The 287,205-nt window shown below is 43.0% G+C and overlaps 7 protein-coding genes and 2 non-coding genes across 12 annotated transcripts; 7 read left to right on the top strand and 2 right to left on the bottom strand.

Moving 5' to 3' along the window:
• The first annotated feature begins 20,337 nt into the window (after positions 1–20,337).
• Positions 20,338–40,268, top strand: LOC113023642 (high affinity choline transporter 1-like). Of its 3 annotated transcripts, none has more exons than XM_026169851.1 (9): positions 20,338–20,605; positions 26,552–26,754; positions 26,888–27,001; positions 28,119–28,274; positions 31,774–31,922; positions 35,286–35,429; positions 35,612–35,765; positions 35,895–36,112; positions 37,286–40,268. In XM_026169851.1, exons 2-9 carry the CDS (start codon positions 26,571–26,573, stop codon positions 37,826–37,828), a joined length of 1,662 nt encoding a protein of 553 aa, XP_026025636.1. In that variant the 5' UTR covers positions 20,338–20,605; positions 26,552–26,570; the 3' UTR covers positions 37,829–40,268. The 3 variants fall into 3 exon arrangements, with proteins under 3 accessions (XP_026025636.1, XP_026025638.1, XP_026025639.1); XM_026169853.1 differs by lacking the exon at positions 20,338–20,605 and adding an exon at positions 25,927–26,062; XM_026169854.1 differs by lacking the exons at positions 20,338–20,605; positions 26,552–26,754; positions 26,888–27,001 and adding an exon at positions 31,095–31,141 and having other exon boundaries at positions 27,121–28,274.
• A 10,754-nt stretch (positions 40,269–51,022) lies between these two features.
• Positions 51,023–51,096, top strand: trnai-aau (transfer RNA isoleucine (anticodon AAU)). Its single transcript has one exon. It is a non-coding gene; the product is annotated as a tRNA-Ile (tRNA).
• A 294-nt stretch (positions 51,097–51,390) lies between these two features.
• trnaq-cug (transfer RNA glutamine (anticodon CUG)) lies at positions 51,391–51,462 on the top strand. The gene has a single exon. It is a non-coding gene; the product is annotated as a tRNA-Gln (tRNA).
• A 178-nt stretch (positions 51,463–51,640) lies between these two features.
• On the bottom strand, positions 51,641–56,584 carry exosc9 (exosome component 9). Its single transcript, XM_026169850.1, has 12 exons — positions 56,435–56,584; positions 56,138–56,232; positions 55,929–56,048; positions 55,056–55,158; positions 54,812–54,949; positions 54,590–54,672; positions 53,641–53,773; positions 53,002–53,090; positions 52,733–52,879; positions 52,255–52,421; positions 52,073–52,148; positions 51,641–51,974 (listed from the first exon to the last, which is right to left on the bottom strand). The coding sequence occupies exons 1-12, from the start codon at positions 56,498–56,500 to the stop codon at positions 51,911–51,913; spliced, it is 1,281 nt and encodes a 426-aa protein (XP_026025635.1). The 5' UTR covers positions 56,501–56,584; the 3' UTR covers positions 51,641–51,910.
• A 1,460-nt stretch (positions 56,585–58,044) lies between these two features.
• Positions 58,045–67,540, top strand: clgn (calmegin). The gene is made up of 15 exons (XM_026169847.1): positions 58,045–58,282; positions 60,871–61,128; positions 61,234–61,307; positions 61,515–61,573; positions 62,401–62,542; positions 62,624–62,705; positions 62,848–63,040; positions 63,181–63,370; positions 63,744–63,857; positions 63,948–64,104; positions 64,371–64,586; positions 64,700–64,816; positions 64,908–65,040; positions 65,134–65,270; positions 66,202–67,540. Exons 2-15 carry the CDS (start codon positions 60,871–60,873, stop codon positions 66,274–66,276), a joined length of 1,947 nt encoding a protein of 648 aa, XP_026025632.1. The 5' UTR covers positions 58,045–58,282; the 3' UTR covers positions 66,277–67,540.
• A 1,203-nt stretch (positions 67,541–68,743) lies between these two features.
• scoca (short coiled-coil protein a) lies at positions 68,744–75,759 on the bottom strand. Of its 2 annotated transcripts, none has more exons than XM_026169848.1 (4): positions 75,551–75,759; positions 71,243–71,314; positions 71,044–71,124; positions 68,744–70,379 (listed from the first exon to the last, which is right to left on the bottom strand). In XM_026169848.1, the coding sequence occupies exons 1-4, from the start codon at positions 75,612–75,614 to the stop codon at positions 70,237–70,239; spliced, it is 360 nt and encodes a 119-aa protein (XP_026025633.1). In that variant the 5' UTR covers positions 75,615–75,759; the 3' UTR covers positions 68,744–70,236. The 2 variants fall into 2 exon arrangements, with proteins under 2 accessions (XP_026025633.1, XP_026025634.1); XM_026169849.1 differs by lacking the exon at positions 75,551–75,759 and adding an exon at positions 73,371–73,497.
• A 32,112-nt stretch (positions 75,760–107,871) lies between these two features.
• On the top strand, positions 107,872–240,537 carry maml3 (mastermind-like transcriptional coactivator 3). The gene is made up of 6 exons (XM_026169846.1): positions 107,872–109,223; positions 172,475–173,218; positions 174,831–175,769; positions 233,384–233,629; positions 237,914–237,992; positions 239,388–240,537. Exons 1-6 carry the CDS (start codon positions 108,846–108,848, stop codon positions 240,458–240,460), a joined length of 3,459 nt encoding a protein of 1,152 aa, XP_026025631.1. The 5' UTR covers positions 107,872–108,845; the 3' UTR covers positions 240,461–240,537.
• A 15,368-nt stretch (positions 240,538–255,905) lies between these two features.
• LOC113023636 (N-alpha-acetyltransferase 15, NatA auxiliary subunit) lies at positions 255,906–279,156 on the top strand. The gene is given in 21 exon segments (XM_026169845.1): positions 255,906–256,176; positions 267,072–267,156; positions 267,247–267,351; positions 269,303–269,460; positions 270,106–270,240; positions 271,772–271,925; positions 272,312–272,431; positions 272,532–272,627; positions 273,077–273,183; positions 273,520–273,592; positions 273,708–273,877; positions 273,973–274,125; positions 274,682–274,810; positions 274,926–275,139; positions 275,236–275,429; positions 275,518–275,626; positions 275,718–275,816; positions 275,959–276,102; positions 276,782–276,879; positions 277,302–277,389; positions 277,392–279,156. Coding segments are annotated over 21 exon segments (2,769 nt in total). The 5' UTR covers positions 255,906–256,122; the 3' UTR covers positions 277,676–279,156.
• A 1,861-nt stretch (positions 279,157–281,017) lies between these two features.
• Positions 281,018–284,874, top strand: LOC113023635 (ras-related protein Rab-33B-like). The gene is made up of 3 exons (XM_026169844.1): positions 281,018–281,471; positions 284,119–284,297; positions 284,386–284,874. Exons 1-3 carry the CDS (start codon positions 281,253–281,255, stop codon positions 284,711–284,713), a joined length of 726 nt encoding a protein of 241 aa, XP_026025629.1. The 5' UTR covers positions 281,018–281,252; the 3' UTR covers positions 284,714–284,874.
• The last annotated feature ends 2,331 nt before the right edge of the window (positions 284,875–287,205 follow it).

Below are 287,205 nucleotides of genomic sequence, written 5' to 3'. Positions count from 1 at the left end.
CATTTTCAGCTCAATATGAAACGCGTGATATTTTCTCTGAATGCGGGACGATTCCGTTTTTTACGGGACGGTTGGCAATTCTACTAAGTAACCTTATGAATAAAATAACGTTCACTATCAGTAACATCATAGCACCCACCCAGCAGTATATAAACTCCGTCATGCTAGCTAGTACGCAGCACGAGTTATTGTAACTGACTGTAAAAAGTCACAACGAAACAAAATAAAACAACGTAAATAAACTACACCTAAACTTGGTTTATATCTGACCCAGATAGACTGCAGATCATAACTTCTTACCCGAAGTTCAGTTCATCTGACACTCAGACCGGCAGCCACACCGGGTCTCTCCTCCTCCTGCCTCCCCTTTCCCTCATCCACCTGCTGGCCTCTGTGGAAGCTCCGCCATAGCCACCACCAAACAACTGAGTTATTTTTACACATCGGCCAGCATCTGGCCAATCCACCACCTTTCATTGTTTATACCGTTACAACAACAACAACAAAAAAAAAAAAACATGTGTCCATAAAAACGAAAAATCACCATCAGGCAAACCGGGCCAGTCCAGCTTGCCATCAGTTAACCCTTTGCGTGCCAGCTGTGGCACGCATGCCCAGGGCTGCCGACTCCTGCAAGCAGCATTTTTACACATGCAAACACACATATCTGCTAATTTAGCTAAATAACACACTAGACAAATAGATGAATTTCACCCACTAAAATTACAGCAAACACTTCTTGGATGGGTTTTGCCACACAGCAGGTCACGTGATGAAAATTCTTCAAAAGGCATCAACGATACAGAGTCAACTAAACCCACTGGACACAGTGTCCGCACCCCTAAACCCCCAAATCTAGCAGGTGCACCACAATGACCGCTGACCTTTTTAGAGCTCCAGTTTCCATCAATGTTTCTAAAACCTCTTACCTAAAGATTTTTAAGCCAACCAGCTATGAGGTGAATCATGTCCATAAAAAGACTCGACTTGGATCAAAAAAATAAAATAAAACAAATATAAAGGCTAAGATACAAGATTACTTACTTTTAACATTGAACACTAACCCCATAACCCAGTCCAGAGCCTAGATTTAACAACAAGGACTTTCCCTCTTGAATTTAATCCTTTTAATTATTGTACTGTTGTATTATAATAATAGTTTTGAATAGTTTGTGTTGTGTGTGGCTGGTACAGCCTATTTATCAGTACAGTAGAGTGCTTTGTTCCTGCAAAAACTTTGTTGACTGCAATCACCGCTCTCGTGGTTTCTGATGTTTTGCGCTCACGCCTGTTTAAACATTTCCGTGTTAACATGAGCTTCCACCCATCAGCGTTTTGGTTTAGGACTGGGGGTAAAGTAGTTGTTTTCTGTAGCATCATGAATGAAAAAACGTATTCTTATAGGAGGTTGAGATCATAGAAACTTGTCGTTTCTGCAGAAGAAAATGCCATCTCATGTCTCTCCATGTTAATCCAATAAAACCAATGAAACCATACGTGTCATATCCGAGACAGGTTCCTGTCTACGCCAGTTTGGGCAGCAGCTTCATGAATTTTGTGCCATACTTGGCACTGGAACACAAAACTTGTAACCAGTCCACATGGATGAGCTGAGCCTTACAACACAATACCTTTTACTTCACCAGAAATGACCAGCAGAAGAATAACAGCAATGCACCTACCTGACTGTGTGCTGCATTTATTTTAATAGCACCAAGCTAAATGGGCACATTAAGAATTGTAATTTTAAGCTGGACCTGTGTTAGGCAACATAACTGAGTCACACACAAGCATGTTTACGGATTTACTCACAATTCACATTTCTCTTCTGCTTATTCCAAAGGCCAGACTGGATTGCAGATATGCCGTTCAGTGTTTGGTTTAATCATATACAAATCATTTCAAGGCCAGTAACAATAACAAGTGATTATCTTTTTACTGAAGACAACATAACTGATAATAATAATAGTGTTAATAATAACATCCTATGAAGTTGATCTGGTACAAAAAAAACAACTTAGGTATCATCTGGGTTACTGAATATCTTAAGAAAAGCTTTCTAATTTTCTGAAATATTACCTTTCAAAACCACTTGGTATCAGCATGTGTACCAAAGTCTGCATGACAAGTGTTTCCTCTCACCACTTTTTTTCATATCTATGTGTGGTAACACCATGGCACACTTTTTCTTTTGATTTATTCAAGTGCTCACACTCCCTGGCTTTCATAGTGCAGCAGATTGTCTATTTCTGAATAAACATAATGTGACATAAAAGAGAAAAGTCTCTCATGCGACAGAGACATCATGGAAAAACACTGAGCCAGCACTCTTGTGAGGTAGCAGAGAGAGCCAGCTAGTACGTTGTGTGTGCACTGCTCACAGAGATGTTGGTGCAAACAGGCGGGGAAAGCATGTATAACAAAAGCAAGTTGTTGGATGGAAGGATGTGTTTTTGCTTTTACCTTTGAGCAGAGCGTGCACAAAATGCCACGGGTTACAGTGAAGACACTGATGACTGTATGAATAAAGGCTTATCACATCTCCATCACTGAAAACCAGGCCTGCCCTGCATCTGCACATAGAAACAGGTTTCAAATACAGAGCTTTTTGCCCTTGCCATCAAAATGTCCGGTAGCTTGCAACCTCTAAATGAACTAAAATGTATAAAAACAGGACTCTACTGCTGAGTGTGCATGTGATGTCAAGTTGAGGTTAACGCATTTCAATGATATTACAGCCTTTTCAAAGCACACACTGTTGATTGGCACCAAAACAACATTTTACGAGCAGTATGTGGGTGTGTCACCATCACTGAAGTGAAACGCTGCCGGCATGGTACACCTTGTAAGCACACAGGAGCATTCTGATCATGTTGTGCGATTTGAGCTGCACATATTTTGTATCCGAACAGTGTTCCTCAAATAAAGCAAAGTTTTTAATATCGCTTGTTTTACCCCATCTCTTTTTACCACCATGCAGCTGAGTCACTACATGTATAACCAGAAAGGAGACTTTGGTTGTTAGTCTTTGCAAAGTCCACTCAATCCTTCTATATCCAGGGAAGAATGATGCATAAAATTAACACTGACAAAGGCAGGATTTACATTTTAGAGGCAAACGTTCAGTGTCGCACCACTATAGGAAATCATCTCAAAAGCAGCCTAGTTGTAGTTTTTGCAAATGGTTATAATCTACAACTCAAAGCTCTGACTTAGATATAAACACTGTTAGACAGTTTAATTAAGACTTAACAATTAAGTCTTAATTAATTTTAAACTCCTATATTATATATATATATGGCAGTTGTATGCAGTTTATGTGATTCCATGTGCGTTAATGAGACTGTAAGTGTTATAACCTTTGACAGGTTAACTGGTATGATAATAGTTATAGTTGTTTGTGTATGTTTAAGCTAAAGTTATGCCTCAGTACACTGCTACCTTGTTAGTAGATTTATTTAATTAATTAGCACTAAGTTAATACCAGTGGCCAGAATCTCCCCCAATGACTATATCCCGCAGTTAAAGGATTTTTCTGTTGTTTATTGTTTGGTTTAGCTGTTGTTAGCTTGCCACATGCTTCCCTTAGTACTAGCAACTGGGAAGATATGTGCTATTTAGCCAACTTCTGGTCTTACGGCGACCCCTTGTGGACATTGTAAAAATATTGCTGTGTCTGAGTAGATGATGTGTTCTGATTGTTGCTTAGTTATCTTTGACCCTGCTAATTATAGTATTACCTGTTTCTGTTTCCAGACAACCATGCTTATAGTCACCTATACTGCATCTGCCACAATTATAAGTGCATATCTGGCTGTATCATAGTTGGATTTATCCTGGCAAGCCCTGCTGTAACCAGTTCTTCTGTGAAGCTTCATTAAAGAAGGTGAACTAAACTCCTGGACTGCTGCAGTCTTTCTGACCGAAGACTTAGGCCAGACTTGTATACCCAGCGCACACACACACACACACACACACACATATATATATATATATATACATATATATATATATATATATATATATATATATATATATATATATATATATATACATATATACAAAAACACCCAGCACGCCCCTGCGGGCGGTTTATCCTTCAAGCTCGGGTCCTCTACCGGAGGCCTGGGAGCTTGAGGGTCCTGCGCAGTATCTTAGCTGTTCCCAGGACTGCGCTCTTCTGGACAGAGATCTCCGATGTTGTTCCCGGGATCTGCTGGAGCCACTCGCCTAGCTTGGGAGTCACCGCACCTAGTGCTCCGATTACCACGGGGACCACCGTTACCTTCACCCTCCACATCCTCTCGAGCTCTTCTTTATCTGTATAACTGGCTGATATCAAATTCTTCACCAAATTAGTTCCTATGCACAATTTAAAATGGTTTGTAGTGTTAGATTACTTTCACTTTTTATCACACAGGTGCAGAAAACAATATGTTATTCATTATTTATTTATTGTTCCTATTATGCTTTTGGTGCATATGCAGAGGAATTTTAAACATCTGCACAACCTACACACTGTTCTGTTATTTGTGGGAATTTTCAGTACTGAAATGACTTAATTATAACAATGTAATTTCATTGCAACTTTGAAGGAGGAGGGGGGTGGGGTGAGGGTCCTTTTGAGTATGCATGAATTTCTTTTTGTCTGTGTCACCACAGACCCTCTTATTAAGTGATTAAACTTACGCAGAAGCACATGCCGAATAAGAACACATCCATGTGGGTTACTCCCGTTGCAGAGCTCTGACATCCTGCTGTAACCATCAGTCAGTGCTACATATTTTGTCATACGATGAAAAGGACACGTAAACATGCTTTTTCTTCAGATGTCCTGAACACCCGCTGCATGGGCACGCTTTCAGAAGTCAGGAATGATGGCCTCACTCCATGTGCGAGTGCCTGGAAGTGATTACTGTTCCAGCATACTCAAGTTTTGCAAGTGCGCCAAGAAGGAATGAAGAGGAAAACAAGTTCCCCCTGTTTGTTCCCTTCTCTATATTTCGGTCTCAGTTCTTTCTGTACGACACAGATTACTTCCTGGATGTTCCCTGTGCTGTGGTAAACAGCTCTCCGTCTTTTTTTGGTCAGGTTTAACATGTGTTTGCCTGGAAGTTGATTGTTTATGAGTAATGCAAAACCAGAACGACATGTGACAAATGTTGCCTCTTAAGGCTCATCTTTACATAATATATCCTAATCTTGATTATACTGACTAACTTCAGTGTTGCAGACTGTTTATATGACATAAAGTTGTGCAAAATATTGCACTTTTAATATTTAGATCTCAATTTCTAACCAGGATGTCGTGCTGATGTGACGCCATAGTAACAGGATTACATCAGCATGTTTACTTTTGAAAGTAAACATGCTGATGGTTATCATACTGAACCCTTTTTAATTTTATGCTGTTTATTTGTTATTGGTATTTATTTGTTATTTGCTGTGATCTGCGTTGACACAGAACGCTTTTCTTAAAAGTAATGGGGTACATTACTTAATTACTTCCAGGAAAGAGTGATTCTTTACACTACTCTTTATATTGCTTTTGTGTTTTTCTGTGAAATGACCTGAAAGGCACTGTCTCATAATTACTATTTAACAATATAAACCTATAGGCCACAGTTCTACATACCAACACAAATCCCTATTCTAATGAGGACACACATTCAATCTTTCTCTTAGTATTCAGGTATGAACACAAAGCCAGCAGCACTAAGCAAAGATGAAAACCAGTGCTTTAAAGCGATCGCCACAGTGATTCTACTTTGGATGGGTACGGTTGGTGAAGCTCTCTTTATTTAAATACTTGTAGTGCATGTTCTTCTCTCGAAAAGAGATGCTAGCTATAAACAGCAGAAACACACATACTTGCATATGATCTGTACTTGATGTATACAATTATTGCTTATTATCTTAATAATTAGCTTATTATTATCTTATTGCTTGCCCTGTAAACTGGAGACACTGCGTTGTCATCCTTCTCTTCTTTTCGTAAAGGTTTTATACCCATCAAGCCTTGCTGAACTGAAATGAACTAAACTGAAAAGCAAAGCAAAGCAGGAGGTTGTGTCCGTGATTTGACAGCTCTAATGGAGCTGATCCTTGTCTGTCAGTTTGGTTAACATGTAAGGAATAGCCTATCAAAACAGATTTATGAGATGTGTCAGGCCACAGAAGATGTTTTAAACCAATATAAAATTTATTGCCAAAACAAACAACAGATTGTATCAGAAGTTATGCCAGGATATTGGGATTTTTTGGGGGCCTTTTAGCTCTTTTTCTTGTTGGGTTGCTGCTGTATGCGTTTTTGATTAAGTGTGGGGGGAAAGACTGCACTAAGCAGCAGCACTACTACAAACATGTAATAAAATAAGTGATTCCTGTGGTTCAAAATGCTCCAGAGTATGTGGAGTAAATAGCCTCAATGTACAAAAACAACAGTTAAAATGGACAAATATAAGTAATGTAACCTTTACAGTTATTTATGCTGTAAGTGTGAAAGCAAACATGCACATAAGAAAAATCACAAGGTATGCCTCCTCCCCAACAGTTTCAGTAATGCTTGAACTCTTGCTTCACATTGTGGTTTATTCTTTAGTGTGAGTTCAAATTTCCCAGCTGAGGAAGTTGGGCACACATGAGCGTCTCGTTTACTTATTTCGCTTTCTGCTGATTAAGACTACACTCTCCCACTATCATCCTTCATACTGGGATTAAATGTACAGTTGGGTCCGTACACTCTTGGACAGATCTTTTTGTAGTTTTGCCTCTGCACACAGTGTACTTTAAATCAAATAAATGTGGGTTTAATTCCAAGGGCTTTGTGTTGCAGTATCTTTTTAAGAATTACAGACACTGTATGTAATTGACGTGACAGGTGACGTGCCATCCAAACAGTTGTGGCTGAATCCTAGCAGAGCCTAAAGCCCTGTACACTTCAGAATTCATCCTGCTACTTCTCTCAGAAGTTTCATCACCAATAAATACTGGTGGCCCACTTCCACTGGCAGTCATAGATGCCCATGCACAACACTGTCTCCACCATGTTTGATGGGGATCATCTCTTCTTCTCCTTCTCTATACTTTTCTCTGCCCATCATTCTGATGCAAGTTAATCTTTCTTTCATCGTCCACAGGTTTTTTCCCCAGAACTGTGCCGGCTCTCTTAGATGTTTTCTGGGAAAGACTAATCTAGCCTTACTGTTCTTGAGCGTAACCAGTGATTTGCATCTTATTGTAAACCCCAGTATTTCCTTAATGAAAAGTTGTCTCTTGACTGTAGACTTTCACAATGATAGACCTACCTCTGCTTTGAGAGTTATTGACTCTACTAGCAGTCCTGCTTATACAGGCCTTGAGATCTGACAGTGACCTCCTGGCACCCCCTGGTTACTATCAAAAAAATTCCCAAACCAATTCCCTGCTAGCACTCCTCAAACCTTGAAACTTTGAAATGTAAGCTGCAAGCAGGAAATAGAGAGTGTTCGCTTTCAAAGTAAAAGTTGCATCTTTTGAAACATGTCGATTTACAGCAGTGAGGCTGTAAACCAGCATCATTCTGCTCCTCTTTATTCTTCTCTTTCACAACCCTCTTTCAGTCTGGTTCAGCTGGAGGTCTTGCTGTTAAAAGGGAGATCTTCCTCCTCCCTGTCACCAAGTGCATGACCTCGTCTGTTCCTTGGAGGTCTCTTTCTAAGACTGTTGGGTGTTTATGATATAAATCATATGTAGATGTTGTGCACAGGCATCATACATGTAAAACTGAATTCAGGGGCGATTTTAGCCCATTTTTGTGACGAGGACCCAGGCACAGAGAGACTTGATGAATTTAAGAATCTTATGATGTAATAAAGAAATTTGCAGACTTGCACAGAGATGGTAAAATTATGATGACTGATAACGAAGATGAAGACAACAGACGATGAGGACAGGGAGGAACAGGGGTTTAAATGCACCAAAGTGACAGTCAGAGAGAACTCGGGACAACATTTAAGGATGCAGGGACTGACAGAGACAGGTTTATCTTGCCTGGCTGGGCAGCTCTCTGGGTGCTCAGCACCCCCAAAGCTCTGATCCTAGAATCGCCCCTGACTGAATTTAATGGAATTTTATGGCCAGAACCATGAAGTGAAACTAGTTTATTGACAGTGTTGGGGAGTAAAGGAATACATGTACCGCCATTACGTATTTAAAATACAAAATATGAGTAACTGTATTCTGTTACAGTTACCGTTTAAAAAGGTGGTATTTAGAATACAGTTACTTTGTTGAAATAAATGGATTACACGGCGGTATTTTCTCATTTTAATGGGAAACAAAAGGTCCTGCAGGAAGTTTACTGGAAATCCAACAACACGAAGAAGTAAAAACACAAGAAGTGTAACAATTGACAGGTGAACTCAATCAGATACAAAAAATGTGGGAAGTGAAAAAGGGAGGAAGCAAAACACAGAAGACACAAAGAGGAAAACTCACACAAGAGAAGAGGGAGTATAATAAAGTTGTCAGTTGGACTCGCGTTTCCTTTTGGACTCCAAAATTTCCTGATTGCTTTCACCTGCTGCGAATCTTTTCCTCTTGTGTTCTGTCCTCACATGGGGTAATCTGTCTTGAGTGTATACAGAAGTTTAGGCGCCCTTTTGGCAGAACGTTTCCTTTTTGATCCTGTCTTTGTTCCTGCATTTGGGTCACTGTTCCACCTGTTCCACCTTATCTTATTAGCTCATACTAGTGAAACTCACAGATGTGACTAAAAAAAATAAATTCTAACACGCCTATGTTTTTGCCTGGATGTCATCAGGTGTTTCGAATGGTTTTTATTCATTACGACACACTGAGAAATAAAATTCCCTACTATCATGCGTGTCAGGACGCCAGGTCAGGGGGGCGATATCATCACCCCCACCCGAGATTGGGTACATAGCCCCAAGTGCGATAGGAGAAGGATCGTTGAGTGTGAGAGGAACTGACCTGAAAAATAGGATCATGGCCAAGCTTGAAACCTGGATCCCCCGTAGCCGGTTACCAAGATTACGTGAAGTACCCTCAGAAGGTCTGCTAGATGATGTTAATGCAGCACTACGGGCAATACCTACAACCACGATTACCGACACTAACAAGCTGATCTACAATACGGCAGCAGTGATCAGTGAGATGCTTGGCCACAAGTTGAACAGCGACAAGGGGCAGTACCCTCCATGGAGAAGGAGGCTAGAGGGCAAGATCAAAGTAGCACGGAGGGAGGTTAGCCAACTAACGGAGTTGCAGAAAGGTGCGACAAAGAAGGTGCCTAAGAAATACAGCAAGCTGTCCATACCTGAGGCCTTGGAAACTGCCAAGCAAAGACTCACAGCCTTGGCCAGCCGCCTGAGGAGGTACACCAGAGAGATAGAAGGCAGGAGAATAAACCAGCTGTTCTCCACAGAACCAGCAACGGTGTACTCTCAGTGGCAAGGGAACAATAAGAGAACAGCACCACCAAGGCTGGAGACGGAGCAATACTGGAAGAGCATATGGGAGAAGGATGCAACCCATAACGGCAATGCTCAGTGGCTAGAGGATCTGAGGGCAGACCACAGCGACCTCCCTGAACAGGGTCCAGTAACCATCACAGTGGCAGATATCCAAGAAAGGGTCTCCAGTATGAAGAGTTGGACAGCACCAGGGCCCGACATGGTTCACGCCTACTGGCTGAAGAAGCTGACTGCACTCCACGAGCGTCTGACAGCACAAATGAACCAGCTGCTAGTTAACGAGAGACACCCGGAATGGCTAACTGAAGGCCGGACGGTCCTGATCCCCAAGGACCCCAAGAAGGGACCGGTCCCCTCCAACTACCGACCAATAACCTGCCTCAGTACTACATGGAAGCTCCTGTCAGGCATCATATCGGCTAAGATGAACAGGCACATGGGTCAATACATGAGCGGGACACAGAAAGGAATTGGCAAGAATACCAGAGGCGCAAAACACCAGCTACTGGTAGACAGAACAATCAGCCGAGACTGCAAGACCAGACTGACCAACCTGTGCACTGCCTGGATTGATTACAAGAAGGCCTATGACTCAATGCCCCACAGCTGGATACTGGAATGCCTAGAATTGTACAAGATCAACAGGACCCTAAGAGCCTTCATCAGGAACTCAATGGGGATGTGGCGTACAACACTAGAGGCCAACTCCAAGCCCATAGCACAAGTCACCATCAAGTGCGGGATCTACCAAGGAGATGCTCTGTCCCCACTGCTGTTCTGCATAGGCCTGAACCCCCTCAGTGAGATCATTAACAAGACTGGCTACGGATACCGACTACGGAACGGAGCAGTTGTCAGCCACCTCCTGTACATGGATGACATCAAGCTGTATGCCAAGAGTGAACGAGACATCGATTCACTGATCCACACTACCAGGCTATACAGCAATGACATTGGAATGTCGTTCGGACTGGAGAAGTGTAGTCGGATGGTATCAAAGAGAGGGAAGGTAGTCAGAACTGAGGGGATTGAACTACCAGAAGGCAACATTGCAGACATAGAGGACAGTTACAAGTACCTGGGGATCCCGCAGGCAAATGGGAACCATGAAGAGGCCGCTAGAAAGGCTGCAACCACCAAGTACCTGCAGAGGGTCAGGCAAGTCCTGAGGAGTCAGCTGAATGGTAAGAACAAGATCCGGGCCATCAACACGTACGCCCTGCCCGTGATCAGGTACCCTGCTGGGGTAATAGGCTGGCCAAAGGAGGAGATAGAAGCCACTGACATAAAGACAAGAAAGCTCCTTACCATGCATGGAGGGTTTCACCCCAAGTCCAGCACCCTGAGGCTGTACGCTAAGCGGAAGGAAGGGGGCCGGGGACTGGTGAGTGTCAGCACCACAGTCCAGGATGAGACAAGGAACATCCAAGAATACATTGGGAAGATGGCCCCAACTGACCGAGTGCTCAGTGAATACCTCAGGCAGCAGAAACCCAAGAAAGAGGAGGGAGACGAGGAACCATCATGGAAGGACAGGCCCCTGCACGGTATGTACCACCGGCAGATAGAGGAGGTGGCTGATATCCAGAAATCCTACCAGTGGCTGGACAAAGCTGGACTGAAAGACAGCACAGAGGCACTAATCATGGCAGCACAAGAACAAGCTCTGAGTACAAGATCCATAGAGGCTGGGGTCTATCACACCAGGCAAGACCCCAGGTGCAGGCTGTGTAAAGATGCCCCAGAGACAATCCAGCACATAACAGCAGGGTGCAAGATGCTAGCAGGCAAGGCATACATGGAACGCCATAACCAAGTGGCCGGCATAGTGTACAGGAACATCTGTGCCGAGTATAACCTGGAAGTCCCGAGGTCAAAATGGGAGATGCCCCCAAGGGTGGTGGAGAATGACCGAGCTAAGATCCTGTGGGACTTCCAGATACAGAGGGACAGAATGGTGGTGGCTAACCAACCGGACACAGTGGTGGTAGACAAACAGAAGAAGACGGCCGTAGTGATCAATGTAGCGGTTCCGAATGACAGCAATATCAGGAAGAAGGAACACGAGAAGCTGGAGAAATACCAAGGGCTCAGGACATCTGAAGAAAAAGCATGTTTACGTGTCCTTTTCATCGTATGACAAAATATGTAGCACTGACTGATGGTTACAGCAGGATGTCAGAGCTCTGCAACAGGAGTAACCCACATGGATGTGTTCTTATTCGGCATGTGCTTCTGCGTAAGTTTAATCACTTAATAAGAGGGTCTGTGGTGACACAGACAAAAAGAAATTCATGCATACTCAAAAGGACCCTCACCCCACCCCCCTCCTCCTTCAAAGTTGCAATGAAATTACATTGTTATAATTAAGTCATTTCAGTACTGAAAATTCCCACAAATAACAGGACAGTGTGTAGGTTGTGCAGATGTTTAAAATTCCTCTGCATATGCACCAAAAGCATAATAGGAACAATAAATAAATAATGAATAACATATTGTTTTCTGCACCTGTGTGATAAAAAGTGAAAGTAATCTAACACTACAACCCATTTTAAATTGTGCATAGGAACTAATTTGGTGAAGAATTTGATATCAGCCAGTTATACAGATAAAGAAGAGCTCGAGAGGATGTGGAGGGTGAAGGTAACGGTGGTCCCCGTGGTAATCGGAGCACTAGGTGCGGTGACTCCCAAGCTAGGCGAGTGGCTCCAGCAGATCCCGGGAACAACATCGGAGATCTCTGTCCAGAAGAGCGCAGTCCTGGGAACAGCTAAGATACTGCGCAGGACCCTCAAGCTCCCAGGCCTCTGGTAGAGGACCCGAGCTTGAAGGATAAACCGCCCGCAGGGGCGTGCTGGGTGTTTTATTTATATATGTATGTATGTATATATATATATATATATATAGGTGTCAAACTAAATTCAGCCTACTAACCTAGAAATAAAGAAAATACCTCAAAATTTCACATAAAAAATAATGATAATGACTCTTTTCAGAGTAAGTTTCCATAAAAACAAATGTCCTGTTCAATATATTTATCAGTTTGTCCTGTCCTGTCTTTTAATAGCAGCTCCTTACTGTAAGTGACCTCATGTGTGCTTGGTGATCAGACATCACGGTGATTTAAATAAAATAAAACCAGGATAAACACGAAGAGAGTGAGAGAAAGAAAAACAAGCAGTGACACATGTCACGGCTCCGGGCACTGGAGTTACAGTTTATGCTTTTATTTCCGCTCAGTTAGATGATTGAAGTGGTGTTTTAACAGGAATCTATTAGAGATCAATAGACTATGAACTGTTCCTTTAATTGTGATCACTTTTTGGTCATATGTAGTTATCTTGCATAGCACATTTGTAATGTTATCTCTATTTTTGTGTAACATTTATTGAGGGAAGCATCTTATCACATTATGATTGTAACCTTGGATCAGTAAAGCCTGGCCTGCAGCCCTCTTAGTGATTCTTCAGTCAATATTTAGTAATGACTCAAACAAAATTCCCTCACAGATGCAAATTTTGGTGACTGTGCACAGGTGACGTGAAACAAATGCAAACATAGAACATCATATCTACCGGGGGATGATGAAATAAACAAAATATATTTTTTTAAAAATCAACCAAATTTGAATTTATAACAAATCTTTTTGAAAAACATCTCTTAAAAATCACATAACAAGCAAAAAGTTCCCGAACTCTGTACTCTTTTCAAATTTTCTGCATGTTTTGCTGTCGAGCTCCTCTTTGATCTACAGTTCACATTGTTTCTCATTTGAACTGTGCTTTGGACAAAAGCTAAACCTAAATGAATAAATATAACCAGAGGCCACTCATTTAAATAGAGGTAATGGTTAAGATGTTAAATTGCCCTCTAAATAGTTGTTACATTAAATAAGACTTAGTATCTTGGAGCTTTGATCTTTATTATGTACGGCATGATCCTTTATTTATATCTGAATGCCTGAGTTATATGTTATAATTGTATCTGTGATATTTTTTACTTTATACTTTCATCATATTTCCTTTTGAGTTTTAACTTGTGGCTTGATCACATATTTATCACCTAATTTGCAAAACCGTCTGAAGCTGTAGCTCTGTGTTGCATTGTGCACATACTTTGCCTCCTGTTACAACATAGATGAAATGTGATGTAGTCTTCCTGCAGTGCACAAATAAGTGTCTGTTACACTGTTTCTATAGAACAAGACTGGGCATGCAGCCTTGTTCTCAATCTTTAAATGACTGACTGCTGAGCACAGATAGGCATCTTGAGGAGCGGGGACGTGGGAGGAGGAGCTCCCCAATCACCTTTTTGCTCATCCTTGTGCTTCTTGCTCTTTTTCTGACACAAATCTGTCTGGATGTCATCAGAGGCTCATCAAACCATCCCTGACTTTTATTTTTATTTTCATTTGTGTTGCTGTCCTTCGTCTTCCTTCTGAAACGTTACTGTTCTCCAAGTTTAAGGACCTACAGAGTGGTTACAAGGGAGGTTAAACACATACACATGCAGACTGCCTAAAAACCACCAGATAGTTCCTGCTTTGGAAATTGGCCTATTGCTTCTGCCCAGCATTTCCTTCAGTGTGGAAAGCAAGGAAGACAGACAGCCACAAAAGAAACCTGAACGAGCATTTAGTGCAACAAGTGTGGGAGATCTGAAGAGGACAATATTTAAGTAAAAACATGAGGAAAAGGGTTTAGAGACATAGTTTGTCCAAGGAGGAGACACAAAGCCCTTTGGTATTGCATCAGGAGTGGCATCCAAAGTAAAATTCAACCTTTTTTAAGGTGACATTCAGACAAGGCTCACTCTTACGTTAATGGTCCTCAAGACTTCAATCATACCCACAGTGCTGATGGAAAAAATCGACAGTACTCAATAATGTTTACTATGCCCAAGACTTGATAAAGCGTAAAAAGTATAAAGTTTTCTTATCATCATGGAGACAGTTTATTAGTAGTGATTAATGAAGTTAGTGCTGCATGTGTAAACAAAGGCAACACTTACTTTAAATAAGTTCAATGATGGATTTTGCTGCTATGCTTTGCTATGATGTTGTAAATGTGTAATAAATTCCTACATGCAACAAGCTAACTTTTCCACGGCTTACCAGTATTGCTGTTGGGTCTTTACCATGTAAAGCTCTATCTTTGACATGTCTGTAAGGGGTGTGAAATTGGAGAGCAACATGAATGAGTTCAAGGTCAACATGTACATGAAAGGTGCTTGGTGATAGGGAGAAGGCTGTGTGTGTGCCTCTGTCAAGTAAAGGCACGCTAACTGTCTTTTAGACTCACTGTGATGTTGGTGGATCAGTGTTAGTGCTGAAAAATGGGAAATGGGGATCTTCTGACTGTTTTGTGTGCAGAAGGTGAAAGCCAGTTTAACATTTATAAAGGAGAAGCTCTGAAGCCTTGAGAGACATTTTTTAAAGATAGGGTGAGAACCTCTGATATGCTGTTGTTTCCTGAAACCTAAATCCTTTTTCTTAACTGCTTACCCATTTCAGTGTTGCAGGAGGTCTGGAGCCTAAAACCAAAAAGGTCAAAAGTCATGTACCTTAATGTTAATGTTCAAACTGATTCTCTCATTATTCAGGTCATGCACCTCACAGCTGGGCTAGAGGCTTGTGTCTGCAAGCAGGTCACTCTCAACTGTCCATGAATGGTGGACTTACCCAGTGTGAATGGTGAGGCAACTGAAACTGAAGGAAACTGTACACTCATATTTGCCAATGAGAACGTTTACCCTCCTTTATTACAGCTCTAATGGGGGTCGTAATCTGTAGAAAACCTAATGCATAGAACGAGGAAGCCATGGGCCATTTTCCCACAGATCTCTGTAGAATGGTCATTATCAATAAAGTATTCTGATTCTGATTCTGATTATAACAGGAGTCGCCCCTGCTGGATATTAAAGGAATGCATATATGCATACATGATTTTGCATTTAAATCATTAAATCACAGTTTGCACAAAGGTTGACAGCCTTGACTTAGCCCTAGAAACACTTCAGTCTGTCCCCTAATAGTTTAGGTATTTACTCACTGTCAACAGCAGGTAAGCTAGCAGCTGTTTGCTCGCCATTACTGCGACTCAAAAATTTAATTCTATCTCTTTTGTCTGCAGAAAGTTCCAGTCCTACGGAAAACTACCTGAAGGTTGCTGCAATACAGAAGACTGTGTACCCCAGGGAGCCCAACTCCAAATTCATACTAATGGCTCTAAGTTCTCACCTGATGAAACAATAGAAAGGATTTTAATATTCAACCACATCAAACTTGTACTCCCTGCTGTTTCCATATCAACCAGACACAGATTCATTTCACACCATTAGCGCCCTGACAACACAGCAAGGATCATGTTTATTTAACACAATGGAGCCATCATACTCGGGGTTGCGGGGGTGAGCTTGGGGGAGTGGCAATTTTTCCCCCTATCCCCCCTCCCCACAGTGAATCGCCACCGTATCATGGTGGAGGGATTTACATGTCCATGTGATGTGGGAGCTGTGTTGTCTGAGCCAATAGGGCCTGCCAGATTCTCCTGACACAGATTATTCTCGGGGGAGGAAACAGACATGAAATTTAAAAATTTTAAAAACTAATGAAGTAGAAAGTTTTGGTGCTGGATAGGGATGGGTATCGTTTAGGTTTTATCCGATACTGGTGCCAAACCGGTACTTTTGAAACGGTGCCGGTGCTTAAATGGTGCTCGAACTGGTGCTTAAACAATGGAAAACACAAACTTTGTCCTAAAACCTCTCATGTTTAGCTGTTTTTTTTCTAACAATGTTAGCCTTTTCTGCAGCTATAGGGCATATATCGTATCACTCTATCAAACAAGAAGACAGATGCATGTAACTACGACGGTGTTTGCTAGTTCACCTTACATGCGTTAATTTAATAACTGCTGCTGCTGCTGCCATCATCATCCGTCATCATTTCTGCTACACTGGCAGGGCTAGGGGCCAGGACTCTACTCTTCGGGTTCTTGGGGGATGTTGCTAACTCCGGGTATGATAACAGGCACCACACCCGCAGTAGATGTGCTCGGTGCTCGGTCTTGCAGCAAGCTATCAAATACAGTACATTTCTCAGCTTTTAAAAAAACGCTATGCGTTGCCAGGTGTTTCATCAGATTCGAGGAGTTACCTCCTTTGCACAGTATCACCTTAAAGCACTTGTTGCAGGCTGCTGAATTTGCATCTTTTGCTGTGAAGTACAGCTAGACTTTTGACCACTTCGCCTTGGGCATTTTTAATTTGTAGCTCTGCTCTAAAAGAACGTACGTACCTGGGCCCGCCTACTACACTTGCAAAGGTAAAATGATTGGCTAGAATCCAAAGTGTACGACATCTCAGGAAAAAAAAGCACCAAAATAAAGCACCAAAATGTGCGCTGCTTTTCGGTCTGGTTACTACCGTTTATGTCAGAACCGTGCCATAATGGCACCGGATACCGGCATCCATCCCTAGTGCTGGATACCCTTACTGGAAAGTGACAACCCCAGATCCAGTCTCAAGGGAAGCTTGAAAGCAAGCGGAGGTCAGGCCTTGACCAAAAAAAAATAGCATGTGATCTGGGTAATAAATGAAAGAGTAAGATAGTGAAAACAAGTGGCTAAAATAAGTTTCCTCATTTTAGCTGCTCGCATTCACTATCTTACTGAAATTTCCCCATTTCAGAGGTTGAAATAAGGAAAGGGTTAAAGGACAGCCTTTGAGATAGGGTAAAGACCTCTGATATCCGCAGGGAACTTGGGAACTGCTGCTCCTCTATTTTGAAAGGAGCCAATTGAGGAGGTTTGGGCATTTGGTTAAAATGCGTCCTGAGCACTTCCCTTTGGAGGTCTTCTAGGCATGCTTAACTCTGGCAAGACCACAGGGTAGACTCAAAACTCACTTAAAATATCTCATAATCTCATCTGGCCTGGGAATCCCCGAAGGAGGAACTGGAAAAGGACATCTGTTAGATCATAGATGGATGGACGATCACTTCAGGCCCACAGAAGTGAAGATCTATAAATTAAAGGTTAAGAGAGTGAGTGTATACCAATACTGTGATTTTACACTCTACAAAAAATGGATTTGTAACTGAGCAGAAGGTGGTGTATGCACTCCAGAGCACAAGTATTACCATGTCCAGCTGTGGTCTGAGATGGCAGAGTTAGGTGCTAAAGACTCCAGGACAGGACAACAGCACCCTGTGTTATACCTGCCAGTAGGAAAACACAGGACAAGAAGAGCTGTGGCTACCTGGTTAGCAAGAACTGAATGTTAAAAATAAAAGCAAAGTTTTGGTGTGAACTATAGCAGCCTGTGTTTGAGTCTGCCTCAGGACATTTGCTGTGTCATTCATCCACTCTGGCTCTCTACCCCCACCCTCATATCTGTTCTACACTATCATGTTAAATAAGGGCCTAAAAAGCAGAAAATAAATCTTACAAAATAAAATTCGAGCAACAGATCTGTGGATTCTGGATCTCGATTATGAATGAAAAGGGTTTAAATGAGTCTGAAGTGCAAAGTCTTTGTGATCAGAAACAGTGTATTAAGTTTCCTTCACAATAATCTACAAACTATGTGTATATTACTGCTGCATGTCATATTTAAGTGGTGGGTGCATACAGTGTTCTCTCCGTCTCTTTCCTTCCTTGAGCCAGGGGAAAATTTTAATTTGCCCTGTGGGGGATCAGTCAAGTCTGATCTAAACCGGCATGTAAGGCAGTATCAAGGCATGGTGACTGTGCATTTGCATGCAGCGACACATTCAAAGAGTTACTGAACTTCCAGGATGGAAGGGGGAAGACTCGTAAAGGCACAGTGTCACCGCAGACATGTACAGCTTGTCATGGTCCTGGGCCATGTTGGCCCAGTGTTCTTAGTTTCCTTGTATGTTTGTATTTTGTTCCTTGCTTAGGCCATGTTTTCTGAGTTGCCCTGTTGTGTTGTTCCCTAAGTGTTTTCCCTTCATGGCTTTTACCCCCTGTGTGCCCCTCTGTGTATCTGTGAGCCCTCGTCTCTCCTTATGTTTTATTCCATGTTTCCCCTGCCCATTATGTCTAAGTTCTCCCCGTGCTCTCTCTTCCCCCTGTGTGCCCTCTATGTATTTATGAGCCCTCGTCTCCCTTTGTGGTTGTTTCATGTTTCCCCAGCCCGTTATGTCTGTGTTTTCCCCGTGCTCTCTCTCCTCCTGTCTGAACCTCTGTGCACTTCCTGTTTACTTTGTGACTCTCACGCCCGTACATGTCATGTTCAGTTCACCCCGCCCTGTCTCGTTATGATTATCAGTGTCACCTGTGTTCCCCGTGTGTTCCCACTTTCCTCGTTAACCCTCTGTGTATTTCTGTCTGCGTCTCCCTCTGTTCAGCGTGACGTCGTCCCTCTTGCTGTGTGGATCTCCCTGTGTGTCTCTCTGTGAGTTTTCCAAGTTCCCAGTTTAGATTAGTTTGTATGTTTTTTTTTTCCCTGCCAGCAAATAAAGCTGAGTTTTGAGTTCACCTCCCTGAGTCTGTGAGTCCTGCACTTTGGGTCCAACTCCTGCCTGCCGCACAGCGATTCATGACACAGCTGGTCTTTGTTGATTTGAATCCAAGAGTGACAAAGCAAAGAAGGACAAAAAACGTAGTTTTACTGAAACGTCCTGTAGTAAAAAATGAGATTTCTTTTTCGCTTCCTCATTGAGGAAGGTTTTTTTTTTCTCTTTTCATTGGGTGTGGAAAAAATGATGCTATTTTGTAGTTTAACAATCTATGCTCATACAGACATCTGAATTAGGCTGTAATGGCACAGTTGTGATTTTAAAAAGTTCATATTCATGTGAGAGAGGTTTCCACATAATATATTTGTTTACTCTGGAGAACGATGACTAGCTGCCATCACCCTTTCTGCAGAGTTCCTGTAAAGCAGGGGTGGGGAACTCCAGGCCTTAAGGGCCGGTGTCCTGCAAGTTTTAGATCTCACCCTGGGTCAACACATCTGAATCAAACAGTTAGTTCATTACCAGGCCTCTGGAGAACTTTAAGACATGTTGAGGACGTAATTTAGCCATTTGAGTCAGCTGTGTTGGATCGAGGACACATCTAAAACCTGCAGGACACCGGCCCTTGAGGCCTGGAGTTCCACCACCCCTGCTGTAAAACATGACAAGAATCCAGACATATATCAGGTTTATTGAATGTGAAATCGTTTCTGCTTCCACCACTGATGTGAGAATATGTGAAAGCAGTCTGAAAACACACCAGCATTTTTTTTTACTAATTACTTGATAAACTAAAACATATGGGACAGAACAAGCACTACTTTATAAAAGTACTGGGCACACATTAGCACACCAATGAAACCAAAGAGAGAGGGAAAAACAGCACACAGACAGAGGTTATATTTGTCTTCATGTTGAAGGACAGAGAGGATCCTGGTACTGCATATCCTGGTACTGCATCCATCAGGCTGGGTGCACAGCTGCCTTGGCTGCAGGTAGGTGGCAGACAGATACAGTTAGAGACAGAAAAGGAGAAGTGGATGGGAGATGATAAAGTTTTTGAGAAGGGTTGGGGGGGGGGGTAGTCAGTGAGGGGTAAAGGGTGTGTGTGTGTGTGGGGGGGGGGGGGGGGGTTAATAAGCCATAATGAGCATCTGGATGTGGCAGTGCCAACCCACACCCAAAACCATCCTCATGTGGGCCAAAGCTAAGGAGGGGTCTGCTCTGCCCCTAGATTCTGAGCACTACTAATTGGCTGCAGACAGAACCAGGGGGCCAAGTCGCCAATCAGGTAGCACTAGCAGCAGCTTCCCTCTCCTGTGTGTTGTGCCTAACCCCTCCCACCCCGTGAGCTTTAAAATCAGGGGAAGTCTGGCTGCTGATTCTAGACTTCCATCCTTCTGCGGTGGCCCTAGCCTCTCTTTGAACATAATCTCTGACTCACCTCTTTCTTCTCAGCTTCTTTTTTTCAGATAGATTTTTGTTTACTTTCATTTAAAAGAACTTTCGTTACATTTTCTGGTAGTCTCTCATTCCCTCAGCACTGTGGACTAGTGTCATCCTGGACTGAGTTTAACACCTGGTCTGTGAGAAACGCCTCTGTTCCCTCTTCATCACTATAACTGAGTCGTACTGTGCACTTCAGGTATGTATTCAGTCACTGAATATGCTCGCATGTGTATTTTGTTTTTCTTTGTTGCCACCTTGTGTTACTTTCTGAAGACTTTTTGACATCACCTAAAATTCCACATGTTATTGTGTCCGTGTCCAGTCCACGTGCAGACTGTTTGTAAAGTTGTTCAAACTCAGTCAAGTTGGGGCACACTTAGTGGAGTGCATGCCGGTGCCTAGAAATAGCACCGAGGACCTCCGCTGCAGAGCCAAATTGGCTCTCTGGTTTGTTTTGTGTGACTGATGAAGCATATCTCAAAGCTGCAATTTTCTAGTGTGTTTGATCGCGAAATAGAGAAGTGGCAGAAACTGGAACGATGCCCGGTTCTAGTGTAGTGTCAGAGTGTGATGACTTTGAATTAATTTTTAATGCTGATGTGGTGTTTCATAGAAGAAAGTGTTATGGGGATTTATACTGTAATAACGATGTGTGTGGGCTGCTTTAATAGGCAGTCCGCATTAAGTGCAATTTTACTTATTTGGTCTTCCCTGTCTTCTCTTCCTCTAAGCCTTTAATCATCCAAGTTGTTCCTAATTATCTCAGTCAAAGTTGTCCTCGCTGGATTGACTCTTGAGCCTCATGCCACGTCTGTGTTCTGATATTACTTTGCAGCTGCATTCTAAGCGCTGTATCCGCCTTTAAGATAAATAATTTTACGCCGGTAATATCCGTAAGCACGCTCTCGCTCAGCATCACAAAGTCACACGGGGGTGGGGACGTAGGAGCGAAAGGCTGCAAACCCAGAGCGCGCTGGAGAGCCAGTGTGACGGAAAAGTACTGAGAGGCTGACAAATTAGATGCGTGTATTGGTGTCTGCCATGGGGACGGAAGGCGGAGACATGCGAAAAATGCCACTGTGACAGGCGTCTGCACATGAGAATGTAAAACAATGTTGGACCAAAAAAAAAAAAAACCCAAACAAAACATAAAAACAGAAAGAAAAAAAAGGCAGCAACAGGTCTGCTCTGTGTCAGCTGAACCCGCTGCATTTAGCTCACGGCAAAGCGCTGATGTATCGTGAGATGCCCGGCCTGCAGTAAATCTGCTGTGAGTGTTAAATGTTTGTTGTTGTTGTTTTCTGCTGTGTGACAACTAAATTTAAAAAGTTGTGTCATTTTAATTTAGTTGAAATGAGACATAAAATAACGTTGAACGGAAATTTGTGTTTTTAAAACGCTGTTCAGCAGCACAGAGGTTCATCTGTTTAACGCTTCTTTCTGTATTTCTGTAAGCTGACACTAATCAAATGGGAATTTTTGGTGACTTGTAAGTGGATTTCTTTTCTGCTTTTGGTTTGCACCATAAAGAAGAGAAAATACGACTACAAAGTACATCCAACTTTGAAGATGTGATTGTGTTGTATGTAAACTAATAACAGATTAATGTGTGTATAGATACACTGCACTGACAGCTACAGGCCCTAATAATAATAATAATAATAATAATAATAATACATTTTATTTATAGGCGCCTTTCAGACCCTCAAGGTCACCTTACAGTAACACTCATGTCTGCGCTGTATTCACACTTAGACCAGGTAGCAACAGTAATGGAAAATTACCAGTGATGAGTCGGCAGCCTGCTGACGTGACATTTATAGCAGAAGGGCTCGATGCCGATATAAAATGATGAATACCGTTCATTGTGTGAAAAGGGTCATTAGAGTGGTTTCTCAATGAGGCATGAAAGTAATAGGCTTCTCTATAGACCTTGCCTTGAAAGTATTCAAGCCAATGATAAATGAATGTTTAGCCTATGTAATACGATAATAGTGACAGAGAGACCAGTTTGCAGTCTGAAGGATTTAATATTTAATTTTTATTTTTTTAAGTTCATCCATCCATTCTCTTCCGCTTATCCTTTTCAGGGTGGCAGGGAGCGAGAGGCAGGGTGCACCCTGGACAGATCACCAGTCTGCCACATTAAAAAAAACAACCATTCACACTCATGGGCAATTTAGTCCCCACTATGGGAGGAAGCAGTAGTACCCAGAGAGAACCCACACAAACACGAGGAGAACACAAAGTCCACAAAGAAAGTCCCTGGCCTGATGGTGGAATTGAACTCAGGACCTTCTGGCTGTGGGGCAACAATGCTAATTTCCTGGTTCTAGTAATCGTTGGAGGTGGTACCGCTTTTTTTTTCCTTTATCTGCACCAGAGGATCTAAGGACCAATGTGGTTCCTAAAAGTTTTAGAGGTTTTTACTTTATCTTCTGCAGAGTAGGTACTCTAAAGTCCAGGCTTTCGTGAGCTTGGACTTCAGTGCAAGGAAATGCAACAATTCCCTACAGCTTGTTTGAAGGGAATTGCTGTGGTTGGAATAGTTTTGCATTTCCAACTATTAGACAGCTATTACTTCACTCCAGAGCTCCTGGAAGATGTACAAATAGGAATAAGTAGTCCCTCTTTGCACCAAAAGTGGCGCATTGCACTTAAACCATGCTCCAAGTCCACTGCTTAAGCAAAGCGGACTGGGAACACATGTCAAGTTAATGTGAAGTTAAATTAAGCCAGCAAATGAATTGCAGACCAACAGTATCTATTGGTCCATGTATGGATACAGACCCTAAACATGCAAGTAGCATCCGACATATGGGCAGTGGATGCTGCTCAGCAGCTATTATTAGAGCTTTAGTTACATATTATGACAGCAAAATGAAAGAAATGCATGTGACTGTGTGCTGCGTAAGCTGACCTGTCAGGAGTTATTAAAAGAAAGCCAGCTGGTTTTTTGTTGCCTCTTACTTAATAGAGTTTAGTTGCCTGGTTGGGAGTTGCCTACAGCACACATATCTTGGCATCCTTTCAGTTGGACATCATTTTAGTGTGATCCAGGATCAAATACGAGCTAAAGTCAGCTGGTGTTGTGTCCATGCTTTCAACAGTGAACAAAAAAAAGGAAACAGAGTGAATTATGTCAATGTGAAAAGTGTAAATATGTGGTAGAATGAATTTTTGCTTTTGCATTTGGACCAGAGAGGTCTGTAACATGAGAGTGGCCGGTCTTGCTAAGAAAAGGCAGACGATCCACGTCACTGGCCAAGTCCGTAGGGGCACGATATTCAGAGGGTAACGAAAGTCTGTGTAGTAAGCAAGGCAGACATACTGGGATGCTTTTCAACTCTAAAGTAGGTCAGTAAACATATATTCGGAAAGAGGGACTCCAAACCTCTAACCGGTCTGTGAAATGTCTTGCATGCTCTGATTGAGAGGAAAAGAGCCGGTTGAGAAAATAGTCTGGTCAGTTAAAATTGGCTTTTTAAGGAAAAGGATTAACTAGTATAAATCTTCCCAAATTCCATTTCACCCAATATGAAAACAGTCATATAAAACCCCATACATGTCCAAGGACAGAATTCTAAGCAAATTGAGATGCTGCTCAGTACCTACAAACAAACTTCACTAGTTATGGTGCAGATGTTTTAGGTTTATTGCATGCTGAATGTTAGTCATACAATATGAGGGGCCGTACAAGCCAAACTTCATTCTTTCACTCTCACACACATACATTCTTCATTCACACACATATACTTTCACTCTCACATAGTTTTATTTTAATTTTTATATTTAGATATTTTTATTCTCATGTTTACACATATTTAACACACACATTGCAATATTGTGCTCTCTTATATATGTATTTTAATCTACATATTTACAAATTTGCACTCTAACATACATGCATTTTCATTTATGCATTCCTACATTTTGCTCTCATTTACATGCATTCAATATGCATTTAATCTCACAAATAATATATGTATGTAAGAAGAGAATGCATACATGTCTGAAGAAAATATATGTATGCAAGAGAATAATGTATGTGAATGAAAGAGTATAGTGGAAACAGAAGGAGTTTAATGGAAACGGAAGGCTGGGTGTCTGTACCGCTGTGATTGGCTGAGAAGCACGCGCGGGTCACTTTCAAGTGTCTGACAGCATGGAGGGGAGAGAAGAAACTCGAGTTCTTCAGCAAGCTATCAGGGTGTTAAGAAATATTTTATCATCTCCTGAAACGGTCACATCGTTGTCCTCGTCACTTGATTGAGATGGGACGGGCTCAACTGCACCCAGTGTTACCCACAACACGGTGGAAAGTGAGATGAGGGAACTTTTTAGACCAGCTAACACCCGGGTAGCTTCAACGAGCCATGTAGCTACACGGAGTTCGACTGGCGTGGGGCAGTCTTTTATGGCGTTATTTTTGTGCCACTATTCTGAGCGCACATAAAAAAAATATTTGCAGGTGCAAGTGTTGCATTTTGAGCAGAAATTTATATTGAGCGAAGAAAAGCTGAATTTGAGTGAACAAAATTCATTGCTGCATGCAAAAAATGTATTTCAGTTTTTGCTATTATCCACACAGACACACACACACACACAATAGCAGCCCCTCTCGCTCAGTTTTTGTATTTGCGCTCTCAACATTCCTGCCCATGCGCGCTCAACTCTTTGTGTACACTTATCGAGAGTGAAAGTATATGTGTGTGAAAGAAGAATGTATGTGTGTGAGAGTGAAAGAATGAATTTTGGCTTGTACGGCCCCTCATAAGAACTCATAAGACATTTGTTATGCCAGAAAGAGTTGTATTTCTAGCCTGGTGTTCCTCACACAGTACAGAGGCACCGACTCAGATTATTCAGGGTTGTGTTTGCAGCCCTCTGTTCTCATTAAACCTTTACAGCTTTGCATAGAAAATATGAGCACTTTAATGTAGCAATAATGCAGTTTGAACCCAGCTATGTTTGCTATATATAGGCAATAACAGTGTGTACAAACGCGCACACTCGAACAACAGGAGGAATAAAACACATGGGCTGTGTCAGTGTGCTTTTGAGGCTTTAGTGGACTCTGGCAGCGAGCCAGTAGCCCGCACAGCCCGTCTCCACCTCGCTCATTCCTTCCATGCTTCCATGTAAACACATTTTCCTAAAAGAAATTATTTTTTCAGCTTTAACTCGCACCAAAATTCTTTTTTTTTCCTCTTACATATTCTCTCATGTGTGTATGTAGGCTTCTTTTTTTTTGAAACCAATTATTTATGAATGAAAAACTTTTAACCAATGAACTGGCTGTGTTTAAAATAAAGGAGTTGGTTTATAATAAGAAACATTACTGCTTTACTGTGATGTGTTCAATTATAAAACTTTAGCGCGTCTATGAGTGAGAGTCCGTTTTTAATTTTTTTCAAAGAAGGCTTCGGTGCAATGCCCTCTCACAGTAACTGCACACACACACACACACACACACACACACACACACACACACACACACACACACACACACACACACACACACACACGTATTAATGTGGCTCTCAGATGTGTTCACTTCCCAATGTTTGGGGCTGAAATTCAGGCTACTCAACCACTGAAGACGGGGGACAACATCTGTCCACCATCTTCATCAGTGCTGCCGAGTGTTATGGTGAGACCCCTTTCACCTCTTTGACTCTTCATCCTTCATGCCCCTTGCCTCTTATTACCCCCCCTTTTGCACCAAGACCCAGGCCCTCAGATGCTACTGCTCCTTTCTTATGTTTTTGGGGGTTTTTTAAACTCTAACCTTTTTTTGCTTTTTTAAAGAGGCATATAGTTTCTTTGCACTTTGCTCAGGTTTCATTAATACAAACATATCCTTCTGTTTTCTTTTCATTGTGCTTAATTTCTTCCTGCACATTATGAATGCACGTTTTTATCAGATTCTTCTCAGGTGACTTTTAAATGTATGCAAACGTGGCTCCTCCCCCATCTTCCTTGTGCTACAGTCCTGCAAATATTTATTTATACAAAAAAGAGAATTAGATGTGATTTATTTGTATTTTACAATTAAAAGACCTGCAAGCAGCATCTGCATGTTTCCTTTTGAAGCAGTTGGCGACTCAGTTTTTCACCAGCCTCTGATGTCTCTCTACAGGACACAAAAGTAGTTCAAGATGGCTCTCAATATACCAGGCCTGGTGGTGATGGCGCTGTTTTACCTGCTCATCTTGGGCACGGGCATCTGGGCATCCTTGCGTTCCAAAAAGGAGGAGAAAAAATGCACAGGAGACGGCATGGAGATAACTCTACTGGCTGGACGCAATATCAACTTACTAGTTGGTATCTTCACACTTACTGGTAAGGCAGTCAGATGGTGTGAATATATATACACTAATATATATACACTGAGTCTTTTGTATAGTGCACTAAATTTTGATCTTTGAAAGTGGTACATGAATAAGACAAGTGAGTTGTTTTTCTTCGTCCGCAGCTACATGGGTTGGTGGAGGCTTCATCCTGGGTATAGCTGAAGCAACATACAACCCAACACTAGGCGCAGTTTGGGCACTCATGCCTGTGCCCTATGTCCTGACCTTCTTCTTAGGTGAGTGGAACCCACTTATGAAACAAGAACAAAGAGAGCCACAGCAGGACGTGTGCAATGCAAGTACAAAGCACTCCAAGCACGCTCTGGGTCGATTAGAATAGAAGCGTGTCCGTTTAGTCATGCAGGTATTTTTTACATGATTTTAGTTCAGGCTTCATTTGATTGGATGCAACTGTGCAGGTCGGATTGGTGCTTGTTATCCTCACATTCCAGGGGTGGACTTTTAAATAGAAACAAAAAGTTGATGTCAGCTTTAATGAGCCTAACAACACAGCTTAGCCCCCTCCAGTGTTTGGAAGAAGAAAGTTCAACATTTGTATGCTTCATTTTACACCCAGGAGGAGCTAATGAAGGTCCTGTGGTACAATGACCTTTGGGTACGAGAGGTGCTATTGTTAGAGGAAGTCAGTCTAAACTGAAATCTATGAGAGAACTATGGAAATATGATAGAGATGTGAGCAGCTATAGGTTTAGTATTTTAACCATAATCACCTTAAGTTATCCACAGTGTGTAAAATGCATTAATAAAATGAGTGTCTGTCTGCAGCAGAAGTGTTACTGACCGCCGTCCGTGCAACTCCCTTTCCCGCAGACCCCGTTTGACTGCACCAATAAAAGTGTTGCTCGTGTTAAAAATAGTACTGTAGTAAATCAGTTTAGGATTTTAACTGGAGGCAACAGGTGCAAACAGATGAGTTTACCCCTAAGCTTGGGTTGCCTTCTTGTGAATTCACCAAATTGACAAACTCAGCAGGGCATTCGGCATCCATAAACATTTGTGACATGTTCAGTCATCGGCACTCGGGCACCTCTTTCACAATAGCCCACAGATCGTGAGAGTAATGTGAACTGGAGCCTCTTATCAGGAAATACAACATGCCTCATTGTTGGCCTTATGGCCCCATGGTTTGTCTGAAGGTGTTTATTATGCTATCTGGAGGGAGAACTTGTTTTTTTCTATTGTTCAAAAGCGTTCATTCTTTCACTCGGCCACTAAATCGCTTCCTTTCTCTCTCATTAATGAAAGATATATGTAAACGATGTATCCTAAACTTGACAACATTTTCAAGGAGGTAATCAGATGTGTTGCTAAATCCCTTTCCTCCTCCTGCAGGTGGCTTTTTCTTTGCCAAGCCAATGAGAGAGAACAAGTATGTGACAATGATGGATCCTTTCCAAAAGAAGTATGGGAATGTCCTTGCAAGTGCACTGATCTTTCCTGCACTGGTTGCAGACGTACTGTGGGTGGCACGCACACTTGTCAGCCTGGGTAAGTTACTTCACACTTTATAAAAGGTCTGGCAACATAATGTGTACGCACATAATTGTGCAACCAATAGAGTATATGGTAAAAAAAGAAAAAACAGCAGGATACTGATAGTGGATGCTTTTTTGGCAAACAGCTTGAATGCTGTAAATAATTCAGAGGAAGGAAGCAGGTGAAGAAAACAATGCTATAAGAAAACTGCAAACAAAAGTTGTCAGTGAACAGCCAACTTTGTAAACAGTCGCTGGCTTGTAACTTCTTCACCAGCTGTTAACGTAGCTTAAAGAAGTTTAAAGAATGGGTGAAAAACACAAAAAACACACAAACAATAGAATTATAAGGTACATTACTTTGGGTAGAGTAATCTTATCACTTTGTCCTGCTCTTGGATCGATTTTGAGGTTCGCAATTGTTTTAAAGTTAACAGAAGACGATACGTTAGCATCTCAAAAAAACAAGTTGATAAGCTTTGCATTTTTAAAACAACTATTCCTTTTTTAGAAGGACCAGCTATTTATACCCTGCAAGATCTGAACAGAGCATTTCTCAGTTTATTTATGCTACTTTAGCACCAGCATGCATGCTAGTTATAATCTAGTTAGCTATACAACTCAGTTTAAAGTCAGACTAACTCGTTTAGCTTGAATAATTAGCTACAACAGGTATCTGCTAGCAACATTTGTAAACATCCTGATTGCTGGCTGTAAATAAAGCCTTGTCTAAAATGAAGGATTAATAGCCTAAAAAATGTAAACACCAGTGTTGCTAATAGTCCGTGTCAAAAAGACGAAAAAAACGAAACGATGTAGAGCGAACCAAGTACGCTGCTCTCGTGCACGGCTGTGAGGTCATCCTATCGGCTCTGCAAAGACAAATGTTGTCCCTTATTATAGGCACAATGAGGATGAGTGACTAAAAATAATTGCAGCTCTGGGTTATTGTTGTTACATAGTGTTCACCTGACTTATTTGAAGATTAATGTGGATCTTTGTATTATCACTCATGTTTAGGTAACAATTCTATTTCTATCAGTCATATGATCTAAAATCTCACCACTCCTGCTGGTAGGGTCTCTTTGTTTGTTTGTTTGTTTTTAAAGAGTAAAAGTTCACATACAAGGTTTGATGATGGATTGAATTTACTTTGAAATGTTCGTAAAGTAATGGGAATGGTGTGACTTATTTAACCTGCTTGTTTGGTAACATTGTTAACACTGTTTTGATGGTGTCGTGTGTATGTGTGTGTGGTACGTGCTGAGATGGTGAACGCAAGTGTGTATGTGCATGGGTGTTTGCGAAGAGGCAAAAGTGTGTGCGTGTTTGCGCGCCTTTGTGTGTGTATAATGTTTTCCTTTGTGTTTTTTAATGTTGTTTTCTTTTCCAGTGTTATTTGAAAAGGGGGTTAGACATCGAGCAGCCTTTTGATTGTGAAAGGTGATCAATTATTCCAATCAGATTGCTGTTTCATTAGAGACATTTTCCAAAGTTTGTGCCAGTTGTTACTAACGGGTAAATGTTACATGCTGAATTAAAGTTTAATGCCTGTGTGTAGTTTAAAGATTTAAAGAGAAGCAGTGAAATCTAATGAGATTTGTTTGAGTCACTTTAAGCTGTGCCAGTGCTCCATAAAAGGACTGGTGGGGAGGCGGGAATGCTCCTGGGACTCTTTTTTTTTTTTTCAAACCTACAAACTGATATAGAATCAGGGGACACCCCTCCTTAACATGTCAGTGTAACAACGTCCACCAGTGTTTTTTTGGAAATGTTATGCAAACCTCCCTGATGTGCACGCATCACATGCGCACACACAAACACCTGATATTGCTGAGGGCAATGTTGCTGAGTGACTGTATGTGTGTATGTATAGCATAAACCGAGCTGCTTTATGCTTGAGCGTGTGCCTCTTTGTGTGTGTGTGTGTGTGTGTGTGTGTGTGTGCGTGCGTGCGTGCGTGCGTGCGTGCGTGCGTGCGTGCGTGCGTGCGTGTGTGTGTGTGTGGGTGGGTACTTAACTAAAAAAAAATGCTTTCGATGTGCTGTCACTTAGCAGTGGAGTATCAACGGCACTGTCACGGTCCAATTTCTGCCAAGAAGAAATGTGGAACAGGACAGTTTGGAAGGGGGGGGGTGCCTGTGTGTGTGTGTGCGTGTGTGCGTGTGTGCATGCACACATGTTTGAGGTTTGTAAGTGGGACAAGGATCTAATAACAACCTGGGGGGTGTTTGGGATGCTCTTTGCCCCTGTCCATCCCTGGTGCTGTTCATTAAGCCCCAGAGGCCCCTGGTTCTCATTCCACCTTTCCTATTCCTAAATTTAGCATTGAGGGGAAAGGCACAGTTCAGCACAGAACGCATAAGAGCTCTGATACTATATCTGGAAAACAGGCCATCCAGGAATTATTTACGATGCAGTGACTGTGCTGCATCATGTCCCACCCATCACAGAAGTGTCAGACAGTTTCAGAGTTAACGCTAAAACGTTAAATGAAGCCTAAGTGCAAAATAAAATGAACACCTGTATAACAAACCTTCCTTTGCAGGGCCACAAGGTCTTAGATAGTTGACACCTAGTCCAGTCGTTTACATTTTCCAATAAGAACCTGATAAAGTCAGAGAAATGGATCATATTACAATAAAATACACAAACAGGGTTAAAGGTCAATCTAAAGCGTTCATGTCTCAGTTCATAATGATGCAAAGCTAGTGGGGAAGTTGAGACGGGGTGGTCAGGTAGCTGTAATGTGGGTGGGGTGAAAGGTCAGCGGGGTGGATGGTGCCGATCTGACACTTCTCTGTTTAAGGGCATTGTTGTGGTGTGGCTGCAGGCTGCGGCTGGGGGGACCCTGGCAATGTGGCAGAGGAGACGGTGAAGGTAGTGATGTTTTTGCTTGTCTTGTTTGAGTAACAAGATCTCTCTCTTTTTTTTTTTACTCACCTATTTAAATGTACTTGTTTCATTCCTTTTTTTTACACTTGTTTCACACTAGAACACACTTCTCCACACCTCTGTCTTTAATGTTTTTCTTTTAAATGAAACATCAATATTACAAAGGGTGCTAACTCGCCCAAACAAGAGGGTGAACCTGAACATAGTGGAGTCACAATCAATAGGCTGCTTTCTTTTGTGTTCCTCTATGGTTTTTGTTAGTTTTGTCATCATCACTTTTATGTTGTAGCGTTGCTTAACATAAGGTTTAAACCAAAGTCACCCATGCTTAAGCGTAACTGAGTTAAACGGCTACACATGTAATGTTGCTCTTATGAGTAATGTGTTAATACTGCATCTCTATATGTGAACAGTATAACCAGACAATTTTTCTCATTAGAACTTAAAATAAGAGTGGATGTGGTGTGTGAGAGAGCGTATTTAAAGAGAGACTGAGAACCTAAAACCATCTAATTAAACAACGAAAGTGAGAAGCTGCATGTAAACATAGATACACTCATCTGCACCCGAGTGTCCGTCAGTCCTCCGATGCTCATTGCTCTGCTCTGTTGTTCCAGGCGGAACCATGAGCGTGATCCTGGACCTGCCCTATGTCTACTCCATCATCATCTCCTCAGTGGTGGCCATAATCTACACACTGCTGGGGGGGCTCTACTCTGTGGCTTACACAGACGTCATCCAGCTGATCCTCATCTTCATCAGCTTGGTGCGTAACCGTCTACTGATATGGCAACGCAGGGGCTCCCGCTGAGAGACAAATATTATTTAAGCATGTATCCTATCAGGTTACTCGCTCTGCTGCATGAAAGAATATAGAAGGATAAGATTTCAATATAGAGTCAACAGGTAGCTTATTAACAATGCAAACTGGTGCTATTAAACCAGGCTCTGGTTTCAGTAGCTTATTTGAAATTTCCATCACTCAGTTTTCAAAATGGCTGCCATCCACATAAGCAAATAAGATTGTTGATGTTACAGCTGTCAACTGCTAAAAGGCTGCTATGTAGGCGCGTTCATGTACCACCGTTGGGAAGCCCCATGTTTGTCAAGGCTCTGTCTGCACGCTAAGACTCCACGTCACACCCCCAAAAGTTGTTATTCTCTACCTTTGCAATGGTAGATCTCCACATTTGTTCAACGGCAACTTAAGGACAACTGGCAGCCCTCGTGGCACCAGCATGCTAGTTGTTAGTCGAGCAATTCTACAGCTGGAAATGAGCAAAAAATGGACCTGAAACCTTTTCCCTAAATGCTGATTAAGCTTAAAAGTTTAGAAACTGATGAGTAGGCTTCCGTCACGAGTCATTTAATATCTGTTCTTTGATCTTAATATCACATAATCTTCTGCTGCCGGTAGTGTTTTCAGAGGTTACAGAATTTTCCATTTTACAAAGAACTTCGGGTCTTTCAATTCAATTCAATTCAATTTTATTTATATAGCGCCAAATCACAACAAAAGTCGCCTCAAGGCGCTTCATAGATACAGAGAAAAACCCAACAATCATATGACCCCCTATGAGCAAGCACTTTGGCGACAGTGGGAAGGAAAAACTCCCTTTTAACAGGAAGAAACCTCCGGCAGAACCAGGCTCAGGGAGGGGCGGCCATCTGCTGCGACCGGTTGGGGTGAGAGAAGGAAGACAGGATAAAAGACATGCTGTGGAAGAGAGACAGAGGTTAATAACAGATATGATTCAATGCAGAGAGGTCTGTTAATACATAGTGAGTGAGAAAGGTGACTGGAAAGGAAAAACTCAATGCATCATGGGAATCCCCCGGCAGCCTACGTCTATTGCAGCATAACTACGGGAGGATTCAGGATCACCTGGTCCAGCCCTAACTATATGCTTTAGCAAAAAGGAAAGTTTTAAGCCTAATCTTGAAAGTAGAGATAGTGTCTGTCTCCCGAATCCAAACTGGAAGCTGGTTCCACAGAAGAGGGGCCTGAAAACTGAAGGCTCTGCCTCCCATTCTACTTTTAAATACTCTAGGAACAACAAGTAGGCCTGCAGAGCGAGAGCGAAGTGCTCTAATAGGGTGATATGGTACTACAAGGTCATTAAGATAAGATGGGGCCTGATTATTTAAGACCTTGTATGTGAGGAGCAGGATTTTGAATTCAATTCTGGATTTAACAGGAAGCCAATGAAGGGAAGCCAAAACAGGAGAAATCTGCTCTCTCTTTCTAGTCCCTGTCAGGACTCTTGCTGCAGCATTTTGGATTAGCTGAAGGCTTTTCAGTGAGTTTTTTGGACATCCTGATAATAATGAATTACAGTCGTCCAGCCTGGAAGTAATAAATGCATGAACTAGTTTTTCAGCGTCACTCTGAGACAGGATATTTCTAATTTTAGAGATGTTGCGCAAATGAAAGAAAGCATTCTTACATATTTGTTTAATATGTGCGTTGAAGGACATGTCCTGGTCAAAAATGACTCCAAGGTTCCTCACAGTGTTACTGGAGGCCAAGGTAATGCCATCCAGAATAAGAATCTGGTTAGATACCATATTTCTAAGATTTTCAGGGCCGAGTACAATAACCTCAGTTTGATCTGAATTAAGAAGCAGAAAGTTAGCGGCCATCCAGGTCTTTATGTCTTTAAGACATTCCTGCAGTTTAACTCATTGGTGTGTGTTATCTGGCTTCATGGACAGATAGAGCTGGGTGTCATCGGCATAGCAGTGAAAATGTATGCTATGTCTTCTAATGATGCTGCCTAAGGGAAGCATGTATAATGTAAACAGAATTGGTCCTAGCACTGAACCCTGTGGAACTCCATAATTAACCTCAGTGTGTGAAGAGGACTCTCCATTTACATGCACAAATTGGAGTCTATTAGATAGATATGATACAAACCACTGCAGTGCAGTACCTGTAATACCTACAGCATGTTCTAATCGCTCTAATAGGATATTATGGTCGACAGTATCGAATGCTGCACTAAGGTCTAGCAGGACAAGCACAGAGATGAGTCCACTGTCAGAGGCCATAAGAAGATCATTTGTAACCTTCACTAAAGCTGTTTCTGTGCTGTGATGAGCTCTGAAACCTGACTGAAACTCTTCAAATAAACCATTCCTCTGCAGATGATCTGTTAGCTGTTTGACAACTACTCTTTCAAGGATTTTTTTTAATATGAAAGGAAGGTTGGAGATTGGATTATAATTAGCTAAGACTGCTGGGTCTAGAGATGGCTTTTTGAGTAAAGGTTTAACTACAGCCAGCTTGAAGGCCTGTGGTACATAGCCGATTATTAGAGATAGGTTGATCATATTTAAGATCGAAGAATTAATTAATGGCAGGACTTCTTTGAGCAGTTTTGTAGGAATGGGGTCTAAAAGACACGTTGAAGGTTTGGAGGAAGTAATTATTGAAGTTAACTCAGAAAGATCAATTGGAGAAAAAGAGTCTAACTTAACATCAATGGTACTAACAGTAGCTGTAGATGATATTACATCTGTGGGATGGTTACTGGTAATTTTTTCTCTAATGATAAAAATTTTATTTGTGAAGAAGTTCATGAAGTCATTACTAGTTAACGTTAAAGGGATGGTTGGCTCAAAAGAGCTTTGACTTTTTGTCAGCCTGGCTACAGTGCTGAAGAGAAACCTGGGGTTGTTCTTATTTTCTTCAATCAGTGATGAATAATAAGATGTTCTGGCTTTCTTATAAAGCAGCAAACTTTTTCTCCAGGCTAAATGATGATCCTCTAAATTTGTGACACGCCATTTCCTCTCCAGATTACGAGTCATCTGCTTTAGGGTACGTGTTTGAGAATTATACCACGGAGTCAGGTACTTCTGATTAGAGACCTTAGTTTTCACAGGAGCTACAGTATCCAGGGTCTGTGTTGACTTAGACGTTAAACCATTTAAGTCTGCAGACAGAGAAGATTTTATGTGATTAAGAATGTCCAGAACAGCAAATGAATTGACTGTTTTTAGTTGACTGTATTTCACTCAGAATAAAAACAGTCAATAAAAAGTGTTGACGTCCTCAGTGTCTGATGAAAAATATCCCCTGCTGAGCTAATAATCAGATCATCTGTGTTCTTGCTTGTGTAAACAGTGGGTGTGCGTCCCTTTCATGATGACCAACCCTCACTCTGTGGACATCTCGCTGACTGCATACAACGCAACTTTCCAGGCTCCTTGGGTCGGCACCGTGGAGCTCGATGAGGCTGGCAAGTGGTTCGATGACTTCATGCTGCTGGTGAGTGTGAATGCCACACGTGGAAATGGTACTCAACATTGTTTTTCAGCGAAGCAAACGAGTTAAATTAAACTTGGCCAAGAATAACAGCAGTGGCTTCACTGCAGGATTGATCTTGTCCTGTTTCACACTCCAAGCCGATTCCTGTCATCGTGTCTGAACTGTGTGTGTGTTTGTGCCAGGCTCTGGGCGGTTTGGCCTACCAGGCGTTCTACCAAAGGATCCTGTCCTCCTCATCTTACACCCAGGCTCAAGTGACCTGCTTCGCCTCTTCGGCCTGCTGCCTGGTGCTCGGTATCCCCTCAGTCCTGATCGGGGCCGTGGCTGCATCTACAGGTAAAGCCTCTAAACTTGCACCTGTGGAAAATTCCTTCATCAGCTTTTCGCCTTAGCACATATTTCTTACTGATATGATTGTGTCCATCCCCTTAATGTGGAAATTTGATCTCGCCTGCTTCCTGCTAGATTGGAACTCAACCTCTTATGGATTGCCCACCCCGTACGAGCGCGACCAGGCAGGATCCATCCTCCCCATCGCTCTGCAGTACCTCACACCCCCCTACGTCTCTGTCATTGGCATTGGGGCTGTAGCTGCCGCTGTCATGTCCTCCATGGACTCGGCCCTGCTATCCTCTGCCTCGTTGTTCTCCTCAAATATCTACAAGAACATCATCAGGAAGCAGGTGAGTGTTTTTAGCAGCACTAATCGGATTGTAAAAGCAGCAGTGTGTTCTGCTCTGTTGCATTGAGGCAGCATTATAATGTCTGTGCATCCTTTTCTTTTAACTACCTATCTTAACTCCAGGTCATTGTAAATGGAGCCATCGTAGCATCATATCAACCGTGGACGGTTTACCAAACAAGCATGTGGTTTTGTACTATGCAGGAAACCTCACCCTTGCACAGAGGTGGTGGGGATATTTAAACTTAGAACCTTCTTACTGTGAGACGACACCACAGCACCAGTTTGCAGTGTCCTATTACTACTTGATCCTGGTCTGAAGGTCCATTGTGCTGCCACCTTCAGGTGTAATGCAATGCCATTTTTGTTTATGTGAAGGAAAAGTTCCATTAGGGATCAAATATGATCTTCCAGAAAAGGCGTGTCAGCGTCTGCTGCTCAAGAACACTTTGTTCCTAAATGAATCATCCCAGTGGTATGGACAACTGCGGTAATGCTGATGAATCATCCAATAAGGAGGCTTTGTTAATTCAACTGACAATGCCATCTTGTTAGTCATAGATCAGCAGCTGTAGTGCTCACCATCTTTTGGTTTTGCTGAATTTGCCGACTTTAATTCAGCAAACTGTCGTCATTTATGCTTCTCAGATGTTAAAAACATCCCCCCATTTTGAACTGTCATCACCATAACGGTCAGCGTAGATAAAACACTGTTACTGGTTGACGTAAAACATTGTTTTTCATGTGCCGGTGGCAATTTCACTTCATAAGAGATTTAATTTTCTGGCATACTGTGGAGATACAAATGATGATTCACCAGGATTAATCATCAATTTCCTTTTAAAAGACATGAAACACAATGTGCAGCCATTTATGCAGGATATCTGTGCTTAAGCTGTAATAATCATTTCATTTACATTAACATTTAAAGAAACAGACAGCATGAAAAAAAGTTCTTAACTGTGCAGAAAGAATTATTTGAAAGCAACGACCTGTTTCATTATTTCAACTACACCCAGTGTTTCCTACAGTGAGACTGTTCACTGCTGGCGTCTCGCACAGTGGCTTAGATATACAGCATCTCTTCACCTTGGAGGGCTCAACAAGCTGCATGTTTATGTAATGTATTATTTAACTCTGTTTGTCTGTCTTGTCATTTCCTCTGCTCCTTCAGGCTTCAGACTGTGAGATGCAGTGGGTCATCCGTATCTCCGTGGTGGTCGTGGGTCTGGCTGGCACCGGCCTCACCTTCCTGGACAGTAGCGTCCTGGTGTTCTGGCTTGTCGGCGTGGACATGTCCTACACCATAATGTTCCCTCAGCTGGTCTGCATCCTCTTCTTCAAGGTCTCCAACGGTTACGGCGCCATCGTGGGCTACATAATGGGGCTCGTCATGAGGATCCTGAGCGGCGAGCCCCTCATTGGCCTCCCACCATCCATCCAGTTCCCCGGCTGCCGGCTGGACAAGGAGGGAAAGCTAACCCAGTACTTTCCCTTCCGTACCGCCATCATGCTCATCTCTCTAATGTCTATTCTCCTTGTTTCATTGTTGGCGTCCATCATTTTCAACAAGGGCCTGCTGCCGGAGAAGTGGGATGTGTTTAATGTCAAACGCAGGCAGAGAGCAACATCCAAGGTCGCACACGTTAAGAGGACCAACTCAGAAAAGGAAGAGGCTGCCGTGGCCAAGCAGCTGCTGGACACCACCAGCTGCTGAGAAGTCTCACAACAAGGGGGAGAAAGGGTGGGCGCCGGCTGGAGGCATGTTTGTCTGCCGGCTGGGCACGATTTCACAGAGGGGGAACAGCAGCAAAGGCTGGATGCTTTTTACAGTTTGTACAGCACTGCTGACACAACAGCAGCAGATATGAGCTGAGCTCTCTGGTACCCGACCTATGAGCTGTTGTCTTCTAAAGAAAATACAGTAAAAAAAAAATAGGCTCCCTGGCTAAAAGCCATAAGCCTGTGTCGTATAAATAGCCACAATAATAACATTCACACAGACCCAGAATAAAATGTTGCAGTTTGTGCTGCATTCTATTTAAATCATTAGTCATTACTTAAAATGGAAACAAATTACATACAGTTCATTAAAACCATTTCATTTTTTCTTTTTTGCTACAAGCTTACAGTAGTTCACTTTCACAAGCACACTTTGACAGGTTGAGCTGCTGCCCAGACCTGAATTTTCCTTTCCTAATGACCACCAGCACTGTGGTAAAAAGACACTTGCACAAAAAAGAGACTTTGCACAAAAGGAATAATCAGTCCTCCAGGACGTCGACGATTATAGCAACACACAAATAGTATGTTGTTATTTATTAACATTTCACATAGTCATATGATCTGCATCGCAGCGCTGTGCAGCGGGTGCCGCTACCTTTCCTCTGATTGTCAGCAGGACGCGGCTCTTTCACATAGAACAAAGAAGTGTCACCCTGAGAACAAAGAACGAGTGAACGTTTTGCACGGCTTCATATGAGAAAGATGTTTAGACAGTTCATTTCATCATCATCTCCTTCCTTTATTCACTAAGGCTGCCTCAAGTCCAATAATGCAGCAACAGCAACTCTCCTCATCTTGCTAGTTAGGTTAATTTTAAGTCAGCTGATAAGCTCGGCTGCAGTGCAATGCTGGAGGTGCTGAGAAATAATAAAACTCATGAAATGGCAACAGAAACACTGATGGAAGTGACACCAGCACTATCTCGTGCTTTTTAAACGTCCCATTTTTTCCTCCCCCCTCCTTGTCTGCTGAATGATGAGTTTTGCTGTAAAGAAAAGCAGGGGGAGATGAAACTGTACACCCGCGAATTCGCTCAAATGCATTTCACAAAATAACTGAGTGTAGCAGTTTATTCCACGACTGCGCAGAGAAGTCGCCAAACATCTCCCTCGTTTTCCTCCTCGCTCATTCCTCTTTCTCACGTTTTTATTTTTTCTCCAAGAGTACGGGAGAAGTGCCTTTCTCTTTTTTTGTTTTTAACGTACTGTCGTGTTTTTTGTAACTGTATGCAAAGCTGTAGTTTACTGTGGGATCATTTTTTCTCTGAGGCAGTGCAAATGTTTGCAGCTAAGATTCAGAGAATTGAAAGTTTTACAGCAGTGCAAATTCTACTCCCTTTTATTGATGATTTGATTTTTAAGACTGTGTAATGTTTTTTGTTGTGTGTTTTATGTGCACTAGATGCCTGGTAGTAGCAGGAAGCCTTCCTCTGCCATGCTGTTGCCTTTAATGTCACTGGAAACCTGTTTTACTAAATTGTTGATTGTGTAATTCACAGACTAAAACTTTCATATACGCTAGTCACTGCTCTTATAGCTCATAGTGGTATTGTTATTTTTCAAGTATACAAAACGTTACATTTTTTGGCTTCTATCCAACAGTGTGAATGTGAACGAGCCGTCAGAAAGAAGAAAAAAAGCAAAGACAGATAAGGACATGCAGGATATGATGCATGTGTCTTTTTATACGTGCGATTGTGATTCCTACTTGTATTATTACTCTTGTGCTGTAAATTCTGATCATAATTTGTATTTCTACACTTTCTATTTTTTATCAGTTGTTCGCTTAGGTGCAGAGTAGAAAACTTTATCTCAAGTTAGCAAAATAATATATAAATTCACCTTTGATTTTGCAGAACATGAATATAAATATAGAATTTCAACAGGTGTTGATGAACTTTCGAGGGCAGTGATTGTGAACACGTGTGGAGAAACTGTACGTGCCTACATGAGCACTCCTGTCCCGACAGCCTCAGATTACGTCCACATGACGTGATCTGAAAGGAAACTCAGCAGCCGTCCTCGGGAGGCTGTCTCCGGTCCAGTGAAGGGTGGCACAGCCTTACAAAAAGAACGTTTTAAAAATGCTGCGTACGTTTGTCGTGGCTTTCATTTCAGTTGCGTGTTGGTCAAACAGCTCTAAAAGTGCTGGACAGTGGTGTTTGTATTACAGTGTGAGTTCTATATTGTATTTTGCCCCCTAAACATGTATTTGGTTTTATACTATCATGCATGTCATTTACTGAGTTGTTTGTATACTGAACTTTTGTGAAGACTGTTCTCTTCTTGCCATTTGGCAAGGTCCTACTTTGTCATCAGTTAATGTAAATCCCCATGGGCTGATGTTCTGTCAGAATAAAGGATGAAACCAAATTACTGTCTGAATCGTCTTTGTGCCAGAAGCAACACACACACACACACATATGTCGCTCTCCAACACATGTCCTGAACGGTTAAGCCCTCCCAGCAAGTAAATATCACTTAGATTTTGCAAACATTTAGACAACTGCACTATTTAATGATGTGAAAGCACACAGGCGGTAAAATCAGAATACAACAGGTCCACAGTTAAAAAAAACATGAGTGCATGTGTGTGTAGATGTTCACTGTGACTCTTAATAAGAGTTTGTATACCATGAATTCTGTCCAACCATTCAGAGCCATTACTCTGAATGTCTTCCCTGAACTGCTCGCACAGTTACAACCCAAACATGCTATGTTATCTCACAATTTCAGAAGTTGTGCCTCAATATTAGAAAATGAACAGCTCTTATATTTTTCAGTTGTTTTGTCAAAGAATTTCTGTCTCTGAGACTTAGATTGAATTTGACTCCAGTCCTCTTTTCATACTTGACAATATAATCTGGATTGTTTGGAATGGGGGACTCAGTTTTGTAGATTTCAGTTGCTTTTTAAAAAAAAAAAAATTATAACGGATTTAAATTTCCCTGTTCTTATGCTTTATTTCATAATTGTTTTATGAACATAATAATATGGCTGAAACTGTGCCTTGTGGTGATCAAAGCAGCCTTGTTTCAGCAGCAGTGTCTAACATGCCATGTGTGATGCTATCGTGTAAATATGGACCAAAACCAGCAACTTGCTGAATCTCTGCCATGAAGATTTAAAGCAGTTCTGAAGGTGAAAAGGGATTCAACCCATTAGCAGCGTGTACTTAATACAGTGGCTAGTGAGTGTATATTAAATGACATCTGTTCCATTTATGTTGCAGTTTAAGTCAATGGTGTCTTCTATCCTTTCTCTTATTTCCCAGACAGTTATTTATTTTCCTCATTCTTCATTCATGCACTCTTTTATCCACTCGTGCATTTTTACTGGATGCTGAACTTCCTGTCAGACAGACTGCAGTCAGCCAGAGTTAGAAACCAGACATCAAGAACCAGAACTGTCTGGCCTCTTCTGACTGTCTGACCTCCCAGACCAACACCAGCATTATAAAGTTTGCAGAGGATACTACAGAGATTGGGCTGATCACTGACAAACAGATGACACACAGAAGAGAACTGGCAGGACTGTGGCCTGGTTTCATGAAAATAATCTTTTCATAAATGTAGATAAGACCAAGAGATGATTATAATCCAAGAAAGAATCAACACCCAGCAGCTTCTATATGCATCAGTGAAGAAGAAATCACAGCAAAGACTTTATTTTTCTTTGTATTATTGTAGGATCTTTACCTTACAACATAAAGCATCCCGAGGCAGCTGTTGTTGTGATTTCACGCTATACAGTGGTCCCTCGTTTATCGCGGGAGTTTTGCAGCAACAGTGACACTGACTGAAGAGAGGCCGAATGTTCTACAGCTGATATTTCCATTACTGGGCAACTTACAACAAATAATCTAGATGTATGAATAGCACCGCAGGCCAGAGGGGGAAAAAATTGCCGATAAGATTTTGAAGTAAATCATCTCTGTCGGTGGCAGGATTTGTCATCTTAAGGCTTTTGATACCTTTAGTTGTGCTCTACTTCCTGGTAATAAAAGTCATTTTGTGGTGGAGTCCTGGACCACGATATCCAGCAACACCCTGGTGTATGTTTTGATAGAAGGAAAACGCAGGACTCTCAGAGAATCTCTGCACAAAACTGTGCAAACGCCACAAAAAAGGTCATTCATCCTCGTTGTTGCCAGTTATTGGGATCAAATCAAATCAAAGTGGTAAAGCACATCTAAGAAAAGAATAGCATCATTGTTTAAGATGCAAAAGTCTGCCCAGAAAGTTTGTTTCAGTGTTTAGATGTAGGAAAAATATATTACTTCAGCAGAGGAGTTTATTTAAGTTTCCAAAATCATCCTCTCAATCATCTGTGCTTCTCAGACTCAGCACCACACATACGTTTACATCTACTTATGTTGGTAAATTTACTGGTACTTATAAAGTGCTTTTCTACATAATTTTGAGCACTCAGAGTGATTTTTTGTACAAGCTCACCATGCAGTCACACGCACATCCATAGTGCTTTTGTCTATACCTTCACACACACCCTCACACATCCATCGATGCATCAGGGGCAACTCGGGGCTCAGTGTCTTGCCCAAGGATACTTTAGTTAGGTTTTGTTATTCGTACCTGTGTTGGAAGTAAGGAGGATCAAAAAGATAAGATTTGAATATAGATGATGGTTTGAAAATGTTTAGTTATGAGATGCTGGGTACACCAGGAAAATGGTGTTGATGGTGAAACTGCCAGCAGAGGGGGAAGAGGACAGAAAAAGTGGTTTAAAGATGAGGTAAGAGAGGATGTACAGGAGGCTAGCATGAGAGAGGAAGATGAAGATGAAAAAGATAGAAGGAGATGAAAACCACCCAAGAGGAGCAAGTTGAAAGAAGAGGTTATGACATGAATGTAAAATAATAATTTCGTTAAGGCCTCGGCACAGAGAGCTGTGATTATTGTTAGCTCAGTGGTTAGCATTAAACAGTCATTTGACAACACTGAGCGAATAGCTTTGCAAAAGATAAAATAGTAACAGAAAAGGGAAAGAAAGTTGAAACACACAAACAGTTTGTGCATTCCTCTTATACACAAACAGTGCATCAGCAGGATCAGGCACTAAGCCCTACAGCCTCTGGGGTCTTGTCTTAAAGCATGAAAAGCACAGGTACTTTTTTACCCAAAAAAGATGAAAAGGAACATTTTTTTTAAAGGTCGCTGCACAGACAAGTGCAACTTGTATGTGCATGCACTCATGAAGACATGCACATGTATGACACTTCCTGAAAAGGAGTTACAGGTGTGACGGGTAGCTGCAGCTGATTGACATCTGGGAGGCCTCACCTCTGCTAGTTCAAATCCCTGAACTGAGCCTCTTGGTCATGTCTGTGCTTTTTGGGCTTTTTTGATGCAATTATGTGAGAAGCAGCTTCTGTGTTTAATTTTTGCTGAGTGAACCTTGATTTTATTAGCACCAATTATCAGATCTGCACGTCTGCTTTGCATACGTTCAGTTTATGAATGCAGCTTACTAACCAAGCTAGCTTGTTACCTGCTAATATAATACTCCAGCCTCTCGTGCAAATATGGTTATGTTTGGCTCTGAAAACATACAGCCATGGCCAAATCCTAACGTTGAGGTTTTAAATACAGAGAGTCGTTTTTACTGAATGACTTTCTGTGTGTTGTTTAGAAAAATTCTCTTTAGTGTCAGTGTCAGAGGAATATTTGCTAATTTCTAGTTGTGTGAATACTTCTGTTAAATAAATAAACTTCAGTTTATTTTACCTTTTGTTTGATAAAAGTCAGACCAGATGCCTTAAGGGAAGAACAGTAAAGGTCTTAAAGGACTGAAGCCTCATAAGCTTTACACGTCACACTGCCACCAACTGCCTGAAAGTGTCTGTTTGACTTGTTGTTATAAGATTGAATGATGAATTAGCTGGAAACATGGTCAGAGTTGTTGTTTCAAGAACCAATTATGGTTCAGTGAAACTGGTACTTTTAGGGCTTTAACCCAAGAGCCATGTAAATCTACTGGAGCAGACTGAAGTATGCCTCAGTCATACACACAGCTACTCTTATAGATCAATTCGAAAACATTAATAGCTCTTTTATGATAGCACATATTCTGTCTCCCCATGCCAGCATTAAATTGCCCTAGACCCCACATGTGAGAGTTATTCTGCATAGCTATGGCTGGTTAAATGTTCCTTTGAAATCCAAAAATGGATCCATTCAACAGTTCAGGTGGTAGTTTGGGGATTTCTATCAAATCCAGTAAATTCAGGCTATATTTAAAATAAACAGCTGTATATATGTAAACACACAGAAAGATCCTGATCATTTTGAACAAGACCCATCACGTTTGCACTGCTAGAAAACTGTCTATGTTGTAACTTCCCTGACACAAAGTCCTGCACTTTGACTTGTGGCCACCAGCACCCCAACCAGAACTATTAATACAGACTGCACAAGTGCAAACGCTCTCATGTGACCAAGTTTCATTTCATCGCTTCTGCTCCAACAGTTTGCCACTCAAACGCCATTTGAGCTTGCAGCTACACCACCAGCTATGATGAGTGACTTCCACACGCATCGCCTTCATGACTTCTCTAAGGACTGGAAAGTTGAAGGGAGCTCTTTGATAGGCTGAGCGTCAAGTCTCAGATATTGCTTCCTCACTCATGCAGTGCCTGTGCCCAATCTAAACCCAGTTCCATTCATTTGAACCAAAAACAAATGAAGATAAGTGCCCTTGCCAAAAGCCTGGCAGCAGAATGACACCACGAAATTGTTGGAAGCATTATGGGATGGGGCTATACAAAGAAATCAGCAGTGACTGACGGACACTGCAGGCAAATTCTGCCCACCGTGATATTGTTGCTTAAAAGAGTGGAAGCTTCTGGCACAACGTTCATGCACGGAGAAATAAAGTGAGTGAAAGTTTCCAACAGCACAACTTTGATAGTTTCATAGACACTTTTTTGGCTTCTGTTCTTCATCCTTGTAGACACGATTGGAATAGAGTCTAAAAAAATAAAAACAATCAACCATATGCATTCACATATATATCTACCAAAGATGGGGCAAGATGGGGTTAAAACGAATCACTAAAGAGGGAGTGCCCATAAGAATATGTGGGTTGCATTATATTTAGTCCATATAAACAGGAGAAGGGGTGATGTTTGAGTTTAGCTCCACCCAGTGTCGCACAACTCCATTGATTTTTTTTTTAAAAAGGCAAGTCAAAATAGATTACTAAGATGTGAAAGTTGTGCTTTATGGCAAAATCCTCTTTGCCACAGAAATAAGCTTCAGGTTCAGCTGAGGTCTTGGTTCAGTGTCACTCTCTATAACAGGTGGATGCAATCAACACACTCCTCTAATTAGGACAAAGGAGCTCAGGTTTCAGAGCAAAGGATGCTGTAGATGTTAATAATAGCTGTTTTCCTGCTAGCTGGGGAATCATTGCAGACAATTTTTCCTGGAAAAAATTATCTTCCTTCTAGGGACATGAAAGATTGAACATGAAACATCATAAAAATTAGACCTTTAACTTTAAAACCCAACAAAATAAGACCTAGAACTGCAAGATCTAATGAAAGTTATTTATGCTGCTTTAGTGTCACTGCCTGCCAAAAGGCCCAGTTCGTGTTGTTAGTAGTAGTTAGTCAGTGTCAAGTAGCTTTTCTGTGTTAACTGGTTTCTGCTTTTATCCAAATTTCATTACTTCAGAGTAAAGTTCTGGTCTTCAGCAGTGGGTCTGAAAAATCTCCCACTGCAGCCATGCAAGAACTGGCACTCAGCTCCTGAAGCCAGTGTGAAAACGTCTTCACAGATTACAGAGAAACACACTGATGCCTCTTCATGTTGGGGAGAAAATTCTTCTTGCAACAGCTCCAACAAAAAAAATGTTTTAGCCTCGATAGATAGTTTTTCCCTTCATAACAACTCAGAGTAGTGTGAATTTTTTATAACTCGTCCACACGGACATATATATAAGAGCATGGCCTGTTTGATAAGAAGGTGTCTAAACACATGCTGTCTGGCAGGTCCCACCTCCACTGCTTCATGCCATTAAACTGCAGCACTTCACTGTATGTGGAGTTTGTGCTTTATTCCTCCCAAACTGGTTAAGTCTGATCCGTGATGATCATCTCTGGAAAAAGGAAACTCCAGCTCTAAGGCTACGTTCACACTGTAGGTGTTAATGCTCAATTCCGATTTTTTGATCAAATCCGATTTTTGTATCTGCTTGTTCACACTACAAATAAAATGCGACAGCAAACGCGCTCTAGTGTGAACGCTCAAAGCGGCCCGCATGCGCAAAAGAAGACGTCACACACAACACGCTCTGTACACCCAGAGCAAACCATATTGTTTGACTGATGGGCCTTAATATAAAGACTTCGGACTTTAGAATTAAACTAATCAGATTATACAGTACATAAAATATACGTGAAAGTAAAATGTTCACGTTTCCCCAACGTTGTCTTCCCAACAGTTTCACTAACATCTACACTTATTGGCCAGGAAGCGTTCGCGATGTCTTCTCCAGAACTGATAATTGGCGTCTGTCTTGTGTCAGTGACGTAAAAGACGGATTTAATGCGACATGACCGTTCAAACAGCAGTCGCTTTCTAAAACATCGGATATGTATCGGAATCAGTACCACATACGAAAGTGACCCAGATCGGATTTGAAAATATCGATTTTGTGCCGTTCACACTGTCATACCATGATCGGATATGGGTCGCATAGGGTCCAAAAAATCGGATTTGATGCGCTTTCGCCTGCAGTGTGAACGTAGCCTAAACAACCTTTTTCTTTGAATGTGTTAAAATGCCTCACTGGGAGTTTATATCAACAATAATAATGACAACAATATGACTTTTTTTTTTTTACTGGTGTGTGAGCAGAGACTCATTTGCAAACTTGCAAAAAGGTGCTTCTAATTTGCATTTGTTTTAAAGTCAGTACAGCATTTCCCATCAGAAATGTTGATATCAACTAAGAGTAAAAGGTGCAGTGATGGTGAATAATATGTAAATTTGGTTCCCCCAGCTTTTGTTTTCAAGGCAGCAGCACTCAACAAATGTTATGCAAAACCTGATAACCCAGCACGAACTTCCCAAGAGCTACTTGTGATGACAGGAATGTTTGGCTAAACCAGTCTTCAAGTGCCCCCATAAATGGATTTGTTATGTGGCTGTGAAGGAAAGTAAATGACAGTCAGCCATTCTTGGTCCTCTCTGGTTTTCTTGGGAAGCTTTGAGATGTGTTTGGGCTCCTCATCATACTGTATGAATCCTTCTCCACAAAAAGATGAAAAAGACCAAATTTTCTGAAAAATCTTCAAAGTGGGTTCACCTTTAAATATGGTATGTCTCAGCTTACCCTGCATGACGTCATTTAAAGGCACTACTCTACAAAAACACATCTGAAGCATATGTGAAGGTGTTGGTGCCTGTACTCCAAGTGCACACAATCATTGGCAACCACCAATGTTCCCTCTAAGCTGCGCGCGTGCGCAATTGCGCACTGCTGGCACGGTCTCTGCGCACAGAAAATCTGCGTTTCGCACAAAAACAAATCTAACCTGAATTGAAATTAAAGTAAATATGTTAACAATTCTGTTTTGCAGTGTTAGTCAGTAAGTGACTGGCTGCTCCCGTATGGGATTAGAACGATGCCACCTTATCCCACAGTCCAGCCAATAATGCGATTCACATTCATATATACGCAGCTAATCAACGTCGCTGACAGGCTATGACAGCGTCCTTATGTGCCGACACCGGTGTTTTAGCTAGCAAAGCGGCGTGGCTGATGTGGAGTGATGCCACGTTAATGACAACGTGTACAACCATTGGAGATGTGAGGATCTGTGCAATTTCCTTACTGATTTAAACTATGTATGTCCCATTGTTGTCTGTGCTTATTATCTGAGGTTTGCTGTTCATGTCTACTTTTTTTCATTGCACAAACAAGTGTGTTATACCAGTTTCATATCTATTTAATTCAGTTTTATGAGTGTTTTCATGAGCAGGATTTGCAGGAGGTTATGCAGTGAGGATTAGAAGAGCAGAGGAAGTGAAGATGGATGGATGGAAAAGTAAAAGGTAAGTTTGGCAAGATGGTAGTGAGACCTGCTATGATGTATGGATTGGAGACGATGGCACTGACAGTAGACAGGAAGTTGAGGTGTAGGTGAGGATGCTAAGTTTTTCATTGGGAGTGACCAGGAAGTGACAAATAGAAGAGATGTTGAGGGCTAGTGTGACAGAGGAAGACAAGGTGAGATGGGGAGCAGATGACCTGTGGTGACCCCTAATGGGAGCAACTGGAAGCAGAAGAACAGGAGCATATGGTGCTTTAAACGGTTTAAAGGTTTGATAATCTTTAATGAAGCAAATAACCAAAAATCTGTATTCAGTACAGTTAGAAAAAGCATGTTAATGTTTTGTTAATGAGTTGCAGTCTCATTTAAATCCAGCTCAGTGTTTATAATCAAACGTTTTGACGTTTTGGAACAAATCTCCATCTGCAGCCTTTCCTCATTTTCTCTGCCGTTTCTTGGATGCTGCTGCCCCCTTCTGGTGAGACTTGGAGCCTGTATTTCTGAGAGCAATAAAAAATGAATTGAGAACCACATCAATATGTGCGTAGCCCTTTGTCTGTTGACTGTATTCATTTGAAAATAACAGCTTTGCTTACTTTGGTTTTTCTGACACCTCTGGGTTTAGTATGACCACCTCCTCCTCTTCAATGTCTGATATCTCAACCACATCTCCCAGTTCAAACATCACTTTTACATCAAACTGTCCAAATAAATAAATAATAAACCACCTTCGCCCACATCCATCTTTGTCACTTCTTCCACTTGCTCGTCACCACTGTTGTCATTTTTTTCCTCTTCATAATCATCTTCATCATCCTCCTCCAGTCCCCAGCTGTTCTGCAGCCCCTGCCCCACCTGTCCAACACCAGGGACTGGCACCACTGGGGATGGCACCCTAGCATGTGTGGTTAAGGAGACTAAGAACAAGGACGTGAAACACATTTTCTTTGTTGCTATCAATTTTTTTCTCAGCATTAGCATAGCCTAGCCTAAAAATCAAACACAAGAACAAAATGCCTATAGCTTGTTAGCTTCTGATTGGCTGCTCCTTGTAAACAAAAGATTTAAACAGAAGGTATTGAGGGATATCTTTCTAAATTTATATGGCATGGGAAGAAATCTAGACTAAAGATACAGATTTTACAACTGCCTACAGATGAGGGGGGCCAGGAACTTCCTAACCTTTTATATTATTACTGGGCTTGCTATGCACAAATAATCTCAGGGTGGTTACATTCCTTTCTATTCTTCTTGGAGGTTGAAAGAGGAGTTAATAAATAACTTCATTGTGTTCAGCTTTACCTCAAGGAGATAAATATGATCGTCTGTCTGCTGTGAAACATTTATATACAGTATACTGTCTTCTCTGCCCATTATAACAGTTGGTGCACAATTAAGAAGTGTTTAATATGTAAATGAGCGTTCAACTATTCCACTGTTAGTGTAACATGATATATGGATGTTGACAGAAAGCAGAAAGGCAGCTTGGCGTTCTGCAAGCTACCCTCTCATTATCCGACAATTAAAAGTTTGGAAGTGTCCGTCTCGTGAAAGTGAATCTCCAGGCGGGCAAACAGTTGGTTATACAGGAACTACCACATCCCAGGCCCCCTGTACCCCGAGCTTTAGTTGGCTGTTGGCTCTTTAAATAATGTCTGAGCGAGACAGAAAAGGTCTCACTCAGACACATGGTGTCGTCTTCTTCTCCGGTCTCACTAATAGTTAGTCTAGAGACACAAACACACACTTTCAATGATTACAGGCTTTCCCCGACCCTGACGTGGGTGTGTCTGAGAACCATTAGACCAGTGCTTCCAAAAGTGGAGGGCGCTTGGACAATACTCACAAGGCATCTAATTTTGTGTTTCTTTTCAATTGCCTTCATCATTTCAAATGTTGATAACTAAAAACAGTATTTTGGATTTTGTCTCACTGGTTCCCTTGGCCAGAGTTTATTCAATAAAGAAAGAAACTGCAAATTTTACATTAGCTCGAGTGATTCATATATTTGGCTGGTGAAGACTCACAACTTAGGAATGGACAAAATGCATACAGCCAGGAGTGTTTGGTGTCCTAGCCTGTTTGGTGCCCACACACTCCCTCTGTTGTCCCCTGCCCCCCTACCCCCCGACACACACACACACACACACACACAAAACATATTAAGGATTGCACATTGACATATTTTATTGTGAAAACTGTTGTCGAAACCATACTGGATTTAACCAGATAAATATTTTACATAGTGAGAGATAGAGAGTATCCAAATGGAATCTTTTCTCTTTTTTTCTAAACCGAGGACCTGATGGCTTTGACCTTTTCTTGTCCATCTTCCATCAGTAATTTTGCACTCCAGTATCAACACCCAACCCCACAACATAACCTAACAGACCTACACTTCAGTGCACAGATTAGGTTTGTAGAGGTTTTTTGTTTTTTGTTTTTTTGAGATTTCACACAACTCAGGGAAATAGTTAACACATAATGGGCTTGCACTGACAATATTATGAATGAAATGTGCACTATTTGGAAGCAGCATGCCCCCTCCCCTTTCGACAGGTTCAGTTTGAGCAGCAGCAGCAAGGGGGCGCACCGAGGGCCCTCGCGCTCACTTTTTGCATAATATGTGTGTGATAAAATTTAGTGAGCAACTCTTATTTTTAACTGGAGAGTTAAGCAAGGTTTATTAGCTTTTACAAGAAAACTACAATGTTTTGCTGATTTGGTGAAGGGTTTTCTTATTTGTGTGTAGAGTTTTGCAAAAATAGCCAATAGTTACAAATAATGTGCTTAAGCCATCAGAAAAAAATGTAAATGGTTTAAAGCTTTCAGCACATAACCAAAAATCTGTAGTCAGTACTCAACAGCCTACATTTAAGTGTGAACACCAGGGTGTAGGACCAAAAGTGATTTAAAAACTGATTTAAATGTGATTTCGCATTAGCGGTTTGAGTGGTGTTCTAACATCCGCCACAGAGGTGCTATGTAGCTGCCATTTGTTATGAAACGTGTGAGTTATTTAAGTATGACTGATGGGCAGGTTCAACGTGGCCGGTTAGCTCAGTTGGTTAGAGCGTGGTGCTAATAACGCCAAGGTCGCGGGTTCGATCCCCGTACGGGCCAACTTTATTTTCTTTTATGTTGTTTCAAGCAATTCGCTAATACAAACATCTGGTCATCCGGCAGTTTTCTTCCATTTATCGAGGTTTTGTTCGCATGCTAGTCCATATCGGGGCTAGCTCATCACAAGTATGCTAACTAACTTCAGCTAACTTGCTTAATGAAGCAAGAACATTTTTCTTTTCTTTTTCAGAAAATCTGTATCGTTCTCAGTGAGGAAAAGTAGTTTTATAGACTTTAACGAAATGCCATCATGTTGTCTATATCGATCAAACCTTCTCATTGTGTCACAACGGTGGTTCCATGGTGTAATGGTTAGCACTCTGGACTCTGAATCCAGCGATCCGAGTTCAAATCTCGGTGGAACCTAAATTTTTACTTCTCTCCAGCTGCTACTCCTTATCATTATCATAATTGTAAATGTCTTCCATTGACAACACGTGCTTACTTTAATTAGTTTACACATTGAAACGATGTTAGGATATTTACAGATTCTCAGTTTGCATTTATCATTCATAAAACCCATTAGATGAAGCCAGAAACGCTGTTAGAAAAAAAGCTATTTAATTTTATTTGAAATCGACGTAGGAAATACATCCCTGCAAACAAACTGAAATATAAAAGTCTGGTGTGCACAGATGAACTATCTTTTAACATTTTCACTTTCTGTACATTTGTTTGAAACAGTTACAAACATCAAGTTAATGTTTTATTTCTGAGCTGCAGTCACTTCAGGTGGGACTCGTTGAAATCCAGCTCAGTGTTTATAATAAAACCTTTTGACGTTTTGGAACAAATCCCCATCTGCAGTCGTTCCTCATTTTTTCTGCCGTTTCTTGGATGCTGCTGCCCCCTTCTGGTGAGACTTGGAGCCTGTAGTTCTGAGAGCAATAAAAAATGAATTAAGAACAACCACATCAATATAAAAATAATATTTATCTGTTAATTACATTCATTAGAAAAGAACAGCTGTGCTTACTTTGGTTTTTCTGGCACCTCAGGATTTAGTATGACCACATCCTCCTCTTCACTGTCTGATATCTCAACCACATCTCCTGTAAGACAACAAACTCTCAGTTCAAGCACATTTTTATTCTTTTCCTCTAATCAGCAAACCTGACTTTTACATCAAACTGTCCAAATAAATAAATAATAAACCACCTTCGCCCACGTCCATCTTTGTCACTTCTTCCACTTGCTCGTCACCACTGTTGTCATTTTTTTCCTCTTCATAATCATCTTCATCATCCTCCTCCAGTCCCCAGCTGTTCTGCAGCCCCTGCCCCACCTGTCCAACACCAGGGACTGGCACCACTGGGGATGGCACCCTAGCATGTGTGGTTAAGGAGACTAAGAACAAGGAAGTGAACACATTTTCTTTGTTGATATCACAGACTGTATATAAAATCTTGATGTAGTCATTCAGTTATAAACCTTAAAAATAAAATTCATGTTGTTGACTTAAAACTGCCAAGACCACTAACTCATTACAAAAGCATTTATAGACGTAACAAATCCAGTGAAAAGTGGCATCTGTTTTTGGCAATTGCCCCCTGCTGGCCATTTGAAAGAATGCCATGACACCGTGTCCCACTTTTCATATGCTTTATATCCAAGCTTGTAATTCGGTTCAGGATACGTCTGAGGTGCAGCTTCGCCCTTCTGGATAATGCCATTGGCTGTTTCTGTCACATCTGTCATCTCAACCGGAGTCTCGTCCTTTTTCAGAGCTGTGATTCGGTCCTGTGGCATGGACTCTGCAAATCCACACTTTCCACCGGCCTTCCTGTATTTAAAATACGCATTTTAAATACAGGAACACAGGAAAATACACTGTTTTTAATTTAGCTTCGAAAATGATTCTAGTTTAAGACTGAAGTTTGGCAGTGAGACTAAGTCTCTGCTCACCTGGCTTTCCTGTCATTCAGCAGGGCTTCACTGATGAGCTCTGTGATCTCAGACACTTTGACACCAGCTATCTTACTGCACCTCATCACCTTCAACAAAACACAGAAAAATATCTATTGCTCTGATAAAGAATTATTGTACTGAACAGTTATTTCACCAACATATCAGCCAAGTATCTGTTGATTTTAGAGTAAGCAAAAAAAAAATCATTTGGGCCTTGTAATATTTCACTGGCAGAGGGATGAACTGATTCAATTATATTCCAGCAGATTTTGGGAGCAGCCTGTTTCAAACAAAGCTGAAGATCAGACAACTGGACAAAGATCTTAATTAAACCTCATGAGGTTCTGCCATGATGTCTACAGACCTCTGTGGCCTAATCACAGAAAATCTGTGGACAGACCTCAGCGGGGAGTGTATGCAACAACATTTGCAGGACAAATAGTTGGAAAACTCCAAACAAGAAAGACTCTGCTGCTGCAGATACCTTCAGCACATGTCATATCTCCCATTCATAAGTCCTCATGAAACTTTGCATTTTGAGAAAAACAAAATAGAATTAATTTCTTAATTTATGCCTTTTGGAAATCAGCCCATTTTCACTCACTCACAGTAACAAAGAGCTTTTAAGGAGCTCACCTGCTCTTTAAGCAGCATAATGCCTCCGCTGGACTGGATGGAGCAGATCTCCCTGTGTTTGTTCATGGCGATTACCAACAGGCCATCCATCACTCGCTCCTCCCGCTCACACGGGTCCACCAGCAGGTAAGTGCTGCAGGGAAACAATGAGGAAGGTTAATGTTCAAACAAGTGGTCACCTGCAGGTACTCAGAAGGTCAGCAGAAAATAAGAGGACTGTTTTAAGAAAACAGCCCGAGATCAGTTAAGTTACTCTCCTGATCACCTGCATGTTACTACAGTTAAATGCTGAGGCTGGATCAGGTGACCCTGAACACGCACTCAGTTGTGCCGCTAAAGTCAAATTTATATTCACTCTCACTGGCAAATTTATTAGGTACACCTCGCCAGTATCAGGTTGAGATGATCTGAGTTTTATCATGTGTGCACTGATCATAAACATGTTGAGCAACAACCCTCAGGCAGGCTGTGGAGTTGAAACAATGCACATTTGTTCCTGAGGAACCCAGAGTTTCCCAAAAAAAAGGTCCCTCATAATATCACACCATCACAGGCAGGGTGGATTCATGCTTTCACATCGTTTACCCCAAATTCAGTTGCTATCATGCAAATGTCACAGCAGAAATCAAGGTGCTGTCAGACCAGGTGATGTTTTTGCATGTGGGAAAAGAAGATCAGCAGTTTCTGAAATACCCTGGCCCGTGTAACACCAGCAACCACGGCACTGTCTTCATGCCTCAATGCACTGAGCTTCCTCTCACTCCCCAGCTGGTCGTGGCAGGCTGATGAGGGCTGCCCCTCCACGAGTTTTGTGCTGGTGGAGGTCTGAAGTGACTCTCTATAAACACTACTGAATATACTGAGTTAACTAAAACCTGCTGCACCTGTAAACATGACATTAACATTTTGATACAGAGGAGAAGAAATCTTGTGAGAAGCAGTGTTTTACCCTTGTTGGAAGAAGGCGAAGCTGACGCTGATGGGCATGTGGTAGATACTCAGAGGAATGGGGTCTCTCTCCTCTGGACTGTACTGAAGACAGAAATTTAAAAAAAAAAAAAAATACAGCTAACATAAAGCAGAATTCTCATGAAAACAATAACATCATCAATTTTCTCCCAGCAGGTCCAGGGAAGCTCAGACACCACCTGCTGTGGTGCTGCTGACTCACCACTGTGACTTCCTGTCCCTGGGTGCTGACGTCAGGGCGCCTGAAGTGGCACAGAGCGGTGATGGCGGCGATGCTGGCGGCATCCATCAGGTTTCCATCATTATTCAGTGTGTGAACATCCACCCTGATCTGCCACACCTAGAGACCCGCAAGCAAGCAGCACCACCATCATCATCATCATCATCATCATCAATAGATAAAGCTTCTCTCTGTCTTTCGTGTCTGTCTTGTGTGTATGTGTTACCTTTTCTCCAGACACCACACACAGAGACTCTGTATCGATGCACTTGGAGTTTCTCAGGCATCTCTCCAGCTGTCTGTTTAGCTTCACTGACAGCTCAGACTGTCTGGAAACACAGAAAACCCCACAGATGATTTACACTCTCTGCACCAGCAGTCTGTCTAAATGAACCAGACAGCCCCAGGGGACGACCACTACTTGGAAACTTGTGATTAACAATAACTGCACAGGTCATCTATAATTCACCAGCTATCATTCTCCAAACACAGAGGTCCTCTTACATAATATTTCCATGTAAACCAGAATTGTTGGTAAGCTAAGGTAGCTACTGTAGATCAAGTCTTAATTACCTCACTTCGAAGCCAGGAGCAGGAGACACATAGATCAGATGCCCAAGCCACCTCAGCTAGTTCCTTACGCTATGAAGGAGTAGCAGCTGTACTCTGCGTGCCTCCTGAAAGAACGAGCTCCACACCCTGGCTCTAAGACTGAGCACAGACGGCCTTTGGAGGAGCTCATGTCTGTCGCTGGCATCCACAATCTCAGTCACTAACCACAGCTCGTGGTGACATAGATGAACAGCTGTTGTTTCATGGTAACCTTTCTCCTCACCAAAACAAAAGTGCCACCAGTCCTTTTATCAGTCTCCCGCTGCATACATCCCCAACCCAATTGGTACTCCACCCTCATCCAACTGGGAACCACGGCCTCAGAACATGGAAGCTTATTATGGATGCTTTCCAGTCACCAGATCTAATTAAATTCAGGAACAATGTCCCTACACTCCATAGAAAAAAAAAACCCCAAGCTTATTTCTTTATATTCCAGCGAACATAAATGAATGAGCTGAATTCAAAGAGTGAGGTTCGTCCTCACCTTCCCTGCTCAAATCCCGGGGAGGCCATCGGGGACAGCTCGATATTGAAGAACATGATTCCTTCATTCGGTCGGTTTTCTTTAGGAGCCACCAGCTCGCACGACACCTGCGCCATGACCCTGCGGGGAGCCGTACAGTGAATACAGAGCTCAGTGTACACAGATGCTCAGTTTGGCACACGATTGCAAACATGTGGCTGCAGCTTCACCTGGTTTGTCCCAGATCCACAAAGCAGCACCCATAGTCAGTCCCAAAGCTGATCTTAATCTTCCTGTAGTCATAGGTCTGCCGTCCATCCAGGCGCTGAAGGAAGAGAACAGAAACAGGACCCATGAGTGCGGATGAAAGCCTGTAGGTGTGCTATGGTAAGGCACACATAAATCCTCTCTAAAACAGAGCAACGATGCCAGGATAGGACACTGATATATGACCATCATGTTAAATCCTCAGGCTGCGCGCGCGCACACACACACACATAACAGCGCGTGCTGATTATCGCACCCACCTTTTTCTCTTCGATGGCTTTAAGCAGGAAGTCCCGCTCGCAGTTGGACAGCGGTGTGTCCTTCATTCTGTTTTTGTTATAATATACTGATCTAATTCACCGTTCCAAAAAGCATGTGGCCGCCATCGATGTTTTTTTTAAACTCTAACCCGGAAGTGCAGAAGACACGTGAACGTAAAAGCGGCTAGATGATATATTTTTTTAAAATAATTGGCGTATCTAAAATTATTAATATTAAGTATTTTATTAAACTCGTTTAAATTAATTTAGAATCTTTATTTGTGTCGTATTTCATTATTTTTGATATGTTGGGCGTAGAATTTATTGATACGGGTCTTTTATTTTGAAATCCCAGCGCGGTGTGATGGTTTGATGCCTTTAGTGACATATTGAAAGCTTGTCCTTTATAGCTCTCAGTAGCTGCTTTTTATTGTTTTGGAGGAATTTGGAAATTTTGGAAAACACATTACAAAGCAATAAAAAAAATGGGCAAAATGTATTTAGTATGAGGATATTCCATTCTTTAAATGTTGTTTTATGTTATGCATGAAAAATAATAATAAAATTCATGTTTTGCCACTCAGTTACACTGAAATATATTTGATAGAAATGTCTGTGAAGGTTCTCAGTCATCCAGGTGAGAGTCCTCTTTTCCTCATGCCTGGCAGCTCCATCTTCAATGCCCTCCTCTGCACAAGTCCAAACTATCCCAGCCTGCCTCTTTAGCTTTGTCTGTTAACTGCTCCAAAACTGACTTCTCCCTCTGATGTACTCATTTCTGATCTTGTCCATCCTAGAGGCTCACAATGAAAATTTTAGCATGTTTAACTCCACCTCCAGCTCGGCTTCCTGTCTTTTTATCAGGACCACCTTCACAGCAGGTCTCATACCATCATGAAAGCCTTCACTTTCATTCTTGCTACTGTCTTTCTACCACAAATCATCACTAACACGTGTCTAAATCCCCTCTACCTGCACTTTCTTCTTCATGTGTTGCTTTGGATGGTTGACTCCAGGAATCAAAATACTTTATTCATTCAAGAGGAAATTATGTTATATGTCATATTTAAAATAATCTACCTTCACTAGCTTTGGTTTCTTCTGTCTTCACCATTAGGTCTGCCTCCCTGTTCTAGTCTTGGTTTTTCCGATTTTCATTCTTCTTCACTCCAGAGAATACCTCCACCCTTTCAGACTCTCTTCTAACTCCTCCCTACTCTCAGGTCACAGTTTAATCTGCAAATCATAGTTCATGGAGACTCCTCCTTCACATCATCTGTTAGCTTGACCTTTACCCTGACAGACAAGAAAGAGCTCTGAACTTGTTTATTTTACTTTTTTCTCTAAATTTTGTATTAATAAATGTATTATTTAGAGAAATGTATTTTTCTCTAAATAATGTCATTAAGCTTTTTCATTTGTGTAATTTGTAAGCTATTTTTATTTATATATGTATTCATTTACATTTTTTTTTAAATATTCAATATTCAAGATTTGTTTAGTTATGTGTTTAATGCTGAGTGTTCCTTTTCAGTCATTTCATACTTATGAATACCGCTATGCTCTTAATTTCTGCGGTGCCTGAATGCACCCTTTACGCTTCCAGCCACCCTGGTGCGCATGCTCAGTCGCAAAGGAACCTGTCCTCAGCGGCGCACCGTTATCCGGGCCGAGCTGTCATCCACGGTCCATCTCCTCCAGCAGATAACCGTGCTCTCCTCGACTGTATCCTAGTAGTATTCAGCGGGCTCACCCCACATAACTCTTCCCGTGTTTTTGCGTGGAGAAGCAGTTTTCATCGACGGAGTTTTTTTTTTCTTTTCTCCGTGATATCCAGAAGGCGCAAAGGTTTGTTTGCGCTCATTCAATCTCTCTCCATCCTCCCTGTGCGACATCACTGCTAATGTAGCCAGCTAACCGTTGCTGTTCATTCATTTCTGCAACCGAAGAATGCGATATTCGGCGGCCTTTTGCTTTCAAATTAATTATTAGCATCTTTTAATTTAAACACCAGTGTGTGTTGAATTACCGGGCTCCTGGTACGAGCCCGTTAGTTTATTTCTGGCTGAGCTTATCTTGTGCTAACGTTTGCCGTTTGTGACTGGCGCGCTAACGTCAGCTAGCCGAGCAGCTCCTGCAGCCAGAGCCGCTCTCTGAAAGAGCCTGGACGTTGCTGTGTTTGGTGGCAGCCATGTTAGCGCCTCTGACCTTTTATTTTTTTAGTTTTTTTTTTTTATTCCTATTGTGTAAACGTGTGTTATGACAATGGTTATAAATGGAAAAATGTCACATTGGCGCTGTTTAGAGTCAACCAGATGCTGATAAGGCATATAGCCCCTGCACACTTCAGCAGGAGGACTGAAGCGTGACTGTGGGGTAAAGATAATGACAGCTGTTGAGTACTAGATTATGTCCAGTAATAAATCTGTTTGCTAAAGGGGGAGTTACCTGCATAACTGATAGACTGACACCAGGTAAGATATGGTCGATGTGTCCTTGCAGAGTATTAGCATGACAGGCCAAGTTGAGACACCTGAAGCCTAAAACCCCAAACCATAGACAGAATAAAAGATGGGTGTAGCTCCTTGGTTTGAAAAGGGAAGCCAGTGGGGAAGTGGCTTACCTAGTGGTGCTCCAATCCAAATTTTTCCAGTTCCAAGATAAATAACTAGACCTCACATGTCTGCAGATAGGGTTTGATCTAATTGAGCGTTGATCTAATGCCAGTATTTGATTGTGCTGTATTTCTCATTGTGTGAAGGAAACTAGGAATCATTCTCTCGGTGCTAAGGCAACATCAAGCTCAACTTAACTCTGATATACTGACGTTTTAAAATAAACTTAGGAACATTCATACAAGATTTTATAATTTGCTAATAAAAGCTGATAATTTAGTTTAGAAATTGACTCCTTTTATTTCAGTGAGAAGAATAATGCATGACATCAGGCGCAACACAAACAATATATATTTTTTAAAATGTATTGGTAGTTTTCCATTTCTTTTCTGTCTGAGACCTTTTACTGTTCAGCTGAAATTGTGCATCGAGTGTTTCACAACAAGTCACAACAGTGGAACCAGTGTCCTCCTAGCTTCTACCAAATATAATGTCTCTCTGAACAAATGTACAGAGGTATAGTAAACAAATGAGTCTTTGCTGAGCTTCTTGATCCTGGTACCACAGTTTCTAGTTGAATAAAAAATATATTCAAACATGAAGAAAATCAGTTGATGTTGAAGGTGTGAAATACCTCCAGACTGCTGAACCTTTGCTGTTAACTTCCCCCAGTCTAAATTAGCTCTTCAGCATAAATACAGGACATAGAACTGGGCTGTTTATGGGCTGTTTGTTGCGGATATCCCATCCAGCTTTTTGAGTGAGGATCTGGGCCATATCTTTGGTGCATTCCTATTCAATTTAATTATTTTTACCATAAGCCTGATCAGTTGCTCAGGCAGAATAAACTAATTTATTCTGCTATATTTTCAGTTTACTCGTTAACTCAACGTTCATTAAACATCACACCTTTAACCAGACTAGCGCACTTCAACCAGGCATTAGCATCTCCACATGGCTGTCACAACAGGGGAAGATGAAACCGTGATAAAACAGAATGGTTACACCCCATCAAACTTACCTGATTTTTAAATGTTGAGCTCTCTTTCAAACTGAGCTTCGCTTTCAGTCCAAAGATGCAAACACATGAGCAACAGCACAATGCCTTTAAAGATAAGACAGCTTTTTCATTATGCTGCTCTTTCATCATCTCTCCCTTATGTTCATCACAATCCTTTTGATCCTCCTGCACTCTGTTGTTAGCAAACAGAACAACACCAGTTTGGGAATTAAACTTAATTAGGAATTAAGGGAAAGCATGCCGCTGTGCTGTCTCCAGTGATGCTTTTCATTTCCTGCTGCTCGCAACAAGAGCGAGCGGGTGTGGGCTGATCAATGGGAGGTTATTGAAGCTGATGTTCAGCATGCTAAATCGCCACCGTTTAGATTTCAAATGCGTATTCATACTGTGCATGTGCTGCAAAAAATAAGAAAGATATTAAAAGATGTGTAGTGAAGTAGAGGTGTTGCTCCTAAGGCGTTTCTTCTGGTGGAAAAACACAGCAGAAAATGTGCAGATTTTTTATTTTAAGAGTCATGATCTGAAGATACACGTCCCTGATCTTGTAGGATTGTGTCCTAATGTAACCTCCATGTCTGTAGTTTTTTTTTTTTTTTTCCCCTCTAACCCTCACCCACTTGTCTCTCCTCTATTTTTATCCCTGACACGACACACACACACTCCCCGTTGTTCTCCATAAATAAAATCCATCTCACTCACACCTGCCTCTTCTTCCCATCCCCCTCCCGCACCCTTTTTTACTCTGGCTCTAACACCATGCACATCACTTATCTCACACTTCTGTAACCCTCCTGCTACAGATGAAATTGGAAAAAGGCTGGACGTGGCTCCTGCTGCTGCTTCTATCCACCCTGGCTGTGGCAGCTGTGGTGGCCCACGAGAAGCAGTCGGAGGCCGATGTTTCAGACGTCGTCGTTGACGACGACGATGATGACATGGGCTTAGATGAGGAAGAGTTAAAGGTCCTGATGGCGGAGGATGAGAGCGAGCAGGTTAAAGAGACGCACAGCAAGAGCACAGCCAGCGAGAAGGACACTGACTCCAATGTCTCCTTCCAGGTCTGGAGCAGAGCAAAAAATCAGGAAATCTAGTAAAATGAATTGAATCAGAAGATTATTTGATGGCTGCAAAGCCTCTTATTGTATCCTTTATTATATCACCAGGTAACATACAGGACTCCTGTTCCCACTGGAGATGTGTACTTTGCAGAGACATTTGATGATGGTTCACTGGACAGGTATTGTTTAACACACAAACTTCCAAAATACAGCCCAAACTTATTATATGGTCTCCCACAGAGATTTAGCGGATCAAAGAGTGTTGTGTGTGTGTGTGTGTGTGTGTGTGTGTGTGTGTGTGTGTGTGTGTGTGTGTGTGTGTGTGTGTGTGTGTGTGTGTGTGTGTGTTTGTTTCAGTGTTTGTTTCATGATGTTGATCTCCACAGATGGCAGCTGTCAAAAACAGTGAAGGAGGACGCGGATGGTGACGTCGCCAAATATGACGGTTTGTTGCTGTTCTCTTCCTCCTATTCAAGATGCGTGTGGGCGTTTTCCTCACATCACGTATTCCTCATACATGATTCCATTGTTTGAAAGGTCTGAAAATCGTATTTTAAGTTGCATTAAATTCAAAGTAACGCAAGTATATTGAAAGTACTAAACAAAACTATCAATTAAGCCTATAACAATCAAAGCAAACCACGCTTTAAGTCAGGCTCATTGTAACATATGTAAGCGCTCAAATTAGTACCTAAACCAGCCTTTTCTCTCATAGCCAACAGGGGGCGACTTCAGTGGTTCCAAAAGGAAATCCGACTCCTCTGGGTTCTGCGTTTAGTTCTACTTCGATCTTGTCATATCGGCAAAATGGCAAAAATGCTTGATTCTTCACAACAAATTTTCTAACCAATGGGACTGGTTGGCAGTTTTTAAATAACTGACTGAAAATTCGCTCAGTCAGTTATTAAATGTAACTTCTTAAAACCTGCAGAAATTATGCTTTTAAATGATGATGATATTTATAATAGTTGGTCTAACTTGTATAGTATTGGCCACCTTTTCTTTCTGGTGCTAATTGTACTTCATTTGGCAACATAACTGCTGCAGCATGAGGTTACAATACCTGAGCCAGAAACTGGTCCTCTTAAAGCTGTCTGACACACAGTGAGCACCACCACACATCCCAAAAAGTAGGCTTTTATGAAAAACGTTACCATATAACCCACAGGACTAAAAGCTGTGGCAGTAAAAATAAAACTCAGACTTGTTCAAAAGAGAGAATCGTCCATAATAATAAGTGTTACTGTCCATTTACCGTGTCTGTGGCTGCAGGGAAGTGGGCTGTGGAGCAGCTGAAGGAGAACAAGGTTCCAGGAGACCAGGGCCTGGTGCTGAAGTCCCGGGCTAAACACCACGCCATTTCTGCAATGCTGGACAAACCCTTTGTGTTCAAGGATGAACCTCTGGTCATTCAGTGAGTTCACACTTTGTCCCTCGTTATGTAGAGAAGTCGCAACCTGGACCCATTAAACAGTTTTGTTATGTGGCGTCGTAGGTATGAAGTTAATTTCCAAGATGGTATCGACTGTGGTGGAGCATACATCAAACTGCTTTCCGACACTGGCAGTCTCAACCTGGTTTGTATACATGTTTTATAATCCACCATAATTAGCAAAACCTCCAGATTTCTGTGCTGTAATCTGATATTTGTGGTAGAATTGGGTGAATTTCTCTAATCCACCAAATGCTTAAGTATTTTTTTTCTGTTCTGCACTACAGGAGCAGTTCCATGACCGTACACCCTACACCATCATGTTTGGACCGGACAAATGTGGCGAGGACTACAAGCTGCACTTCATCTTCCGCCACAAGAATCCTCTGAACAGAGACATGGAGGAGAAGCACGCAAAGAGAGCCGACGTCGACCTCAAGAAATTCTACACTGACAAGAAGACTCACCTCTACACGCTGCGTATGTAGCTAATTTGAAGACATTTAGCACTCAGTGTTGTTTTGTAGAATGATCTCATTTTGGAGTAAGACTCAGATTTCATCAGATGACATTAAAATCCACTCTACTCTTCTACTTTGGTCACTTCTGTCTGGCATCAGTCCTGAACCCGGACAACAGCTACGAGCTGTTTATCGATCAGTCGAGCGTGAGCCGTGGCAACCTGTTGGAGGACATGGTGCCTCCGGTCAACCCACCCAAAGAGATAGACGACCCAAATGACTCCAAGCCAGACGACTGGGACGAGAGGGCCAAGATTCCCGACCCAGAGGCTGTGAAGCCCGATGACTGGTGACTATAGTCTCCATACTAGTGTACAGAATGACACACAAGTTGAGGCTAGAACTGATGAGCGAAAATGTTCAGTTATTCTCAGTCTGGCTATCTGTCAGAACAACACCATCTACAATTGACAGGCAGAAAACTCTTCCTTGCTCTTATTTTGAAAGTTCAGTTCTGTCCATTTTGTTCATTGGTCTCTGTCTTTGCAGCTAAGCTTGGACAAACTATTTTGTTGTTCTTTAAACCACATCTTTGATATATATTGTGTGTCAACATTAGGAGTACAGCGGAGGTCATCAGATGGGGTCTTTATTGGGTAAAAGAGCTGAAATGTAAAAGCATATTAGCAAATAACAAACCCTGCTGTATGTGTGTAACAAAGGGATGAGGATGCACCTGCAAAGATCGAAGACCCTGATGCACTGAAGCCTGAGGGCTGGTTGGATGATGAGTCGGAGTTTGTCCCTGACCCCAATGCAGAGAAACCAGAAGATTGGTAAACAAACTCTTTCACCGTGGTCTTACAGTCATGCTAACTGGAATGAGGAATGGTTCAGGGTGACAGCTTGTCGCTGTGTTTCCTTAGGGACGAGGAGATGGATGGAGAATGGGAGGCGCCGCAGATCCCTAACCCAGCCTGTGAGACGGCTCCTGGCTGCGGGGTGTGGAAGCGTCCCATGATCAACAATCCTCAGTACAAGGGCAAGTGGAAAGCCCCCCTGGTGGACAATCCTAACTATCAGGTAACTATTGTTCTGTGGTTTTATACACATAACTTAAATTTATGTCACAGTGTCCACCAAGTTGCCCCTGCACGGCTGGTACTTTACGATTTTCATAGTTTTTTAAAATTAATTTATTATTTTTTATCTCTAGACAAAAGCTAAAACCGTGATGTTTGCTAATGTGTATTATTAGTACATCTTATCAGCAAAACAGCATTGGCCAGTATATTTGTATTTGTGGTTCCTTCTGACTGTATCCTCCATGCTTTGTGTTGTCTCCTAAGGGAGTGTGGAAGCCTCGTAAGATCCTTAACCCGGACTATTTTGAGGACCTCCAGCCGTTCAGGATGACACCATTCAAGGCTCTGGGACTGGAGCTGTGGTCCATGACCTCAGATATCTACTTTGACAACTTTATTATCACCTCTCACAAGGAGGTTGCTGACCGCTGGGCGTCTGACAGTTGGGGGCTGAAGAAACTGGTGGCCAGTGCTAACGAGGTCAGGAGCACGTGTGCGGGGTTGCTGTGTGCGTGTGACGTACCACAGAGCTGTCACGTTTCTGTGCAGAAGTTCTCACGGTTTACTCTTTGTCTCTCCCTCCATCTCAACAGCCAGGGATTTTTGCTCAGCTGATGATGGCAGCAGAGGAGCGGCCGTGGCTCTGGGTGATCTACATACTGACAGTAGGCCTGCCTGTGGGACTGCTCGTGCTCTTCTGCTGGCCAAAGGTACTAAGACCCTGCTAAACATTAATTTAGACTTCAGATCATAGGCGCAGCTTCCTGACTTTTGCTGTGATGTCTCGTATTTGCATCCCAGAAATCGGATGATGACTACGTGTACAAAAAGGTGGATCCGCCCAAGGCTGATGTGGAAGAGGAGGAAGAAGAGGAGGAGGAGGAAGAGGAGGAAGACAAAGGAGCTGAAGCTACAGAAGCAGCACCAGCTGCAGGTGACACACATTCACCTACATTTATACTGCACTGTTCTGGATCATATTTTCTCCCCTTACTGTCCTCTTTGTTTTTTTTCCCTAATGCAACAGAAGAAGCCGAGGAGGATGCAGAAGCAGGAGGGGACAATGTAGAGGGTGACGATGATGAAGAGGAGGAGGAGGAGGAAGAAGACGAGGAGGAAGGAGAAGACGAAAGCAAAGCTCCAGGGAGAACATTAGAAGATGAGGTTGGTGTCATCTGTTCAACAGGGGGAAATGATAAAAAATTAACAACTGTGCAGTCAGGGAACTTCTCAAGTCTTTGACATATTTTCTTTCTATTTACCACCAGAAGAGGATAAAATGAAACTATCAAGATGTGACTTAAGTTTAGCTTTAATTTAAGGGGTTGAACAGAAACAGTTGCTTAAATTGTGGAGGTATTACAGCCATTAATGCAGTGACTGTTTTGATTTGTCTCACTGTGCTGCTAAAAGCCCAAACTCACTCTCTGTTTACAAGATGACTGAAATGAGATCAAAATATGTTTTTAGAGAAAGTAGATCCAACAGATTTTCCGTAGCTGAACTGGTGGAAGCTTGCCTCTGGATCACTCAGGGTCTCTCAGCCTGTCTCCACGTTTGTTATTGGCACACTCGAGTCTGCTGCTGTCTGGGGCTCTCTTTATCCTGCAGTAGAGGTGGGCCGGTAGTCCAAAGCATCCCTTAATGAGGGGCTAATGTCCTCGCTCAGAGCGGTGCAAGCAGCAGTAACCCTAAGGGGGCAAAATATGAAAATCCAAACAGCCTCAAACTCCAAACTTCACTTCAGCTGACAGCGATACATCTGACAGGTTTTTTATTTTTTAGCTACACAAAGAACAGAGATTTTGATACAGTACACATCACCTGTTTCTTCACCTTTTAACCAAATAAAACTCGACATTGCTGCAGAATTGTAACACAGCCACTAGAATAAAACTTTAATCTTACAGGTCACTTGGGAACTGTCGTTTGCGTTTGCAAGACGGGCTTTATGGTCAAAACTGCCCAATAACTCTCAACCTGACATGTCCCCAACACCTCATAAAGCTTTTAACATTTTAATAACGTGTCAGCTGCACGAGTGCTGTGGTACAGCTCCAGCATCAAAGCTGACGCTTCGCTTTCTGTCTCGCAGATGAAGGATGAAGGAGACGTTGCCGAAGAGAGCCACAAACAAGCAGTGAGAAAGAGGAGGGTACGGAAAGACTGAGGAGGCAAACGTCATGCCCGCTGTCTCCTTTCTGCCCCAACGGGGAAGAGGTGGAAGGGTCGTCTCTGCCGCCGCCGCTGCTCCCTCCTCCCTGAGCGGAGCAGCATGCATTTCCTTTAACTGGTAGCCTGCTCTCACCCCACCGGCTGCCCCATCCACTCCTCCTCCTCATCCACTCACCCCCACCACATCCTGTACCATCCCCTCGTCTTGTTTCTCCCTCTTCCCATCTACTCAGATAAGCTCCCCAGAGAGTCTGTGCATTTAGCTGTTTACCCTCCTCCTCCTCCTCCATCCACTTTTCTTCATCCTTCTCTCCTTCTATAAGCCATCGCTGTCGAAACGCCTGTCAGCCCTAAAATGAAAAAGGCCCCGCCTCTCCTCCACCACAGTTCCTGCTCGCCGTGTTTCTTCTGCCATCATATCCTCTCCTCTCGGAGCAGCAGAGAGCGCCTGTGCGTTGTTCGTCCCATTTTTACCGCATATCGTAGGGGCTACTTCTCTCAAGTTAGACTCCATTCTCTCAGTGTCCTTTTTCTTTTTTTAAGAACGTGTTCAAGGACACCGTTTGGCAGATTTTCTAAATGTTCGGGTTTCAAGAGCAGGAGAGGATGCCGGGCTGTGAGGAAGGCTGTGTGAGATGTTACTACAGCTTCAGGACAGACAAATTCGTCTCAGCTTAGGGTTAAAGATTACCTCTTCTAAAAAATAAAAAAAATGATATGTTTAGATTTCAGCTAGTTTGTAATGAGCATTAGTTCCTTTCATGTGTGTTTTATACTAAGTTATAGCATTTAAGAACTGAGGATTAGCACTGGTTACCATATTTATTGTTTTTGGTTGTAATTTCTTTTGCAGTACAGATAAATTTAATATTGCAGTGTTTTAAATGACTCGAGGCAGATTTCCTGAAACTAAAAGCCTCTGACGTGCTTACTTTGAGCCAAGGTCTGAAATCAAAGTGAAACTTCAGCGCTTTGAGCAAAAATAAGTACAGTTCAAGTCTCGGCCATCAGTTGGAAGACAGAACAAAAAGCCGTGAGGACGTGTCTCATTCAGCAGTGCTTTCCCAGAATCTATCCCGGCTAGCCGGAGGTCAGATCTAGTTTGCAGCCTGGGGAAGAAGTTGACGCTCGTTTGTTTTCTATTACTGTCTCAAGCTTTTTGTAGTTCACCTTCTCGCCACACACTGGCAGATATCCCTGTTTACATTTGTTTGCAAATTGTACATTGCTCTTGAAAATAAACTTATTTAATAAGAAAACTTATTCTGGGATTTATTCAGACCGGACAAAGATGCACACACCCTCTGTAAACACTTTTATGATGACTTTATGGACTTCAACAGTTTAGAAATGAATGGTCCCCATTAAAGTCAAAAATAATGATAAAGCAGGGTATGCTTTAGAGGAGGCCTCACTCATCATCTCTGGTTTAAAGCTGTCAATGAATATTAGGAATTTGATTATACAATTTGCGTAAATAATTGATTATGGAGACAGGAGCACAGAATGCAAGGCTGGATTTTTCAGACGTGCTGTTGGGGTCGATGGAGTGCTGTGTATACAGTGTGTTAAAGTCAGAACAGCTGATGGGCGGGGGACTAGGTCAAGCTCTCTAAGCTCAAACAAATGCTGATGGTGGACACACTCATTTTGTGGCTTTAATATCCCTGTGGTACTTTTTTTTCTTTTTTTTTTTTTTAATTTAAATGGCAAACCAAAGAAAAATCATACCCCACCAGTTTTAATCACTGGACAGGTTAGAATCCAGCTGGAGGCCTGTGGAAAATGTGGAGTGCAGAGATTTAGAACTTTTAACTGTATTCTTATAAACTTTATAAATTTCATAAACCTAATAGTTGTTCTTGTCTTTCTGTGAAATAACAAAAACATTGTTTTATAAATGCACAACAGTCGAACGAGTATCAGGGTCACTTCAGGAAAAACAATCATTTTGAGAATAAAGTTGAGATTAAAGCCTTCTATAAAATGCCTGTGTAGATGAGTCAGTGAAATTTTACTTCAGAATCTGTTTTAATTACAAGGAAACGATTTCTCTTTTAGAACACGAACGCAATGCGGCGATAAGGACGTCGAAGAGATGGTGCAGAAAGCTGCATCTGCTCAGACGGGAAAGAGAAAACACAAACTTGGAGTCCCGTCAGTCTGAGCCATGAACTACCTGGGCAATAAACTTTTTCTGTAATTTTATAGATTTATCATATTAAAAAAAAAACACCGAGACATAATGCTGAAGTTGTTCCTTTTTCTTATATTAAGACGTCTCAGGGGTTAAATCTTTAGTTAAGTGTGTGTAGCTCATGATGTCAAATGATTTTTACATCCCTGCTCTACAGTCTGAGAAACACAGCACCAACCAATGGGGGGGGTGCCACAGTGGGTATGTCCAGCTTTCATTTACAGACTTCAGGTTGTACAGGTGACCAAAATAACCAGCGAGAGGCTCGATCTCAGGATTTTATTAAAACAGAATTTAAAGGCAAAGGTGCAGAACGTCTACATACAGGATGACACGAGGACGTGTGCAGGCAGGGCACAGGCAGCATGCTGGAAACAAATTAAAATCCTACTGTACAACTGTACAAAATAACATCAATAAATTACACCATGTACAGCACTCACTGCCTCCCTTCGCCTTCCTAATTCCTTACTTTACAAAAAGCACATTACTGTTTAGGATAATTGGGAAAATTCATTTTAAAAGCTAATTAAATCCTCGCTCAAAGTAAATTTCACCTGGCCCCTCCCCTCCACGTCCCTTTTTATCTGAAGAAGACGACAATGTGCACACCCTCCCCCCTCCGAGTACATCAACTCATCTTACGATCAAACCCATCTTGCAGGCCTGGATTAATGGATCGATAACACTCCAGGCCTCTTTGCAGCTTTTTGCTCCTGCAGTTAAAGGGGAAGGCAGGGAACAGATGCAACTTTTAGAGTATTTATCCCGTGGCTTTTGGAATTATTTGGACCAAACACGCACTATTAAGTTCACAGGTCTGCAAAAACACAGAAAATCCGACTTGAGTGATGATAATAAAGACAAAATCTGGTACAGAGTGCAAGTTTACAAGACTTTTAGTATCTGTGCTTTTATTTATATTGCTAACAAGCTTTCAAAGGTATCTGCACATCCTGGATCCACCTACTCTTGATTTAAAAAAGTTCTTGGTAACTTTATACAGTCTGGTTTTCAGTGATTATTGATTTATTGACATCTCAGTAGATATGCTAATCGGCCAAACAAACAAACAAAAAAACATACATAAACAAATATCACTCAAACATGCCAAATACACTCTGCATAATACTGTTCAGCTTGCCAGCTTTTAAGTGGAGGAACACAGTCGTGCTTTACAGAGACAAGGTGACATCCAAGACCTGAACAGATCCAGCTGTCGTACAAAATACTTTACCAAAAATAAATAAATTAAACCAGTGCTGATAATGAGGTTCATGGTCAAAGAGGATCTGTAATATCTGTGGTTTGTTTTGGGGTCGCCTTTAAACAGAACACGTCAAAGGCGGGACATTCGCAGGAAATCAGAACCGGCCTCAAACAGAAACACAGCTTTGTTTTGTTTTGTTTTTACACATATCGGATTGACAGCGAGCATTAGGGACAAACTTGAGGTAAGAAGACCCTCAACCTCTTAATTTACTGTTATTGAGTTAAAGGGGTGACATCTACTTTGTAGTGTTTAGAGGAAGCTGATGAAAAACAGCCCTGGTCCAAATGAAATTATATACACATATTTCTTACATCTATAAGTCCGTTTATGGGGTTATTTGATATTTATTTTGTTAGTTTTGACTCGGGTAAGTGGTTAAAGAAACTCCCATATCTGCTGAGGAAACAAACCCCTCTCCACGTCTCCATGATGGGTTTCCTCTCCCAGCTGCTGGCCCAGGACTCCAGCTTTTTACTGAGGGTAACTCACTTCCTCTTGCTCTTGGTGTCGGTGGTCTGGAAGACGCTCGAGGCCGACATGAGGTTCTCAATGTACTGACCGAGGACCTGGTTCTCAGACTTTAGCTTCAGGTTCTCCTCTTTGACTGCATCGACTCGTGCTGACAGGTCTGGGACAAAAAAGGAAATGGGCAGCTAAAAGGCATACTCTTCCCCATTAGGTCCCCTTTCTTAGCATTTACTGACCCCCTGTACAATTTTTGTCACACAAATTATCACTTAATTATTAGTATTTAGTAGATTCGCATTTATCCATCCATGTTGTAAATGGGCCTGGGTCACTCAGGAAGCTGTCTAAGCAGACATGCCCAGACCCATCTTAAAGCTTTAGATGTAGAAATTTACCAGAATACACACTGAAAGATCAACATGTGACTTATGTAAATTATTTCTGTATTTTTTCCTCTATGAGGATTTTTTTTAAAAACCCAAACCAGTTTTTTACTTATCAAAATCTGCATTTAATGCTTTACAGCTCATGCAGTAAGAAAGAATACGTAAAAGGAGAAAAGGCAGCTGCACAGAGAGAAACGTCCAGCGTGTTAAATCAGAAACATGTGATTTTTGGGGGTTTTATTGAATCTGTTTTAGGGAACAAACGCAGGATGTACATACAAAAAAAGGCCCTCGGATATCAGAGGAAGTTTCCAGATATAAAACCAGAAAATGTGCAGCGTGTTGTATCATTTTAGAGTGTTTCATCCATGAGGTCATTGTTCCCGTCTGGTAAAATTTAATTTGTGTGTTAAGAGGGTTTGTTTTTGTTTTTTTTACCTTCCAGTGTGTGCTGAAGTTCCAAAACCTGATTTATCAACCTCGTCTTCTCCTCAACTTCCACCTGATTCTCCATGTCTCCTGAAATAACAACAATACACGTCAGCATCATTATTATCATATTATTATTAGTAGTAGTAGTAGTAGTAGTATTTCTACATAAGCTAACCCTGAGGGAGACTGTTTCACCCACACGTACCATCTATGTCGCAGTTCATGGTGATAAGCTCGTTCTCCTGTTTGGTATACAGGGCTGCAGATCCACCATCCACTGTGAGACAAAGAAAAGCGCCGTTATAGCTGTGAGTTGTAACATGGAGTTTATATTTAAGAGGCACTGTACAATCTCTCTCTCTTTTCATAAACAACAGTAAATATGGTGCCATCAGTGTTTACATTTTCATGTCAGTAGAGTTGGTGTGTCAGGCAGGGTGGCCTACTTACATTACAGAACACGCGGACAAGATTCATATGGGGAGGATATAATGGAAAGTCTATATAAGACAGTGATTTTAATTATTAGCAGAATCACTGAACATTACATTTTAGGTTGATTATTATATGCTCTACAGATGACACACTTCCAGCTGTAATGATTCCCCCTTTTGTTTACTCTCAGTCTTACTGCTGGGCAATATGTCCAAAAACTTGAATTTCATATCAGTGGATATCAGTGATCATTACAATATAAGACAAATTCCCTTCAAGTTTAAAGTCACAGTGCTGAAAAATATTGAAACTGCTTCTGGGTAGTTTTCTATATTGTCATAAATATCATTATCATAAATTTTCTTGAATTACTGTGACATAACTTTGAAGCTCTACTGCTCAGCTCCCTGGCACTTTGTTAGTTCATGTCTCCTGCCAACACGAGCTGAGGTATGAACCAGACCGAGACCTGTTCCATCCTGCAGTATAAAGCCAGGTTTATTCCAATCCTAAAGCACTGAAACTGGGTTACCACAGTAGATCATCTGTCTCCATCTCTCCCTATCCTTTTGTTTTTGGCCAGTAGTAGCAGAGAATCCACCAGCACCCTGTTGTCCAACAACACGGGAAGCTGCGTTTGTTGATTTGGCCAAGATTTTACGCGGGATGTCCTTCCTGTCACAATCCTCCCCATTTATCCAGGCTTGAGACCAACACTAGGAGCACTGGCTTGTGACCGGGTTGCACTCTTGTCAAGTTGCCTTTGTCTTAATAAACCTATTAATTTACTTATTACATAATTATAAAGAGCTCACTCATTTACTGATAGTCTGCAGAGATTAAGTGCCTTAACTGTTACAGTAATTCATGACTAATTCTAGACCAAACAGTGACACAAAAAGGATTTTTCTGAATAAGGATGACAGCATTTTTAACCTTCCTACACACTGAGTATGTACTCAGCTCATCCCTAAAATTATAATGAGTGCACCAGCAGCTGAAATAACAGTTACAGTTATTTTAATGCGGAGAATGCTTTATAAAGACTATCATAAGATATTTATTACTATTATTCTACTGTTATTATAAACTATAGAGAATTTGGGAAATTTTGATTCAAATTAAATGCACTGTATCAGTGATTTAACTGATCAACAAAGTAACTTTGATCGTTTGTGTGAATAGTGTAATTTTGTTTGGCTTGTTTGGATTTGGTAACCGTTACCGTGTCTGAGTGAGTGATGATAGCATGATGGGAGCACACACCGCACCCAGGCTGAGAGTGCTGTGGTCATACTGCATCAATAAAACGCGTGTTAGGAGCCAAATGCTGCTTTGGATAAAGGCGCTCATTAGTTCGCCGGTCTGCCGTCCAATAATCGAATCGATGCTGACACTGAAGCAACGATTAAGCAGCAATGAGCGCCAAAACATAGCATTTAGCTAAAAAACACATACAGATACACAAAGCTCCACCTCCTAGCACATCACGATTCCTACTCGAAGCCACGGCCGAAACATCGGACAAGGTGCTGGAGGCAGTTTTCCCCGACAACACAAGCCAAAACAGCACAAATGTGTCCGATAATGGGCGTAGATAGATTAGCTCCATAAGCTAACTAGCTCAGTGGCCAACCAAGCCAACGATTCTGAAACTTAATTTACTTTCAACACCAAAAACGTTTAAACGCGTCATAAGAAGAAACCAAACAAAACCACCTGGTCTGTCTGATATTTAAATTTTCGCTGACAAATAAAATTTACACCGTGGCACCGAGCGAAGAGCAGCTAACTGCTACAAGCAAATTGTTGGCTAGTTTTAAGTTCAGACAGAAATACGTCCCGAATTTTTATACTTCGAATTTAGGAACACAGCAGATGTAGGAGTATGAACTCACCTAAAGCAACAAAAAAAGTCTTCTCCGATTAGCGGAGTTACCCTTGCAAACAGACACACAGCTGTGATGATGATGACGAGGAGGAGGAGGATGACGATGACGGCTACATCGCTGTGTGTTACCACACCAACCGACAGGGGGAGCAACATACCACATGCATTACGCACCATCGGAGACTTTCTCTAAACTTCCGGTTTCGTGATGTAACAGAAATGTTGGATTTCGTGGGTTTTTATCATATTTTCATTTTTATTAAATATGTTGGAATTAGTTCTATTTTAGACTCGCAAAATACCTTTATGTGGGTTTGCCACAAGGCTACTAATCTACTTTACGGCACCTGCCATTTTGATTTCAGGCATGAAGCCAGCAGCAGCTGAGACTGTGCCCTTAACCAACCCAATCAGCATGCAGTCTAAGTATAATAAAATAAATTAATTAATAAAAAAGAAGACTCCCCCAACCAAAGTGTGGGGTTGTATATGTAGAGCCAGATGAAATATATTTTAGCCGTTTAGCTCTATTCAATAAGTGTTATGTCACGTGAGTCCCCTGAATTATACCCTGTTTCTTAACAATGAGATATGTCAGCTCTGAACACACACACACAAACACACACAGCTTTCCTAACAGATGCTCGTGCTTTTCCGTCTGGTAGAAACCCCAGCGCACGCACACACACACACACACACACACACACACACACACACACACACACACACACACACACACACACACATCTATGCACATCTACAGTTTTCTATGTGAATGCATGAATGAAGTGTTATCTGACCTGTGTGAGCATTATTACATGCCTGCATGTCTGTCTGTCTGTGTGTGGCACCCCTGTGGCCTCAGCTCCATATGCTGCTGCTTGTTAGCCAAACCCAAACCCTGTGGGGGCACTGCTGCCTCAGCCAACAGTTGTCTGAAGCCAGTTTACCCTGTATCCATCCTCCTGTGCGTTCCTTTCTGCTCTGTGGAGTGTGTGTGGCTTCCAAGGTCTTTATGAGTAGCATTCTAGGATTATTAGGTAATAGGAAACTGGGTCTTTAGAGGGGATTTGTAAGAGGAAACACAACACAACTAAGGTTTCCAGTTTGCATAATTGAGGGTGTATCTGCTTTCACTGGCAAGTGGGTAAAGACCACACAGACCACAGATTAAATTTAGGAAACCCTGAGATTCTTTGTGTGTCAGAACTGAATGTGAAAAGCAAGGGATGGATCTCACTGTGAAATTGCACACTCAGTGGCTAATGGCTTGTGATTACAAAATTTTCCATAACCAGAAGCTACAGACATCTTATATATTGTCTGTGATTTGACACAGGCAGCTGAGCAGCATCTAACTGGCTAAACTGTGTAACTGAACTGTAAGACAGCTGCTGATGTTGGTACCTTAATAGTAACACATATATTAACAAGACAATAACTGTTCAAATTAATTTAAAGTTTAATTAGTGCATCAACTTCCACAATAAGTGTTCCGGGCATTTCAAAGTCCGGGCTTCATAGCAGGAATTCACAAACCTGTTGATGATTCTGAAGGTGACTGCAGCCATCTTTATTTACAGTCTGTGGCGTCTACTCTTTTCTCTTTGCTTACATGCTGTTCTCGAGCTACTTACTTCAACTCTAAATAAAATATTATAGTTTGAGATTCATGTGTACATAGTGAAGATTAGTAACAATCGGAGAGTGTGAAATCCGAGAAGTAAAAAGGAGCCACACCCCAGCCAGTAATGCCACACACCCATATAAACACTGTGGTATTGTTTCTACCTTATAGCCCTTTGTGCAGTCACATGCTTGTAACATTAAAAACAACGGTCTCTGACCGTTTGCTCCAGGTAAAATAAATAAATAAATAAATAAATAAATAAATAAATAACAATAATAATCAGAACATAACCTCACCTGTAACCCAAAGAGCGCATGCTTTTGAACAATAAGCTGTTTTTTAAAGCAACTTTTTAGTTTTAAAACATAGAGCTGCACACTGGAATCAGTTTAATAGAGGGGGGTTAGCTCCTGTCTTAGTCTTGAGGCGACTATCTGTGTAAAACTGTGACTGACAGACCGACGTTTACAATCTGGTCGACTGGCTGCAGGCTAAAAGCTGTTTGTGCAAATAGAAATAAAGGACAGGTTAGGGCTAAATCTGAAGAAGTGGATTACCTGTATCGTCTGCCAGAGAGATGTTAGTGAACGTCCCATCATCCTCGTCCACTGTGGCCTCCATGGCCTGAGTTTGCTTTTCGTCCTCCACTTTTATTCCTTTCTTTCTTTGATTATCTCACAGAGTCGTGAATGTGTGTTGATCTTTCCGGGTTTTGTTAGTCTCCTTTTCTTCTTTCTGTTTGTCTGTTCTCCCCCTCTGGCTCTGCCTTCTCTCACACACACCTGCTGCCTTGAATTGCTTGCCACGGTTACCTGCTCTACCTGCCTGGCAGCTCCGGTTACGTGGCTGTCGTGGGAATGGGTCACCATGGCGACCATTTGACCAAAACACGAGACAGACTGCTCAAGCAATAAAGCTATCGGGGGTCAAAGTTTAAGCTCCTGTGAAATGGAGTAATGGCGAAGAGGCACATTTAAAGTATCTTCAAATTAGGATCGTGAGCCATGTGAGCACACTGCAGTCCCCAGCTCGGTGACTCGGGACAGTATGCTCCTCAGTTTTTATTTATTCATTCATTTATTTATTTACATGAGGTTTGAATTTGAAGGCTTCAGCTGACTTAAAATGACCGGAGAAATCTTTAACGACAAAGAGCAGTTTCCTCAAATCTGCGGTGCATCCTGCACTCTGGTGGCTGAAGCTTTGCACTGCAGCTCACTATCCACTGTCTGTGGACTAGAACAGGGGGGTCAAACTCATTGTAGTTCTTAGGAGACTTCCTGCGGGCCAGAGCCTGGATGAATTATCCTGTAGGCATTCAAGGCATGTTCCCAGGGGTCCATGTACAGTTAGAGGCCCATCCAGGAAACCGTGAAAAATAACTTGTCTTCTCTTAAATGTTAATCTTAAAACTATATCTTATCAAAACATAAATAAATATGTTCTTGAAATGACAAAAGCGATATAACTGATAGCCTGTATTTTACCTGGCTCTTTCTCCCCAACACTGCTGAGGCTAGTAGTTTCTCAAAGTCCTCCAGCTAGTAGAAAGAGTACGTCTGAAATGAATGAATCAGAGAAACAAGAACGTCGATCTTTTATTAAAATGGCTATTTTTACTTCAGTTTAACATTCTAACATCTCTGCTCTGAGTAGCCCCTTGAAAACGTATTACCATATAACACTAAAGGGATGTTTTATAAAAACAAATGTTTTAAAAATTATCTGATACCCCTACAAAATATTGTCTCTTATTTAAACTTTTACATGGATGATATTTGAAATGATAAAGATCAAAATGCTTTCTTAAAGATGTCATTCGGATGGATAGCTGACGTTTGCAAATGTTGTAGGAATGCTCGCTGTTAGCTGGGTTATTTGGGTAACAGATTAAAAAGGGTTTGTCTTATGAAAGATTCCTACAGTGGTGTATGTCCTGAAAACATTTTTATTTTTTATCTCAATAATGATAAAGCCTGCTGTGTGGCACAGACCAGCCAAGACATTTGCAGTTCATTCTTAATGGCCAAGGTTCTAATATTTGATTCATCTGTTAGGAACCTTTAAACAGCCGGTTCCTGTGTTTGTGTTTTGCCCTTATACAACCAAGCTTGGTTGTGTGATCATTTCACCCTCTGCTTTGGCAGCGGCCAATGCTCTAATGGTGAGGCTTTACAATGCAGTCCCCAGAAATAATGTTTAATGTCACATCGGTGTCTTTTGTGTGGAATTTATGGTGCAGACACAGGGAACACCATTAATGCAGATACCCACTGCAGCTGCATTAATCCAGTATGAACAATGGTCAGAAACCTAAGGCTCCAGAGCTGCATGTAGCCTCCATCTCTGCTGGCTCCCTGTGGCTTTGAGAAAGAAAAAAAACCCCACATGAATATGAATACTTTTTTTAACATTCCAGTTTTTATTTATGGTTTCTATAAGTGATTCTTTATGTTCTACAGTTGTATAAATGTGTATCATATGCACCAAATAAAAATAATAGTATGTGAACCAGAGCCAACATCTTTCACCTGGTGCCTTATTAAAGTGGCTGGCATAAATGAATGCACACAAATGTCTAGTCCTGAGCTTTAGACTCCAAATCCCCCCTAAAAATGACAGGAAAACTGAGAATGCAACAGGACCTGGGCACATTTATTTGCCTTTTACTGTTGTGATGGCTGAAGTTACAGCCACTCATATTGGGTAACATCTATCAAACATCACAGCGCTACAACAGACTTATACATAACACTACACATAGTTGTTTTTCCTTTAAATATAGGATTTAATTTACAGGGTAAAAAAGAATTGGTTTTGGTGTAGTGTATTCTAAAATAAGTGTGCACATTTTAGTTTATAGTGTTATGTGTATGATTTAGTCTCCCAGAGTCTGTTGCTCCCAGCCCCTTGAGCTAAGAGGTGGGAAAGGGGTGGAGCAAGCCTATATGGGGACCTGCAAATTGGGTCATACCACAACTCTGGATCATAGGGGGGGGATGGAATTTGTTATGTTGGTTTTAGTGAGTTGTACCCTTTTTGTGTCCTTGTGGGCTGATCAGCTACTATTTAAGTTTTCCCTTTGTCTCATTTCGGTAGGTCCGATTGTTTGAGTTACTAGTATTGGGGCACGCTGGTTTTTGAGTTATGTTCTGTTACCTTGCCCTTATTTATGATTTAGATTTTTGTATAATTTAACCAAGTTTTTTTAACAGGGTAAATAAATAAGGTAACAAACCTTTTTCAGACTTTAACCTGTGCCTGACTTTCCTCAGTCCATCACTACTGATACACTTGATCTGCAGCTGGACTTTAATCAAACTCATATTGAAATTGTCAAGAGCTGTTAAGCTGCTATGTGTTTTAAATATTACCAGACTGGTGTATTTTAAATTTGATTCATATACACAAACACAGCTAGGACCTGCACAGCCTTATAGATACACAGAGACGCTAAACATTCTGATATGAGTATGAATATGTTCTTTTTCTTTTCGTTTGCTTGTTTGCTTCAAATGCAAAGTTATGGAGTCAAAGTTGAAAGTTAAAACTTCCATATTTTAGGCTTTTATTTAATCGAGTCTGTTTTTGTTTCTAAAAGCGTTTTCTGTGTGAATGTTCAGTTTGCACTAAAAAGGACGTTTTTAAAAAAGAACAACAAAAAGAACAACAAAAGCGAAACACAACATCAAGGACCTGAAGACCTAAAACTTTCTGAAGTTTGCAATTAGCATTTTGAATAGGAATCACTGATTAACCTGACATTTACCTCTTCGAACTGTGGTAAGAGGCTGGAGCCCACATTAAATGTAATTACTGGGGTCAGAGCACCATCTTGTGGTCAGATCACTCACAGTGCAGCTAAAACGATATTATACATCAGGTGTGCCCAACAGGAAGCCAGGATCTACTCCGGCTCACTGGATGGATTTATAAATGTGAAAAGTGAGGTCATTAATTGTTCCAATTTTCATTGTAATGCTGGTGTGATAATAGCATCTTAAATGTGGAAAGCATTTTTCTCAGTGAGTTGTCTGATTAATAAAGACTGAAATGCTGAGTTTGATTACCTTATGGCACTCGATGTTTGCCCTGCTTGCTGTTGGATTGTCTCAGGGTCATCTTTACACGTTTTGTCTGGTGTGGATCCAGCCTCTACAGATCTTGTGCTGCGAACTTGTTCCTGTGCTGCCATGATTAGTGCCTCTGTGCTGTCTTTCAGTCCACCAGTGTCCGGATTTCTGGATATCAGCTACTTCTTCTATCTGCCGATGGTGCATGCCGTGTAGGGGCCTGTCCTTCCATGATGGTTCCTCTCCTTGCTCCTCTTCGTTCTCAGATGTCTGTTGCTTGAGGAATTTACTGACCACACTATCAGTCTTCCTCACTACTGACTCACCATTTCTTGACCACCTTCATTGCACTTATATATAACATATATATTTAGATAGATAATAGAAAATGTTAGTATTATTAAGTAGAAATAAAACAGTGCGTAGCTTTAGAAAAAAATCAGCCATCCCTGGACCTTGACAGTTGTGTTAAAGGGAAACCTGGAGAGAGGAGCCAAATGCAGGATGATGAAACAGCAAAATGAACAGAAAGCAAAGTTTTTTCATGGTTGAGGAAAGAACCAAAAACTTCACAAAGTCAAGGACTTACACACAAAAGGAATCCACAGAAGAAGCACAAACGCATAAAACGCATGTTCAGTGCAGGTGAAAGGAAGGAAAAAACAAAAGCATGAAGTAAAACCAAAATAAGACACATGATCGTCCTGATCTTTAAAGTAAAACAGGAAATAATCAAAATACAAAATTACCATTACTGTTAAAGATGTGACAGCACTAAGCAAGAGACAGATTACTGAGAAAGCAGGAGAAACTAGATAACAAATGCAGCAGGGACCTTGACAAACACTGATCAGAGGATAAATGTGGGACAAATGAATGTAAATAAAACTGTGAAGTGCCTGAATCATCCACAGGGGATCATCGCTGCCCTGCAGACTCTGAAATGTTTCACCACTGATCGGAGAAACATTTCAGAGGCAGTGCCAGGTTTGGGGTTGAACTCCTGTTCTTGGTGTGCGCAGTTTTTAGTTGCCCCCACAAAGCTGCAAAGAAAGCGACATTTATATGAACATTTTCACAGGAAGGGGAGAGTCGTTAACAGGAAAAAGTTTGGTAATAATCCAAACTTGCCCTTCAGAGTGCTGCCTCATCAGCTCTCTCCGAGGGCAGCTTCTGCTGATTTCAGATCTGTTTTATTATCACTCACAGAGTATAAAGGACGACACTGCCAGCTAAACTTGGCTGGTGACAGTAAAGCTGCTGTTCCTCACAAAACCCTCGATGAATAGTAGAAGGCAGACGCAGCACGACATTTCAAAGTTTACAGGAGGGTGGTAGACGATGTCGAGTGGGATGGTAAGCGGCCGGTGATGGCTTCTAGCACCTGAGACAGTTTGACCCTTACGCAACCTGGAAGTATACGACTTCAAACATGCACGCACGCACGCACGCACGCACACACACACACACACACACACACACACACACACACACACCACAGCTTGATTCTGGGAACAAATGATAGCACTGAGGAACAAACCGTATTTGACATTTCTTTAGTCTTAAAATGTATTCACTGTGTTTCTTATCTTTTTCTCCTTTTGTGCACTTAATTATTGTAACGTAGTGCCTCCCAACAACCAGAGCAGTATCTGTGGTGGGATCAGCACCATTTACAACTTTAGCGAGAGAGTAAAGCGTGTGTTCTGTTCTCTCTCTTTCTCTTGTGATAGTCCACAGACCAGATGCCCACTTTGGCACCAACACCCAATCAGTGTTATACCAGGCATGGGTATACACACACACACACACACACACACACGTACACGCACTCTAACAGAAACACAAGAGGCAGTGAAAGAGCACTCATCCATCTGTCCATCTCCCAGATGATGGTGCAGAGAACACATCAGCATGCTTGTGTCTGCTGCAGCCTCTTCAGCGTTTTGTGTGAGCATGTCTGTGAATGAGCCTATAGCTGTTTTCACCTTTTTTGAGACTGTTTAACAGTCTTTAACCTGCAGCTCTCAAGTACAAAGTCCATACAATGTTAGATTGCGCTGATGTGCAAATAGCCCGGCCTGTCTAAGGGCAAAATGTCAAATAGACATGAAAAAGCAATCTGTTTTTTCATTCACACAAGTTTTCTTCTTTTTTGCTACAGTCAGCAGGACTTTGAATGTATTTCTACATGTTATGTGACCTCTCTGTGAGTGAGGTGGCTCATAGGTGTACATGGTACCGAAGCATTTTTGACTCTTTGTTTTGTCATCTGATCTGAGGATGTTTAGAAGGGAGGAGCAGGACTGTCAGATATTTACGTTCAATTCAGTTCTATTTATACAGCGCCAAAGCGCAACAACAGTCACCTTAAGGTGCTTTATATGGTAAGATAAAGACCGAACAAGAATACAGTGAAAACAGAGAAAACCCCAAGAATCACATAACGCCCTGTGAGCAAGCACTATGGCAACAGGGGGAAGGAAAAACTCCCTTTTAACAGGAAGAAACCATCGGCCGAACAATCTCAAGGAGGGCCAGCCATCTGCCGCGACTGGTTGGGGGGGAGAGGAGGAAGACAGGAAGAATTGATCTGCCTGACAGATCTGGTGAAAGCAAACAGGTGGTGAGGATGAAGTAGGAACTCCTATTCAAGGCCTCTGCCAGTGGAGTCCTTAACAATTTCTCTTGGTTGGTCCAGGAGTCTTCTTTTTTTTAAATGTTTATTTATAAGATTTTAAGGTCAAAATTACATAAAATCACACTACACAAAGGAAACAAAATTCAAAAACAATAACATCCAAACACAGAAAGAAAGACAAAAAAGAGAAAAAAACAGAACAGAAAAACAAGAAAAGAAAAGAAAGAATAAACCAGTTAGTCAGTCCAAATCAAAAGTTCAAGAGAAATGCTAGTGTCCGAGGAAGATGATCTTCTGTGTGAGGTTAGACAGGGCAACAGAGAGTTCACCAAGTCAAGAAGATGTGGGGAACAAGTCCAGGAAGAAATTGGGGTCACGTAAACTCAAAGTGCAGTCACATGGGTTAAAGTTTATGTTGAATCCCCCTTAATATGATTGAGAAAAGGACCCCAGAGTTAAACAAATTTAGTGTGAGCGTCAGCCAGACGATAACGAACCTCTTCAATATACAAACATGCAATCGTCTCACGTGGTCCAGGAGTCTTCTGAAGCAGCTCATGTGTATTGAAGGACCAGAGGCTGCAGCCAATACAGCTGCAGAATACGAAGCTCAAGAGTGGGAGGAATTCAGGGAGGATGACTTACAGGTGGCATAGGGAACAAGTTGAAGTTTCACCAATTTATTCAGGCCATGTAGCAAATATATGAATATTTTGACTCTTCGGCCTTATATATATATATATATCTGTGTGTGTGTTTTCACCACAGCAGGCAGCTCCACATGTTTGATTCAGCACAAGTCAGGAAAATGAATCTGCCCAGTTAGGAAGTACCAAGTATTGTGAATCCAGTGTTTTAGTGTCAGAGAAGGTGACAATTTACAAAGGTAAATATGTATAAATTTGCAGGTGGTAGCTACAGACCATTTCTCTTCTTATCCATCCTGACTGATTTTTCTCGAGTTTTGTTCTTAGTTTTCTGACGTTATTTACATTAAGATGTAAGAAACGTCCCCTCTGCTGCAACCGCCTCGCAGATTCATCCCATTATGTGTCCTTAGATTACCCACAGCTACAGAAAGGGTCAGCGGCCTCAGACTACTAAAAGATAATCAGCTGTGCTGTTCTGTGTGCAAATAAGTGTGTATGCACGAGCCATTATATACCATCTGTGATGCTCAGTGTGTGTGTGTGTGTGTGTGTCCTTCTTTGTAGCTTTATCTGTGGAGTAATTTAATCACTCTAAAATATTTAAGAGCTTGTGGGCAAATGAGGCACTTGACTGAGGATCTACATTTTCCCTTATCTATCTATCTATGGTAAAAGTCCATTCCAGGATTTGCAGGCAGCCACAGGCTTCAGTGTTACTTTAAGGTCTTCAGCATTCATGTCCCCCACACTCACATTTCTCTATCCCCCCCTTTTCTCATTCACCCTACTCACTCTCATCCCACTCACACACACTCTGCAGGGGGAACACACACACATATGCGCGCGAGCACACACACACTCCTGAAGGAGGACTTGAGGTAAGAGGGAAGTCGCCTGCACTGTGAACTGCCGTTTCTTTAAGCCACTGGACAGGAGAACAGTGGAGGATTGTATCAGCAGTCTTCCCCACACTAGAATACAGTGCACTTACACTGTGGCTGTAAACTAAGCAGCATTTAGTCGACACAGGCAGAGCGTTAATTAAACACACAGAGGCTGCTTGAATTAATTTGATTACCAATTAACAGCATATATACCGTTATATTGCATTAGTGACTGCTCCATCCATTCATCAGTTTTCTGCTTCTTATCTGTGTCTGTTGATTTTAAATCTTCTTCTTCTGGTCATTAATCGCAGTTCGTGACCATAGGTGAGAGTAGGAATGTAGACTATCTGGTAAGACCTGTTTCACCTTTACCCTTATCTCTCTCTTTGCTACAACAAACCAGCACAGTGTCAACACAGTCTCAGGATGTTCCACAAATACCATACTTCTAACTCATGAAGACGTCTGTGAAGGTTCTCAGTCATCCAGGTCAGAGTAATCCAAGGAGCTTGGAAATAAAAGCGACTGGACTTCTTTATGTTGAGGACCCTGAGATATAAGATCTAAACAGATTCAGTGGCAAAAGGCAGCTGCAGTCCAGTGAATGCTTATTGTTAGCATTGGAAACTAAACGCTTGCTGCAATGCTGGTCTCCACCAATAAAATTTACGGCTTAAAAACATCCCACATAAAATAAATTATTCTTATACAGTCGTTATGAAGGTAGAAGTGAACTATCGAGGTCAAAATTGTTCATTGCATCTCAACTTGTTTGGAGTTTTAACACACGAGTCTGGGAGATTGATTCATTTTTTGAAGCAAGCCTCAAGTGGCCAGTGGTGGAAGTGCAAGTGTATTCACTTTCTTTTTAGCTTCTTTTTAGCGCTTGAGCCTCATTTTTGAGATACATAAAATCCAGCACAGTATTCTGTGAAAAAAAAATACTACTTAAAGTATAAGTCAATAAGGAAAGTTTGATACCATCATCCTCTCACACCACTCACTCACCCACTCACAGTTTCTGATGTTAAACATTAATCTGATTTTGGTCATTTTCATAGAAGAATTTCATAAAAGAGCTCTCTTTTGGATCAAACCGGTTTTTAATAACTCTTTGGCTCATTTAAGTCCCTCAGAAGCAAAGGATAAGCTTAATGAGACATGTTAGATGAGCTTTTAAAAAAGGCTACTTATCTCATTTCTTGAAAAGTTGGCATTTTGAAAGTATAAAGGTTTCTACCCCCAGTACTGAGACACAGATGCATTTAGGGCCCCCTGTGAGTTGGGGGCCTGGGGCTTAATCCACCCACCATCATCAGTTGCATGGTGTACAGTGACTTTAATTTTAAAAAGAAAAGTTTATCTCCTATAGCGTGACTGACTTTTAGGTAATGGAAGTTCAGTCCTCCAAACAAATATGTGCTCCGACATGCACACTCCAATAGACAGTGACATTTCCTGCATCTCTTCCAGAGCTTCGTCTCCCCAGAAACAATGGATGGATCGTCTGGATGGCTGCTGGTATGAGATGTTGATGTATGGAAGACAAAGACAACCAGAAAGACACAACTATGTGTGTGAATGTGTCAAAGACAGAGATAACCCAAATTACCTCCAGAGATGGTCTGTTTTGCACGTCACGTAGAAGCATAAATAATCACATCTATTTCCCTAAAACTAAATCAAACATGCAGCTGGATCAAATATACGCCAAAATAGTTTCTTAAAGAGGCAATCACAATCCATCCATTTTTTCCCACTTATCCATATCAGGGTCTCAGGGGAGCTGGAGCCTATCCCAGCTGTCATAGGCCGAGACAGGGGCGGTCGCCAATCTGTCTCAGGGCTAACAGAGAGACAGATAAACATTTGCACTCGCACTGATACTTACGGCCAATTTAGAATCACATATTAACCTAGCATGCATGCCTTTGGACTGTGGAGGGAAGGCCAAGTATCCAGAGAAAACCCACACAGGCCCACTTATTGGCAGCACTACAGTGAGAATAAGCAGATTTCTCCAGTTGGCCGCTAGATTCAAACACAGGATCTTCTTGCTGTGAGGCGACACTGCTAACCACTGTGCTGCCACCATACGCAGCAGCTATTCAGTACAGAACAAAATAAATCCTGACATCTTGAGTGAACTTGATTAAACACCGTGGGTGGCTGAAGGAATATTTTCCCATTTCGGCATCAGAGAATAGTTTTAATGTCAAATCCAGTTAAAACGACTTCTAAAATTCCATTCAGTGGATTTAAAAACGATAAACTGAATTCTATTCAGTTTTATTTTTGTAGCGCCCAATCACAACAACAGTGTCCACAAGGTGCTTTACATTGTAAGGTAAAAATGCTACAATAATAGAAAGAAATCCCCAACAATTAAACAACCCCATATGGGCAGCCACTTGGCAACTGTGGAAAGGAAAAACTCCCTTTTAACAGGAAGTAACCTCCAGGCAGAACCAGGAAGAGCATGCACTCTGGTGTTCAACAGTATCTTCTTTCTTTTTAGCTCTGTTTTGGTCTCCGCCATATCCTGTTAAGCGTTACCTTACATTCAGCAGCAGCTTCAGCCTGTCTGCTGTTTGGATGCGCAGTTAGACTGCAGCATGTCTCGAACTTCTTTCTTAAAACAGAGCAGAAGAAAACAATGTAATGAAGAGACACCAAGTAGGACTAAAAGGAGCTGACATCCGATCTACTGTCACTCCAAAATTACTGACTATAGCTGCTTTTTTGAGGAGTGAAATTTTTGCTGTGAAATTTTTGCTTTTAAATCAGAAATACTAAAAAAATTAAATTCTAGATAAAATTCAGGGATGGCGCTGCCTTTTTGTTTTTCTGTTTTTGCTCAGACGACAGTCAGATTTAATTGTTCTTTCTGCCTTGCGTCACCATGACATGACAAGAAAGTGTGAAATAACAGTGATTAAAGGATATTCAGTGAGTGTTTGGTGAGTCAGTGTGTGTGTGTGTGTGTGTGTGTGTGTGTGTGTGTGTGTGTGTGTGTGTGTGTGTGTGTGTGTGTGTGTGTGTGTGTGTGTGTGTGTGTGGTTATTGACATCGGCTGGTGCTTCTCCATCTCCCTCGTGCTGTTACGTCATGATGGTGTCATGAAGTCAAAAACATATATTATAGCTTAAATTTAGAAGTCTGTCACATTGTTATGTGTCAGCTGGTTGGAGGTGGTCATGGAGGATTTAAGCAGATTTTGTTTATTAAAATCATTTTCACTTGTCCCTTTTGTCTAAATTGATTTTATATTTTTTATGCTTTTCCTGTATTACACACATGTCATTACCACCTGAGCCATCCCCGACTCTGCCCTTTCCTCTAACAGCCTGCAGACTCATTTACATGTGAAGAACTTGGATTTTCCATTAAATTCAGTGGATAAAATATAAACTGAGATATTGTATTTAGTATTTGAAAGTGATGACATGGGAAGCCACACAGGTTTAGCCACTGAGCTGCTACAATTTAGCATTTTCCAAAAAGTAAATCTGGACTCCTGACTTTTGGAAATTCACAGTTTTCTGCTCATTTGGTCAAACGGGAATGTGACTGAAACTGTGAGAGGTTTAGGGCTAACATCAGTTTATTTTTGCTTGGTTTGCTAGTTCTGGATAATGTTAGCTTTGTAATGTATGCACAGTACTGTGCAAAAGTCTTGATTCACCCTTCATTTCTTTATATTTTGAAAAGAAAATATGAAACAGGTGCAGCAAATTAACTTAAACATGCAAAATAAATGTAAATACTCTATACAAGTATTTTCATACAAACAGAGATTATAATAATGGAATGATCTTGAAGGTCAATATTTGGTACAACCACCTTTATTCTTCAACACAGCCTGAACTCTCTCTTTAAGTAGTGTTCAGGAATGGTTCTCCAGGCTTCCTGAAGGACATTCAAAGCTTTTCTTTGGATGTTGGCTTCCTCCCCCATGTTTTACAGATAGCTGTAAACCAGCGGTGTCAGACATAAGGCCTGGGGACCAGAATCAGCCTGGCAAAGACTCCAATCCGGCCCACTGGGTGGCTTTGGAAAATATGAAGGAGGTTGAAGTTATTCATTTTTGGACTTTTAACTGTATTTTTATAAGTTTTACAGCTTTTCCTGCTCATAAAGCTGAGTTGAGATTCTACTTTATTGCATATAAACATATGTCAGGTATTAAATGTGTAGTGAAACATCTTTACACTGACAGAAAGTAGAGCTTCACTTGTCCGGCCCACTTTAGATCAAAGTGGGGTGAATGTAGCACTCGATGTAAAATGAGTTCGACGTCCCTGCTGTAAACCTTCACTAACCTGACCTCCTCCACATTCAGCAATACAACAATATGAACCGAAAATTTCAAATTTTGCTCCATCACCATGAGAATTGTTGATGCTTTTTCACTCCAGTAGTTGAGAACTATTGCTCCATTTTCAGCTAACATTATGAATTAAGCGTTGGCAGAATTATAAAGCTATGTCGCCTACGCTGTGAAATTAAGACTTTATTTATAGTCTTGTATGTGTGGTGGTCTAGTATTGCACACACTTGCTAATATGCTCACTCACCAGTTGTTCCATAAGAGTCCACCAACACCCTGTGGCTGGTTTCTCCTTCCTTGGCCTGCTGTTAGTAGATCCTCACTAAAACACATTTGCCCTTTTCCATTAATTTCCCTCTTCACATCTGCACATTTTCCCTCCACTGAACACACGAGAACTGCAGGTTAACGTCTTGTCTATGCCAGACCTTAACATGCAGCATTGTTACAACATAATCGACATGATTCGCTTCATCTCTGAGTCATCATTATGTCTCGTTCACAGACACGAGTGTGTGCACATGATTGTCTTCCATAAAATCCAGTGTCACAGTATTGTTTATGGCAGCCATGTAATCCCCATGGTTTCAATACGATCATCACTATATCATTCTCATATGTAAATAGAGCCTCGTGTCTGTGTGTTTATAACATTTATTTGTGAGGACAAACATAGAGCAAGTCCTCCTCCTGTTACTCATTAGATTTTACAGCGATGACTTGGTTTAAGGTGAGCATAAAGTTAGATTTAGGTCAGGAAAGCAGTGGTAAATCTAAAGGAAAGTGATGGAAGTATGTGTATTTTTGTGTGTTTGAAGGCCTGTGTGTCTGTTTTTGTGTATGCATACAGGGTTAAGATGCACTCCACTATTAACCGCAGCGGTGTGTCAGTTATAATTGTGTGTGTGCGCCTCTGTGTGCGAGTCCTCGTACGACTCGGTAGCGTGTAGTGTACTTAAGAAATTAACATATTTTGAAAGGAAAGAAGATGTCGTTCCTTAATGAGAGAGGGCATGTGCATCTCATTACAGCATCATTAGCATAATTACCCAGCATCCTTTGTGATCATGACACGCATGCTGCATGAGAGTGCGTGTGTGTGTGTTTGCATTGTTTACACCAAAGATTATTTTTCTCTGCCTTTTTATTGTCATTAACAGTCCACCCCCACATTCTCTTACCTTTGTCACTCTAATTTGTTTTATCCACTCATGCTCATTTATCTTTTTTTCCCTCCACCTCCTGAAAATCTAGTCCAGCAGCAATAAGAGAAAAAAAAAGATCTCCGTCCCATATTTATTTTTTTTTTTTTTTTTTCTAAATGACATCAGAAACAGCAGTATGCGACATTACGTGATGGCAGAGCTTCAGTTCATCCTTTGTCATTTTTTTTTTTTTTTTTTTTAAATAAATAGGACAGGGGGAATGAATGAGAGAGAGAGGGGGAGAGAAAGAAAGAAAACCAAAGGGGAGACGAGATGGTGAGAAGGGGGGGGAAGAGAGAGAGAAAAAAAACTCCTGGGTCACCTGTATGGAGAAAAAAAACAAACAAACAAACAAACAAAAACAAACAGAGGAGACAGCAAACAACAAAGAGCAACATAATAATAGAGAAAACAAAGCACCATCACAATAAACTAGCTAGTCATAGATATCAGTATTTACTAAGTAATAAACGATATTGTGCAGCACGCAAGATAGACAGCGCACAGTGTGCTTTGAGGCAGCAGCCAAGAAAGCTTTAGTCCGCGTCTGTGAATACCCATGTGTGCATACCTGTGTGGATCAGCATGCTTGCATTCCAAAGGTTTCTCCATGTAATGATCTGCTAGGGAGTGTGGGGGGGCCACAGCCCCGTCCTCCAGGGTGTGAAGCGGGTATGGAGGAGATCAAAACTCCAGACATCCAGAGGCCCCCAGAACACAAGAGACCATGGAAGACCAACAGAGGGGCAGCCGCGCCACTGTCCCAGTAAGACCTGAGGAGAGTCCCAGATGAGGGCTCGCCCAGCAGCCGCGGAGCAGAAGTCAGGGGGAGTTGCAGTGACGCGCCCGTGAGCTCCGCCGGCCCCCAGCTGCGCCTGAGTGACCGAGCCCTAGGCCGAGAGGCCGGGGGCACCCCACCTCCAAAGGGGCCCGAGCGAGCCCCAGGCCCCAGGCCCCGACAAGCGGCCGCCAAGGAGTGAGCTGGTGTGCACCCGGACGCCCACCCCCAGACACAAAGAACCACCAACACACCGACACCTGAGGGAGTCCGCCACCGGCAGGGGAAGTGGTGGTGGGTGGAGATAGGCCTCCAAACCTTGGAGGGCCTGAGATGTCCCCAGAGAGGTGGCGTCTGATACCCGACCTGACATATAGACACAGACATACAGGCACACACAGACACAAACATCCATTCCCACCCTCATGCTCTCATATGCACTCGCTCCACACTCAACCAACGTGGAGACAGACATAAAGAGACGCTGTACACACGATCACACTCCCCAAGCGTACTCTACAAACCGGGTCTAGGTACCCTTGCCCCTGGAGGGGGGAATTGCACCCAGACCCAGGTGGTGTTACCCTTTTCCCTGCGGTGGGGAGAGGCAGACCACCCCGACTCCGCAGCAGCAGGGAGGCCCCACACCCCAGACCGCAGTCGGACGGCCAACTCCTCCTACTAGCCCTCCCGCTCCAGCAGGCCGCAGAGAATGGGGGTGGGAGAAGACTCCAAACCTCCCTCCACCCGCTCATTGTAGTGTTGATGCATATGTGTTCTAAGGTGCAATTAAAACCCAGGAGGGCATGGAGCTACCTGTCAAGGAGCAGCAGGTAAGCGCATGGTCCCTCCTGCTAACCCTCAATGACTAAGTGTATTTAAAATTGAGAGGTGGGCAACGACGTCAGGGGTGAGGTATACACCCTGATGGTGATTTGGACTCCGTGATTGTGCCCACCCCCAAGATCCTATATGTATGTGTAATGAGAGTGTGAATAATGTGAATGTCTAAGTTGTGGGATAATTTGTTTTATCCACTCATGCTCATTTATCTTTTTTTCCCTCCACCTCCTGAAAATCTAGTCCAGCAGCAATAAGAGAAAAAAAAAAGATCTCCGTCCCATATTTTTTAAAATAAGTCTTTCTTCAGTGGAAGTCTGGTTTCGAACCCATCTTTTCTCTTTAGCTTTTTAAAACAGCTGATCCTGCAAAAACACATGTGATTCTCCTCTGCAGCCTTCATGGCGAGTGCGGTCACTGCTTCTTGTTACCCAGCCAGAGGTTTTTAAGGCTGTCGCAGTGCTGTGCACAGAGAGTAAACACTGTGGTAATGTGTGTGCATGTGTGGGTAACAATAACATTCCTGTAAGAAAAGCAGCCGTTATTGCAGCACATCTGAGCCTTAGGACGGGCCACCACAGGGAGAGAATATTCACACACACACACACACACACACACACACACACACACACACACACACACACACACACACACACACACACACACACACACAGTCCATGTGCAACATGAAGTGAGGCATCAAACCTAAACAAAAGAAAGAAAGAAAAAGAAAGAAAGCTAAGCATAATCTTAGCAGTCTAGTCTGGATGGACAGCGTGCATCTATTCCACGCGATAGAGAACAGAGTAGATTGTTAACTAAACACTTTCTCTGGTGCAAAACATGAGCGATTACTGTCATAAAGAGGTGTGATAATGCTTCAAATCCAAAGTCCTTCATCACACCGCCGGTTTTTGTAAACTTTTCTGCAGCCTGACCTGATATCAGTCACATTCTCCTTTCAATCCTGCATTGCTCCATCCTTGGACCTGATCTCTGTCAAGACTTCTTGATGAGGTTGTGGGCTCAGTCATTAATTAAATAAACAATGAGTGACATCACGTGTTTTATACCACCTGTTGCTGTATTACACTCTCAGAAAAGGACTTTATTATGCCTTGATGATGGCTTGTCAGCTACTTATTTCTACTTTTGTGGTTAACACTTATAAAAAGAAAAATAAATTTTTTTAGTAAATAGTAAATTTAGTAAATCCATCCATCTATTCTCTTCTTCTTATCCAGTTCAGGGTCACGTGGGGCTGGAGCCTAATCCAGCAATTCCCCTTTTTTAAATTTGCTTGGAAATGGACTGGCAGATGAAAATACCATAGTTTGCTTTGTTTTTTTAGTTACACTTGGAGTAAACTTACTGACCACTCTGAGTTTGATCTCCCTGACATCTGCTTCTAGCACAGGAACAGCACAGGCTCAAACCCAGAACTCCTTTGAAGGAATAATGCTGGTATGCTGCTGGTAAAAAAGGAAACCTGTCAAAAGATAATAAATGCTTCATTTATTACATTTATCATGCTTGTGATTTACTTACAGGAACCTTAAAGTATATGAGTAAAATGAACATTTTAACTGATTAATTTTTAATTAGACTGAATTCAGACTCTCTCATGTTACTGCATCTTAAACTCTAGAGGAAGGAGTTCAAATCTGTACTTTTACTGCTTGGGAACTAATGTGTACATTTTCAACCCTCTAATCGGTATGCATGGCTATGTAGAAGTTCCCTTTTACTGCACTTCTGTTTGTGAGAATGAAGTTTACAGCACCAAAAGGTGTGTCTGCGGGGACATTCTGCCATGATCGCACACACAGACAATACCAGCTGCTGGTAAACATCTGGATGTGGACAGTGAACAAGCATCAGTGTGCTCTTAAGTAAGGTTGTCTTTCTATTTTTTCTGGCCATCCTTGTCCTTTTATTCCTCAGTTTCTCACCACCACCACCACCTCCTTCCTTCCATCCCCTCCTCTGCTCTCCCTGTGGCTCATCAATATATCAACCAGTGTGATTCTCTCTTTATCTCGCTCTTGGAGGCAGTGCCGCGTACATTAAATATTCAAAGGAAGACCGTCTAGTGCAACAACCCAGCAACCTCTGCACAAAGAGAGAGAGAGAGAGACAGAGGCTCGGTGTTCTCCATCTCTCTGCCACCCTGGGGATGGGAGTCTCCGGAAGAGCCCAAAGGGAAGGAGAACCCCTTTCTCCCTCTGGTTATCACTGAGCGCGTGCCGAGGGTCATCTCTGGGTGAACAGTGTGGCCTGAATGTCAAAAAGCTGCAGAAGCTGATTTGTGGAGCTCAGAGGAAAACAGAAAAGACCACAGCAGGAGGAGGAGGAGTTATGTGGTGTAAGTGTGGGAGGAAATGTTCAAATTGGGTTTAGCACATTTCCCTTTGTGGATGTTTGTGCTTGAATCCCTTTGATTGGTTTTTAATTTAACATAGAGAGCCACAAAGATGCAGCAGATACACGGGCATCCCAGTTTGCCCTGCTGATTTTCACGACAGTTCTCAACCCTGAGTGAGTGTGTGTGGGTGTGCATGTGTGTGTTTGTGTGTCAATGTGTGTGCCTTTTGTGTAAACTCATTCTTTGCCACCCACACTTGAAGTCGTGAGCAGACAAACCGGCATGACAGTGAGAAGAGAAATACGTCTCTGCCTTGTTAAGGAGTGAACAACAAATGATCTTTTGTGCTTCTGTGCAAGTGAAAAAGTCAGAGGCAAATCCAGTGAAAACAGCTATTAACATGTCTTAATAATCACTTTAGCTCTGTCTCTCAAAAGCAACTGCCTCCTTTAATGGCAAAGACTGGCTAACTGTGTGTGTGAAGCACCATCTCCAGCAGCATTATACCTTTACATGTTGAGGCATAAATGATCTGAATGCTGAGAGCTCGGGCCGGAGCTTTTTCCTTGTCTTTTTTTTTTCCTATGGTGAGAAACCCATATTTTAACTTAACAATGGCTGCCTCAGAGACCAAATGCAGCTGGACACTCCCCCGCTCAAAAATCCTGCAAACATCCACACACAACCACCCACTCCCACAGTGTCAGTGCTGACAACTGAAATAGATGGAAAATAAAACCGCCTCACTTTAAAAAAAAAAAAAAAAGGCCGTGAGTGTATGTATGCATGTGTGTGTGTGTGTGTGTGTGTGTGTGTGTGTGTGTGTGTGTGTGTGTGTGTGTGTGTGTCTTCCTATGTTTGTAACTGGTTCTGCTGCCCATTCTGGATGGCTTAGTCCTTCAGGAATGAATGGAATGTTATTTTACACACACACACACACACACACACACACACACACACACACACACACACACAGCACTGACTGTCTTTATCAAACTGCTTGCTTGTAGTAGTAGCAGTCATGTGTTAGGTGCACAGGGGAATAAAGGAGGAAGTTACACTGATACGTCAGGCCAAGGTCAAATATTTGCAAGCCTTGTTTTGATTTGGTCTTAAATGGTTTTGTTTTTTCCTGTTTTTGTTGTTTGGGTTTGTTTTGTTTTTTGTTGCTGTTGTTGTTGTTGTTCGCTTTGTTTTTCCCTTTTTTTTAATGCCAAAACTGTAAAAAGGAAGCAATGTCAGTCTATGGGACAATTTGTGATTGTTATTTGTGCTTCACAATAAAAATATTTAAAGAGATTTGGTCTTAAATGTGCGCTGAATTAAAAATGAAAACACTGCAATAAATCCTCAGAAATGAAGTTCAAGAAAAAGTCTTTGTTACATTTCCCAGAAAGTCCAGAGGATCTACACAAATATTCACTCTAAAGCTAAATACTACACCTCAAGATAACCTTTCAATGGACAAAAATGACATTTTTAAGTGTAAATTTTAAGTTTAACGATACAGTTCTACCAATGAAAAAAGCAAACTGGGTGAATTTTACTGAATTTTTACTCTTACATTTTATTTCACTCGTAGATTTTATAGTTTTATTTTATTTACAGTGCACTGTATCAGTTTCATTCAGTGCCAGTATGGCGCCTCACATGAAGAAAGTTCTGTTTTCAAACTAGGGATGTTCTTGGTGACTAATACACTAGTCATTTAAACGAGAGGAAAAAAACCTGTCTAGACTAAGAGGAGGAAAAGAGTTTCAAACTGAGTCGAAAGGCTCAGTCATGTGACACTAACCTCCTCACGACCAGATTAGATTAGATTAGATTAGATTTCTCAAAGTAGCCGCCCTTTGCTTTGTTAATGTCAATGAGCTTCATGATGTCGTTACCTGAGATGGTTTTCACTTCACAGGTGTGCCTTGTCAGGGTTTATTTGTGGATTTTCTTGCCTTCTTAATGGGGTTGGGACCATCAGGTGTGTTGTGCAGAAGTCAGGTTGGTACACAGCTGACAGCCCTGTTTGACAACTGCTAGAATTCATATTATGGCAAGAACCAATCAGCTGAGTAACAACAGTCCATCATTACTTTAAGAACTGAAGGTCAGTCAGTCTGGAAAATTGCTAAAACTTTGAACATGTCCCCAAGTGCAGTTGCAAAAAACATCAAGCACTACAACAAAACTGGCTCACATAAGGACCGTCCCAGGAAAGGAAGCCCAAGAGTCACCTCTGCTGCTGAGGATATATTTATCAGAGTCACCAGCCTCAGAAATCACAAGTTAACAGCACCTCAGATTAGAGCCCAGATAAATGCCACACAGAGTTGCAGTAGCAGACGCATCTCTACATCAACTGTTCAGAGGAGACTGTGCGAATCAGGCCACATTAGCACTGTGTATTCTCTCCGGGCACCCCAGCTTCCTCCCACAGACATGCCGCTAGTACGGTTAGGTTAGTTGGGTTAATCCACCAGAGTAGAAGCCTTCCACCTCTTGGCTCCTCCTAGAAATTCTGTAAATAAAAATTATGAATAGAATCAGTGACAAAGGACAGCTGTGGTGAAATCCAACACCCAGCAAGTAAGGTATATTGCCTGCATGGCAGACCAATGGCTTGTAGCAATGGGCCACACCACCCAGCTGATGGTAATCTGGTTACCCTGCAAACATGCAAGAATGCTTCTGCTGTTTATATTATGTTTATAGTGATTAAAATAAAGAAAAATATACAAAATTTTAAAGGTTTCTTAATTAAAAGAATGAGAAAGGACAAAAAAAAAACATTATGTGAAGTGTGACTGAAACCCACAACCAAAAAAAAGGTAAAACTAATCTGTGTAGGTGGAGAAGAAGCTCTGCCGACATCTGTTCACGACCGTGTGCCAACCATAGTAGTTGTAGCTGTTTAAAAAAAACACAAAGATAAATGTCTTTAATTCTTTCTTTGCAATAATCTGATCTATATTTCTGAATTTGTAAGAGACAGTCTGACGTGACCTCCTCTATGTGGAAACTTCAACATTCGTCCGTCTAGTTTTCTGCTGCTGTTTTCCTTCGTGAGACGATAGCCTTATTAAACACCGTATAAATATTGCACGAGCTATTTGAAACCACTAATCAGATTTCTCTATAGTCCACTATAATTTAAAAGTCACTGAAATGGGTGGATAAAACTCTTGATATCGGATTAGTTTGATTGTGGCTAACCTTGTCAGTGCTGGCACCAGCACCCTTCCTTTGTTGCACATTGATGTCCACATGCCTGTGTGAAATGTGCCACACCAATAAGCTGAAATTTATTTCTGCTCAATATAAATTTTTATCTCTTTAAAAGCTTATAGTGTGACTCCGTTTCTCTTGTGGCCCTGTTTGCTCGCTCAGTCCAAAAGCAGTACGGTCAGTAAGCCTAGAAAGATGCCGTAGATCTGCCAGTCAGTTCCCCAGTGTTTGAATAGTAATCTAAGTTCATCTAATCTTAGCATCAATTTTTTTTGCAGCTTTTTTAAATGGTCAGTGTTTGTAGCATCACATTAAGGTAGGAAACTGTTATTTGAGGTTCAAGATTTGTCTCTGAAACACACGAGTACAAATAAGTATCCCCTGTTAAGGGTACATTAGCAGACCTTAGAAGCTGTCATCCCATAGTCAGTGCACACTCAAAGTTTAAATTCTTTACTTTCTGAGCGTATAACTCATACAAGTTATAATGCTGGCTTTAAAGTCCAAACTGTAGAACATAGCTCACATATTTTTGGTGTAATTCCCATGAGTTACACTTCCCAGCAATTACAGACAATAAATCCCATTATTTAATAAGACTGGAAGCTAATTTGGAAAACATGATGTTAGTTGGTGAAAAAATTAAGCCATGTTATTTTGTTTATTGGAGAATTGAATTGTGTTCATTTGGCCAAAGTGATAAATAATAATTGCAATAAATCTTCACAAGCAATACAAACTATATGCCAACTAAAAGATGAAATATTCATGTTTAGCTGTTAGAGATGTCACTGTTACTCTGTTGGTTGGTTTTATCCCCACTTTGAATGAAAACACAGCTATTTAATATTTTGCTATTAATTCTGGTACAGACATTCACGTACCAAGGACTGAGTCGCATTAGCTTTGCTGATCTTCAAATTGAAATATATGTGGTGGTTTGTTTCTCTAGGTGTGGAGAACAATATAGCATGAACATGTTGACTAAATAGGAGTTTTTTTTTTTTATCTGAACAGGTGTATGCCTGAATGAGAATTGTTGCTTTAAACAGTGGTGGTAATAGTTGGGTTTATCAGCTAATAGGCTGTTGTGATTCAGGTGTATTAATGACTTCATCAAATTACTTATTTAATAAAGGCTCCTTTGTCTGGTCGAAGATTAAAAGCTGTAGTTCTGCAACCTGCGATTAGTCTGAATGCCAGAAACAGTTTAGACTTTAGGTCTTCCTTTTTTTAAAAAAAAATGAACTATCCATAACTAAAGAGTTGACTTCTTTTTTTTTTTTTTATTTAACCCCTTCTTTAATGTTACAGTTAAAAGCAACACAACAACTTTTGCTGAACTAGTCCAACACTCGTTCACCCAAAGTGATGCGCAAAGTTTTCACAGAGTTTGGGCCCCATCAGCTGTTGAAGAACACGCTCACATGTCAGTTCACATTTGCATTTACATAAGGAGTGTTGTGGTTATTGGTGAAATAGGAGCCCAAAGGAGACACGCGAGCAGGCAAGGATCAAAATAAATATGAACCTTTGTAGCAGTAGCCCAAAAGGCAACTAACTAACACGTCCATGGATGAGCAGAGGAAGCACTAGGGAAAATACCAGGAACTCGGGAACCACAGGGGATAGCAGAAAACCCACAGTAAACAGTATGACGTGACAACAAGCAGAAACAGACTGAGGGTAAAAAATACACACAGAGACACTCAGGGAAGGTGAACACAGCTGAGGCAAACACTCAGGTGCAAGCAATCAGGGAAACGAGTCTGAGTAAAGTAAGCCTGAATACTAACACCCGAAAAAAGGGTTACCAAAATAAAACAGGAAATGGGGAACACCTAACGCAGACACGAAGGTACAAGGGCAAGCAGAGAACCGTAACTGTGAAAATATAAGACCAATCAGAGAGCAACGCAACTAATACCTATAATGGAAGGAGCATATTAAGGAAATACACAAAGTTGAAAAGCTAAACAGTGAGTTAAAAATCAAAATGAACACAGTAAATAATAAAGAGAACTTAATATCATAAATACCCCCAAAAACAATCATTTCTCATGATATTACTTCTAAAAGACTCAAACATTTGGAAATGAATTGCATTTCATGGCCCATAACATGTTGTTCAATCAGGAAACTGCAACACAACACTGCACATCCTGTTCAGATCGAATGTGCCGTACTCCCTTCTTTCCTCTATGTGCCTGCCAGTGTGTGAGCTAAGCTTCCCATTTTGTTCTCTTTAACTTTACTAAATTAGCAGCTTTATTCCATTCATTAGTGTTGACCACTGCTTGTTATTGTTTCCATTTTCCTTGAAGGTAACAATGATGTGTAACACCTGAGTGGAAATTCCTCAAAGTCAGTCAGCTGTTTAATGGCGATACTCTGTTCCTCGTACTTGGACTGGACTGTGAGTGCAAATAGTACTCAGCTTATTTAAAGTAGAGACATGCAATCTAAGTCTTCCTTCTTGACCTTTGCTCTTATGTATTTTATAAATTTATATTAAATGCTATCTGTCAGCGATTGTCTCTAAACTACAGACACACAGCAGTTCGCTTCATAATGAGCACAAAACTGAGATTAATCACACTCCTGACACGTATACTACAAAATAGCTGTGTGGTGCAGTTGTTAGCAGTCACTGTTTCATTGCTTTGTGATCAAAAAACAATGTGTGCTAATTTAACTCTGGCAGCCACTCTTCATTGGCTCCCTGTTAAATCCAGTTTTAACTTAAAATCCTTGTCCTCACATGAAAACGCCCTGAAGGATCAGACCTCGTTATTCCTAAAGCCCTCACAGGGTGATATTTCCTAATAGAGCACTTTGCTCATACACTGCAGGCTTACCCGTGGTTCCTCGAGTTTCTAAAAGCATAACCAGAGGCAGAGCCTTCAGCTATCAGGCCCCTCTCCTGTGGAACCAGCTCCCAGTTTGGATTGAGGAGGCAGAAACCTCTCTGCTTTTAAGGTTAGGCTTCACTTTTCTTTTCGCTAAAGCTTGTAGTCAGGGCTGGATCAGGTGACCCTCAACCCTCCATTAGTTTCGCTGCTATAGGCTCAGGCTGCTGGGGGAACTTCCTATGATGCTATCACTTCTCTTTCCATTGTTTTCCCTTTTTTGACAAATTGTCATAGAAGGCGCCTGCTCTTCCCCGACCCTGTTTCTGTTGGAGGCCTCTTTGGCCTTAAAATGGAGTTCTTCCTCCCCGCTGTCACCAAGCGCTTGCTCGTAGGCAGTGGTGTTCTCCAGCCCTCCGTGATCCTGAATTGGAAAAGTTGTCAAGAAAATGGATGAATGAGTGAATTTAACATAGCACAATCTGTTATGTTTATGTCTACGCACTGTTCAGGTGTGCTGTCATTGTCAGTAGCTGTAGTAACAGTCTTCCCAGCATTTCTGTTTGTGCTCTGTTACCTCTCTGGTCTCTCGTTAAGTTTTAACATTCATCAATATCTTTTTTTGTCTTTTTTATCTTTTATTTTGATGGTTAGTTTTTCATCAAATGACCTAAAGCTAATCTTTTGTTAGATATTTTTGCATCAATTCTGCATTTGGGGCCTCAAATGCTCAATGTGAAAAGGGCCTAGAGAGTTATCATAATAGAGCAGCAGGAATAACACAGGAGCATCCGTGGAAGAATAAATATGAAAACACAGCCCATCCATCGTGTGTGCTTTGCTTCCTGAATGATTAATTGAACATTTTTAGGTAGTCTAAGTAATTACCTCATCATTTTGGATGGATAGATGGCTGCCAGCTTGTGAATATCTGAGTTTAAATGAGCACCAGTTGGAGGATAATGATCCGTAGCCTAAATGTTCCAGGTAAACTTTTTATCACTGTAAAAACCGAGTCCTCTATAATTTAGTCACAATGCTAGGTGCTATCAGTTTTTAAGATAGATACAGGAATGGACAGTGCACAAGAGAGGTGAAGAGGAGAGAGGGTGGAGCAGGTGGGCATGAGTGTCAGGGGTGATTTGTTAGCATAGCAGCAAGAGTGAAAGGAAAAAGGTTTACAAGATGGATGTGACACCTGCTATGATGTATGGTAGCAATGACAACAAGACAGGAGGCCGAGCTGACGGCGGCAGAGCTGAAGACGTTAAGATTTTTGTGACCAAGGTGGACAGGATTAGAAATGAGTATGCCAGAGGGACAGTTCATTTTCAGCAGTTTGGAGACAACTCTTTAGTTATTATTAATCTCTGTCTCTTCACCCCCAACTGGTCGCTACAGATGGCTGCCCCTCCCTGAGCCTGGTTCTGCTGGAGATTTCTTCCGGTTAAAAGGGAGTTTTTCCTTCCCACTGTCGCCAAAGTGCTTGCTCATAGAGGACCATCTGATTGTTGGGGCATTCTCTGTTTTCTCTATATTATTGTGGGGTCTTCATCTTACAATATAAATCAGCTTGAGGCAACTGCTGTTGTGGCTTTGTGCTATATATAAAAAAATAAAACTGAATTGAAAATAAGGTTAAAATGGTTGAGACTGTGGAAATGATGTTGAATTTGAGACTGCCGGGCAGAAGGCAGAGAGACAGTTGGTGTGACTTTTTTACTCTCCCCGAGCACAACATGCCACATTCACCTAAGCACTTTTTTTCTATGCTTTTAAGAGCTTTCTAACTGACATTCACATTCTGATGGATACATCAGAGAGTAACTAGGGGTTAGTATCTTACCCAAGGATATTTCACATGCGGACTGGGGGAGCCAGGGATCGAACCACCAACCTCAGGAGGCTCAGGAGGCCGAGCAGGTCATCTGCTCGGCCTCCTGAGCTACAGCCACCTGTGATGCTGAATGTATGAAAAGTAGGAGATATTTCAAGATCTTGACAAGCTGTTTTGATAAAGAGTATCAAAGAGTATATAGAGATCCAAAAAGCTTACATGAAATCTGAATTATAAAGCGCATGTCAGAGGACATATTGTATGCTAATTTTTTATGACAAAATTCATCTGCTTTGAAAGTGGTTCATTAAATGTGAATTTTGTATCTATTATGAAAGGCAGGCTTTTTTGCAGTAAGTTTAACTGTCCAGTGGGCTTGAGATCAAATTGCGCTGCAGATATCTCATGAGCTAACATGAGTTTGGCACCGATGATATCAACAGATAAAATTTGCAACTGCACATCAAGATACTGTCACCGAGGAAAGTTCAGTCACTGGGGATGTGTGCTTATTTACACTGTGATGAATCCTTCTTTAGTTTCTTGGATTGATTTATCTCAGATTGACAGATATGAACATAGTTGTTCAGCTGATGAGGTGACTGTAATCCCATGTACTGGATTCCAGTGTTTACCATGAAGCCACTCATCCTACGAGCTTATATAGGATGAGTGCATAACCAGGGCTTTGATCCAGCTGCTATGCCAATTGAATGATATTTCATAGCCTTATAGACCAGAAGTACAACCAGAGGAAATTATGATTGATCTTACTTACTGATACAGTTTGGACCAAACATAACATTAATTATTCCAAGGGGGAAGGATCCACAGTAGAATTTCATATCCACAGACGCTGACTCGAATCTAAAAAGGAACTCTCTCAGTCGGGGGATCGCACTCTTCTGAGGTGTAGAGCAGTATAAGCACGTAAAAAAAGAGCACCGGATAAGTTATTTGAGCCAATATTTCGCCCAGGGCTAGTGGAGACATCTCCTTGCTCAACCCAGAACAACGAGGAGTGAACCAAAGCCTTTTGTCTGTCTACAAAGCAAAGCGAAAGCCAAGATGTTCCAAGAAAATCCTCGTGGCTTCGGGTCTAGCAGATCGGGGATGATGAAACACAGGGAAACAGTGTAGTAAGAATTTGCTTCTGCCACTATATTTCTTTCCATAACATTGGCATGTCAACGAAGATGTGGGGTCCCTGTTTTTACATTTCAGGGTTAGAGCTGCTGCTGTTTGACACCAAACTCCACGCAGATTACTCGGCCATTAAATGTTCTTTCAGGACTCTGAATATTTTTTCCTGTGTGACAGTCAGTTGATGCAGTTGAGTTCTCTGTCTGTCCATTTAGTTATAACTGCTCTTTTAACTAGTTCCTATTTTATTTAAAGTAATCACTGTTATTGGTGAGCCCTTCCTGTGGGCTGCAGGGCTTTCTCACAAAAACACAGTTCATTATTATTATTATTATTATTATTATTATTATTATTATTATTATTATTATTATTATTATTATTATTATGAGGGACTTCTTTACTGAAGATGCTGGTTGGCAACCTGGAGGCTCGTAAGACAATTTTGTTCCAGGTAGGAAACTGTATTACAGATAGAGAAATCATAACAGCTGTTCATAGATGATAAGAGATTGCACAGATAAGAAGCTAGTTTACCCAGCATGGCTTTGTAAATACAGATACACCAATGCTGTTGTCTCCTTTGGCATAATGAAAGCCAAGATAAATAGATTTGATATTAAATGTAAACAACAGTAATACACAGATTTCAGACACATTATCAGGACAATATGCAAGAAGGTCCTGAGTTTGACTCCATCGTCCGTCCGGGGGATGTCAGTGTGGAGTTTGGGTGGGTTCTTTCCGGATACTCCAGCTTCCTCGGATGATACTTTTTTAATTACATCCTCTCCCAAAGTACAGATGCCATCATTACTGTAACCACAACTGCTGTCGTTTCTTAACTCTGAAGCTAACCACCGCCACACCGCCGCGCGGTGTCATACGACTTGTGTCAAGTGTCATTACTAGCTCCGGAAGTGGTGTGCTCCAACACGTCACAAGCAAGACCATACACAGCGCTCGGTGAAGAAATGTCATGACTTTCTCTTTAAAATTTTAATCTGACAATCTCCACAGCTTTTCATACGCTCTAGTTTTTGCTATGGTTTGGGAAAGATGGCTCACAGAGGTCAGAATATTTCTAAGCCTCAATAAACGGTTTCTCCTCATCTCTTACGCTCCACACAAACGAGACACCAACAGCAGTAAGCCGCTAAAGCGGAGCTAAGAAGGGAGCGAGTGGAGGAAAAAACAGTTTTCTCCTCCACTTTTTTCAGGAATGGTGTGTCTGTTGTCACATAGCAGCACGTCAACAATCACCAACACACTGAGGGTTGCATAGGAAAAATCACAGCACCAGCCATTTATAACAGATGGATGCAACAGCCATGACATCTCCCAGTGGTTTTGGTTTTGTCAGTGTTTTGGCTGCACCATGTTGGGTTTTTGTGACCATATTTGTTGGACGGGCTGCACCACGTAGTGGAGTGAATTAGTTGTCATATTAATCAAAAAACTCAGTTTCAGGGCGTTTTTTTCTACTCCAGGTTCTGTATGATGTCAGTAAGAGAACATATCACTAATGCTGATATCTCAGCAGCACTGCTTATCCCTGAGCCGCTGGCTGTGAACACAGAAGCCCTGACCAACTCATTTTGATTGCGATGGGCAGCCAATCAAAAGAAAGTTGGCTTAAAGGGGCGAGAGCTAAAATCTGGGGTCTGCACCAGCATTCAATGAAAGACAAATAAGGATTATTTTCACCTGTATATCACGTAGCCTTCATCTCAGTCATCAGTTAAAATAGCATGTGCCTTTCTTTAGATTTTTGCTTAGTAGAAAAAAATTAACACACCCAGTCATGTACATCCAGGATCCACCAATGAAGCGCCAGCAAGGATGGGCTGGGCTAAAGTTGTTCTTCATACTGCAAGTGTTGCTGCAGCATCATCCTCTTTAGACTTTTGCTCTTCTTTGTGCACACCGTGAGTCTGTGAGGATGTGCCCGAAACCTTTCTGAGTTTCTACAACTGTGAATCATGCAAAGCTACTCCAAAGTCCAAAATAAACACATGGAAATTTGCATATTAGGTCTCAAGATATTAGACATCTTTTGTCTTTCTTTTTTTTTCCTAACAAATCTTAACGCATTCTTTGCCTGAATCTAACAATATAAAATAGACATATTTTTCACCAGTTTTTGAAGTCAAAGACATGAAATGTTTTTCTGTTAACTGGACTCTCAGATCAGAAAACACCTCTATGTTTAGCTCAAAAGCACAGCTGCAAAAACATATTGCGTCATTCAATTAAAATGAATTGCAACAAAAAAGGTTGGGAAACCGTGGTCTGTGGTATCGGTGTGGAAGAGTCCTCACGGAATAATCTTAACACAAATGACTTTTAGCTTCAAAACACTCCAAGAGGATGTTTTGAAACTAAGACCATCAAATATGGTGAACTTCCTGTAGACGAAGAGAAAGCTAAATCTGCCCTCTGCGAGCGAAGCAATCGTGATCACTGGTGCTCGTGCAGGAACCAAATAACCTTTTAACACTGAGACAGGAAACAGAAATGAATAACATGCAATGGAGTGGAAGCAGAGACACATGCTGCCCATGTTTAATTGCCAAGCAGAGTGCGATTGTGTGCGTGCGTATGTCTCTGTTGGTGTACAGTATGTGAGGGGGTGAAGGACTGTGCGTGTGAGTACATGCGTGTGTGTTGGTGGGATGGTTAGAAAGAGACAAGGGAGCACATATGGCCCGAACAGTCGGGGATGGAGCTCAGAACTCCCACATGACATGGCAGATAAAAATAAAAATGGGAGAGAGAGGTGCACAGACAGTGACGGAGAGAGAGATAACTGGGCTCTGCTGCGACGTAACAGAAAAAAACCACATGTGTTTCTCTGGGTAACATTCACATTGCTGTCCATTTGTGTGTGTGTGTGTATGTGTGTCCAAGTCTGTGGTACTCTTTGGTGAAATGAGAAGAAGAACAGAGTGTGTAGACTGTATATAAAAGATGGATGTCACCCACTGGTTGGTCAGGTCCTGTTTAAAAGTCTTAATTTTAGCATTCTGGCTGCCAAAATGGTTTTTTTTTTCTGGTGCCAGATGTGAACGTATTTGGACAAAAGGTTGGAGTGCCAAACTATTTAATTCAGTTTTATTTTTTATTCACAACAACAGTTGCCTCAAGGTGCTTTATATTGTGAGATAAAGACCCTACAACAATACAGCGAAAGCAGAGAATACCCCATCGATCATGTGACACCCTATGAGCAAGCGCTTTGGAGACAGTGGGAAGGAAAACCTCCCTTTTAACAGGAAGAAACCTTCAGCAGAACCAGGCTCAGGGAGGGACAGCCATCTGCCGTGACCGTTTGGGGTTAGGGGAGGAAGACACAACACAGACACGCTGTGGAAGAGAGCCACAGATTAACAGTAACTACCAGCTAATGTTAGCAGCTTGGTTAACAAGGTAAATCCACAGACCACATGGGTGCATCTCACAGACCCAGATACCGCTTCAATCATCATCATCATCTGGTTTGTTCCAGTGCATACACACAGCTGATGCTCCAGCTGTTGTCACTGGAGCAACTGCAAGATCTACCCAAGGTTCTTCATAAGTGACGGCGTCAGTGTATCCGGTGCGTGGAGCACCACACAGTCGCTTCCATCCTGCAACACTTGCATCCGACTGTGGGCCTGCCTGGATCGGATAAGTGCGAGGTAGCCGCTGAAGATGTGCAAGCCACCTCTCTTGCCACTGTGCAGGCAAAACAGGTGTGGGAGGTTTCTGTGTTGTCAGTCTGACCATAGCAGCTCCATATTATCTAATTCATCCCTTATCAGGCGATCGTGGCTCAAGAGTTAGGAGTTCGCCTTGTAATCGGAAGGTTACCGGTTCGAGCCCCGGCTCGGACAGTCTCGGTCGTTGTGTCCTTGGGCAAGACACTTCACCTGTTCCCTACTGATGGTGGTCAGAGGGCCCGGTGGCGCCAGTGTCCGGCAGCCTCGCCTCTGTCAGTGCACCCCAGGGTGGCTGTGGCTACAATGTAGCTTGCCATCACCAGTGTGTGAATGTGTGGATGACTGGATATGTAAAGCGCTTTGGGGTCCTTAGGGACTAGTAAAGCACTATATAAATACAGGCCATTTACCATTTATCCCTCTTCTCCACATGTCCGAACCAGCTCAACCTTGCCTCTCCAAATGGTCTCCAAACAGCTCAACCTGAGCTGTCCATCTGATGACTAAAGTCCAGCTGTGGATCAAGCATACAGATGAAGCTGCATGGACCCCCGGTTTAGCCAATGTGCACTCTTAGGTTAGGAAAACATCATGCAGGTCAAAATGTAGTCACGAATGTAGAAAAGTGACAAAAAAAAGTAGGACACACACCAAAGGACATGCTGTGTGTCAAAACTGCACTAATTGAGGCTCCAGAGATGAAAATGTGCTGATAAATTGTTTTGATGAAGCAAATTAGCCTTGGAGCATAAACCTTTTCATATGTACAAGACTATGAATATGTTTAATTCTTTGTTATTTTTTATTTATTTATTTTTTGGAGCCACCTTTAAGTGGCCATCATGGGACCTGTCGTTTTTTCAGTGTTGGGTTCATAATTTGGTGATTATAACTTGGATGGTCATGTGTCAGTGAAACATGCAAAATATCTGTGATTCATGACATGCACTGAGCATGAGAAGTCAGATACTGGAAAGTGATAAGAAGACAGGAATTACATGGTCACCAGTTCAGTGGATCAGCACTTGTTATTAATACTAAAGGTCTTTAAATTTAATTGGATACACTTTCACTCTCATAAAGAACATCTGAATGTTTAAGAAGAAGCACACCAGCAAACATCTTAATGAAAGAGAGGCCTGAGAATAAAACGGCTATGTCATCATTATCACTTCCTGCTTAAATTCTTTCAGCGGTGATTCACCAGCCCCTGAAAAGATCTCACTTTGCACATTTAAAAGTCATTTTTTACACCTTTTTAAATAAGCGCGGCCAGGATTTGTGATTAGTGTGTGTCATATTCAACAATAATGGCTTCCTGTAGTGGACATTAATACAAATATTTGCATTTAGTGTTTAAAAATTGACGTTAAACCTTCCAAACTCCCATCTTCTGTTTTCAGCTAACAATCTGTATGCTGAACTCAATTTAAAAAAATAGTCATTATAAAATAACATGTTCAGTCCTCTTTAAAAATGCTCCAGCGATGGATAATTACAAGTTATAGTCATGGACTTCAGTCTGAGGAGGAACTCATTTCCACCCGTTTCCACCCGTTTACCTGTGTGAAATGGGTGTAACCTGCAGTGGGCCTGCAGAGCTCAACACACCACGACTTGAGTAAATAGGCAAAACAAGCAAATCAAGAAAACACCATCATCTGTTTGGCAACACAAGTGGAGCTTCTTCTTTCTTTTTTTTAAAGGAAGCTGCAACTGCTGAGCCATCAATCAAAGAGGGGCCTTTGTGTAATCCATACATTTGGCTGCTGTCTCTGTTTTTGTTTGTTGTCTGTATGTGAAGAGTATTTCTGTACCTGCGCCTTGCTTCCATATCTTCTGGAGAGATTTCTGTATTTGTGAAAACTAAACTTAAACTGGTATGAAGTGTGTAAATATTTAAAAGGCCTTAACTATCTGCCGCAATAGAGGACAGATGCTACATTTAAACTTTTGCCTTCCAACGAGCTGCCTTGCTTTGTTGTGTTGTGCATTTATAGTTTGTTTTTTGTTTTTTGCACACTTTTCGCTCATTTTTGCATTTTGTTGTTTTAAAGTTTGTATGTTTGAGCTAATTTTTAAATTCTTGGATTGTTTTATGAAGTTGCAAAAAACTGAGTAACTGCTTAATTTGGTATGATGCGATCTTATGCGCAAGAATCAAGTGATAATAATTTATTTATAAATCTCCAAACAGTAAAGCCCAACCACCCCTGCAAGTTTAAACTATGGCTGACTTTAATGAAATTTTGAAACTACCTCTTGTGTTTGGGCTTTTTTCCCTACTCGTTTCTGCTGAGTTTTAGATTTTCAAAGACATTTAACATTTTGATTCTTCATCTATATTTGCGGCTCATTTTTAGTGTTGTATAGTCTTGCGTTTCTTTTTACCCCCTAAACGCAGTTTCTGTCTCTTTGCGTGCTTCTCCCTTAAGTTCCAATATGTTAACCTTTCTCTTAACCCTTTATTAACCCGTTAAAACAGCTCAGGACAGGTCACACGTCCCCTGGTGGATTCCACTCCGTGTTTTCCTGGTTTCCACCATCGGGCTCTTCGCACAGCCTTTAGCTGGTTTTTACTAAACTCCTGATATCACTCCGCTGGCATGGTGGAGAAGCGGACCTGATTATTGTGATGGTGGCAGGCAGTGACTAGAGACTTCCGCCACTGCTTCCCGTATCCGCGTTTTGCGCCGTCTGTCCTACTATCTGGTTGCTTCACAATCGGACTACCGAAGGCGCTTGTGCGCTTTCCCCCCAACTCAACAACATCTTACCCGGGATTTCTTTCAAACCAAAACCAGATGAGATGCAAGTTCACTGGGAAACTCTGGAGCCCGTTCGGTTTAGGCAGCAAAACTTTTTCTCAGAGGACGGCACGGTGAACCGGAGAGTGGACTGTTGCTGTAGCCGCCGCTGCTCCTCTGCGGGACGGTTTGTGCGCATATGAGCGCTGGGTGCCCACTCGCACCGTCGCTGTACCGCTGTGTGTTTTTGCTCTTATCAGCGTGGCAGCGGCTTTATTGTTGAATTCAGTTTGGGGGCTTTGTGTTGTTTGTGTTCAGCACTTGGAAAGAAAAGAAGAGACGCTCAGCCGCATGACCGAGAGCCTCGCAGCCCTTTAAACCTTCCACTCCCGGTTGTTGCCCTCTTCTTCAGCGGCCGTATCTTCCGCCCGCTGCTCGGGACCTTTCGCCGGCGGAGGACGCGCAGAGAAAGCGGACTCTAGGTGGTGGAGTGGAGGTGGAGGTGGAAGGAGGAGGAGGTGGCGGCGGTGGCGCTGAGCTTAACTGGGAGAAAAGTTCTTCCAAAATAGCCGCCGCTCGGCCCCGTGATGGGGGACTTCGCCTCCCCCGCTGCCGGACCCAACGGCAGTATCTGCATCAACAACAGCATGAACCCGGCCGCCGCGAGCATGGGGCCCGCCGCGAGCGTGGTGGGAATACCTAAGCACAGCACGGTGGTGGAGAGGCTGAGGCAGCGGATAGAGGGCTGCAGGAAACACCACATAACCTGCGAGAACAGGTACCAGCAAGCCCACGCCGAGCAGATGGAGATAGACCGCAGGGACACGGTCAACCTGTACCAGCGGACTCTGGAGCAAAGGGCCAAAAAGTCCGCTAGCGGCAGCAGCACCAAGCAGCCCCAGAGCAAGCAGCTGGACCCGGACTCTGCGTCCTCCGCGGAGCAGAGGAATAACACGCTCATAGCGGTAAGGACGAGCTGACTGCGACGGCCACCTACAACTCACACACAAACACGACACACTTTCGCTCATTTCCCCTCCATCTCTGCTTCCCAGTCTCTCTCTCCCCCCCAACCCCAAGCAAGCTGCACAGCTTCTTCTTGTTCATCACTCAGAAAACTTGTTGAAAACATGCTCGCTAATCGCTGCTTTCTTTCTCAGCGCTCGCTTCACTTTCTTTCCTCCAAGTTCTTTTGTTTACAAAGAAGTCCGGCCCCTCGTTGGAGCCAACAGGCTGCAGTTTGGGGCTTGGATTGTGCTCTGTGTGGAAATTAGAAGCCTGGCAACTGATATTTGATCTTATTCTGCGAGATCAGTGTTTTTTGTTTTGTTTTTTGGGAGGGGGCACTTTCAGTTGTCAGGTTCTGAAACTAGTCAGTAACTTCTGGAGGATGGCTCGCGGTGTGTTTGCATCTAAAAAATAACTTCTGCTTTCTTGTTCTTGGGTGGAAATTGTTCTGCAACACAGGAGAGCATTAGCATTGCAACACTGCTTCCTTGCTCTCGGCAGCAGCAGCAGTTAATGCTCCAGCCTGCACTGTAACCTTTGTCACATACTCTCAAAATCTGCAGTCTGTCCCCAGTGTCACACACACACACACACACACACACACACACACACACACACACACACACACACACACACACACACACACACACACACACACACACACACACACACACACAATCAAAGCCACCCACGGACTTAAAGCAACCTGCCAGCTGACTTCAGATGAATGCCACAGTAGTTTGTGAACATTTGTTACACTGTCATTAACTCCTAGCTCTTCAGGTTCGCTCGTGAATGCAGCGATCGCATAACATGCCTCAATAGCTGCATGCCCTTGTGAAGATATTGCACTTGTCATTTGTCATTACAGTCAGAGTGGGTTTTATAGGAGTGCTAGGGTGTTTTCCTGTTGGTAGGGGGCAGTGGTAACATATGGAGGGCTGGTGAGTTGCTCGTGGCTGTCCAGGCTGTGAGAGATCTTCACTCCCGGTGTTTGGCTGTTTGTGTGAGAGAGGTTGTAGGCAGACACTGGCAAACTGTGTGGTGTCCCTGCCTGCTCCCCGTCTCCCGTGGGCTCTGCTTTCCTTTAGAAAAGACCAAAGGATGCATGTGGGGAATGTCAACATTGTTATCCCTTTTGTTGCTGCAATGAGCCCAGTTCCCCCCCTTTTGAAATGCAAAATACGGAGCGTCTTTTAATTTCTGAGGCAGCCTCGCTTCTTATTTAAGAGCAAACCAGAGCAGCTCCAGCATGAGACGAGCGGCAGGGATTTTAATAGTGCAGGAGCTCCCAGCGGCCCTTGTGGACATTAAACCGAACCGCCCATTAGATGGCCGGCAACAAATGCTCCGAGAATGGAAGGATTACTGCTTAAAGGCACAGTGGCATCCCTCTCCGTCTCTCTCTCTGCTCCTTTCCCATTCACTGATGGCGACAGCTTGTACGCAAACACAGCATTCAATAGCTGAAACACACAGAGCTGTGTGTTAGCACCCTCTTTATGTTACATTGTAAGTTCTTGGCAGTGTGCAGTCGCAGAGATTAAAAGGAAAGTCTCCCATCCCTCGCCGTTTTACCCCTCAGAAGAAGGGAGCTGCAGCTAGATGGCTGTATGTAGTCACTTCACAAGCAGGCATTCGAGGAAAGCCAAGTATTCCGATGATGGGATTATGCAGATGTGCATGCACAATTTCAACAGAGGCCGTAATGTGTAGCGTGTATGTTGCAGACCGTATGGGGAGGGTGTGCTGTGAACATAGTATTGGCTGAAAAAGCACAATCATTTCACGATTTAGTTAAAAAGATGAAAAGCTGACATCATAAGACTAAATTCACACACACTTCAGCTGTGAAACGTTTGTGCTCTACTACAGGTTGGCTTTGAGTGCCAGTATAGTAATCACCACTTTGAAGAATGTCAGGAATGCCTACAGTGTGCAAAAAAACCCCAACCCCAACATCAGCCAGTTTAAAGTGCAAAAGCAGCAATACAGTTAAATACCTTCAAATGCAAATAATGTCTTTCTGAACCAAATCCAAACTGTGTCAGTGTAATCTTTTATATTTGGTATTGTGATGCTCATCTCAGCACACTGTGCTTTGGTCTAATGGTTCTCAGACACACCCACGTCAGGGTCGGGGAAAGCCTGTAATCATGGAAAGTGGGTGTTTGTGTCTCTAGACTAACTATTAGTGAGACTGGAGAAGAAGACGACACCATGTGTCTGAGTGAGACCTTTTCTGTCTCACTCAGACATTATTTAAAGAGCCAACAGCCAACTAAAGCTCGGGGTACAGGGGGCCTGGGATGTGGTAGTTCCTGTATAACCAACTGTTTGCCCGCCTGGAGATTCACTTTCACGAGACGGACACTTCCAAACTTTTAATTGTCGGATAATGAGAGGGTAGCTTGCAGAACGCCAAGCTGCCTTTCTGCTTTCTGTCAACATCCATATATCATGTTACACTAACAGTGGAATAGTTGAACGCTCATTTACATATTAAACACTTCTTAATTGTGCACCAACTGTTATAATGGGCAGAGAAGACAGTATACTGTATATAAATGTTTCACAGCAGACAGACGATCATATTTATCTCCTTGAGGTAAAGCTGAACACAATGAAGTTATTTATTAACTCCTCTTTCAACCTCCAAGAAGAATGAATAAAGTTTTGATTTTGTCACTTACCATGGCTATCAGTACAACATATTCATGCTTAGTTAATATTAAACTGGACCTGTTACACATTTCCTTGTTAATACAGGATACTCGCTTTAAACATGGTCAAGATTTCAAATAAAACCAGAATCTCAGGTTTAATACTGCTCTGAACACTTTTTTCTGCTTTTGGCTTTTGCATGATGTCGCTGAAGGCAGAGATCCCTAATATGGTCATCTTTGGGATCAGATGACCATATGCCCCACCCACCTTCGGTTTAAATCTTTTGTTTACAAGGAGCAGCCAATCAGAAGCAAGCAAGCTATAGGCATTTTTTCTTGTGTTTGATTTTTAGGCTAGGCTATACTAATGCTGAGGAAAAAAGATGGCCCAGTAATTTATGATAAAATAAATGTTTATTAGCAAACAGAAGCTAAATTTACTGAGTGTCTGAGGAGGCGTTTTCACCCCTTCTGTGAGCTTGTACGATCAGCGCTTGCAGCCCGCAAGCCATCATAGATAAAATCTGGACTGTCATAGCGTAAATGGACATAAAGCTAAATTTGAGCTCTAACCGTGTCAAGTGGGATGCAAGTACAACAGAAATACAGAGGCTAGTAACAACATTGTTACTGTGGGTTACTAAGTAGGTGAGGCACAGTTCCATAAAATGTGCTGCTGTAGTTGTACGATCAACAAACAAGACCATTTTACAACAAAATGAGACCTGCTGCAAGGTCAGGTGCACACCTGTAAAGCTTTGGGACTGCATCCTGCACATGGTGACAAAATATGCCAAGAGAGATGGACAGATATGCAAATTGTGTTAGGTCAAAGGTCAAAGTTCAGCTCACACTTACTGCACAATTAAGAATTTTGAATACGTTCTACAATTCTAAAAGTGTTTTTTGGGTTTTTTGACTAACTGCCCTACCTCCTACCGTAAGCCCCCTGCTACCACACACTCTCATGGCACTTCATGACATTGTCATCACCTCTAATCTACTTATTTGGGTTTTTGGAGCCAAATTTTCCAGCATTTTGTGTCACTGGACTCATCTTTATCAGTCTGCCTGGTCTTAAATGTGCAAATAGTCTCCGTATACAGATGTAATATTTTCTACTTTTAAAAAACGACCACATTTGAAGGTAAATCATTTTACTGCTCACTCCAAAGCCTGCGCTTAAAGTTATACTCGTGGCAGATTTTTGTACTTCATGTGTCTGAAGCGCTTATCCAATTCAGGGTCACAGGACCAGGCTGAGCTCAACCCAGCTGTCGTAGGGTGAGAGACACGGTGCAACCCGGACAGGTCACGAGTCCATCACAGGGAGACACGAACCGTTCACCTTCACACCTACAGGTGATTTAGAATCAGCGGCTAACCACACCTGCATGTCTTTGGACTGCGGGAGGAGAAACTATACAAACTCCAAACAGAGAAACGCCAGGCAGCCGATCGAATTGTGCTGCGTTCCTTTGCCTCAGAAGTTGGATGATGACATCATACTCAAGTTGACCACATCTTAGTAGCAGAAATCATTTGTTTTTCTCCCTGCCAAATTAGCACCCTCACAAGCAATACCACTTACTGATTTCTGCTGTTTAGGGCGAGTCATCACTGTGTTGTTTTGACAATATATATGCTGCAGACACGAGATGTACTTCCTGTTGAAATACAGTTAAAAACATGAACATTTTTATCCATGAAACCAAACAAATACGCTTCTGAGATTTAAAATCTTTGCACCTGGTTGGTGATTTTGTTTCCGTATCCCGTTCAGCATGAAATAAAACTTGTGTTTGTGTTATGATTGTTTTAAATGATCTGCCTTTAGGTTGTTGAGCAAGGGGTCAAAAGTTTGTCACTGTGTACGCCCATTTCTTTGCTTTATTTTAATGAGATGGGGGTGTTTTTGATTAGGGTTTGGGCAGCTCTGCTCCTCCTTTAAGATTAAATAGTGTCAGAAACGTTAACACCGACAGCTCAGAAACTGGATAACTGATGAATTTTTTGTCAATATTCTTCCACTGCTGAATATTAAAGTCCATGATGTCAGTATGATCCCCTATATTTATCCATTTGATGCGTTCATCTTCCCAGAATGACATTTGACAGTCCACAGGGAGCAGGTGTGAAGCTGTTCATTACATCTGTTGGTGGGGAGAGAATTAGTGATGGCAGCTCGGGCCTTTGAGACCACAGTCAGGAGAGAAATTAGTGTGTAATCTTGCTTTTTTCCACCCTTCTATGACAACTGAATTCAAAAGTCTAAAAGTGAAAATTGCATGTTGATAATGAGGGAGTGACACACAAATCTGATTCGGGTGTATCTAATGTCTTAACACGACGAGACGTTACCTCCAACAGAACAGGTTCACGAGTGGCTGCCGTGTTTTAGCGTTTTTGCTGACGTCGTGATGGAAGCACGGGGGAGGAGGGGGAATGTTGCGAGGATCCAGCCCGTGACCTTTCAGTCAGAGGCACGTGTCTCCGATCCAATGGGCCGTGATGTTGCTTAAAAGCAGAATCGTGACCCGTACTTTTTTCTGACAAAACATCCAGTCAGATCTGATTACCTCGTCGCTAACAAGTTTGCAGCTGCGAGGCCGAGGTGCACAGCAAGGGGCTCGTTAGTTCCACTAAAACACAGTAGCTCAGGACAGTCTGTCTTCGGCTCTGCTCGCTCCTTGGCATTCACCTCGCAGAGGAATGTCTCTCTCTCTCTCTCTCACACACACACACACACACACACACACACACACACACACACACACTGTTGTCCTGCTCGACTCTTGGCAGCAAAGGCCTGAGTGTGGGCGGCTGAGTTTTCATGAATCTGAGGCCATCCCTCCCTTCCTCTCTCCCTCCCTCTGTTCAACACTTCTCTGGTTTCAGCGTTAGTAAAGCACTAATGTAGCGTACATGGTCCTGGTAGCTATAGCATTGTTAAAGTCAGCTGGGACCGTTGCCCATTTGCTATATTTAAACCAGCGTGCTGGCGAGGAGCTTACACTCACCAGTACGCGCAGGCACACACGCAGAGCGTGACGTCGGCGAACACCCGTGACATCACAGTCATGCTGTTTTCAACTCATTACACGCTAATTTGACTGACTCCCTCTGCTTTTTTTCTGACTGTTCCTTTTTAACTCCCTCTCTTCTGCTCTCATGTGCTCCGTGTTAACATTTTTGTCACTCTCCAAAAAGTTGATTCTGTTCATCTGGACGCAGCGTTTTGTGGGAGAAACGTTTCGTCACTCATCCAGGTGACTTCTTCAGTCTCAGCTGACTGCAGGTTTCAATCTTATAAACAGCACATTTGCATAATGACTGAAAGCAGCCCACTGAAGGAACAATGGGCTGGGAGGTCAGTTCCTTAATCTTAATTATGCAAATTCTCATGACCATTGAGAAGCATCAAGACATTTTTGTCACTCTTTTTTTTTTTCTTGCTCCTTCTCACCCTCGGCCCTGAGTCCCTGCACACACACACACACATGCACACAGCTCTGGATGTTTTTGATTTGGGGCGGCTGCGACCACATTCCCTTCCTCCCACGCTTGTTCACATGTTCTACAGGAACACACACACAATCTGCAGAGACCCTTGAATATTCAGAGGACTCTTGGCTCTTTAGAAAGTTTTAACTAGCTGAAACAAAAAGGATTTCAAAATAAAATTTAAAGCTAATCCGAGGTAATAAATCGTTCTCGATGAGAGTTCTTCCTCTTTGATGCCCGTACAGGGATCCAGAGGGTCGTCACGTTCGCGTTTCAGGCCTCAAACGTTTTCTTACCAGTTTTCACAGGATTTACAACTTTGTGTTGTTTTCACCTGCTGAAAGAAATCATTTAAATTTCAAATTTATGACTTTTAGAAAACCTTCATCCCTTAATCGTCGATTCCATATCAAAGGCGTTCGCACGTGTTCACAGTCTGCAGCTGCTTTGTAAAGTCACTGTTTTCTACTCTGTGCACAGATTTCTCAGCTTGACTGTAGTTGATTTTTTAGGGCATTTTTGTTCCAGTTTTGGATGGATGACAGAAAGTGAGGTGACATGTGACAAGAGGCATTAAAACCCACACTGCTGTTTCCTCTTCAGTCGACCCACCTGCTTGTAGGTAGCTGCTGAAGGGAAAAAAGCGAAGAGCTACAGGATTATCTCCCTGTTTTTACATTTTTTATTTGCTCTTTACCGTGTGTTAATATGCTGTATACACAGCAGAACATGTTTGAGAATCAAATCCAGGTGAATTAAATATTTTTTATTGTCATAATGAAGGCTTGGCGACTGTCTGCTGTAATTTTCAATTGTGGAAGACTTAAAATGGCCAAGCTTTGATTTTATAGCCTATAATTTTCTGCACTTACTGTATGAACCAGAAACCATCAGCTGACATATTATTTAATCACAGACAGGCAGGTAATTTGCAATTTTGATGATCACGTGTTCATTATAGGCACCGGTAGTAAGTTTGTGAAATTTCTTCCCTCCTGGTTATAACAACTGTAAGTGGGATTATTACAAAGTGGGAGCGTTTAAGGACCACAGCAACTCATCCATGAAGTGGCAGACCACGTAAAGATACAGAGCGAGGTCTGAGGAGTGTAGTGTGCAGAAGTCACCAACTCTCTGCTGACTCAGGAACCGCAGAGCTGCAAACCTCCTCTGGCATTAACATCAGCACAAAACATGTGAGCTGGGAGCTTCATGACATGGGTTTCCATGTTAGGTGTCATGTGTAGGTGAGCCAGTACTTTTGTAGGGTTTTACCTTACCTTACAATAAATAAAATTGAATTGAATTAAATAGTCTTTTCCTATTTTAGTAACTTTCAGAGGGAAATATTGTAATTCTTTAGCTGAAGTCGTCACCTTACATATTATTAATTGGCATGAATGTCAACTGGATAGATGGGTAAATGTTAAAATATTAGTTCCCAATGTTTTTAGCTACCAACCCATTACATAAAAGAAGTGATATTTCTCTGATTTGTTTGCTATATAAGATATACAGAGCATAAAGATCAGCAAAAGCATAAGATTAGGTAAGATGTACTGTAATCATCCCAAAAGTTAAGAAATTGTTGTGTCAATGGGGCCAGAACATGAAAAATAATCCAGCTCCGTGAGATAAATACGACATCATGGAACAAAATAACTCAGAAAGTTTAGAATAAAAGTGATGAAACTTTAACAGGTTTTGTGTTGGAGTGTTTGTGTAATCCTGCTAACAGACAGACAAATGTTGCTGTATTCACACTTAGTCTATATGACCAATAGCTCATGGTGTCTAAGGTTAGCCAAAGTTCAGTTCTGACCCCGCCGCAGTGTTCTCTGTAACATTAACTATTATCCTCTCACAGTAAAAATGGCGCAGTCTCACTAAGTAAACAGCAAACCTCTGGAAAGAGTCGAGTATCTGTTGTCTTATCTCTCTGGCCTGTGCGCTGCCTTTTGTTTGGATTGTGCCAGAAGGCTGCTCGCTTTCTCCACTGTATTCACGTCAGTAAGTGTAGTATTAAAGGAGCAATACTCAGCGGCAGTTTAGATTTTGCATTATTGATAGCAGGATGGTGGGAAGCCATCTTTGTTGCTTTCACCCCTGGTGTACTCACACAAACACTGAGTTGGTAAAATATGGATGAGGTGGTTATCGGAGATGCCCGGGTCCCCTCCGATCCTCTACGAGTAAATGCGCTTTACTTAGAAACGTCAGAATGAAGGAATGGTGACGGCTACAACTCTCTCTGTGAAGACCGAATGAACAATTTGCTGTTTTAACATGTAGCGTCTGACTTGGTAGTTTGATCTGTACACACCACACACACCAAATGAAAAACATTTTGGCTGTGGCTTTTTTTTCTCAAACACCAGCACTCTGCGAGCTAAGCATCATCCACACAGAAACCATTCTACAGCTAAACAGGGTTTCTAAAACAATGGCCTTAGTAAGGGAGTCCTGTCATAAAGACGTAATTCCCTCTGCCTATTAAACTGGGACACAGAACAGGAACATTGCCACATATGGATTCATACATGTGTGTGCACAGGAGAGGGTGCAGAGATACTGTGAGAGTTTGTTTTTAGGGAAATACTGTAACAACGCACTTTGTCTGCAGCAGATGGGACCACATTTGTGTTTGCTGAAGGTTGCAGTCCAGTAGTAAGAAGGGGTAGAGTCGACTCCTCCACATAACCGTAGAAATTGCAGCGAGGCCCGGGCAGCAGTTTAAAAATATTTTCTTATTACTAAGAAAGAAAAGAACCACTGTATTTGGGAATTTAATACCAAATGTGGCCACAATACAAACTCAACCAAAAACTCCTCAGTGTGCCTGGTTGTCAGTATTTCTTCCAACATTTTCCCCTAAATAGGCCCCACTCCTACTAAAACTTCGAAGGGAAACGTACTGTGACAACCTTCTAACAAGATCTTGGTGTAATTGTTTTGTTCTCTTGCAGGGAAATTGGCAGAGTATTAAAATGACTTGTTATTTTTAAACCGAGTCTTGCCGGTGTTGATCTTTGGAATTGTTACGAACTCGCTTATCTGCCTCGTGCTTTGTGAATTCAAGTATTGTACTATGATTCCAGCATTTCTGCCGGAGCTGTTAGCCACCAGATAACGCCACATGACATTTTCATCATATGCAAATGCTGCTGTCTTTATAGCAGCAGTGGAAAAGAAAAAAAAAAACCTATTGTATTCAAAATTTGTCTTCATTAAGAGTGCAGAAGAATGTGTTATATTCTTATTAGATTTAAATATCCTGCTACATCTGCACTTTTTTTCTGTTGCTTATGGTGGAGACTTGAAAGTTAGTTTAGTCCACTGGTTCCCAATGAGCGGCGTAACCCTTCTGAAAGGTCACACGATAAATCTGTGGAGTCATGACATGATTAATGGGAGATGACAGAAGAAAACTTCATGCGTAACTCCACTGTTTACACGAGATCCTGATAATTTAACCTCCTTTGGCCCTAGCCTGGCTTACAGCATGCTGGTATGTTAACAGACCTTAAACTAGAACATTAACTAGACTCTTGCTCCTCCTGTGGGCTCTGTTTTAGGCTTTAGATAATCTAGTCAGATTAGACAGAGCAGAAGACTTTGGCCAATCACACGTGTTTTCAGAGCACATCTGTGAAGGAAGACACAGAGGACTGTCACCTGGGAGAGCGGGTATGGAATCTCGTGTGAAACTAGTGTTGACTTCCTTGTAGTTTGTGTCAATGTGACGTTTGTAAGGTGGGAGGAGCTTACAGCAGAGAAGAGACGTCTAAAAACACTGCAGCCAGAGCTTCAAGTCTACGTGCTTAAATATAAACATGCAAAGTAACAAGTTTCAACATCTCGCCCTGAAATGTAAATGAAATAAACAACATAAGGAAGCAGAATGTAGAAATAATGTGAAATTATGTCCAGCTGACTTTGAAACACTTTTCTGTTCAAGGCTAAAGCTCTTATTTTTTTTGGCATTTTTGAAGCTTATTTGAATGACACACGTTAATTTCATGTTAGTCTGACTTGCTGTGCATTTACAGTGAAACACTTGAGGGTAGCTACAGAGGAAATATCACCTAATCTTTGACAACCAGTTTTCAGTTTCCTGTTGGTGGCGGGCGGCAACCCTCTGACCTTCCTCTTACTGATTTGTCAAACTCAGGGACAGTTTCCATCACTTTTTCACTCTCCCCGCCAAAAAACAAACAAAAAAGAAAAACAGTATCGTGGCACTTTTAAATCATTTGTTTGTCCTCCAGTTTTCCTCCTGTTACTCATTTGTGCCCATCGCACAGTGACTGCTTCTAATTCCCACGCAATTTGGTCCTTTGTTGATCGTCTCTCTCCTCCTACCTTCTTTTGACCTTTCTTTGTCGTCCTTACACTCTGTCCTCCCTTCTTTCCTTTCAGTCATTCAAATCCACCCTTTTCTTTTTTCCCCTCCACCTTGCCACCCCTCCCTCCATCCATCACTGCGCTCCATGCCTCCGGTGATCTCCGGTTCAGTCTCGGGTAGCAGGCTTAGCCCTCTAAAGCTTTCTCCACGTAGGCCGGTGTCAGGAAGAAATCCTGTGCTAAGAGGGAATTACCCACCACATGTGCTCCTGCAGCACACACAGGCACGTAGACACAGGATTTTACTGCACGCTGGACTTAACCCATCGGCTCTTCGTGCTAACGTTGTTCATATGAACATCATCTGCATTTTTCTGTGTTGCTGAATGTTAAAGCTGGTATCGTGTGCCTCTTCCCTCCTTTGTTAGATGACATTTGTTGTTCTTTCCAGTGCCGGCCAGATCCCCCGCACCTTCCTATCGAGCCAGCGTCATGAATTTTTTATGAATGTTTGCGTGTGCAACTGTGTGCAGGGGGCCCTCAGCTGCATCAATAGCCATTAGTGGAGCAGCTGGGGTAATTGTGCCACAGTGGCTGCAGTGCAGGAGGAAAAACACACACACACACATTATCTGATAATACTGCAGAGGGCAATAAGGAGGAAGAGGGGGAGCGAGGCGCAGTGGGGAAGAGCGGGATGGTGTGAGCGAGGATATTAACTGTGTGGTGGAACAGTTAGCGGCGTGCTACGACGCTGACTGATAGCTGATTTTTACCTGGTGATTGCAGCCTGGAAGTCTTTAGAATGTGCAGCAGCGCGACCGACATGCTGCCTATGACAGTGATTGTCTGGAGACCGTCAGTGCTGCACAGAAGCACACACATCTGGCTGAAAACGAGGGCCCAGGGGCAGATGTTGTCAGTGCTGGCTGGTTTATTTCGCCTCACGCGGCACTGGAACAAATTTCACTGTTAAATTTCAGCAAATTATCTGCAGCTGGATTTTCCTGCATCTAAAGCCGTGTCTGACCTTTTTTTTTTCCACACGTTACTTGTGCAAATAGTGTAAACTCACCAAATATTGCCCCACAGCAGCCAACATGAGAAGGACGAGCCGATAGCTGGAATCAAGTTTCACAAATATATTTTCAGAACTTTCCAGGAAGTCCTGTGATTTTGTTCACTTTTCTTCTTTCCTTTTCTTTTTTTTTGGTTCTGTCTCTATATGAGAGAAAGTTCAATCACACCGCTACAGCTGCCCAAAACTAGCAAACAATAATCTTGTCCCCTATTTCTGATACCTCTATTCTCCCGGCACGGATTTTTGCAGATTTAATCAACAGCTTTGAGTTTATTTCACAGTGTAATCTAACCTCACAGCTTCTTACTTTAGAAAACGTTACAGTTTCATGCTGTAGCTGAGAGGTTAGCACGGTGGCCTCACAGACAGAGGGACCTGGGTTTAAACTTGGTGTTTGCCTGTTTCTTGTGCGGGTTTTCTCATCGTGGAGCTCCATTTCTCACGGTTTAGTTAATTAAAAAGGTTTCCTATTTTAAGGCAAATAAGCTACATGCTGTTTGTTTACCATAGTACTGTCCTTTTAATATTCCTGCTGTGTTCAGTACAAGTAAAAGATTATTATGAGCTTTTTTTCTTTTACTACGCTGTAACTTTACTTATTATTGCTTCTCATTTGGGCAGCGGGAGCGCCGTGGTTAGCACTGTCTCCTCATCGAAAGAAGGTCCTTGGTTGAAGTCCCAGCTGAGGCCTTGCTGTGTAGAGTTTGCATGTTCTTCATCAGGCTTGCATGAGTACTCCAGCTTCCTCTCACAGCCTAAAGATGTGTGGGTTAGGTTAATTGGTGATTCATAATCAGCTGTACGTGTGAATAGTTGTGAACGCCTCTCTGTGTCAGCCTAGCAGCCTGTCCAGGGTGTCGGCCTGTGACAGCTGAGATAGGCTTCAGCTCCCCCGCGACGCTGGACAGGATAAGTGTAAGAAGATGGATGGATGGGTATCTCTTCTGAGCAGGATCTCAGCTTGCATGGCTTCACCTGTATGCCATGAATTTAGTTTCTTGCAGCTGCATTCAACATTATAACACAGTGAAGATGATTATGACCAGATTATGGATCTTCCTGGTGAATCATTTCTTAGTACATTAAATGGTTTGAGACTAATTTGCGAGTCTCAAAGTTCAAAAACACTCAGGAGCACTGATGGTTGAGCAAAATCTGACAGAGCCACAGTTAAACATTGGCCACGAAAATATTGTGCGTGTGTTTAAGAGCTATTTTAAGCCGTTAATCACATTATTCAATGACTAAATCAGATTTTGAACGACTCTGAAATGCTTGACTCTTGCACTCTTGCACATCACGTCACATTAGTGTGCAGTGTGAGGCTAACATTAGCATTGTTAGCACCAGCAGCCTCCTGCTACTAATGCTTAGCTGCGAAAATTTTAGAAACTGGAGTAAACTGGTACATGTGTATGAATAAAATATGAATAATTCGTCTAACCACCAAACATTTCTGGTACCGCCTGCAGGTTCACCAGCGCTTAATTGCTTGGTTTACTAATCAGACATATCCACAGGCCAGATGTGATTAATTTCTACCGCAGTCTCTGTCACGTGGCCTTTGTTAGTGAAACCTTATAACCTCATGCGTGGACTCGTACACACACTGACATACTGTAAAGAGAAAACAATACTTTAGTATGCTATAAAAACGCACAGCAGCTCACTGTTGTGCTTTTTCCCTCGAGGGATCAGCATTTACAGGAATTAACTTCAAAGAATGGTATTTTGGTATATTTTTATAGAAATTTGTTAAATTAATTGACTTGTGGGGATCCGTGAACTGCTATTAGAGACAAAAACGTCTTGTGGTTTGAGCAGCACAGCAGCTCTCAGAGTCATGTAGTCCATATTTGCCCTCAGATGCCGCTGAGAGCTTCGGAAAAGTAGACATATTTATTTTTTTGTTTCAATTAAGCTCTAAGAAAGGGTTTCCCAAGGTTATGGCATTTACACAAGCCTTCCTCGCAGATCCTTGTTCGTTTTTAGCCTTTTTTAGCAAAGAAAGCCAGTACAGCATGGAGGTCTTGAGCTGTGTACTTAAAGAGGATTTGGCTATCCCGAATCTGGGTAAAAATCTGTTGCGATCGTGCAAATTGTGGCTCCTTTAAGCCGTTTTCTAACTGAACTTGACTCATCCCTTTAATTTCCTCCAACGCTGAGAATGAACTATACCCACCCCTGTGATAGTGAAGGGTAACAGGCATCAGTATCCAGTGGCTGAAACATGCTGTACGGTGCTACAAGACTTGTCAAATGCAATCTTAGAGAAATTGATTTTTACAAAATGTGTTGGAGAGAAAAGGTCAAGTCTGTCAAGATTTAATCCAGCAAGAGATAATACATCTGAACAGTCATGATGAAACTGGATCAAATGCACCGCGTAGCACACTGGTGCTACAGCGCCTAACGCATTTCCCAGAAGTAAATGAAACAGTAGATATATACACAGAAAGATCCAGATGTGCTGCTCCCTCCTCGTTATTCTGCCCTCTTTTTCTCTGCTACGTTCACTTGTGCTTGTTTTGGTTCGCGATGAGTTGAGCGTTGTTTGGTTGAGCTGAATTACTCCGTCAGCAGCCTGTCTCTAGATCACTTCCTGGATGGTTCCTAAAATAGAAGCAACAACGATCACAACCAAGGAAACATGCCAGCTGCTCTTTTCAAAAGCACTCTCACTTTCTGCCCTCTCTCTCTCACCGTGTGGTATTAACTGTATTCATCAAATACAGTTGTCAGAATCACAAACTGTCAGCCAAGACTTTTGACTGCTATTCACTGCGCTTCTTTAGGTTATGCAAAATTTCAAATGATTTATTTATTAGAAAATAGAAGAATTCAACTGTTTATATTGTTTATTACTGAAAGCGTTTAGAATGAATAAAACTGTGAGAGTTTGTGCAGACCTGGAGGAGGGTGAACGAGAGTTTAGACATTGTCTGACAAAGAATCAACAGCTACAAAGTAATCTCACACGAAATGCTCAACCTCCGTTTGGGAAACAAACCACAAGAAGAGTGCAGCACACGTGCAGTCGGCTCGTCTACAGGTGCCACTTCTTTCTGCTGTTCCCTCAACAGTAGACTCGGAGAAAAGTCACGTAATTTAATGGCGACGTTGCCAGACGGTAACGGTAACATAAACTCAAGTATGATGATCACAGCTGTGAGTGAGAGGGATGCCTGGTTTATATTTTCCACATTAAATTAAAAAAAAAAATCTGAATCTCTAAATTGAGAAAACAGATACTTTAAATATAGGTTCAAGTGGGCCAAAAGGTACCTTACTTTTTCATTAGTCACACAGTTGATTATTGTTATGATCATCCCTTTGTTTGGATGAGTTTTGCACTTCCCTGTTCGCCTCTCTGTTACAGAGATTTTAATCTGAAGGGACTTTCTGGAAAACTACAGGTGCAGCACAAAGATTCATTAATAAACAGGGGATGATATTTAAAGAATGACGACCTGAGATTAAGGCAAGTTGCACCACTTTTATCATAAATGTGAAGCCATAAAGAGCGGAAGCTTCCAGTCCTACCCGCTCACTTTATTTTTCCAAGAAAGGGTAAAAACTTTTTTCCTTTAATACCTTTAATATCTCTGGTGCCTAAATTTCTTTCTTGTACAGTGAGTGCAAGGATAGCTAAGCTAAGCTAATCTAACAAGGAGGCATATAATGACAGAAAAGATGTCATAAATATTCCTACAGAAACCGAAATTTTTTAAATATTAAACCGTTCCTTGAAAATTTAAGTGCATGCTAATGCAAAACACTGCGTTCTATTTTCTGGGACCTTGAAACTCTGTCAGCGCGGTGTCACGACCGCCACGCAGAGAATGTAAACAGGCAGCGACGACTGGTGCGTCGCTGCATTCCTGCTATAAACGGCGGCCCTGCTGGACGGAGTGCTGGAGATTCCCAAGATACCGTTGTGCAGTTTGATAGTAGTGGATATGACACTTGGCTGGTAGTATTGTTTCTCCAGAAAGTTTTACTGCCTTTTGCAAGAATGCGTATCTACAGTATGTCATTTCGTCTGTCTCTGTGTGCATCTTAGTGTGTCTGTTACACGCTCTGTGACCCGACTTCACTTCTTTCTTGTCGACACTCTCGGCAGTGCATCTTTTTTCAGTTTTTTTCTGCCTTCACCTTTCAGGCTCATCGCCCGCTCCCCCTCTCCCGTCTTTCTGCCTGTCAGCCTTTGCGGATCCCACCATCTTCTCATCCTCTGCTATCTGTACCTCCCTTTCCTCCTCTCTGTGCCTTCTAGTCTGCTCTGGCAGAGACTGAGGACTCTACTGAGGAGACGAGATCGGCAGATGTTTACCCGGCTCTCTGCTGTCACAAACCGTTCACTTCAGTGTATCAGCAAAGCACTGGAACTCACAGGATGATTGCAGAGTAGTAAAAATAGCCAAGAAAAAAACTACATTTCCCTGAAGATTTTGAGCAGATTTGGGTCAGACGTGGTTTGATTTTTGTCAAGCAAGCTTTGTGGAGTTAGAGGCTTAAAGCTCAGCTGAAACTCTTTAGTGATAATGCCCTCAAAGTCTGTGAGAAGTTGTAGCAGTTTTAAAATGCGACTGAACGCAGGGGAAAGCAGTGATTATGCTCTTTTTAAAGCTTTGTAATTGACACTTTTCCCGATTTGTGAAAACAGCGAGTCTGGGATTCTTGCTTTATTTTCGGCTTGTTGACAGTTAAGGAGCCATTGGGTTTTTTTTAATGGATACTTAATGACTCCAGCTCGAAACATAACAAAGAAAGCCCCCCTCGAGGATCCTAACTGTCAGCCAGCGGAAGTCCCCGGAGAGAAGGAAAAGTCCTAATCTTTGTTTTGCACATACGCTAAATATTTTTGGAACATTAACAGTATATTTTCCACATCATTGCTTTTCCAGTTCATTACACCTGTGTGCAGAAGAAAATGGGTTGGGGAAATAAAAACAATGTGGTATTTTAAAATGCCGACTCCTTTCAGCGCGCAGACAGCAAGAGAGCGAGATCCTTTTACTTTTAATGTCTTAAATCAGACTGGAATCACTCTGGGAGCGGACCTTATCCCTCATAACTTTTAGACATACTAAAGACGTCTAGTAAGTAAGTAAGTAAGTAAGTAAAATTTATTTATATAGCACTTTTTAAGACAAAAACGCTGTTACAAAGTGCTTCACAAGAAGACATGTCAAACAAACAATATAGCAACATAAAGGAAGTATAAAAGCATATCAAACAAGCAATAGTACAATATAAATATAAAATAAAACAACATATTACGCATTAACATTACCCAAATGCCTGTCTAAACAGATGAGTTTTAAGCTGTTTTTTAAAAGAGGCCACCGTGTCGATGGTGCGTAGTGAGGAGGGTAAACCGTTCCACAGTATTGGAGCCAGGGTTTGAAAAGCGTGATCCCCCTTTGTTTTCAGACGAGTCCGTGGAATAGATAGACGACCGCTATCAGTGGTCTATCTAAAGCTCTCTTCATATCTCAGATGTAGAATCACAGAGTATGTAACCTAGGCCTATTGTAAAATTCTCATACTTGTGTTTAGCAGTTTGGCAGACATGCAATCTATATTTTGTGCAAAATAAAAAAAATCTCATTATGACAAATAACTCTTCTTTCAGATCTTAGTTTGCTCTTGAAGTTAATACGAGAAAAAAAAGCACTTGTTTCATTCTTTAAGGCCTCATTTCCTCACTGTATGAGAAGAAACCCCATCAAGCTGGAGGTCCACTCTAAATAGCATCATGTGGGTGAACCAGTACTGGTTAGGCTGAACCTCCAGTTTGCAGCTGATTTCACTACACGAACGAGGCCTACTGTCACCGGGGTCTTAGATTGCAGCTGGTAGCTGCAGTTCTTCTGCTCCTGATAGCTGCTGCAAGCTAGAGGGCCACTCTAAGCAGAACCTGCAGCAGGTGGAGAACTGGTTCATTCGTGTGATGATATGCAGAGCTCAGTAAATATGGAGTTCATTCCCTGGATGGGAGACAAAGCTGATCATGGCGCTCAGTCATTCATTTGTCACAAACTACCTAAATAACAATATAAATCACTAATGTGCACACACACGCGCGCGCCAGGTTAGTCAATGGGCGCTGTAATTGCATTGCACCTGAAGTGGCTTTGTTAGATAGCATTACTGAAAAGAAGATGAAGGTGGAAGACCGAACATTTATACAATTTTGAACAACAGTGTATGAATGCATCTGCACTGTTGCCCTTTATGTACCCACAGGGACAGCAAAGACTCCCATGGGGTAAGTCCTGCATGGTCACACAGATAATCACTCGCTTCTGTCAGTCTGCCCCAGGGCAGCTGTGGCTACAACTGTAGCTTGCCTCCACCAGTGTATGAATGTGAGAGTGAATGAATAGTGGTATTGTAAAGCGCTTTGGGTGCCTAGAAAAGCGCTATATAAATCCAATCCATTATTATTATTATTATTATTAAAACAGGAAGTCCAGCTGTAGTGTGCCTGGTGACAGCACGCACATCTCAAAACGAGTCTCAGTGGCTGCTTTGGATGTGAGTGGTCAGAATCTGAATGATCCAGCTGTGGGGACTGTGACGCAACCCCACAGCGGGCCAGTATTTGCATTTATTTCTCTGAGCGTGACTCTGTGTAACTCTCACACTCACAAAGGCACAAAGAAGGGGAACCGCGCTCGTGGCACATGAAACGCAGCTCTCCCGTTGGTGAGGAGGCGCTTTCTGCCCTGAAGGGGAAGCAGAGTTGAGAAGCTGGTAAAAGAAATGGCACGCAGCCCGAGCTGGTACAGCTACAGTCCACATGAGCGCTCTCTCTCTCTTTGTCTGTCTGTCTCTCTCCCCCCCTCGCTCCTCCCATCAAGTGGCTGTTTTTGTGGATTGTTCTCCTGCCGTTGTCATAGCGACTGTGATGCAGACATCCCGAACAGGCTGCCTGTCTGCTTGGATATGTCAAGTGTGTGTGTATGTGTATGTGTGTGTGCGTGTGATAAAACGCCAGAGTGCTCTTGGCTTAGAGAGGAAGTGTTTTGAGAATTATGTAATGTCCTCTTTTTTAAAAGGGAGGCAAACGTCAAGAAGAAGAAAAAACATCCTATCTGTCCGTATCTATGTTGCCGTCTGCTTTATTTCTCACTAAAAAGGAGAGTGTGGTGTATTAGCGCCATGGAGGTTGTGTTATTTTTCTCCATGTGTAGGTAGACGTTTATATCCTTACCGTCTCTTTTTGTAAGTAAGATGCCGTTTTTTAAAAATGTGCACGCACTGTCAGGCTGTCAGGGTGACATGAGGCTCTTTCCTGTGCGTAAAGTTTCCACTGTAACTGTGGGCTCGGTGCCAGTTTCCACCATGGATAGACGGAGGGGTGGAAGGGGGCGGCTGAAAAAGGAGGAGGAGGAGGAGGAGAACATAGGGATGGGATGGGAGGACTGAGCAAAACAGGAGAGAGAGAGAGTGAGAGAGCTCAGTGCCAAGTGGGAGGTGTGTGAATCCTTGTGATGCTGCCATTCTCCTGCAGAGAGCCCTGTTATTGGACATCATAAGGGGGTCTATAAATAGACCCCTAATCTGTGAAAGAGAGAGCTAAAAATAGAGACAGAGCAATGCAAACACGGAAAGAGGGGGACGAGGGAGTTTGCAGGCAGCAGTTTGATGATAACGACTTGGAAAGAGTTGTGAACGGCGCAAGAAAGTTCAGAAAAGTCTGGAAACACAAAGCAGCCGCGGTTGTGGAAAAGTTTGATTAAGAAAAAGGGTCGTGGGTACCTGTAGCTGTAGGCCTGCTGCTACTTTAAGGGACCGAACTTTTGTCAGCTCACTGACATTTTGAAAAGAGGTTTTCCTCAAGCAGCTACAATCTGGAGTTAATCCAGCACTTTGCTTTTAGTTCAATCAACTCCTAATGGAGCGTTCACCATCAGAGAAAACGCTTTCTTGGTGGCGCATTCAAGAAAGCTTGGCTGTCCAAAGGCTGCTAAAGAGTTCAATTCAAAAATCTATATTTAGAGTTTTAGCACAGAAACATAAGTTCTTTTTACAGCTCTGTAAATTGTGCAACCTCAACAACCTCTGACCCACTAAATCCAACCCTAGCCTAAAAAGAAAATCTAAACATGCCAACACGATACTAAAGGTTCCAGCACCTGTGCTGAACATCTGACAGAAGCACATTTGTATTTCAAACTCATCATGACGTCATGACTTTAATGGCTGTCTAAATTCAAAACACACAAGCTCCTTCTCATGGGTTAGCTACTGTCACACGAGTAAAGCGAGGAAAAAGGAATAAATAATATTCATGTAGAAAATGAGTTCTTTGTGTTTGACACAAGCTTCAGTGTGTGGATCTCTGAATGCTTGCCTGACCTTCTGATGAAAAAAACACGGTTGAGCTAAATGGTTCCAGTGAGAGATAGTTAGTTAAGGCCGGGATCGTACTTGTGGACGAGCAGTTGTCAGTCTTGTGCGCTTCTCTTATTGGATATTGGAGTGAAGGGTATTCAGACATGAGCACAGAGCCATTGGACTACACTCTGAAGACTGTTTCAAACCAGCGAACCTCCACATTATCGTGCAGACATCATAGCAGTGGGCGGCACTTCAGGCGATTAGTATTATGTGTTTAGCCTGTGATGGATGGACGACCTCTTCACATTCACACACACTGACTCTGACCCTAAAATGGATAAGCAGTTAAGATGGATGAATGGATGTTTTGGAGACATTTTTATATTCTGTTAACTGCTACTAGGGGTGGGGGGAAAAATCGATACTGTGTAGTATCGTGATATTTTGTTTGCTAATAATGTATCGATACAGGGACAGCAGAAATCGATATTTTGTTACAAAAAAAGTTTTTGTGGACTGGAACCATGTTGATCAGCTCCTTTTTCTGAGCAAGAATCCTGACATTCCTTCACTGTGTTTCAAATGTGTTTAACTTTTTTTTTGGCAGCAATAAACATGACAGTTTACTTATTTTAATTTAAGACATGTTTTATTTTAATTAAGCTTAAAACTTTTTTATTTAATGTAAAATTATATTTTGTTTTAATTTACTTTCAAATTCTTCAGTTGCTGAATGGGCTGCAAAGTTTTCATAAATTGCGAAAGTTCAGAATAGCTATAATTGTACCAGATGGTTGCATTCAGTTAAGTTGGACTAGACTGTAATACAAACCGTCCAGTTTGTCAACAATAAAACTGACTGAAATGAGAGAAAGACTGAGTGTGAGACTTTGATATTAGATAAAATGAATATTGATAAAGTTTACCTTTATGTACAGAATCTGAATATCGCAAAATATTTTAAAAAATTGCAATAACATCGTATCGTGCGTTAAGTATTGTGATAATATCGTATCGTGGGATGTATGGTGATTCCCACCTCTAACTGCTACAACCAGTTTTTCAATGCTACAGGTAGCACACATGCATCTACAGGTAATGTGCTGCACTGTGATTTAGGGCGCATTCATGAATGAAATGATCACTCGGATTACCACATGACACATGGACCTTATGCCTAACATGTTTCTGTTATGAACACTGATTTCTTTTTCTTTCTTTTTACTGAAAACATGGAGCATAAGTGTGACTGCTTCAAAAAACAAAACAAACAAAAAAGCATATCTTAATTAAAAACCTGAAAAACCGGATATCAAAATAGCCAATTATTCTGGCACAGCTGTAAACATGTCACAGTAGGTTTTTGCAAATCTGTGAAATCTGAAATCAGTTTACAAACAGTGAGCAGATTTGTGTGGGGTTTTTGTTCCTCGGTTGAAACCTGGGGTTTGACTAGTCTTACTGCATTTTTTTAAAGGTTGTATTAATAACTGTACTCAAAATGCGGTGTTAGCTGCAACTAGCCTAATAAACTTTAGCCAATCTAGAAGCTAGAGAAAGAAAAATGGATGCAAAACACCGTGAATGGAACCTTTTACTACAATCACACGCACTTTTTTGTATTCCCATCATCTAATGGATGCATCATGGACATCAGGGGTTCGGTATCTTGCCCAAGCATGCTTTGACAAGATGACCCTCCTAAGCCACAGTCGCCAACATCCAACATGAGGGCGTGTTCCTCCTCCCTCAAGTTTAAGAGCATTAAAAATAACCTTGACATCGCCGGTTGCATCTGAAAGATTCAGGGTGAAATGATCTCATACACTATTAGAAAGCCTTCATCCCAACAGCGCATTCTTCTAATAGAACACACAGGTGTAATTACATCAGATCTACCTGGGCTTTAATCACGGGGCAGCGGGAACACACACAGTCAGCATTTTTATCAGCTTTACAAGCCTTTGTTTTTCCCACTTTTGCACTTACTGAACACCACTTTTCCTGCAACACGCAACTGTGTTGCTTTGAGTCTGTATTATGTGTAGTTTTCTCATTGCTTGTAAAATCAGCCACTAAACCTATCCATGTTTGCGATTGTTCACCATCTCTTTCATGCAAACAAGCTGATAGCTAGACTGGAAAATGCTGGGTTGATTTGCCGAGCTGATAACCACCTTTGTGTGGTCACTTAGTCTGACTGACGTTAGGGTAAGTGAAGCCAGATAAGGAAAAGATATATATGATGAACTTGCCGTACAGTGCAGTCATCTGACTTTCTGTATCACTGCCTGAATTAGTGCAACTTCTTGTTTTTTTCCCCCCACTTACTTTTTCAAGAATGCACAGAATGAACACTTTTAGACTCGTGGCAGTAATGATACGAATAACCGAATCACTTTTGTCTGTCCTTGATAAACAGACGTAGATGTTGTGAAAGAGATAAAGTCAGGTTAGCGATTGCTTGCATTAAATGGCTGCAAATCGGCTCCTGTCACACAAGAAGGAGTTGCTTGATAAAATGCTTCTGACAACATTAAAGGCAATTAAAGGTTTATGATGATGGATCATCTGTGTCAAGCAGGATTCCTGTGTCTACAAGTCATGTGGAAATCAGTGGCTGCAGAGCGGCGTGTGGGTTTATTAAATCATGTCGAACGCTAAGGTGCAAAAGTGAGAACTACGGGGACTCAGTGTGAAGTTTCCTCCTGAATTTCAACTCCTAAGATAAACTTTGCAAACTTCGACTCTCCTCCAACCTCTCCCCCTCCTTCTCTCATTCATAGCGAGTCTTTAATTATGTTCGCTTGCTGAGTGAGTGGGGAGGCTGGGGGTGCATGTGTGTACTCTACAGTTGCCCGCATGTTTAAGCCTGTAATTAGTGTTCTTTAAGACGACAAAAATTCTGAGAAAATGTTAAAAAGAGCAGGCCGAGGCGCGTGCGCGATCGCGCGCGGGGCAGGCGGCGAGAAGTGAACGGAAGAAAAGAAGGAGGCTGCGCCACAGTCCTCCTTAAAAATAATCTTTGCCTCTGCTCTCAGAACTTTGAGAAAAAGGTCACCGAAATGTTGCAGTGGAGAAGAAAAGGTAATAATTTGTCATGACTGAGCACATGTCGGTGTGTTCATCAGGACTTAAAAGGGAAAGTTACAGAGAGAGTGGTGGACTTGCTGTGAATTTGAGTATAATGAGGCTATATTTAAAGCTGTATGTCTGCGTGTGTGTGTGCGCGCGTGTGTGTGTGCTCTTCACAAAGTGACTCATCTTTTGTATTTGTGCACACAGAGTAACCCAACCCAACCCAGCGAAGCAGCAGAGCAGCACTCTCGCTGGGCCTGCCGTTTCTTTCCTGTTATTTTCTTCGTTTTTTCTCTTCCTTCTCTGAGACCCGCGTTGCCCTTTCTGCCATTTTTTCTTCCCTTCTTTCTACGTTAGCTTTTTGTCCTCTCATTCCTCTCACGTTTCTTGCTGACTTTGCTGACTTTGTGGCTCTGTAGCTTTTTCTTGCAGTCAAAAACTCTCACCAGGGTTGTGTCTCTGGTTTGTCACAGGCAGAGTGAAACCACTTCGTCACTTCCCCCCTTGAGCTTCAGGTTGCGTGAGGTCTTCCTGCCCTCCACTGGGGTTCCAACACTGCACTGAGTTTCTAGGGTGCAGCTGCAGTCCACGCACAGCTTGGAACTCATTTAACAGACTTTAATGTGAAAACAAGCAACCAGTGCAGCTGACTGATGATTTAAATGCTGAAAAAAAATCCTGTGAAATGTATGTGATAGGTCCCTGTTGTCCAACCGGGGGTGATTTCAGTGCATTTCACGATGTAGCACAATCAGCACATGCAGGTGCAGTCACTAGGTCTTTGCCTCAATCCATATTGCTCCTTTGGGTGTGCATGTGTTTGCTGGGTTCATTGTGTCAGCACTAACTAGGTGACTGGGACCAGAAAAAGTCCCACAATCAGGACTCCTCAATGAAAAATGTAAGCTGTGAACTGGATCAGAGCTTTTGTAGATCTTCTGTAGTCTTTCTTTTTTGCTTTGCAACTTAGGCTCAAGTTACCGTAGGGTGGGGATTCCTGAACAGTTCACAGACGAAGACAACAAAGAAAGTAATATTTGCCTGTCACCTTTTCTCTTTTCTCTCGGTTTATAGCTGTCAGCACCATCTGTAAAGATTTGGTTCCTGCATCACGTGATTGAAGTATGGGAAAGACGAGCAGCACAGCTTCTGTGCGCGACCACCGCGCCTGGTCATGTAGTATCCTCAAAGGTTATTTTTGTCCAAGATGAAGTAGCAGACATGGTTGCTGTTGTCGTCTTTTGCTACGTGTGTGTTTGTCCCGTTTGTACCGCAGCATCTCACTGCGCCAGCCACGCTTTATCGGTCTGACGCTCAGTAGTAGCGTGTTACATCCTAGTGGGCGCCAGTGAAAACGAGGGGAACGTATTTCAAAGCAAGAAAGGGATGACAGTCTCTTCATGCTTGAATGAACGACAGGTACGTTGGAGGAATAACTGCACAAACCCATTAAATATAACTCAGACGTCCTGTCTCGCTTTCTGCTGGAATATTTACTTACACTACATCATTTAGTCCCCCTGGCCTTCATCGGGAATGTGGCTAACATCCTTGCATTCCCATATAGTATTTGCACACGAAGGAAATGCCTTAATCGTTCCAACATTCAATAAAAGAACTACTGGGAGTAATCTGAGTAATGAGTCTGCCCCTTGCCTGTATATGTGCCAGCAGCCAGCCAATAGCATTAACAGGACCATCAATGGGACCATATTAATCTCAGATTACATCTATATAAGTTCAAAGTGCTTTAGATTCAGAGAAAAACACAGTGGGGTCTAATGCAAACACTGTGGTACGTCAAAACAGAGCGTTATTGACCACCAGCCACTCATACTGTACACAATGAACGGAGTAAAATTGGAAGTATCATTAAGTATTCATAGGTTTGTCCAATCACAGCCCTATAGAGGTTAGATATTACAGCTCCAACTGAACCAATGACTATTTGGTCCATCTTTTTTTGCAGTCCTCTGATTGGATGTAGAGATGACTGGGACATTTCCTATGTGTTTGTATGCATACACAGTATATAAGAATGTAGGGAGCAGACTCCATGGAAGACCGCTCAGCTGGCTGGGAGATGGTCTGCGTAGACTTAGACTGGAGGAGTCAAAAATCATGACCATCGCTACTATTAAAGAGGTCCAGAACTAAATATATAAATTATTGGCTCTTGGTGAGAGCATTTATTAAGGCACAAATGAGTGGGCAAAATGTTAACTAAGGTGTTGAAGAAAATCGCACATCTTTATTGGTAGGTAAAGATGTGGTTGTGCCAAGATGTCCAGCCCTTCTTTTCTATTTATTCACGCATCTCAAAGAAACGGTCTGTGAGTGTCTCTGCCTCTGGTCAGTCTTCCTGCCCACCCTTCTGCTTCCCCCTCTCCTCTTCCTCTCTCTGCTTTTCGTCTCTGACTGTCATTCCACATTTATGACCGGCCTGTGATGTGTACCCAAGACCAACGGGGCACGGCAAGATGGCCACTGTTGCCCTGGCAACAGAGTGGAGAGCAGGAGGAGAGAGTGAGAGATGTTTTTTCCTCCCTTTTCCTTTCCTTTTTGGTTGGATGTTCAGGTTAGAGGGGAAAGATGGAGACTGTGAGAAAAGGGCAGCAGTGACACAAGAAGAGAAGCTAAAGCCTGTGCTCGTAATCGATATCCTTACACTCTCACTTCTTGGTTTTGGAGTGAGGATAGTTTTACTTTGTTCATCGGTTATTTGACAGAGACCCCTAGTCTGTGGGCGTCTGGGACTGTAAGAGCGAGTGTGTGCTGCTGTGTTTGTGTGTAAGTAAGGGAGCACTGGTTGTGGTCTTTCGCTGTCTTTCTTGATGCGGTGCTGGATTAGAGGGGTTACATAATGCGCTCTGAGCTTCAAGCAGCATACGCTAAGAGGATTACCACAAGTCTACTAAAGACACTGGTCCACAGACACACTTGCACGCGCACACACACACACCGCGTGCAGCCGTGCTCTAAAATGCAGTGTCCACCAGCGTGTACAAATATACTCACATGTACAACGCGGTGCACATCTTGTGTCATTTGTTTTGGCTACTCGCAGGCTAACTATACAGGTACTAATGGACACACACACTCAGGATATCTCTGACTGGGGATATGCTAACGTGAGCTTCTAATCTCACTCGTCTGTCACCAGCCACAAACACAAAATAGAATTTTCTAATCTACATCTGACATCTAATAGAAAGTTCTAGAAAGTAATAAAATGATGGTTGTGTACCCAAAAAGAAGTGCAACCACGCTCCGGCCACGCTTAAAGCTGAGTTCCCTCTGTGGTTTTCCAGCCTGCTTCAGTTTTATTCATATAGAGCTACTTCACAACAGCAATCATCACAAGGTGCTATATATTGTGAGGAAAAGTTCCTGCAACCCCAGTGGTCTGGCACTCCCCTATGAGCAAACGCTTGTAGACGGTGGCGTGGAAGAGATCTCCAGAGAAAACACCAAATGAGGGGGTAGTCGTCAGCGAGCGGGGTTGAATGGAAAGAAATCTATAGGAGAGATCGTAGACAAAAGTTAACGACCTGAAACGGTGGTGTATAAACAGCCGGAGAGTGAAAATTTCATCATTATAAATCATTATATGCACACTTTTGTTTACAACAGATAAAGTAAAAAAAAAACTAAACTAAGCAAATCATTGAGAGAGAAGAAGAAGAGCGAAGCAAAGAAAACAAACTTAGAAAAATGAAAAGCAGTAGATTGAATATGAGCACCTTCTCTGTATGTAACTGCTCAGATTCAGGTGTAATTATCAAGTTAAAGCACTAATTAACTACTATATTAAATAAATATGGTGTAGGAATGGCTTTAAATTGTAGAATTTGCTTCACTAAGTTATTTGAAGATGCGAATTTGTTTGTTTGGAGGCAATGTTTGTTTGATTGATATGTGACAGCGGGATCGTTGGGAGATTTGCATGTAAAACACTGACGTAGCCACCGGGTTGGAAAAGTGAGGCCAGCGGGGAAGTGTCTTAACGTGCAGAGACCTGCTGAGGGTCGCTACACGCTGGTTTCAAAACAAATCTGCATCACTCAGAATATAAAACTTCATATATTTTTCCATGAGTCATCGTGGTTTGGAGGGTAAGATGAGATCAGATGGGTAGGGATGTTTTTATTGATCCCTTTAGGGAAACCCATTCAGCCATCCTGAGCAGTAGGAGCGTTGAGGAGCCACCATGCAGAGCCTGTGAAGAAGCTCTAGATATGTAAACTTGTGCCTTGATTAAAGGTAAAATGCAGGAGAATTTATCTGTAGTATGTAACCTTCCTCCTGTGAGGCAACAGTGAACCATGTGCTGCTGAACGTCACGAGCTAAATTCACTCTTTCTGATCTCGTGGTCCTCTTTCAGTCTAAATGAGCAGATGTGATGCCTTAAAGAAAAGTCCAAAGAGAAGTTTCAAGCGTGACCTGTCACCGTCCTCTCACCCAAATATGGTTACTTCTCACTCCAGAAAACAAGGCCAGAATGTTAAGGACTTCCCAATAATAGTTGACGACCGACATCACGGTGGCTACTTCCGCTTGTGTGGTTACGATCTCTTGCGTCGTACGGTTTGAATTCCATTCAGAAAACTTCCATTATAAATGAGTTTTAAAGTCAACGCTCTTTTGTGCTGGAAAAAGGAAGAGGTCTATCTCGTGTTTGCTGTTACTTTAAAGGGAAGTGGTCAAGGCCAAAGCCGTGTGGCACCGAGTGATTCAAATCAGTGTGTCGCCTGAATCAGTGTAGCAGATCGTTAAATGTCTTCATACTTTAGCATAAATCTTTACTATGATGTATGTTCTGCATGAAAAAAATTGGCAAAAAAAATTAATCAGAGGCTTCAAAATTTTTAGCTTTTTAGTTGCGAGGGAAGCTAACGGGAGATCAGCTCTGAGCATGCTGTAAGCATGCAAAACACAGAAGCTCGGGGAAGCTGCTGCAAACACGGCAGAAAAACCTGGATATTGTTTGGCAAAAGTGATTAAATTCGATCAGGCACCGTCTTTGACGTCTTTGAGTTCTTCTCTGTCATCGGTGAAATACATCTGCTGTTTACAGGCGACACAAACGTGTCTCCTCCTGGACTTCATGTGGGTCCTGTTTTTGGAGTTAACTGATGCAGGATGTCTGTTGTTATTGATCGATACCCACATTTATACGTGCACATAGGTGCATCCAGACAGGTGTAAGTACTTGGCGTGGTTGTTGTCACTGCGACTGCTAGACCTCTGACCTCGCCTAATTGGAGTCATCCTGCCCTCCTCTGGCCTTGGCCTTCAGGGAACAGGTTGCCTTGAAAGGAGGCAGAGGATCTGCTGGGTGTGTGTGTGTGTGTGTTTGTGTGCGTCTGCAGGCTGAAGTGCATTTGCCAACAAGATCAGTGTCTAATCTTGTTGTGAGAGGACCTGAGTGTGTTTACTGGCTGCCACCCACTTGCCCTCGCTAAGGCACGATTGCCAGGTATCTACTCAACGTGAGCTCGTCTGGTTCAGGTTTTCAGGTTTTAATTTTAGGGGGTTTTTTCTGGACTTTTCTTCAGTGTTTGTACAGTTGTGAGTCAAGAACTGATGCTAAAGCTAAGGTGAGAGTGAATGCATGTTAAAGGCAGGGGTTTGATTATTGGTGTAAATCTGTAAGTCTGCATCTGCAGTTAATGGACACATTCAAACAACAGGCCAGGTGAGAGGTCAGCAGGAGTGCACCAACCACAGTTTTAGAAGCTTGCACATAAATAGCAGCCATGTGTGTGTTTATCTGCCTAACTCAGACAGGGAAAGAAAGAAGCTAGCTTTGGGGAGGGCTAGTGGGGGGGGGGGGGGCTTGGAGCAGTTGGAGATTTTATAGGTGCGTAAAAAAAACAATAGGAACCCTGGAGGAAGGAAGTAGTGACAGACCAAACCCTTCCCCCCACATCTACACTCGTGCACATACCTGCTCTTCATTTCCTGCAGTAATTGACCCATCTCTCCTCTCTCCTTTATCCCTACAATTACACCATCTTTACCTACTCACACACACACACACACACACACACACACACACACACACACACACATAACAATCGATGACCAGTCTCTGACCTGTCACCACATGCAAACTGAAGACATGCAGAGTGAGTGCAAGAGGAGAAGGTGAGGGTGCAGGGCAATGGGTAGAGATAAGAGACTTGCTTTTCTTATTATGTGAAGAATCTGAGGCAGGCATGGAGCATCACATTATTGATCAGGTGACACACGTGCATGCATTAAGTCTGACGGACTTAGAGAACTGGAAAATTCTGCAACTGAAAAGACGGTGGTAAAAGTACATCTTTTTAAACAATTTAAGCTTATTTTTCAGCACGTTTTACTTGACACGATTCTTCACAGCAGTTTTTAGTTAAGATGGTTCAGAATTGAAGTTAAATAAAATTATTCTTCAAAAAAACTGCCCAGATGCATTTTTTGGGTGTACAGCTGAATCTGTGCCTTTGCTTTAACAAATGCACCACATTGCTGCACTTTTCTCCACATCGCCCGGCAGAACTGTGTGTTTCTCAGACATTAAGCAGTCTTCACCCTGCCGGCTCCTTCGTGATGTCTGAGGACTTTGTCCGGGGAAGTTATAGGCGCGAGTGGTCCTCCTGTGGCTGGCAGCTCCCTCGCCTAAACCGAGTGCACACGAGCATGCATCTAAAGGACACCGTCTCCTGCCATGTGCTATATGCGAGGAAGGGCAACTGCAGATAATATCCCGACTGAATAAAAACACTGTTTACGTCTGAACATTTTTCATTACCAGCTGTGACAGCCTGGCCTTGTGGGTCTGCCTCTCTGTGTTGTTATGCAGTGTTTTGTTGGATCTGGTCATGTGCACTGATTGTTAAAAGCCCTCCAACCCATGCGGATATAAACCTGAAGGAAAGAAGGCTGCGGGTGGTGGCACTGCAGATGCTAGCCACACCATGCATCACGCAAGGGGCTCAAACATTTCAGCAGCAGATTATAAAGGATTGTGACGAACAGTCTCAAATGACCCTCAAAAATGATATTTGTCGTGGATGATTTTGTTTTCTGGGAATTTTCTTGATTTTAGTCTCTTCAGCTAGTCAGATATTAACTGGTAACTACCAAAGAGAAGGTCTGCACGTTTTTAATGACAGCTTCAAAGCCATGAAATATACAGTGAAAAACAAAAGTTCAGTTCAGCAGTTAGTCTCATTCTTCAGATGTTTTAGAAACAAGTAATATTTCTGGTTACAAAACTCTTGGTTGGTCTGATTCCATCTTCAAATAACATCACTGTCAATGTATGATTAACAAACACAGTAAAACATCATAAAGCTGCATTACTGGCACTATTTCTGGTTTAGTGATCCACCAGAGTAACAGGATATAACGATAGATCAGGGTTTTTCCCGGCTCGAGGTGAGTCTTTGGAGGGTAACCAAACAAAAACACGCAAGTTCAGACTATGTATCGTAAAGGTAACGAGCCTCTCCTGATATTTCTTACCACCTGATGAACAAATGTCTTATTTGCATGTAAATTAGTCTCTAGTTTTATCTTTTGGGTCTGACTAAAACTTAAGGAGGAACCAAATTTTGATTTATGCAGAAAAAAAAGCCTCCAGATGACTTCACAGCCCCGCAGTATCTGCAACAGGTGTCGTCACTGACGCTGACACGAGGACTGAGCAATCAGATTCAGATGTGGGTTTGTTTTGCCATCAGGCTGGGAGGGTGCACACAGGTATTGTTCAGATGAAGCCTCACTTGTTGTGTTTTTAATTAAGCTGCATGCAGATTAGCCTGCGAGTTCCGACAAAGTCTCGGCAGCTTGTGTTGCTGCAAAACTATGAGGCAAAAAAAAAGTGAGTCACAGACACAAATGTATACTTGTAATTGATGGGTTACCCACACTCACTTAACAGTGACCTGTTCCATTTATGGTTGAGTGGAAATACTGTTATTGCTGCCTTAGAAACATTTCTTTTTAAACAGAACAATAACTACGACCTTCTGTGAAGACATAGAAGGTCGTGGTTATTTACACAAAGCTGTTATTTACTTCGTCACCTGCATTTTTGAGCAATTATGCAGCTATGAAGAGAAAACATTAGCTGTCTTTTGAGGCGGGGAAATATTTGCTTACCACTATTTAAACTTATCTCGCTGCAGTCACAGCTTTAAATGTTATATGTTTGAAAAAGCTAACAGATTCCTGACCTGTTAACCCTGAGACTGCAAATTGCGCAGTCACCCGTCAACAAAGGCAATCATGCATGAAAGGTTTGTTGCATGGTTGTAGATTTGCTTCATCTTCCCCACACGAGCAGCACAAAGTGTATTTAAAGTAGTTCTCTGAGACGGCTGCATCTGTCTTTGGTCACCGACACCCCGGGCTGTCTGATCGAAGCTTCCAGTGACCTCACCTGACATGTTCTGCTCGAAGCACACAAACGCTACTCAGCAGTGAACGATTATTACTAATATTGCAGGCGTGCCTTTCAGTTAACTTCTTTAATGCATGGCTGACACTTATCTTTTTGCCATTTCGGCCTAAATCTTGACCAGAAGTATCAATAACAGCCAAGTGTGAAATGAAAGTTTTACATGGAAATCTTTGACTGTTTCTGGAGTCGGATGCTTAGATGTAATTATATATAATACACTTCCTCTGCAGATGATATCGCAGTGTATAGCATGATCACGTGATCTCGGTGTTAACGAAATCCTTCACATCCACAGAGAAAACTGAGAAACATGTTTAAAGGAATTACTGCATTCTTGAGTTGGTTCCTGTTCCTAGTTTGCTCATTTCCATCCCAATATTTTTTATTCTTGGGTTTTAATAGCGTATAGCTTAAGGAAGTAAGGGCGTATAAATACTTACAGTACTTAAGTAGAGTTTTCAGGTATCTGTACTTTACTTGAGTAGTTACTTTTATTTACACCTTTTAATTTTACTCCCTACATTTCTAAACAAATATCTGTGCTTTTTACTCCTTACACTCTTCTTTCTTTTGAAAATCTTTTTATTAGACAAAGGTTTCAATGCAATGTATAATACAAAGTGGGGGAAGAAGAGTCTTTCCACTTAAGCAAAATAGCTCGCCTGGCCGGCAGTAATAAAAAGTCTCCTTACACTCTTAACACGCACTCGTTACTTTTGTTTTGAAGCATTTGGGGGGGGAGTCATTATTTCACGTCACTGCAGGCCTTCAAAGTTCAAACCCATTTAAACCTAAACAGTAACACGCGAAAGGCGATTCTGTTCATGTATTAATCACCTGGGTGCATAAAAGAGATGAAAGATGCAAAACCGTGTGTAAAAGTCAGGGGTTAAGGTGTGCCTGTGTTTTTATTCATCTGTTCTTTTGCACACCAGAACGACTGCAGGTGTCCATAAATTGCAGTCGCAGTACTTTAGTATCTAGCTAGCCCTACAGAAGGAGGGAGTGACGTTTTGTCACTGTGGCAGGTAATTTCAAATGCAACGTTTCTATCAGCTCGCCAAACATCAGCAAACACACAAACTGTTTGTGTGCAGTTTGTCACAAAGTGTGTTGCTAGCTAAAGGTCCAGCTGCTGTATTTCACAGAAAGAGCTAACTTCACTCAGAGATGGAGAAAGATAAGAAAGACAGGACAGGAGAGGAGGAAGAGAGGTTAGATTTAAAGGCAAGGACTGCTCAGTGGGGTTTGATAAACTCGGTCTGTACATGTGAATGTTGTGTTATCATATTGTGAAACATGCTGTGTACTGTGAGTGTAGAGGATGGAAATCAGCCAGGACAGCTCATGAAACATCTGCTGACATGTTGTTTAATTCGGGTGTATAAATCCACAAAGAGCAGGAGGTCAGCTGATCAAACGTTAGCTCATAAAACGATTATTGTGTTGAATCCCACTTCAACCTCTCCCCTACTCATTTTCCTGTTTAACTTTAAAAAAAGAACTAAAAATTGATCCTCTAAAAATTATCCTCTAATGGGCCTCCGTTCCGCCTTTGAATTCACCCTCCTCTTCCTCTAAGCCCACTTTCTGATTGGCTGTCCTGCTCAAAACGATGTCTTGACCAGCAAGCAGGTGGTTTCCACCCCCGCCAGTAGGTGAGGGTTTGTTTGGGTTTGAGTTACAGAAATTTCATCCTCCAGAGATTCGATATAGACAGCCAAGAAGGGTCTTTGGTCTTTTTTGTGACCCTGTGAACTCGACACCTTCACTCCAGCGTAAGAACTATTCATGTGTCCTGGACCTGAAAAAGAACATGAATGACTGTTTTTGCATCAAGTCAGCAAACAAGTAACTTTCCTGTATGTATGGACTTTATTAGACCAGCTTTGCATGATTCACGGTTCAGAATAATCTTTTTTTTATCTGAGGCCGCAGTCACCCTGGTCCAGAGACCACTCAGCCATCTGCTATTAACCAGCGGTTGCTACGGAAACATGAATATTCTCCAACTTTTTGATGTGTTTGCGGAAGTTTTACTCCGGGGTGGGGTGGTTACACCAACCTCTTCTTGACCAATTTCACCCGACAACAGCCAGAAACCTTCAGCAACCACTTACCAATAGATAAGGGAATACACCTTTTTCCTAAAGACAGGTGGTTGCCAGGGGGCGGGTCCATAGGCATGTGTGACAGAGCTCATATTCTGTCAGTTCATCCATTGTCTGAAACAAGCTGTTTCCTATACCTTTAAGGTCATTCCTTTTTCAAGTCACCTTTCTTCTGATTGGCTGCCATTTGTAATTATAACGTTTAAAAATAAAAATAAAATGGTGATACATACAGATAAAAACCCAACAACCATATGACCCCCTATGAGCAAGCACTTTGGCGACAGTGGGAAGGAAGAACTCCCTTTTAACAGGAAGAAACCTCCAGCAGAACCAGGCTCAGGGAGGGGCGGGGCCATCTGCTGCGACTGGTTGGAGTGAGAGAAGGAAGACAGGACAAAAGACATGCTGTGGAAGAGAGACAGAGATTAATAACAAGTATGATTCAGTGCAGAGAGGTCTGCTAACACACATTGACACACTGACTTCATTATTTAAAGCTTAAGTCATGTTCAGCTATTATTAAATATGTTTTATTGTTAGTGTTTAATATGAATCCACGTCTTTAACATTATATATATGCTAGAAAAGGAGAGAGAGTAGTTCTATTGTCATGGCTAACTCTTCTGATAGAAATGATGGGATGCTGTTTCTGTGGTGGAGACACTTTCCATAGTTTGAAACATGGTAGAAAAGCGCTTCAGTTCCTCCTCCTTGCCGTTCTGCTTCTGTCTTGTTCTCGCCACCACTTTAACTTTTGTCTTTCTCTTTCATCTTCTCCCTGCCTAACTGAAGTGCTCGGGTTTCCTCGGGTAGAAAGACACAAAAAAGGGAAAGCGGGTGGGTGGTTTGGAGGGTTGAACGTCAGCAGCAGGTAACGTTTGGCACTTAGGAAACTTTTTGCTGTGGCTTGAATATATTTCCTCTCTCTTGGTTTCTCTCTGCGTGTCGCTTTCTTCTCTTTTAATTTCCTCTGGTTGATCTCCATCTTACTTTTGCTTTTCTAGCAAATTACCTACAAGCTTCTCCCTGCGCCTGTCTCTCGGTTTCTCAATCTCTCTGCTGGTCTCACCCTCTCTCTTTCTCTCTCTCTCTCTCCCTTGCTCACTATCTCCCTCTGTCTCTCACTCGATCTGCACACAGCCAGCCACAGGAATGTATCTCGAGGAACGCCTGGCGAGACGAACTGGATCAAACGAGTTCAGAGCAGTGCTGGAGCCCGGCTGTCTCTCTCAGCTTCCATCTCTTCGCCCTCTCCCTCCTCATCCTCTTCCTCAGCACTGCCCCTCCTGTTCCTAAGTCTCCTGTTCCACGTTTTCTCTGTCTCCCCCTCCTCCTCCTCCTTCAGGTCTCCCTCTTTTCCTCCTTGCTTTCCTGCAAAATCCTTTTGCTGCTCTTTTTCTCCTCTTTGCCCTCCCTCCCGCCTTCCCCTCTCACTCTCTCTCTCTCTCCTCTATTTCTCTGGCACGATAGAGAGACAAAGAGATCTTTTGAATGCCTTTGCGTGTAGGAGGTGGACCTCAAGGGAGGGGATCGTGTGGATGTTTGCCCTGTGTGTGTTAGACTGTGTTTATGTGCACATATTAGAGCCCTTTAGCCCAAAGCTTTAGCTTTAAGAGTGAGGAATTCAATTTGATACAAAGGCGCACACACACACACCTTCTCCACATCAGACAGCCAGCCGTGTCGTGCTCTCCACCCTGTCTGTCAGTCACTCAGGCGGCACTCATAATTGGCTTATAATGTCCTTGTTACCATACAGGGACCCCTTTGCCCCAACCCCCACTTCTGTCTGCTAGCCGGTTTGTAACTCTTCAAAACAGGCCGTCAAGCATGGGGGTGGGTTAATGTCTCTGTGTGTTTGTGTGTGTGTGTGTGTGTGTGTGTGTGTGTGTGTGCATTCATGTGGAGGTTAAGGGGTGGGTGCAGAATCAGGTCTCCCCCTGGGGCACTTGCACAGGGATGCACTCCCATCTTTGTCTGGGGGACAATGGAGATCTGTGGGTGTGTGGGTGAGAGTGCGTGCTCGTAGACATCCATGCGTTCATCGCTTTGATCGGGCTTGTTTTCGTGCTTCGGCTTGTGTGTCAGCGTGTGTGTGTGTGTGTGTGTGTGTGTGTGTGTGTGTGTGTGTGTGTGTGTGTGTGCGCATAGATAATTAGTCCCATTTGTGTATGAGACTGGTGACTCCTAACAGATTCCAAGGTCAAAGATGTTCCTGTCTTGACTTGAGTCCTGCTAGCTGGAGCTAAATGCTAGCAGACTTTATGTAATTCTGTTGGATAAACAGGTTTTTGCATTAGTACTGTTTAATGGGGTTACTGGAAATATTGTTTTTTACACCAGAACGGGGGTTGTTATCTTTACTGTCGAAGTGACAGTCAATCACATCATATTATGGGATGGCCTTGCAGAAGGCCTTGCGGTTACAACTTACCTGTGAAGTAAATTTAACTGAGAAGTATAAATCCACTGTTGGGGGTGAAAGCAGGGCCACAGGGATCCCCTGGAGATGGACGAAAGCGCTGCGTGTGGCACAGGTTTGAGACCCCTGCACAAGAGGAACATGCTGGAACATGTTAATAATCTCAATTTAGTCTTTTTACATCTCAAATCAACATTAGTCTGAGGTTTGTGGAGGACCAAAACTGTTTATATTATAATTTATATTTTCTGTTTTATTTATTTATTGTTAAATGTATTTATTTATGTATGTATTTGACTGAAGTTATTTCTGCATATTTTAATAGTTACATTGTAGCTTTTTGCCTTATAATGCAGATAATGGGGTGTCATTCAGAGTCATGGGGATTTTAAACGCCAGGCTTGCAAAAAGCTGGCTCCAGCTGGGGTGTTTAGCCCATCGAGCTGATAATTAAATTAGTAAAAACTAAAATACTAAGCTGAGGGGAACACATTCAGGTGTTAATTCTCCCTGTAAAGGACCCCTTCGTTGATATTTTACATTAAGCTGTGAATCGGAGCTGGAAGTAAGTGTGGTAGGTCCCCTTTAAATAAAGACATTGTGGCAAGTGGTTGCACGTTATAGTAGTTTTCTTAGTCATATGCAGGGTTGCACAACTATCAAATTCTAGTAACTGCTATTTTATAGAAAAATGATTTGCATATACTGAAAATGTCTCTTCTATCTGTTTCTCTGCTTCTCTGTCTTGCTCTGTGTGGATGTGTGTGTCTGTGTGTCCAATGCCTCTTTAAACCACATGTCTTTTGAAATAAGGAAGTGGCTTCTGATTGGCTGCTTTGTTGGGCTGTGGGCGTGTTAGAGCCGCTGCAACTGAGCTGGGGATAAAAGCCGAAGCGGCTTCTGAGCCGAGGCAGACTGCGAGTTTCTAGATGATCTCCCAATGGCGCGCACACACACACGCACACACACTCACGCAAAAGAAAATCAGTGTGACAGAGATGAGTGATATGTGTGGGTGAACAGGAAGAAAGACAACACAGATGAAGTAAAAGTGGAATAGAAAAGGAGGGAGGGGCGGGATTGAATGAGGAGCTTGAGGGCAGCTTATGAGGGACAAAATCAGAAGCAAAAATGATGAAAGATGAAAAGGAGTCAGGAGAGAGGGAAATTGGAGATGTGAAGGAGCGCGGCGGAGATGGGAAATTAGAGCAAAAGGGCTGACACGGTGAACAAAACGCTAGGAAAACAAGGGTGGTTGGAGGAGAGAGGTGCATGTTACAGCTGGGATGCACAAGAGCGGGGATAGAGGAGTAGAAGAGGAGGAGAGGAAAAGGTACATGTGACTGGGAGCGAAGGATAGACGAGGGGGGAGGTGAGGAGGGAGGAGAAGAGTGGCGTATGTCAGCTGGAGAACAATAAGAGGCGTTCATGACACGTCTCCAGGGGTATCGACTCAACGTGTTCCTCCTAATAGGAGCTAAAATAATTAATAACTTCCTCCGCGGTTTCGGTTTCTCCGTCTCCCTCTGTTGCTCACACACAGAGCCGTTCAGATGCTGCACATATGTAGGCGCGCACACACTGGCGAGTAAACGACAAGTTCCCCTTCCTCCGAAAAGCACACACATTGTAGTGAGACGGGGGAGAGGGAGACTCCTGTTCTAATGTTCTCTCACATGAATAAGTGATGGTGTTAGGAAGTGACAGTACGGGCGGGAGGGTGGTCATGTACGTGAGCGTGTGTGTGTGTGTGTGTGTGTGTGTGTGTGTGTGTGTGTGTGTGTGTGTGTGTGTGTGTGTGTGTGTGTGTATGCAAACACACTTCCTTTTCTTTTTTGCATGGCTGGTTCCTCGGGACCCCAGAACCATTGCTCTGGAACAAAGCCTACCACTGGTGTTCATCAGTTTTGTTGGTGTGTGTCTGTGTGTTCATTGTGTTTCATGGCCATGTGTGTGACATGCTGATGTTTATGGCCTGAGGGCACGAGGGGAGAGCGTGAGTAGGAGGAGGAGGAGAAAAAGGCAGAACTACAGATAGAGAGGGAGGAGAGAGAGACGAGTGTGTGTAGTCATTGAGATGTTGAAAGCGAGCCGCAGGCAGTCTGTGTGCTCTCGCTCTCTTTAATTCCCCCCCACCCCTCTCTCTCTTTCTCTCTCGTCTTTGTGAGCTTGGAGAGCAGATAAAAGCCGTCCTAGTCTTGAGGACAATAACGGCCATCACAGCTTTGCAGCAGTCGCCGTCGCCTACCTGCCTCCTCTTGTCTTTGTAGCATGAGTGTCTCCGGTGCCGGTTTAATGTGTATATGCTGCAGACAGCGACACAGACAAACACTGACTGCCTGTATAGATGTAGAGTGCTTCAGCCTGAGCTCCGTCTGGTGTCACATTAAGCCCTTCCACCCCCTTGTTTTCAGCCTGTGAGCTCCTCGCTCATGCAGCTGCAAAGTTATAGGCTGCTTTATCTGCTGTAGCTCCTCTATAGAGGATGAATAGGGATGTAACTTTTCATCTTTTTCACATCTGACGCTCACGACGACACCGTGACTTGTGGTAGCCGTCGATCCACAGTCGAATTATTTTACACATAAAGTGGAGTTTGTGGTTGCTTGTGTAGTTACTTGATAATAACTATGCATCCTATGCAGATGAGCTTGTGTTCAGTCAGGCCTGACCGAGAAGAGGCCACGCATAGGTAGAATGCTGATTGGTTGCTTGAACAGGAAGGGAAGTGACAGCGGAGCTCACCACAAGGGGGAGAAGTGCGAAAAATCATCAGATGTCAACGAAGCAGCATGAGAAGCACAGATGTTGGCTGTAGAGGACAGTTTGATTGTTGTTAACAGTCGTGTTTACATGTTATCTTAATTAACATGCACAAAGCTGTTCGTCTTTAACACTGCCCCCTAGTGACAGGAAACAGCTGCAACATGTAGACAATGGTCTACAAAGTGCAGAGTAGGACCAGCGGACAACCATGCATGTCCCTGAAGGCAACACCAGGCTTAACTTTAATCAAATGCAACAAATAAATACATCTATTAATACAAATGTACAGAAATTCTTTTATTAGTAACATCGCAAGTTTGCATTTATAATTTTAGGATTTATTTTTGATAAAATAATGAAGATTAGACACGAAAGTCAGGGGAGAGAGTGGTGATCAGGGGAAGTGGGGACACATGGGGGAACAGCTGACAGACATAAACCTAATGACAGGACCAGGAGAGAAAGCTAAATACAATGAACAAAGAACACATGACATTGTCAAAATAAAACAGGAAATACTAACAACTAAACATGACAACACAACAGACCCAACACGTGATGAATAAATACCAAACCCCAAAACATAGAAAACCCAGGAACAATAACCAATAACTGCCTAAACTAAAGGCAAAATAGGAAATAACACAAACTAATAACATATCAAAAAATACAAAGAAAACTCAGAGTGCTGGGTCGGAGACCCAGCCTGTGACAGAGCCCCCCCCCTCAAGGGCGGATTCCAGACGCCCGAAAACACCCAGAAAACAAAACCACAACAACCCACCAAGGGCGGGCGGCGGGGGCCCAGGACGGAGGGCCAGAAACAAGGCCACAAAAAACAAAGAAACGAAAACACACAGAGCAAACACAACAATGGCACAAAAAGTCCGAGACCCGACTTCAGGAGGGCGACCATGAACCCGGCAGAACAGGAGCGAATGGCGAAGCGGTTCAGGTGGCCGCCCCGGAGGCCGACAACAAAACAAAAGACAGTTCAAAAGTTCAGGAGGGCCGACCAGGAGGCCAACGGTCCAGCAGTCCAAAATCCATGAGCTCAGGGGGCCGACCCGGAGGCCAACGGTCCAAGAGCCCAGAAAACAGTTCAGGAGGCCGGCCAGGTAGAAGGCACCGGTGGCGACGGAGCAGATCAGGAGGCCGACCGGGCGGGAGGCAGCGACGGCGACCGAGCAGGTCAGGAGGCCGGCCGGGCGGGAGGCACAGGTGGCGTAGCAGTTCAGGGGCCGTCCATGACGGCGGCGTAGTTCAGAGGGCTGTCCATGACGGCAACGACGTCCAGTCATCGGCCGGACAGAACGTGCAGGACGAGCAGGCCGGACAGGATGTGCAGATCGGACCGGACGTGCAGGACGAGCAGGCCGGACAGGATGTGCAGGACGAGACGAAGCTGAACACTCGGAGGCCGGACCAGGCGGAGCTGCAGAGGCTGAGGCCGGACCAGGCGGAGCTGCAGAGGCTGAGGCCGGACAGGCGGAGCAGCAGAGGCAGACGCCGGACCCGACGAGGATGAAGACTCTGACGAAGCTGGACCAGACGAGGATGAAGACTCTGACGAAGCTGGACCAGACGAGGATGAAGACTCGGATGAAGCTGGACCAGGTGACGACGAGGCGGCCGCAGGTGGCGGCTGAACGGTCCCCTCGGACCCTCCAGCTGACGAGGCATGAGGCTGGACGGGCTCCTCGGGCCCTCCAGCTGACGAGGCAGGTTGCTTTTCAAGTTGCAGCAACACACAGTCTATAGTGGGTGAAATGAGTTCGTATGAGTTCTCAGACTGAGGTGTGGCAGAACCAGGTGAGGCGTCGTCCTCAGGCTGAGGCGTAGAAGCAGCAAGCAGTAGCGCAGCAGGTGGTGGTCCTGCAGGCGGCGGCACGGGAGCCGCAGGAGGTGGCGCTGCAGCCACAGGTGGTGAAGCAGAAGGTGGCCAGACGGGCTCCTCGGGCCCGCCAGCTGACGAGGCGTGAGGCTGGACGGGCTCCTTGGGCCCGCCAGCTGACGAGGCGTGAGGCTGGACGGGCTCCTCGGGCCCGCCAGCTGACGAGGCGTGAGGCTGGACGGGCTCCTCGGGCCCGCCAGCTGACGAGGCGTGAGGCTGGACGGGTTCTCCTGAACCTCCAGCAGACGAAACGTGAGGCTGGCTGGGTTCTCCTGAACCTCCAGCAGACGAAACGTGAGGCTGGCTGGGTTCTCCTGAACCTCCAGCAGACGAAACGTGAGGCTGGCTGGGTTCTCCTGAACCTCCAGCAGACGAAACGTGAGGCTGGCTGGGTTCTCCTGAACCTCCAGCAGACGAAACGTGAGGCTGGCTGGGTTCTCCTGAACCTCCAGCAGACGAAACATGAAGCTGGCTGGGTTCTCCTGAACCTCCAGCAAACGAAACATGAGGCCGGACGGGCTCCCCGGGCCCTCCGACTGATACTGAAATTGGCTGCACCAGCTGTACCTCCGTCTCCAAACCGGCCTGGATAGCAGTCCCACAGCAGCTTAGCTGAGCCTGATGGCTAGCTTTTCCAGGGCAAACAGTCTCTGTATAGCCGGGCTCATTAACCGGAAAAGTAGTGTCAGTTTCCATAACCTCCGGAGAAAAAACATGAGGTGCCAAGATATAATCACTCACTTGTGTTTGTGTAATGGAGCGTCGGCGGCGCGCACGCCGCTTTTTCTTAGGAGTGGAAGATGGCGGTGAAATAGGTGGAAGTCCCTGGTAACTCCGAGGTCCCCCGAGAGCCAGTCGAGTTCCCCGGAAAGAGTGCTCGTGCTCCGGAATGAGCCACGGCTTCCACCGGAGCTCCTCCTCCAATAGAGCGCAGTATATCGACTGACGCTCGTCGTGATCTAAATCAACGGTGTCCAGCGCTTCCTCGCGCTGGACCGTGGCAGGAGTATGGCGAGACTGTGATGAGGGCGTGGAAACTGGTGAGCTGAGAGGTGGTGACGCTGTGGCGAATCTCAGCGAACCGACACGAACACACTCAGGTTCCGGAGGCAGCAATGGAGATGACTGATTGTGGGGTTGTTGTGACTGGTGGGTGCTGGAAGCCATTTCCTGACTCGACAGTGCCTGGGCCTGCAGCATCTCCTTTATCCTGGTAAAGGCAGCAACTATGGCAGGTGAGTCCGGGAGCTGGAGAAGGCGGGGATCCCTCTCCATAATAGCTTCAGCAACGTTAACCATTACCTGCTTGCTCTTTAAATCGGGCGCTGTAAAGATGCGGTCGAGGATCACTTGGATCCGAGCAGTCTCCTCCAGACACTCGGTGAGAGCAGCATCCGCTGGGTCCATACTGGTCGGTTCGTTCTGTCACGGCGGGGTGCGCCGATGTGTGTGGAAACAGGACCCAAAAGCAGATGATGACGAGGAATTGTAATGATTAACAGAAAAGTGAACCTTTAATGCGATGACGGCAGGGAAATGAACCAAGAGACCAAAAACAAACAGGCAAAACACTAAGAAACAAATACTAAATGGTACTGAGACCAAAACCTAAACTATGACTGTGGTGGAAAAATAATAAACAAAGACCATGACTAAGACTAATAATACATAACAGATGAAAACTAGAACTATGACTGAGGTGAGGTAAACAGGCTAAGACCATGACTAAAACTGTGACCCTGGTGAGATAAACAGACGAACCGACAATGGCATGAAGAAAACAAAAAGCTTAAATACAGACATGAGGTGATCAGGGGAAGTGGGGACACATGGGGGAACAGCTGACAGACATAAACCTAATGACAGGACCAGGAGAGAAAGCTAAATACAATGAACAAAGAACACATGACATTGTCAAAATAAAACAGGAAATACTAACAACTAAACATGACAACACAACAGACCCAACACGTGATGAATAAATACCAAACCCCAAATGAAAGAAGCCATATAGGGTGAACCCGGGTTAATGCATTAAACCTTACAGCATATGATCACATGCAGAATCTTGTGCACTAATTTTCACAAAAACCTCCTCACACATGGAGCAAAACCAGAACGACATGGGTGAAGGGAAGAGCTCGACTGACGACAAATCATTATGTTAGCATTTGTAAGATAACCGTAGAGACGCTGAGTGAGCCCTTAAAGGAGGACTGAACTACAGCACCTCAAATAAACAAGGAAAACTCTGAGAAAGGAGAAATGAAATACCTCCAACCTGCTGACCCTACGCTCTTAGCTTTCTTCCCCATGCCTCCAGCACCCAGCATGCTGTTTGTAGAGTGTGCCATAGCAAAGACAGCACAACATAGAATTAAGCACAGAGTGAAATTATAGCCTGCTGTCGCAAATACTCAGTATAGCTTTTTGGGTCAGGATATTTGATCCAAATTTTAAAGCAGTGCATCCCTAATTGATAGTATTAGTCTGGATAAATAACTAATCAGGATAAATATTTTCTGGTTACCTAAAGCCAAAGTCACACAGGTGTAGAGACTCTCAGATTTCATCCAGCGACAGCAAACAACCTCCAGCAACCACTCACCAACTGGTTGGGGAATATACACCCTAGTGACCAGATGTTGCCAGGGGGGTCTCCAGCTGGTCTCTAGGCTTGTGTTACTGGAGCCTAAAATGCCCCTGCCGTACCCCTTTGACAACACAAACAACCCAAAATTAGAAAAACAAAGAGCGCTGCTGTAGCTTAAAGACGACATTTCAGTGGAAGTGATTATTAGTAGATATATCTGAGCCACTCTGAGCCGCTTCAATCTTTTTACACTCAAAGTCTTGACTGTGTATCGGAGCAGAACTCTTAAAGAGTCTGTATACTTTCACTCAACCTTGACCTCATAAATAAACGTCTCTCCACATCAGCAAGCATCCAGTAAGCAACAGTCACCTGTCAGTGTTTGTGCTGCATTTGCTGCACCGCGTTGGCAGCCATGTTTTCCCCATACATCAGGGTCGGATTAAACGCCATCAGAACCAGCAGCGCGAGTCTATTTTTAAAAGCTGTGTGTGAGGTTAACGCAGAGTTTTTGGATTGCGTGTGTTTGTTTGTGTGTGATGCGCTGAAATTATGTGTAACCAATATCACATTTACTGCTGTGTGTGTGTGTGTGGCTACATTAGCAGATGTGTTTGGCTGGAAGTCATTTATATGGTAATGATGTCATTTACCTCTGAAATGCATCTTCCTCAACACTGCCAAATAGGGCTTATCCATATTGGCAAAGCTGCTGTGTGTGTGTGTGTGTGTGTATTTGCTTTCTGGAAGCATAGCATGGGGTTGCAACATCTGCATCCTGTAATATATCAAGATAAATTGTATTTGCAAGTGTTTGTTTGTGTGTGCGTGCACAGTGGTTTGTTTACCTTATGTTGATAGGAATGTGAAATTTCCAAGGTTTTGCGGGGCAAATGCAGAAGTCATTTGACCAGAGTGCCTGCAGCTACACAGCCTCACTTCCCTTTTGCTGATGGGCAACAGCACATGTGCACACACACAACACACAAACATACCACTTACGTTTGATCAGGCGACATGCAATCTAAGAGCGCTCCAGGGTGCATATGACGTCACCTTTCCTCAGCCACCGCGCACACATACATACCGCAGTCCCGGGGAAATAACGAAGACGTTGGCGAGCTCTGAGGGTGACAGACAGACAGCAGGAAGTGATCCTGCCTGAAGATTTGACCCAACGAGCCCCAGAGCACCCTCATTAGAACACCAGCCCGCCCCCGACCCAACCTCGCGTGTGCATGTTTGTATTTGTGTGCTCGGTCTGCCAGCCTCTCACTGGTATCCACAGGCCTTAAATAACCACGCAGAGCCTGTTGCTTTTGCGATAACTATCATTAACATGCTGATTACAGGTCTGGGCATCTTAAAATAACACATACACACTGGGGCCGTGGATCAATACTTGCATGCTGGGGTAATGATGGGTCTGCCTGGCCTGCACAGATGAGAGAGATGATGCATTACGCGGGATGGAGGGAGATGTAGTGAGAGGAGAGCAGAGGAGGAGGGGCGAACAGCTGAAAACGAGTGAGGCAGAGAGGTGAAGACGGATGAATGAAGAGTGATGACGACGGCGATTTACAGGCAGGCTAAAAGTCTGTTTAGTACGGTATAAAAGTGCAGTTTACACGTGGCCAGCGACAGTGACCACACACACACATGTATGAACAAAGCAAACACATGGAAACAAAAAGCCACAGCACAAAGTTGTTGTTGCATTAAATGAAAATCAGTCTGCCATAAGATGGGATCAATGGGATGAAAGAGGATGAGAGAGAGAGAGGCAGGGAAAGAGGAGAGATGTATTGTAGAGGTCTTGATAGATTAGTATATCTGTCTTTTGTCATCCCTCATGATTTCTGCCCAGAGGCAGCGCGGCGAACAAACACACTCGCACACACGCCAGCCGTAGACAAAGATGTCCATTTACAATGTACAGTGGCAGAACAATTGGTCGGGTCCTTTAGTAAGTCAAATAACATCGGAAAATAACGCGTGACCGTGCAGTTTGTGCTGGATTTATATAGCGCTGTCCATCTGCTGCAACCATAGTACAAAACATGGACGCAGCTTTTGCATCTGGCCTGCTTTTAACCTCCATTCTCTTTATGGCCAGCAGGGGGCGACTTCTATGGTTGCTTTTTTTTATTTTGGAAAATAACTACCACAGACCCGTGCAGGTGTTTGCTGATTCGCCTACTTCTCAAGTCGAGCGAAAGACTGTATATAAAAGAGGGATCTGATAAGTAATGCGCCACAAACATGCATTGTTCCTATCTGCCTGCAGGGGGCGGCCTCTGTGACTGTAAAAAGAAAGCCAGTTGTGTCCTTGAGTTTCGACTCTTTCTTAATAAAACGTTTAAATTTAGTCAGTTTTTTTCCCATGTGGAGTAAAAAGGATGACAGTGCAGGGTATTCTGTAGAGGAGGCCCACTTTATGATTGGTAAATCGCCAGAGTGCAGCGTCCTCGGTTTCTCGGGTCGGTCCATCAGATGGTGATGGCTGAAAAACATCAACTTGAGGCTTTAAAACAAGAATTCACAAACCAGTGTCACAGTGTTGTGATGTCTCCTTCCATTTTTTTTTACACCTAACATGAATGTGGCCTTTACCTGTAAGAAACCTTGTTTTTTTTGTACTATGATAACAGGCTGGCTGCACTGTCAGTGCTTTTTTTTTTTTTACTCAGGTACAGCTGTAAACAAAAACAAGAGCAGAAAACACTGTTTTGAGGTATACTAATTCCTCCACTCGGTAACCTATGATAAAGTAAGTAAATGATCTCTTTGCTGAAGTGCGAGCGCGTGTTTGTGTTTTCTCACACACGCTTGGATCTTGCATTTGTTTCCTACGTGCTGCACGCAGCACACCGGATTGGACTTTGTTCTTTCCAGGTCTGGTAGAGATGTGTGTTTAAGCAGTGTAAACACACGCGTGTACGCTCAGACGCAGTCAAAGAATCACAGCAGCGAGACAACAGCCGTCTACTACTGCATGACCTAGTTATGCACACGGGAAAATTAGACAGGGGATGGAAACGGCAGCCTTTCATCCAGACACCATCCTGCTCGTGTCTCAACAGGTGATATTATAAAGGCCAGCTGATCAATTGTTTGATGAGTCCACAGGGAAGCTGGTGCATATTGCCTCCTCTAAATAAATTGTAGAGAATGATCTGATCTGGTTTCTTGACCTTTATTTAGCCTAAAGGACACGATAATATTGGTATATTTGTATTTATAAAGACTTAAGAGCTGCTATTTGTACCCAAGACCTTTTATAGACCTCAGTCAGGCTCCAACCTTCAAATCTCGCTAAAGCTTAATGATTTGTCTTGTGTTTGGGAGAGTTCAAAGACTGTAAAACACTGTATTTGATATTCCTAATGCACACTTTCCATCATGTGCCTTGGTTGTTTGGCCTCACTTTTGTAGCCATTGTCTGTTTTTGTTATGCTCGAGTTTATGTCACGAAAACAATTCACTTTGTTGGTTTGGTAAAATAAAGTTTAAATAAATGAAAAGGTCGAGTTTAAGTAGAAGAGCAAGTGGAGCTTGGATGTGAGAGACTCCATTCCACACACACGCGCACACACACACACACACACACACACACACACACACACACACACACACACACACACACCATTCAGCATGTCCTCTGGTCAACACATACTCCTTCAAACCGATGCAGCCAGTGAGATTCTGGTGTCACTGCCAAGTAGCCATCAGGGCCCCTCCACTCGCTGCCACAGTGATCTGTTACCATAGCAGCCTCTCTCTCTCGCTGTAGTCCATGCTCGCTCTACCCCTCTCGCTCTCTGTCTTCCCCCCCTCAGCTCAGAGGCACCACTGTAGAGAGCAAAAACTGGTGAAAAAGAGAGGGGAGAAAGCTGTCGTTCCTGCTACGAGAGCATCCATAAATCTGTGCGCGCGTGCACGTGCACCAGTCTGCCCTCACGACAGGCTCTGGCGGCGGCAGAAGCCGACTGGGTTTTGACACAGCCAATCGTACTCTCGCCTTCTGTGGCACATCGCCCGGCCGAGCCAATCAGAGAAGATCGCATGTAGCGCACGCAGATACACACATAGCGCGCACTCGGGTACAGACAAACACTGACACTACATACTTTGTTTTTTGGGCTGCAGATGTCATCCTCAACACGAAACATAGGTGGAAACTTGCCACCTGTGTCTTTGATCTTTCTCAATCTGTTCTTATGTGTCAGTGTCTTTCTTTTCTCCTCACTTGCTCTCCTTCTTCCACTGCATCCCTGTCTTTCGTTTCTCGCCTCCTTTCTGCTTCTCACTCGGCCTGTTTGATGTTGCCCATGTTGCCTCGCTCGCTCTTTTGTTGTCGGGTCCACAGAGGACAGGTGTTGGACACAATCTGTCCCTATCTTACGCTCTTTCTCCTGCACATATACACACTGAAGCCTGGACACACACACGCACACAGCTGTCAGGCCCCTCCTGGTGACCATCTGGCCACGAAGCCAAGAGTCTCCCCCCTTCACTCCTTCTTTCACTTCTCTTTTTTGCTCTTGTACTAATCTTTTTCATATAGCTGCAGGCTGGACTCCTATTGGATTTGCTCCCCCATGTAGCATGATAATAACAATGTAATAGACAATGACAATCCACCTTACAAGGTGACCAACAGATCAGAGAAATTAGCAGCCGCAGGCAGAAATGTAACAACAGAAATGTCCGTCTCAAACTGAGTCTCTGTCAATATGGACTTCAAATGTGATATTTCTGCTTCCCTACATTAAGACAGCTGCACGGTGCACAGAGTAGTGAACCCCGGTCAGATTGTATATTTGTGTATTTCTTCATTACAGATGGAGACAGAAGTATTGGTCCAAGTCTCCTGTCTTGAGAAACTTTGTGCAGGCTTTCATCAACATCAGCACTGACAGCTGACAGTTTTTTAGGCTTTAATCCTGGACTAACTAATAAGCCAGTTTGGTGACCAGGATGAGAGTACAAGCAGGTTTTACTGCCAATAAAGATCACAAAAGTAATTTGGACAAACTCTGTGCTACAGTTACACTTTATCAACACACCTGAATCAAATGATTAGTTCATTACCAGGCCTCTGAAGAACTTCAAGACATGTTGAGGAGGTCATTTGGCATTTTAAATCAGCTGTGTTGGATCAAGGACACATGTAAAACCTGCAGGACACCGACCCTCGAGGCCTGGAGTTCGACACTCCTGGTCTAGATCAGAACTGGCTTCTTAATCTTAGATTACAGCCTAGACATTCAATAATCATTTTATGACCCTTTTCACCTAGCTAATGTTCCAGTTATATCTATGTATTAGCTTTTTTTAGTAATACATGATAAAAACATTCATTAGAACATTTATATTTAATAAAACCCACTTTTTCCTTTTAATTTTTACACTGTGAAACAATGCAAACCACAGTTTCTCTATAGCTTTATGCATGAATCTACAGAAAGTTTCAAACCAAAGCAGGTTTTTTGTTTTTCTTTGTTTTGTTGAAATATGAGGTAGAGGAGTTCATTTTCACTTATCATTTCACTTATTTGGAGTCAGAAGAGACTCAAAAATAATTTTATGTGAAACTATGCTGCTTATACTAGACCTTCAAAATATCATTAAAACTGTTGCCACTATACCTCCTTGAGCTGGCAGCCCATATACTAGAGTCTCCACAGCATGATCCTACATTCAGACCACTTTCTGTGTGTCACTGCCCTCACACTCTCCTCGTGTTTCATGTCTAATCCCTGCGCTGTCCTGGGCCAAACATGGCCCAAAAGTCATGAGCTGGTCGGCATGGGTTACAGCCAGATGTGTCCCAAATGTCACCACACACCTAATATCTGGTCTTGGTAAAGTCAGCCTGTCGTTTCTGTGTTAAATCTACGCTGTAGGTACATAATAGCAAACCCTTCTGAAACCCACCATCTCTGTAGAAATGTAGCTACGTCGTGCCAACCGAGCCCCCATCACAGGCTTGACATGAACTCAGTGCAGAAGTATAAATAAAGCTTGAGTCAGTGTTGTCATCAACATTCATCTATCTAGGAATTTACTAGCTTTAAATTTAGCTAATTTGCCAAACTCTGATCAAAATCTGGTGCTGTAGTATATCCGCAGTCTTATTCTTTCAGTCTCTACCCAGAGCTCGTGAGCACAGGCCAGGGTTGGAACGTAGATCAACCTGTAATGTACGTGCAGCTCTCTCCTCGCCACAGCAGACAAGTACCATCCTTCTCAGTGTCCCGCTCGACTAAGAACAAGACCCCGACATAAAAGCTGCTTGACTTGGGGCAGCAGCTCATCCCTGACCTGCAGTGGTCACTCTGCGCTTCTCTGGATGATCACAGACTTTACGATCGTCGATCTTCTGCTTCACACGCAGTTGACAACCAATCCAGTGCAAGCTGGAGGTCAATGTCTGATAAAGGGAAGAGAATTACATCATCTGCAAAAATGCTGAGATGATATCCTGAAACCTGCGCTGGCAGAGACCACCCTCACCGTGAACAACTCTGACGTTGTGCCGTCAGTGTGAACCCGAGTCCTGCTACGGCAGTAGCAGAACTAAAAACCATCTAAAGTTAAATACACACTGCAGGCAGTTAGAGCATATTTGCCTCATGCTAGGCTCAGGGCATGCTGGTGTGTGACAGGAGGAGCAAACAGTTTCTAGCTTCCTGTCTGTGTTTCAGGAGCAAACGCCTTTTTCAAGTCGATTTTCCAGCGTAGCGGAGCGCGGTCACATCAGCAGGTGGGGGGTCATTCTCAGGAGGGTCGTTGCTCGTCGGATTAGGACTCACAGTGTAGCAGGACCACCTCTACTTTTCATGTGCTTCATGAGCAGAGCACACAGCCGTCTCAGATAGACGGCTGGTGACGTCTCCAACATCCAGATAACGAGGCTGGAAAGTATAATAGTTTTTTTTTTAAATTAAAACTGCATATGCTGAATTTGGTGCTCTTGACATGAGTTTTTAAAAAGCAATAATCCAAACAGAAATGGAAAACGATGATGTAACGTCATTAGGAAAAGTAAGAAAACCCACCTGTGAGATACGGTAAAAACTGTACCTCTGGGGTCTGCGTGGACCCCGGCCGGTAGGATGAGAATTAAAGATGATATTTATAAAGGTAATTGTTCAACAGTTGGTGCTTATAAACTATAAACTGTAATTTCATGTGAGCAATCATCTCAACAGTTTTGTTTTTTGGTTTTTTTTATAATCGTCAGTGTCCCACTGAGCTGCACAACAATAATTTCATCATCACATGCAAAAATATCTCCCTAATTATGCCGTTATGCTCTGTGTATTTTGTCTGTTTCTTTCTCCTGTTCCTCCTCTGTTGTTCGTCGCTGCTGGTTGGACCCATGTTGTTGAGTAAGAGAGGAGAGGGGAGGAAGAAGGGAGGGGGACAGAGAGCGAGAGAGAGGGGGTGGATCTGTTGATTTACTAAAGACTCAAACACGACCAGTGTCCCCTCCCACACACCCACACTTCCTCTCTCTCCTCACCTCTCCTGTTCCCTCTCTCTCTCTCTCCCCCTCGCTCTCTGTGTCTCTCTGGGTCTCTCTCTCGGCCCCCACCCCCTCCTGGCGCGATGGTACAGCTCCAGAAACAGGAAGGAGCCGCAGCTCTATAAATAGAGAGGAGCAGCTCAGCCAGGAACCACACACACACACACACACACACACACACACACACACACACACACACACACACACACACACACACACACACACACACACACACACAGTTTCCCCTCTCTTGTCCCCTCATTTTCTCTCTCTCTCTCTCAGTGTTGCTTCTCTGCTCTCACTCTTTGCCCTCTTTTTTACTTACTTTATCTTGAAAATGTAAACACACACACACACACACACACAGACACACACTTGTAGCGATGCACACAGTCCTTGACTCGGAAGATAATTAGTTGTGCGTTCAATGCTAATGGTTTGTAAAAGTGTTTGTTAGCACACGTGACTCCTTAGCCTTCCTCATTTGTATTTTTACCCCCCCGCCCCCCCTCCTGTCACTGCTCTCTCACACTCACACATATCAGGGTCTCTGTTATTGAGTCAGTGGGGTTGGAGGTGGAGGAGGGAAGATGGGGAAGGAAAAAGTGATGGGTTTCTCTGGCCTCTAGGTTTTTATGTCAGGTCAGCAGGTTTGAAAGTGCTGATGACACATGTGCACACACACTCTCTTGTTTCTTACTGCGCACTAACACAACATGCAACATGCTCAGTGACAAACACCTGCTATAAGCTACACCACAGTTGTGTTTTTGGCGAGTGCTCTTATTGTTGTGATCCTTATTTAAGATGTGAGAGTTTGTCCTGAAACGTGGCACGTTTGAGTTGGATACATTTGAGTGGATGTAGCTTCCTCTTCTGTAGGGCGAAGACAACGCGAAAGAGCCTTAAATTTAAATTCTTTTTAATGGCCACAAGGGGGCGATAGCTGTGGTTTGCGGTCCTATAGAAGTCTATGGGAAAAAGGCCTTCTTCCCTGAAGTCTGTAAACACTTTCCTGATGATTTTATAGGCTCAGTCACACATTTCAGGTCACACTGAATAAAATAAGTCCATTTTGTAAATTCTGAGGGTTCCTGAGGGAACTGTTAGTCATTCTTCCACAGGTTCATCTCTGGAAACCTTGTGAGTTTTACTTCCTCAGACTCTCGTTGTTTAAAGGTTCCTTTTTAGTGATCTTGGCTCAAGCTGAATAACACACAAGTTAGTTTTATGTAGTTAGCAGAAGCCAAAATCATAGTTAGCCCAGCCCTAGGTAGTGCTCCTGTAACCATCCCTGAGGCAGTAGCATGCTTGTCCAGCAACAGGAACTAAGTGGTTTTAAAGTTTTGGTTGATCCTTTTTAAATGTACAACTTCCAAAGGCAAGTTTTTCTTCAGTTCAAAGACTTTTGAGTTTCTGCACGAAACAGCAAAGGCTAGACTGACGTCGTTGCACATAATCTTGTTATTTTTTTCTAGCTCAAAAAGAGGAATTACATCTGTGAACGTGTGCAGAATATTGAATCTAGGGGTGGAAAAAGTGGGTTGATTTAAAAAAAAAATAGTAAAAAGAAAAAAAAAGGTGTTTAGAGGATTAGAAGTGTGTGTGTGTGTGTGTGTGTGTGTGTGTGTGTGTGTGTGTGTGTGTGTGTGTGTGTGTGTGTGTGTGTGTGTGTATTGAAATCAGGGGTGTAGAGGTCCCCCGTGTACAGGAGGCAGACTGGCAGGCGCTTTCTCACACATACACCCTTTTCTGGGACGGCAGCCAAATGTTTCTTTTGTTTGTACCTTCCTCTTGTCACTTGGAGTTTTCTGTCCTTCACTCACACAGACGCTTTGTTTTTGTCCATTTAATGCTCCGATTTTTGGGATCTGGTCTGTAAAAAGCCAACGACCGTGTGTCTAAAAAGATTCACATATAAAACGAGTGTAAAGGATTAGAAGGTGAGAACTGTACAGGCCAGTGTTTCACACACACAACTTGACTTTTCCCCTGAATGTGAGAAGAAATCAAAGTCGGTGGTTTGTTCCATACATTTCCGGTCCATGTACACGTTTTGCATGTCAGCATGAGAGTGGTCGCAGTTTGAAACCAAACCCTTACACTGCTTATCTAAGGACCAAAGTTTCCTTCTGGTCCAGAACCAAGCTCAAGTCTCTTATTATCGACAGGTGTTTCCAGCCAAGCAAAGCCCCCGTATGTCAGGAACATTCATGTTAAAGCTGTCCTGAAGGCTTTCGGTGTCTTGCTCAAGGACACTCCAGCAGGATGGATGCTTGCTGACGTGTGCTTGAACCAGTGTCATTGACTGGAAGGACATACTGTCACGTACTCCTGCCTGTTTTCACACGCTCCCGTTGTTTTCACTGAAATTCAACAGGAAGACTGCGTATCATAAAAGTTAACTCCACGTCTAAAATCCCTCCATCTGTATGTGGAGTGTCAACCTCTCAGTCTTGCAGCGAGCCAAAACCAGACCCTCTTTTCACTTTGCCTCTGGTCACATATAGAAAATGCAAAGAGGGGGATTGTGAGATATCACAGCAAACACTAACTTCTCCTCGGCAGCTGCTCCCAGTTTCTTTTAAAAAGAGCCAGCCAGGAAACCACTGAAGTCATCTGTCACTTTTCTATAGAGGATATGAGGATCAATAGAAGTGTAGCCGTGCTGCAGCTTGTGTGAAAAACTTAACATACATCTCACAAACAAGTGCGGTAACAAATGTTTTTTCTCTCTGTACGCCTTTGTGTCTCCTTGACAATGTTCGTGGTGAAGTAATACCAACAAATACATTTAAATAAGTTTTTTCCACATAATATTTACATGCAGTAAATATTATGCGAAGAGAACATAGAGAACAGTCTGTGTTGCTCCAGATGTGTTTACCTTACATTATCATTGCAATATAGAACCGCACAAAAACACGTGAATAAAATCCACTATTTCAACAGAATAGACATAAAACTGGGATATAGATAGTGACTTTACCCACTGGTTAGGACAGTTGGGCTATAAAGTCTACAATGATGTTGGATGTGAAGAGGGGGTTGGATGAACCGCATGCTCATTGACTTGTGAGTGAACTAAGTAGCTCCTTAGATTGCCATGACCTGGATGACTGAGAACCTTCACAGACGACCTTTGAGTGAAAACTCCAAAAGTTGATTCTGTTCATCTGGACGTAGCATTTTCAATGGGAGAAAACGCTACGTCCAGATGAACAGAATCAACTTTTGCAGATTTACTTACCTGGATGATTGAGGATGCATCAAGACCCTTTGAGTGAAAAGTTATTAGCCAGTGCCCATTCCTGGATAATCCTCCTTTCATTTATAAATTATTTTATTTACTGTCTTAAAACTAACAACTGAGCCAATAAAGTTTTAAACTGCTCACTGAGGTCACAGTGGAGCAGAGGGTTTTTTGGGACTTTTATGTTTTCAACCTTATTTTTTTGTAACTCGAGCAGTCGCCCCCTGCTGGTTATGAAAATAAGTGCAGATTTCACTCATTCTGGTTTTGGTATTACATTTCAGACAAAGAATCTACATCCGTCTTTCATAGTGTCTATGTTTAGCCGTAGATGCTATGGAAACATCTACAGTAGGAGAACCACAGGAGTCGCCCCCTGCTGGCCGTTAAATAGAATGCAGGTTCAAGGCACTTTTGCACTGGCTTTGCGGTTCAGATCTAGAAGCTCTTTTATTTTGTCTGTGGTAGGCACCCAGTTAGCATTTACAGAGTCAAATTTATACAACAAAACTGAGATTTTACTGGTGACTTATTATCTTGTCAATTAAATGGGAGAAAGAAATATCACACTATTCAGCTCGTCTAAAAGCCAGAAACTCTAAAACTGCAATCAAAGCACAAAACAACAGGGAAGCTGTCATCAGTTTATCAGGAGAAGCTGACAAACATGGTGCCAAATCAGCTGAAGAGTACCTTGGAACTTCAAAAGAGCACTGAATCTCTAAAATGGTCATTTCAAATTAAAACCCTGATCAGTGTTCACTTGGAACTGTTCAGCTATTCTTTGGACGTGACTACTCACCCCATACAGGTTTCTGATGTGCTAGCTTTACATGGCAGAGTTTACAGTGAACCTTATTATAGTTTATTTTTTAAAGTGCTTAAAAAGTCTGATAGGTAGACGAAAGCAAGGCTGACAGTAAAGTACGTTTTATATGAGGTGGCGCCATCGGAGAATATTATCAAAAGAGGAATTAAGGACACATGTAATAAAGACTGTTCCAAGCAGGAGTGAATGCAGATCTACTTTGAAATTTTTGCACTGACCCTTGATTTTTGTCGGCCGCAGAATGTTTGAAAACCGCCGTATAACAGCCTGTTAGACAGGTGATGGTTTGAAATTTGGTGGTTACAAGCCTTTAGCCATCCGCCCATTATTACCACACCACACACACACACGCACACAAACACATTTCCTTATTAAAGACCTGTTTGATTTAATTGACTCATTTCACAGTCTAGTGGGCCAGACCAGGAACAACCACACTCTCACAAACACACTCAAAGCGTGGCACACACAGGCCCGCACCAGGGAAAACAAGTGAAATTTAAATTATGGCTGATACTCATGCGTCTGTTTGTTTCAGTGGGTGCAGAAATGTAACTACTTGAACACACTCGATCCACAGGGTGTAATTCCTCTCTGCAGCCTCACTTTACAGAGCCTTCGTCTCTCCTCATAGACAGGTGTGCAGGTGTACTCGCTTTTTGGACGGGCTCGCTAAATCTTCACCGCTGTGGTTTTAGCGTCTGTTCAAAAAAAAAAAAAAAAGCTCTGCTGGTTCCTTTGTGCTGTGGACTCGGCTGCTGAGTTCATGGATCAGAGATACTGACAAGAAAATCATTAGGTGTGCTAGAGGTAGCTTTGAGTTGCTCAAATACTGTAATTTTTACTATACAATAATCTAAGTGCTAGCAAAAATAAAGGTTATTCTTTTATTTTCTGTCTAACCAGCCAAGTGTTAAATCAGTGTGCAGCTTGGTGTGTTTGTGTCTCTGGGAGTTGGACTGTAAAGCGCCTCAGAAGCCAAAAAAAATCTCTTAAATGTGGCCTGCCATGTCATTTGCAACCAGAGTTGAATCAAAGTCCTTCCTCTTGCCTAACCTTCAATACCACAACCAGCATCCTGGGGGGGAAAGTGAGAACCAGATTTTCGGTAGTTAGCACTGGTCTCTTACTGCCCAAAATGTTCTGGCTGGGCATAAATAAATAAAGTGCTGGATAAACACATGACAAAAAAAGGAGTCTGTTTCTATACACCTCATTGAGACCCATTCAGCCTACCAGAGCGGAATCTCAACTGGCATGTGGTTACATGTTATTCCCATTAGAATGCTTTAAACCTGCATTCTTTCTAATGGCCAGCAGGGGGCGACCCGTGTGGTTGCCAAAAGAAGTCCGGTTGTATAGAAGTCTATGAGAAAATGACGCTGCTGCACACTTGATTTATGACCTTATTAAACATTTTCCTGATGGGTTTTTGGTCTCAGTTGCTTTTTCAACTCTTATACCGCAGGGTCTTCATTTTCTTATGTGTGGCCAGATTTATAGTGAAATATCCAGCAAGTCTTAGCTATTTCTGAGCCAGATTCAGATAAGTAGTGCCAGTGTGGACTGGGTTTTTGCCTTTAAAAAAGCACTACTGTCACTATTTACAAATTTACTGATCTACTAACGTTTGCAACATGCCATTTACTGCTATTTAATGATGTTTAACCCTGAAAACATGTCTTAATTAATTTTGACATTGAAATAAACTGACTGTGCCTGTGTTTAGAAATCAGTGCAGCTTTTGTAAGTCACCTGTAAAACCGAGCACGCCTATGAGCACTATTTGCGGATTGTTATCACACGCTTAGTTTCCAGAACTAAGATGGCCAAAATGGTCAAGTTGAAGTTTAAAAACCAGTGGGTGACGTCACGGGGAGTACGTCCGTCTCTCGTGTGCAGGGACAGGTAAGAAAAGCGGGAGTGGAGGAAGAACTGACTTGCAAAGGAAGGTGTGATGAACAGCTTCGTGGCATTGATGAAATGTGTTGCAGTTATTTTTCACAGAAGATGCCACTGTTATATGTCTTTTGGTTAGGTGTATCTTCAGTGATGTTGTCGTAGTAGCAATAAATGAGTCTCATTTTAGAGACAAATGATTTCACGTTTTTTTCCCCCTTAGATTAAGAAACATGAAGCTAGCTACCTTTACATATAGTTTGTAATTTGAAATAAATACCCCGAACTGTCTCGACGCGGAGTCGTTCCTTTAATGCTGGGACTCGAATTTGATGCAATGCTTAAGTTTCCAGAAGAGCGAGCCAAAGAAAGGAAGGAGGGAAGAGAGAGAGGAGGAGAGGGAGGGAGAGAAGGCAGGGTGTCGGAGAGTGAGTAAGTGAGCGAGAGGAGGAGAAGGAAAAAGGAGGAAGACGAAGAAGACGGAGGACGCTGCGCACAAAGCACCAGAGCAGCAGGTTGCTATAACAACAGCACCTTAGTGGCTCCATCTCTGTCTCTCTTCTCTGCCTCCCTCTCCTTCTCTGATCACCCTCTCATCGTTTGCTCCCCGCTGTCATTTGGAGCGCTATGCCTTTCCATCAAGCCACCTATCTAGCCCCCCCCCCCCCCTCCACACCTCTTTCTCTGCTTCACCCTTTCTCCTCCTCTTTCTCCTCTTCTTCATCTTCATGTTCTGGTAGCTCCTCCGCTCAAAGGAGAAAGACCATCTGCCTGACAAATAAATCCCTTCTTCCTCCTCGCGAGCGTGCGTGTCTCTCTCTTTCACCTTTGTCTCTCCTCGCTTTTGTCGTTCTCCCTCTGTCTGTTGTGGGAGCAGGCAGAGGAGCAGTCAGCAGGTGTTTATGTCAAAGAATACATGGAGAGACGCAGGAGGCAAAACAAGCAGCGCTCTCCTCCTTTTTTTTCCCTCTCCTGTCTTTAGTCTTTTATATTTTTTTTATTTTTTGAACTCCAATGCTCTTTTCTTCCCTCTAGCTCTCGCTAACCACTCCAGCTTGATTAAACTACTTCAAAAATCTTTGTCTATGAGTCTCGATGTCATCTCTCTTCTCGCGGCCTGGATTCTTTCTCTTACACATGCAAACGCTCCTCCATTGCTCTCGATTCCGTCGGCTTCAAAGGTATTTCATTGCTGTGATTGTCAGAAAGAAACGCTGCTAGGTTCAGTGTGATTCACAGGTTTAATTAGGTTGTTAATTGTGCTAAAATAAAAGAAATTTGCTACAGTGAGTACATAAAGTATTTTGCACCAGCACCGGATCCTTTCACGTTCCCTCGGGCAGCAGCATGCTGACTCCCCGAGCAGGCAGGACCACAGTGCTTTGGTCTGGTCTCCTCTTTTTTGGTTTCCTTTGTTTCTTTCTCCAGATTCACGATCCTATTAAGAAGGTTAAATGGTTTTTTTTGTGTGTTTTTTTTTTTTTAAGTAGGTGTGTATTTAAAACCTGTACGTGTGTGTGTGTGCGTGTGTGGGAGGGTGCGACAGTTCACACCACCTGGATAATTATGGGAGTTTTTATAGGTGGGCTTTGAAAGACGAGTCTGTTATTACCAACATGAGTCACTGGCATTTAGGGAAAGCCTGTAACACACACACACTCAGACACACAAACACACACAGACAGAGGAGGCCTGAATTATTTAAACCCATTGATTGCAGGACCACACACACACACACACACACACACACACACTGAAATCGTGTCGTGACAGTGGAAACGCGTGTTTTCCTTTTTTTTTGTTCCTTAGTTGTTGCTTTAATGGCTAAGAGATCAACACACACACACACAGACACACACACAAATGCATACACTGTAGTTTCTTTTTTGGTTGCCAATACTAATACTGTTTATCATGTCATGAAGATAATTATGCTGACTGTCAGTCAATGTGGAGAGCAGAAGAGGAACCTCTAGCACACACACACACACACACACACACTGCAACATGAAGCACACATCATCCTTTTTTTTTTACTTTCTTGGTTTACTGGAGTGTGAATGTGTGCGTGTGTGTGTGTGTGTGTGTGTGTGTGTGTGTGTGTGTGTGTGTGTGTGTGTGTGTGTGTGTGTGTGTGTGTGTGTGTGAGTGAGTGTTTTCCTGCCAGCTTGAATGGGTCCACCTCCGGGTCAGAATACAATCTGAATATATTTTGTCTGTTGTTCCATCTGAATAACAAAGAGCTAAGTGCGCATTTGCACACATACATGTATCGGTGGTGCTTCCATTGTGTACGTGTGTGTGTCTGTGTGTGTGTTTGACTCTTTCACATGCGACAGTGGAGAGTGTGGATTTTACAAAATATTTTGCGGCTTCTGAGCTGAGGAGGCTGTTTGAAATGTAGATGTGCAGGCGGCACGTGCTGTATAAAAGACTTGTAAAAGGCTCCCATCCACGCGTGTTGGTGAGTCTTTGCATCTTTGTTCAAGCAGCTTTTCTACACGTTGATAACAACCACTATATAAAACCATTAATGCAATATAAGATTACAGCTGTTTTCTATACAAACCATGGGTGAGGTCACCATCCTGAACTCCAATCCTACGCCATCAGAATTTGTATTTATTAGGAATTGTTCTCTCAAATCAGGTGACAAATAACAATCAAGACAGGAAGCGATTAGGTGTGATTTCGCAACCAGAGAATGCAGAAAGTCAATGATATTTAGCAACTTGAGAAATAAGCGCTGATGATGTGAAGTGAGGCAGGTTGGTCTCGATTTGAACTCTTCTCAAGTTCAAAGCTGATTCCAAATTCAAGAGAAGCAGACATCTCCAAAACAGTCTCGAACAGAGGTCAGAGGAAGAACAGGTACATTCGATTTGAGGGTGACCTGTCCCTTTACGATTGTAAAGATGGAAGTATTTATAGCATCCGGTCTTTGGACATGAAATTGAAAGTGAAGCCATGACTAAAAATGATAATCTTTTTGATTGAATCCTGCACTATTTCTAAGGTTCGTGTGGGAGCATCAAATTTGTACCCTGGGAACCTTTCATAAATGAGGTCCCCGCTTCCCATTCGTCATTTTAATAGCATCAGCTATTTTTCTGCCAACTTCATTAGGGTTTGAAATTAACAGGAGTTGGGGGTAAAATTGAGATTGAGAGTTTATTAAATTGCACAGAAATTGCACAGGAACCTAACTTGTTATTCTCTTTGCCTCTTTTTTTTTTTCATGGCAATTTGATTCTTGCACATTTCTTAGCGTTTACTTGCGTCTTCGTTGTGCCCGCTTCTTTGTTTAATCTCGCATGGGCAGTGAATGCATTCAGCTTTGATTTAAACATGTGGCCATCATCTTTGTTGTTTCTTAACAACTCAATCTCGGGTGCTGTAGAAAATACATTCCTACTAAAATAGATCCACGTTCAGAGTTTTTTTTTATCTTCGGGAAAGCAATGATAAAAGTATCACTGCTGCACTGAGCTGAAAGCCCTCTATCATCAGTCACACTCAGTTGTTAGCTAACTGTAAAACTCCCCCCTGCTGACAATTATACAGCAGAGTCTTCCCCGTCACCACTGCTCCGTAAGACTGTCGATTTTTAACTGTATCCACTTGAAAAGCTCATTTTTGCTTTTATAAAAAAAAAAAAAGGCCAAACTGGTGGGATTTTTTTAGATTTTCTGCCTCTTTCTTTGTCTCGGGTGTCTCCTGCCATTACTCGGGTTATGTCACATGCCTCCGTACATCCTGTCCTCTCCCACACAGGTCTATGACAGTGATTACCTTAACTGCCAGCCAGCGTTTGTTAGCACCCCGTCGTTATCTTATGCTGTGAGACACGGAGCGGCGGAGGCTTCCTACAGTAGGATGTGGGGCCGATGTTAATAATGGGCCAAATACTCCAGATGTTCCTTTGACGTTTCTTTACCTCCTCGGAAAAACAAATGCTGGTATTGTTCATCAGGAGGGCTGCTAGCCTTCTCTTGTCTTTCCTCCTGTTTTAGTTACTTTGTTTGGGATTAAAACTTTATTCAGGTTAGCTGTCATGAATGTTTTTACTGGCAGAGGGCTCTGATGTGTCTGACATAGATCAGATTCTGCAGATCAGCAGGTTTATCGAACTAAAACTAGCTGTGCAAAAACAAAATAAAAATGTGACTTTTATAAAAAAGAGAATTAACTGATATTGTGTTCTTACAAAACTGAAAAAATAAACATATACAGGAAATGTCTTTTTCAGTTTGTTCCACTATGTCATCACATCCTTGACTATCAGGGTTTTCTCTATTATTCTAAGAGAATTTTGGTTTTTGTGTGCTGATAAAAGCTGGTCACTTCTTTCCTCACGGACACCAGCCATGATTTCTTAAAAGAAATGCAGATTTTATTGTTCACTTTTGTGCTTCACCTCAGTTCACCATCTTTGGCCCAGTGAAGCTTTTCTGAATCATGTTCATATGATCATTTTCTTTATACGATTTTAACTTTTGTGGATGCAGTGTGAAATGATGCTCACTGACACTGGTTTTAAGAAGTGTTCATGAGCCCTTGCAGTTACTTCCACTACAAAATCCTGTCTCTTTTTATCGCAGTTTGGCCCGGGGCAGCTCAGTATTGTTTTCCAGCCTAGTCCCTCACATGCAGAGATTTCTCTGAATCATTTATTGATATTATGTATTCTTTCCTGTTTTGCGTTCTTCTTAAATCATGAACTATTTGCCCACAGTCTTTCGCAGAGCGTTGAACCCATCTCCACCTTTGCTTCTGGAAAAGTTTGCTGTGGCTTCCCCAACTCATTGTTGCAACGCAAAATTGGCATTTATATTTTTTTACAGCAAGTAATTTGACAGTTTTGCCATTTGATATGGTGTTTTTTTTTAAATACAGGCTTTAACTCTTTTCCAAATTGCTCACTTTTAGTAGCGTCTGAACATATTTGGAAAAACACTTGTTGTGAAATCAATTTCTAAGCATAATATCTTCGCCCTGTCTTCCACTTGACCAAAGAGCAGTTGCAGAGAGCAAACACCACATTAATTTTCGCTTACAGACTCATCACCACCACTGTGTATATAGCACTGTCATCATGACAAATTGTGTGAGTAAATGCGGCAACGCTGTGATAATTTACTTAACTTTAATTTTTTCATGTAAACTGAATGTTCGAATGTTCATTATCTTGTTCCATTTCAGAACGAGCACTTTAATGTAACTTTGGACACCACTTTGCACTCTCCTATTTTTTTTCCTTTTTTTGTCATTTTAAGTGCTCTGAACTGTTGTCTCACTTACATGATTTTTTGTGCAGAAAGATTACTCTAATTCTCGGGTGGGTTTCTACCATTAATCGTCACGATAAAGATTAAAATATATCCACAGTGTAAAGTTGATATTTAAAAGAATTTCTCCCGAGGCGAGTGTTGGGAAACATGCCCTGAAACCCTCCTACAGGATTTACATCTTTTTCTGTGTTTTTTCTTTCTTTCTTTTTTTTTTTATTGCATCCGTGAAGAAATAGGGAACGTGGACTGAGAAAAATCCCTGGCCTGCACGCCTAATTTCAGAGAATGAATCCGAGCTTAACATGTAATTGATTTGTCTTGGTGATATTTTGATCTTCAGTACACTTACTTCCTTCCCTCCTTCTCATGACAGTTCTCTGTGTGTGGAGAGGAAGAAGCCTGTTGTTATATTGATTTGTATCTCATGTTGTGTTCATGATTAGCCCCCTGAAGACCACAGAAAAGTTCCTGTTACTAACACGTTCCATCTCTGGTGGCCTCCAGCTTTAAAGGACACTCATTGGGGGTTTTTTCTTCTTGTGTTCTGCTTTGAGTGGCTTTGCATAAATCATAGTTTCTTAAACTAGGCCGCGGTACAGCCATCCATTCTCTGAAATAAGCTACCTTAGCTCTGCTGTATTGCTAGCATGCTGTAGCGATAATCACAATCATAAGGTGATTATGGGGTTGCTTTCTGAATGTGAATTGATCCAAATGAGACCATCCTTCCAAACAGAAGATAAGACACACAAGATAACTTCTTAAAGTGGTCGTGTTGTGCTTATTTCCAGGGTCACATTAGCATCCTTTGCAGGATTCACAGTTCAACATAGCACAGTCCCTCAGTCGATCCAGTGACTGAAATAAGCCACTGTATCTCTTCCCATTTAAAGCCAACTTTCTTCTAATTGGCTAGCTCTCAGAAGCAGGAGGCTTGACAAGCACTAGGTTGGAGCGTCTGTGCTTGAGATGGCTCTGTTGTGGACACCTCTTTCTGATAGCAAACAGTTCCAAGAGTAGAAAAACTTTTGGCTCACAGGGATTATTTGCACATACAGTTTGTGAGTATATCTAGACAACTGTAAATAACAAAAGTGTAATTCGGCCTCTTTACCATCTTTTATTTCTGTTTCAGCTCCAGGAGACTGTAAAGAGAAAACTGGACAGCGCACGATCGCCCCTCAACGGAGACCAGAATGGGATCTGTGATGGAGGCAACTACTCGCCGACCACCAAACGGGTACGGAAGGAAGGCTCCAGCGGCATGGACTCACTAACAGGACTCCCTAATAACAATAATAACAACAATGTGCCGCCCATCTCTCCACTGCATCACCAAATGGACATTAAGCCCTTACACTGCGGGCCTAACACTTCTGCCGGTAACAACACTACAAACAGCAATGGGAACCATGTAGGCCGGACATCAGATGAGCTGGGGAAGAACGGTGGCAGCCACCTTCCAGACATGAAGCTAAATGGCTCACTGGACTTGGAGGACAGCTTCGGCCTCCTCAAAGACTTGAAACAGGAGCCCCTGGATGACGGGGGTGGAATGGAGTCGTCTGATCCCCAGTCTCTGTCCAATCAGAACAAGCTGTTCTCTGACATTAACCTCAACGACCAGGAGTGGCAGGAGCTGATCGATGAGCTGGCCAATACTGTGCCAGAGGACGATATGCACGACCTCTTCAACGAGGACTTTGACGAAAAGAAAGAGGCTGAGTTTGGCAGGCCGGCAAACAATCAGACGCCGGGCCCACAGGAAGCAGCCGGGAATACGACAACAGCGGGAGGGGGGGCCGCGCCAGCAGCACTGCCTCCTCCTCCACCTCAGCCTCCACAGGGAGGCCCACAGGTTCCCATGGGTTCACCACAGGTCAGTATCAAGAAAGTCAACACGATGTCCACTGGAAGGGGTATTTAACCCAAACTCATAATCTAAGTCATGACCACCTCAGGTGAATCAGACTTCTGTATTTATTTATATGATATATGTCTCTCACTGTTATTTCTGAAGATAAAATTATAGCTCTTAGAGCGCAGTCGCTGCTCTTTTAAGATTTCTTCACTGATTCAACTTTTTGATCCGATTGATTTAAGTCCAAACTGGTTTTAAACGACTAATACCTGAATGAAGCTGTTAATTATGTGATCAACAAGAAACAAACCTGAAGTGGTTTCTAAGTGTATGAGAGTATTGATGTGTTTCATAAGCTACCTGTGAAGCATTTTGGTCTTACACAAGCAGCTTTTAGCAAAACACAAAAATGAATAAAGGAAAAAAATCTCTAAAGTAAGCAAAACTTCTACTTAGGAATTTGCTGCATTTCTGCAGTTCATTAATCCTCGATTGTATTCTCCGCATCCATCCAAGTGATGTAAATTGTGTCATCAGCTTGAGACCTGATTCCTGAGAGTCATTCCTGTTATGCTTCTTTGAGGTTAGATTGATGCACAGTTCAGTACAGAAATGATATATGCTGCCCAACGGAATATAATCAGCCCGGAATGCAGGCCAACACAGAAAATGTCCAACTTTCTGGACATTTCTCAGCTGTTCTAACTGCATTAAAGTGAAGTTGGTAACACATTTGCCTAACATGTGGAAGACCTCTAGTTTGAAACTTGGGAGGAAACATAGGTCCCTGGGAGTGTTGTGTCAGTACGAGCATCTGGCATAAAAATCTGTGCCATATGAAAATATGAAAATTCATCCTCTGTGACGACCTGTTGTGAATAAGGCTGCAGCTGAAAGAAGCTTCTAAGTAAAATGACAACTGCCTTGCCAGCTAAAGTTATTGGGCCTAGATGCTCTGTAGGCTCTGTGGTGGTCGCACAAGATAGATTAACTCTCTGTGGCGTTATTATGAAATACAGCAAGCAGTTTATCCGGTGGTTGGCAGTCTTCATTGTTACAAGCGTCTCTGTGAAGCTTAAATTCAGAAGCACAGAGGTTTCCAAATAGCACAGAGAGAGAAACAGCTGCTTCTATTTCATTTTTTCAGTTTTCTAGCGACACCTAGCACCTCAAAGACTCCAGAAAATCAAGCTTTGTTGGCCTGTTGATGCCATTTCATGCAAGCAATGAGCAATGCAGCAACCACAGCTGTGGCTTCCTGGTCTTGCTGTAATTGGGGCAAACTTACAGTTACAAAGTAAACCTTACAAATGGAACAAATGCACTATCATAAGTTAACTTCATCGGAAGGTAAAGGCGACTTCCTTTTCAAGCCAAATAGCATTCAGCAGTAAACTGCTTGTTAGTTTAGCTTAGTTATTATGGCTATACACAAATTGTTTGGTATTTAAAATGTTTGGTACTCAAAATGGTACCAAACCCCATCCGTATAAAATTTATGGTGGCAATGGCCCATAAAGTCTCGAATGATCATTTTCAGTTTGCTTTTCGTTTTCTGATTAAAAAATATGTTATGTAGAAAACTTGCAAGGTGCGAGCCTGAGCTAATGTCCTTTTGGTTTCTCCTCAGGTGCGACCATCTTCATCAGGCCCTCAGTTTGCCACCACTGCCAATGGGACGCCTCCTCAGCAACCTTTGCAGCAGTCTCCAGCCGTTGCTATGGCATCAGGTTCGCCATTGCACAACTGCGTGGCTCGCTCCCCTCAGACTCCAACCCAAGCTCAGACACAAGCAGTCTCTAGGCCTGGGAATGGATACATGATGAACCCGGGGCCAGGAGTCAGTCAGGCGGGCACTGGACCTGGAGCAGCGGGGATACCGCCTGGAAGTCAGTCTGTAGGACCAGTAACGCCTGAGCTTTCCCATGCAGAGCAGCTGAAAGCATTTGCTCAGCAGCGTAATAAAATGATGCAGAAGCAGCAGCAGCAGCAAGCAGCTAACTGGTCACCTGCAGCCGCTCCAACCAGTCCCTATAACTCCGCTCACTTTAACCACGACAAACCCAACAGCCCCATGATGTATCCACCGCAAGCCTTTAATACACCACAGGGCCCTCTAGTGGGTGGCATGGCCCCCAACAACGGTCCCAAAGCCCCCATGAACAACTACCTCCCTCACAACCACATGGGCATGATGGGCCAGCAGCAGCCAAACAGCATAAACCAGAACGCCCTGTCCAAACAGCAGCAACAGCAGCAGCAAACAGCAGGCATGTTGTCCTACAGCAACACCAAACCGCTGAGTCACTTCAGTGGCAGCGGGGTGGATCACATAGGTCAGAGAATGACCCCGCCCATGCCAGGGAACAGTCAGGTCAAGAACCCCATGATGCCACCTTATATGGGCGGTGCGGGAGGTGGTGGCCAGGGTCCGGGGCCGGGTCAGACGCAAGGGCCAATCCCAGGACAGACAGCTCACCTGAGTGAAGAGCAGAAGAGGATGTTACTGATGAAACAGAAAGTGTTGAACCAGAACATGCCCTACAACACCATGCAGCCTCATGGACAGGTAAGGGGACAGCTTGGCGTTGTTGGTCTTAAGAAAATGGAGGTTGAATTATTTCCAAAGCAGTTCATGTGCAGTCAGTACTGTTGCTTAAACTTAAGTCCAGAGTGTTTCCATCATCTGCAGGTTGTGTGGTTTGGAGAGTGGATGAATATTTGGACTGTCAGTGAATATCTGAGTCCAGTGTTTCTGGTTCTGTTTTCTGCCTTTATAATAATTCAGTTCTGTAAATAATGAACTTTATACACCGCCTCCCTCATTATTCTTGTGTTGAACTGCAGTTGAGAGTCTTACCATATATGACTAGCAAATGTACCACCAAGGAGACCTGGCATTGACTGGTTGATATTAAGTACTGTATATAAGTCAATGAGAAGTTTCTGACCCAATGCAAGACCCCGGAGTCCAGGCTAGGTAAGCTAGTTGAAGAGCTATTGGACTGGTCTGTTAAAGTGTTTGTGGCTTTGATTATGAGAGCATGTTAGGGAGAGAGGGAGGTTACAATAGACTGCATAAGAAAGATGTACATCGTCACCCATCGCTTTGGAAAGTCATGTTTTTGAGTACTGAGCTGAGGCATTTCATGAATGCGGGCAGATCTGACTGTGACACTCCAGCTCATTTGATAGCGACGGACATATCAGTTATCAGTTAAGCGTTTTCTCAAGTGAGTTGTGGAATTTTATTCTTTAATACAGCACACTTTTTTTTGCAAGCAGACAAATCGCCCCCTGCTGGTCATTAGAAACGTGCTTCTGCATTGGCTACCATACCTGGAAGCTACAGCCATCTTTTTCATACAGTCTGTGTGTCTGGGAAAATTCAACCTATGACCTTCTGCTCATCCTTTGAATAAGAGCTAAATAAACTCCCCGTGCACTGGAGGTTTCCTATAAAATTCATTTGGACCCCATTTTTAAGCAGAATGCCCAAAAAATGCCCCCCAAAATAGAGGAGCTAAGAGTGTTTGACCAGTTGCTTGGGACGTACTGCAGAACATGGATTGCTGTTTTAAAAAAAGCCTTCCAGAGGTGCAGCCAGGGAAGGTAAAATGGCGGTAGTTGCCCCAGCAACAAGCCAGGGCTGGGAATAGGCATAGGAAAATGGCCTGTCGAGAGTGTATTGATGCCTCTGCAACACTAGCAGCACTGATAGCCTCCCCCCACCTCCTCCCCTCAGACACACAAGCGCGCACACACCACAGCAAGCACCACAGCTAAACGGCTCCTTAGCTCATATCCCCAATCTGTCACAGCTGACTGATGGCTGAGATTGGACCACTAAGCCAAGCTAGCTGCTGTCATTACCGAAAGCCCACCTCGGGCAGTTTGTTTCCTGAGCCCGGCGATCAGCACAGCCCACTCTGAATGCTCCAGCGGTTCAGCCAGGTGTCAGGTGTCCTTAATAATCCACCGGACGGAGGACGTTTGAGTGTGGGTGGACTCTATCTTAACAAATATTCACATACTCGAGTGAAACCTCACACTTGTGTGGCTCTGGCGCTCCTCATTATCTCAGGGCTGATGTGCGGTTATCAATAGAAATTGCGTGTGCGAGTGCTTGTTGATGGCGCACTTTACGTCTCTGTCTGTCTCCTTCTGCTCGCCATGTCCTGATGATACAGCTACAGTCAGTCAGTCACCTCCTCCTCCCCTCTGGTGATCTCTGCGTCTCCTGTCCTGCTCCTCCTCCTTCCTCCCCCTCTCCTCCCTCGTTCTCTGCCAGAGACACTCAGCACCAATAAAGGAGCAGATTTATTAATATGAGGCCTTTGTGGCTGCTGCCTGGAGCGCTATGTGTTTGTGTGCGTGAGTGGGTCAATGCACATGTATGTTTGAGTGTGTTGCATAGATTTTTTTGAGGGGGGACAGGTGTAAGGGGAGGGTGGAGAGATTTATTTGAGTGAGCAGAGGAGAGTTGGAGACCAGGAAGAGAGAGGGAGAGAGAGAGGAGAAAGGCAAATGCAGAAAGCGAAAGATTTATTATGGAGGGAGGATGGAGCATATTACAAAGAAAGTCAAGGGCCTGGAAAGAGAGAAATAAGTGAGCAATGCCGAGTGGAGTGTCTGAAATGCAAAATATTCACTTATCTACACGCGTGCAGCCCGACTGCATTGACTGTAATTAGCGAGTTTTATTTTTAGTGACACGTCTCAAATAAAATCAGCACAATCAACTATAAAACGTTAAAACGTGGGACAAATATGTCATTTATTCTTTTTTTTTTTACTAGGTGTAGCACTTGAAGGGAAATTTCACAGATTTCAGACACCGAGATCACTTCTTAGGTCATTTATAACGCTGCTCAGCCTGTGAAAGCAACATATAATTGGTCTCTCATGATTTCTCCAAACCTATCAAAGTGCAAAACAAAATCTCAAGAATAGCTTAACTGTAATCAGTGTTACTGAGGTGGGTCGTATTAGATTTAATGCCAACTGGCAATATTGTTGTGCCAGTTAAAAAAAAATGTCTAGTAATCTCAGTTTCTTAGTTTTGGACTTTCCAACCATCTGTGCCCAAACTGTAGGCCCAGTGGATAAAAAGCTGCAAAATTCCTTCAGCATGTCATGGTGAGAACTCTTGAAAATAATTACAGCATATGCCAAAAACAACAAATTAATAGTCCTGGAAAAAAGATCGCAGCTTATCTCCCCTACTATGAATCTGAACGGGGTATTAAATGCACATGCTCTTTATGGGAAAGACAGATAATAAGCGGTGTTTATTATAATTATTGCTTTCAGGTGTATTCGGTAGTTTTCCCACTGCAAAGCCAGCATATTGCTGAGTAACCAGTTGCATTATTAGTAGCAGCTTCATCGCTGCTTATCCTTTATTTGTCCCGCACAGCTAATGCAGAGATCACGTGATGATTAGCTACTTGTTTCTTTGCACCAGTATTAGTATTTCCTCTGTGTTAAATGCAAAATATCATCCTGTTCTTGGAGTTCTTTAAAGATGATTGTGTCTGACGTATTCAGATAAACCACAGTGTGTTAAATCTGCTGATGACTGTCAAAGCTTGATAAGGAAGAGGTTAAGGAGAGCTGAAGTGAAACCAAAACATCTGGGTTCTGCTCCAGAAGAAAAGCTCTTTTAAAATCCCACTGACACTTACAGCAAGGCTACAGAGCAGGGCACCGAATACGCAGAAGATTTCTGAGTTTAGATCCAGAAAGATGGAAAAACCAAAACAAGTAACCAACACTGAAGTGTCCATCAGTCTTAGCTGATGATAGCTGAGTCGTAGCTCAGTTTTTAACTGTAATCTGTAACTTTTTTCAAATTATGATGTGAAGTAAAGAGGAGGTTTGGCTTAGAATTTGAGGAGAAATCTATAATAAAAGACCATTGAAAGAAATGCTAAATAGGATCTTATGACTTCATCAATCGGCAAACTTATGATCCAAAACGCTTGGGGTAAATTGGGCAGTGTGTATATCAGCTTGGATGAAGTATGAAGCTTCTTGCGGTCGACTTCTCGGTGCTGGAGAAATCGGCTGGTGAAAGCACGGATGGATGATCGGTTAAGAGAAGCTCAAAAAACTGCAAGGCTTGTGGAGTAAGGCCACGGTCTCGTGTTTGTGTTTGTGTAGCTCTATGGCCACGTAGGGAGAGCGATTTTAACCCGTTCAGAGAATCCCGTGAGTTCTCCAAAAAGGCAACAACACATTTTGCGGCCTGGTGGCCATGACAATAAGCGTAAGTTGAATGCTGATTGGTTGAAAGTTCACTTGCACAGGAAAGGTAGCCACAGCGGAGTTCACCGCAAAGAGGAAGAAGCACCAAAATACACCAAAGATCAAAAATGCTCAGACAGTGACTCTGCTTCTCATCCATGGACCGTTTTCAGTTTTCTTACTTTTAGTTCTTTACTAAGAAGTTCTTAGCCTCAATGAGAGAACGTTTTTTTAATGCTTCCCCCATGTGAGAGTACCCAGGTACAACAGCATGCAAGGCCTGGGTAGCAACTTTTCTTTGCCTTTTACCATGATGGGACCTTTAGTGAAACTCACCATGAATCAACAGCACAGTGTGAGGAATGGAAATTTCCTCACACTTTCCTTTTACATAGCGCTAAACGATTGGAGAATTTTCTTTATGTCAAACATTGCGGTTGTCTGATCATTCCCCTGACGAGCCAATCATCTGCTTTATAAGAGCACCATGGGACACAGACCAGCAGACGTTCAGTTTTTGACACAACCTTGTTTGTTAGCGTTCTTGATCGAGTTGTTACCAAAGACCTTATTTTAAGGCTAAGCCACCAAATTATTTTAAGCTTTTTGTTTAAATGCTCTGACTGGATGCACGTTGTTCGTTATAGTGTTCCCCTGCTTTGCAAATATTGCTTGAGCTTCATTTTCAGATCCTCTCTCAGTTGCTGAATTAGAGGTGCCGGTGGTTGTTGACTTAAATTAGGCCCAGTTAATGAAGTTCTGTTACTTTACAAGTATAAGTGTCCTCGAGTGTTCAAATACTTTAATTATGTTTAATTGGTAGAAATACTCCTTCTTAATGTCTGTTTGCTGCAGGGTTTGTATTCACTTGAAAAATCGGTAAAAACGTGCGTTTGTATTTGTGATGGGAGTCTCTCTTTTTTTCGTTCCTAGCCGCTATTCTCTTTGTCTGCGTTGGTGTGGATGCTAGCCTTTAGCTTGGTGTGTGTTTGTGTGTCTGTGTTGGCTCACAGGTGGTGCTTAAGCATCACCGTCTCCCTGCTCCGTCCTCCCTCTCTCCCTCTCTCTGTTTCTGTGTGTAGGCTAATCCAGTTAGCAGCTGCTCGGGGAAACTTCAGCCTCGCTCCTCAAAAGCTCGTTAGTCAAGCTTTAATTGTTGCTCCCTCGCTTTGCATATCGCCATGACACTAATTTATGCCCGTTGTCGCGGTTACCGTCGCCACGGTGGTGGATCTCTCAGTGGAAGCAGCAAGTGGGGGGAAGCAAAGGCGTGTGCTTGATGCTTGTGTGGATGTCTGCATGTGGTGGATGACGCGGCTGTCTCAGTGTGTGTGTGTGTGAGAGAGAGAGAGAGAGAGAGAGGCGGATGTGGCTTGTTGCACAGAAGTGTGTGCAGCTGTGTGAAGCCAGCAGCTCGTGGGCGGATCTCTGGGGTTATCTGAGTAATGATTGGATGAGAGTGGATTGACAGGCGTTGGCCTCAGAGGAGAGCTTCTACTGATGAATTTGAGCGGGAGGTTTGACTGTGTGTATGTGTGAACGAGTGTAGGAGATCACGGCGTCACACACCAACCGAGGTGCACGAAGGAGCCTGCTGATGGCCCCGTGAGTCACGACAGCAACCCACTCTCAGATGCACACACATGTATGCACGCACTCAGCAGCGTACACAGGGTTTGAAAAACACCCACAGGCATGCACACTCTGATAAATCCTTTCCTGCTTCTTACTTTCTCCACCCCTCTATTTCCAGAGGTAAAGCCTCTCTGTCTTCTTTTTTCATCCCTTTCTTCATCCTCCTACGGAGGACATCCACAAAGCTGCAAACTTAAAACACACACACACTTTTTAAGTACACCCAACTAGAGCCCAGAATTTCAGGGACTGGGTCCTAAGTGTAGATTCCAAGGACAATGCACGAAATGCATCTCCACCCTTATTTACAGCTCATGGTTTTGTCCCCTCATGGTTTTGATAATAAGTGATAAGCAGGGAGTTCACTTAAATGAAAGAGAATTTATTCACCGTAACCTAACCAAGAGACAAATATCACCAGTACGTTGATGCAACGTGGAGTGAATTAGAGAGACTGAGCAGCTCACCTGGGATAGCTTTTATAGCCTGGAAGATTCAGGTGAGCTGCGTTAGGTGAGGATCCTTCCATGCCAGTCAATTATCAGTCACAGCAGGACAGCACTTTCTTGACACACCCTCATCTGTCTCATCTAGGGTTAGAAAACCTGCAGCATTAGTGGAAATGACATTTATATAAAAGTTTTCTAGTCTTATTGACCCTTCATTCATACAGTGCTTTCATCTACAAACATTCAGCACTTGATCTAACTCACATCCGCGGCTAATTCACAGCCACTCGTGGATATCGTTGGACCGGGGAAGAAGCTAGAGTTTGGTTTTGAACATTAGCATGGGATTGCTTAAACTTTAAATCTTCCTGAAAATTATCAGCAGTTAAAGGTAAGGAGCAGATAAATTAAAATGGACGGATTTATCACTGACTTCACTGGGTGATACGTGCACATTTAAGCAGGAGAAATGATCCCAGAATTGTCTGAAGCCAGACAAACACAAAATAGGACCGAAATCGTGCCTGTATGTGTGCTGACTTATGTGCATGGGTAATATTAAATGAGAAAACCTGAAAGTAATTATTTGAAATAATAAGCCTCAGTGGATTATATTCCACCCTATTTTCAACTGTTTTCTGGTACCTAAAAGTGAAATGACATTTTCACTATGCGCCGAAGCAGGAGAGGCATAAAGTGCTGCAAAAACATTTACCATAATTAAATATCTGAAGCTCCCCAAAACCTCCCACTCAGTGTGTCTACACACCCTCCACTGCTCAGTCAAGACTCAAGCCCATGCACTGTAAATATTATCAGCTGATTTTATGATAGTCAGCTTCTATGTTCAGTCACTCTGAGAACATTTTTCCTCAAACATGTGTCACAGAAACAAGAACAGCTGTGTCTTTGAAATTCAAATCTGAGCAGGAAAAAAATGTTCTGAATTCAGAAATCAGAGTACTAATGTGCAGTAGACTGTGGCTCCAGCAGGGGATGTTTGCAGAATCACTTGTGTATTTCAGTGGGTGCCAAAGTGGGTAATGCACCATGATGGGATGCCTCAAGGATGCCCAAAGATTTGTTCCTGTGCATGAAATTTAACGTGAACAAAACAAATAAAAATCCACACGATCATTTTGCAAACGTGTTTTTTTAATTCTTTGACTATTATAGGTTTTAATAATTAATAATAACAGCATAAAACGAAGAATTATACATTTTTTTCCTTTTACAACAGTAGGGTTTGTTTCCAGAGAGGAGTTTCTCTGTGTGCTCACATAGTGAGGCATAGTGCATAGGGAGTGCTAAAAATAAAAGCACATATATGTCTCACACACACACACACACACACACACACACACACACACACACACACACACACACACACACACACACACACACACACACACACACACACACACAAATACATTCATGTCCCAGCTACACTTAAGAAGAAAATTCTAAATGACAGTTAAAATGGCAAATAAAAATATCAAAGAAACAAGCACAGAAGTTGTGTATGATCTCCAAAAAATTGAAAATAAAGCGAATATTTTTTGTAAGTAAGATCAGTAAAAACAAGTCATTTTAACTGCCTTTCCCTGCAAAAGCTCAGTTTAAGTCAGTAATTTTCAGCAATATTTTTTTTCTCTATATGGGCTCAGTGAGAGTGGATACCTGTGGATACATTTTGCACACATAGAAGCCCTGCCCATTTTCTGTTCTAACCCTCCGTTTGAAGTGGACAGCCAATCAGAAGTAATTTACCTTGAAGTGTCAGAAAGGGAGCTGAAACGGCTTCTTTTAGACAGAAAACAAACTGAGCATCAGGTCACACGACGCCACTCGAGTAGAGTCCATAAACAAATACCGAGCTGGAAATGAGCAAAATTCAGAATGTATCGTATATTAGTATATATTGGAACTGTTTTTTAAATAATTATCAGCAATGCTCAAAAACTAAGAAATGCATTAGGGGATATATCTGTGTTAACGTTTTTTATTGTCAATCCATATCGAATATCAAATATCCGCTGGGCTCTGCTGCAAACCTCATGTTGAAACATGGAGGAAAGGACAGCACAACCCCGGACCAAGTAATTTCTCTCCATTTATTCCCAGGAGCAGCCGATATTACCTTCCCTCCGCCCCTCCCTCCTTCTCTCACATACACACATCTCCTGCTCGCTCTGTAACCCCCCCACCTCCACACACACACACACACACACACACACACACACACACACACACACACACGTTGTCTGAGTCGCCACACACATGCACACCCCTCCATCTCCCTCTCTGTCTCTCAGGCACACGTGTCAGGGCTTGAGTTGAGCTGCTCTCAGATCCTGTAGAGAGAAGATGGGTGGAGGGGTGGAGGTTGTGAAGAGGTGTTTGGGTGAAGCAGAGGGGTGGGTGGGTGGAGACTGTTCTGGTGTGTATTAGCTCTCTCTGTCTCCTCTGAGATGCTTCTTGTTAAGACAAACACCAGACAAACAGCTCTCTCTGTGTTGCCACTGTCCATTTCCCCCCCTCCTATTTTCTGACTTTGCTTCCTCTCTCCTGCTGTCACCTCTCCTCTTCCTCCTCCTCCCTCCCTTCGCCTCTCCTTGCTCGCCTCCTTAACCACTCCACCTCTCCTGTGCTTAGAGAGGGCTGTTAGCGCCGAGCTCCACTTCACTACTCCCGATCAATATTGTGTGTGCGTTTGTGTGTCACTGCTTGTGTATATTCCTGATGTATACTGTATGTATGTGGCTTGCTGTGTTTGCGACTTTAATTTAAAATTGTGTGTGTGTGATACAGAGTAAATATGCATGAAAGCGAGTTTATTATGCAAATTCCCGGAGATAAGAGAGGCCACGTGTGTGTGTGTGTGTGTGTGTGTGTGTGTGTGTGTGTGTGTGTGTGTGTGTGTGTGTGTGTGTGTGTGTGTGTGTGTGTGTGTGTGTGTGAGGGAGCAGCATCTGTAGCAGCAGGAGAGAAAACGATTCCCAGGGACCTCCCCCCTCCCCAAACACACACCACCACTGCCAAAAGTGTTTGGTTCAGTTTGTCAGCGCCAGAGAAAACACAGTGAGACAGACCATCTCCACCCATTCGACACGCCCTGGGGGTGTGAATACAGGGTTGGAGAGGAAATATCAATACTCACCTCCACCAACAGGCTTTTTAAGGGGATGTGACTCCATAGAGTTCCTATGTGTGTGTCTGTAATCAAGCACTCTCTAATATTAACCTCATCTGCAATATTGACCTGCAGGCCTCACCTTGGAGCAAACAGGTCATGACACAATGAGTCTGTGTGCTGTCTGAGTGTGTGTGTGCGTGCTTGCGCCCGTGCATCTGTGGAAGAGCAGTCGCAGCCGAGCATGTGCACATGTGTTCATGGGACGGCGGAGAGTGAGGGGTAGTAGTGATGGTGGGGGTCATTCTTATGCAGTGTCTGTGGGCCAAAGAGAGGGAGATGCAGTCAGAAGGCTGCATACTAAACAGACTGCTGTCACCCCGCCAGGACCTCACACACACACACACACACACACACACACACACAGAAGTCAATGCATGCTTGGGTGCCCTACCTCTTATATGCACACGCTCATAAACGGCACACACACACACACTCCCCTCATGCCAGCTCAAACTTTGGCTGCCTTGCTCGGCTGCCGGTTGCCACGGCAACCGTTGCCCACAGCACTTTGCAGCCCAAATCAATGGCAGCTCCGAGACGAGGCTCGCTTGTGCGGTGCGTCTGTGCGTTCGCACATGTGACAGTCTGTCTCCGTCCAAATGTTTGCGGCTATAAGCAGGTTGTACTTGTTGTATGGTTTGTGATAAATACGGCATAAGGCTCAGCTGCAGATTGCATTAACAGTGCGCTATCAGTGTTGCACAAACTGGATTTGAGCCCAGAATAAACAGAATGCCTTTTTTTCCCCCCAGACATGTTGAGAGAGGTTGGTGGGAAAACTGCTGGCTCTTAGGAGGAGAGCGAGCGGGTCAGCGGTTTAGTTTAGAGCAATAATAATGTGTTTGTCCCAACTTGCTAATCACCTTGTTTGTGTGTTGATGGCTCCAAATGTGGCCGCCATGCCAAGTGACACATACACACCAAGACAAATGTGAGGGGACGACACAGATGTGACCCCGCCCTTGTCCCTAAAATGCACTCCATCCGCCCCATCTGCTCAGTCAGATGCTAACACACACACTCACACACACACGCACACACACACACGTTGCCACTTACCATCAACAGCACTGTTTGATGACATGCTCGAGCAGGTATACGCTTTCACGCACACACAACAAAAGCAGACAGTCTTGTAAAGTCATACGGTTCGCCCACGTGTGTCTATCCCCCCCCTCCACGCGCACACACACACACACACACACACACACACACCAGCCCACCCCTCCGCCTCCTCCCACAGGTATCTCGCTCCTCGGTGTGGGCTGACAGAATCGAGAAGGGAAAAGTGAAACAGAAAGGGGAAAGCAGACAGGGGGAGGTGCAGTAAGGCTCTTTGAGGATTAGGTTGAGAATTTTGACTCTGTTTTACAGAGGAGGGAGGAGGAGGAGGTAGCGATGGTGGTGGAAGCGGCGGAAGGGGGTAGATCGACTCCTCGGAGCAATTTACCTCAAACGGCTCCGACACAGCTAATCCGCTCTTAAAGGAGCCTAATCCAACAGACTTGTACCTGATACTGAGAAGAGAGAGAAAGGAGAGTGGCAGAAGGAAGACAGGAAAACTGAGAGAAAAAGGCGGGAGGCTGTGGGAGAAGCATAAGTACAGCTGTGTGTGCTGCTTGTATACTCCAGACAAAATCACATTTACTGTCTTTAGATGGACAAAATGGCTAATTTCTAATTAAAAAATAAAACAATGTTGAACTCAATTACTCCTAGAGTGGGTAGTATCTTTCACCTCAGGGGTCTTAAGCCTCATGATTTAGTTTTACTTCAGTTTTTTGAGGAACTTCCAAGTCTGCCTGCTAATAGAAGTATAACCTGGATTATGCTCTGTTGCATTCCTGTTATTCCTGTTACTTTGAAGTCTACCACTTGGTGTAGTTGGTACATTTATAATGCAAATGCTTTGCGGTTGAGTCCACTCTTCACAAAACACAGATACGTAGGCATCCGCTCAAACTCTCACGCTCACCGTCTGATGACGAAAGTACAATCCAGGGTTTAGTTTTTCAAACATTAGCATTAAAGGCAAGCTAACCAGCAGGTATGACTCTTGAGATTAAGGCTGTCCTTGTACAGATAGGCAGGATTACGTTTTCAGATGGTCGAGAAAACCAAGCGAAAAACATGAAAATCCAAGAATAAGGATGCACCCATCTGATATTGGTATCGGATATCAGTCTCCAAAACCTGGATCGGATATCACTCACAATGTGCCAGTGTATGGCACTGTGTGCTAGCAGCAGAGCTATAGTAGCATGGATCAAGCTAACAGCATAGCTTCAGCAGTTTTAGAGTTTATTTTAGAGAGTCTGACCAATTCTACCCAATATTATTTGCCAGAATCAGGTATTTGCCGATCTATTGGTGTCTGCGCTTATAACGGCAGGTTAATACCAAGTTAAAAAGTAAAGAAGAGCTGCAAGGAACACCTGCTAACCATGGTATGCTTGTTGATGTTGCACAGTTTGTCCACCAGAGTGAAGTTTGCAGCTTCCTGTTTTGCTACACGTATATTTGGATCGCAGCAAAGGCAAAACCAGCCGATCTGCGCTGTCGGCCATTGTTGTAAGCTTAGCAATACAGATGCTAGATTTAAGACTGTTTATTCATCTATAGCAATTTTTTGTCTCAAAAAAAGCCCACCTAAGGCTGTTGGTTAACCGGGACGCAGTTCTGTCTGTTTGTCGCTATCAGAAGAAACTGAAATCAAACTACATCAAAGTGCAGCACATCTGTCTATTTATGGACAGATGTGATCCAGAACTCGATGTTTTTCTCGCTTTCTTACTCACTCTGTGCTCCTCTGTGAGCTGCAGCACTCTGACTCAGCCTCAGAGAAAGGTTGGAGACACCCGCTGCTTCTAATTTTCTCTCTTACTGACAATTTTATTCAAAAATGTGGTCAAAACCAAGCTGAAACATCTGGGGCTTTGAAATAAAGCCAAAAGTACAAAAAACTGCAGTTCCTCTGATGGCCTCTTGAGGCTGGCTTGAGTCAGTCACCCCAGACTGAACTTTAAGCTTTAAAAAGCACACAATTAAAGTCAGTTTTGGTCTTGTAGTGAATTTCTCCCTGCATCACGACTGCACAGGTTTGAAATCACTCCTGCAAACTTAATAAAGTTCACAGGAGCGATTTCAGAGTTAGGGAGCTGTAGCTGAAGGCTGTCAGCTAATTCATGTCACCTCTCAGCGTTGGGAGCATTTTCAGTCCAAATTTCTGACAAATAATTTGGCTTGCTGTGAGGTTAATTGTGATAACAGACCCGTGCTGCAGCTTTGGTGGTAAAATTAAACATTTTATTTCTATGTTATTTAGCACTGATTAGCAGGTGTGTGTGTGTGTGTGTGTGTGTGTGTGTGTGTGTGTGTGTGTGTGTGTGTGTGTGTGTGTGTGTGTGTGTGTGTGTGTGTGTGTGTGTGTTTGTGTGTGATGAACAATTTGTGGATGAATCTCGCTAACCAAGCTTGCAAGCATACACTGGTAACTTCACCACTTTATCCAAATATTCTTTATGGTGCTAATACAGAGCTAATCAGCTGTAATTGTTTGCACTATTTGGGGCTTTTCAGCTCTCGGTTGAGCTGCAGACAGTGCCATAGTGTCACTGAAAGGTAGAAAAACGCAGAGTTCTGGATGATAAACAGGTTAAAAAAAAAAGGAGTTTAATAGCAAGGAGGAATAGTGAGTCACGTAGTCATAGGACAGTATGACACAGAGAAATGGGCTGCACTGGAAAAAGTAAACTGGATGGGAACTTGGGCAGATAGACTCATGGATTATATGCTTTCACAGGTCAGAGAAGGAATATGGCAGAGTACTGGAAGCTGATTATAGCATGAGATGCTCATACAAGAGAGTGGGGGGAAAGAGGCGGACACAGTGAGAGTAACCTACATACAGATGTCCAAATTGTTATGAAGTGCGACGGAAGCACAGGCGGAGAGCAGCAGGGACGGAGTAGTGATTGAGGGGGACGGAGATGGAGGAAGCCCTGGTCTCTCATTAGAGCTCTGAGACGGGCTGCGGGCTCAGAAGCACACACACACACACACACACACACACACACACACACACACACACACACACACACACACATCGATATGTGCACTTTTTCTTTCTTTCGAGAGGTTTGTTCCTCGTGTGAGGAGGGAGTATCTGCTTCCAGGGTTAGTTTACGTTTCCTGTACTGGTTTGGTCAATACAACAGTAGTGCGCCCTGGTGCACGCTGCATGCTGATGCTTACATTAATGCCTGTGCACAGTTACTCCACATATTCATCGTCTTATAGATGCATTTTTACCTCATGTCTTCCCCTCTCTTCTGCTTCTCCTCATCCTCTCCCTCCCAGGTACCGCCTCCCTCCCCGTGCTGTTTTCTCCTATGTCTTCCTCCTTTCCTCTCCATCCCCCAGCTCCTCTCCCTCTGCTGTGTATATCAAAGAAAAATGAAGCCAAATAAACTTGAACCCCAAGAAGGTGATTGATGGTTGCACAAAGCTCCCTCTCTCCATCTCTTTCCTTTCCACCCTGTCTTTATTCCCACACTCCCTGCCGCCTCCTACTCCTCGCTCCCACTGGTGCTGCGGCTCCTTCTCATTCACACACAGTTTGTATAGTTTGATTAATTATTTGGGTCTGCAGGGTACAGCTACGCTCATGTAAGTCATTTTTATATACTGGAGTGTTTACTGCAAGATGCACGATGATTTCAGATGCTACTGATAATAAAAAAACTTGCTTACTTGGTTAAAGCAGTCATCGGCAATGTTTGCACATAAATAAATGCTCATTTTGAGGCTCTCTGTCACCCACTTACTCAGTCATTAAGGTGGAAATACCCAACATGGATTAACTGAACAGTCAAGAGCGCCACCTACAGCTGTTGCCTGCATAACAAATATGAATTTATTTGAGTTGTACTTGAAATATTCTTTCCAATTCTCTTCATGAAGCATTCAGCTTAAACAGGTTTACGGGCTGATTTGCTTAAAGTGCAGGATTTTTTTTTTTCTACAGTAACCTGCAGAAAGAAAAGTTCTGTTACTGCGACACAAGCTTTAAGATCAGAGATACCTGCAGCACCTCAGGGTTTTTTTTATGAGGAACAAAAAGAACTGTAGTGACTGTAGTTCATGTTTAAAAAAAAAAGCTGCATTATTAATTTGTGAATTGGACTGGAAATATGTGCATTTAAAAAACAAACAAACATTGATATCAGCCCCAAATTAATTATCAGTGTTGTGATAGTTTAACACATCCATGGCGCACATACGGAGGCTTTGCCACTGTGATGCTGCACATTGATTTGTGACGTCCTGCTGTGAAGCCTCAAGCTGTCGGCATCTCGGTGTTTTGATGTGACGAGCGAGGGGTGGATCTGACGGAGAAACCGAGGGATGCTGCACGCAGACTTGTCAGTCACAGAGTGGGCCCACCCTAATCTGTACCATAATTTACCAAAAGAATACCATGCTGGATTCAGTGAGACTTTAAGCTAATAATTTAGAGCATAATCTCATCACCAAAGTGTTCTCTGAGGTCAGAGAGCGAGGGAGCCGGGGGATGCTCTCTTCCTCGTCTTCTATACAATCAGACTTCATTCTGCAACCAGAACCTCCTCATTGAAAGAATGAAGGTTTAAGTGCATTGATAGTAGCTTCATTTGTCAGACCCAGAATCTGCATCATTCTTCTTTTATAAACACAGTTTGAGCACGAACACCGGCACACATGTGCAGAACGTGGACCTTAAACTGTTATCCATGATCATTATTATAGGTACTGTGGATGTTCCTGGGCACTAATTTACTAGCAAGCAAGAGAATAAAAATTTGACCAGCTGACTAGTCTAAAAGTCAGAAAACACTCTGAGCATACTCTAATGGGTGAGATAGACATTGTAAATTTGGCGTTGTGTTTAAAGTGTAAAATGTTGTGTATATTAAACACAGAGTGTCAGATTAGGCCTGTGGATCTGGCTAATGTTAGGAGTACACTTTCTTTCTTTCTTGCAGGCTAGCATCCACACGCCTGTGCAGGATGTGGTTACACATCTTTGTAGTTGTGTGGTTATACGCCAGTTTGCTCTGACACATAAAACCGCCCATTTTCTACATCAAAGTACTGCAGGACTGTGAACACCTTAGCACACCTGTCACCTGCCTCGCTTCCTCCTGCCTCCTTTACACCTTCACGTCACAGAGAGACAGAGAGAAAGAAGTGACGGGTGGCATCATAACATCAAACAGGTAACTGCTGTTTGTACATTAATAAAATAAAAATAATTTATTTAACCAACTAGTCTTTCTGGTTCCGACTACCAAGAGCACCAACTTTAAAAGATCTAGTCGCACACATCGCCAACAGGGAGCAGATTTAATTTGGAAGTATACAAAAAAAATAAAAAAAATTTGTGCTCCTCTGACCCTATTGGATCAATCAGGCGCTGTATGCTGTGATTGGCTGCTGTCAAATAACTGGCATCTGTCTGGGCATTTGAAAGTTAAATGGGCCGCTTGGATAAGTTTCCTCTTTAATGGTTTTTCTAAATTAGTTTCAAAAACCTCCGAATTGTGACTTTGCACTGATGACTGAGAGCATAAACGTGTTTCAGCAGGTCTCTGTACCAACCCTAAATTGTTAGTAAAAAATAAGAACACGGCCTCACAGGTCGAAGTGACACCATCACAGTGTTCCCTTTGTCCAAGCAACACCTCAGACTTCTACGCTATCACGATTACTGCAAAGCAAACGGCAAATTCACACATTTGAAAAGCTGAAAGTTTTTTAAATTAGAGTTTCATCTCTACTTTACGTTTCATGCCCGACTCTGAGCTCTGAAGGGATTTGTCTTAAAACGCCAGCGTAATCGCAATGAGTGAGTCACACTGAGTCAAAGAGTCCAAATTGTCTATATTTGAATGTATAAAATGTGCAACGTGAGGGGAGTATGTATGTTTTTGACCTTTCTTTGTCCACTCAACCGGAGACGGTCAGGAAACAACCAATCACAGCACAGCGTCCCTCCCACCGAACCAATCAAAACCACTGTTTATTTAACCTTTTTTTCCATTTATAAATTTCTTTGACAAGAGATATGTTACAGGTAGACCCAGAACTTTTCATCTCACTTACAACAAATGAATAAAATTATCATCTTAACTGCTCAGCTTATATTATCAAAGGAAAAAAAATATAACAAATGATTGCAAATAATCAATATTTAATTCCAGGCTAATGCGTCAGCAGATCCTGTGTTTGTGTGTGCGAGTGTAATGCATCAGTCCACAGGTTTGTGTGTGTGTGACTGTACTGGCCGAGCCCATCTATCAGTCAGCGTGACAGCTGTGGTGGAGGGAGGCAGCGTTATCAGGCATGGCACAGGACACCTATCAGGGGTCCTATTGTCTCATCCGCCATGATAAGTCACACTGAGAGAAAGATGGAAGAGGTCTGTTGTGGGAAACGGACTACTGTTCTGTTTGCGTAACACAAATGTCTAACACACAGACACACACTAATGGTGAAAACAGGAGGGGACACATGTTTTATTAGAACTATTTTAGGAAAACATCTGATTTAAAGCTTTTTCTTTGAATGGGGTGAAGAAAAAAACAAAATTTTTGTGTCAAATAAATGTTTGCCTGTTCACTGCCTGTTCACGCCGTCCTTGTGAAAGCAGTACTCAAACAAGTGGTGTGCGCACGCGCGAGTTTCATGAGTATGTGTGTATTTGGTCTGCCCCCCCCCCTCCATGTTATTTCTCAATGTTATATCGCTATTTCCCAAGCTTCCTTGCCAGCTTCATTTCCATCTGCACAAATAAACACACACACCCTTACCCAGAAAGATGTGCTGTCACAGTCATTCCAGGATACACACCCACATATTATAACTTTAGGGGGTGACACGGAGACGCAGAGACAGGCAGCTCCAGCGAGCCAGAGATAATTCACTTTAGACAGAGAGTTGTAATTTTGACAGCGTCAGTCTCAAAGTCTTCACGTTACTCTCCGCTGTGAAAATCCATTCGCCTGTTGTGGGAGGGTTAAAGGTTTAGGATTTCTGCTCTCCTTTCTGCATGTTTAGATTGTTTGTGATTGTTGGATGTATGCGCTCCATTTCAACACGGGCTCGTCCCAGGGCGTCAAATTCTGACGCCGTGTCAGACGACGCAGCACAGGTCCTTTGATGTGGTTGGCAGAACAGACCAACTGCAGCCATGTTTAACTGGGATGGATAACAGTCCTCACGTGGTTAGGAATAGTGCACTTTTTTCTGCATTTTGTTTCGCTGCTTGTTTCGGTTGAAGTCAAGTCGCAGTCGTGGAAACGCTGAAGTTGGGAAAAGCACAGTTCCTCTAGATGCCGCTTGAGGCTGGTTAAGAAGCATATCTGTGGATAGTTTCCTCCATTATAAGAATTTTACTGTGAGTGCTTTTTTTAAGCTACAAACCCCCAGAAACTGGAGTCCATCAGTATCTGTTAGACTCCAGCTCCACAACTTTGTTTGTGCGTGAATATTTTACCGGTTTCTAGATTAATCTTTGACATTTGTGCCTAACTTGTTTCTTTTTGTCTGGTATTTAGCACTAATTAGTAATTTTGTATGTCTGTGTGTTGCACCCACAATTGTGAATGCAGATTTCTAACCAATCTTACCAGCATTAGATGAAAACGGCACACTCTAGTCTTTCATACATTAAAAGTAACCTCTGGCCCCAAAAAATCCAATATGGCGGTGACCAGTCCAAAACCCGTTGGTGATGCCATGGTGGCAAAATCCTTCTTTTATATACAGTCTATAATTACGGTCTGGGGAAAAGGCTGGGTTTGTGTTAAAATACTCTCAACTTTAGCGTGCTGAGTTGGGAGTAAAAGCGCTGTTGCCGGCAGCGTCAAACACTGACACCAAATTACACTGTGAGATTCCAGTGGCTTTGACAAAAACAAACACAAAAAAGGCTGTCCTGGAAACTAGAACACAGTGTGTGTTTCTATAGATAGTTTCACCCTTATCAGTAGTTCCCGTTAAGTTTCTCTGGTTTCCTGGTCTCTTGCACACACACCATCCAACTACCACTTACACATGATCAGCCAGCCACTGACGAGCGGACATGTGTGAGCAACAATTTAACAAAATTTGGCTTGCGTAGGAGATGTGGAGATGAGTCCCAAATAGTACTAACGTTTCAGTTTATCCAGCACTCATACTTCCAAAAAGTCCCGTGGATGGGGACTGCATCAACGAGCACACAGTTAGTCGCCGATGTAATGAGAACTTTTACAGATTAAGCAGCAGGTAACTTTCATTTTATTTTGAAATTTGGGATTTCGGTTAATGTCTTATTTATCAGTCAGCAACACAGATCCAGATATCAGGTCGATATACAGCATCCCTGCTTTAAAGGCCTGGCATTTATCTGGGGACTCTATAAAGGCCTTTCTGTGCTCATATACAGATACCGTATGCCAATAAGCTGAGTGGTGTTAGTCATTACCTTCTTTGCACCTTTTCTCAGCTCGTGGCAGAGCAGAAACTGCGTTCATGTCTTGGTGCAGGCATGCGGTCACATTATTTAGCTCTACCTGCGAGCGTGCCCTGTGCTGCTGCCACGCTAGAGACATTGAGACGGGCAAAGCAAAGAGTCCTCCCCTTTCTCTGTGCATTTTCTGACCTTCTTCCCTCATCTACCGTCATTTTGTTGAAGGTAAGCACTAAAACACATTGTCATTCTCCTGAGCCCTCCCTCCCCTGCCTCTCCTCCCCCTCTTCCCTCCATCCTCCCTCCCTCCCTCCCTCCCTCCTCCCTCCATCCTACTATCCTTTATTGTAGTTTTTGTGCAAGAAAGCAGAAAATCTGCTTACCCCACACACGGGGATGTTTACCAGTCTCACACAAAGTTCAAACTGCTTGGGAAAGCACAGCATTACCTGCACCATCAACAGCAAACGTGTGTGTGTGTGTGTGTGTGTGTACAGTAAACAATACCTGTTCATATTTTGGTGAGGTTGTGTCTCTGCCCCTTGTAAATAGGGACAGATTTTTCTTCCTTGAGGGCATGCACCTTCAAATGGGAACAAGGTGATGTTCTATTAGCACCTTTTACTGAAGAGCTAATTTGTTAATTGACAGTTTAGTGCGGTTCATTTCCTTCGGAAACCCTGTGCAGAGCTCGGTGTTACATAAAGTGCTGCTGAGTCATCTTACCTGCTTCTTTATATTCTATAAAGTTGAGACAAGGAACAAGTTGAACAGGCTCTGAGAACCAGCATGAAACACAGAGTCTGTACAGAGTGTATTTTATGAGGCAATATTGATGTGAAGGAAAAAAGAATCAAACTTTCAAAACTCCTTGGGGTGTATTTTTGTTTATTACACATTCTGCAGCACCTATCAGCAGTGAAAAGGCCAAGAGGGATGGAAAGTAGAAGAGAGCGGTACCCTGAAAAGAAAAGCCACAATAGGCGAACAGCAGCAGAATTTAACGCCAAGCTTCCTAAAATAATCTCAGTGTGTAGAACAGCAAATTCCTCAGCGGTAGAGATTGTATTCTGTCATTGTTAGCAGCGGGAATCCTGCCTGTCAGCACATCGGCGATGGCGAGAGCACCGGACAGCTCCCGTTTCCCCCCCGTGGTCCCAGAATCAGCACCTCGGAGAGCAGCGGCGACGCACACGGGCGCGCGCACACAATATTATAAGCTGCACAGAAAAGCGTGTTGGCGTGGTGCTGCTTGCAAAGAAAAAAAACAACATATTCTTTTATTTAAAAAAAAAAAAAAGGCCGACATGCTGTAATGGCTTAAAATTGGAAAATTAGCTCATTAGTGGCGTTTTGTTTCCATCCATCTCCGTCGAACAACTTTTACCTTACTGAAGTGGCGATAATTAACTCTGAAACCGCTTCCTGGTCGACTGTAGTTCTGGTGTGAAAGCAGCTGGCGTGTTAATGCGGCATAATCACGTAGTGGATTCATGCTCAGGTAGCAAAACAGCAATTATGATCACAGTGTACACTGTCCTGTAGGGGATACAAAGTGTTAGAGTGTGTGCGTCTGTGTGAGTGTGTGTGCGCTGCTAAAGCCATGCTGCAGGGGAAGGGTCGAATGGAAATGCAATAACATACCATGGTGCATGATTGGAAACGTTAATATCCTGCGGTCTGCCTCGCAAACAAGTCAGACGTCATTTATCATTTTTTTTTCCAAGATATCGAGTCATGTTTGGCGAGGGCACCGTGTTCCTTTTTAAAAGTAGAGAGCCAGAGCAAAACAAGTGAAAGTTATCATTCCCGTGTCTCCACAATGTGGACAAAATGTTAAAATCACAGGAGAAAAGCTGGAAATGTGTCAAAAGGTGTTTTTCATGGTGATTATTGAAACAGAAGTCCTAAAGGAAAGATGTCCCCAAAATTTGGGCCCTGAACATACCAGCTACCATGGTAAATGGTAAATGGTAAATGGCCTGTATTTATATAGCGCTTTACTAGTCCCTAAGGACCCCAAAGCGCTTTACATATCCAGTCATCCACCCATTCACGCACACATTCACACACTGGTGATGGTAAGCTACATTGTAGCCACAGCCACCCTGGGGCGCACTGACAGACGCGAGGCTGCCGGACACTGGCGCCACCGGGCCCTCTGACCACCACCAGTAGGCAACGGGTGAAGTGTCTTGCCCAAGGACACAACGACCGAGACTGTCCAAGCCGGGGCTCGAATCGGGATGAATCTGACGCAGGGCTAACACAGAGAGACATCCGCATTCATAGTAGGATCACCAATTACACCAACTCCAGTACCTACGTATCTTTGGACTGTGGGAAGAAGCTGGAGAACCCACGCAGACATGCGAACAGAAAGACTCAGCTCCCCAGTAGATTCAAACCTGCTTCCTGCTGTGTGATGACACTGTGAGATGGCTGGGTGCCATTTAGGAGAAAATCATATGTCATTTTCAGTTTTGTAATTTAAATGATCATTTTATTTACATTTGTTGACAACAAACCAATGAAACAAAGCCCCTGGATTTTTTCTTTGTGATGTAACAAAGTCAAACCTTTGCCACCCTTTGTGCTCCCCACTCACTGACGGCACAAAACCAGGGTCAGCTTCAAATCGAGAAAATCTAAATACCTGCATTACATCCTTTAATACATGTGTGGTTATGTAGGCTAATCCTCAGCAGCACAGTTCACTGTTACAGAGCCTAATTCTGCTCCGCAGTAGCCAACATGCTGTTTGGACCATAATAGACTACGGATCATGCTGACAGTACCAGTCAGAAGACTATTTCTGGGCATTAGAGGTTGTATGTTTCTGTTTAGAGAGCAAGCCGACGCGCACACACACACACACACAGAGGCATGCAGAGCCACCATCAGTCTTCAGTAACCATTTGACACCTGGGCTCTTGGCTGACTGCTATATTTTGCGTCACAGAGGTCATTTGGGTCTCTTTTGGACCGTCTTGGACAGTGTCGCATGACAGAAATATATACATCACACACACACACACACACACACCTCAGTGCGTGGATCACAATGTCATCCTTGAAGACCTGAAATAGAAATTTTGCAGCAGCGCCTGCTGACCAGGTGTCACACAGCTGATAAGCACACACGGTGAAGTCAGCAAAAATATACCAAATGTGATCTCGCTTCATTTGGCTTCACATCTCCGCCATTATTCATGGACCAAAAACCACAATATGAATAAAAATGTGGATGCGGTTTCTTTGTTTCCCAATCTGGGAATCCAGCAGATATCATCTGATGTTCTAGCCTCTGGAGACAGAAGCCATTTTTTCACGGCTTCTAGTGGGAATCCAGGCCAAGAATTCCTGTTCCATCCATCAGTCAGTGGTTAGAAATGCAGATAATTGTTTTCCCCTCTTTTGCTCCTGCTATGCCGGGCTTTCATGCCAAAAAGAAAAAAAAACTGCCACATTAACAAGTATTTATTTCTGCTTTTAGGAATAAACTTGAGATTTGGTCAGTAAAATGTTGAAAGCATAGACAGTATGAAAGATGGGTGTAGCTTCCAGGTATGAAAAGTAAAGCCAATGCAGAAGGGCCAGAAGGGGGCGATTCCTCTGGAGGTTCTAGGTGCATAGAAGTCTATCCGATTGTTCAGTCTGACGTCACTAGCTGTGTCTGGGTCTAAACTCCGCTGCAGGTCCATATATCAAACGATCACTATGGCATTACTGAGAGTTGAAAAACTGTCTAAAGTCTTTCATCTTTAATAAAATGATCAGCGTTCTGCTCTACCAGGTGTAACAATTGAGTTTAACATCCAGGCATCCATGAAAACGAAATTTATGACATTTAACGGAGTTAGAAGTTAGCAGGGAGTTAGCTCGCTAGCTTCTATCTAAATACAATATAGCATGTCCTGACTGCGGGGTTTTGGAAACAAATTAAAACGTACAGCTCTGCTATCACTTCCAACATAAATGAAGACAGAAAACTAAACAGCAGTGACGTTTGTAGGGTTACTGAAGTTTGGCTAGCTGCTATATAATGATGTGCTACGTGACCGCTAGCGACACAGCTATGTTAGCATAATATAAACAAGCTAACTTTTTTTCCACTCGATAAAAGTTAACGTGAGTGTTCTCAGTGGTCAGGAACAAATGTAATCGCATGGCAGGATGCTGTAAAAGGACCAAACTTCAGCCAGGAGAACAACTGAGATAATCCATCCACAATACGAGGTTAGTCATTCATATACTGCTGCATGGGCTGGGCTGTAGTTAAGGTTTTAAAAACTGAGCTTAAATAAATGATTAGCGGTAATAAAAGCCGAGGGAGGTCAACAGTGATCACTGACTGTTTTAGGAGCTTTTTGAGATCAAATAGAAGAAAATACATAACATTAAACATGTTAACAACACAAAAGCCATATTAAACGCAGACTACTTTAGGCCCGGAAGTAGGATTCGTCGCATCATCACTGAACAACCGGATAGAAAAACAGCCCATGGCTGCCTTTACTCGGTGACCTCTAGTTAACACTTTCCAGTAAATCAGTTTTGTAAATTTGGGTCATTCTCACAGTGAGAAAGGACAATTTTACATATATACAAAGTGTGGCCATTGGCTGAGGACTTGTCAGCCAGGTGAGTTTCTTAGTGAGATCGGCACCTCGCTCAACGCATGCAAAACACCCAAGATGGCGAAATGATGGAAATTCTCAGTTTCAAGCTTCACTAACCAACGCGTGAAATCGCTACATTTGTCCTTTATTCTGTCTGTGGTGGAAAGTCCAAAACAAAACTAAAGCTTATCACATACAAAGGAAAAACTGTGTTCGTGAAGTGGAGTAGAGTCTTTAAAATAGCCATACAGTGCAGAAATGGCCAATGGCGACACAGTAAAGACACAGCAAGAGCGCTTTGACCAAAAGCTGCTCAAACATGAATCATAAAGACTGTAAATGGAAACCAGGAAGTTTTCTGTAGCAAAAATCAGGGCTACAGTCTTTTAACCCAAGTATATTCCACCTCATCTCCACGCTGGGAGTGGGCGAGATAACCACCTGCTTGCTACACAATCCTTACATTAAGAAAAAGGCTTTAATGGTTGCAGCTCAGAGATGTGGAGCTGGTATGATTCAAAAGAAGCCCGACACTGAAATGGTGGGGGAGAGTTCAAAATGGTAACCAAATGAAAAAGTGACGCCATGCGACATCTTTGGCTCGTGTGCAATCTGCAGACCTGCACATCTCCACGTCGTTATTGTGCCGCTGATTGCCGAAGGTAGATGGAAAAAATAAATCATCCTGTGTCCGACAGTTATTCCAGAGTCACTGCTCGCCGGACCAGTGGTTCGCTACGAGCACATCTATTTGTTTTCCTACTCCATTTCACCTTGACGTGGACGGCGGGCTCAGGTTTATGACATTGTGCGTGCGTGTATGTGTGTGTGTTTGTCTTTCAAAAGGCGGGCTGGTGTATGTTTTCCTCTTGTGGAAAGCAATCTCCCAGGTTGAGCTCATAAATCAAGGTGGGGGATGGGAGCAAACGCAAACGAGAGCCTTTTCACCGAGCTCATACCTGTCCTTAGTGTGCGCATCTCCTCGGATGCTCTATTTTCTTTGCTCGTCCATGACACGATCGAACTCTCTCATGGCTTCCTGTTTCGTGCTCGTGGTGGGATTAGACCACAGGGCGCCCCATTGAAAATGAAGAGCGATTTAGGAAACTAATGAGCTGTAATGGACAATGTGCCCTCAGAGCAACCGTATTGCAGTCGCTCATAAGGCTCGCTCCTCCCCGTCCCCTTCCAAAGTGTGAGATGAGAGAAACCTGTGGTGTGTGTACGTGTGAGGGAAAGAGTGAGAGACAAGCTCAGTGAGGTGACCTGCCCGTTTCATCTCGCATCTCTGTCTTTGTGTGTGTCTCTCTGTGTCTCCCAGCTCTCCTCTTGTCCCGTTGACTTTCTGCAACATGCGGTTTGACAATCGGAGGTGAACAGATGCTCTGATGTAAAGCTCAATGGACTAAATTAATAATTTTGTGCTAAAAACTCAAAGGTTTGCTTACAGAGCATCTAAAACAGCAGTATGGGAGTTGACGACATCATTCAGACTGTGCATTTGAGTGCAATGATGAGACCCGTCGTTGTTCGACTGTTCGCATCCAAATGGACATTTTCTGCTTAACGTCCTTCCAAGCAGAACGTACCAACTTGGCTCAGGGTTTTAGCCTTAAGTACCAGTTGAGCTATAAGGGCACCCCATCACTGAGCCCATTATGCTCATTTCCAGCTCCATATTTGTATTCCTGGACTCGAGCGCGTGGTTCAGAATTCAAAATGATCCTTATTTATCCCGTTTTAGGCGGTTTTAGATCCTCTCCCTTTAAAACAGTTGTCTTCTAACTGGGTGCCCTTTGCAAACTGAAGGTTTGCAGTGCAGACCATGTTAAAGAGATTCAACCTGCAGCAGCAGACCTGTGCAAAAGATTTCTGGAGGGAATAAAATGCACCGTGCCAATATCTGGTTTGTTAAATAACGACTTGCAACTGTGAAGCAGTGAAAGACTTTATATCATTAAAGTCCTTCACTAAATTCCTGTTAAGAAAATTTTATGTAATCGTTTGGAGACACTAAGATGGCATTGAGTCTTTCTGATACGTGCCATTTAAAAGTCAGGAATATGAACCTTTGTTTCACAGGGTCTTTGCTTCAGTAGTAGGGAGGCAGCACACCTCCTCCGGTACTCAGAGTACCCACAGAAGTACAAGTACCCCTTATCTTAGAGCGACTGTTGTAGATAATGATCGTTGGCTGTCTAATAATGCATGGCATGCTCGTCATCTTAAGTTACATAAAGCCTTACGTGAGTGCAAATACCGTAACATCAGATGGCATGCTTGGCCCATGCTACATTTTAAGCCTGTTTTGTGCATGGTGTGTGTTCTGGAAACACACACACAAATGAAAGGGGTAAAAACAGTGTGCATACCAAACTATTTTAGACATTTTGAATTACATGCTGATATTTTTTTCCAACGCTGCAATGAACAAACAGAGAATATGTGAATATACACTCAGTATTCATCTTCTACTAAATGCTTCAATAGAGTTTTTCCATTTTCATACTTTTTCCTCAGATATTTTTTTGTCTTTCTCCTTAAACAACAGCTTTACAGTCATTTATGCCCCACCCGTCTTTATCTGGATGGTTTCTTTCCTTTCTCTCGGTGCCTTTTTTACTGTCTCCTCTGTCGCATCAGCATTACAAATCCAGTATTTCACCTTTATAAGTTCAAGCCGCAGATATATTCTGAGCCAATTAGGCTGAAACGCCTTGGACTGCTGCTTCACCATAGTAACGTTGATGTTACCTATAAGAGCATCCGGAGGATTCACATTGTTAACATTGACTTCACTCGGGCTTCTGTTTGGGATGGCATTTTTGGTTTTAGGTGGTGGATTTTTCTGAGTGAGTTTCCCATCAGTTCATGGGGAGTCATGCATCATTGTTAGCTCCTGGTCCACATTTCGATGCCTTCATGTTTACATCTGCCCAGGTCAGTCCACCTCTGCAGCGCTTCTGGAAAGTTGCTCTGCACCTGTGCAAAGTTTGGATTGCTCAAATTGTGTAATTATTAAATATGCTAGAGTTAGAGGAATCCTGCATGGATTCTGCTCAAGAACAGCGATGCCATAAGGAACCTGAGCGATGTTGAGTATGCACCACATCAATCCTATGATTCAAAATTCAGGCGAATATAAAACATGAACTTGAGCGGGATTTCAATGCAACACACACCAGCTACGCTGTGAACCAGTGCGTCATCTAGTGCACATCAACTAATGGGTGTATCACACGTTCACCGTGGCTTAGCTGGGATGTGTCAAACCAAGAGCACGTGTGATAAAGTACTTTTTCCAAAGAGTTGACATGTGTTAACACCCGGAAATAGGGAAGTTGCATCCTGCAGAGCTGATATACAGATCTGAGAAAACGTTTTAGGAACTGCGAGGGATACCATCAAGGAGGCGTTTGATAAGTCCTCTATTCTTTCTCCGGCATTACAGCAACCTTGAGCATACAGTCATAAGAATAAAGCGTCCTGCAGCAGATGTTACGGCCCCCACGGGTCTCAGCATCCTGTAGTGAATTGGGATCACATAAAGATAAAGAAAAACAATGAGACAAACATGTTCTGCAACCCTGAACTCTTCTAGGCATCACCCAGCAGAGGTGAAGTGAAAACACAAATATCCGATTCACTCGGTTCTGAAAGTAAACAGACGCCCAGCAGAAGGTCCGTGTGATGTCAGATTGAGGCAGTGTCTGAATAGATCAGGGAATCGTCAATAGAAATAACAGCAAGGGGATGGAAGTCATGTGACCTGCCTTTGCCTAAATGGCTTATTTCAAGTAATGAGGATGCGTCAGACTTGGAGAAGACTTGGTTGTGTGTCGCCGTGAAAAAGAACGTGTCTGGACCTGATCCGTCTGAAATCGTCTGGAAATCCTGCATGAAAACATCCACAGGAAAACTCCGGCAGATTACCTGACACTAAATATGAAGTCTTTTTTTTTCTGTTTGCATCCCATTTCATTGATTTCAATCCTAAATTAAAGTTGTTCATGACATTATTTTAGGGAAAAAATGCAAAAATATGAAAATGTTTTGCTCTGTTCTGTAAATGAGATAGATGTGGGTGTTTTCATACATACCAGATGTTGGGATTGTGTAATTCTATCAGAATCAGAATCAGAAACTTTATTGTCATTGTCATGAGAACAACGAAATGAAGAATGGTCCCCGATCATTGCATCACCCCTAGCAATATCAAAATATAAATAAAACAATAAAATTCAATAAATAAAATAGATAGAATACTTAAAATACTAATAAGATGTAACAGTAAAACATTCACATACATTCCCACACACATGCTTCAGACCATGCATAGATTAACACAAGAGTGGCGTGATGGACATTTTTTTGTAGTATTCAGATGTGTTATTGCAGTTGGATAACAGCTGTGTTTGAGTCTATTAGTCCTTGCTCTGATTGCCCTGTACCGTCTGCCTGAGGGCAACAGTTCGAACAGGGAGTGGCCAGGATGTGAGGTGTCTTTTATGATGTTTTGGGCCTTTTTAAAACAGTGGGCGTTGTGTAGAACTTCCAGTGTGGGGAGAGGGCAGCCAGTGATCTTTTGGGCGGTGTTAATGATCCCTTGGAGTGCTTTCCTCTGAGCCCCTGTGCAGCTAGTGTACCAGATGCATATGCAGTAAGTTAGAACACTCTCAATGGTGGCTCTGTAGAAGGACACCAGCAGTCTCTGTGTGATGTTATTCCTCCTGAGAATTCTCAGGAAGTACAGTCTCTGTTGGGCCTTTTTCAGCAGCTCGGAGGTGTTCACACTCCAGGAAAGGTTCTCCTCTATATTGACTCCCAGGAAGCGGAAGCTTGCCACCCTTTCTACACAGTCCCCATTTATGAATAGTGGTTGGATCTCTGCCTTTTTCCTTCTGAAGTCTATTATGAGTTCTTTGGTTTTTGAAGTGTTGAGGAGGAGGTTATTGGCCTTACACCATGACGTCAGCTGCTCCACCTCGTCTCTGTACGTAGACTCGTCTCCCTTGGAAATGAGCCCCACCACTGTGGTGTCATCTGCAAATTTCACAAAGATGTTGCTGTGGTGGCGAGGAGTGCAGTCGTGTGTGTAGAGAGAGTAGAGCAGTGGACTGAGCACACAGCCCTGGGGTGAGCCAGTGCTGAGACTCAGGGCTGAGGATGTGTGATGGCCAACTCTGACTCTCTGTCTACGGCCCGAGAGGAAGCTATTGATCCACATGCAGGTGCTGTATGGAAGCCCCAGGTCTTGTAGCTTGGCCACCAGTTTGTGTGGAAGGATGGTGTTAAAAGCTGAGCAGTAATCCACGAAGAGCATCCGCACATAGCTACCATGCTCTTCCAGGTGAGTTAATGCAGCATGGAGTGCTGTGGCTACAGCGTCTTCCGTGGATCGGTTTGCTCTGTAGGCAAACTGGTGTGGATCCAGGCTGCGGGGCAGGGCTGCTGTGATGTGTCTGCGGACCAGCTTCTCAAAGCATTTCATTACCACTGGGGTGAGTGCCACCGGTCTGTAGTCATTCAGGCCGGTGATGTGGGGCTTCTTAGGCAAGGGGACTATGGTGGAGGACTTCAGGCAGAGTGGGACAGTCGCCTGTGCGAGGGATTTGTTGAAAATCCTGGTGAAGATCCCAGCCAGCTGTCCTGCACAATCCCTCAATATTTGACCTGGCACACCATCAGGACCCGCCGCCTTCCTCGGGTTAACAGCCTGCAGCATGCGCCTCACCTCGTGCTCTTCCAGGGTGAGGGTGGTGCTGCTATGGGTGGCGTGTTGCTGCTGTGGCTCCAATACCTCCGGTACCCTGGTCTCAAAGCGGGCAAAGAAGATATTCAGCTCCTCTGCCAGCTCCAGGTCACCGTCCGCAGCTCCGAGATTGATCTTATAGTTGGTTAGGTGCTGGATGCCTTGCCACACCTGCCGGCTGGTATTACTCTTGTCACTGTTTCTAATCCCTGCATATGCCCCCCTCAAGAAAACTGCTCTTACCATCACAAAGAATATTACCATATGGCCAGAGGGTGCCTCTTAGCAGCTGCAGGACTGTTTTGACAGGACTAACTGGGATATCTTTGAACATCAGGACTTGGAAATGTTCACAGACGGTGTCCTCTGCTATATAAAACACTGCATAGACACTGTTACAGCAGTCAAACGGATCCGGGCTTATCCCAACCAAAAGCCCTGGATGACCCGGGAGGTCAGGCAGCTGCTGAAGGAGAGGAACATTGCGTTCAGGTCTGGCAACAGGGATTACTACACCACAGCCCGATCCAACCTGAAGAGAGGCATCAGAGAGGCAAAGGGGGACTATAGGAGGAGGATCGAGGACCATTTGAAGAGTAAATGAGATAGATGTGGGTGTTTTCATACATACCAGATGTTGGGATTGTGTAATTCTACTAGCTTCACTTTGATTTAAAACTTACCAGTAAAGTGAACAGTTTTTTTTAGCTCTGTGTTATATTCAATGAATGTACCGCCTTACACACTTAAAGCGTAACTTCCAGAAAACCACTGTTATTAATGACACCAGAGGCCACTGTGGGATTTACAGACAGTACTTTGTTGCTTGGACTCCAAAAGCAGTGGTTGGGGAAATGTGTTGCATAAAAAGTTGAGTGGTTGTTGGAGGTTACTGGAGATCTCTTAGATCAAGTTATAGACACCAGAAAAAGTCCTTGCAATTACTTTGGTAAGCGATAAAAAGAAATATTCTCTTTCTGCCCTTGATGATTACTGGAGCCAACAGCACAGCAGGATTTAGGCGTTGTGATTAAAACGGTATGTAAACAGCGCATGAGTACAGCGTCAAAGGTCGCCTCGGTAGGTTATGGCACGCCCAATATGGCAGACAACAATAAAACAGGATCTAATAGACGAAAGAGTTGCATGGAGCACATTTAAGATGAACTTCTTTTAGCTGTTTGTAGCTTAGCTAAAACCACTGCCTTGCTTCTTCTCCGTGCTGTGTTTTTCATAGTTTTGTATCTTTAAATCAGGTGGGGGTGAGCTGAAGAGGTTTATGAAATTCGATGAGCTAATCTGACTTGATTGAATGGAAACCAGCTCTTATTGGCCCGGGCCTCTGTTGGGCTTTCTTTTCTCTGTGCTGCCGTGTTCTTCAGACGGCAGGTTAGCAGCAGTGCTTAGCTTGAAGGATGCTTGTGTACGGTTTGTCTGGTTTAATACAATGTAAGCTCTCCTGTCTCACCATTGTCAAGGAGTCTTAGGAGCGCTTCTTATCCAAATGCTACACCACTGAGCTGATTAGGGAGGAAGTCTGTATGAGTGTGCGTGCGCATGTGTTTGTGTGTGTATTTGTATGTTTGCGTGTGATTTGTGTGAATTCTGTCAATCTGCCTGTACATCATGTTAGTGCTGCGTGCAGGCGTTTGTGCACGTGTGTGTGTGAAAAGCATGATTCCTGTAACAACTGCAAGCCCTTGTGCCTCAGTGAGCTCGTGCACGTGTGTGTGTGTGTGTGTGTGTGTGTGTGTGTGTGTGTGTGTGTGTGTGTGTGGGTCTTTTGAGGGCTTCTCAAAAGCTGCCTTTTCCCTCTCATGTGGCTTCTCTGGTATGTTTGGTATTTCACAAAGCCTCAGATCCTCCTCTCCTCAGCGGCTGGGGGAGGTGTGTGTGTGTGTGTGTGTGTGTGTGTGTGTGTGTGTGTGTGTGTGTGTGTGTGTGTGTGTGTGTGTGTGTGTGTGTGTGTGTGTAAGTAAGAGAAATGCTGGGTAACACACATGCACAGACACTCGTAGATCTTAAGTGTCATTTCTCTGCCTTGTGTTGGGGGGGTGGGGTTGTAAGGGAGTGTTCATGACACTGTGATTAACACACACACGCACACAGACACTGTGTTTGCGTCGCTCCAAGTTCCTCCCCTTGTTAGTCTGCATGGTAGGGATTTCTTGGTTGGCTGGAGAGGCAGCGTTTGTGTGTTCGTATGCACATATGCTGTGTATGTGCGTGTGTCTAAGGAGACCAGGATGTAATTAGACACAATGGCAGTAGCTAATGGAACAGCTGCCTCTTTGTAAATGTTGCTTGCCGCTGCCATGTGAACGCACACACACACACACACACTTTTCTTGACCCACCATTCGCCCGGAGGGCACCTCGTCGGGTCCTTTTTGTTTCTTTTCTTTTCTTTCCTCAACTCTCTGCCACCTCTGCATTCTTCTTCTTCCACTTGCCTGTATTTTACTCTTTCTTCTGAACTCTCTGATCTTTTTTTTCCACACAAAAAAATCTCTCTCTTTTCAATCTCCCTGCCATTTTTTTTTCTCCACCTCTTTTCACTTTCTCTCCCTTGCCCTGTTTTTCCTCTGTCCGTCTCTCTCTTTGTGTCTGCTCGGCTCCTTTGTGTGGCACTATGTCTCTATCTCTGCCTCACTCTTCCTTTCCCTCCCTCCCTTTTTTCTTGGCTATCAGACCATTTTTCCAGCAATGAGAATCGTCACCCCTCCCCCTTTTCTGTCCTCTCCCTCCTCCCTCTCCTCTTGTGGCAGAGCTCCTATCAGAGAAATGATAACACTACGTCACTCTGTAATCTGGCAGAGGAAGGCTGCGGCGCACGCACACACACACACACACACACACACACACACACACACACTCCGTCACTGCTGTAGCAAAGAACCAATGCGTCTTGTTTTCCCTCTGTCACTCTCCCCCTCTTCTTTGCTTTTTCTTTTTTTACTCCTGTCCCACCTCCTTCCTGTCTTTCACCCTCTGCACTCGAGACCTTGTTGCGTGCGTTCGTGTCACACAGTCACAGCGGTCGCCTCTGATGTCACACCGCTATAAAATCTCCATAGAAACGTGACCTTGTCCATCGCAGACCTCCATCTCATCCCCGTTTCCATCATTCCGCGTCTGTCCGTCTCGCTTTCCTCTGACGGGCAGCTGTCTGCTCGTGTTGATAAGGAAGTAAATCTCTCGCTGACCTCGATGTGGGCGGGCTCTGCTGCAGCTCTGCCTCATGAGACGAAGTGAGCGGGAGAGCCTGGAGATAGCAGGGGTGCAGTTGTTTGTATTCATGTATCTTAGAGGTCAACAAGCCTCCAATCATCTCTGCCATCTAACTACTGAGAACGAGTGTACTGAGAAAAAGGTTAAACTTTTTCATGGTGACGTCCTGGCGAAGCTGATAGTTTAATGTCAGCCGCTGCCGTGTCATCCTGATCCGGGACAGCACAGACAGTTCCTGCTGAAGCTGTACAAACTCTGTTCCCCCGCTATCAGCCTTGATTGTGGCCTCTCTTTTTATCGCCCTCTCTTTCCTCCTTTTGACGTCTCACACGCTCACTCGAAGAGTTGGAACCACATATGGCTGTTCATATTTCTGACAACCGACCTCTCCGGTTTAATCAGGGTCTTTTAACCTTATGTGTGGCTGTAAACAGTGTTTCCCAATGCAGGCCTCACTTGGGTGGGGTACGTGTATTTCTTTCATTGGACAGTCTCCTATGGGCAGGCTTTCATTCATCTATATTGAGTCTGTCATCCTGCAGTCAGACACTCTAACGCAGGGGTGTCGAACTCCAGGCCTCGTGGGCCGGTGTCCTGCAGGTTTTAGATCTCACCCTGGCTCAACACACCTGAATCAAATGATTAGTTCATTTTCAGGCCTCTGGAGAACTTCAAGACATGTTGAGGAGTAATTTAGCCATTTGAATCAGCTGTGTTGGATCAAGGACACATCTAAAACCTGTGGGACACAGTCCCGCGAGGCCTGGAGTTTGACACCCCCGCTCAAACGCAGACGTTTTGGACTGCATCTGCCTTCCGATTGGTGGACGACCTGCTCTACCTCCACATTGGCCCCGGTGTGTCTGCACTCCTCTGAATGAGACTGAGCTGATCATGCTGGACGTAAAGCAAATAAATACTGAATAAAAGTTACTTTTAAGTAAGGAAATTAAGACCTTAGAAGTGATTGAGTTCATAGTACTATGTTTACATGGAAGAATAAGTTGTGAGCTTTGCTAATATGTTCTTTTCACACATTATACATTACAAATCGATCGAATTGCATTGTTGCAGTTCATTTTGCTGCAGCATGTAGTTTCTTATCCTGGAAGGTTTGATGTAAACACGAACTCACTAATGTGAGTTAACCTAATGTCCAAACAGAGGCAGGATTTTAATTTGCTGAATTTTCAGCCAGCTTTCAAATGGTTTGGTCCTTATTTCAGATTTTCCATCACCCTCCCTCACTGGTTATTGGTGCTCCCTTGTGCCAACCCATTAAAAACAAAGCGCCACTCATCCCGACACCTTATATGGACTTTGTCGCTCTTTCATAACAGAGGTTTTCTCTCAGCATCCAATAATACCGTGGCCGGTGAAAACAAAGCGAGCCAAAGCTCCAGTTTTAGAAACCCGGAAACGAGAAGTGGTCGGTGTGTTTATGTGCAGTCGGCTAATTTCACTGCATATGTTTCAGTTCTTGGAGTGTAAACAGTTTTACGTGTTTGTTTGAAGGAACCATTCATCATTTTCAGTGCCTCTGCAATGTTTCCTGCACTCATTTGGAAGGAGAAACAAACGACCATGGAAAAAGTAGTGACATATAAAGGTCATGTGAAACACTCCTCGCCACACCTGTAGCAGCTGTTCTGATATGAACAGATACCTGGTGGGTCACACACCCCAAGCTGTGTGACTAGTCATGTGAGACGTGCGTCGGAAGAACACGCGCACACAGTGTACTCATTTCTGTGTACTCATGTGTGGGGTGGGGGATGTTTTCATCCCAGTTACCTTGTATTTTTCCTTTCCTTATCCTTCCTCCCTCCCCCTCATGCTTCCTTCCTTCTGTCTCTCCTCTCCCTCCGTGGAAGGTCAGGGATATGAGGACAAACACAGAATCACATGACTGTTTCTCTGAGCACTCGGACTCCAAAAACTTCCACATTCACCAGCGAGTGGAAACTTTTTGCACCACAGCTTAGGAGAGGATATCTGAGACTCTTTGGCCTCACATTGTCTCCAGTTTTTCTGTCCTCTCTGGCTGTTGTGTAATGTCTGTAAACTTCATGGGATGATTGTGGTCTCTCCATTTCTGTTTCCCCATTCCTGATTCCTCCCTGTCTCCGTCTTCCTCCACCAGCAGCAGAAGAAGCGGCGGCAGCAGGAGGAGGAGGAGGAAACAGTATTATTCTTCTCTGGAATGTCGCATCGGGCTAAATTTAGAGCCTTAGTTTCCGTTCTTCCTTCTCCTCCCCTCCCACTCCTCTACTCATGCTCCTCCTGTTCCCCCTCCATGCAGATGAGACTGAAATAGCAGGCGTTGTGTCTTGAATCTCACCTGGGAGTAGGGGCCCTAAACGCTAAATCCCCATCAACTTCTGTATCCTTTAGGCGCAGATAGTGACCTCGGCATGGGGTCGTAGCCAGCATCTCACTCTAGTTCCTTGAGTAAAGTAATGCGATTACAATATATTTTGTATATTTTTATGTAGAACATCAGATTAGTATCTAAAATTAGCTGTCACCTAATTTGCCGGGTCTTTTAGAGTTTGGATATCCGTTATAAGTTTGGCTGGATGTCCTGAAAGTGACACACCCAGGGGTTTGTGGATATGATAGAAAAACTGAGGGATTGTGAACCTCATGTAATAGTGATGCACTATAAAGCAGTTACTCTTTACGTCATATTACATTGCACACCAAATTACCTACAAACTGAACATCGTGCTGGATTGAAACCAGCCTTTAGAGACTCATTTTCTGGTAGGTCTGTTGTTTGGCCATTAGAAATAATCCAGGTTTTGAAGCACCTCTGCATTGACTTCACTTTTTCGTATAAACAGTACCTGCAGTTGGGGCAATTTTAATCAACATTTCTCTCAACCAGAGAGAAAAATCAGAAGAATCCTGAATTTGAATTTCTGGGAGAACAGCAAAGGCAGTGGCAGAGCTGTAACGAAGTCTACAAGTTTTTCAAAGAGATTTTATTGGTGAGTTGGAATTAGCGTTTATTTAGCTAATGCTTCAAATACAAACAGCAATGCATGCCTCTAGATGGACTTTTAAGTCCCGTTCTCCTCGTGACAGGGAGAATCGTTCTCCTCAGTTCTCTGTGACTTCAAACACTGCGTGAAAGCTGCAGCCCTCTCGTTCAGTGCTGTGAGGAAGCTGCAGTGCAGGTGCAGATGCTTTTATGACAAGAATATGGCAAATGCAAAATTGAGCTCGGCTCAACTTTTGTGCGCTGTGATGAAATTGGGTGTGACATTAGTTTGGAACGTGGCCTCTGTACTAATTTTTGAACTAACTTTGATGAAAATGATCAGAAAACGCTTCAAACTGCTGCAGTGTTTGATCTGGACATTTTTCATAGGTTGTTAAATGAGCAGAAAGGGGGCAGAGAGGTACGAAACTGTCATCAGCTGCTAATTGTCCTGTTAGCACATCTGTTTTTTTTCTCTCCTTCATGATCAGCTGATCAGCTGTGACTCTGATTGGATGTTCCCGCCTGCTATTTTATGTGTGTATCTCTGCCTAGATGCTTCAACACGTGTTACCATTTATCAATACCGGCCACTCTTGTAGCCATTACCACTGATTCATGCCTTGGCCCTAATGGTTGAATCATTAACATTATTTAGACCACAGGCTGTTTGTGGACGTGAGTCATTCGCTCCTTGCATGTTAACCCACTGAGGAATGTTAGCGTGTTTATATCACGTATGTGTGTGTGTGACTGTCCTCAGGCCACTCTTAAGTATTGATCTCCATATGGTCAATGAGCAAGGCTAACGACGCTACATTATGCCGCTCTCCCCCACCCTTAATCAATCCCAGCAGCCGTGGCACAAACAGGCCTCTGTGGTCGGTCAGAGGACCTCACGCATTAGCCCACCACGGCCGACATTAGCCAGCGCTAATGGACGCCTCCAGGTACAAACAACAGCGTCGCTGGTGAGGATTAGCTGATAAGTAAGCATATTTTAGCTTAAACTTAGCTACAAGTTTGTGTGTTGTGTGTGCAAACATAAACATTCGTAAACACACGTGTGCTGCTGCCCAACCCTTCATTGGATTTCTAAGGTGGAAGGGTTGTGTTGTCATTGATTTCTCTGCAGTAGAAACTAGAGGCATACCATTAGTCCCCCAGGACACACACACACACACACAGATATGTGGAAGATGTCAATACAGCGGGTCAATAATCTGGGATATCTCATCTGTTTAAAGAAGCAGCTGTTTGTGCTGTTGGATGGAAAGGAGGATAAAAAGTCAGAGCTGAGGAGGAGAGAAACGATACGCAGGGATATCCCTCCTTCCTTCCGCAGCATGTTCCTCTCTTCCTGCATCTCCTGAGGCTCAGCGAGAGGCAGAAAAGCATAAAACAGAAAGCGAAATCAAGAGAAGGAGCGACGTTACAGGCGCACTGGTAGCATTACCTTCACTGCTGCTCCCTGTAGAGTTCCCTATCACTCACTAACACCAGTACGGCACAGTTAAACACTTACACGCTCGGTGAGTCATTCATTGCACTCCTTTACTCCCCCTCCCCCTCTTCCTCCCCCCCTCTCTCTTTCCCTAACTGTTTGAGGTCTAAATCCCTCCATACTCAGCGACTTAACCCCTCTCTTTCATTTCGCCCCTTCACTCATGCTTGGATCTACCGGTAACCATTAGCTGGAGTGTGCCTGTGTGTGCGCGCATATGTGTGTGTGTGTATGTGATCAGTAAACTAATGCTTTGTCGAGCGCCACGTTCCTGGCACGTGGCAAACCTCACTGCCAGAAGAAAACTTCAAATGAGCCTCTCAGCATAGGCTGAAACACACAGAGGTACTCTTCCTCTTTAACATTTAACATCTTGTTTATCCCCGGGAGAATACACCAGCATGAAGCCATACAGTATGTATGTTATATGTACCTGTCAGCAGGCATATATAAGTCCAGATGCACGCCATATATTAGCCTTTGGTTCATATTTCAGGAATTTTACTCTATTTTCTTGACAGAATCTGCTTACCTATCTGAGGAAAAATGTACCCGAGTATGTCTTCATTAATGTTTCTTAGAGCTCATTTTTTTTGACTGCAGCTTTTCTTCTTGTGTTCAGATGGTATCAGGATGTGTTTGCTTCATTCAGTGTTTTTAAAATGCAAACATTCAGTGCCGATTCAGTGATACCAGTGCCTCATTGTCCAAAACAAGGCTTTCCTGCATCACACTGAGAGAAATGTGTTAAAGTGGGTTTGGCACATGTTCCCCTGCAGCCAGTGCATGAACGTGGTACGAACAATAAAAGTAGTAAACGAAAAACTGGACTGCTTTTAAAGCATGGAAGAAATTATCCATAGTAAGCCTGTTAAAATTTCAGTTTTTCCACGTTTCCATGCAGGGAAACAGACTCTGTGGTCACTGTGGGTTTCTACCCAAACGAGAAACCCACACAGTATGCTAACGTTTGGCTTCGGCTGTATTGTTATGCTAGCTACCAAATTAAAGCATAAATAATTTATCTACACATGCTAACATTTCAGCTTTCGCAATGTTGGTTTGAGAAAGTCTTTGTGTCGTTCTTGCACCAGGACTGCGGTAATAAGAGCGGAAATGCTGGATGTAAAATAAAAGAGTGTAACTTCACTGCAATGCACCCACCTGGGCTCAACATAGACTACATATACATACACAAAAGAGGCGCCTTTAACCAGCCCAGATTATTTTTGAAAGCCGACTGTTCATGGAGAATCTGTTTTATTTGCACTTCTTTGTTTTTATTTAAATATTTCCAGTGTTTAATGTTGAAATGAGCCAAAAGTAAATACTTCATATTTACCGACATGACTTAACCATAATTTTCAATTCTTTTTCTCATATAAATAAACAAAACACACATGTTGGTGCCACCGTACCCCACCTGGATGAGCATGCACCGAGCGATTTCTTACATTTATCCGCCTTCACTCTTTCCCTACTTTCCTGTCACTTTCTGCATTTTCCTGTAGATAAAGGCACAACTTGTCATATAAATGTTTGAACAATAAAAAGAAAGCAGAAGACATCTACTGCTCTTTATATTTATCCAAAAAAAAACTACAAAAAAAGAGCAAAAACAAGTTGGTTTGTTCTTTTGTTTTTTGGAACAAATCACCAGAAAAAAACCGCTCAGTTTTCATCTGGACCTGTTTTTTTCTGCACAGTTGCTTCTGGGAGAGCATCAGCAATGCTTCTTTGGTATTGAGCTTAAAAATTCTTCGTCTTCCTGTTTCTGAGAACGCCCCTGTCTTGTCTCAGCAGCGGTTATTAGACCACAGTCAGTGTTTAAAGATGACTTCCCCTCATTGACATGCCAGTGTGTGCATTATCCTCAACACTAAATGAGGCTTTTTAATTGTTAGTTTATGTAAAAGCTGCTCAACGCATGGGTAAACAGACGTCACAACTTCGTCCCCTGGGGTTTAGCTCCTTTTTTCCCTTCCTCTCTCCCTCTCTTACTTTGATGGAGTCATTTCAGATAACTTCAGACCCACCTCGCTGCCGCCTCCCTCCCTTCCACCTCCTCCTCTACTCTCTCATCCGTCCATTTTGTTCATGTCAACCCCCACCCTCCTTCTCCCCCCCCCAGCTCACCTTCCCTCCATCTTTTTTTCTTTTCCTCCCTCTCTCCTCGGTCCCTCCCACCCGAGTAGTGCGGATCCTTTGGTAAGCGTCTGGTGCCTTGCAGAGCTTGTCAGTAAAGCCAGAGCTAATTAGAGGAATCACAGAATAATTAGTTTTTCTTCTTGTCGTTTAATTCCCACCATCCTTTCATCACCCCCATCCCTCTCCCCCCATCTAGTTTTTTTTCGCTGTCAACAATCAACACAGCCACTAAGCTATAGGACGTTTCCACACCTTCTATCACCCTCTAAACGTTCCACTTTGTCTTGATTTTCATTTCAATCGCTCATCTGTTTTTTTTTTCTCTACATCTCTCTTAATCTCTAGGCATCTCCCTCCTTCTCCTCTCCGTCTCTTTCTACATCTCTGTGCCTGGCTCCTTTCTACATCTGTCTCCTCTCTCCCCGTGGAGTGTTTTCCCGCCCACACCTTTTTCTCTATTGAGGTTTCTCTTGCCGCTGTTGACTTAAACACATGGTCGAGCTTGTTTTCTCACTCTGTGCCTTCCTCCCACTCTGCTCCCACCCTCCCCTCCCTCTTTTCTCTCTCTCGCGCTCTCTTTTCTTTCTCCCTGGCTCACTCTTGTTTATCCGTATAGCCACTGTTTGTTTACACATCTATTTCTCCCTCCAGGTTGGCCGACAGTCCGCTCCTTCAAAAACGATTTCCCCTATACATCCCTCCATCCTCTGCTACTTGTCTTCATCTCCTCAGAGTGCCTGTTTACTCCCTTCCTTTATCAACATCTTTCCTTCCACTCCTCCTTATAAGTTGTGCCTCCTTCTATTGGCCCCCCTCCCTTCTTTTTTTCTCTTAACCACCCCTCGATTGCTCTTGTTTTGTAAAAATGATAAGGCGGCTGGGAGGAGGAAGGGTCTCTGGTCACAGCCGAGGTAATTGCCACTTTATGGCTCATGTTTTGTGTTGAGAGTGCTTCGGTTTAGTCTGACTTTGCAGCCTTAACGCCAGAGCCCCATGACGTCGTGTCAGCTAAACTAACAGTAAAGGTCTGCAATTATCTGCACAGGCCGACTTTCAAAGACGTAATACGTCCACGAAAACAAGCAGATGGAGGATATTTGATGAGTAAGTCCTCTCATGCTTTGTCATCACAGTCACAAATCCATCTCATGAGCTACAGTCATGAGGAAAATAAGTACATCCCGAGGACTGCTGACTTTTTGGGACGTGTTTGGACGAGAAAACGTGAGATGTAAAAATATAAACACGTCATGTTCTCCAGTGGAAAAATGTTCACTAGTTATTTTTGCCCCCTTTGGAAGAAATTATTTCAAGTAGAAAAGCTTAATTTATTATTCTAAGTCCTCCAGTTCCAAGATGTTTGAGGGTCTTCCTGACCCTTTTAAATCCTCCCACTCCATTTCAGTCAGGTTCAGATGTGGGCATGGCTCCATTAAACTCGGTTTTTTTCTTGTTGAGCAGTTCTTTGGTAGGATGGTTAATGTGCCTTAGCATAACTGTTGCGTTGAAAGGCCAACCTTTGGTTCAGCTTTCAGACAGATGGCCCCACATTATCTTCAATCACTCTTTGATTGCAAACATTTACAGAGACATGAGAGTTGAGGAATCCTTGAGCATGTTTATGAGGTTTGAGGTCCTATGAGCGGGATCATTGATGTTTTAGTAAAAATGTGTACTTCATTTTTACGATAGTTTTTCTTTTCTTGGCTCTTAAATTGAGCTGTGAAGAAGCTGTGATGTGTTTTTGCTTATATTTAGAAGTATAGCGTTCAAGTTAAAGAAACCCTTATTAAAGACAGCTTTTTTTATTTATCAGATTTGACCTATGACTCCTAACACCCACATTTTGTGCCATGATGGCCGTCGACACAACCACTGAAACGGTCCGTACCTCTGCCAGGCTTTTAAAAAATCTCTCCTCAGCAGGCAGAAACTGAGTCTCTGGACAAAGAAGGAAATCTGGCTTTTGATTTATTTGTGATATTTTCCTGAGAACATCAAGAAGACATCTCCCTATTTTTCTCATTTCAATTTGAGATGCATTTCCAAAGATAAGACCCCAAATATCCAATATCGCGCTCTCACATTGGTGAATGATTCTTCCAAAAAGCCCCGACTATTATAAATTTTAATTCAGAGCTGTCCGTAACTTTATGAGTAGTTCTGCTAACAAACAAAAGAAAATGACAGAAGCAGTGTGGCAAATGTGATTGCAGTTATAGTTGTGGGCCTTAGTGACATGGCTGCTGAATGGCAAGACCTGCTTCTAAAAGGACTCCACAGAGACAGTGAAACATTTCCACCTTAATTACATATCTGCATATAACATATCTACCGTCATATGAGCAAAAAGCTGTCTTTCATTCATTTGATCCATATTGATCGGGATCAGGCCGTCGGGAACGTCCCCTGCTACAGTGAAGAAGACATCCTACCATGCAGGTGTATACACATGCACACTTTGGTTCTTGGCTTTAAGGATGACTAAAAACAGCATATTAGCTCTCCACATCGTCTTCAGTCTGCACACACATCGCATCACCCTTTTGTTCTGTCTACTACAGTATACCTCTAACTCTTTCTGTCCTTCTCTCCCTCTCTCTGTCCATCTGTTCTGCTGAGTCGTGCGATCATAAGAGGGTCTATACATCACCTCTCCACCTCCCGTGGGACAACGCAGTGGAGGAGGGGAGAAAAAGAAAAGGGGGAGAGAGTGGACTGGTTCTATCTCTCTTTCTCTTTTTTTTTTTCTTCTCTGCACACACACACACACTCAAACCGCCTTCACGGCAGCAGCAGCAGCTGTTAGCAATGACTGCAAATTGTTTTCCCTGCACCTATTTGTGGCACGCTACTGATTGCAAGGTCCTTTCTCTTCTGCATTTGCGTGCATGAGCGGTCACGTCCACGCCGGTCCGTCCGCATGCGTGCGCGAGCCGGATTAGCGTTTTAGCTGCATTAGGAAGAGACTGAGACCAACACTTAGTTTAATGGAATTTCCATTTTCTACTTTTTTGAGAGCACGGTGTTATCTGATGACGGATCAACGCGCTCTCGTGGAGAGCCACATAGAGAGCCGAGAGAGCGAGCGATGAAGAGACGGACGGGGGGAGAAAGCAAGAGACAGGGAAAGCAATTGATGGGAAGAGACAGAGTTGTGTGACTGATGAAGGGAGGGGTTTTACTAAACACGCAGCGAGAAAGAGACAAACTGAGTGAAATGAAGAGAATTTAGAGAAAGACACAGTAATGCTCTGAATGTGGGAGGGAGGGAGGGCGGCGGCAGAGGGAGATGAGTAGAATGCAATAATGTGATAAAGCAGCTGAGGAATGGAGGTTTTTCTACACTCTGACGCTTTTAGTCCCATTTCTACTTTTTACGGCAGATTTCATCATATTACCAAAGGCCATTTTGGCTCTATTGTGGATAATAGGCTGCTGTGGAATTATTGGAGATGCTGCCTTAGATAATGGTCACTCTCCCTCGCTCTCTGTCTCCCCTGCATGTGAGAGGGAGAGGTAAAGCAGAGGAAGCAAAGGGAGGAGGAGAGAGATTAATAGCATACAAAGATGGGCAGAGTTGGGGGCGATGAAGATAGCAGAAGGTGCAGCATGTAGAAAGGCAGCTAAATGTGTAAGACAAAGTGAGGGGGAGATGGGTTGTGCTCCGTAGTTTGTGTGTTTGTGTGCACGCTCAGACAGATTTGTGGATGTTTTCTTCTAATACAATAAGTGGATCAGAAAATTGGATTTATTCGTCATTATAGCCCTTCTCCAGAGCAAGGAAAGCACCAGAATTCATATATTAAAGGCTCACACTATCTTAAATATCTGGCTTTTTTGGCTATCTTATCCACAGATTGCTTGCATCTCTGAAACATACTGAAAAAGTATGTTTTTGAGGAAAGCTGCAGCATTTAATGGGATTGAAATCACCAAGAAGACAAATAACATCGGTTGCTAGTTTGGTTAGGGATGTGCACAGTTACTAAAATAGTGGATTCAACATTGACACCCTCACTAGCTGTAACCAAAAACAGTAGTCATTTAAACAAATGATTCTTAATTTGCTCATGCTAAAAAGGTTGGTAATGTACTGTTAGACAGCAGCCCGCTCCCTTCATATGGAGCAAGAGGGAAAGTGAGACAGACGGCATCTCATAAGGTTGGTTCTTCAGTGTTTTGATGTAGGGAACGAAAAACTGTGGTTGTCTAGGCTGTAAAATGATTTAAAACTGCTCGACATTAATATACAGGCGAGAAACAAAGGCTGCTAATGCTAGCAGCTAAGCCAAACTCTCCACACCAGCCTGATATAGTGTGCATAATGTCGCACACAGTGCATCCTTTTGTCTAACCGTAAATGGTGTAAAAAGGGGCATGGCTTCCAGTTCTGAAACATAAAACCAAACAGTTACGTAAATCTGCATTCTTTTTAATCACCACCAGGGGGCAAACCTGTGGTTTTACAGCATAAAAAGGAAAACGCCCCTTAGCCCTTTTCTCTGTTACCTCAGCCGACACTTTCCTGATGATTTTATGGGGTCGTTCACTAGTTTTAGGTTCAAACATTAAGTTTTAGGAAACTGCGATCGTTCTAAGGCATTAGCTAATGAAAGTGCTGTTTGACAATTGGATCCACCCCTCACTCGTCACACTTTTAAAATGCCAAAACTGCAGATTGAGGCATAGTGGGACTTGAGTTTAACAAGTCATTAGCCAGTGAAATTTATATCATTGACTCAAAGTTGTACTTAATGTGACCCAAACTGAGTGAATTTATCTGAAAAGTGTTTACTGAGGTCAGGGTCGAGGCCTCTTTTATCATAGATTTAAACAGGGCTGCAATCTTTCCACAGCGACTGGGTTCGCCCCCTGGTGGCCATTAAAAAGCACGCAGGTTTACGGCACTTCTGTGTTTTTCACACAGTTTTTCACATTCTGTGTGTTTTCACTTTTAAAAGGGAAAATGGAAGCTTCGTCCATCTTTTATAGAGTCTATGGCTGTAATTATTCTCAAATTCCTCACAGCTTCCACTAGACTAGCATGCTTTAACGAGGCATTAACCACAGCTCCACATGGCACATCACCGAAGCCATTTCTCTAAATATATTTAAAAAGCGTGCCTTTCACACCAATAAATCACGTAAACAGACTCTCGTTTAAACTGTTTATTTCACCGCATGGTTGGCTAACATCCTTTCAGTTTGCTGTCACAGTGGTCCCATAATCCAGTATCTCAATTTGCATTTTTACACTGAGCTTAAACAGGAAGATGGAACAGCAGCTACAGACCTCTGAATTTACATCCATGTTTATGAGCTTGTAATCTTCTCCTTCACAATCAAACATTATAGTTTTCCTTCTTACTTTGCATATTACTCCTCCCCAGCTGTTCAGATACAGTAAAATATGACACGGTCATATAAACAGGGTACATATATGTGTTGGTTTGGACTCTTGGTTGGCTGCAACAGTGGATTTGAAGACATCATTATAAGATCTCCGTTATTAGAGAAAGTAATATTTAGTTGTTGGCCTGATTCATCGCTTCTTTCGGTGTTGCAGCTGATTCCTACGATAGAAATATATGCTAAGAATTGAACCTATGGAGAGATTTAGTGCACGTACATAACTGTAGGTGTAAGTGTAGCAGCCACAGACAGCACAGTATAGATTGCCTATAAGCCCACAGCTATAGAAGACGATCTCACTGGAATATGGTAGGATAGAAGGTGGGGGCAGTTAAAGGGGTGGAGGAATCAAGATGGAGGGAAGGTGAAGTGGATTGAAGCAGAAGGAAGGATGTGAAGTCGAGAGGAGGAGAGAAAAAAGCGCCTGAAGAAACACAGGAAGGGAGAGAGAAGGAGAAACTGAGGAAGAATGACAGAGGGAAGGAGGGAAGGGGAACCCATTGCCCTGAGACTAAAGCAGAGTGAAAAAGAGTGAAAAGAGAAGGAGAGCGCAGAAGAGTGATAGCCTTACAGCAGCACCTAATGGCTTCTCTGGAGAGAGGGAGAAAGAGAGAGGGATGGGAGGAGAAGGCATAATGAGGGGGCTATGACAGAGGCAGAGATAGATTTAGAGAGGTAGATGGAGAGAGAGACAAAGAGAGGTGGAGGTTACACGGCCGCTCAGTAAAGATGGAGTCAAAGAAAACAGGAGAAGAGAGTGAAAAGCGGTAAATGGTGAAAGGGAGGAGAGGGTGGAGACGAGGGAGTTGAATGATGGCCGCTGAGGTGGGGGGGAGGGATGGATACAGCCGCTAAATGAGCAACAGTGGGAATAAAGATGGATGAGCGTGGACGAAGAAAAACAAATGTGAAACAGGTAGAAAAACAAATGAAAGCGTGAAAGAATGAGGCGGGTGAGAAGGGTGCAAACAAAGCAGGGCGGAGGAATAAATGGGAAGATGGATGGAGCTGAAGGGGTGGATGGAGAACAAGGGGGAGGGAGGAAATGGTGGCATGGGGTGGAGGAGTGAAGAAAAAAAGTGGAAAAGCAATCAGATGAAGAAGAGATTGAGAGAATGGAAGACAGAGCTGGTGTGACAGCAGAGGAGGAAATTGAAGAGGAGGCTGTTGAGTGAGAGATGGAGGATGCTGTACGGATAAAAAGGCAGTTTACTGTCACAACGAGGGGGAGGAGAGGGGAGGGGAGGTAGACGGAGAAGGGAGGATGGACGGATGCGTGGAACGTATCTTCACCTCCGTTAACAGCCGTGTAATAGCACTGATCACAGCTGTGAATAATTCAAAACCTCTAGTTGGGAATTCTCTCAGGGAAGAGACGGAGCAGTCGCCGTGGCGATATCACACGTACCCGCACGCCTTTGAGACGCACGCTCGTGTTTGTGTGTGTGCACAACGCATGTCGTGATATAGACGAGTGAAGAGAAGAGACAGAGCGGTCCGCCTGCTGCAGCTCAAAGTCGTCCCTCAGATGTTCCATTCTCAGCCGCCATGATTAGATTACACAGGAACACATCAGTCTTCTCTCTCATAACACACACGCGCTGACATCGCTCAATCACTCACACACACACCGTCAGATCCCAGCTTCCCTCTCGTCTGCCTCCCCGTTTTGTCTTTAAGGTCTCCATGGCGACCGTTTCCAAGGTGATTTACTGTAGCACCTGGTCCCTCTCAGGGTGGTACACTCGCCTGCTCGCCTCAATCACTCCCCGGCCACCAATGATCTCATCCCTCCGCTCTCCTCCTCTTCTTCTTCCTCTCCTCCTGCCGTGTTGTCGCAGACGTGATTTACACCCGTCTTCTGTCCTCCCGCCGCTCGTCATGTTCAGCCGTCCGTGACCGTTTATTCACCTTATATAAAGCATCAGGATGATATAGAGGTGGTAATAAAGGTATTCATAAGAAGGAGGTCATTAGATTAGCTTATGAAATGCTTTACAAGGCTCAACAAACATTAGTGATTAATAGTGTTGAACCAGACGCTTAATTGATTAGGGATGATTAACAGAAAATTTATAATCACCCTAAGCTCAGCGAGGAAGATGTGAGGGAGTCCTGGCCTGGGTTTGAACCGACACTGTCTAACCGCGGAGCCACGAGCAGCAGGAACTCCTTCGCGTCGATGGTTTTAGCTGTTTAGGTCCTTTTTAAAGGTACATCAGTCAGCCACAACACTAAAACCACCTGCCAAATACTGTGTAGGCCTCGTTTGTGTCACCACAGCAGCTCTGAGCTACATCAGTGTCCTCTGTTGTCTGACACCAGGGCCTTAGCTGGAGATCAGTGCAGATGTGTTCGGTGGGTCGGGTTTCTTCTGGTCCTCCAGGCACTCCGTGAGACTGGGCTGATGGGACTCTATGGGCTCTTTGTCACATTCTTTACCACATTTTTGTGACGCTGGGGGAGGACTCTGCCATCTGAGAGTGTTTTTGCAATGAGGGGTGTGCTCAGTGACAGCCTCTCTACCTGTAAGATGGATGGATTTGGAACCCCAAACCGTCCCTAGTTACGCTTCTATTGGTCTGGCTGCTGAGGGACTTCCCATGATGCACTGAGCATTTCTCCTTTACTCCTGTCTTTGTACTCCTGCTTCATCTTTGTCTTTTCTCTCCTACTTTGTCCTTGTCTCTCTATGCTCATCGTTTTGTCTCTCCTCTCTTTCCCCTCAGCTCCTGCTGGTCACAGTAGATGGCTGCCCCTCCTCTGGTCCGACTGGAGGTCTTTTTCTGTTAAAAGGGAGTTCTTCTTCCCTGTTGTCACCATAAAGTGATGGTCACAGCGGGTCATCTGATTTTCTGTGCTCTATCTCTAATATTGCAGGGCTTTTACCTTGCAGTATAAAGCGCCTTGATGCATTTGTTGTTGTGAATTAGCTCTGTGTAAATAAAACTGAATTGAAAGTGTGTGCAATCCGGTCTGCTGTCCTAGCCTCAGGGGGCAGTGAGGAATACTTTGGGGGCTTACAGTGTAGGCGCTGTATATTTGTGTGTTTGGTTTGGACTGTATGATTAGATTAAAAAAGCTCATGCATGGAAGTTTATCTGGGACCAGACTCAGATTCCCGCCTTTGTACATTTTGGGTTGCACGTGCTGCCTGTTTTAAATCCCCTCACAGGATTTACAGTTGTGCAGTCTGAGGAAAAAACTGTAATTAATTCAATAACCTGGTTCTTTCGTATTTTTTCAACCTGTTCTTCCTTTAACAGGCAGTTTTTAGACGACATTTTAAGGTAACAGTAAGCTAAACTTACACACTGGCTAACCTGACAGTAGCTTAAAGAAACATCTTAAAATGTGCTACATTTAAAAGGAAAAAAACCTTCATTTTTAGAGGTTTTCCAACACTCTAGTGGAAACCCTGGCATCCAAACTTCATGGGAATAAGAGTTTCAGTCTAAAGTGTTCATATAATGCATATAATGTTCTTATTTTTAACTGTAATAATAAATGTGAATCAATACAGTTTTTTGTTGTTGTTGGTTTTTTTTTGCAGAGATCATAGTTTAAAGAATTTCACGCTACACGACTGCAAACGAGCGTGAAGTGACATTCCAGGCTTGCTGCTGTCTGTGGGTGGCATCCTGTGTCTGCACAGAAATCCCTCGGTTAAACACAGAGCCTCCAAACAGCGTTCATGCTGCAGGGACTCATTTAGTCAAACTGATCCACTCCTGCATGCCTACATGCATTTCACAGCGTCGCTGCATGGCATCATGTCGCTTCAGTTATGGTTAAAGGATGATCCCCAAGAAACCCTGTTAACCCAGTCGATTGTTTTTGAGCATGTGAGGTGAATTTTATGAAGGGGGAAAAAAGGAAAGTGGAAGGTTGAGTGTGTTTCACTTTGACATTGATCTGTAAATTATGTGTGCGTGAGGGTGAGTGTGCGTAGATTCAAAAGATTCCGAAATAGGCCAGTTAGGGTTTAAAGTAGAGAGATGTTAGAGATTAAACAGACCTCTGTGGGGAGCAAAACTCCTCTCCAGCAGTTTAAATATAACTCTCTTCTGGGAGAAACTGAGTAAGTCTACAAGTGTGTGTGCCTGTGTGTGTTTGAGGGGGCCGGGCTGGGTTAGTGGGTTTATGTGTTGTTCTACATGTGAAAAATATGTGGCTAAGAAACTTTGATCTGTCCTTATTGCTCCGTGCATATTTGTATTTGGGGAGCAAATGTGTTTACATATTCGGTTTTATTTTTCCCTGTGGGAGAAAACCTTCATGTTTTAGGATGAAGACTTGTTTTTGGGCCAGTTTAAGCTTCCAGGAAATTCATGTAAAGCGATGTAATGCCCTCTGAAGCGATGGAAACGTGACTGTGTGTGTGTGTGATTCTTGAAGTGATGTCTTCTTTACCTGGAAGCTGTGGGGATAGTTCAACACTGTAAGGTCTGCCTTCACCATCTGCTTGGTGTTAGTGTGTATGTGGGATTATGTATATGCATGTGAATCACTCAGCAGGAGCTGCATAACATGCATAAAGCTTGCGTTTAACCATAAGCTGCAGTGCACCATCTTTTATTTTTAATCAAATACTTTCTTCACCAAGTCACTGACTTCCTATCTTTGTGCTAAACACATATTTAAAAGCATAGCAAGCTGTCTGTTTGACGACAAGCTAAAGACGACCTTTATAGAAGATTTTATTGATGCAGAAATCGCAGGTGTCAAAAAGTGCAGTTCCACTAATGGCCACACGAGGCTACATGCAAACACAGTCACTCCCTACAGATTCATGTGTTGACATGCCTAACTTTACAACAGAAATAAACGTGTTTATAGCCTGAAATCAAAAAACTGTTTAAGCTTCTGAAGCTATCGCTCCTTCAGAACAATTCAAGAGGTTTGGGAGGCTGGAACGTGGAATATTTGAAAATCTCGCATCGAATTAGAGCACAGAGGCCAAAGGAAATCTTTTCTCTGAACAAGCCACAGCAGCTTTGAGAATCAGCTGGAACCAGAGCTTTCTGCCTTGGTTGTGCTGTCAGTGCCTTTTGGAGCATTTTTAATGGGTTCCTGAGAAATAGTTTGGCCTGTGGTACGGTACAGCCCTTCCAAGAGGTTTTTCTTTTAGTTGAATTCGATTCTAGTATTTTAATAGTTTACTGCTTAGCGCTAATTAGCAGAAATTCTTGTATACCGAGCATTAGCTGATACAGCAGCTTAGCATTCCCACCTGTTGTCCAAATATGGTGACTTCTGGCTCCAAAAAAAAATAAACACTGCAGTTATTAAAAACAGTGAGGTTTCAACATGCAGGGTCCAGAAACTATCGGGTCATGTCATGGTTTCTATGTCCAGTTTTATATGCAGTAATCATCCTCTGTCCAATTCTGTTTCCATCTTTATCTTTTCCTGTTGTTTATTAGTCTCATATGTGGCTTTCCTCACTCGGCATTGGATTCATTAGACTTAATTGCACTTAATTAGAGTTAATTACTCTTAATTATGTTTGAATTACATAAAAAGTAACAATGTTTTAGTACTGATGAATGGAAATTGATGATGGGTAATAAAAAGCCAAATGACAGTCAAGTTTAAGACAAAGAGTGGGAAAATGAAAACAGTGGATTATAGACTAAATAACGTAATTATTGCTTTTATCCTCAAAAACAAACTCTGGCTTTCAAATTAAAGGAAAATTCTGTCCCCATGTTTTCACATATTGTGGGAATTTGGGGGTTGACAACACAAAGGAAATTGTGTGCTATAGCCTGTATGTGAGCATACGGTGTCTTCTGCCATCCATTTCACAGCTTTTGAAATATAATCCCTCATGCGTCTGTAGCTGCTGTCTACATCTCCATTCATTCAGGCTGAAACCTTTGAAAATAACAAACTCCACTCCAGCAAACAGGCACATTTGGCAGTCACATTGCCACCTCATTCTTCACGATGCAGTGCTTTTGATTTGCATATTTTGCCACACCTCTCATGCGTCACGGGAGGGGGTCACAGTTTAAGGTCAGCCAGCATGAATCCCAAGGACATTCAGGCATGGATGAGCCCTGGCTGCGAAGGCGCCTTCTGTGACCTTCAGCTGGCTACGGTAACCAGGGACACGGCTTGGATTTGCCCATAAACCTTCACCTGCTGCAGATCTTCTGCTCATCTGAATAGAGACTTGGGTAAAAAACCCGATACATTTCCTGCTCACTGTCTCAGTCTGATTGCAGCTGTAGCCTCTGTAACAGACTAATGAAGCATCTCCTTATCCACCCAACCCTCGCTTTGCATCTCCTCTCTCCTCTTCACACCCTCCCCCTCCTCCTCTTACACAAGCGGGTGACAGATGTGAGCCACTCTGGAGAGCACGCAGACACCCAGCGCTCGGCTGCCAGGCGCCGATGCTCTTATAGGTTGTGTGTGAGTGTGTGTGTGTGTTTCTTTTGCATAAACTTGTAGTAGTGCTGTAGTAATCTGTCCCTTTTTCTTTGCTTTTCCAGTGTGGGTGCATGTGTTTAGGTGTGTGTGTTATTTCAGTGTAGCAAGTGCAGCCTTTAATCTCACTGCTGTGTGGTCGCAGATGGGATTTTCATCTCAGCTGGAGAGTGGATGTTCATGCCAACAGGGGTATTTCCAGTATTTTCTAAATGGTGTAGAATTGAGGGGGGGCTAGTCCTGTTAGCTCATGAGCAAATTTCCTGCATTCGGAGGCATGGCTGCCGCTTAACAGTATGGCAGCAGATGTTTCAGTAATGAAGCTGAGAAAATGCAGAATTGTTACAACTGTCAATGTGTTTTATTCTACTCAATGGTAGAAGTAGTTGTTTAGCTTAGCTTACTTTAGCTAAATAAAGGGTTTAGAGAATTACAGGAAGTGGACCAAGCCACTGCGGCGCATTTAAGGGGGAGTCCATTTTTGTCTAAGATGGACCGTCTCCTAGGCTAGGCGCTTCGCTCATGTCCTATCGGGAGGAGTCCCTGGGGCACAACCGGTGCTCACTGAGTGGAACAGATCTCTCGGTTAGCTTGGGAACACCTTGGTATCCCCCCCGGAAGAGGTCGTCAGGGTGAAGAAAGTCTGAGCTTCTCTGCTTAGACTCCTGCCCTCCTGTGAGCTGAACCTAGATAAGAGATAGAAAATGGATGGATCCCTTATCTTCTACTTATCCAAAGTCAGGTCATGGTTGTAGCAAGGCAAACAGGGTATTCCAGATGTCCTTTTTCACAGCAACACTTTGGGATCCCCGGGAAGAACTGCAAAGTGTTCCAGGCCAGATGAAATATATAATCTGTCCCGCAGGTTCTGGGTCTTCCCTTCCCCTCCAAGTTGTATGTACCCAGAAACTCCACAGAGACCCATCCAGGCAACACTCTGATCAAATGCCTGAACCACCTCACCTGTCTCCCAGGAAGGAAACTCTATCCTGAGCCCTTCCAGCTCTCAGAGCATTTCACCTTATCACTAAAGCCTCAGTTATACTTTTCACGTCCACTCGGGTCCAAGTGGGGTAAATTTCATGAACAGTGAACATGAGGGTCCATGTGGATGTCCACCTGCTTGCCTGTTTCAATGATTGCGCAAACTCATCTGTAGAGAATTTATATTACAATGCACCGACTAGGCATGCGCCCCAGGCAGTGGACTTTAAAGAAATATAACAGGAATAACTACTTAGCCATTGGATCTCCAGCCATCCGTGTCCGTAACAGAGTATGATCAAGGCCTAAGGCTGAGCCCAGCCACCCTGTGGAGAAAACCCATTTTAGCTGCTTGTATGCCCAACCTTATTTTTGCGGGCATATCTCACATTTCATGACCACAGGCCAGGGTTGGAGGGTTGGAGGGTTGATCAGCTGATAAATCGAAAGCTTTGCCTGCCTTCCTTCAGCTTCTGCTGTCACAGTGTCCAATTTTCCCCAATGTGGGGGGTCGTTGCTCAAAATAATGCAGTACACATCGATTACTTTTAGAAAATATCATGCTTAACATTACTTAAGTACTCTGTCAAGAAGGTAATTTTTCACTACTGCTTCTGTAACATGGCCTGAAATACGCTGTCACATTATCATACCAGTGAACAATACAAACATGTTAGCACACCAATGCAAATCCCAGTCCTAATGATGACACGCAAAGTCGGTAAAAAAATCAAATCAAAAGCCCAAGAGGTTACCTGTTTTGTTACCTTTTGGAGATGATTCAATTCAAGTTTATTTAAATAGCGCCAAATCACAACAACAGTCGCCTCAAGGCGCTTTATATTGTAAGGTAGACCCTGCAGGCTCTGGCTGCTTGGCTGGAGTCTGCATGCGCTCAGCGTTAAAGTCATTTTGAGTTCTTTATCAGCTTTTATGCAGATGCTCACAAAGAGTTGGTTTTGTGTTAGCAGCAGTGATCTTTAGACAGGATACAGTTTGCTATTGTGTTCTTTCCCTTTCGTGCAATTACAGTTAAGCTACTGTTCATATCTAAATTCCTTAAAAACTGTTGACTGTGACGCCATTTCCCTCCAACCTGCACACAAACTGAAGTCGGATGATTGCAGCACGAGGAAAGAAAATTGCATGTTTGGAGGGGTTTTGTATCTACTTGTCTTGTAGGTGACTGAGGAGCCATAATTGCATCAGATTATTGAGTTTAGGGCAGAAATATCTTACATTACTGCCATATAGAAAAATGTAATGTGATTACCGTAATGTGTTACACACAGTGCTGACTTTTTGTTAAGGGTCAAGTAACTAATAGTAATAGAAAATTAAAAAAGGTCAGGTCACATGGCAGCAACTGAGTGAATTAGACATGGACAAGATGAAAAGTTGGGGGGGGAAAGGTGATTTAAGTGACATGCATGGTTGTTGGTGCCAGACGGACTGGTCTGAGTACTTCAGACTGCTGATCTACTGGGATTTTCCTGCATATCTATCATTAGGGTTAATAGAGAATGGTAAAACTAAGAAGAAAAAAACAATCAGCTGCAGTTCTCTGGGTGAAAATGACTTGTTGATGTCCGAGGTCAGACTTTTTGATAGAAAGACAACAGTAACTCCACTCTTTACAACAAAGGTATGCAAGAGAGCATCCATAAAACCTTGAAGGAGATGGGCTACGGCAGCAGAACACTACACCAGGTGCCAATAACAGGAAACTTTGGCTAAAAGATTTGGACAGTAGAAGATTGGGCTCATTAGTACCAAGTGATCATCATTTAAACAGCCAAGGTCTCTCTGGGTGATTTTGCTGACCCATCTTCTGATGGCTGCTTCCAGCGGGGGAAAAACAGGCCATGTCACAAAGTTCAGAACATCTCAAACAGCTTTCTTGAACACTCATTGTTCTGTCTACCTCATCTCACACACAACCAGTTGAGAAAGATGGCCGCCCCCCTGAGCCTGGTTCTCCCGAAGCTTTCTTCCTTTCAAAAGGGAGTTTTTCCTCCACACTATCGCCAAGTGCTTGTTCAATAGGGAATCATCTGATTGTTGGGTTTTTCTCTCTGTTATTGTAAGGTCAATAAGGGACTGCTGTTTATGAATTGGCGCTATATAAATAAAACTGAATTGAATCGAACTAAATTTTACTCGATGCCCTCCACAGTTACCAGATCTCAATCCAATAGAGCACCTATGGGATGTCGTGGAACGGGAGGTTTGCATCATGGATGCACGGAAGACAAATCTACAGCAATAGAGACCAAAATCTCTGAGGAATATTTCTGGCAACTTGTTGAATCGAAGTCTCAAACAGTTAAGGCAGTTCTGAAGCTAAATAGGGGTCCGATCCAGTACAGCTTTACCGAATGAAGTAGCCCAAAGTGTATTTACCTAAACTAATTAATGCATTATTATCTCTTATAAGTAAAGAGATAAATAAACAATGAAGTGACTAAACCAATGTGAACAGATGCCACTGATATATGGTTTACTCACTCTGTGCACAGAAAATCATGACCCTGAAATAGAGCACCAGACTGCAGTGACTCAATCAGACCCGAACAAACTGGGTGCCAGTCCCTGCATACCAATGCATTCACATAAACACAAATACAGTTAATGCAGCAGACGCATATTTCAGTCTCTCTTATACACGCACACACACACACACACACACATATTTCCGCTCACTTCATGTGTAATGTAATCACCTAGGCTCTCCATGCCTGCTAACCCAATAAAGCTGACAGTCTCCAACACACACAGTTACATACACACAAACAAACACACACATGCTCCAGAATACATTCAACTCTCTCTTGGTTTCTTCTCCTTTCCGCCTCAGTTTTTCTGCCACTAACTGTCCGACTTACAGGAACTGTTTCAGTTACAAACTTCAGCCTCTGACTGAGCTCTTATTTGTTAGCAGCTAAGCTTCAAGTCACTTTATCCACTGACCCATTTCTGCTGAACAGCTCAGAGTTTGGGGCTGACTCGAGCCGGTCCGAGGTGCCAAAACGAAGCGTCTGGGGGAGAGAGAGTTGGATCGACGGGGCTGACAGAGAAAACAGACACAGAGCGTGCTCTTTCTTACATTATTAACAACGCTCACACGAGAGGACAAAGAGAGTGGAAGATTGGTCGAACACATTAATGCTGCACGGGAGACTCGTTTGTACCCGTGTGTACTGTCTGCTGTTTGTTCGGGTCTGCCCGGTTGTTGCGGAGGGTGACCAGGCGCGGCGGCCATAACCGCTCCTCCGAGCGCCATCTGCTCCACGCTGCAGCAACTGTTGCCAGGGTACCTGCTCTCCTCTCCTCCCCTCCAGCCCACCTTTTACTCCTCCTCCTCCTCTTTTGGCTCATCACCTCCATCGCATCCTCTCGATTTTTCTCCCCAAACAAGATCTACGCTCAAATCCTCCTCCTGTGGTTGTCCTTCTGCTCTCATGCCTCGTTTCTCTCCACACACATGCTCTTTTCTCTTCCCTCCAATTAATTTAATTTGCCTTTTCATTCTGAAGAGGATACCTGCTTTTGATTTAATGAGCTTTATTGGCGTGAGATTTAATTCTTTGTATATTAGCGACGCTCCAGTGAAGTATTAACAGCTCTGAAATAGTACTAATTCTAATTCATTTACTGTGTTTCCATTATTTTACTCTTCGTGTCTGTCTTCTCCGTGTGTCTTTATTTAACTAGAAGATGTGTCGGAGCTGTGCTTTCTTTAGGAAGATGCCACTGTGCTGCTTTTTCACCACCTCCAGGAAAATCTTTAAGACTTTTTCCTCTCCTCTTTCCTCTCTAACCCGTCTTTCTTCCGTTTTTTCACTCCTTTGCAGTTGTGTGGACATGACTCAGGGCCCCTTCTCTTCAGAGAAGAGATGGAACCAAAGAAAGAGTCGAGAAAAGAGGACTTTGATGGGGCGGGGGGTGTTTAGAGAGAAGGAAAGAAAAGTGGTAGAGTGAGAGAGGGAGAGATCGTAGATCAGAGCCGTCATGATTGAGCCATCTGCTGAGAGGAGGCCAGTGAGACCCGCACACACACGCCTGTGCTTAAAGATCACCACTGCCACCCGCTGGTCATTTCCCAACACTACAGCTCGCCGTCCTTCCCCACTCTCATGCATCGTCTAACTGCTGCGCTGCCATCCGGGCACAAACATGCCATCCAAAGATGAGACACGTAGCTCTGAACATCGATCAGTCTGGTCTGGCTGTCTGGTGAGCCAGTCCTAAGCAGCCGATTCTGTTTGCTCCACAGGGCTTTTTGTGCTCTAATATATGAGGTTTATCTACACGTAACTCCTTTCTAAGAAGAGCCGAGCCTCAATGCGGATTATGAGGCTTTGGCTCTTTCAAAACATATTGAGTATACTGGTGTGTTACTGACGCGAGCCAGCGCTGTGATTTGGTGCTGTAATCCCGCGTTCGCTGTTTCATTCTTGCCCTGCAGTTAAATGTGATTTGTTGTACACTCTTTGTTCCTGTGTGCTGGTGCATTTTTATGCGAGCAAACACTCTTTACTGGCCTGAATCATTCTTTCCTCTCCTCTCAGTCCTCCCCCTTTCTATTGCTGGCAGGCCTAAACAATGTCCACTCTCGTTCAGCTGTCTAACCTTTAATAGATCCATAAACACTCCACTCCCATTGGCCAGAGCAGGCCATTTCATCCTATTAGAGATTAGCATACGCCTGAGTGGAGGAGGAAGTGCTCTTTATATGCTAATGAGGAGATAATGTATGCAGCACAGCGAGGACAAGCCGGTGCCCCCGTTGGGAGGACTCAGGGTGGCCCAGCGTGCTGAATCTTGAGGCAGTCTTGTCTTTATCTTGTTTTTCACTGTCATTCACAGACAGCTGGACTGTGTCTTTGTGAGTTAAAATACATCACAAGGCTCGACTGAAGCATTATGCCAAAAAAGGACCATGCAAAGCCGGCAGTCTAAATGCCTCCATCTCTGATAGTGTATAAAATATGCCTTCCTTATGTATCTGATCTTATTGTGTGGCATTCACTTGTGATAAAGAGCGATAACAATGACTCGGTGGAGAGGAGATTTTCAGAGTCTGAAATGGTTTTGTTAGATGCCGAGAAGCTCCTTTTTGTTTGGTTTTACGCCTTTAACCGAGCATACATGATTAAAAATGGCTTCAGTGGAATATTTAAACATCTTGGAAAATACATATACTTTGCTTTCTTGCAAAGAGAGTGTTAGCGCTGAGAGTTTTGACCTGTATGGTTTACAATTACACCTTCGCGTGTATTCTTTTGACTCACTTGGCATTGCTAAAGAGAAATTCTTAACAGAAAAACTGTAAGAGTTTGTTTACCATGTGGCTAAATGCTACCTAGCTATACAGCATGTAGTGATTCACTGGTGACCTCGTGGAAGTTCTTTCTTTGCCTTCCCGTCATCGAGTTTCGTGTAATTTCTCCTGATATACTGACAGACAAATAGACAACATACATACAAGCTGGTTAGGAATAATATTATTGCAGCTGTAGCTTTATAGAGCTTTAGGGGGCGATCGTGGCTCAAGAGTTGGGCGTTCGCCTTGTAATCGGAAGGTTGCCGGTTCGAGCCCCGGCTTGGACAGTCTCGGTTGTTGTGTCCTTGGGCAAGACACTTCACCCGTTGCCTACTGGTGGTGGTCAGAGGGCCCGGTGGCGCCAGTGTCCGGCAGCCTCGCCTCTGTCAGTGCGCCCCAGGGTGGCTGTGGCTACAATGTAGCTTACCATCACCAGTGTGTGAATGTGTGGATGACTGGATATGTAAAGCGCTTTGGGGTCCTTAGGGACTAGTAAAGCGCTATATAAATACAGGCCATTTATAGATGCTAGTTGGCTGATTTTTTTTTTAGCTTTTCACACAGAAGGTGGAGCTTTAGGGAGGAGCCAACTGATGACATCATAGTGGCTACCTTCACCTCTTATATACAGTCCATGCTTTATCCTAGGCTAAGCCATCTGGCTGCTAGCGTCATATTTAAATGACAGCTGTGCAAGTGTGCTGTGATGTCTTATTAGCGATAGCCCACCTGACCTGCTGCCTTCTTCTTTCTAGGAGCAAGGTGTGGTGGGGATGTCACGACCACCTGGCGCCATACCACCTCCTCACCCCGCTGGCGGCGTTGCCTCTGGGGTGGGCCCCAACCAGGGATCAGGTCCGCCTCCGGTCTACCGGCAGGACGTGATGAAGCAGATGATGGTGATGGAGCAGGAGAAGAGGGCGCAGATGCACATGATGGAGCAGCAGAAACAGCAGCTCTTAAGAGAGCAGAGACAGCAGCAGCAACTCTTGGCTGAACAGGTGAGTTTATGTTCATGTCATTCAGTGGGGTGATGATTAAACAGGAAGGAAGGCCTCTGTGACTCATCTGTCACCCATTAAATTATAATTTGTGCGTGTGTGTGTGTGTGTGTTTGCCTTGTTTGTTCATACATCCATGTAGATTTGTCAGCATCTTCAGCTCAAACAAGAGCAGCTCATCCTCTCTTCTTCCTTACTGTTGTCTGGTTGCATGTATAATTACCCTCAACCAGCCCCCTCTTCACTACTTCCTTTTCATCTCTTCAGTGTGTGTCTGTGTGTGTGTAGATGTGTTTTTGTCACATGCCGCCTGCTGTGATAATATGGTGTTTTCTTTTTATTTCTCTCTCTGTGAGGGAATCAAGTGTTAAAAGAGTTCTGAACTCTGAAGTCACCACCCACTACGAAGGGTTTTAATTGGATCTGCAAAAACATACACAGACACGCAAATATGGGTGCCCAAAAGGAACGCCATCCTGCTGGGATTTAGTGTATGTTGTTAACTGAGTATAAAATGAGCAACCTGTCCATGCATACATTCAGGACCCGCTTTAAAATGTGCAGACTGCTTATTAATGACCAGACCTTTCAGGTTTCTCTTTATACCTGCAGAACAAACTGTGGCTACGTCATTACACTAATCAGTTATGATGCTGTTAATGCAAACGAGCGTCACACAGGTTATGTACGCATCTTCCTCTCTTCTTCTCTACCAAAACATCTGTTTTAGTACAGTTATACCCAACATCTGCCTAAACCCAACAGTAAAAACATCTGCCTAAATTCAATTACAGCAATATCTGTCCTAACTCAGCTGTATCAGCATCTGTCTTAACTCAACCAACATCTGTCTCAGCTCAGCTGTATCAGCATCTGTCAGAACCTGTCTTGACTCAGCTGTGCCAACATCTGCCTGAACTGGCTGTACCAACATCTATTTTAACTCCACTGTATCAGGTGGCCAACATATAACAAACTCTAGCAACACCTGTCTTAACTTCATTATACCAGCATCTGTGTTAATGCAATTATATCATCCATCTTAACTCAATTGTACCAGTGCCTGTCTTAACTCAGCTGTATCAACATCTGGCTAAACTCAGCTGTAACAACATCTGTCTTAATGCAATTATACCATCTATCTTAACTCAGTTATACCAACATCTGTCTGAACTCAACTGTTCTGATATCTTCTTCTGCTGTCCCCAATGCTGTTTACCCAACACATCTTCCCAAAGCACCAAATCACAAAAGCAGTTGCCTTAAGAGGCTTTATGTTGTAAGGTAAAGACCCTACAATGAGGCGAAAACCCCAACAATCAAAGGACCTTTGAGCAAGCACTTGGCGACAGTGGGAAGGAAAAACTTCCTTTTAATGGGAAGAAACCTAGGATCAGGGAGGGGCGGCCTCTCTCAGGTAGAGGCCGCCTCTCCTGAGCCTGGGTGACTTTGTTTAGGATGAGGGGAGGAAGAGAGGACAAAGACCTTAGTGCAGCATTCGATACTGTCAACCATAATATCCTATTAGAGCGATTAGAAGGTATCACAGGTACTGCGCTGCAGTGGTTTGTATCATATCTATCTAATAGACTCCAATTTGTACATGTAAATGGAGAGTCCTCTTCACACACTGAGGTTAATTATGGAGTTCAACAGGGTTCAGTGCTAGGACCAATTCTGTTTACATTATACATGCTTCCCTTAGGCAGTATCATTAGAAGACATAGCATACATTTTCACTGCTATGCAGATGACACCCAGCTCTATCTGTCCATGAAGCCAGATAACACACACCAATTAGTTAAACTGCAGGAATGTCTTAAAGACATAAAGACCTGGATGGCCGCTAACTTTCTGCTTCTTAATTCAGATCAAACTGAGGTTATTGTACTCGGCCCTGAAAAGCCTAGAAATATGGCATCTAACCAGATTCTTACTCTGGATGGCATTACCTTGGCCTCCAGTAACGCTGTGAGGGACCTTGGAGTCATTTTTTACCAGGACATGTCCTTCAATGCACATATTAAACAAATATGTAAGACTGCATTCTTCCATTTGTGCAACATCTCTAAAGTTAGAAATATCCTGTCTCAGAGTGACGCTGAAAAACTAGTTCATGCATTTATTACTTCCAGGCTGGACTACTGTAATTCATTATTATCAGGATGTCCAAAAAACTCACTGAAAAGCCTTCAGTTAATCCAAAATGCTGCAGCAAGAGTCCTGACAGGGACTAGAAAGAGAGAGCATATTTCTCCTGTTTTGGCTTCCCTTCATTGGCTTCCTGTTAAATCCAGAATTGAATTCAAAATCCTGCTCCTCACATACAAGGTCTTAAATAATCAGGCCCCATCTTATCTTAATGACCTTGTAGTACCATATCACCCTATTAGAGCACTTCGCTCTCGCTCTGCAGGCCTACTTGTTGTTCCTAGAGTATTTAAAAGTAGAATGTGAGGCAGAGCCTTCAGTTTTCAGGCCCCTCTTCTGTGGAACCAGCTTCCAGTTTGGATTCGGGAGACAGACACTATCTCTACTTTCAAGATTAGGCTTCAAACTTTCCTTTTTGTTAAAGCATATAGTTAGGACTGGACCAGGTGACCCTGAATCCTCCCTTAGTTATGCTGCAATAGACGTAGGCAGGTTTTTCTTTTCCAGTCACCTTTCTCACTCACTATAACAGACCTCTCTGCATTGAATCATATCTGTTATTAACCTCTGTCTCTCTTCCACAGCATGTCTTTATCCTGTCTTCCTTCTCTCACCCCAACCGGTCGCAGCAGATGGCCCCGCCCCTCCCTGAGCCTGGTTCTGCTGGAAGTTTCTTCCTGTTAAAAGGGAGTTTTTCCTTCCCACTGTCGCCAAAGTGCTTGCTCATAGGGGGTCATATGATTGTTGGGTTTTTCTCTGTATCTATGAAGCACCTTGAGGCGACTTTTGTTGTGATTTGGCGCTATATAAATAAAATTGAATTGAATTGAAAGACACGCTGTGGAAGAGAACCAGAGATTAATATTAACTAATGATGAAATGCAGAGTAGGGCTGCAGCTTAAACAGATTATTTTGGTAGTTGACTAATCTGCCAATTTTCTTTGATTAGTCGTTTAGTCAATGATTACTTGTCTCTTATCTCCACTTCCTGTGGGCAAACTTCCTGTTCTAGACTCCAGTGACTCACCTGCTTAAGTCTGCCCACCTGTGATTAGCACCCTGTTGTCTCGTCCCACAGCATATGAAAATAATGACCTAGGAAACACATGAATTTGAAAATAATCAAATGTATTTTTAACATTACATTAAAAATGAAATAAATAAAAATATTAGGTAAAACAAGTTAAAATGCTAGTATTTAAACAAAAAAATAACGTGCAAATAGGAAACAAAAAATGGCTTCTGCCCATAAGTTTAAATAAAGCTTCAAATTAAATCAGAAAGATTTTGTGCCCCGATATTGCAGTATAACAGAGAGTGGGTTCAGGGTCACCTGATCTGGACCTAACTATATGTTTTATCAAAAAAGAAAGTTTTAAGCCTAATCTTGAAAGTACAGAGGGTGTCTGTCTCAAATCCAAACTGGGAGCTGGTTCCACAGAGAGGGGCCTGAAAGCTGAAGGCTCTGCCTCCCATTCTGCTTTTAAATGCTCGAGGAATGCTGCAGTCTCAGAGCGAAGTGCCTTGTTAGGGGGATATAGTAATATGAACTCTTTAAGATAAAATGGAGCCTGATTATTCGAGACCTTGTATGTGAGGTCGCCGCTGTTCCCAGCATCTATAGAACTTCATCAAACTTTAACTGTATCAGTATTGTGGAATATCGGTGCCTGATCTTGACAGTATGAACAACTGTCTCAAGTCTCACTGCCTCACTGTACCGGAACCCTTATTGTACCTGGACTTAACTAACATCTACTGTAACAAGCATCCGTCTGTTCTCAGCTACATCTGTCTCTACCTTAAAATCTCCTTCATCAAACATTTGTGTACCTACATCTTTATATTATTTACTTTTGGCTGTTATTGGCTCTTTAAGGGCAGGCATGGGTCCAGCTCAAGTGGCCATTGGAGGAAGTGCAGTTTTTAGCACTTTACCACATTGGCTTCAATCCGGCTATAGAGGAGCAAAAGAAAGGTTCTTCTGCTAAACTATTCGTACTGTCAAGTGTGATTCTGTTCTTCTGTGTATCTCACGCCCTAATGATACAAAATTCATGCAATAGGTATGAGCAGCTGTAACACGCTTTCAGCATACTTGCTTAACAACTTCCATCTGTCTGTGTCTGCAGCTCCAGCAGCAGCAACATCTCCCCAGACAAATCGGCCAGGGCCAGAGGAATCCATATCCCCAAGTCAATCAGTACCAAGGTGAGACACATGAGCACGTGCGTTCATGTCACCTGTGCAGCAATGCACACACGGCATGCGCCTGCGCAAGAATGGCTGCACCCCACAAGATTTTCTAACACATTATTATTTATTGGAAAATTAGAAAATGGATTTAGCACCCAGATGGTTATGTGTGTGTGTGTGTGTGTGTGTGTGGGGGGGGGGGGGGGGGGGTGGCTACAATTACACACGCATGTTTTGTCAGCAACAAGTATGGTATACATGGTGGCGCTCCAAGACATTTAGGGACGTAACAGATTTTGCAGTTCATTCGGTGCCATGTTCACAGACAGATATGTATGCAAACAACAGCACTGACCAAACATCACCCTGAAACCAAGCCTCGTCCTTTCTGTCTGTCTCTGTCAGATACATCAGTTGGCGCTCAGATGCTCTCCAGCCTCTCTCTCTCCTCCTCCTCTCTCCGGGAAAAAAAATACAAAATAAAAAAATAAAAAATTCTGCTCTGCCTGTTACCACGGCAACTTGTCTGTCCTGGATCCCCCAGAGTTCCGGTGAAGTCGGAGAGATGGATGAGAGCAGGGGAAGTGGGAGAGAATGGGAGGAGGAGTGAGAGCGGGGTGGCTGGCAAGTAGAGGAAAAGGTAGATGGTTCGGTGGGTAGAAGGAGAGGTTGAACGGAGAGATGAGATGATGAAGAGACAAAGAAAATACAGAGGAAACGACAGAGAGAGGAGGAGAATGAGGAAGAGAGTCAGGCTGAAAAACCATTTATAGCCATCAGTGTCTGCAAATGAAAGAGATAATATGGAGAGGAAGAGGAAGCTCCGGTGTGAAACTCCGGCCTACAGATATACACATTAACTCAGCTGTCCTGCAGTGTATCTGTGATTGTGCTCATATCACCTACAAATCTCACAGTCGATATATTTGTGATCTGTGAAGTATATAGACAGTTACCTGCAACTCTACTCGCTTCCTACTTACTGGAGTGAGTGATCCTCTTCATTCTCGCTCCTCTGTTACATTTTCAGCCTGAGCTGTGAGGTGGGGGATTAGTGGAATGATGTCAGAAGTGGGTTTATTATAGGATTTAAAGCCATTTCCACGCTAGCAGACCTCCTCAGCTCAGCTACTTCTGAACATCTAATAGCAAAAAGTAGAGGAGTGAGATGCTTCAGTGTGTTTAGTTTTATTTTGGTGGGGTAGGATTTGGGCCAAATTGGATGGGAAGCATTCGTTTCCAGAGTAAAGGGGCTGTCCTGCAACATAAATCTTTGCCTCAGCAATGACTTATTAGAGCCGTCTTATGGCCTTTGGTTCATTTAAGTGGCTCTACTGTGTAAGCTCTCAGATTTTCCCCTACAACTATTTCCTCATCTGTTTGCTAACTCCTCTTATTTTCCACTCCTAGGTACTCCTCAGGCTCTCCAGAACATCCGGGCTACCCGCCTCCTGCAGCAGCCGCAAACTCAGCAGCAGATGGTCCAGATGAGTTCTGTTCAGGCCCAGGGTGGTTCTGTGGGACCCCAAACTGACATGGGACTACCCTACAGTAACCAGGGATCCAACCAGGGTTCCCTGTATGGGCTCAACCCCTCCATGAGCCAAATGATCCACCAGCAGCAGCACCAGAGCCAAAGCGTCCAAGCCTCCATGGGTCTTCCACCACAGCACAACCCCACCGGAGGGCCACCCCGGCAGGCAGGTGCGGGTCCTGGAGTCGGAGGTATGCCTGGAGGACCCGGAGGTGGTGGAGCTGGAGGTTATGGAGGGCAAGGGATGTTAATGAACTCCATGACCCAACAACCTCTTAAAGGACCTCCTAATGCCAAAGCTCAAACACAGAGACTGCAGAGCATGCTGGGAGGAGGCGGTGGGGGAATGGCAGCAAGTGGCTGGCCGCAGCAGCAAGGACAGAGTCTGCAGGCCATGGGGGGTGGAGTTGGAAGGACTACAGGAGGAGGGGGAGGAGATATGGTGGGGTTCAGCTCTGCCCAGGGTTATGGGATGCAGCCGGGTCAACCCCCACGCATGGCTAAACAACACTTTCAGGGCCCAGGACAAGGGATGGGCCAGGGGATGGACCCCAGGTTGGGCAACCCAGCTGCGGGTATGGCTGGCCCAATGATGGGCCCTCACATGGGTGGTCAACCAAGGACCAACCAACCCCGCCCTATGGTTATGAACCAGGGAATGAACCAGGGGGTGATGGGCCAGGGAATAACTGGGATGGGGGGTTTCGTGCCAGGCCCTGGGGGGCCAGGATTAGGGGCAAGTGGAGGTGGAGGAGGTGGATCTTACGGACCAGGGGCAGTCGGGGTTGGAGGTCAGCCGCAGGGCTACCAGAGGACAGCCAATCAGGACATGTCATCCTATGGATACGGGGGCGGGCCCTCAGGCGGAGGAGCCTTCGGATTGGGGGACGGCTCGGGGGCAGAGCTGGACTCAAGTGACGGTTGGATGGAGGAGTTTTTCTCGAGCTAATAGCCAACGGGGAAAGTTGTTACTGGATGAAATAAAAATGTTTAAAGTTGGACAAATTTTAAAATCTGAGAAAGTAAAACAAAAACGATAACATGACGTGGACTGGCATGTTTTTGTTTTGTAAAACATGAGCAAGATTATAAATGAGTTCCTGTGTTACGTTTTGTGCGTATGTATGTGTGTGTGTGATGGAGAGAGCTATCATTTTGTCTTGTGCATATTAATGAAAAACCAATATAGAGATTAAGAAGTGTGTTTCCTAATTTTCCCTTTTTTCTCTATGGAATAAATTTTCTTCAGTGTTTGAAAGCGAGGCCCATTCACGCAGCAGCGCTTTGAGCCCGAGCTTCAGCAGGGGCTGATTGGAAACTGTAGACTGATGAAGGGGAAGCAAGACTTGTTCTCAAGACAGCAATTTATTTGTGTTTGTGTGTTTGTGCCACCCTGATCAGCGCTTCAGATCTCTCAACTACGCGAGGAGCTGAAGGGAGTAGAAAGCACTCTCAACGCTCCCATTCCTCCTCTTAGATTTGAGCCCCCCCTCGTACAGACACACAAACACACGCACTCACAAATCTGATTCCCTCACGCTCCTTCACTCTGTTCCTTTCACTTGATTTCCCTCTCATCCTCCATTCCTCTCTCCTCCCGTCTTTCCCACCCTCTCTCCAGAGACTCGTTCCTCGCTCTCAACGCTCCTTTCTCTGTTTAAACTGTGCACATCACAACAGAACAAATGATGCTCCTCTATTGTGCCACGCAGGCTCGCTCTGCCCTCTAGTGCTTTTGCTAGGCAACCAACCTGAGTGGCATTTTTATTTAATTTTTTTAAAGGGGGGTTGTGGTTCATTTCCTGTGTTGTGTCGCTGTGGTTGCACATGTAGACAAAGACAAAGGCAGTAAAAAGCTGAGAAAAGGAGGAGAGATTAGGCAGCTAAAGCAAGCACACGTAGACAACAACAAACAGACAAACAAGCGTCAGCCCGGGAGGATGTGCAGATGTGTGAGAGGCAGCAAACAGAACTAATATTAGGCTACACATTAAACCTTCTGTCTGCGTGACACAAACCACATCGCATGCATCAGGCAGACAGAAACGATCGCTGGGCACTGAATGTATTCAAGCACCACAAGTGACTTCTTCTTCTTAAAGAGACGAGAAAAAAAGCTCATTGAAAAGCCGCCCGCGGTGTTTTATTTTGTCGCTGTGTTTTTCTTTTACAGTGAATCTGGTAGTTTGTCAATTACACACGGAAAAGAAAGTTTAAATTAGTTTTTGCTGAGCTTTGTTTCTTAGTTCGTCATCTTTTGAAAATCTGTTTGGTAAAAAATCTGTGGCTCAGCTTGTCGTCACTCACCGTAGCCCTGCTTTACATCGTGGCTTCTCTCAGCTGTAAAACGCCCTCGTTTCAAACTATAACTGTGCTATACTGTAACACTACTGTGAAGAAATACAAGTCGGGCCCTTCTGGCGCTTTACAAGGAAAATGAACCACTGCTAAGATTTGAGTTTGTTTTAAAGAGAGAGAGAGAGAGAGGCTTCAGATAGCCTTTAAGGGACAGCTCACCCCAAAGATAAAATTCTCATACTTTTCATCAGGTGTGCAGTTTTATTTGTCCTTCGTCCGGTCAGCTGCAGAGATTTCAACCTTCACTTAAGTGTAATGGAAATAAATCGCATTGCAGAAATCATGATCTGGTTACTCAGAAAACATCCACAAACCATGTGCTTTACCAAACTACAGCCACCAACAACATCAATGTGCAGAAGTAAGAGTGTAACTACCAATGATGAGAAGCTTGTACAATAGTAGTGATGGAGTTGAGTGTCAGTGCTAACTACACACTTCTATTGGCTGTAATTCAGCATAAAGAAAGAAAATCTGTTGGTTTTGAAGTCCTAATCTTGGCTTGTGGCCACGACTCTGAAGGTTTTTCTGACCCAAATATGACTCTATTTGTATGAGACAGTGGACTGCTAAGCTATGAGCTCACACTTGCATGCTTGGTTAGGAAACCGCATCATTAAACTGTACAGGTGCACTGCACATCCACAGGTACCTGCTAGTTAGTGCCAACTAACAGATTTAACATGCGAGCATTTTACTCATCAAAACTGAAGCACGGGTTGCTCCAAAAGACACCGAATGGTGAGAGGTCCAGTTCAGTGACCCCCAATTGGCATTTCTGAGGCTTATCAGCCAGCCATCATCTGTTGCTATCAAAGTTACCATGGGATGGGTGTAACATATAACAAAACTATACCCACTGCACAGGTGATATAAAGGGGTAAGTTATCTCTAGAGATCAATGCCATATTTGTTTAGCACCAGGGTGTAAACATGTTTAATTCTGCTGTAAAGCTGGGCATTTTAACATGGGAGTCTATGGGGACTGAATCATATTTGAAGGCAGCCTCAAGTGGCCACTAGAGGAACTGCAACTTTAATTATCATTATTATTATTTATTTTACACACGATTTATGTGATGTTTGGAGTAACCGTTTCATGATTCGTAGAATAAAAAATTTGCAAAAAGTGCTGTTTCATAGAGATGAATAAAGAAAACTGGAGGCTGAAGGAAAAACATATAAAATGAAGGCTGGGGTGATCAGTCCCTTTAAAGTGTGACAGCAGTTAGTATCGAGATAATCAGTGCTTCCACTGAAGTTAGTGTCTCCCTTCCCTCTCGACTTCCTCTGCCCTGATGTGTGCATAATGAATATGTGTCAAAAAGGTTTTATTACTGTACTTGTTGGTAACATCTTACATCGCTAACGCTTTAAAAGATGAATGAAAGCGTGTCTGCATTACTTTGTATTTAGCTCATCAGAGTGAAAGTGTGGAGGACGATGCTGTAATCAACAAAACCAAAAAAGCCTTCTTCTCTGTAAACTAACTCCTTGTCATCATCTGTTCTCATGGTTGTTGGTGTTGTATAATCCAACCCTTTAAATACGAACTTTAACCACCACGCCCGTCGTCCTGTAAGCGCCGCTGTGTTTGGCAGCACCCGCGAATGAATTTCTCTACTTTTTTGGGGGGTTTCTGTCACCTTTGGGGAGTCCTCCATCTCACTGTATGGAGACTGAATGTCAAGAATGGGCGGATATGTAGGGTTTTTATAGCATTCCCGAGTTTTACCAGGGGGAGCACGGTCACAAATTTAAAACCCTCTCGGTCGTTGAGCCTGCCTCGTGTAGGAAAAGCAGCGGAGCGCCCAAACCTGCGGGGGCTCCAATGCTCATGCTTCCAAAAGTTTGATGCCAGTCCAGGCAGGCTCATAAATCACATGTTAGAGGCAGTTTGTGGGAAAACACCTAAAGATTACGAGTCCAACGCGGAGGCAGGAAGCTATAGAAACATGTGTGGGTCAGTGTTAAGGTCACAGCCAAAGTGAGGCTGCGTGACCTGGTTTGAAATCCCTTCAGGAAGAGAAAGGAAGCTTCCTCCAAATATCATTATGTACCGGGACCAAGTCTGTAGACAACATTTTAACGAAAACTGTTGTTATTGATGTTCTTTGTTTTATTTTATTTTTTTTTACTGGTGCTGACATATATGTGATTATGAGAAAAAAAAACTATATAAAAGATAATGGCTATTTGTAAATATGTTTTTACAGGTTTAAATACATCAGATAATACAGTCTCTACTCTGTAAAGAATTTACTGTTTGTTGGAAAATAGAGAAGTATTTTTATTTTGAAGTTTTTTGGTTTCACTTTTAACCCATCTGAGCTATGCCATTGCACTTCAGACAATGTCTTACTACTAATTTGTATTGTAAACCTCCTCTCTTTTTTGGTATTTTTTTCAGTTGTTTTTTCTAGTTTGAGATTTGACTCGGTTCTTAAGCAGTGCTTATTTCTTTTTATCCTGTACAGAATTCTGAAAATGTTAACAAAAGATAATTACAAGAGACTTTTTTTTTGTTTGTTTTTTCAAAAAGATAAAATAAAGAGAGACTATTCTCGCTGATCATATTACATGAAAGCTTCTGTTTACACCTGGTTCATTTACATCATTTACACAGCAGCTGTCAACACGTGAAACGTGCACTCACTGGACACTGTTAGGTACACCTGGTTAGTAATGGGATGGACCCACTTTTTTTACCTTAGCTCTTAATTGCATTGATTTAACAAGGTGCTGGACAACTTCCTCCGAGGTTTTTGTCCATATTGATATGATGGCGTCTGCAAGCACATCCGTGAGGTTTCTGAACGTCAGCGGGTCGCCTTGACCGTGTTACTATTAGCGTTAACGAGCAGTTGAACAGGTGGCTGGTGAGTGTTTATAAACATTTACTTGGATTTCACTCCATATTGCTCCAATCACGTCCAGACTGACCCATTAGGCTAAATTAACTGAACAAAAAGGCTCAACTAAACTTTGGGCAACTTTTAGAATCACGTTATCTGAATACAGCTTCACTCTCAGACTGCAGAGATACATACCATCTCTACTTTTAAGGTTAGTCTTCAAACTTGTAGCCTAACCTTGATGGCATGATAAAGTAACCTTGAACCATCCTTTATTTATGCTGCTTTGGCCTCAAGCTCCTGTGAGATTTACCATCATTCACCGAGTCATCCCCATGCATTTATATGCCAGTATTTCTTTGCCATAATTTTGTCTGCTCTCCCTATAGTTGGTGTATGGGTACACTCATATACTCATCTTTTCTGTTGTCTCCTCTCTCTCACCTCCACAGCAGTGGGAGCTGATTGTCGAACAAGCCTGGTTCTGCTGAGGTCTCTTCCTGTTAAAAAGGAGTTCTTCATTCCCACCTTTTGCCATGACTCACTCATAGGGAACTTTGTGATCATTGGGATTCTCTTTGTAGCATTGTATGGCAAATTTATATTGTAAGCTTTACCTTGCAATATAAAACGCTTGTGCTTGTTATAGATGCAAAATAATACATGTTCATGCTTTAAAAGATGATAGGAGGTGGTTGGATCGGCTGCACCTATTCCCAAAATTCCAGGAATTATCTTGGAATTATTATAATATAGGTTAACTCCATCCATCCATTGTAATATGACACTATGCTTTTTTTTTTAACCCTGATATTTTTACATTACTTTTTTTTTTCTTCCACAGATGGGTGAGGACCTGTTGGGTTCTTTGTGTCCTCTTTTGCAATAAAAATTGAAACATCCGGTCTCAGGATGATGGTGAAAAACTAGCTCATGCATTTATTACTTCTCAGATGTTATATGATTTATATTTATTATAATTTAAATCTACTACATATATTCTTCTCACATTGGCTTCACTTGATTTCTTTCCCTGTTAAATTCAGAATTAAATTTAAAATCCTTTTCCTCAGATACAATGTGTTGAATATTCAGGTCCGATCTTATCTTAAAGAACTCACAGCACTGTTTCACCCCAACAGAGCACTTTGCTCTCAGACTGCTGGCTAACTTGTAGTTCCTAGGGCATTTAAAGTAAAATGGCAGGCAGAGCCTTTAGCTTTCACTCAATCTTATTTTATTTTGATACTGCGCCCCTTCATACATTAGTGCACTTCAGAGTGCTTTTCTTTGAACTGACAGTTATAAGCTGGTAATAAGAAAGAGCAAACGTGGCAAAACAAAACAATTAAAGATTAAAAGCCAACATGAAATAAGAAAATATATAAGAAAATCTGCAATCATCAATAAACTAAAAGTAATTTAATAATGTGTTGCTGGAAAAAATAAAAGACGAAAGGATTAAACAAGTGGTAAAATTAAGAAATCCTGCAAATGGATTAAGAAGAGAAATCGTTAAAAAAAAATCTGCAAAAATTAAAAAATTAAAAATAATTGGAAAAAAATGAGTTAAAAATATGAAACAAAGTTGAAAATATTTTAATATAGTGATGCTGGATAAAATTGATTCAGACTGACAAAAAGCCAGAAAATAATAATTTAAATATAAACCTGACAGAAATGAGAAGGTAAAAGTGATATATATAACAGGGGTGTTAAACATCTGGCCCAGATGTTCAAACCAGCCCACCAAAGGCTCCAAAAAATGAAAACTGCAAAAGAGGGCATAAAGACTGGACTGTACAGTGCATTCTCATTTTTTTGCATGTCCGCTGCCACACCAAAATAAGGAATACGACATTAAATGGCAGAAATAAAGACATAAAGGTGGTTTTCAATATTATTAATGCTACATAAAATAACAGAACCTACTTCCTGTTTTTCACTTTTTACCATAGAATTTCCTGTTTTGTAAACAGTACAATACATTTTTTTATAAATTCACAGAAAATGTATTAGTCAGGGTAAAGAGCTGCCAGTACCTTTTCTGTAATAGTTTGCATTTATTCACAAAGTCCTTTTTCTTACATTGTAAGCGCAGGGAGCTGTGTTGGAGAGTTTCTTTGAATCAGCTTCTTTGCTACAGCAGCATTTCTTTCTAAGGTAGAAAACTGGACATTTTTCTCAAGACATCTCAGAGCTTAAACATGTAGTTAAACTTCTTTACACTGTAGGAAAGGGGAACAATCTGGAGGTGGTTTCTTTTTCCATGGGTAATTAGGCCAAACTTTTACTTGTCCATCTCACTAAACACAAAACTCGGTCGTGCAAAACCACGGTGTAAAATTAATTTGAGCCAGGGTGACGATGAAGGTTTTCTGTTTATACATCTATAGATTTCAACACGTTCAGGTTCTCCTGCAGGCTGGTCCGTGGCTGGTGGTAGTTGGTGGTTGCATACAATGACTATGTGTGTGTGTGCACAGGGAACATTCACACTTACTCTGTTATTAAGTAGACAAGCTCATTTCATTCCAAGGTTGCAAGACTGACAGAGACAAATGCACACACAATCATGTGGCACCTAAAAGCAGACTGACTAACTGCTTCAGTAATGTTTTGTCTAACACACCCAATTTACATAATTAGACTGGAATATGCTAAAGAGCAGAGCCTTAATGCTGTCTGCTTGTAACTGTGACAATGAATAAGGGACACCCTGTTGGTGTCAGGCAGACAGAGAGACAGACAGACCACATGCAGGGCCACGACCTTTTCGTCAAAATACATCTTTTCCATCCCTTTCAAACTCTTCCTTATTCCTCTTTGTGCCACTACTCTTCGTCTTCATCCCTTTTCTTTGCCATGGCCACCATACTCTTCTTCTTCCTCCTATATTTCTGCCACATCTTTCCCGTCTCTCCCATGCTGCTTTGGTTCTTATCCACTCACTATCCCCCACCCAACATCACCACCCCCGCACACACATACACAGATATCCACCAAACACTCCGGCTTTCCCTTCTGACATTGATAAATGGAGACTTGCAGAGATGACAGCATCATTACTCATGTTCAGCAGCGACACCACCTAGGACAGAAAAAAAAACCGAGCGTAAGAGGGAGGATGAAGGACAGGATGGGAGGGAGATGGTGAGTGAAGGGGGTGGAGAAGAGAGGTTGCAGTTGGAGGTGTTTGCTACAAATGTTAACATCTCCAGAGAGCACGATGTTGAGCTGTTCATTACTGATGTGAAAAGCAGAATAACTGTGAACTGTAGCATCTGAGTGGTTGAAAGTAATCAGTTACAGACATCAATCAAATAAAGCTGCAAGAAACTAATATGTTCTTTGTCAAGAACTCTTTTAATTGGTCACTTAGTGTATAAATCTCAACAGTAAAGCATCTGTCAGATATCAACAGACATCAAAACAAACTTTTTAATATGAATTTTTAATAAGAACTATGTCTAAAAGCTGGATTTTTTTACCTTATCATCTTCAGCTCTAGTAGAGTGGCTTTGCATGATTTGCAGTTCAAAGTAATGCAGTTTATTTCAAACTCGTCCTTGGTGTGGCCTCACGTCCTACTTTGTATGAAAGAAGCTGATTTTCTCCTCCTTTATTAGGCTAACTTGCTGATTGGCTGCCCGTTATAGAAGTATAAACAGCAGGTAGGCGGAGCTTCACAGTTAGAGTTGTATGCCTGAAATGACCATATTAGGGATTTCCTCTATGGATTTGTGTATAAATCCACTCACCAGCCAGGGCCTGTCTGTTTCGAGTCTTGGTGTTCTTCCTGTGTGGTTTTCTCTCCTGATATTCTGCTTTACTTTTTGCTAGTGTCCTTGCAGCATGAAATGATACCTGCAGCCCTTTGAGTTGGAACAGGTAGTCCAGCTCTTCCAGGATAGCACATCCATACTTACCAGGAAGGTCCCCGGTAGGTGGAGCTAAGATGTAAGGAGAGGAATTTAGAATCTGGAAAATACAAATGGTGGTAGGGCTTCCCCATCATGTTTTTTTTATAAGTGTCTCTTTTTATTGTGTTATTCTCATTAATCCACCTTTCTCATATCACACTGTGCACATGCCCGATTCCTTTTATTGCATCTCAGTCACTCCCACCTGAGACGAGGAGGAGGAGCTGAGGAGGCGAGGAAGAAGCACGAGGAAGAAGCACGAGGAGAGAAGCGAAGGCAGCAGACGTTCAACAAGATGAGACATCCTCATTTTAAAGTGATGTCATTTAACTTTGACTAGTGCTGGATTTTATGATGTAACAGTGCTCAGTGCACTATATTTAAATTTAAAGCCATCTTAATTAAATTCACAAAAAGATTGTGCAACATGGAAAAATATTATGATTTGTTTGTTTTGTGAAAAGAAATTTTAAGAGTCGTCCTCCTTCGGTGGGTTGTACATTCCAGCTGTGCGCTTTACATCTTTTTCTCACTGAAGGTAAAAATACTTTTGCAAAGGATACACCAGAGCATCCTCCTGCACCCATCTTTCCTCTTTCATCTATGGGCATTTTAGGAGTTGAGACAACCGTCAGCACAACACACTGAGATTGATTTCTGGGTCACAGGCAGGAGGAGGAAGGACCGAGGAGACGAGGAGGCCAACTCAGAGAAGTGAGAAAAGCCTTTTGTCTCTTATTTTTTGATTCTACACACTTGCAATAGAGCAAAAAGTTCTCATGCCAGCACAAAATACCAAAGAAAGTGCCCACTTATTCGCAGGTCACACAAAAACAAAGAAGCAATAAAGAAATCATTTAAATGCCTCACTTTTTGTGGGAAAGTGTGGGGGTGTCAGCTTTGTTTTTGTGTTCAATGTCCATCAAAAAAACCAAAACAAACCAACTATATTTCAGATGGGTTCATTTCACCGAGCAGAAATACTCAGCCAGTAACCTCTGAATGAGCTTGCAACAGCTTCTCTAAACATTTACAGATTCATCCTCAGGCTGAGATTCAGGAAGTTTATTCATGTTGAAATTGTTGCTGCCCACCCTTTTGATACAAAAAGCACACAAAGGTCGAGAGTGAGTTTGTGGCTGGCTGATTGAATGCATTGTCTGGATGGGTTTTTTCACAGCATCAGGATAAAGAGAAAAACAGGTCAGGGGTGTCAAAGTGAGCTCAATAACAGTAGAAGAGCAACAGTAAGATAAATACTATCACATGTTTTCTTTTATGGCCAGTTAAGCATCCAAAATATGTCAGAAAAATAACTGAACTGCATGATTCAAGTAACAGCTAACTACATTTTAAAATATACTTTTATACTAACAGGACATTATACAATAAATCTTTTTTCCCCCCAGAGCTGTTTCACCGTCACCCACATTTTAGTTTCACAGATAATCTTCTATTACACATTTAATATGTATGCCATCTAGTTCAAGTGGATTTAACTCATACTTAATTTAGTCATTTTTCCATCCTCAACACACATACTTAAAGCCTGCTTAGAATAAGTATGTACTATGGATTAGAGGCGCACTGTTAATTTAAGGTCTTCACACAATAAGAAGTGAAAAGAAGTGTCTGTATTGGGGGGTCCATTTTCCAAAAAGCTAAGACGCTGGGTCAGATACAAAGAAGACTTCAATAATGTGCAAAACCCATCAAAAAGACATCTAAATGGCGCGTACCAGTCAAGGTTAACATCTGTTTAAAAAGCAGCATATACCTTTTTAAAAATACTTTTTATTTGGCTGTGAAATGGTAAATAGTTCTATATTTTGGTTTCTGTTTGTTTTTTTATTGAAGTTCTAGTTTTTTTATTTTTGTTGTACCGACTTTTGGAATTCTGTTTTGGCCGCCCCTCCCCGAGCCTGGTTCTGCCGGAGATTTCTTCCTGTTAAAAGGGCATTTTTCCTTCCCACTGTCGCCAAAGTGCTTGCTCATAGGGCAGGGGTGGGCAATTCCAGGCCCCGAGGGCTGGTGTCCTGCAGGTTTTAGATCTCACCTTGGGTCAACACACCTGAATCACATGGTTAGTTCGTTACCAGGCCTCTGGAGAACTGCAGGAGCTAATTTAGCCATTTAAATCAGCAGTGTTGGTTCAAGGACACATCTAAAACCTGCAGGGACACCGGCCCTCAAGGCCTGGAGTTGCCCACCCCTGTCATAAGGGGTCATAAGATTGTTGGGTTCTTCTTATTGTTGTAGGGTCTACCTTAAAATATAAAGTGCCTTGAGGTGACCGTTGTTGTGATTTGGCGCTGTATAAATAAAACTGAATTGAAGTATCATGGGAGTAATGTTTGACTTTAGCTCTTGCTGTATTATTCGAGTCCTGGTTCCTGTTGTAAGATATCTTCGAGTCCAAAAAGAACCTTTTAAGCTTGATGTCATGAGCATTAATGACCGCACCCCAAATACAGCTCAAAACTTAGAAGATACCGCCATGTTTGAGCAATTGTCTCGTAAATATTTGGACAGGGACACAGTTTTTGTGACTTTGTCTCTGCACATCACCGCAGTAGATTTTAAAACAAACAATCAAGCTGTGATTGAAGTGCAGACTTTCAGCTTTAATTCAAGGGCTTTGAATAAAGTATTGTGTTAACTGTTTAGGAATTACAGCCCTCTTTATATGTAGTCCCTCATTTTCAGAGGTTCCACAGCAGACATGGAGACATAAGTAGATAAGTAAGTGATAAACACTTTGATGGCCAGTTGAGACCTGCTCCCTTGTTATTCTATGACAAATCAAGCAGATTAAAGATCTAGAGTTAATTCCAAGTGTCTAACTTGCATTTGGTAGCTTGTTTGGTAGATTTGGTTGATTTAAAATGCTCTGTGGTTGTGTACAGAGGCAAAATTACAACAACAACAAAAGTAAGATTAAGTTACAAAGTGTTTTGGGTGTTTGGAGGAGGTTATTCATCACAAAGTTAGAGTCACGTTATTTCTTCTTGCATTTGAAGTTTATTCATTGTGTTCCTTCCCCCTGCCTCAGCTATCTGTTAGTGTCTGTTTCCTGCCTCTGCTGTCATGTTCAGTGTGAAGTCTTCTTGTTTCTGCCCTCTTTACTTTGGAGGTTGCTTTTTGCTGTTTGTTTTTCTTGTTCCAGTTTGAGTAATGAAAATGCTGATTACAGCATTTAGGTGTGTACTGCAAAGGGTGGAAATACTTCAGTTTTCGGTGCATGGTCTTTTGCTTACTGTGTCTAAGTTAGTTTGGGCCTGTATACCTTTAGTATAGTGGAGAAATCCAAGGATTAAAAAATGAAAATTCTTTATGAGATGATGAGAGATGAGATAGCCTTTATTTGTCAGTTGCAGGTCTTTTGCCCAGGGAGTATAAATGTCTGCACTTCTTTTTATGTTAGATTTCTAAAGATGTAGGTAAAAAGCACCTAATCTCTTTCTTGGTTAGATTAACAAAGTGCAATTTCATTATTGCGCAGGGGAGGTGGTAAAAGGCCTCATGAACTCTCACAAATGTCTTCATCGGTCCTCAAAAATCGTCAGCGGCGCAGACAGCGAGTTAATTACAGCGCGTTTCCTCCTGTAGCCAAACGCTTCCAGACACACACCGTCAGCCTTGTGCACACTCCAGAGGCACTGTTATGGGCTCTAATCACAACGACAAATGAAGTGTCACAAAGAGTGGGAGATGAGTTAGAAGAATCATTCACTCTCTCCCCTCTCTGAGAGTAATAAGATGAAGAAATGTAGCCGGAGAAGTGTGGAGTGGAAAGACATATGGAGGGGAAGAAGGGAACAGGGGAAGGGATGGTGCAGAGCGAGAGAGAGAAAAGTGTGCGTGTCAAGTTGATAAATGTGGTAGCAGAAGACATTGTGGCGGTGGAGGAGTAGGAGGCCACCAGATAACAGCAGAGCAAAGCCCAAGCTGTCTCACACCGTGAATAAAGCACCCCTCTGTCGCACACGCAAACACACACAGATTTCTAATTACCTTCAGATGACTTTATCACTGTTTCATTGAGTTATTTAAATGAAAAACGTCGCACTGTGCAAAAGTGTTCTCTACGCCGCCCCAGCATGTTCAGGGTGTATAAATATATACGTGTACTTAATCACATGCTTAGTGAAGTGTCCACTCGCTCAGCTTTAAAGTAGCGCAGAAGTAGTCTGCTTGTTGGCAAATAGGCAACAAATTACGTGGCGGTGAGCGATGATAGGGCAATGATAGGTTTCGCCTCTTTTATATTCATTTGGTGTCCTCTAGTGGCTGAAATGGGAAGTGGCTCCCTTGTACGTTTGTCCACTTTGCCAACCTTTTGCACAGGACATTTATGTCACATCAGATTTTATCTGAAGCTTATCGCTGGAATGTTGCTGCCTTTCATGCTGTGCTGAGAAATTTTACGCACAAACATGTATTTACGTGTTGCTTAACCGTTTTTTTCTTCTTCAAACAAACAAACAAACACTGTTTTGGTGGCTTTTACTGAATCTCCTTACTTCCGGTAACATAAGAAAAAACTGTGGTTTGGTGCTGTACTCAATGATGACTGGATATTTCTGTTGTCTTTGCGTTTATGTAAATAATTGTCCTTCTTTACTGTGTCTGAACTAAATTTATTTTATTAATTTTATTAAAAACAACTTCAGACCTAAAAAAATATGGATGCGTTTATTTGTATTGCACTTTTTTAAAAACAGACAGTTACAACTTGTTTGGATAAAACGTGTGTTAATAAGTGCACATATCCCAATGTGCCAACACACTTATGTTCCTTCATACATATCAGGGGTAGGCAACTCCAGGCCTCGAGTGCTGGTGTCCTGCAGGTTTTAGATGTGTACTTGAGCCAACACAGCTGATTCAAATAGCTAAATTACCTCCTCAGCATGTCTTGAATTTCTCCAGAGGCCTGGTAATCAACTAATCATCTGATTCAGGTGTGTTGACCCAGGGTGTTATCTAAAACATGCAGGACACCGGCAGTTGAGGCCTGGAGTTGCCCCATACAACAACATAAGCCAGGTGAGGGCTTTGCAGCTTATAAATGATGAAAAGAGTGGGGTAAACATGCACAAGGTGTGGCGGTGACAGAGAACAGATAGCAATATGTGATTCATTTAACTCTGGAAGAGCTTTGTAGGTCACAGTGCTTTTGCCTTTGCTCTAAACCAGGGGTGTCCAACTCCAAGCCTCAAGGTCAGCTGTGTTGGATCAAGGACACATCTAAAACCTGCAGGATACCGGCCCTTGAGGCCTGGAGTTGGACACCCCTGATCTAAAGCATTAACTATGCAACACACCAACCAACATACGTGACAAAAATTTTAAACTGCCAAAGCAAAAAAAGGAAGGAAGCAACACTTTGTGTACCATTCAGCAACTGCCTTCTACAGGTTGAGTCAAATCCTCAAAGAGACAAAAATCAGAACTCAAAATCACAAAAAAGTTTTTATTGATCTAAAAACAACAACAAACACCAGTCAAGGACTTGGGCTTGCCAAGAGCTAACATACTAGTCCAATTTCCCAGCTCTGTTGAATACTGTACTTTTTGTCTTGTAAGTTGCCAAAACATTTGGAAAATATTTACATTTTCATTACATATCTCAGTTATGGGTGGCTGCAGCTCGGGTGGCGGAGAAGATCATCTATATATTGTAAAGTCACTGGATCAATCCCTGACTCTTCTTTCTGTATCAAAGTCTCCTCGGGCAATATTCTGAACCCCAAGGTACCTGTGATATGTGTGCTGAGGTCTAGATAAAAGCCCTGCATGAATCTGTGTGTGAATGGGTGAATGAAAACTTGTACTAGAAAGTGCTTTGGGGGCTTTTTGGGGGGTAATTTTAGCACATGTTTTAAATGACTGTGAAAGTCAAGGATAAATGTAGTTACAGAAACAAAAGAAGGAAACTTTTTAATTAATTTGTCTTCTTTCGGTAACATGGGATACAGGGTTGCTCTTTAGAGTGACACCTTCAATCTAATTGGGCAAGAATGGAAAAATACAAAATATATAAAAGAGCGCTGACTTTTGGTGTAGCTGTCACGCTACTCTTCCTTTTCCAGACTAAATATGTTTTGGTAACAGGGTTGCACATGTGGTGTGGGACACAACTTGCAGTATAATTTCCGTTCTTTAAAATATGTTGATGTTAAACAACAGTTTAATAGCTATCAGAGACATGCCAACAAAATCAAAACAAAAAAATTGGATTTATAAATGTTATATTCGAATACTGCAACCATTTGAACTACTGTCAAACCTGTTGGCCATCAGTGTTGGTCAAGTTACTTGAAAAAAGTAATCAGTAACTAATTACTGATTACTTCCCCCAAAAGTAATCCCATTACTTTACTGATTACTTATTTTCAAAAGTAATTAATTACTTAGTTACTTTTTAAAAACACGATTTACAAACTGAATAGGTGATAAAGCGATAGATCTGTCAGCCCAGTTCTACTTTTTCTGCATAATCCATCATACAAAATGTAATCAAATGGAAAAGTCTCTTTTTAAAACGTGTTTTATTAGTTTGAATCTTTTAACTTTATGCATCAAGCAAAAATTTAATTATATGTAACATTCTCTGACTGGAAGAAATTTGTTTAACATTTAAACCTATTTTCTGCACATTCCAGCACATAAAATAAAAATATTTTTTTGTGTTTACACTCACTCTTTCAAATAGATGCAAGTGAAACACAGCAGAAACACAGCATGCTCATACTCTCTCCCGCACTTAATATATTATCCATTGTTGACACAGCACACAGCTGTTGTCACGAACATTCCACTGGCTTACTTCACGGTCATGAGACATTCTTGCAAAAAAAAAAAAAAAAAAAATCACGGTTTTAGTAACCCAGCGTTCCTACGGGAAAGTAACGGTAATCTAATTACCGTTTTTGCAATAGTAATCCCTTACTTTACTCATTACCTGAAAAAAGTAATCGGATTACAGTAACGCTTTACTGCCCATCTCTGTTGGCCATTGCACTACATCTCACAAGCAGCTCTGTTTATAGATTTAAATATTTGTCCTATCTTATTATTTTATTCCCTTGTCCTTTATCTTTCTTAATTCTTCTTTATAATAAGGTGCTCAGCGGTATTTTTCACTTTACGTGAAGCTGTAGAATGGCCCAAGTACTGTTATCTGGCTTATGCATTAAAGGATACTTAAACGACACTTTTCATTTTATTTATCTCAAATATGTCATGATCAGTCCACCTGAACTCTCTTTCCCCGCCATTTTGGAAGCTGTCGGAGCTTCCGTCAATGTGAGGAGGAAGTGAGTGAAAAGAGAAAACGGAGCAATCGAGCGGAGCGGCCGAAGCGGGCGAGCCAGGGCTAAAAAACAATCACTCAACTCGTCTTGACTACCCGGGCTAACTTTAGCTACATGTGCTGAGGTCGAGGGGGGAAACTGATCTCACCTGCAACCATGCCGACAGTTACTTTACCGCCGAAAGAGAACGCTCTCTTCAAGAGGATCCTGGTGAGTTGGTTTTTAAGGTGCTGCACAGCGACGGCAGCCGAGTTTGGAGCTCTGTTGGCGGCAGTCCGGCTCTTACCGGAGCTCTCCGGCTGGTAGCGCTTAGCCTGTTAGCAAAATGGCATCATTGAATGGGGTTAGCTCGGCTAGCCCGGCCCCTGATGTGCGCTGTCACTGCGGTACAAAGCCAGAATGGTTGTTCATGACTTTGATGTTATTCCGATATATGCTTCCAGTGTGGTTAAATTGCACTACAAACATTTGGATTTTGGATGAAATTGTCGGTATTTGTGGTTCATTTGCGACAGGCCTTAGCACTGGGAAAAGCACGTTAATGCTCCTTTCAGCGGCAGCTAGCCCGTTAGCCGTGTGTGCTGCTGAATTAGCTTGCACTTACTTAGCTTCTCACTCAGTTTTGTGAATGTTGTGGCATTTTAGTTCCTGGCTGCGTGCATAGCTGCTGTCTTCTTAGCCGGATTGTGTTTAGTTGGTCAGATGTGTGCCATCTGACAAAGTAACGTGCTTGCAGGCCACCTGGCGTTACTTAATCGGCTAACTCTACCGAGCTAGATATCTTGGTATGTGAGGCACTAAACAAATGTCAGTAGCACTCTCTGAGTTGTGGGGGCCTGCAGGCTCCGTCATGATGAACCTTAGAGGCTCGCATAGGCCGACGTAGATGTGTATGATGTGTGAAAGCCACTGGAAGTCCGGGGAGTACCGGTGTGGCCGTGTCAGCAAATCTGTAGCCGCCCCAGGCCTGCTGAGCTACTGATCCATCCCTCCCTTTCTCCCGTGTTGCTGGGTTGTTCATGTCCTATCTGCGGGCAGTTTTACGTGGGCCACACGTGTAGCTGAACAAGTGTGAGTTAAGGCTTGTCACAGTATTTTTCAGGAAGTGCGGTTAACTTTCTGTGCGCTGCATGCCAAACTAGTCCCCCCCCCCCCGCCACCATGCCTGGTGCTTGGCGGTGTGTACCACTAAACAGTGCTGCATGGGCATCTAGCAACGCACTTTCCAGGAACTGTGGGGACTTGTGGGCAGTGAGCACTTCAGCATCACAAACTGGATCTGATAAACATCATTGTTTTAAAAGGCAGGGGCTCAGCTGGGACTTAGCGGCTCTTTATCTGAGTATTGGCAGTCCCTATAGCTCTGGCACAGAAAACAAACCTGTGGGACTTGCACCTGAACTTGAGACGTTAGTGGCTGTACGTGTTGCATTCCTCAGTGGGAGTTTAGCCTTTCATGGAACTGGTGATAATCGGTTGACATTACATACGTTCGATATTTTAAAAAAAAATGTAGAAGTTGTGCAAAAACTCTTAATTTAGGTAACTAGTAGTATAAATACTTGGATCTTTCTTAAGGTAGGAAATAGTTAACAGAAAATCTTCCACCAACAGACTCAGTGTTTGCTTGTTAACTTTGATGTCATGAGCCAGGTCCAAATTCACCTTCATTACCCAAAAGAAAACAAACACTCAGGCACTGCAGAGAGTTACAGACAATCCGGTTTCTTTCTTCTCCAATAAAAATATCAGTGCGTCTTTAACACTCTGACCTCCATAAAAAGAGGATTGTGTTTAGGTTAAATACAATGTTCTGACTTAATTATTTGCAGAAGAAAAGAATGCATAGCTCCGCTATAACACTTGGATTTAATTTAAGACTGAAACTGACCAAACTTCAGCCAAGAGACTGAAGTTTGGTGAGATGATCCCATCCGCCAGACGAGGTTCAGTCATTGATATTGTGTGATCTGGATAACTTGCTATGAAAAAGTCCTGCTCCCCAACGGAAGTCTTAGTTGGTCCAACATTGATTCTATTCTGAAATGTTCAAATGTTTGCTTTTTAAATGATGCTAATAAAAGGCAGAAGAGGCCTAAAACGAGGAGCTCAGCCTGATTTTAAAAGAGAGATAGCGAGACAGTAAGAGCCTCATCCAGCACAGTAGAAGCTTGATTTAGCAACAGCAGTTACGTCATCACATAACAAGTAGAAACATTCTTGTTATACTTTGTGCAGTCCTGAATTGCTTTTCAGTTTGAGTGGTCTTTAATTTTGTACAATCTCTGTAAACATTTCACATACTGCGAACGTCATTTTAACAAAAACTCTATAATAGAACCAGGTGAACTTTATGTCTTTTTCAGAGTTAACAAGGACTTTGAAATCATTTGGTGGAGTTGTAGAAAATGAAATTACTATTATTACTCTTCCTGCCGCAGAGATGTGATGCAAGCTTTGTCCCCCTCTGGCTATAGCCAGGAGCAGACCACACCTCTCTTTATTATTGCTTTCCCAGAGTGAATTCCCAAGTGCATTATTGGAAGTTGGCAGTCGTCTGCTTTTGATTGACAGTTGAGGTGGATACGTTTCCATTTTGTGGTTTCAGGATTCACAAACACGCTGCTCTCCTCCTGCCTCACCTAACAGTGGGCCCTGTACCGGTAATCTTAATGTAATGGTGGTTTTCATCAGCTGTCCTGTTAATGCTTTTGAATTTGCAGGGCAGTGCAATCCATCTAACAAGTGCATCACAGGAAGGAGAAAAAAAGCAGCGGCAAGCACATGTATTTGTTGTACTATCTATGCTGTTATAACTTATCTGCACTTTTCAGGTCCATAAACTGCTGTGTGTGTTGTTCTGTGATGCATTCAGCCACGAGACATGTGGATAAAAGGGTTTCTAGGGTTGTCAAACTAAGGGGAGATGCTCTTACAGCTCTTCTTGCTCTGTCCTCCAATTACATGATATGTAGGTCACAAATCAAGTATATATTTAGATTAATGCCCCATTAATTCATTACGTTTATATTGGTCTGTAAGATTCATAGTAGGGCTGGGCCATATCATACCGTTCACGGTAATACCGGTATAATGTTGGGCAACGATAAGAAAATGAAATATCGCGATAGAATATGGGTAAAGCGCGCATGCGCAGTGCCTTTGTTTTCATACGCACATGGCGGAAAAAGCATGGCGGAGAATGACAAGGGCGAAAACGATCGTTAAATGAAACGGATGAACCAGAATTGGTTTGTAAAAATGCTGCAACTTCAGTGGTGTGGAACTGGTTTAACTTTCGTCCGTCAGAAACGCAACAAAGCACTATTTTTGGTAGCGCATGCTAGCGGGCCGTCGTTATTACCATGTTTTTTTGGAAAATACGGCAAACTTAAAATCAATCCTTTGATTTTTCTGAAAATCGACAGTGCCCCTTATAATCCCGTGTGCCTTATGTATGAATTCTGGTTGTGTTTACTGACCTCGAAACGATTTTATGTACACGGCGCTCGAGAATTTGTCAAATGCTTTAGTACGACTTTGCTAAGCTAGGAACCCGCACCGCTTGATGGATTGTCGGAGCATTACGGCTATCGTAGGCAGGATCCTCGCGGAGTGATACGTACTGTGCTTCAACATAATATTACCATATTGTGTGTGTATAACCTCTTTAAGTTTTGCGGTTATTATACATGGTTATGCTGAGGATATGTCGGCCAATTTCCACTGGAAATGCCTTTTGGTTAAACTGTCAGCAACGAATTTGCGTTTGCACTGTTAAATTTTTATATAGCTTTAATGCACATAGAAAACAGCTGCTTGTTTAAGTGAAAATACACTAATTTGGCACTAATAAAGTTGTGGAGTTGTAAAGTATTTTGTCTAGTGTCAATTATATCGTCAGTTATATCGTTATCGCAAATTTTCAAATGTATATGGTGATAAATATTTTTGGTCATATCGCTCTAATTCATAGTAAAATCTCCCTCAAATCTTTGCCCTATATGAAATAAAAGTGTGTGGTGACCAGCTTCATCCATCATCTTTAAACGAGCGAAAACAGAAGGAGGGCGTTTATGTCTGTTGATTTGATTTGAAATTGGAGCAGAGACGTTTGTATATCTCCACCGGGCATTTGTGAAAGACATGGCTGTGTGTGGTGAAGAGCTGAGTAAAAACCTGGGAGACATTTCACATGTATTTAAAAAAAAAAAAAGACTGAACAATTAGAGCATGAAGAAAGTAAAGAGCCAGGCAAGTTGTTTCAGCTGTTCAGCTGATATCATCCTCTAATTTTTCACTAATTACATCAGGCTAAATTAATAAGTTGTTTGTGAGCAACATGGAGTTCAACCAACTGTTGAACTTTAAACTTTGTCTAAGCCTCTTTGGCTTTATTATAGGTAATATTTTGAGTTTAAAGGAAAGATTAAGTTTTAGCGGGATTACTAATGATTGGTGTTTTTTCTGAGGGCTCTGTCTGTGATGATTTAGGCTACGTTCACACTGCAGGTCTTAATGCTCAATTCCGATTTTTTGATCAAATCCGATTTTTTTGTCTGCTCGTTCACACTACAAATAAAATGCGACAGCAAACGCGCTCTAATGTGAACGCTCAAAGCGGCCCGCATGCGCAAAAGAAGATGTCACACACAACGCGCTCTGTTTAGACCCAGAGCAACAGTATTGTTTGACTGATGGCCTTAATATAAAGACTTCGGTCTTCACGTTTCCCAATTTTTGCTTTAAGTTATTTTGTTATTTACATAATAATGTAAATAACCTAATAATGATCCTTATTGCTGTTTAAGAGAGGAGCGGTGCTTCAAATGATAGCTGCAGATTTCTGTCAGAATCTGCAGATTATACAGTACAAATAAAATGTTCACGTTGTCTTCCCAACAGTTTCACTGACATCCACACTGGATGGCCAGGAAGCGTTCGCGATGTCTTCTCGGGCGCTGATAATTGGCTTCAGTCTTGTGTCGGTGACGTAAAAGGCGGATTTAATGCGACTTGACCGTTCAAACAGCAGTCGCTTTCTAAAACATCGGATATGTATCGGATTCAGTACCACATACGAAAGTGACCCAGATCGGATTTGAAAATATCGGATTTGCGCCGTTCACACTGTCATAGCATGATCGGATATGGGTCGCATAGGGTCAAAAAATCGGATTTGATGCGCTTTCGCCTGCAGTGTGAACGTAGCCAAAGTGAGTTCACACCCCAGCACTGAGTGAGAAGTCACTACTGACATGAACTCCTGTGAGTTGGGCTTTCATTTTCACGTCCTCCATTCCACCATGATTTTGATCTGAAATAATCAAACTATGCATTGAAATGTCTAATCGAAATCTAGCATTGGTACTGGGGACTTCTTGCAGCGATCTGTGCAGCTTAGAGCTGAGACTGACTTCTCTGGTGGTGGCAGAGAGTATTCTTGATAGCACAGCTGATGGTCTTAATGCTTCTAAATTTATATGAAGCACACACGGTATTATCTCAGAGGACTGATTACTTATTGTCTGTGTCAACGGATCATAATTATTTAAAAATGAATCATTTAAAATGTAGTTTTATATAGAAAGGACTGAGAACCAGCAGACACAGTTTAACAGTGACTCAGTGTACTTTACTTTTTACCGGTGTGCACTGCTCATTGATTAATACCCACTTGAGTCTGGCATTGACCTAATGCATTCTTGATATTATTTCTCTAAATACATACCAAACATTGTGTTCTTCACTCTGGCTTGTGTTACATGCCTCTTCCTTCTCTTTTGGGTTTCCAGGGAAGAGAAATCATAACTTCCACTCCAGTTTCACTTGGAGGAAACTTTGGGAAATATTCCTAGAGGGACAGTTAGCTCTTATGAAATGACAATGTAGAGCACAAGACGCTGTCATTTGGATTTGTTGTTCTACAATTAAACCAGTGTTGCTGATTATTGGTAATTGACGAGACAATATTTAGCATCTCATTTAGACTTGCAGTAAAAACACAACATATGTTAGAATATTGAATTAAATGAAGCTTGGCTTCAGGTTTTTGCATTGTACACATGTGTTGTGGCAGGAAAGCGGTCATTCAGAGCTCAGACTGCAGACCAGATCTGCCTCTTTTACATGACCTGATAATGAGGGATGGTGCACTGTTGATCCTTAAATAAAAGTGCAGTAAAACAAATGAAGGCAGGATCCACACGGGTGTGTTTCAGGCTTCAGTGCTCTCGCTTACTGTTCATTTTAAGTAGGGTTGTGTCATGTATTGGCAAACTGAATTTCGGATCCTGTGCTCGGACAACGAAAGTCAACAGAATTTCAACTTTGAGTGCCAGTGGAAGCACTAGCATTTCATATCATGTTCATTTAAAGTCCCCTGTGCCTTTATCTTAAATCAAGAGAGTGATGTTGGGTAATCATCACGTTGATCATTGCAGTGAATAAACAGATTGTTAAAGAACAAAGTTACTCACAGGCAGCGAGCTCAGTAATTGGGCCTGCTGCATGTTCTTTAAATGGATTTATTAAACAAAGGACTGACAATGTGTTTAGCACTGGGCTATGAGGTGCCACAGAGGTGCACTACATGGAGGCACCTAAAGAAAGCTCCAGGAGAGAAAAAGGACAACTGGTGCCTAAAGGAAAACCCTCTGAATGTGTCAGGAGTATTGGAACAGCTGAGACGCATTTTCTCTAAACACAGTCTCTGTGGCTTTCAAACCCAAAAACGCGGTGCACCAAAATTGGTCCACCAAAAGTATCGGGTCCCTTAACACAAAAAGAGTAATATAGTAAAAGCTGTTAAGTGCCGTGATTTATACATCAGCGAAACCAAACAACCTCTGGCTAAGCCGATGGCACAACACAGAAGAGCTACCTCGTCAGGCCAGGACTCTGCAGTCTATTTACACCTACAGGCCAGTGGACACTCTTTCAATGATGAGGATGTGCACATCCTGGACAGGGAGGAACATTGGTTTGAGCGCGGAGTCAAGGAGGCCTAGTTTCACTCATTATGCAAATGTACCGTTTATTAGGTTGAGGAAACCTGCAGTCAGCGGAGACTGAAGAGTCACTTGGATGAGCAATGAAACGTTTCTCCCTCTGCTACGTCCAGATGAACAGAATCAACTTTTGGGATTTCCTTACCTGAGTGATTGAGCATGCATCAGGACAGATGCATGACATTCTGTAACCTTGAACACAGTTTGTGTCCTTTGTGTGGCAGCACAGACAAAAAAGTGGAGCTGCATATGTGCACATCTGGACACGGGTGAAGAGAGTAGCGAGACATCAGGTGGTTTATTTAATTTCCACTTCCAGCACGAAGAGTAAGTAATGCATACAGATCCACAACAAGCACGCTGCCATATATGGGCTCATTTACATGGTCTCAGTATACCTTAATGAAAACAAACCTGAACTCATATTTATGCAGGATTACCTTGAAGACTGTCTTACAGCCATGAACAGCTATTCTTTTGTTCCAGAGTACAATAAGAAGATGGAGCCTTACACTCCAGCCGCAGGCAGGACCTGAGCCTCTTTCTTTCTGTCCTCCAGCTCCACATCTCAGCTGGTGGTGTAACTATCCCCATAGTTCAACAGTGGATTGCTTAATTTCGTAACCAACCTTGGCACCCATATGTGATGTTGACGTCATCTCTGGGGTTTTGTTTTGTTTTTTTTCACTGTTGGTGGAGCTGCTGGTGGTACAACGCAATGCCATCTGCCAGCTTAACTCTTCCTGCCTCCCTCACAAACACACAGTCTCCTCTGACCACCAGCTTAAAAACAGAGGGGGTTTATTGCTGAATGAGCATCTGCTTGCTTATTGGAAATGTAGAACCAGCGTAGCTAGTTTTTAATATTTTTGGAAGGAAATCGTAGATGCTCAGAACTATGTCTGATATGTTTCGCTGCAGTAATACAGGGAGACTGTGGTAGTTTATGACTACAACTTTTAAGTGTTGACTGACCAAAAATCTGTTGTTCAAGGTGTTTAAATGCGCAGTTCCACTGAGCAGCATGACCACACGTTTGTATCTTTTCAGGCTTTTCCTGGCTCAGACGGGTAGTACAGTGGGGCAAAAAAGTATTTAGTCAGCCACCGATTGTGCAAGTTCCCCCACCTAAAATGATGACAGAGGTCAGTAATTTGCACCAGAGGTACACTTCAACTGTGAGAGACAGAATGTGAAAAAAAAAATCCATGAATTCACATGGTAGGATTTGTAAAGAATTTATTCGTAAATCAGGGTGGAAAATAAGTATTTGGTCAATAACAAAAATACAACTCAATACTTTGTAACATAACCTTTGTTGGCAATAACAGAGGTCAAACGTTTACTATAGGTCTTTACCAGGTTTGCACACACAGTAGCTGGTATTTTGGCCCATTCCTCCATGCAGATCTTCTCGAGAGCAGTGATGTTTTGGGGCTGTCGCCGAGCAACACGGACTTTCAACTCCCGCCACAGATTTTCTATGGGGTTGAGGTCTGGAGACTGGCTAGGCCACTCCAGGACTTTCAAATGCTTCTTACGGAGCCACTCCTTTGTTGCCCGGGCGGTGTGTTTTGGATCATTGTCATGTTGGAAGACCCAGCCTCGTTTCATCTTCAAAGTTCTCACTGATGGAAGGAGGTTTTGGCTCAAAATCTCACGATACATGGCCCCATTCATTCTGTCCTTAACACGGATCAGTCGTCCTGTCCCCTTGGCAGAAAAACAGCCCCATAGCATGATGTTTCCACCCCCATGCTTCACAGTAGGTATGGTGTTCTTGGGATGCAACTCAGTATTCTTCGTCCTCCAAACACGACGAGTTGAGTTTATACCAAAAAGTTCTACTTTGGTTCATCTGACCACATGACATTCTCCCAATCCTCTGCTGTATCATCCATGTGCTCTCTGGCAAACTTCAGACGGGCCTGGACATGCACTGGCTTCAGCAGCGGAACACGTCTGGCACTGCGGGATTTGATTCCCTGCCGTTGTAGTGTGTTACTGATGGTGACCTTTGTTACTTTGGTCCCAGCTCTCTGCAGGTCATTCACCAGGTCCCCCCGTGTGGTTCTGGGATCTTTGCTCACCGTTCTCATGATCATTTTGACCCCACGGGATGAGATCTTGCGTGGAGCCCCAGATCGAGGGAGATTATCAGTGGTCTTGTATGTCTTCCATTTTCTGATGATTGCTCCCACAGTTGATTTTTTCACACCAAGCTGCTTGCCTATTGTAGATTCACTCTTTCCAGTCTGGTGCAGGTCTACAATACTTTTCCTGGTGTCCTTCGAGAGCTCTTTGGTCTTGGCCATGGCAGAGTTTGGAGTCTGACTGTTTGAGGCTGTGGACAGGTGTCTTTTATACAGATGATGAGTTCAAACAGGTGCCATTCATACAGGTAACGAGTGGGGGACAGAAAAGCTTCTTACAGAGGACGTTACAGGTCTGTGAGAGCCAGAGATTTTCCTTGTTTGAGGTGACCAAATACTTATTTTCCACCCTAATTTACGAATAAATTCTTTACAAATCCTACCATGTGAATTCATGGATTTTTTTTTTCACATTCTGTCTCTCACAGTTGAAGTGTACCTCTGGTGCAAATTACTGACCTCTGTCATCATTTTAGGTGGGGGAACTTGCACAATCGGTGGCTGACTAAATACTTTTTTGCCCCACTGTATGTAGTAGATGGCAGTAAATGCAAATTGGACTGCGATGAGCTTGTGTTATTTATCACTATTATTCAACTGATTAAAGTCAATTCCTACATTATAAAGCACTGAAAGCATCGCTGTCAGTATTAAACAGGTGTTACAGGGTAAAGATAAACAGCTGTACAGTTGGATTTGTGAATTAAAAAGTAAATTTTTTTTAGAGTCCTTGTTGATTTTTCTTATCTGAAAGGAATTATTAAATGTATGGCAACTGGTGAACCGTCCTTTTGAAGTTTGCATGCTATGATATAATCTTTGTACTGAATAGTGCTGCAGCAGCTATGTTTTTGGCCCCCGTTTTCTATTTCCAGAAGGTTGGCTCTTTTTTTTTTCTTCTTTTTTTTAAATAATAAAAGACCATCAGTATACCCACTAAATAGAAGCTTTAGCCTCATGTGACTTCAAACTTTCTCTCCGATTGGTCATTTAACTTGTGCTTATAGTCAAACTCAGACAGTTTTATTGTGTGGACTTTATCAGCGAAGAGAAGCAGGCTAACAGTGTCTTTGAAGTAAAGACTGGTTTACTTTAGTTGTAATAGCCTTTACAACGGCGCTTTTTTTTCTTTTTCTTTTTTTAAATTAGCTGAATTAAAATACGTGCAACGAAAACAGGAGAGAAGTTTTGCTGTGGGCTAGAAAGGCATACTGGTTTTCCTGTTGTTGTGGGGACTGTTTGTTTTCTCTGATACCTGGAATGGGTGATACGGACCTGCACCGGTGCTTGAACAACGCAAAGGCACGTGTCACGAGTATCGGCAGGCCTGTAATGTACTACTGATAAAGCCACCGGGAGAATCTGGGCTGTAACTGACAGCGTTTCCTGACGAGCGTTCGGACTGCGGGCGATAAAAGTCTAAAACACTGCAGCTTAGCCAGCTGAGCCGGCGTGTGTGTAAAATATAGCAGCTGTAGATAAGAGGAGAGTTGAGTGCTGGAAGTTGGACACTATACTTCATGTTTATGTGCTGCATGTTCAATCGCTGTCTGTGATTAAGCACATTTGCATTTTAAATTACTCAAATAAAATTCTCATGATTTTTCTTTGGCGTTGATTAAAACGGCTTTGGGGACGGCGCCAGAAGTTTCTGTTTAGGGGGAAAAAGGAACGTGCATATGATTGGGTCCAAGAATCTTAATCACGATTATTTTGGGCGACACTGATTACTTGCAGACTTTGGAAAAAAATGTGTTATTATACTTTAATAAAACTGAACGTGTCTTAGCAATGTTGAAAAATCCATTTCCTGGATGAAGGCAGTTGGTAGTAAATAGATGCAAAAGAAGAACGAGCAGAGACCCAGAACACGGGCTTGACCCGCTGACCTGTTTAAAAGTCACTTTGGCCTAAAGCGATTTCTCTGTCCTTCCTCTCGCAGCGATGTTACGAACACAAACAATACAGAAATGGGCTCAAGTTCTGCAAACAAATCCTGTCCAACCCCAAGTTTGCTGAGCATGGAGGTAAGCAGCAAAAATGTAGCTGTACGGAGAATTTTTCTTTTTCTCTTAAATGTATTTTTCACCATCTACTGCATCCTTTTCTTGCTGCAGAGACCCTGGCAATGAAGGGCTTGACCCTGAACTGTTTGGGGAAGAAGGAGGAGGCATACGACCTGGTGAGGAGAGGCCTGCGCAATGACCTCAAGAGCCATGTCTGTATCCTTATAGACAGCACTGCATCCTCTGGGTTAAGCAGCTGTCGCTTTGAACGTGTGTGTGTGTGTGTGTGTGTGTGTGTGTGTGTGTGTGTGTGTGTGTGTGTGTGTGGGATGCTAAAAGGACCTTGAGGTGCCTCACATTGTGTAGAAGAGCTCTGCTCTCGGTGGAGCACTGTCAGCACATTCTCTCTGTGATTCTCTTGCAGAGAGTGAAGTCTGTGCACGTTGCTGGTGGATGAGGTCTATCTGAACCTAAACCCTGCCTAAAGTCAAGACAGAGCAGCTCTCTGCAGATACACTGCTATCTCTTTAGCTTCCACAGTAAGTCAGTATCCAGGGCATGTTTCCGTCCCTCAGAGGGCGTACTTTGGTGCACGTATGCAAAAAAAAAAAAAAGTGTGTTCTTTTAAAATAGCTGAGGCTTTGCAACACATCAGGATTTTAAATCACGGAGTTATGCGTTGCATAAGCTCATAATTATGATTGGTAGTTCATTTAGATCATTGCTTTGTCATTAATCAGTTTTTAGAATAATCATGTTCAGCCACATTGGAGATGAAGCCTGAACAGCCTCAGAAACAGTATCCTGTTTTATGGATTTATCTCTTACTAGCCTTTTAGATTTGCCTCTCCCTGCTTTAGTTTCTGTGGAGACAAAAACTGTGCCAGATAAAAACTTCATCAAAACACTGTTTACACAGGATTTAGACTTGGCAGCACAGCAGCTAGTGCTAGTAGTTTTTACTTTGTGTTCGACCCATGTTGAACACAGCGTTGAGATGATTTTTGAACAGCATGAACAGCTTCATAGTTAGCTACTGTTGGAGGTAATAGCCTCTCCCCCCCCCCCCCCCCCCCCCCCCCGTTTGTTTGCGCAGGAGGAACTGTAGAAGCCATAATTGTTACAACTCTATTTAAGGATCTTTTTTTAGCTCCTGCAGAAGGATAGGAAATGTCCCAGTATTCAGAGACCTTTGAGTGTAGGTTACAGTTACTGGTCCAGCTCCTAATGTTCGTGGATTGTTGGGACACATGAATACAGCACCAGAAGCAGCCATTAAAAACACAGCTTTTAAAGTTGTTTTTCTAAACTAAAAGTATTAAAGTAGCTTAAATATAATTTTGCTGTGTGTCTCAATGTAGATCATTCAGTGCAGCCTGTTTTATTAAATCCTCACACTTAAATTTTTGTGGGGAAAATTGGTTAAAGATAACAGAAGTTTAATAAGATGCACTTTATCTTATGCGAGGTCCATGTTGGCCCAGCAGTGCGGCTGTTGGACTACGGAAAGGGTAAGAAGCAAGTTTGATGACAAATGGCGTGAGAATAACAATTACTCTTCACAGTTTAAGCCAGAAGTGCTTGTATGTCGAAGGTGCTTCAAACTGGGGACAAAGTTTTTATTTTTACATTTGAGCAACATCTATAAACACAACCAAACACGTCTCATTTAGTCTCCCTGTTGATTTTAAACTGATATACATGTAATTACTCGTACAAAGTCTACTTTCACTATCGTGTCAACATTCTTGTAAATGTGGATATTCTGATGGAACAAAACAAGGACACAGAAATCATCAGTGAAGGTTTTAAATGAATCATACGAAATGAAACATGGTGGCATCACAATGGCTCCCACCACGCAGCAACACAATGAAGAGGATGACACAGGGCTGCAAGTAAAGGAAAGACCACATGATGCATAACTAGTGTTTAGCTATTACAAGGCTTCAGAGTTCATATAACAGAAAATGCAGGAAGGTGCCTCGTTCCTGAGAAGTGAGCACTTCTGAGATCCTTTCGCTCTGAAAGCAGCTTCTTAAAAGATCACATCACTTCAGTTCAACCACAAGAGAAGAGGCTCATTGAACCCCTCTCCCCTTTTCTGTACTTCATTTGATAGCATCATACAAATTGTGCATCTTCCTTAACTGGCCTTGCGTACCAGGCTGGCATGTGTACGGTTTACTCCAGCGCTCGGACAAGAAGTACGATGAGGCCATCAAGTGTTACCGCAACGCTCTCAAGTGGGACAAGGACAACCTGCAGATCCTCCGAGACCTGTCCCTGCTGCAGATCCAGATGAGGGACCTGGAGGGCTACAGGGTGAGTCAGAGGGGGATTGTGTCTCTTTAAGTAGTAATTGAGAGATGTTGCATGTTCTTAATCAAAAGCTGGGAGGTTTTGATGAAACGTTTGGCCACAGGAGATAAATCCTGTTGGCAGAGGCATGTTTTAAAAAATCAGTAAACTTTTTATAAAGGAAAACAAAAACAGTCCTCAGTTAGTGGGGAAAGAACTTTCCTGAAGGGAAGCACACACTTCCATCTGTCGCCCTGCCTCGTCCAGGACGCAGTATGGCTCTGAATTAGAGAGGACTGGGCGAATCAGCATCCAGATATCAGGTTGCAGTCAGTCTTCACAATGTAGAACAGCTCTCCTGGGATTTAGATGCTTTTATAGTGAGAGGTATGAAATGGCAAGAGGAAAGTCTGGCTGAAAGGATTAAAAAATATGGATGAGAGGACAGGGAGGGGCTCCCACTCGGAGTGTATTAGGTGTTAATTTTAGTTCTCCCTGAGCCAGCTAGCAACATCCTGGTGTCACTACCATGAGTCAGCACAATCACTTTCTCTTTGTTTATCTTCCCAGCACTGCCTCACGTTTGAGATAATGTGGGCTTATAGGGAACGTAGAATTTTTCCACCTGATATCAAATGAACTCAATGCTGGCACATTGTCTTTCTCCAGGAGACACGGTACCAGCTGCTGCAGCTGCGTCCAGCCCAGCGGGCCTCCTGGATCGGCTATGCCATCGCCTATCACCTCCTGGAAGACTATGAGATGGCAGCAAAGATCATTGAGGAATTCAGGAAAACACAACAGGTTAGACACAGCGACAGTTTCGCATTTCTCTTACCCGAACCAGGAGATGACTTTCAGTTGTTGTCAGTTTTGTTGTCACCCTGTCGTGCAGCTGGCCTGAATTTCAGTTTGAATTTCAGTGATCTCAGCGCCAAGGTCAGAGGTCAAACTTTCTGACAGTATTGTGAATGCAAGAACTGGAGAAGGAAGTCACCTTGGACTTTGACATTCATACCATACGTGCATCTGCTAGGAGGCTGAGGGGGATGCACTGGAGGCCGCTGATGTTGCAGTTTTAAATAGAGTGGCCACTTGCTCACATCAGTAGCACCTTCTGCCAGTGGGATACAGCGTAAATGATACAAACACAGACTATTCAGTCGAGACTCTGCAGCTGTGCAGAGGCCAGTACTGCAGACACAGACCAGGCACCTATTTTAGAGAGTGTTTCAGAGCTGCCACAGCTGGAGTCGGTGCGTTAGATTTCAGTACAAGCTCTGGCCAAGAAGCCAAGATAAATCTTAACAGCTTACCTTAAGCAAAATTTGTAGTTTTTCTCTTAATTTTTTTGTCCAAAAATATCTTTGACTGGAATTAAAAAAATAATAATAATAATAATTTTTTTTAAAAAAGTTGCACTTTCACTGATAGAGACCATCTTACCTATTCTTAAAAGTAGGGGTACAAGTAGCTGTTACAGCCAACTGGTCCTTACAATCCTTCGGTCTAAAAACCTGTGATTGTGCTGAAAGTTGCTGGCGGAGTGTGGGCTGATCTTATTTGCTTGTGGCGTTGTTGATGCTTTAGCTTTCCACCTGCTGCGGCGAAAACAGAACACAAAGACAAAGAACTTTAACGCTCTTCACTGCAGCTGCTGTTTGTGCTGCTCATTTGCACTTTTTTTCTCCTCCTTTGTGGTGAACCTTCCTGTCATTCAATCAGCACACACTGATTTGGCTACACCCTGTTGGCTTTTTAAAGCACTGCACCGGAGTCGTCGCCATAGTTTCTGCGTTGGCCACATTCCTGCAGTGTTTGTTTCTACTCAGCAGGGGCGGTATGCAGACGCACACCAGTGTGGACCAATAGCTCCTGCTGCATGGAAAGTTTGTGCAAGGGAGAACCCCTGCCACTAAAGAAGCTTGGTTTTGAACTATTTTGTGTACTACAGGCACCATGCACTGCTCCACGCTTTGATGAGTAACAGGCTTACTCGTATTCGTGACGCTGTAGGTGTCTGACTCGCTGATTTACAGTGAGCGCTTTGTAGCTTTGCAGCCGGTGGGTGTTTTTTCTGTCGTCTCTGCATTGGTCACAACAGCAGTAGAGCTCACTCGCTTTCACTCTGGCGTGCTCCTGATAAGACCAGCCTGCTTCCTGTCTTTGTGCCATCTGTGTAATACAGTGAGCTGGTGTGACCGTGCACACACACACTGAATAATTCAGAGTTTCCTGAAAAGCACAGCGGCTCCTGGAGGTTTTCAGTCATGCGTGCCTGGTACAAAATGTTACTGACACTCAGAGTGGTCTGTTCTTTTTCTGGTCTGTTCAGACGTCTCCGGACAAAGTGGACTACGAGTACAGCGAGCTGCTGCTCTACCAGAACCAGGTGCTGAGAGAAGCAGGTTTGCACAAGGAGGCCCTCGAGCATCTGTCCAACTACGAGAAGCAGATCTGCGATAAACTGGCAGTGGAGGAGACGCGAGGTGGGTGACTGCGGAGTCTCTCTGTTAATCTTCGGAAGTGCAAACATCTTTACCAAAGTAACACCAAACAAGCAAAACTTTATTGAAAGAGCACATTTCATTCACAGTGGTGGAATGGTGTTAATGGTGTGATAAAACCTGCTGCCACTAGGGGGAGCAGTGATGCCATCAGTAATCTGGCATAATGCAGGTGCTGCAGGAGAGAAAGGCAAACAAGCTTCAATAAGTCATCTAGAAAACTTTTCTGAGGCTGATTTAATTTTTCCGTCTCTGACACTCCTGTGAGCAGAAGTTTGTTGGGTTTTTTGTTTTGTTTTTGCTGGCAGCCATGATTTTTCTTGGCTTGTAATCTCGATTTAACAGTGTTTGCGCTCATGTTTCTGTAGGAGAGTTACTGTTGAAGCTGGAGCGTCTGGATGAAGCAACAGAAGTCTACCGCCGTCTGCTGGAGAGGAACCCAGAGAACTGGTCCTATTATCACGGCCTGGAGAAGGCCCTCAAACCAAGTATGACACGAGTCTTGTCACCGCTGACTTCCAAAACATCCAAATCGGTGGTGAAGCTAAATCCTGAATTCCTCTGGATTTTTATTTATTTTATTTTCAGGTACTGTAGAGGAGAGATACAAAATCTTTGAAGAAGCCTGGGAGAAATTTCCCAAAGGGCTGGTGCCTCGCCGCCTACCCCTCAACTTCCTTTCTGGTATGCAGCTCATTTCTCCGCTAAATCAAACAGAATAAAGCCAGTGTTCACTTATATTTCTAAAACACCCTTTAGCTGTAGTCATAATTTAGGCCTGTAATTAGTTTAGTTTTAGTTTATATTTAGTTGACTAAGTATCATAAGATTATCGTAGACTAAATCTGAAGTTGATTCAGTGACTAAAATATAAAGAGGTTGGTTGTTTTGTTCCAAAATAGTTTGCAAAGCTTCGTATTTTCATCTCATTTTAGTGATGAAAGTGTAAGTACATTTCATCATAGCTTTTGTCCTTGTATGTTAGTTTTTGTTTAGTTATCGGCTTTTTCCATCAGGGGGAAAAAAGTTTGTTAATGGAAACTGGCCAAAATTATTAGTCAATGAAAGTAACAATCAAACTACAGAGTAAAGATTAATTTTCTTTTGCTTTGTCTTTTTGTTTTTCTCTGAAGGTGACAAGTTCAGAGAGTGTCTGGACAGGTATCTGAGGATGAACTTCAGTAAAGGCTGCCCGCCCGTCTTCACCACACTCAAATCGCTGTACAACGACAAAGAAAAGGTGACGGCACACCTGCTGACTGATCTAAAATTAAATCACAGTCACAGCCTCGGACCAAAAGAGTCTTAAAGAGGCTCAATTCCAACTCATTCCAACATTTAAAATAAATAAATAAAAAAATTGGAATAGCTTTGCATGAGTTAAAAATTATCCCTTATTATCTTATCCTGGGCCTCAGTGAAGCCCTTCAGCTCATCCTCTGTATAAAACGTATGAAATTAGCATCGACCGTTGTAAGAAATATTTATGAACAATAAGTCACTGTATTAACTGCACGATTCTGAAAATCCCCTTTGCGTCACGCTTCATATTTACTTTGTCCTCCTTTCCTTTTAGGTGGCAATTATAGAGGAACTGGTGGTCGGCTATGAAACCTCATTAAAAAGCTGCCGAATGTTCAACCAGAACGGTGAGAGAAACATTTCAGCATCCTAACAAACCAGACAAAGTTAAACCAGCAGTAAGTTTTTGTGTAGCTGTTGCAGTCGTTTGGTTCCAACCCTAACGAGCGTCTGCTGTTCCAGATGACGGTAAGGAGGAGCCTCCAACCACGTTGCTCTGGGTGCAGTACTTCCTGGCACAGCACTATGACATGATCGGCCAGCAGACACTGGCTCTAGAATATATCAACACGGCCATCGAGAGCACGCCCACGCTCATCGAGCTCTTCCTCATCAAAGCCAAGATTTACAAGGTGGCGCGCGTGTCTGATTTGTACGATTGTTTACTATTTTAGACGCGTAGTTCTGCTGCGGTGGTGTTCTCGACTGACCTTTTTCGCTCCTGCAGCATGCTGGCAACATCAAAGAGGCTGCCCAGTGGATGGATGAGGCCCAGGCTCTGGACACCGCTGACAGATTCATCAACTCCAAGTGTGCCAAGTACATGCTGAAGGCGACCATGATCAAAGAGGCCGAGGAAATGTGCTCCAAGTTCACCCGGGTGAGAGAAATTGTGCAAAGTGACAGCTGACCAACCGATGAGGACTTTTAAAAATGTCAAAACAAAATGTTGGCAAATGATGATGAGTACAATCAGTACTCATCATAATGAGTACTTTCTATCTTTAGATCTCTGATAGACTGATGGAGAGAGAGATTCCCACTTTTCGTACAAGTTCTAGTGATTAATGACAAAGTAATTGACTGTGATCAATCGCAGCGGCCTATTTCCCAACATTGTTTTAAAGTGGAGGGTGAGCCATAAACAAAAACATCTCCATAGTCAAGCACACGCAGAATTGTGGGCTTTAAAATAATCCTACATTAGCAGGATTCTAGCTATTCTAATGTTCTTGACCAGTTAACTCGATAACCCTCTTTAAAGTATCTTTGGTAAGCATTTATAAGACTCATGGAGGGTTTTAATGCAGACTATAGGTTCAACACTGTTAGTTCACCTCATCAATAGCATTCAGTTAAGAATGGATCCCCATGGAACACGTACAGTAATGGTCAGACTGCCAGTGCTCATGTGTATATGTCTCATGTTTCTGCAGGAGGGAGCATCAGCAGTGGAGAACCTGAACGAGATGCAGTGTATGTGGTTCCAGACTGAGTGCGCGCTCGCCTACAAAGCCATGAACAAGTTTGGAGAAGCCCTGAAGAAGTGCCACGAGATCGAGAGGGTGAGGCTTTTCTGACGGGATTTTAAACTCTGTGTGAAAGTACACGCTCCCTAACTGCCCACAAAGTCTTTCTGGGTGTTAAAATTGTTCCTTTTTTACTCTTTAATCTCATCAGCATTTTGTGGAGATCACGGACGATCAGTTTGATTTCCACACTTACTGCATGAGGAAGATGACGCTACGCTCATATGTGGACCTGCTGAAGCTGGAGGATGTGCTCCGGATGCACCCGTTCTACTACAAGGCCGCAATCACGGCCATCCAGATCTACCTGAGCCTCCACGACAATCCGCTGACGGATGACAGCAAAGAGCTGCAGGCGGACACTGGTGAGAGACGCACAGTGAAGATCCAGCTCTGAGTCAACGAGGCTCTTATCAAGGGAAGGGCTTCACTGACCGTCCTTTTTGTCTTCATTTCTCTAGCAAACCTATCGGACAAAGAGCTGAAAAAGCTGAGGAACAAGCAGCGAAGAGCCCAGAAGAAGGCCCAGCTGGAGGAAGAGAAGAAGAACGCGGAGAAGGAGAAGCAACTCAAGAACCAGAAAAAGAAGAAGGAGGATGACGACGAGGAGATCGGAGGGCCCAAAGAAGAGCTCATTCCTGACAAGCTGGTGAAGGTCAGTGGCTGATACGTGAAGTATTAAGGTCTGGTTATCAGTTTTTAGGACTCGAGTTTTACTTTGTTTTGCACATTTGCTTTTACAGGTAGAAAATCCACTGGAAGAAGCCATCAAGTTCCTGACGCCTCTCAAGCACCTGGTCAAAGACAAGATTGACACCCACCTACTGGCCTTTGAGATCTACTTCAGGAAAGGTTGGCGCGCACATGTTATGTGTTTTTTACTCTGCCAGTACCGTCTTCGTCCCCATTTCTGCCTCACACGTTTACTGTGTTCTCCTTTCAGAAAAATACCTGTTGATGCTCCAGTCAGTGAAGAGAGCTTTGGCAATCGACCCCGACCATCCGTGGCTGCACCAGTGTCTCGTACGCTTCTTTAAAGGAGGTATGAGAGGATTCATTATTTAACTACCAGCACATGCTCCTATGCGCTCGGTTTTAATTGCCTCTCTATGCTGTTGCTCTTCTCGTTCCTCTGCCTCCACCTCATCCTTACATAATCCTTTTTCTCTGTTCCCCCTTTGCAGTTTCAGAGAGCAAGGAGCTTCCAGAGGTGGTCAGGACGGTGCTGAAGCAGGAGATCACCCGGCTGTTCGGAGACAGCAACGCTAAGAGCTTCAACCAGGCCTACCTCACCAAGCACTCCAGCTCCATACCACACAGACTGGCTGGTAAGTCTCTTTGACCCTCACTTCTAATACTTTGGTACTTAATGCAACAACAGTTCAATTGACACTGAAGAGCAGTACTCATGAAAACATTTAAGGTTATTTGACATGACCTGGGGGCCGTTTCTTCCATTGTTGCAAATGTTTTTTGCTTGAATGTCACTCCGTTTGTTTGTTTTCCCCCCCTTCTTAGTTCATCTTTGCACCCAACGATCCCTTAAAATGTAATTTTTCAAGCCCTGTCCACAGGGCTTTGTAGCTGCTGGGTGGTCTCTAGCAGACATTTCAGGTTTCAGTTTTTGTTTTTTTTTTTGTTTTTTTGTTTTGGGGGGGGGGTTGCTGCTCGTTGGTCTCATTGGTCCCCTTGTGGAAACTTTGCACCTAAAGACTGATAGATAAGCACAGACGATGGCCAACCTGTTCTACCTTAGTGAAGGCACTGATTCACATCATGCATGCCCTTGCCTCTTACCTTAATATTAATCACCTTACTAAACTCCCGACTCCAACCTCGGTCCTAACATGAAACCCAAAACAGAGACTTACCCCTGGAACATGCCTTTTAAAGGTTTGTGGACCAGCCTCACGCTGCAGAAATATTTCTGCGATGGATTGATCTTAAAATGTAGAATTATTAAAAACACACTTTCTCTCAGACTCACCTTCTCTCTCCCGCCCGTAGCTGCGAAGATGATGGTGTATCTGGACTCCTCGATGCAAACGAAAGCAGCAGAACTGGCCGGTGCACTGGATGAGTCCCTGAACAACAGAACCATACAGGTACGTATTGGCATCATGTAAGAAGACGGGAGGGAAGCAAAGAAACAGTTACGACTATTCTTATGCTAAACACACACTGGAGTCTCTGCTGTTGTGCAAATATCAAAAGTGGAATAAAAGTTAGTCTATCAGGTCCTCATGGCTCACATGCTGAGAGTATCCATCTCTCTTGGATCAACCTGAAAAAGGGCTGGAGCAGAACAAACGAGTTTCTTCAGTGAAGTGAAACCAGCCAGACAGGTTTTCCTAAAAAGTTGGTCAAAGGACCGACCGCAATCGAGAAGTTGCGACAAAAACTGTGGTAACCAATAACATCAGGAAGTACAGCAGTTCCTTTTGAGTTGGGATTGTGACTGTGATAAACTGTCCACTCCTCCCTGCCTGAACGTAGCTTCTTTTAACCTTTGTCCTCTCGTCTTCAGATCTGCACGGAGATCCTCGACTGTCTTCGCAGCGGTACCCTGGGCGACTGTAAGGAGCACGCAGAGTCGTACCGCGCCGAGTGCCACAAGCTTTATCCCTACACGTTAGCTTTCATGCCCCCCGGATACGAGGAGAACACCAAGATTGCCAACGGAGATGTTTCCACGGAAACGGAGGAGCTAGCCAACGAGATGTGAGCACGGCGGTACAGCAGCGGATGAGAAAAGGAACTGGGCCGAGCACGGAGCCTTGTGGTACGCCTGTGGCAGCCATTTTTGTAGAGCCGGACACAGGAAGCGAAAAATGGGTGTTTCGTCCTCAGGCTCAGCTCAGCTCTGACCTGGCTCGGCTCGGCTCTCTCCCACATGGGTGAAAATCAGGACTCTGTGTGTGCGTGCGTGCGTGCGTGTGTGTGTGTGGAGGGCGTGTTTGTGTGCGTGCATGTGTGCGGTTGTGTATTTGTTGGAAACAGAAGGAGGAGGGAGGGGAAGAAGAAGATAAGTGTCCATTTTACTTTTTTAAAACAGAGCTGGCAATGCTGAACATGAAAATAAAGAATCGGGAGAAACTGAGCGCTGGTTTTCCTCTGATTAATAACAATAACGCCAACCACTCGGGCGTGACTCCCAACACGTTGCATACTCTGCTCCTCTTATTTTAAAATAAAAGCTAATCTAAATGAATATGGGACACGGCTGTCGGTGAGGGGCGGGGGATGGGGGGGACTGAGCGGAGCGGATCTGATCTCTGACATGTCCGCAGGAAGCCGAGCGGGAAGAGTTACCTGAAACGGACACTGAGGACGACCACAGGTGTTTCTGTATCTGCTGTGACGCTCACTCAAGTAAAACGCCAGAGAAAGCTGCCCCCCCCCCCCCCAAAAAAAGTGCTTCCCTCGCAGTTCCAGGTCCAACATGGGAACACGTAACCCTCTGTCCTCGTGGAGCACCTCGTAGCACAGAATAAAAACTGTAAAGATTGTGTGATGCGTTCTGTTTCAACTACACAGCTACTCTTAACTTTTCTATATAGCTCTGAGAGAGATGGATAGACCTAAGCAATACCACAGACACTCTTACCGATGATAATCATTTCAGGATCTGGTTGAAGCGGTTACACGGAGCCTCCGGGCGGTCACTTTTATTTATGCAGCACATTTAGTAACAGGAGTTTGGCCCCGGGTGCTTTCCAGACGAGGCAGAGTCACTTGTGTTGTTGCTCTTTAGAAATGGTTTTATCTGCATGATGTACAGAGACTCTTTCGGTGAAGGCGTTTATGAGCCTGTAGTGCTTTCAGAGGGATCTTCTTCTCTGCTAACTTTGAAAGTCTGAAGTCAACATCCACTGCCCCCCCCCCTTTGCCAAAATGGTAAGACACGAACAAAGGCGAGTAAACGTACAAACATCTGGAAGCTGTTTTACTTCTTCTGTACCACCCCCACATCTTGTTTTTCTTCCCCTTCTTCCTCTGATTTTGGTTCTAATGTGAAAGATGAAATCTGAGATGGTGATGTATGATATCTCTGGATTTTTGTATTAAAACCAACAGGAAAAAAATGCTTGTTAGCCTCCCTGAGCTGCCCGTGTTTTCTTTGCAGGGGTTAGGTAAAGCTTTCGCGAAGACCAGGTTTTACCTGCTGTTTCAAACAAACTAACCTTGAGTGGAAGTGGGTTACGAAGCCCTCTGACACCGACGCGGGCTTAGTAACCAAACGTCAAGAATGTGCAGCACCTGTTTTGTGTGAGCTGGAGGAAAATCCACACGCCTGCAAAAAATTTTGTTCTGTGTGATTATTTTCAGGAGGACTGTTTCACCAATAAAATAAAATGAAATGGCTTTCACGATTTTTCAAATGGTGCTTCATAGTGTCAAGTGTTAAAAATCCCAATAATAATAAAAAAAGACGAGTGGGAACATTTCAAATCGGAGTAGGAAGAGTTTCCTGTCGGTGATCTTAATGCAGCAGCCTTTATGAGAAAGGACAGGGCATCTCAGTCTCTACCTTAGACAGAATAATGGACGAATACAATATAAACATTTCATTCACAGAAAATTCAAGCACAAACTCGACCGTGAAGAAGTCTGTGTGGACTCATGTGGCCTTTAGAAAAACTGCAGTTGTTGTTACTGCTGTGTTGGCTTGATTATCCAACACCAGGGGTTTCCCTTTTGTGTCAGCACTACCTCTTTATTTAGAGACAGTTCAGTGGTAACAAAGGTGATTTCGTACCTGTCACGAAGTAGGAAGGTGCGGGGTTTTTCCTGCACTTTAACCAACCAGGTTTGGCCTCGTACCAAATGAAATTCACCAGGACTGTGGTTTAAAAAAAACTGTTTGGCCAGTTCTTATTTTTTAAAAGCTGGTTTTAAGTTACTGAGTTTAAAGTACTTCTTTATCAAATGGCCAAAAATAACAGAACAACGCACGGACTTCTGTCAGATAACAGACTTTTATACTTCCTCTCTGTGCTGATCAGTGCTTACGTGTTGTAGGGAAAATCCCAGAATTAGGTCCTGGTACTTTATATCGGAGCCTTTCCCTGCTCACACAGGCATGATCACACTGTGTGCTTTAAAGGCTTTGCCCCTGTATTTGACAGAAATTTGTGCATTCACTTATGTTCAGCAAATCCTGCCTAACAAAACGGGATAAATCATTTTATAGCCACGCTGGTGACTTCCCTTGCTTGGGTAGTCTAAAATGTTTTATTTTGAAACCGCTTGTGAAGTTCAGGGTCAGTGGAACCCACTCCAACTGTCAGAGGGCAGGCGGCGCAGGCCAGTACAGAGAGAACGTTAATTTAAAATCACCAAATAGCCTAATATCCTTCACGAGCACACAGAGAACATTGAAAACCTGAACCTGAGATCCTCTTGGTGTGCGATGGCAGTGCTCCTACTGTAACAATAAAGATGATGGTAAAAGTATATCTGGTTACTAAGAGCTGAAAACCTTATTTTAGGGGAGGAAAAAAAAATCAGTATTTTTATTTTTTATTTTTTTTAAATCATGTTTGATTGTTAATCTAAGCATGCAGTTTTTGGTTAATTATGAGTGAAAACCTGGTGTGGATGCTACCAGAAAAAGTCCTTTGAAAACACCTTTTTTTTCCCCAAACACAAAAGTAGACCTTCTCTCTAATCCATCACGTTGGCACTGAAAACTTCCAAAGCACCAATTTAACTTAAAGCTGTGATTTTAATAAAGTTTTAATGTTTGTGCCCTTGTCAGTTACAACCAGGAAACCTGTGATTCTCACTAACCAGTGTTTGTTTTTCCTCTGCTATCCTAAAATTCCTATAAACTCTAGTAGTTTTTAAAATGTAGCTGTCTCCTGTCACAGAGTGAGGCTTCATCTCTGCACTCAGGTGGCACCACGGTTCATGCTGACCAAATCATCATGTACAATATAAAGTATAATTAAGCAGAAAAGAAGAAACAGAGCATTAAAGGGAACCACCAAACTTGATATATGAGTGGGAAGCAGGATGCGGAGTCACTTGGCGTCCCCACCAGGAGGGGGCAACATCGTGTTGAAGAGGTCAGCTGCAGTGAACGTGCGCGTCTTTATGTTCTGACCCCCCCCAAAAAAAGATGACCTGTTATTTCTAGGAGAAGGTATCACCATGTCCCGCGCTGTTGTGAATTAAAAACACTTAAAAGGGAAAGGAACTAAAATCAGCCAATCACGTTAATGTGCCAGGAAGCTGAGACCCTGGATTCTCCACCCTCATCACTACAGTGAAACGCCGGGTCCTCCTCCTCACACCCACGCTGGGCAGCACTGTGAATAGTCTGCACGGAGTTGCTGGAAAGGTTTTCGAAACCAGCAGAAGATTTTGTGTTTGCAGAAGTTTTGGTCAGGGGAGGCTGCATCTTTGGAGACGCCGTTTGAAGCCAAGTGCGCATTTTTTGCGCTTTGTTATTACCTTGAAGGACTCGGGCTACATGGATTCGTCTCTCGAGTTTTCCAGTTCTTTGGGTAGTGTTTCCTCACTGCTAACCCGCTGTCGAACATTTAAGGTGCTTGTGATTGGAGACTCCGGGGTGGGTAAAACCTGCCTCACCCACCGACTGTGCGCCGGGGAGTTTCCCTGCAGATCGGAGGCTACCATCGGCGTGGACTTCCGCGAAAGAGTGCTTGAAATCGATGGAGAGAAAATCAAGGTAACTGGTGATTATCATCCACCACTAAAAAGCTAGCATTAATGAACCCAGCTGGAGATATTTGCCCGAATAAGGGTTCTGAACGACAACTTTTACGCATAGCTAAAACTCTTATTTTGAAAATCCCCAAACAATTAAGTAACTTTTGGTTTGTTGAAGTTTTGGAAATAATTTCTGTGAGTTCATTTGTTTGTTTGTTTTTCAAATCCCCCTCATGATAAAAGGAAAAACGGATAAGCACGTGTGAGCCGGGCTTCGATTCCTCGTGTTTATGTGTTGTTAAAACGTTTTTATCTCCTCTGTCCTGATGTTCTCAGGATCGCTGTTAATTAAGTGTCTACACTGCAGTGTGGCTCTGCTGCATTAACACACACTTATTTGTCCCAGACTGAACAACTGAAAAATTCTCTGGATGGCAGAAAATCAGCAGACCCGCTTGTGTTTGCAGACCTGTGTCAGCCTCTAAATCACTGCGAGCTTCCACAGCCACAAAAACACACATTAGATTTTTAGGCTGTAGTTAGGATGTGAAGAAAGTTTGTTTGTTTTGTTGAAATGAAAATCGAATCCGGTATTAACTAAAAATGTGAGTCTCAGTTGGTCTTTTGAAATGACCACATGATAGAGGAAGTGTGTCTGAGTGGTGACACAGGATTTGTAACCTTAGGTTATTTTTTCCCTTTTGCTTCGCGGTGCATTTAGTTACCAATGTCTGACACAGTTTAACAACAGCCCAGGATCTTAAACCGTAAGTTCGTGATCAAGTCAGTCGACAGAAGTTTTCTAGGTCCATCCAGTGCAGTCAAACCGTAAAATGGACATTCTTTCTAATGACCAGCGGGTGGCGACTCCTAAGATTCAATTGAACTGAAATTCAGTGATAATGAAAACCAGATAATCAGGATGAATCATTTATGTTTTAGTAATGTTTCTATAAGCGGCTCCAAAATAATTCAGAAGTGTTTCAGAGCTTTAGAGGCAGTTACTTCAGGTCCTGCCTCAAGCAGGTCTGTTCAGACTCCCAGCTCTATGGTAACAAGTAAAGACTAGATCCTGGTGGTGTGGGTAGTAAGCATATTTTAAATGTTGCCTTTGGAGTTTCAGAGCATAGATCTAATTACCTAAAATACTGAACTTCTGTACATGAGTGGCTCGTAAAGTGGTGACACATCAAGTCAAATATTTATCAAAAAGTTTCAGGAAGTAAACCCTTTCATATAGTTTATAAGAATATGCTTTAACGCCACCTGCTAATGCTGATTTGATCCAACAGTATTGTTCCTGGGATGCTTGCTTCTGTTTCAGGAGTCACTGGGATCAGGAGTGGCCAGAGTCCTCACCCCAAACTGACTCACTGACTGAGGCTAATGTGCTGACAACTGAATCAAAAAAGATTAGAAGATAAAAATATCACTGAACTCAAAATGTAATTTGGCATACATCAGGTCTAAAGTCTGATATGCACCACTGCTTAGGTTGCTGATGAAGCATCCATCTACTTTCATGTCACTGGGTCCAGGTCTTTGCAGCAGGAGTTTAAGCAGAGATGTCCAGAACTCGTTCACCTCCTTCCGCTCCTCTAGGTAGACCCTGACGTGCTTTTGAGCAATCTAAGAAGCAGAATCTCTCTATCGCATCCTGGATCTCCTCCAGTTCGACATGCCTGAAATATCTCGTGTAGCAGTTGGGAGGCATCTGGAGGCGCCCCTGTAGAAACTGAGCTCCTCACCCTGTCTCTAAGAGAAAACCAGCACTCCTCAGAGTGTCACTAACCACTCCTTATCGGTTATAGGTGTGGGCAAGAATATATTGACTGTAGCCAGATTGAGAAGGTCTGGTCCACAGGCCACGTCTAACCTTTGGGACCTGTTTGGTTTTGTCCGTTTGCAGCTCAGCCGCCATCTTGGTCTGAATCCAGACAGTTATTTGAAGCCCCTAAATGACTGAATGGGAAGACAACACATGCACACAGGTTTGCACCGTTATGGCTGCATCCCACAGGAGACCCGAACAAACAGCATGTTTTGTTTCCGGTTTAAAACTCTCGAAGAGCTGCGCATCCAATAAGTTACATTAATAAACTCACCACCATCTTTACTAAGATCACATGTAGAGGCGTGCAGTGCAATGGGATGACTGGCTAATGCATTTGCTGTTTCAGCTGTTGATTGGCTTTTAAAGGCCAAGGCCACCAACTTTGGCATTTCAGAGCTCCTCCACAGATTTCTGTTCGGGATTGTTTTTGGGTGCCATGTCTCCTGGTCTGCGTGCCCCTCTGTCAAGTTTCTTCCCTATTTTTGCATTAATGTAGTTATTTTTAATGTCTTTTCTGCAGACATGAGGACTGTATTTCTGAGGGGTTGGGGGGGGTCTGTTTTGAAACTTTGAATAAACGTTGACAAAGCCTTGAAGAGAAATTGTTGGTTTAAAAAAAAAAAAAACAGGATCGGCTTGTTTATTCCTTTTTTTTTTTTGGTTCCCTCTCAGAAATGACTCATGTCTCTGTGCATGTCACTGAGTTTAACGAATATCAACACTTCCTCACTGTTCCTTCCGTCCTTTTCCTCGTGCTTGTGCCAGCACCAGCTTTCAAGAAGAATCAACCTCTCACTTTCTTTCCTTTCTTACTTCCCCTCCTCACCATCAGCTCCAGCTGTGGGACACAGCCGGACAGGAGCGCTTTCGTAAATCCATGGTGCAACACTACTACCGTAACGTCCACGCGGTGCTCTTCATTTATGATGTCACCTCTCCTGCCAGCTTTAGCAGCCTGACTTCCTGGGTAGAAGAATGCCGGCAGCACTCCCTTGGCCAGGACATACCCAGGTACCTGCATCACTTCTCTGTGTGCAAAAGTGTTTGTTTAACTTGGACCAGACTCTTTGTGACGTTTCATTTCCTCGTCTCCTCTCAGATTCCTGGTGGGGAATAAGAGCGACCTCCGTGACCCCAAAAAGACTGACAGCCAGGTGAGCCAGGATCGGGCAATGAGCTTTTCCAAAGCCCACGGCATGATCTTCTTTGAGACATCTGCCAAGGATCCTCCAAAGAAAGGCACAAGTGGACAACAAGGTAGCAGGCAGGCACTGTATCAGCAGGATAATGTGGAGGACATCGTCACCGCTGTTAGCCTCAAGCTGAAGAGACAGAAGAAACTCCCGACAGCGAATTCCCTGGCGTACAGCGGCTCCTTTAAACTCGCTAACAAGAAGGCCGAGAAGGAGCCGATGACCTGCTGCTGAGAGCGAGGAGGACGAGGACATGCCAATCCAGTCACTCTCACACAGAACTTTAATATTTAAACTCTTAAAAATGCAAAACGTGCCACTCAGAAATTTAGTGTATATTTGTGATCTCAGTGTTTATAAAAGCTGCAAAATAAAATACTGTGAATGTAAACATGCAAGTGAGCTTTCGATGCAGTGACGCTGTTTGTTTTCAGCGTGTGTGGTCCCAGTGGCTGAGCTCAGGGTTTTCTCATTTCCCTGTTTTGTGCCTCCTTGTCTCCTCTTTCCTTCTTGTATCTCAGTGCCTACAGTGCGTCTCGAGGAGAGAGGAGGCTTTGCAGGAGCAGCTATGAGTGAGGAAGCACAGGTGTGTAATCTCCATCTGTGACGTATGCACAAATATGCAAACCACGGCAGGATGAGGACTCTATAAAAAGGTGTTTTATTTCTGTTTTTACGATGAATAAAATAATAAAAATGCATGATATTCACACATTGCTGTGACATTGTGCCCACTCTGAAAGTTGATTTAAAGCTAGAGAGATAATTTATCAGGAACTCTGATACACGTGTGACAGATCGCGAACTATAACGATCTGCTTTCCCACATCACGTTTAATTCATGTAAAATAACAGCTCAGAAACAGGGCTGCGATTTACCAACATGGAGTAAATAGTCATGAAAATTTTGAGCCATGACTGTGGATTTAGAAAGTGTCAGGCGATTACTTCTCACACATAAATACAACGTTCTTTTTCTTTTTTTAAAGTGGGTCCATAAGAAATTTTCTGTAAATTAAAAAAAGAATTCAGGTTTTATTTATATGACCAAGTCCAGGTAATGAGCTTTTGTGTATTTATTACTCAAAGTGTAAACCCAAGGAGCGGTGCAGGTGTGTTTATTTGAGGCAGTACTGTGGTTTCAGTGGCCAAACTGGGCTGTAAGTTTGACACCGCTGGTCTGGATGCTCTTTCTGTGAGTTTTCTCGTTTTGGAAATGTCAGCTGCAAAGATGTGAGCCGTCTCTGGGATGTGATGGCACCAAAATATAACTCCAGGCTTTTGGAAAAACTGACTGTTAGTGTGATATTGTGCAACGTCTTTTCTTCCTACTGTCACACCCACCAACCCTGGCACTGTGCCTCCATCTACCATAATGAGTCACCGTGTCATTTGGTTCAATAACATTCAAAAGAAAGCAAACATCTCGGCTTCTGATTTCTCCAGTGCTTAAAAACTTTGAGTCAAATCATCCTGTGCCAGGGGTGTCAAACATGCAGCCCATCCAAGGGTCACAGAGTGAAATTTACTCAGTTAAAATTTACTCAAATAGTTCCAATGAGATGAGAAGAAGAAGGAGGCGTGAAAGCATTTGGACACTTTACTGGAAAAACAAAGACATTAAACGTGGCGGTTTTTGCCTTTCCTCTGAATCTGATTTGTGGTAAACATGTACAGACTCACTGAATGTGGAAAATAATACATATTTTTCTCAAGACATTTCAGGCTGTTTATAAACAGATGCTTCATTAAATGTTTTCAGAATATACTTCTTTATCACAGAAAGGTCAAATTAATTTTTATTGTTTTATCTAAATGGCTCTTTTCTGATAGATTCGATTAGTTAGAGGTTCTGGGGTAAAACTTCTTAAATGTAATCTTGTGGTGAGCTGGTCCTTTTCTCTGGAGGATAAAACATATTTAACACATATGTGATTCACTAAGTGTGTAATATGAGCTGGTGCTGTTTTGATGCATCACCATCTCATCCTGGCTGCCCGCGGACTCGGCAGCAGTCATGCTCGGGTCTTGTGCGTGATGTGGGCGTTGGAAAAGTGCATCACATGTGGTTTCACGACTTTGTCTAATTGATGATTCAGAGCTTGTCACATGATTAAGGACGTGTGCACACACGAAAGTATCACAGCTGTGCAACATTCAACAGCTCAGAAGTAGGCGTGTCTCTCTGAATGCAGGGAAGAGTGGAACCAGAGGAGAGGCTGCTTTCCTTAATCTGAGATTTTTAAGTAAAATCTTAATTGCTGTTTTTGTACGTTTACTGCACCTGTAAACTTACCAAAAGAAGCTCTATGAAGCTCCTGCAGGTGGTTCAAGAGAGGAAAGGCCTCCTGATAATTGGGGGTTTAGCTTGGAGCATGTAAACTTTGAACAGTTTTTAATGAGTTTTAAACTGGGGACTAAAAAATGACTTGGGAACTCAGTATGAAGCGAGTGTAGGGTCTGATGTTTTGCGGTTTAAAGCCCTACTACAACCTGTCTTTTCTAAGTCTTATAACACAATGTCCATTATATCAGAAAAATGCTAAGTCTGACTTTAATGAGATAATATTTTGGCACTTCTTGGTCTGACCTAACCAGCAATGTATGATGGTTGAACAGGAAACATCTCAGAGTAAAATTACTCACTTTATCTCAAATTTCCACTTCAGCTACAGGTTTAAGGCTTTGCCGCGACCCTGCACACTGTAAAGATTCAATCATTTTAT

The sequence above is a fragment of the Astatotilapia calliptera genome, chromosome 6, assembly GCF_900246225.1.
Source record: "Astatotilapia calliptera chromosome 6, fAstCal1.2, whole genome shotgun sequence".
Taxonomy (NCBI): Eukaryota; Metazoa; Chordata; class Actinopteri; order Cichliformes; family Cichlidae; genus Astatotilapia; species Astatotilapia calliptera.
The sequence above is the reverse complement of the archived record's forward strand: the minus strand, read 5'-3'. Positions and strand labels throughout refer to the sequence as shown.

Excerpts from the sequence above, each read along its gene's own strand:
- LOC113023635 (XM_026169844.1), top strand. The coding sequence starts at position 281,253 with ATGGATTCGTCTCTCGAGTTTTCCAGTTCTTTGGGTAGTGTTTCCTCA. Across the intron at positions 281,472-284,118 it reads TCGATGGAGAGAAAATCAAG|CTCCAGCTGTGGGACACAGC; the intron begins GTAACTGGTGAT and ends CCTCACCATCAG. Across the intron at positions 284,298-284,385 it reads CTTGGCCAGGACATACCCAG|ATTCCTGGTGGGGAATAAGA; the intron begins GTACCTGCATCA and ends GTCTCCTCTCAG.
- LOC113023642 (XM_026169851.1), top strand. The coding sequence starts at position 26,571 with ATGGCTCTCAATATACCAGGCCTGGTGGTGATGGCGCTGTTTTACCTG. Across the intron at positions 28,275-31,773 it reads ACGCACACTTGTCAGCCTGG|GCGGAACCATGAGCGTGATC; the intron begins GTAAGTTACTTC and ends CTGTTGTTCCAG. Across the intron at positions 31,923-35,285 it reads TCCTCATCTTCATCAGCTTG|TGGGTGTGCGTCCCTTTCAT; the intron begins GTGCGTAACCGT and ends TTGTGTAAACAG.
- maml3 (XM_026169846.1), top strand. The coding sequence starts at position 108,846 with ATGGGGGACTTCGCCTCCCCCGCTGCCGGACCCAACGGCAGTATCTGC. Across the intron at positions 173,219-174,830 it reads TTCCCATGGGTTCACCACAG|GTGCGACCATCTTCATCAGG; the intron begins GTCAGTATCAAG and ends GTTTCTCCTCAG. Across the intron at positions 237,993-239,387 it reads CCAAGTCAATCAGTACCAAG|GTACTCCTCAGGCTCTCCAG; the intron begins GTGAGACACATG and ends TTCCACTCCTAG.
- exosc9 (XM_026169850.1), bottom strand. The coding sequence starts at position 56,500 with ATGAAGGACACACCGCTGTCCAACTGCGAGCGGGACTTCCTGCTTAAA. Across the intron at positions 53,774-54,589 it reads TTCGCCTTCTTCCAACAAGG|CACTTACCTGCTGGTGGACC; the intron begins GTAAAACACTGC and ends GTTTCCCTGCAG. Across the intron at positions 53,091-53,640 it reads TTATGCTGCTTAAAGAGCAG|GTGATGAGGTGCAGTAAGAT; the intron begins GTGAGCTCCTTA and ends GTTTTGTTGAAG.
- scoca (XM_026169848.1), bottom strand. The coding sequence starts at position 75,614 with ATGGAGGCCACAGTGGACGAGGATGATGGGACGTTCACTAACATCTCT. Across the intron at positions 71,125-71,242 it reads CATGAACTGCGACATAGATG|GAGACATGGAGAATCAGGTG; the intron begins GTACGTGTGGGT and ends TTGTTATTTCAG. Across the intron at positions 70,380-71,043 it reads ACTTCAGCACACACTGGAAG|ACCTGTCAGCACGAGTCGAT; the intron begins GTAAAAAAAACA and ends TTTTTGTCCCAG.
- clgn (XM_026169847.1), top strand. The coding sequence starts at position 60,871 with ATGAAATTGGAAAAAGGCTGGACGTGGCTCCTGCTGCTGCTTCTATCC. Across the intron at positions 61,129-61,233 it reads ACTCCAATGTCTCCTTCCAG|GTAACATACAGGACTCCTGT; the intron begins GTCTGGAGCAGA and ends TTATATCACCAG. Across the intron at positions 64,105-64,370 it reads TGGACAATCCTAACTATCAG|GGAGTGTGGAAGCCTCGTAA; the intron begins GTAACTATTGTT and ends TTGTCTCCTAAG.